Raw genomic sequence first — 281,038 nt, 5'->3', positions numbered from 1 at the left:
CTTCTCACAGCATTGGGATCCTCAGGGTATGGTCAGAACAAATTTATTGTCCTGCTCTGGGTTGGTTTGATTAGGCAAAGATCTGTTCATTAGGGAACAAATAGACACTGCGTTTCCATATTACTCTTTTACCATCATTCCTCCTTCGTCTACTTCCTCCATACTTGTTTGGTAGTTTCAACCCTTCCAGTGACTGCAGTAAATCAGCACATGCCTTTTAACAATATTTTTGTTTTTCACTCAAAGAGACTTCCTGGTTTTGCAGTGTCATTATTTTACATCTAAAAACTCACATTATTCTATTAGGCTAGCCTCAGATTCAGGTTGGGCAGCTGATATTTAGCCTTTCCCTTGTCTGCAGTTTCTGGCAGTTTCTCACACTTCTACCCTATTGGGTTAACCCTGGCTACGTCTGGGCATCTGTACCTTAGCAAGTAATGAATACTACTGAAAGTGATGAACTTTGTATACGTATAAAATAGATGAATTGCATTATGTTTTACTGCACTGTATAAGCAATCTTATTGTATGATAAAACTCTAGTGTCATAATTTGATTTCTGTCATTAGGTGATTTTTCTTTGTTTCTTGCTGCAAGATTTTTTTTTAAGGGAGAAATAAGAATTATGATACCTGTTGTGATTAGAGTTTATATGTGTAGTGGAAATGCTAAGTCACAGCCTGAACCAGTGATGGAGCACCTGGTGGGAAGGCAGGGCCAACCCAGGGGAGCTCAGGTGCATGCAATCTGCCTGAGTGACCGGAAGTGGTTTGAGTCAGAATCCACCCCTTCCCAGACTTCACTTAAGGGCTGGCAGTGGAGGTGAGGGTATCTCACTGGAGATCCCTGCCTACTGGAGGCCTTCCAAAGTTAAGCAGTTTTTCTTCTGTTGTTTCTGTGTTCGCAGCTGCTGCGTTTGGACTTGTTCCCATTTGCTTTAGCCTAGGATTGTGCTACTCTGCTCTTACTGCTATACTTTCCATCACATTATAGCATTGCAGCGTTACAATATGTGTGTTTGGTATCTGGGGGCATCTCTGTATTTCTGCTGATGTGGTAAAGCAACAATAAGTCAGCTCATTCTGTTGAGCCGCATGCAATCAATGTGATACACAGATGCCTGTACACAGGTGGTCTCCATTTCCAAATGTTGCAGCATGGCAATGTGGTGTGGTATATTTGGTTGTTTAGTAATTACAGTTCCTTTTTACAATCACAGTAACTAATGAAGCTGTATCAGACTGGCTGTTTGAGCTGTGCTTGTAGTTAAATGATACTAATAAATTGCACAGCACAGAGCTCTGTGTTACATAAATTGTGTGCTTTGTGGCTGAGGAGCAACACGAGGACTTCAGAGAGCTAAGTTCTCTCAGCTCTGCTACAGGCTTCCTGGCACGTTCTGAAAGAGATTTACTGAACTTCCATGGCCTTGTTTAAGAGAAAAGGGCCTTCTCAGATTAGAATTCTTGTCTGTTCTATGAAACAGGATGACAGGGTCCCTCATGGTTTTCCTTTAATCTTCCGGTTGTTTCGGGCTCAGTTGATAACACATCTAGCCCATTTACTTCAGTAGAATCTTGGTCAGGTCTTTACAATGAAGTAGAAGTATCAGGTCCTGAGTGAGTACCTAACGTGATGGGGCTCTGAACTGAGGCCTTTACTGTAGCAAAATTTACTGAAATACCCCTAATATTTTAGGGAGAGTAAGAGGTGTATGGTGAATTTGCAAAACCCGGTAGCTTACCCTATAAGCATACTCCCAAAATAATGCTTTCATAGATCTTCATTATAGTGTGGATATTTGCCAGTCAGTATTACCACTTCAGAGACCAAATGTGACTCATTATTAAATTACTACAATCTGTGCTGAGGTAGAAGCACCCCTGACACATCTTGTTGTGAGCCATTTTTTCAGAGTAATTGCATTAGTAATAGCCGATTACACAGCAATCTCGTGTTCCTATGAAATTAAGGCAATTACTGTAGCTAGAAACACATCCCTCTGTATTCTGTCCTGGCAAGGAAGCTGGTAAAAGGCAGTGCAACATTTCAGTTCTTTGTAACAAGAGAAACATGAAGCTATAATTACATTATTGGTGTGGGGGAGAGGGAGTTTTTACATTTGAAAGGATCATGGAAAAAAAATTGTAGTTTGTAGCTACACACTCCTATTTCATAAAGGAAAAAAAAAATCTTTTGTATTTAGGTTCCTTAACCAGTATGGAAGAAATGTATTTGAAATACATGAATGAGTTTGTGTTCTGTATTTTGAAAACCATAGCTGTCTGCCTTTGAAGTAGATTTATTGTGTGGAAGATGCATTTTTCTTTGATCTGGATGGTCCAGCAAAGCTGATATGGATTTATTGTTATACTGAATTAGTTATTAATTTGTTCATACGGCAAACATCTTGAATACTGGGGCCAGCTTCTAATTAGTCGACATACTACAGAATTAAATTGTGTTTTAGCTTTTACTTTTTCTATCTGAGGGGGAAATATGACATTTCACACTGATGCAGCATTAGGTGTTTAATATAACAGCTGAGACCAACTATCCTCTGTAAGCTTAGCTAAGTAATTCAGTCCCAAATAATATCCTTTCTAGACTAGTCTCTTCACAGGTATTGTGCAGCATCAAAATGCATAGACAGAGGGTGCCACTTGGTCATCTGACACCTGCAGCTTGTGTTTGGGTTTGGGTGGGTGAAAGGGTGTTGTTTGATGCAAGTACTGCTTGCAGATTTTGCTTTCGGCTGCCTTACTGCACCATATTTGAATGGCTGAGTGCAAGCTGATAGCCCTGGAGTAGAAAAAAATTGCTCAATTGTTTTCCTTCAATATACAATGTACAAAACAGATATGAATAGCATGGTGCTCCACACTGTTTTGATTATGAAGGTAAAGCCCAGCAACTACATGTGGACTGTTCAGTTAACACAGCAGACGGGAAAAGTATCAGTTTAAACTAAATTCATTTGATGCAAGGATTTTAGCAAATGTTGTATGTAGTTGTCACTTATTAGCAATGCTTACAGTGAAAGAAGTGACTCCTTTGAAATGATTAGGAATCACATGGAATCAGAGTAGGTACTTTAGAAACAACTTTTTTTCATGAAGAAATGTGATGAAAGAAAATATTTCTCTAGTGCAGGATTTCTCCTAGCAGGACTGGGGAAACATAGGAAACAAGTTGATTGTGAAGCTGTCCCTATTTAGTGGCATTTTCCCCATTTTCCCCATATCATTATTCCAGCCTCATTTCATTGCTGCATATATTTGCTACTGTGCCTGGTTCAGAAGCCTATTAAGATTTACATACTATCAAAAGCAGAAACAGGCAGTCCTTGAGAGATACCGACTGCGTTGAATATAATAATCATCTTTAGAGGTTGCTGTGGGTCTGCTGTGGTTTGGAAACTGTCCATGCTTGTGCAGATATAATTATGGAAACAGTACATGTTATGTATTGTCAGAGTTGAGTAATAATGTCCAAATTGTTAATATAGCTTGGTTAGTCACTATCATTTGCAAAATTTAGAGTAGCAACAAGTATTTCAGTCTCTCAGACTTTTTTCTGAATTAAGGTGAATGCTGTTCTGTCTCAAGGAGTAAGTTCGTTGTTGATGACTTCTTTGTTTTCCAATTACATGTACACATTTAACAAACACATGTGTATATATATCTTATGCACAATTTTTTTGTCTTCAGTAGAAATGTATAGGCATAGATCTTTTTGTCACCTCGTTTATCATTTTTCCTTCATTTAAGACATGCTTGGGTTTCTTTACAGCTTCAAGCTATTTTTACTGAGCATCTGTCTTGTGGAACCACTTTGTTCAGTTCTGCAACTTTTGCATAACTTTTCTTTGCTTGTAAGTGCGTATGAACACATTTAACAGCAGTCTTATTTATCAGAACAGGGGATATGGGCTGTTGAAATATTTTCTTCCTTGGAACTCTCCTTGAAATCGGAGCTACTAGTGAGATTTTTCAGAGTCATACAGGGTATCTTGAACGTGCTCTTTTCTGCATTATAGTACTAGGACAAGCAACCAGGAAAGGCTTTCCCTTCTGATGCAGAGTCAGGATTAAGCAGATAAGTGAAATTGGTGGAAGCAGTCAGTGATACTATGCAGAGACTTTTCTCATACTCTGCTTTGTCTCTCTGCGCTTCACCACCTCCTAAAGCTTTGCCTCTTTTGGTGACAGTCTTGTATTTGTGTAGTGTCATTCACTGTTTCCTTCATTTCTGCTAAATGCTTTACAAGAGCACAGCTGTATTGTAGAGGTGGCATCAACAAACTTCACTGAATGCAGAACAGTGACAGCCAATTTATCAGGCAGCAACATCAGACTATATAATCCTAGATAATTCTTCAATGGAAGTAAATGGATTACATAGATGTACATGGATTTAACTTTGTATGGAAACAGCTGTCCTGTGTTAGTGTGATGAGTGAGAAACTAAGGCAACTTTTCAATGGGTAATTAATAAAATTTACCATTTGTGTAGAAAAGATCAGAAGCAGCTTGCTTGAGATGTTCTCATTTTTCTAGATCTCAGGCAAGAAAATAGCATATTTGTAGGAGGGTTCATGAAATTGACAGCAACAAAATCCTTGAAATACCTATTCAGATTTCTAAACTCTGTTTTAGCAAAGCTGGAGAAGAAGGCACACACTGCAAATTTAATTGTATTAAAATATCTGAAATATGAGCTGGTAGATGGCTCTTCTGACAATTAATGTTTCCGGCAATTTCTTCAATAAGGGACAAACACACTGTGTTTAACTAACCTTTAAAGATAATGTGATCATTTCCATGTGTCATGTTGTAGATGATATTTGGCATTTGCTGTGAGAGTCGCAACTGTATCTACAGGGAGACACCTCATTGTCTTTGGCAGACTAGTATGGGAGAGTGATAGGCTCAGGCACAGAGAGAGGCTAAATACAGTTCATGAAGTTAAATGAATCTTGTAGCATCACACATGACAGATTTTGGAAAGAACTTCTCAAAGGAGAGCAAAAAAATGCTTATATTTTGAACTGCTGCTTTCCATAGACAACTAAGAAAATTAAGGTACTTACGAGCTTTTAAGTTATTTACAAGGTATCTTCCATATAATGTACGGGGGGGGGGGGAACAAGTTGTATTAGTAAGCCTTTAGTTTTATTAACTTATGTATGAAAGTTTAATGAAGATTTCTCTTGGAACATGTGCACATCTTTAAAGAGGCTTACGTTGTGACATTTACAGTATTAACATTCAGTTAAAATTTGTATTTTTTTCCCAGAATGAGATGTTTGCAGCAAGTAAAGCAAAGCTTCGTTTTATTCCAAGCATCTGATGTCTGTGTTTTGGGCTGTAAATCTTCTGATTTTCAGAATGCTCACTGGTGTTGAACACAGCCTAAAGTTAAAGAGGGGAAAAAAAAAACACTAAGTCATATATATTGTCTGGACATTCTCTAGGAATAAATTTTGGTATCTATGATTCATTTTTATAACCCATTCTAGCTGTACTGAAGATGAGCTGTTTTCTTTGACATCATCAGATACTGGGTTTGGGTCTTGTAGCTGTACTACAGCAGCTGCAGATGTGTCTGTCAATCTTAAAAGTATGGACTATTGTTCTGGCTCATATAGAAAGTATGCACTTAGCTAGCCCTGTTATAGGGGGTTGAAAGCTTAACCTTGAATGTTCTTCATAGGCCCAACTGAACTGTGGTGTTTTTCTCCACAACAACCCAAGGGTGAGGAAAGGGTTACCTATGCATGAGAATTGTTGTTTTCTTGCTTATGGTCTATTTTCCTTTAACTTTGCAACAGTATCACTGTGGTCTAAATCACTAGAACTGAAGCTGTGTTCATTGTCCAGGGCTGGCTGAACTGTTGCTGGGAAAACCCTTTCTTTGTTTCTGCCACTAATTATTATTTCTACAGTCCCTATTCTAGGAAGATCTTGGAGTGAAACTCTCCATCCTTCTCTTGTCAGGGCTGCTGGCCTTTTCTCAACTCTGTTTATATAGAAAGACCACCAGTGTTCTTTTTGTTTTGTTTTCCCCAGTAAGTAGTTGAATTCTTAGAATACCAGTGTTTTTTTGGAGAGAGGGCAGTGCTGTGTGCTTGGTTAGTTCTGCTCTTAGAGAGCTCAAGTTGTAAAAGGCAGCAGGAACAGAATCATTCTTAGCACTTGGAAAAATCCTGGCCTCAATCTATTTTTCCCTAATTTAAATCAGTGTACCAAACCAGGAAACAACTCCTCTGTATTGTAAATTCCATGGAGTTAGAAATACCTTGCTCCTCAAGGATTTTCTTTTGCTATGATAGAAATCAACAGAGAAATAGCTATAGGTAATACACTGGCAAATTATCAATGCTTTTCTTCAAAAATTACTTTTTAAAAATGCACTGAAGTCCTCCAGGTTAAGCTTGTAATACTGTTCATCGTTATCAGAGGCATATCTCCTGCCATCTAGTGATAAATGAGAGAGAAACACAATTCAGAAAAATGGTTGCATCAACAGCAGCCTGCAGTTCAAAGCAACAGGTATACATTTACTGTGTGTATGAGGAAGACCAGATCTAGACAGAGGAATATTTGTGCAGCTCCTACAGAACACCAGCGTTGACTTTAAAAGGCAAGGCACTGGCTCTCACTTAGTTTCTCTGCATAATATAGTCAGCCAGATCATTTCATGCTGCCCTTTTCAAACATCTGTACATTCTGCACAATGGCTATAAGAAGTATAGATATGGAGAGGAAAGAATGGGAGAACTCAAATTACTCTGGGGCGGGGGGAGGGAGGGGGAATCCAGTCTAGGAACCTGAAGTCAGCTTCATGGTTTGTTGTGGTTAGAACTAGAAGTCTATCTTACCTGTCAGAGTTTCTTGCTCTTCAAGTACTGCTGTCACTTGTGTATGTACAATAGAGATGAAAAATCCAGAATGCATCTCCCAAAATCATACAGTGAGCAACAATTAAAACATCTACCACAATTACTTAATGACAACTCCTTCCCATCTTCAATGTACAATGGTTTTGACCAGTACTTTGGTGTGGCTTAAGAGACTCGGTCTGCATCCTCTATTTAGATTGTAGGTGGGGTCAACATAGCTATTTGTATGATTGTATCTTCTGACTAATTTAGATTTGGAAAATGATGTGATCATGGCACAAAAATTCCTTCTTTAGGGAATAATCCAGTGACTTAAAAACAAATTTACCTCAGGTCTACTGTGTATACATCTCAGAAATATTTTGATTTCAAGTTGAACCACTTCAAGATAATTCTAATGCTGTCTTAGCCTAGAATGCAACTCCTTAAGCCAGACAGACTTCAGAAATTAAAAATCAGAGGGCATGCTGTGTTACAGCAAAGAACTCCTGGGCCATCTATCACTCTTTGAATTGTTCAGTAAATACTGTACATATATCCTGGAAGTCAAGAGTAGATGAACTGTAGTCCTCAATCTCTAGAGCAAATGTCACCTGAGTAATATCTGAAGATACTGAGTACGTGCACTATTAAGCCTCTCTTCTTCAAGTACCTAATTAATTCAAACATCTTGTTTTTAAATATATTTTTAGAAGGGCTGCCTACTCAGTGACATTCTGTTGGCAAACAGAAGCAAACTTCACATTCCTCTCACTTATTACTCACAAGCATTTGTCTTTTTCTGGTTATTTAGTATAAAGAGATGATTGCTTACTGTAAAGTTTCCTCTAAGTTTATGCAAAGCAAAACACCCATTTGCTAGCTAGCCTTAAAAATAATCAGAACTGGTGTTTAAAACCCTGCAATAAAATGCATCATTCGGTTTGCATGTAGAAAGGCATATATTGTTTGTTTATATTTGAGAGGTTGAATACAAGCAGAAAGATAAATAGTATGTTTAAGCCCAATGCCATTGAACTACCACAAATTAAGTATATTGTAATTCTGCAGTTAGTACTGCATGGTTTCTTCATGAGAGGCATGTGTAGAAGAATATATATCTGAGTAAAATATTATGCCATAAACATAAGTCTGCTAAAAACAACTTATGTATAATGCAAATACACTTACAAGAACTTTCTTATAGCCATTGCCTAATACACTATATTGATCTGCATTATTTCATTTGTCATAGCTGTCATGTCATAAGCAATTTGATTAACATGCTTTGACTTTCAGTGGCATTTTAAAAATCTATTAGCAAATTTTTAACTTCTTAGTCCAAATCAGCGTCTATCTTCATTGTACAAAGAACAGGTTTTGAATACAACTTACAGCGTCCTTTGAGATATAGAATTGACTGTGGGCCCCAATTTCTCACTGTGGTTTTACCCTGCAAGTTATAGAAAGAAACTGGCTGTTATTTTACCGGAAACAAAACCTCTTAAACAGTAAAGACATTTTTAACACTGTTTACCTTTGGAGCACACCTGATTTCAACTACAAGAAAAACCATGTAGATGACACAAGCAAAAAGCACAACAGCTTTAGTTTTCTGAAAGAAAACAAAAGCAATGTTAGCTATTTTTTTATTTCCTGGTGCAGTTAGCAAAATGGAACAGTGAATATTATAAACAGCTGCATGCATGCGGTCTAAACTTCTTACCATTCTATCACGTCTGCTGTCAGTCTCTTCTATCATCCAAATACAGTCAAAGATTCGCTTTGCTACTTTTTCACCTACGAAGAGCTGAAGTAGCTGAAGATGATAAAATGCACAAATCTCAGTTCAGTTGGTCATGGTCCTTTACAGCTGTCTTAAAGGCAATAATGTATGCATGCAGATTAATTGTGAGAATTAGGTATAAAGTATTTACCCCCCTTTTGTGATTAGAACTAGAAATTATGTCAGGCTCTTTTATACCAGAGTAGTTAATGACATTTGGCCCCAGGAGATCTGGAAACAAGCTGTACCTAAAAGGAAAAAAAAAAAAAAAAAGAAAAAACCACAGGTTGACTAAATGTCAAGCATTCTTAGTAGGTGGTGCATACATGAAATCGCAATATTCAGTCCTGTTTTCTACTACAGCAAACAACTGAAGAACTTTCCTCTCTTTACTGACTCTACTACCTGTGTATTTTTCTGTCATGTTCTTCTTGTTTTCATTTTTTATAAGTTATATGATGTCATAGAATTCATGTATTTGTAAAGATTTTATTTACTTTCATGACCTTCTCATTAGATCACGAATTTACTTGGTTTTTCATTTGTTTTTATTGCTCCCTAGCTCATTACATAAAAGTACCTTTTTTCACTTTTGGTATTCCAGTTTCAGGCCTTTAATCATTTGATTTCAAAAACAATGACATTTATTTGATTATCCTAACTGTAGTATTCATAAAGAAAGTAATATTTTTCTGTTAAAACCGGCCCCATTGATCACATAGGATCAGTGATAGTAACTGTGCTGTTTTTGTTATGATTTCTAGGTTGAATAATGATGTGTTGTAGGGGAAATGCAAGTCACAGCTTGAACCAGTGATTGAGCACCTGGTGGGAAGGCAGGGCAATCCCAGGGGAGCTCAGGTGCAAGCAATGTGCCTGAGTGATCAGAAGGGGTGGAGCGAGGATCCACCCCTTCCCAGACCTCATTTAAGGGTTGGCAGTAGAGGGAAGGGGATCACTGGAGATCCCTGCCTACTGGAGGCCTTCCAAAGGTAAGCAGCTTCTTTCCTTTGTTTGTGCCTATGGCTGTTGCATTTGAGCAAGTCCTTATTAGCTGCAGCCTAGGACTTTGCTACTCTGCTTTTTTTGCTGGGCTTTCCATAGCATTACAGTGTTACATATGTGAAGAAGTAAAGATTGACTTCTTACTCTTATAGAACTCTCCAAAATGGAAACGTGTTTCTACCACAAAATAAAAGGTTTTCTCTATACTGTATATGAAATCGAAGCTAGGAACTATAGCAAAATATTTTGTCCAGAGTAAAAGAAAACTGAAGTGCAGGGAAGATAAAGTATCTACAAGATTCCTGTTTTTCTGTTTGATAATATTAGGAACACAGTGTGAAAGAATGAGATCTGATTGTGATTGCTTGAATGCATACACTTCTGTGCCATTGACTGCTGCCCTGGGCCCGACTGTTCTGTCAGTTTTCAGTCCACGTTAATCTGCTCATCTAGCCCATGCTCCAAGTGCTTCTCTTTGAGCATCTTTTGGGGCAGTGTCAAAGGCCTTCCAGAAGTCCAGATAGACAATATCCACTGCTCCCCACTCATCCATCAGGCTGGTGATTTCATTACAGGAGCTTATCAGGATGGTCAGGCATGACTTCCCCTTGGTGGATCCATGCTGACTACTACTGATAATTTTTTTCCTTCTTGTGCCTGGAAAAGGTTTTCAGAATGAGATGTTCCAATCACCTTCCCAAGGTTCAGGGTGAGGCTGTCTTGCCTGTTTTTCTCCTCCTCCTCTCTCTTGCCCTCTTGAAAGAAGGAGTGACAACTACGTTCCTCCAGTCTTTGGGCACTTCTCTCAGTGGCCACAATCAATCAAGGATTATTGAGAGTATCCTTGCAGTGACGTCTGCCAGCTCCTTCAGCACCCAGGGGTGCATCCTATCGGGGTCCATGCACTGTCCAGTATGATCAAGTATTCCTTGACCTGATCCACTTCCATCAAGGATACATCTTCCTTCCTCCAGTCTTTCCCCTTGCTCTTCTTGGGGGACGTCTGGATTCTTGAAGGCCGGTCTTGCTAGTAGAGATTGAGGCAAAGAAGGTAGCCAGTATCTCAACTTTTCCCTCTCCTGTGTATCCACTCACCCTTTTTTTTTTTTTTTCCATTTTATATATAACAATAGAAAAGAGAATTGCTTCATTTTGCTTTGTTTTCAAATTTCAGGCAAAAAAAAAAAGTACTGAAATTTGGAGACCATCACTGCAGAACGCTTAAGGTCTAATTGTTAACATTCTACACCTTCTTTGATATGAATGTGATATGAATTCAGGAAATTTAAAAGAGAAAAATCATGTCCTCAAGAGGAAACTTTAAATCATTTTAACTAATAGAATGATTTAGAATTCTGGGAACTGGGTTATAGAGAAGAAACATAAACAGACTGCTCCATCTCCTTTGTGTGGAAGATCATTATGGCTGCTGAGCAGTTGTTTTTTTTTTTAACAAACAGGGTGATATTTCATAAACCAGTCTTTGAAGGGATGAAGTCTGGTGTCTGACTTTCCTATTTTATGGGTGATTAAAAAAAGAGTTGCAGGTGACTTTTCATGTACTCTGCTGCTTCTTATGGGACAGATAATGTCAACTTGGAAGCAGGTGTTACGTGCATTCTCCAGAAACGCTGGAGAATATTTTGCATAAATTTACTGTGAATTGGATCATTAAAACTAGAGACAATTCACAGCTATGGAGATTAATTCTCTATTAACTCAAGCAGCTTTCTCAAATCAGGAAGATATTCATGCTATCCATGTCCTACTTTGCTGTATGTTGGATCAAAACAAGGCAAAATCAACTTTCCTATTCATTCTGGTCAGACTTGGACCTCACTTAAACTAGCAAGATTTTCACTGGTATCGGTTCTGATAAAGGCCTCTGATTTGCAAACTGTATTGATTGTGCTGGCTTGCTGGCTGTCCTTGTTTTCCTTGGAGGCTTGTCTCTTGGAAGCATCATGTTGGCTAAAATGTTTGATATTTCCTTTTAGAGTAGGCTTTTGACAATCATGGCTGTGGAGAAGATGATAATTTAGTGTGTTTTCTTTAAATGAAGGATCTAGAATACCTCACCAAGTCTATTTCCTTTTAGTTTGCTTTCCTGTTAGCATAATTCATATTTGCAGTGACTGGAACAATACTCTGCATGCTGGACAAACATGTGCGTGCACACGCCTACCTGCCCAAGATTTGAGGCACTTAAGTTGTATGAATACCTTTCCCTTGTTTGTGGCTAATTTGCTCCTGAGGATTTAATACAGTGCCTGTTACTGTTTGCTTGTAACATAATTCCTTTTGTGCCATAGATAATATTCAGAAATAATTCCACTTATGAGATCCCAGGGATGTCTGGTACTGTTACTCTGCTTGGGCTTTCTCTTCCTTTCATTAAAAGACTGATCTCTGTGATTGCTCTTACCTTTACTACATTCTAACTGTCCCCTCCAGCTGTATGAATCTAAGTCACTTGCTCCCATATTTGTCCCCTTTTGAATTTAAATATGTCCCTTTTGCACTCTAGCTGTTTGATGAATTGTCATCCTGTTTTCCTGTGTGCCACCAGGCAAAGATCTCACTGCTATAGTGTTCAATCCTCTAAATGCTTCAGTGAGGTACTGCACAAAGTCTCCTCTCCTTGACCAAGCGTCTTTAATAGGTGTCCTTCTATAATATAGATCCCTTTATCTTCCTCTGCAAGCTCTAAAGAATTTTCCCGCTCACTTCCTTCTGAGTTTCAGGAGGGGATAGATGCACTGTTGTTACAGATGACTCCTCTTTTTCTGCTTTCCCATCTCTTCCTAAGTAAACAAAAGAAATCTGTAACAATTTGACTAAGAAAGCTTCCCTAATGTCATTCAGTCATAGCTTTGATCATTTATTATTAATTAATCTTATTCACATCCACACATTAATGCTAGCTTAACTGTTCAAGAGTCTTGGCAGGCTGTTCCTCGTACCCATTCATAAATCATTTTCTGCCTTATTCAGTTTATTCTTAATGCTGAATTGACTGGATTTTGATAAACTCTACAGTAAATACAAAAGGAACATCACATGAGTTATGACAAAGAAAGATGTAACTTTCTAGATTGGTTTCTGTGAGCTAGCTATTTCAGAACATCTGTATTGTGGTGACCATTCAGGACAAATAAGCACTAATGGCACTAATATGTAACACAATATGAAATGTATTCACTGCGCAGAAGAAAGATGTGGCATTTGTCTATGCTGAATATATTAGCATATATTATATGCTGATATAAGAGCTGAGGGCACCCATAGCCCCTTTCATCTCTGTCAGAAATGTCACATTTTGAATGAACTGTGCAAATCTATAGTTTGATTTAATCTTTTTCACATAGCTTACCTTGAGTATGCATGGCCATAATGAGGAATATTAAGTAGGCAGCTCTAGCCATTTGGATTCTGTGTTCATCTACTTGTGGCACTGATTTCTAGGGACGTAACTAGTTCTGCTTATCCCTCCTTAGCACACAGCAGGGCTATGCAGAAATCCTTGGACTGAGAGGCAGATCTAATTCACTTGTGAGGAGCAGATGTCTCTGAACAGCATTTCATTGCACAATGTAGACAAAACTTTAGTACCACAGGAAGTCAAGATTTGTTTAGTGTCAGGGCCCAGAGTGCATCCTCCCAACACTCCTGTGAATTGGGCTGCTTTCAATACATAGAAGAAACATGTTACTTGGGAGGAGCTTTTCAGCTGAGGCTCTCACACATAGTCATTTGCTAAATCTATGTTGCAGCCATTGCAAAGCCTGTTTGACCCTGACTGTGACACACAAAATGTATTTATCTCTCTTTATCTCAGACTGCTTCATCTCTCTAAGCTTGTCTGGCAGTCTGGACTGTTGGCTGAACCTAGTTATCATCACTGTACCTGCTCTGCCCTTCTTGCTCGGATATTGTGAAATTGTGCCCTTTTTGGTGTTTGGCTGCTCTCTACCTTCTTGTTATCCTTATCTCCCAGCTGGTTTCATGTGCAACTTAGCTCTGCTATTGAGCTGCTGGAAAGCTTCTGCAACATGACAGGACTGAAAATTTTAACTGCACTTCACTTTGAGAGTGTCCCCCCTATGACAGAAAAATTTATCCTTATTAACAGTCTGATACTTCGATATGTAGGAAAGGGCTTATACAGACTGGATGCCAGCAATAGCAGAGGACTGAGCTTGATGGGCCAGGAGATTTGTGCTTTCTACAATTCTTGAAAGTAAATCCTTTAACCTTACTGTACTGGTTTGCATGGTTATTGCCCAGTACTAGTGTCTATTCTGTCTTGCTCTGTCTAAAAGCAGTTTATTCATGCTACAGCTGGTCCTGATGAGAACTGAGAAGTCAGTCTGTTGTTCAAACTCAAGTTCTGGACAGCACATGTAATCTATTTTCCCTCTGTTCAGCTGTGTAGAAGCCATTACATTCTTACCTCTTTTATAAGAAGAGGTAGGGATTTATTTTAGTACTTAAACTGATTAAAATCAAGGCTTCTTTATGGGTCAGTGAGGTCTGGAGAAGGGCAAGAAAACCAAGTTAGAAGATGATAATTAAATTTTACAATAGAAAAAATACGATTGGAGAGAAACAGTATATGTGAACTCTTTAAGAACAGGAGGAAAAAAAGGCAGAATGCCTTGTGAAAAAGGAGACTAGCTGCTTTCCTGTTATATACTTAAGTGAGAATCTCTTTGTACCAAGAAAAAAAAGAAAGTGCTGTGGGGCAAGGTAGTGTAATTTGTTTTGTGGCTTTCTTTTCCCCCCACAGATCTGCTCCTTTCTGAAGAGATGACAAGCATAAAAACCACATCATTACACAGTCTTTTTTCTTCAGACAGTGAACTCCCACATGAATAGGGGGTGATTTATGAACTGATTCCCAATGGTAAAGGAGTGTTTGAAGAGCACTCATTAACCATGAATTAGATAGAAGATGAGTGAACTACTGATCACATGGTCCAATCACTGAATTATCACAGATAATTGATGCAATCATTCGAGATCATCTAGTCAAGGTTAAGAGGCCTGGTTCTGATACTTACAGCTGAGATAATCTCTAATTGTGCAGATGGTGCCTTGACTTTAAAGGAAGGGATTTGCACGACTGGCCTCCGAAGTAGTGAATGATCTATGCTGATAAAACTTAGGTTCATAATTTTTTGTTTCCCTTGAATCACCCTTGGTAGAACACTATGCTGTAAGGTGTCCCATTGCTAGCAATTATTGGAGCAGAATGGAAGAATTAAAGGTCCAAATTCTCACATAGCTGCACCCACAGATCTAGAATAAATTTTAAATCTCAAGAATTTTTTTTTCTTATTAGTTTAGTCTGTAAAACCTAGTAATAAAATTACTTCCCCTCATAATAGTTGCTGAAGTGAATGATTAAAAATGAAGTGTCACTTTGCATGGGTCATAACCTCTATTGTGCATATATATATATATACATACACACACACCTCCATTTCCTAGAAATTCACTTTTTCCCATGTAACCTTAATACCAATGTGTTTTTGGAGTCCACAGACTTATGCAATGTTTTAGTAAAAAATTTCCATAATATTCATTATAGACTTCAGAGCTGCTAATTTTTCTTAATGATTAGACACCAGACATATTCTCAGAATCGATCCACTGCTTCAAAACCAGTTGTGTCCAAATTCATGATTTGGAACGCTCAAATTTGCCCTAAGATCAATTGTATATATGTGCACACATATATATCACATTAGAATTTTTCTAGTGATTTTGAACACTGAGAGTATGCTGATGTTTTTTTTCTGTAATGAGAAAGATAACACAAATGCAGCATTTTGTACAAGTGTCATGTTACTTTTATTTGTAAGTCATTTTTGAGAAAGAATTCAATGGCAATTTTAGAGGCCAGTTTGATTCTGTACTGTTTCTACATATTTCATTTCTACAAATGAAATATGAAGTCAGTCCTACTCCCATGCTCCTGGTACACTCATTACTGGATATCCTCTCTTTTTGCGGGCATTCATGTTTTTCATACCTTTGCAATACGCCATCCATTTATTTTATTTAGTTCAGTGTGCTTTGAACGTTGCTTTAAAAAATATTTGTTGTAATCTGTCACTGTGTCTAAATCTGGCAGACCAGTGGTTACTAGATAGTCGTAGGGCAAAATGGTTCCCTGAAACTAAAGCCTGATTATGTGCTATTGTTAGTGTCTAGATTTACAAAAGTAGATCTATAAATCCTTAGCTGGAGAACAGCAGATCACAGAATCCAGAGAACCAAAGGTATCACTGTTCTAAGGAGCCATGCCTAAGTTTGGAGTTTCTCTGTCTCATCAGCAAACCTACTTTCTGCTGACAGACTGTCCTGCTAGGGTCCCAGGACTCTTGGCTGTGCTCACAATGTTTTTAGAAATAGAGTGTATTTAGTGCAGTTAAGGTGGGTTGTTTGCACAGCTGTCTTTAAGGTGCTGTTTGGCTCCAAACGAGATATGATTGCATTCAGCTGACCAAGTTGTGAGACATGTTGAAGAGGAAAGCTGCTGTATGTAGCCACTCTCCTCCCCAAAGCAGTGTCCAGCGATCCCTTTGGAGGGCTGTTGGTGTTCTCTTGATGTCCTACTTCAGTTTTTTGAATGAATGCAAAATACATTTTCAGTGTTGTGCAATTTTTTTCTGTTGACATCCTGCTTCAGCAGTCCTGAGAGCTGTATTGTTGCCAGTTACATCTTTCCTCCTAGCAGCTGTGTTACACCCAGGGCTCTGCACAGACTGTTTTACACTGACCTTTCAAGAGACCTCATTTTTGATTTTTTTGCGCAATTTCTTTTTTCTGTAAAGTATGTAAACCAGTTATCTAATCAGCAAGATATTGTAGCTCTCTGTACTCACATGAAGGCACTCAATGACAGATTTAAAGGAAATCTTATTTACAATGTGAGATTTTCACTAAGAAGATTTGGAAGCTGCTGTGTTGCTTCTTAACTAGAATATTTTTGCAAATAGTGACTATACTGTCCTCTGAATATTGCTTGAATCTTCCCTGTTCATACTATAAAATGTATGTTTTTCCCCTATTACTTCTCACTGAAACACATAGGTAAAGCATTCTTGTATTTTTTTATTGCCTTTCAGCCAATGATGTTTTTAATTTGTCCCATTGATACAAAAATATTTTAATAACAATTTGCAGCCAACCACAACTGCTGTATTTTGCTCCGTTAGCAAGCACATAGAATTCCACATAGAAACAAAACACTAAGTAAATCAGACACTTACATTGATTAAAATCTGTTAAATACATGATTTTTTTTTTCAAGTAGAGCAACACTTCCACCTTGCGGCCATATAGCTCTTCTGCTGTTACATTCGGAAGTGGTGGACTTCCAAATACTGCGGTCTGCTTTCACATGCTTTCACCTGAATGCACAGGAATTATGGAACTGAAGCATTTTGCACAGAACACCCTAATGCATTCTATATAGTCTAAAACTCAAACCTTTTATTCTGGAAAGCCTTATCATAGAATGGCTTGGGTTGGAAGGGACTCAGAAGTTCATCAAGTTCCAACCCCAGGGCTGCCAACTGCTAGATCAAGTATTAGATCAGATTGCCCAGGGACCCGTCCTACCTGGCCTTAAACACCTCCAGGGACTGGGCATCCACAACCTCACTGGACAGCCTGTGCCAGCACCTCACCACTGACAGACCCGTCCTTTCCCCTGTTGGCTCCTCCTTTTCTGATGCAGCCCAGGATACCGTTGCCCTTCCAGGCTGCAAGTGCACACTGCTGGCTCACGTTAAGTTTTTCATCTGCCAGGACCCCGAATTCTTCAGCATAGCTACTCTTAAGGAGTTCTTCTCTCAGTCTGCATACGTTACCTGGGATTACACTGACACAAGTACAAAACCTTGCACTTGGCTTTGCTGAACCTTGTTAGGTTCACATGGGCCTACCTTTCAAGCTTATCAAGGTCCCTCTGGATGGTGTTTCTTACGGGGTTTGTGGAGTCTTTAATAAGGTGTGAGTCGGTATGTTTTTATTGTAAACTGAAATGGAGGTTCAGCAAAAGAAGTATTTTCTCCAGACTCTGAAGCATAAGAGTATAATTGTCAGCAGATGCATGTTCTGTTTTCTAGCAAAGTTTTAAGCATTGTGGTGCCCAATCATTTCTGTCTTCAAGTGGAAATCATGCAATATCTGCATTATCGACCCCATCTACCCAAGCTTCTGTCAGGTTTCAACTACTGGGACTCCAACACAGTCACGTCTTATGTCTAACTGGATACTTTGTCAGTGAAGGGTGTTCTTTGAATCCTTTATTGCTTTGATTCTTTTGAGAAATGTGTCTCAAGCCTGTTTGCAGATGTGGTTCCTTTCTGAATTTGCAAAAGACAGTGTGTCTTAAGAGAGAGAGAGAGAGAGAGAGAGAGAGATTTTTTTCCTTAAGGGGCAGCAGCCTTTTTGTGACTGAGGAAAAGAACAATGCCTATGCATAACAGCTATTACGGATCATAGAAAAATGTGTTAAATCTGCTTTCTACTCAGTAAAGAACACCTGGCTCGCCAGTGCTGTCACAAATATAGCTTACTGGTAATTAGCATGTGTTATGCTAATAGATAACTAGAGTGGGGAGAAGGATATCTAGACAACAATTGACACAACAAATTTGTAATGTTTAACCAAAATTAATCTGGAAATAAATGTTGAGTGCTGTAATGAGGGATAAAATACTGTCTATAATGTGTGGTGGAAGAGGAATTTAAATGGAAATGCTGTAAAAGGTGGAGAAAATGTAAATATCTTGGGGAAAAAAAGAGATGCAGTTTGTGCTACATAAAACTAATTAAGATTTAATGGTATGGGGATATTTCTAAACATACTGAGAGAGTATTATTTCTTTAGTAGATTGAATCAGATGGTTCTGAAGGCACAAAATAACAATTTCATGAATAATCTGCATTGCAGCACACAGGAAGGAAAATAACTGTTTAGGGAAGGAGAATGGCTATAGGTTTTATTTTTGAAATCATATTAATCCTAAATTATGAGATTTTTTTAAAATGAGATTTTATTATAATACTGCTCCTTTGGATGTGTGAGATCTTAACTGATATATGTAAACCTATCTCAAAGTCATCAGTACTGCTTTACGAAGTTTTGGTAGACCAGGATTTGGCACATACATGCTGATGTTATAGAAATGCATTTTTAAACATTAAATAAATACATAACTAGCAAGAAAGCCAAGCAGGCATAATTTGAAAAACTGCATTTAGAAAAGTAATACAAAGAAATGTAATCCTGAACTTTAAAAACATGATTATTTTTCCACCTTGCTTCTGCTGATTCTCTAAGTCTTTGGGCCTAGGTATCCTGCATTTCAAGAAGCTCTCAAAAATACCTAACTTAAAAGGTTGTTCTAAATTCAGAGCCAGGGCTCACACTTTCAGCTAGCTGAGAGCAGGTGGTGATTCAGATCTTCACTTAGCACAACTGTCCTCTTCAAGTTTAAGTGCCTGAATTTGCTTTAAGGAATCCTAAAAAGCTCTCTAGCATGAGGGTCCCCAAATACTGATTTCTGTATAGAAGTGGTGCATACAGTTCTTGCACAAAGCTTTGGAGTCTACACTGTGTATGGTCTTTGTAGCTGCAGAGATCAGCTAGTGTGAAATCCACCCAAAAAATGATGATTCCTAAATCTATGATCTTTCAGAATGGGAGTCCAAGAGAACAGAACATCCCTCTGAAACTGCAGAAGGTGCTTAGGAAAGCATGATATCATTCCCCTATACTGAAGTAAGAATAAATGGCAATCATAGGAACTCATAGAATCATAGAATTAGCTAGGTTGTAAAAGACCTACAAGATCATCCAGTCCAACCATCCACCTACCACCAATAACCCCACTAAACCATGTCTCTCAATGCTATATCTAAACGTTTCTTGAACACCTCCAGGGACGGTGACTCAACCACCTCCCTGGGCCTGACCACTCTTTCTGAAAAAGTAGTATTTCCTAATGTCCAGCCTAAATCTCCCCTGGCGCAACTTGAGGCCATTATGGTAGCATAAATGATCAAAGCTTCCACTTTAAATCTGAAATACCTCCTTTGATATTGGTAAATGTAAATAATACCAATAATATTAATAAATCAGATCAGTTATTTTCTGAGTGGTTGTATTTTAGTTATTGGAACTGTTTCGAGGAAACATGGCCTCATAAACATTTTGGAAGGGAAACTGTAGAAGCAATCAATTCTGAACTAATTATTTCATTTTTTATTAGTGATAGTCAATGTATATATGGAAAACTATGAAGCAAAGAAAAAAAAAACAACTAACCAACAAACAAAAACCTCCAAGAACATACAAAAGCTTTTGTCCTGATTCTAGATAGAATATATTTTAGAATTTCCCCTCAGAGAGGCATTCTCTACGAGGCTCATGTCTCCTGGCACTCAGAAAGGCTCTGTGATTTATATTCACTTAATCAGTGGAAAATCTTTAGAGATCCATTCAATTAGAAATACCACAGATTATGGAAAATATGAGTTGAATCTCAAGAGCTCTGGGAATTAAATATTTGAGAAAATTGCATCTCTTTGCAAGCAAGGAGATAAAATTATCCCCATCTGTAGATCTGTCCTGGCTTTTTAAAACTCTGTTCTTTGAGATGCAGGATTCCACACACAAAGCAACAAATAACCTATGTTCCAAGATATTCAATATTGAGCCCTAAGTATCTTACCTTAGCATCTGCTATTCAGATACTCATTCATATACCTTATTGCTGTGTCTGAGCAGTAGATCGATCTGTGAGTTGCAGTTTTCTGTGGCTGGTCCAGTCATGCATTGTCCCCAGCCCATGCTCACTCCTCACAAAATTAAGTATCAGAGTTGTTATTATTTGTGTTGATTTAAAATTAAATGATAGGGCACAAAATAGTGACAGGAAAAGAGCTGCAACTTATTGATGAACTTCACCAACTGGTGAAATTTCATTTGTTCTGCTAATAACAGTTAGCTCTTAACTTCCTTTCAAGCATCATGTTTGCCTTAGAATTCTCTTGAAATAACTTATATCCTGGGTAAATTATGAACTATTCCATGGTGCCCATTTCCAACTTGCTTCTTTTTTGTGTCATGTACTCTGAAATCATAAAAAAATAATTCCATAGCTGTTTCTGTGAGTTATTAACGTGTTACTTCATGTACTGTCTCACGTCACTATCTCCTTGCCTTGCCTGAAAGGCAAAAGAACAGCTAAGAAATTGTCAGAGTCCTTTGTGAGCTAACTGTCATGAAGTTCTCTATTAGCTTGGAAAGTTACTGTGCTAGTCATATGAAACAGGACTGTAGTTTTCTTTCAACTATAGCAACATTAAACTTGAGAGCAGAGTTATGTCAGTTCCTGTATCAAGCTTCCTCATTATTGAGTTCCTATCTAATTTTTGTATGCTAATTTTGTAGTCTGACCTTTACATGAGTAGACAGGTGGGAAAATGCATGTACCCTGTCAGCTGCTTAATGGCTTCCTAATCTGAATAGACTGTTCTGTGTCAACTGCACCATCTGGAAATACCCTCTTCTGCATTGAACTCCTCTGCATTTAAACAAAAATTGGTGAGACTATCTGACAAGTGGAGCACTGTATTAAAGCTGTACCTTTTTTGGTTAAATGCAGTCATAATTTCTGTATAAATTTTAGCTAAAAATTGTGGATTTTCCAAGTTTCTTTTGTAAACTACCATCAGCTGCTATGCAGATAGAGGATCCCTGCTTTAATTAAGCCCCGAATCATGGTTGCAAGGGCTGTATTACAGCTCTGTGCACACACAGGTTGATAATGTGTTCTAAGGAGCAATCCTGTTAGACTTTCTGAGCTAGTAGGTTCATTTGGACCAACTGTTTTTGAGGGACTTTTCTTCTGAATGGAGCTGTTTCTGCAATGTGTCCTCTGCAATGCCTTCCAGTACCACAACTTCACTATGAAGCACATGGAGAAGTACTCCTTTTTCTGGAGTGGGGTTCCAAAATGTTACTTGATCATTTTATTAGGTAATCGTTAATTCCTGGGTTACGGTATGGAATAAATACGCTGGGCACTGCAACTGTGATGGAAGTCTATAGTCTCCCACCTTGACAATCTCTTCACCTAACGAGTCACAGCCTGTTTAGTCTCTCTGCTCACCACATTTCTTGTTAGCTTTTCTGGTTCTACATTATCTTTTTTTTCAATGCAGTGACCAGCAGTACAACTGGTGTCAAAGCCGGGAATGGTAGATAGTGATGGTTTTAAGTTTTTGCCTACTTTCATTATAATTCCTAGCATTCCATTTGCCTTTGTAAATGCTGCTGAGGTTTAAAAATGACATTTTTAGAGAGCCATGTACAATGAATCTAAGCTGTTTTTCTGGAGATAATTTAGACCATGATTATGTGCATGCAAAATTATAGTCGTTTTTCTCTGTGCATATTACTTTGCTTGCATCAGCATTTAATTTCATCTTCCATTTTATTATCCAGTTATTCATAATCATGCAAGCCTCCTGTTCATTTTTAGTATTAAATTTGTGTGCCAAATAATTTCACTGCATTAGCAAACATTGCAACAAAGTTTTACTTATTTTTTAGACTTTTGCTTTTATCTTTAGGGCAGACTAAAGATTGATCTAATCCTAAACAGAAGTGGGATATGATATGGGGAAATGAGCAAGTGAATGAAACGTAGACAAAATGGTTAGGAGATGTGTTTTGTTGTTGTTGTTTTTTAATTTTTGACTGAAACAAATCTTTTTGTCTTCTCTTCACTCTAACAAAACTAATGGCTTTCAAATTATAGTTTAAAGGGCATTTTTTATCAGTTATTTGTTTGAGAGGCTGATTATGTTGATGTCATTCTGACCATCTGCAGAATTTAAGTCTGAGTTGTGGAGATGTAAGACATGCTTTAAATAAAATAAGAACGTCAATAAAATAAGACTTACTGAAATTGACCCTGAAGAATACTTATTTACAGTTCTGGCCCTTTGTATTTCCAAAGGACAAAGCTCTGGAGAATGAAGAAATACTTTTAAAAATCCACATCACTCTGTATTTTGGAGTATTATTACCAAAACATGTTTGAAAGTGGCAATAATTAATTACATGCGTGTGGAGTTGTTTCAGGCAGCTAAAAGGCAGCTTTTGTGGATTTTTTTTTTGTAATAGGTACATTTAACAGTTTAGTGTAGTGTGTAAGAACTTGTGGACCTCCGTGCCCAGACGGTTTTTGAAATCTTGCAAGGAACCTGATCCTAAGAGATTTTTCAGCATTTCAAGTAATCTGTATTTTCAGAATTTCAAGTAGACATTCCAACAAGATCATTGCAAATTTAATGAGCTTGGCAGTATGTTAATTTAAGTAATAACTATTTTCTAATTTTGAACTCAGTTCTTTGTCCTTTTTCAAAAGGAATTAATGCTTAGATTATGTTCTTTTTAGTTGGTCGTGAGTTTAGCTACTTTTCCATAGAAAGATGGATTGTTACTGAGCGCTGCAAATGGCAGCATACTGTTACTGAGTGCTAAAAGTTCCTCTTGGTTTTAATGAGCCATGGTTCAAATTTATGACTGGAAATAGGGACATTACTAGCAAAAATGAATTTAAAGTACTGAACAATGTTAATGTACACAAGTTGGAGTTCACTATACTGTTTTCATGTCTTGGAATCCCATAATTTTACCAGATAGTGTATGGAAAAAATAGGCTTTCCCAAAAGCCTATTGAATCTGATGGAAAATATTTTGTGTACTTCAGAAGGTGTATATCAGACACTAAATCATAGTTGGAGTGATTACTGGAGGAAGAGCAAAGATGGACTGACAGGGTGAAATGGCCTTGTGGTTTCAGATTAGTCACTAATGGCTTGGCATCTAGAATGTACTCTGCTACGATAAAAGTGAAAAACAGATTATGTAAAAATGTTCTGCAAAATTTCTGTCAGTCTGTGTGCTCCAGACAACAGCATTTTGAAAGGATGATATTTCATTGTGCTAGACAGAATGTCAAAGTCAAATGTGAAGAACCTTTATAAGATTCTTCATACTCTGTTTTCCTCATTTCTGCTATGCCATTTACCCTTTTTGGGCCTAGCATCATGGTCCTGCTGCATCAAAGCTCTTCAGAGGAATTAAACACGTCTTCAAGTGCTTTTCTGGACTCAAGGTACCTCATAAAATATTTTTTAATCCTGGAGTAGACAGTAGAGTCTCTTAATTAAAGAGTACAGACCCAGTATTTGTGATGGCATAGGAGTAGGAAGACTGTACATACAATTTGTGTAAACTTACAACATTTATGTTGTGTTAAAATAAGCTTCAGCCTGTGGACTGGTTTATTACAGATGATTAATATGAAATGCAAAAGGAACATGGGCTTATTTTGTGTCTATGAGCAAATGAACAGGAAGAAAGATTTCCATGAAGCATGGAAGTACAAGCAGATCTGCGACCTAAAAAGACTGTGTGATGGTAACAGTCTGAAACTGAGCTTTTCCTGTGTCTCAGTTAGCTAAGATGCTCCATATGTAGTACTTATGTTCTATTTTATGAGTATAGATGCAGCATAATCTTACTATTTAGCCTGGGTTTTGCATATGAATTATCATGTGCTCTTTAAAGGGAAATGAAACAAAGTTGTTGCTGTTTATTTTTATTTTATCATTTACCTACAGAAAAATTTTACCAAGGCAAAATTTTACACCATAACATTACAGGAGAGAAAAACAAAACCAAAGAGGCAGAACATCATTTACTGTTTTTCAGATTAATGAAAACAATATGTCTCATCTTCTGTTCTTCTGGATCTTTTGTTTAGAATTGACTTGAAATTTGCACTACAACAAAATAAAAATGTTTTCTTCTTCAAGACTGATTTGTTTCCTCTGGAGAAGGTAAATTGTCAAGTGCTCCCATCTCTTCAAAAAAGAAAAAAAAAATGAATTAACAAATATGTAAGGTGCATAATAGTCTTGGCAAGTAAATAATATGATCCAATCTCAGTAGTATACATTTTTTATATTTTCTGTCAACTGTAAGAGGCAGATCTTCGGACTTTTGATAGGTTACTTTATAAAATTTTTCTTTCTTTTAAATGTTAACAACTTCTTACAATAATGTTACTTTTTTTTTTTTTTTAAGAAATAACAGTGATGTAGTGATGCTACTGGTATCAAGCTTCAAAAATTTTAATATTAATGGCAGTCCTGTGCTATTCTACATCCAGCTTTACATGGGCAAGACTTTAGAACTGGAGGCAGACATTTTCAAGAGGAAATAGCTGAAGGCCATTTTTTTGTGATCTCTAAGGCGTTTCTTATAATGATATTAACTGAAACACTCACTTCATCTTGTAGATAGATAGAAATTTGTATCTAATTTGAGTTATCATCATTCCCTGATGCTGAATTCCATGAGTGGGTTTCCACCCCACCTCCACAGGAAGATATCTAAATGAATATATTTAATGTGGTAAAGTGACATTTGAGCAAAAATGTTAAAGCCTCTCTACCACAGTAGCATAGTATCAAAGTATGTTTTTCACCTGCAAAATCCTAGGTTATGATTTGGTGTAAAAGTTTGTATTAAGTCTTGGCAATACCTACTCTTAAGGGATAATGTGATAATATTCTGTCTTTTGTAACCTGGGAATACAAGAACTATCTCAAGGAAAAGCCATTTTATATGATCTGGACAATACCATTTTCCTGTATTCCGAGGACAGATAACAATACCATCTTTTTCTGAATAAAAGAAGGTGTTTAGCATTACTATCCTAAATAGGGAATTGATACTGTTAGTTACATTACACTTTTTTTCCTCATTCGTCCCAGGGAAGAAATAATTTGTATTTCTATGAGATGCATTTTATTTTCTTGCCCAACAAGTCAGTAGGTCTTAGCCTATTCATCACAGTGGACTCTCACACTTTACATGTTTTGCGTTCTTTCCCTTCTTATCCAGTTATTTCTTTTGCTTCCTGGGCTCAGATAGCAGGGTATGGAAATAAATGTTTAGGTCTCCTTCTCAGTGGCACACTAAACAAGCTATTTATTTATTCACAGTAAATATACATGCTAATAATCTTTAAATGTATGTATATATTTGAATTCTCTCAGGCCTTTAGCTCTAGCTGTAAAGAGTTTTTGTTACAAATGCAGATTTGATTAAGTAAGCATTAGGTTGATGTTTTCAGTAGTGAAAATTATTTTGCTTGGGTGAATGCAAATCATTTAATAAACTATGCCAAAGATGTCTAGAGTTTTGTTTCCTAGATATACAGAACTCATAGATTCCTTGAATGTCTTTTTATATAATGAAATTGAAATATAACACCTAGTTCTTTGTTACTATTCCACATCATATGCCTATCACAGAATTGCTTATAATTCATTGTATTTAAAGATATATAAGTATAGAAGTTACAGATTGCCTGCTTCCTGAAACAGAGAATTCCGCAATCATTTGCAAAGAAAATATCTTTTTTTCTCCTTGCTATCTTTTTTGCAAATACGTGTTAAGTTTTTAAATGCTTTGTAGACAGTTTTAAGAGGGCAGAAGACGTTTTTAAAAATTAAGTTATCTTTCTTTGCCTGAAAGTTTTTTTTGAGAAAATTATGAAGATGCTCAGAATTGTGATTAAAATGAACAAAATCAGAAGCAGGCACATTTCTTCTTTACCTAATGATATAGTGACGCTACTGTTCTTACAAGATCAGCTGTAAGCTCAGTTTTACAAATCTTGTCAGAGTTCTGTGACTTCCCATAGTTTTGCCAGCAGCACTTTGAGCTGTTTGCTAAAGTGCAGCTTAATGTTTTTTTGCAATTTTATGATGTGACTTTCTTGTAGAATGCATGGAGAAAGGGAGATGTATTTCTTCATTGCTAACAGGTTTTTCTAAATTTCAGCCAACTGCTCTTGGCGGTAAAATGAGCTTTTATTTAATTAGTTACTAAATTGTTTTAATAACTTGCATATAATCAGACTGTATTTACTTTGTTTTCAACTATCTGTATGCTGGCTCCATAGCATTTTATAGTAACTTATTGTTTTCACAGTGCTAGGAGTAATCAAATAGTACTAGAAACCTCTTGTGTCAGGTATTCATTCACCTGCGTTTTGACAGGACTGCCTGTACTCATGAAGTCAGACATATTCCTAGATATGTTAAAGTAGAACTGACTTCCTCTCCCTTCCTCCCACCCTTACTCCCAGGAATGCTGTTCAAAGGCAAATCTGCAGTAGACTTGCACTGAATGTCACAGGAGAAAGGCCGACGGAAGAAGATCTTCAGTGCTTCTGCTAAATATAACTGGATTTAAAAGGTATTCACTAACCTTTAAGATGTAAGTAAGTCAAAAATTCGATTACTGTGCGCACAGTGTTTTCGTCAGCCAGTGGTCTTCCAAGATTTCCTAAAAAATAAATCAGTCATTATTCAATGTTAACATGGTGTAAAAATATCTATTAATTGCATATAACATTGTGTCTGAATTTATAAGGATCCTGAAATACAATCTGGAAAAAAAATCCTTGAAATGGAATGTCTCATTTCACTGAAGAGCAAAGCAACTTTCAGGTATGCAGCTGCAATTCTCAAAATTGAAATTGCACACCTTTGTATGCCATTGCTGCAGAGGAGCTACTCTGACAGCTTAATGGTCATGATTCTTAAGACCAGTGAGCCCAATTGCAGAAGAGAATTATCCTTTGACCTCAGCTCCCTCTTTTGTGTCTGCTAGCTTGAGATGAAATGGAAGGGTAAATGTAGCAAATTCATCAGTTTTACAAAACAGTTGAAAGTTCTATGTGAGGGCTGACTTTGTTCCCAGTAAGATGCTAAGTGATACAGAAGTGATTTGTAGTCCCAGCAACTGAGTCTGGGACTTACCTAAAGGCTCAGGAGGATGTGCTTTTGCAAATATATAACAAGTACTGTATACTCTCTTTAATCTTGTGCAAGTTGGCTTTTTGATACTTCTTAAATTGCCCAAGTAATCAAGTGTTCTCAAAGCTTGTTACTGTACTTGGGAAAATGAGTAATGTGTTTGTTTTGTGTATTAAAAAAAAAAAAAAAAACCTTAAAAACTGGAGACATCTTGCTTTTTGTCAACAAGGCGGAAGCTTGTTCTATATTAGAGAACAGATTTTACGTAATTTTGCTGAGTGTTTTAGTTCTCTACATATAGAAGAGACGGGCAGCAGAATCTGACTCACAGCCCATTATCACAGTGGTGAAAATACAGTCCCTTGATGTTATCACTGAGGACACGTTTCATCTCAGAAAATAGCCTGAAAGGCAGGTTTTGCAGCAGGTGAATGCTGGGAGAATTCTTCCATGACAGTAGAAATGATTCATTTCTGTAGTGACATACAGTCCAGACAGAGCTGTGCAGCCCAAGTGAAAAATATTGATGGGAAATTTTAAGGAGAGGAAGGCTTCTGATATAGAGTCAGCATTTAAGAATTTGAGTGGAAGTTTGTGTCTAGATATCTTAGATTCCAGTCTTTTGATGGACACAAACATGTTGACTCTTACATTAGTAATACTTGTGTTTTCATTTGAATATTTTTCTTTATTTAATTTTTATTCTGATCTCATTTGTTATGGATTTTTATTATAATTAATATGATTATACTGGTCTTTAGTTGACCCGTTTTTTATCCGTAATATGATATTTATTGCATATATATATATGTGTATTAGGGACTTGAAGATACACACATATTCCTATGAGTATATAGGATTTTGATTCCATATAGCCAGTTACTTTCAGACTCTAGCAATGAAAGTTATTTTCTTGGAGTTTAAAGTTTTTCCTAAATGTGCTCATAGATATTGTTTCTTTTGTTTTGTTTTTGTTTTTTTCAATTTAATATTATGTGACTAACACAGCTTACAAGTTCAGAGTTGTCTGGAGAGCTTGCAGCATTTCTTGAAACAGGAGAGCATCTAAAATATGGTTAATAACAGAGGCAGTTATAAATATTTTTAGGTCCCATCCAGACAAGTTTGGTTATGTTTACTTGTAAGTTTGGGCATGCAGCAGTTCCTGCAGTAGAGTTCCATAATTCTTAAAGATCATATATTTCTGTAAAGGAGCTGGCGATTTATTTGCAAATGGCAGCATTGCTTTGTGCCCCATACTGTTAGATTGCAAATGCTGTCTTCCTTTAACATTGGTTCTGATAAGCAAAATATTATTTTTATACCAATGTTGAGGAAATATTCCTGTTTTGGTATTGTTGTTTTAATATATAACTACAAACCAGCGCTAAACTGGCATTCATCCTGAAAACACAAAAACTGAGGTAAATGTTAATTTGACCTAACTTTAATTGACTTGTCATACTTTTTGGACAAAGCTCATTCCCCAGCTTTAACGAAAATAATCCAAATTGCTTAAATATAGAAACATTGTGAGACTTAACTTGGAGAGTTTATTTTAAATGATTGAGAATCTTCTAACATAAGCAGTGCCACATGATTTTAATTCGATTGGTTTCAGCTTTAATATCAAAATCAAAAAGTATTTGCCAGTTTCTGTTGGTTTCCCTACTGAAAAGAGTTCTGTATGATCTCGCTTCTTTGCTGACAAAAATGAGCTCTTGAGTGTCTAGGGCGAAGTCTGATATACTGAATTGTGTATACAGAAAGAAAAATAAATTTATTTAAAGTATAATAAATCATATTGCTTTTAAAGTAATACAATTACAGTACTTTTCCCAAGGAAACAAAGTGTTTAAGCACACTTCTGGTCTGTGGGTGAAATTTAGATCTTCTTCTTCACCAGTTTTTAGTGGGATTTTTGGAAAAGTGTAGGAGTAACCTTATATCTAAGCAGTTAAATTAGATCAATGACAGTAAATAAATTAAGACATTTAAAAAAATAAACAATACTAACTTTCAGAATTTAATTACCTGCTTTTATATCCTCATCAGGCTGTATTTCACGTTTACCAGTGAAACCATGTTTGTCATTAAAAGATCTGTGGTTATCTACTGCATCTGACAAATAAATTAGAAATCAGAGGAGTTAATTGACTTGGCAGTAACCTTTTCCTTTTATGGATTTTAATGAAAAGATCACGATCAATACTAGTTGGATACTTATATACAAAATGACAAAAAAAAAAAAAAAATGTCAAATAACCTTTCTTCCACGTTTGTGGTGATGATTTCTATCATTTACAGACCCAGTCCTGTACTACATCTACATATTTGTCAAACCTGTTGTTGAATTCAGTGAAAGTTCTAAGTAAAACGTAAGTTTGTACGTTCAAGTGTAATCTGGGAGGTTGTTTTTGCTACCCTTTCCCCTGTTATTAGAAAGTGTTGCCAAGGTGTTTACTTAAAGAACAAGCTGCAGATAAATTTTTGAAGATTATTCATGTAAACTATCTTACATGCCCCTGGTGCATCTTCTCTCCCCCTTGCAATGGGCATTTCCTTTATCATTAAAAGGTGATCAATACGACCTGCAACAGAGGATGATTCCTATTACCCAGTCTTAGATAAATGTCATTTGAAAAGCACATTTCCATATCTGTCAATTTGGTTAGATCTGCTTTGGGGCATAAATTTACAAAGCCAGTTAACAAGTTTAAGATGCATTAATCAGTTTTTATATATCCTTTTATGTGGTCTATATATGGAGAGTCACAGTAGGTACTGCAGCATTTCTCATGTGTCACTGAGACTGAGAATATACAAACGTTGGTAAAGAGTGTAATTACCTTAACCAGAAATAATGATAAAAGACAGATATTTGAGACAGCTTAGCACTGTATTTCCATTTTGCTCATAATGTACATACATTTTCTTACAAATGCACACACAATCTACTTTTTTTTTGTATAATCCAATGATCCTTCATCTTTATAAACCAGTATGTATGGCTGTATTTTGAATAGCATGTACCTGAAGTATTTTTCACACAACAAACTGTTATATTTGTAGCCGTGACTTTGCACTTTGTTATTGTTTTAATTTGCTTGGACTTTTTTTAATAGTAGTATAATAAAGCCAGGTGACAAAGCTATTTTCAAACAGATTTTAACTGAAATCTGAAATAAGTTGAGTAATGCCAGAATTTCACATTACGTCACTCTTCCTCTGATATCTAGGATGCTATGATGTTTTGTAACACTTCCAGGAAAAAGGGAAAAAAGGAAATATTTGCCACGTGGAAATTACAGGTCAGTAGCACAAAGGGTGACTAGATGTGCATCTGTGTATAAAGACTCACAGCATGACTCTTCTTCAGAAAACAACAATGATTGTCTAAGGCAACTCAGTTCTGTAATCGGCACGCAATAAATATCTAAACAAGTAGTCAGTCTTTGCAGTCTCAGGTAAATGAGTAGCACAGAACAAATGAGAAGTTTTACAAGAAAAAACTTCTGAGTTTTGAAATAATACAAGAAAGAGTGCTTGACTTACGTGGCCCAAGTAGGTAACCAGCACTGTTCAAAGTCCAGCCCCTTTTTTCTTTTGCCTTGAAGAAAGAAAGATGCAAGTAGATTAATGCGTGAAATACACTTTCGGAACAGAAGAAGGTAACCAGCACCCAAATGGATGCTCTTTTACTAGAAGTGTCTTCTGAAGGTTTGAAATAAGATCAATTTGGTAAAAATAATAATAATAATATAATAATACCAAAGCATTTACTACTGCTAGCTCCTGCCTCCTCCCCATGCAGTCAGTGGTTTTGTTGTTGACATCCACGTACTGTGAAGATTTCACATCATATAAATGAAACTGCAAATCACAATTTGGAGGTAGCAATTTTGACTTTGCATTTCAAGTTTATGTTATTTCCTGATAATCATTTAGCAAAAAGTAGGATTTTCTTTTAGTTGCTTGGATTTGTGTGATGGTTTTTGTAAAAAGGTCCATACCTATACCACCTTTTCTGAGTCAGACAGGGATGGATATCCACTGAATTTTCCTCTATAAACTAGACCTTTGTTTCTTATTCTTTGTGACATGGGAGCTATTATTCAAAAGCCTGGTATTTAATTAATTAACAGCCCCGAATATATGAATGCTACGTCTTGTCTGACTGCTGTTTCTCTTAACACAGGGTACATCATGACAGAGCTCACTGTCACTTGTTAGCTTTGACATGGATGCTGCCCAATGGAAACGACCCCCATGGGAGATGAGTACTTACAGATAAAACCAGTCCGAACGTTTCTGACAGGGTGGCACAAAGGATTAAAGACAGAAACAGGAAACCCGCACACCTCTGCATCTGAAAAGAAACCGCACCAGGGTAAGCGCTTCAGGTTGCTCGCTGCCTGGCTTCTAGCTTGGATCCGCATAGCAGGTGAGCAAACTGGCCACTGATGAGGGGTGGGGATGAGCCTTCCTCCCGTGGGGGCCCACACCCCAATTCCTTCTGGGGAGCAGTGAGACAAGGCCGAGAGGTCGGAAGGGACTGAGTACCTTGAGCTGGGTCACGATGGTGTCTCACGGGGAGCTGGCAGGTGGCGAGATGTCCCACGGCTGATGCTGGGATGTCCCACAAACGCTGGGATGTCCCACGGCTGCGGTCCAGATGGCTGCTCCCGGCAGGCACTCACTGCATGGCCCCGGTGCACGGGCACAGCTCTGCACACCCACCCTTCGTCCCCTCCGCTCTTTATGGGCTGCGGAGCCCTCCCCCCCCCCGCCTCCCATGGGTCATTTTACCTCACCAACCCACTGCATTAGGAAGGGCAAAAATTATAGCAATTCAATTAGGGGCTTTTGGAAGCACGACGCAGGCTGCAGAGAGATAACTGTCCAGGCAATTAGCCATAATTAGGGTGGCCTTGGGCAGGCTGGCAGTGAGAGGAACTCTGTCCTGGGCAGTCTGGCATGCGCTGCAGTGTGCTTATCAGTGGAGACCAAACAGACAGAGCTGAATTCAGCTCACTTTTCACTGAATCAGCTACGGAAGCAGAGCTGAATACAAACAGCTATGTGTGATGCCCACCAGCAAGATTTGCCGTGTTTGCGCACTGCCTTTGGGAACACAAAAGACTTCACACACATATGCTCCCCACCCCTCCACTTGCTCCCTCAGGCACTCGTGGTCCCTTGAAATCCTTTTGACTCACATGCCCTTTACCCCAGCATCACAGCAAATAATGCTAAAGATACTCAGTCATTGTACTTTCTTGCTACTTTGGAGCATGGAGAGACACAGGAGTTGGTCAGAAATCTATTCTCTTTGTTTGTTCATTGCCTAGGCTGCAAAACAGCAATGTTTTGTACCTGAGATATCACTTTTTTTTTCTTGTCCTTAAGGTCTTGTGTGAAGGGTAGAAATGAAGCTCTCCCCAGTGACTAGACATGCCCCAGCATCTTAATTGCAGCCTGTGAAGTTTCACTAGTTCGCTTATCTTATAGCCAGTGTAGGCATGTGCAAAACTGATTTACAAGGCGGAGATCCCAATGTCACTTCCCAGTGTCAGGGAATATACCCTGCCAAGTCGTATTTTTTCTGCAGCAGTCACATTTTTTCAGTGTAAGTCCCCTAAACTCCTATTTCAGTTTGAAGAGCCTAAGAGATGATGTACAGAATGTTATACTGCCAGCTCATTTTTCTGAAGCTGCTTAATACTCTTTGCAAACATTCATAGAGCATGTGTGTGAACTTGGATAAGGAGTAAAGGCTGCTAGCAGGTAATACAATATCTTTTCTTCCACTAGTTTAGAAGCAAGTAGCATTTTTACTTCAAGTAGCATGATGTTCGTATTCCTTGCTAGTGGCAGAAGCTGTGTCTCGTAGTTCTGTTTTCCAACTTTTCGTCAGAAGCCATAGCATTGCAATTATCTGTTTGTCACTGAATTCCAGATCTAAAATTGCTTGAATAAAGTTTATTTTATACAATTGTTAAATGCTAATGCACATAAACGGGAAGCAATAAATCTGCTTTGATGTTTTGTTTCATTTGTTGAGGATGTTCTGTCAGCTGTCACATTATCCTTATAATTCAGAATAGATAGATCTGGGAAACAGCAATGTAATATTTTTGTGAAGTGTTGTTTTTCTTTATCAAAGATGTACTTCTGGATGAGATTTCTTAGCTTTCAGCTCTTAACATTTCCTCAGAAATCTTCTTTGAAACTTGAAGCATCTCTGAGACACAAAGTGTTTTCTTTGTGTTATTTGAGTATAATTACAGAAATTATAAAAGCGAAGTCTGAATTTGCATTCAAGCAGTATTATAAAAATGTATTAATTCTGTTATCTTTGACTACTGGTTTGTTCTTCAAGTTCTGGTAAAAAGTACTTGAAACAATGTACATTAAGCTGTATTTTTTATTCCAATTTTGCATCACAATTCTTGCATCTTCTTGTCAAATTTCTGGGGAAAATGACTTCTTCATCTTCACTAGAGTCAGATGAAAAAGAAAGCCTCTTTGTTTACTCAAGCAGCTAATCCATCATTTGTCCATTATACATTTTGTGTAATCTATCTTTAGGTTAGTGTCAATTAAATAATTTTATCAGTCATTCCTACAATTGATGTTCTCATTCCCACAATTTTCCTTGTCAAGAATGCTATTAGGTTTTTTCTTCCTTAAGAATTCTAAACCTCACAGATCAGAGAGAAGAATTAGAATGTAGTCTGAAGCCTGCCTTTTCTAGCTTAGCTTCAAAAATGGCCTTCTGCTTAACTACATGGTTTATTTACCTACTGAAATGGCTTTTCAGCATGCTAATTCCTCCATTGAAGTATTTGTTGGTTTCATTTCGTGAGGAAGTGGTAAATCCTAAGATAAATCCAAAGGTAGTACGGGTTGAATGGCAAAAATTTCTCTTAGATGCAATTGATGTGGTAATATGATCTATTTTATTTTTCATTGACAAAAACCATAAGCAACTATGAAGGACTGTTTATAGAATGTTCTGGAAAAACACTGAAAAAAAAGTGGATTATATATTTTGGCAGGAGCTGGAGATACAGGGGCTCCCTTCCCTGTAGAGCTTACTGAGAGATAATAAGTGAAAAAGGAAGAAATTATTCTGCTATTTCTTTATTGAAGCTGTATAGTCAGGATAGAGTATATAGTAAATAAAACAGTACAAGTATTAACAGAGTGATGTCCAGTTTCATGAAAAATGAGTTTTTCTTCCCAGGTGGCATCAAGTGTGACCACACTGTTAAAGGCCATCTTCAGGTATGTACATAAAATCTCTAATTTTATATAAGTAGTGGAGATGAATTCTAGACTTGAGAGATGAGTTACAAGACAAAATTGTCTCCCATATGGTGGTGTAATACCAGCAAAACTCTGATGTTACAAAAATAAAATGCCTTATTAGGGGGATTTCATCATCCAACTAACTAGAATTGATTCTTTTAAGAGCTGTGGAGATGCCTAGCTTTGAGTCTGTTCCAGTATTTGCAAGGGGACCGCTGACATGCAGTGCCACTAACAACTTGAGTTACTTTTTTTTCTAGATTGGAAACAACTGTAGATTTTTAAGATTGGTGTTTTAACTCTGAATACAGAAGTTTACCACAACGGAGCATGGAGGTCAGAAGTGCAAGATTTCCTGTGGCTAAGTTGAATTCTGAGTGGGAAAGGCATACATTTCTTTCCAGTAGAGTACAGACACTGACAGCTCTGAGTATCTAGGAGCAATGAGGAATTCTGGATGCCAACAGGGCTGTGAGCAGCTTCAATGACCTAAAAATGTAATGATAGTTTGCTGGTAAATGATGACAGTGTCACAGAGCAGCAGTATTATCCCACTTTTTGATACCTTAGCTGCTCATTATTAACCTAATGAGGCAGAAGCTGATGACATTGCATTTATCTGAAAGTCATGTAGATACACAACTGTATTGTTTTTAAGGTAGTTTATTCTTTAAGTCTTTGAGAAACCTCTGGATTATTTTGGTCTTTCATATATGTAGAACTTGCTTCTTCTTTACTGGATGTAGAACTGAAAATTTGGTGGTTTTTCTGGTTTGAGTTGGTTTTTTGTGGCTTTTTTTTTCTTAAAAAAACCCATAGTAATAAGTGAAAGGTCATTTTCTTCATCCTTCTAAAGCTTTTACTATTGTTTTTCTCCCATTTTCCCAATTTGTAATTCCTGCAAAATGTAGGCAATTTTCACTGAGAGTATCTTTTACCCATTTTTACCACCTGCAGCTCAGTGTCAAATAGAACTAAATATTATAGATACCCACTGTATGAAGGGCCGTTTTTGGTTCTGAATTACACTGATATCAACTAATAATTTCCTGTTATTACATCAATCAGTGTGCTACTAGTGCTATTATTCACACTACATATATCATTACAACAAAATTGTCCCCATATTATATCTTTTTAAATGGTTTTTACTTCAGGATGCACATTGATTTTAGGCTAATTGTGTATTTAAGAAAGAAACAATGGAATAAAAGGTTTGGAGGAATATTCTGAAAAAAAAATGCTATACTCACTAATATTGTGTAGAATCTTGATCAATGGTTCATAAAACTTGCAGGAGAATAAAATGTATGTCAGATTTGGTTACAGTTAGCCAACAGGTTCAAGCCTACCAAGGACAGGTTGCCAGCCAGTACAATTATATAACTTCATTTCCTAAAGATGTCAGACTGAAATAGAAGCTCTCCTGATGAGAGTTTTTTTAATAACCTGAGAAAAGCCCTGAGATTCTGAAATAGAAATTCTAAGAAATACCATTTGTCAGGGTTTCTGGTTCTCTCAGTAGTGGATCAATAGAGGTTGCACATCCTACTCTATTTTCTAGTCTCCTGCCTTCCCAGACTACTGCTATCTGGGCAAAGTGGCTACATGTAGTAGAGCCTCTGCTTCACCAGTGTCATTTATAGGGCCACTTAAAGAAGGGAATGCTTTCAGAGACACTCCCTCTCTCAGAAGCAAACATAATGCCTCTGATGTCATTTTGTTTTGCACCATATGAAATGAAGTATTTGTATATTATATACACTGTAATGTTAAATAATCTGAAGATTCACTGTTTGTAAAAAAGGAAAAAAAAAATCTTGCATACGTTACAAATAACATTATTTCCCTGTCTGACAACATCATCATAACTCAATTAGAATTTCTGCAGTGGCTTTGAAATATCTTAAAATTTACAAAGTAAATTTTCCAGAAGTGGAAAGGGTTTTGCACACTTGGTATCTGACAAGGAAGCGTTAGCTGAACAGGGAGCACTCCCACATCTTCTCAGAGGAATAAGAAATAGGGAAACAATGTTCTTCTTTTCTCACCTTGAAGCCCTGGGGTAAGAATACACTAGTAGTAAAGAAGAGGCAAAAACACCTTCTTATTCTCCCCATCACATCTGAAAACCTTCAAAACACTAAACCAATCTCAAAACCTCCCAAGCCAGAATCATTTGATCTCAGGCTTAAAACAGTTCTCACTGGCAGAAGTTTGAAATGTAGCATTTCAGCTCTGATAGAAGTATCAAATTTTATGATCTGTTGAGATATGTGGTTCAGAAGAGAACATGCAAAGCTGAATTTTGGTTTAAAATTATCTTTGTTCACACTTGTGATTCATAAGGAGGCAAAAATTCTGTTACATTTGATAGGATATATGCTGAGATCCTGATGTGTGCTTGAGCGCTCACAACATTTCTGATTCTTAGCGGGAGCGCAAGTGCTTAGCAGTGTCCAAGATCCTAGTTTCCATCAATGCTTTTGACATATAAGTTGGACATATTGGCCTTTTTTTTTTTTTTAATTTGAAAATTGAATGTGGAGTAAGGAGGAGAAATGGCAGTATGTCTATGCTGCATGTGACATTTTCCATAGCTTTGCAGAATAAAAATGCCAATGATATCATGCACAGGATAGGTTAAATAAGATGCCCACACAATGGTTTTCTATTGCTGGAAAAGAATGTTTATGAATTCAATTAGAAAAAAAAAAAAAAGCTGCTTATTTTCTATTTGGGTATATGGCTTTTTGTCTTTAATAGGCACGAATACTGCTTATTCTTTCCAGGGGCTACAGAGGGAGCCCTTGCTCTTAATTTAGATCAGCGTTCAGCCAGTGCGAGTTATCTGCTTATTTGCTGAGGAGAAATTAACAGAAGGCTGAATGTTTGAGGCAAGCCAAAGCCACGGACCAAAGGGGCTACTAAGGTGCAGACAGACTGTTAAAATGGTATCTTTAGAAAAAGTCACATGAGCAAATTCCCCAACAAATCTCTTAAACAACCCTAGCAAGACTGTAGTAAATTATGGTCTGGGGAGGACTGAATTTTCCATCACACTCACTTCGTTTGCTTAGCAGTGCCTCCCACCCATTACTTCTCTTATTACAGGAAAAAAAATGCATTTAAGGAGCTGAGATAATCACTTTCCCTGTAGAAAATCTTGAGAATGAAGAAGTAAAGGACATACAGGACAGGATTCACCTTCTTAGCTTGAGGAACTTACATATGAGTTAGATATCAAGCTCCTATGATAGTGGCGAGGAAATCAATATGGTCAAGAGTGACACCACTTAAGCTAATATAACCATCTACACATGGTTCCAGTGACTCATTTGGCCAACTATCCATTGACTGCAATAGAATGTTTGACATGTAGCTCACCTGTAGGGGCCTAAATTAATGGCAAGTAATTGCAGCCACAACGACATTCTTCTAAACAATAAGAAAATTGTTCAGTTATTATCTCTGCCTAATGGGAATAAGTAGGACTGGATTAATCTGCAAGAAAAAAATCTGCCAAGGTTGGTTATTAGGAAAGATTTGATAGCTATATGGATAGAAAAGAACTCTTAAGAAATCTAGTATTAGGGTATTTACATGGAGGTTTCTGTAGGGAAAGATTCAGGGAAGGTGTCATGTATAATGCAGGCGCACTTAATACTCCAGAAGTGAAGCATTTCAAATAGACAGTCTCTCCAGTCTGCCTATATGCTTGTTTGTGTGTACAAGACCTGTGCACAGCACATTTCTTAAGTGTTTCAGGCCTACTTATGTTATGACATAATCTGCATTTTTACTGTTGTGATTAATTTCAAATTTTATCCTTTTGTATTCTCCCAGCACATTCAACATTTTAACTTCCCTGCTCCCCTTACTTGCCATCTTAAATCTTTGTATGTCCCATAATACTTTCTTTGTCATTCTTTTGCATTCCTGTAGGACCATCGCCCCTTTTTATATTCTCTCTGTCCTTGTCTCATTTTATCTCTTTTTAGTCTGCTTACCTGAAAAAAAAAAAAAAGTTTGTCAGTGTTACTTTGCTGTCTTCCTTTTTTGTTTTGCCACAGAGCATTTTGGAAAATGCTAGAAATGAAGCAGGCTGCCAACCTTAAGTCATAATCTGTAGCAAACCGTGTTTAATTAACTTAATGCTTCCTGAACTATTGAATTTCTTTTTCATTTTCATAGGTTGATACAGTAATTAAATTGGAAAAAAAAAAAAGCTCAGGAAGTCATCTAGATCGGTTTCTGTAGGTAGCACATCTAGCCAGAGCTAGCTCTTCAGAGCCTAAATTGAGTTCTGAGTGTCACCAAGGGTGGAAAATCCCCAACCTTTGTGGCATCCTGGTCCACTCTTTGGCTATGCTCAAGATGATTATTTTTAATTTGCTTTATCTAAGTAGAATTTTCTATGTTGCAACATCCTATCATTGTACATATCCTAAACTGTTTGTAGCTGCAATGAAGGAAAGTCAAATTTCTGCTAGCATTTTTTGACACAGAGTTTGTATGAAACAGAATGCATAGCCTCCATTAAGCTCCTCTTTTCCTCAGATAAATATTAAAAAAAAAAAAAAAAAAGGATAGAAAAGAAAAAAACAAAGGCAGGAGTGTGTTTTTTGGGGGATTTTTTTGGTCTTAATTGGAACCTGAATCTGTACCATAAGAGAAGTTGTCTGATTTAACACTTGATCACTTTGGCTTATGCCATTTGAACATCAGCAATTAGCAATTACCCTTATAACCTGACATTCTAAGAACCATGACTGTGTTATATGTGACTATGAATTAGCAGTAATTTAGTGAAAACAGCAGCTGTATTTTGGAATAGCGATGCTGACTCAAAATTTATTCCAAAATTTATTCAGGATTTCACAGAACCATCTGTCATCCTGTTCAGCATTATGCATTATATCTAATCACCATAAATTGAAAAATAGACCCTGTTAGCTGCAGAATAAGATCTATGTATTTAATTGAACAGATTTTTGAAGACTCTATACTGAGTACAATACAAGGTGAAAAGAAAAAAGATCAAGGCACTATCCAGCCACAGTTATGGGAGCTGGTTGTACTTTACCAGAATTCTCACAGGCAGTAACCAGCAGCACATGCAGCTCAGTTATCTGCATTAGCCTCTTAGATTCTGTATATTTTTTTCAGTTTGCTTATCGTTACTAATAAAATTGCAGAAGGTATAACTTAAACATTTGCTAATGATATAATAAACAGGAAGGTAATCGCATTTGTCGTTCTTCCCTCATCTCTCGTCGGCATTTTTCTATCTATCCTTCTATTCAGTGCTGCACATTTACGATTTCTTGTACTTACAACACTAAGCTACCGAATTGTGTAAGGCAAGAAGATTTTCTTAGCTAGCAGTATTTTCTTCTGAGAAATATTGTTTGCTTAATCAGTCCTTGGTTCTCTATGAGAAGTTTTTGCAAAGAAAAAGCCAACAGAAGCAGATGTTTTTTTAATGAAAGCAACTCCATTTTGTTCTGTCACTTACAAAGAGCAATTAAGTCCTACCGATCCAGTCAAATACAATGAATATTCAGTACACCTTTAACAATATCAGCCATGTTATTAAACCAACTGAAAGCATGCCCCTGTGGCACATGAGAATTATAAATAAATCGTTATTACATCCTTTCTTTAAAACTTTTGATAACTGCATGTTGTAAGGACATATACATGTTTCCACGGACAGTATTTTTATAATCTAATACTTAAGTAGGCATATTTCCTCATATAGAATTAAAAACTATTCATATAATTCACATCACAATTGCCAGTGATCTTTCTTCTAATCTATTTCCAAAATTCTCAGTACTAATAACTCTCAGGATTATATATTGAGAGTTCTATAATACCTAAATTAGGCCCACAGAGCAGTCTGAATAAATCTTATGTGCTCCTATGAGAGTAAATATATCCTTTCACTTTCTTTTGAATTCTACCTGAGCCTTTCATTAGTCACTGTTCCAAGGGCTACGCAGTAACAAAGGTCTATTTTTCTATTAGCAGTGCAGGCGGGTGGACCGTGATGTTCCATTTTCTCTTACTGAGTCCAGGAAAAACCATGCTCCCTATTCTTTGGCCTAGAGGTTCTCACAGATTTGTTCAGTTTACTTTGTTATTATCATCCCAAGAAATAGAAGTGAAGAAGCCTTTTAGCTGCTTCAGATTGGAGTATTAGATGTCAACTCTTCAGTATCAAATAAGAAAGAGTTTCATGGAGTCTACTCTTTTTTGCTCTCTGTTGTCAAACAGATGGGGAAATTTAGATCTTCCGTGGGTCTTCTCTCATCAAAAGAAAAACAGAGAAAGGAGCAAACCAGACTGATAATCAGAGAATCTGGAGATTTTGATGTACCTGGGGGATTAATGGCCTCCCATGGGGACAAGAGGATCATACCGCTTGTATAGATTGTTCAGAAATTACTTATGCACTACTTTGGGTCAGGTACACTTGCAGTATTTGGTTAAACTATATGTTTCAGGGAAACCCCCTCCGTTTTTGTACTGTTAAATATCAGTACATTTATACATTTTACAGTTAATAGCAGTATGTTTCCTGTATTTCTCCATTGAAGTTGCAAGAAAATAAGGGAAAGCTTCTTTGTGACCTGTAGGTCACACAAAAGTGCTGATATTATATGTATTATGAAAAAAAATTGAGCTCTTTTATCTTCTGAATGCAAGGGCTTATTCTATTAAAGGCCACGTGCTGTGTGGGTTGATGCACTGTGCTCCTCTTGTCATACAGCCCCTACTTCTGTAAACTCTTGTTTTTCACTTCATTTGCCTAACTTTTCTTACAAGTCTTTTGATCAGATAGATTACAGAGGTGACTCTTCCATAAATACCTGAGGTTCATGAACAAGAAGAAAAGCAGAGATAAATGCCTTCTCAAATTAAGATTTTCTTTCTTGTTATATTGCTCAGAAAACTATCTGCATAAGGTGTTTTTTTTTTGGTCTTCTTTTTAAGTCTCCAAAAGAGGTTTAGGAAAACACTGATTTGAAGAGGTGGCATTTCTTTTTTAATATGTAGAGGAAATCAGTAATATCAAATTTTTTGTTAACTGTAATGACCTAAAAAGTTTGTAAAGGTAACTAAATAAGTCACTGACTTTCTGCATTTGAGGCTGCTAGATTTTTCTCTCCAGGCTCTCTTCTTACTCAGCAATGGACACAGAAAAAAGTAAAAGTTATGAAGGACCTTTACTCTGGTAATTCTTATGTATTATTTATTGGAAGGCATGATTTCTTTGACCTGTAGGTCTCAGATGTCAGGCTGTAGTAGGAGGTACAGTTCACAATTATTCTTTAAAGATCATTGTCTGCAGGTGCAGAACCTTGTGTGACCTGTTCTTTAGAGGCTGCTTGTTGAAATTTTTACGTAGTAAGACCAGAAATACTTCTTTGCAGGGGAAGGTTTTCTAGAATTTATCACACAAACCTGTGAGCTTGCACATCAGAAGAAAGTCTGTTACTGCAGGGTTTTGAACATTATTGTGCATTGTGCTTTGGTTTCACATAGGTAGGTAGCTGAGCTCTCAGTGGGCTGTACCTCCTCCAGACCACATCCACTGCTGCACCGTGGGCTTGTCCATGGCTGCACGTGGAGATCTGCTCCTCATGGTGCCCATGGACTGCATGGGGACAGCCTGCTCCACCGTGGGCCTCTCCTGGCTGTGGGAAGCTTCTGCTCTGCACCTGGAGCACCTACTGCCCTCCTCCTGCACTGACCTTGGTGGCTGCAGCTCTCTCTCTTCTATTTCTCACTCTTCTTTCCCAGCTACTGTTGTGCAGCAGTGTTTCCTTTTCTTAAATCTGCTCTCCCAGAGCACACGCAGCATCAGTCATGGTTCAGCTCTGCACAGCAGAGGATCCCTTTGGAGCATCTGGATCTGGCTGTGATCTGACATGGGGCAGTGCTGGACTCTGTTCACAGAGGCCCACCTGCAGTCCCCTGCTACCAAACCTTGGTATGTAAGCCCAGTACAGAGTAATGTCTTCTGATTTTATGACTAGTTCAATCTCCAAATATAAAGGTATTTCTGTTTAAAAAAAAAAAAACAAAAAAAACGTATGAGTAAAGTGTACCCTTTCTGTATTATCAGATTTTAGTAGAACTGCCACAGTTTAACTCCTTCAGTATAATTGAACCTGATCTCCTTATTCATATCTTCACACCACTTTCAATCTTTATTTCTGCTTTTGAATTTTGTGTGTGTGTGTGTATTTCAAAATGTCTTCTGTCAAGTAAAATGTAATTTTAAAAACTTTACAGCTTGATGTACAAAAAATGAGGTTGATGTATCCTGTTTTTCTTCGTAAAGCGTGGCTAAAGTGCTTTGACAGAAATTGTGAACTTTCAAAGCAGTAACAAGCTGCCTTAAGAGAATAAGATCACAGAAAGCTCTCACTTATGTCTTGAAATCCCTGTCTTCTCTAAGTCAGGGCAGCATGCCATCTTCTTTAGCATGAGGACCAAAGTGTTTCCTGGAAAGAGAGCAGAATGGTTATGCTTATGGTACTTCCTGTAGAGTAGCATAGAAGAAACTCCAGCTGGCTTAGGATGAGCTAGTTTGGGTGCTGAGGAAATGGTTTTACTGGGGATGCTTTTCTTGGCAGAGCAAATTATTTCTTGTTAAATTAATTGTATTAGAGCAACCATGCTGTTACTAGTTCCTGAGTCAGCTTAATCTCTCTGTATGCTAACTGTAAAATCTAGCTCTCTGTCTCAACAGTTCATTGCTGTACGGAAGTTATAATCATATTCTGGATAGCAATTCAACTTTCTTCTGTCGAAGGGATTGCAAGGCACACCTTAACACAGAGCAAAATTTGAAAAAATAATTATGTCTCGATAACATGAACTTTCTGATTTGGAAAGACTGATCATGCGAGATGTGCTATTCTATTGTCTTGTCCTCTTCTTAGATGGCTTGCACATACAGTTGCTAAGATTTTAGACTGATATAATTTGGAATCTAAACATAAGAACAGATAGAAGCCTTCTGGAGAGATTTCATCAGGAAATATCTTTTCACATCGCTTTCTTTTCACGAAGGGAGGATGATGATGTTTCATACAAAATTTCAATTTCTGAATACCATTTATCTGTTTGATCTGATGCTCTACCTATGGTCAACCCATGATTCTTTCCACTGAATAGAAAGAAAAGTTCATCAGAACTAAGTACAGGAATTACAGAGTTCAGTCTCACTATCAGGGCCAGTGAAAGGCAGAACCCTTTCACTGTCTGTCTGTCCCTCCGATTGCTTTTGACGATAATATGCATCCAGCTGATAGCAATACCCTGAGTTTCAGCTGGAATTTCTATCTGGGCTGTTACCATTTTTAAGATGGGTGAGGAAGGACTGAACAAGTGTAGTCCAAACAGATTGAATTTGCTTCTTACCCCTACAAACAGTGGGGCTGCTGCAAGCTGCTGCATTTGTGTGTGAGAGAGAGAGAGGGAGAAGTTGTGCATCACACACATAATACACCAGAACTGCAAGTAATTTGCCTGCTGCATTTTCAAAGGAGAAGGGAAGAGGATTTCATCTTATGTATTCACAGATGGAAAGACACTCCAAGTGTCTTTATTTTGGTTCACTGATTTTGTGTAGGTAGATATTGACCTTTTTTCCTATTCTCCATCAGAATCCAAACTTTCATGGCAGATTTTCAGAGATACACAGAACTTCCAAAACTAGAATTGTCTTTGTGAAATGTATAGGTAGTATAAAAGTAAGTACAATAATATGAAGTGGGACGTGTTATTTCTGTAGGTAAAGGAATTAATGTATTCTCATAGATTTTTATTAAATGAAGTAAAAAATTAATGGTAAATAATTGATATATTTTGTAATGATTTTCGTTCAGTATGTTGTGTTTGGAGTAGCTGGTGGAAGGAAGCACTTTTATTTAAGCCAGCTCTCAGGTGCAAAACCATCTTGGTGGAGATGCAGTCCAAAAAATCTTAAATGCAACAGAAATCTTTGCTGTTATTAAAAGGAAGGAAGTGAATGCATTTCTGTAACTGCAAGTAGTCAGAGATAGAATGGTGCTGAGGACTTGATCTCTAGAAGGTTTTTGAGCACAGTCTCAGCTTTCAGCCCCCTTGTTTAAGAGACTGTTTTATGATAACACATCAGTCAAATGGATGCAAGTGAAGTTTGCTTTAAAATATCACTATGCAAAAAGGCAAAAAGCTGCTAACACTCTCCCATTCAAATAAGTTTGGAGCCTTCTCATTACTCTAAAAAGAATGTATACAAATTAATCATTTCTTCACGTCTTCTACCTTAGCACCTCTGTTTGAGGAAAAGTTGATAACATACAAAGTTACCAAATATTACTGCAGAAGACCTGAACTTAAAGGAGATGACTGATTTGCTTTAAACAAAAGTAAGCTAACAGTTTCTATCTATTACTAACAGGTGGCTGCAAATTTCTACTAAAAACAAACAAAAGCAGTATCTCATGAGGCCTTTTAGGTTGGCATCTTTGGAATTATCACACACTTCTATTACGTAAGCACTGAGCAAATAAGGATAGCTCAGCAAAGGCAAACACCATTTAGAATATTCTCCAGACTGCTTCTGATTAGTTTCTGGTTTCGATACTGGATCAAAATCAACTGGATCACTTCTGAAAGAAGGGAAGAATTGGAAAGTTTAAATAGGGACAAGTTGATTTGTGACAATCCCCTGTTTTCTGCCTTGCCTGTATTTTATTCTTTTATTGTCTCCATCCATTTGTATTTAATTCGGTCTGTTCCCTGGGCAAATAGTAAAAGGTACTTTTTCAAACCCAGGTGTACCCACAGAATATGTTACCACGTTTCTGGTTTTTGTGATCATTCTGTTTCCTGGGAGTTACTTGGGGTTTTTAACAAGGAGGAAGGAAACATTTGTTCCACTTGCCAAGTAGAGAGAAGAACTAATTACTTCATTGAACAATTGTTGGAATGGTAGTTTACAAATACTGCTCTATGGGCATGCTTGATATACTTTTGTCTCTTGACTAACAGTATAAGAATGACATCAGAAAGTTTTGTGATTCATATTTTTTCAGTTTGAGCACGCATTCTTATTTTGAATTTATATCGCTTTCACGTGTAACAGAAAAAAAAGTATTGATTTACTGCTTTCCCACTCACTTCTATTGGATCGCTTCTTTTGTATGTAGCATATCAGAGTAAAATGACAGCCATCTTAATTTAAGGTACTGCATTCATTTGGCAATAGAAGTAAAATAAGAGTGATTTGTAACTCTTTTGCAAGTACTTCTTCGAGCTATTTATATCTTCAAGAAGAGATCGCTGCACATACCTAGATGTTTGTATTCAAAACTATAATTGATTTTTGTAGGAGGTGATTTTCATAGTGTCTAATTTCAAGTCGGTAAGTACCTGAATTAGGAATCAGTAGATTCTCAAGGAAGTGTTGCTGAATATTAAAGTTAGCACTGTCTCTCCCTTCTGACAGTATGAGCAGCTATGATCTTGTCTTAGGAGCCTAAAAAAAAATCAACAACTTGCTTAATATTTACATAGAATCTTTTAAAAAATTGATTTATATGTTTCACTGAAGTATAAATTTGTTCTTCAGAACATCAGCCACAAATTCCTGGCTTCATCAGCTAGCCTTCATAGTAAGATTATACTTTTTTTTTTTCTTTTTGTGTAGAAGTACATTCATTCATCACCTGAATTGTAATAACTTCAGTCTACAAATGTTGAAGTCAAACAAGTGGATACTTTTCTTCAGATTAGTTCAAAGGTTAGGTATGTCTTTCCCCCTCTCCCCCTTTCCTCTTCCCTTGTTTCTTTTTTTCTTATAGCACCGTAGTTCAGTTATTACTGAAAATTTACAGGCTCCTTTTTGCCTAAATAATCAAATAAAGCAAATTAAATAAACCAGAAAAAAATCAGAAATATGCCTGGCAGACAGCTAGCCTACTAGTTTTCTTGTGTAATTGAATAATATTTATCAAATAAGGTTTGCATATACTGGAAAAACGAGAAAAATTATAGACTATTAAAATACTTACTCCTGTTTTTCATTAGGTATCTACCGTCTTGAAAAGGTAAGTGTGCATTAACACTTCAAGAGGAAAATACACAATTTCCGAAATGTTTCTGTAATAAACACTTCTTTCAAGGTTTATTTTGCTAGCATGATAAAAATAGGAATATTTTCTTTTATTCTGTTTCCAGTTTATTTTTCTATGTATGTCCAGGATACCATTAACGTATCTCTGTGAAAAGAATTTGTATCAGTAACCGCAGCATCTGGCATCACCCTCATGTGATTCAACAAATAAATGAAATGCTCTGGGCGGTCAGAAGGACTGCCTCCGCTAGTGGGTAAGGATATCTGCAGATGCGTAAAAATAGACCCTTGCTCTCTCATCTGTCATTTGCTAATCAAAATGGTTTACTCTAGTCTTCGAAAGTTAGTAAATTTAGACTCTGCTGAAGGTCACGGGAAGTGTTTCATCATCAAAGTCCTAACACAAGAAGCATCTTACTTAAAAACTGTGTTTTGATGGATTTCTCAGTTACAAGATGATATTCTGTGAGAAGAATGGTCCCCAATAGGAACTAGTAAATTACTTTCAAGACCGTAGACGGTTTTTTGAATTAGGAACAGTAGGTGGCTGAGCAAAGGTGGTTTCACAGAAAGCTGGGAAGAGAAAGTTGTCTTTTTGCTGGTAGGCTACTCCCTAGACTAAGGAAAAACACGTTAAAAATTTCCTTTCTCAAAATATGAGGGAAAAGAGAGGGGCAGGATTTATTTTGCTTACCAACATTTTGGCAGCTGCGTATGAGCTCATCAGTTGTGTAAGCACCATCTCTTCAATACAGCTAGTGAACACTATGGTGCAAACTGAAATGTAACTTGAACAACTAGGTCTTATGTAAGGACCCATATTTCAGTCCTTGCCTGACTTACAAGGTAGGGGTTGTAGAAGGCTGTATTCTGTTCTCTATACAGAGATGATCTGAGGCAATTTTTAATGATGTCTCTTGAATACAGGCAACACTTCAACATTACATCAATCTAAGTAAAATCCAGAAACTGCTGCTCAATATATTTCAGTATTCTTAACATTTATCTGGCGTGGCTGATAGTCTGCACCAGCTTCCTGGAGAACTTTGTCAAAAACATTTGCTTAGTTCACATAAGTGTGGCTTCCATTCAAAAATTTCTGCTGGTAATTGATATTCTGGCCCAGTGTGTTACCCTGCTTCTACTAGGGGCCCCGGTGAGGTGGGATTCATACAGCTGTTGGTTGCTAAAGGTAGAACAATCTAATAGTTTTGTAAGTTGGCATTTATATTCACTCAGAAATTCAAGTCAAATATGAAATTAGACTTAGCTGAAGGTAGAGAATGACGATGGGTTATGAAATGTGGCATCTGAAAGGGTGTTTTCAAAATGTAGCTCATAATCTTTCAAGTCTTATGTATTAAAATTAAAATAACATCTATTTTAGTCCTGCCAGCAAACAGCTTGCCAGTAAGTACTTGCTGAAATTCTTGGTGTTTCGAGAGCTAAATTTGGGCCATAAGCAGCTGGAAGAATTCCTTGTAAAATGTAGGGAAAACAACATAAGAGCTTCTGCTGTATTGTTGAGCAGGAGATGTCTGAATGCACTGAAGAGACCTGACTGTGCTGCAAGGTGAACTGAGATACATTCTTTTCATTTTTTTCTACTTCAAATAAAAACCAAAATGCCTTATTTTTGAACTGGGTCACCTCAGGTTTGTTCCACATTCCATATTGCCACCTCAGTACAATGAACAGAATGATACCTGTCCCATCTGTTAAAGGACATTTATGCCTTTGATTTGATTCTATGAATGACTATTTTTTTCATCCTTATATTCATTTACCACACAAGTGAGACTGCAACAGTCACTAATACCTTTTCAAAATAATTCTGAAGAATGTTACTGTGGAGTAAATTTTGTTTGTTGCAGACTTCAATATGAAGAAAATCTGCTTCTTAACAGAAAAACCATAACCATAAAGTAAAAAAAAAAAAAATTACATTGTGCTGTACTAAGATTGCAATGAATTGCATCTCTGGAATAAACCACAGATGTGGTTTCAGATTTTAGACTGTGACTGTTAAAAATGCCATGTTTTCCCTGGCCCCTTTTTCATTTGTAACCCAAGTAATAAGAAGACAGCAAATGATAAAATGTTGGAAGATTCATTATTAACTGCACAGGCAGCAGTGACTTGCCACGCATCATCTAGTTTCCTTCACTGCACAGATCCTATAGCTCCTGCGTGCACAATGCGAGCAATTACTGTAGCTGTTGAACTCTAAATGCTCATCTTCTGAAGCAGCAGTTCTGCTTTTTTCTGATCTGAAGCCCAGATGTTAGAAATAGGCAGACGATTTTCTTTTCTGTGATTTCTCTCATAACAGAAATCTTGATCGTGGTTTCAGAACTTGTTACCATATCTTTGAAGAGCATCACATTTATCTGTCAGTTATCACTGCATGGTCTACAGATAGAAAATGATATTCGTAGTTTATATAAATGAAATTTACTCATTTTAAGTATATTTATGGTTAGCTTGCTTATTTTATTTGCTTTTTATTCCTGCATTAACTCTTATTTGAAGAATGTATGTGATATTTAGGGAAATTTTAATGATTTCAAAACCATTTCACTGCTTAGATGCATTTAAAGTATTTTTTTATTACCCTTCCGTAGATGAAGACCTTTAAAATGCAATTGGTGTCAACCTCGAAGCCTTGTGAGTCATTCTGGGCTATTAAGAAGCATACTAATCATTTCTCAAGCCAGCATTTTTAAAACAAAGTCCTAATTCATGGACTATTTGGAAAATGTTAAATAGTAAAATAGTCCTCTTATCTGCAGACTAATTCCACTGTAAGCAAAGTGGATTACATTTGTCTGTAGGCACATCTATGTATCCTTATCACTCTGCTTTATTGTGCAACCTGGCTTCTCAGCCAGTCTTCATATTGAATTTTGCTGAAATAGTTATAATAGTTATATAATAAGAACTATTTATAACAGCAAATATTAACTCTGCGGTTCATGAAATCCTTCATAAATGTACTTCCATCACCTGGGTTAAGGATGCAGGCCTAGTGCCTGGGGCTCAGATCATTCCTCAGAAAAGTGCGCATGTTGTTTGTGCTCTTTTTTTAATTTGGAAAGTTTAAAAAAAAAAAAAAAAAAGAATCTTCAAGGTGATACAAATAGATTTCTCCATTCCTCTCTTCCACCCATCCTCCCTTTCTTTTCCTCAGCTGATTCCATCACTATCTATCTAGACTGCAGGTCAGATGCTGACTGACTCTGCCTCTGGTTGATCTTTCATCTGCTATTGTACCTGCTCTTGAGAGCAGATTTTTATTCTCAGCTATGGCTGTCACTGAAGTTTTCCTTTTATTCTGTAGCTATGTCTTAAAGAAGTAGGGACATTTTAATAACTGGTACAATGTTTCCTAGAAACACTTTTTATTTATGGTTACACTTATACAGTTACACAGTATGTATGAATGCTATACAAAAGATGCTACCAAAAAAGCCAAGAATTTGATCTTTTTTGATTTTCCGAATCAATTTTTTGATGCATTGTGGCTATTAAAGAATTAGGCCTCCTGCCCACTCTTTCACCCTCAGAAATACCTTGTACTCCCCAGAAACAACCGGCAAAGGAGACAGAGTGCTTAAATAAAGCTTCTGGAAATTTTTTCAACTGCTCTGTGGGTTCATCTTCATAACCCACACGGTGAGGTTCATTGTAACCCAGCCTCACCATAGTTATTCCTGTGATGTAGGTAAGCGTGGATTCTATCAGAACATTGGGGTAATCTTCATAACAGTGTTTGGCTATTTATCATGTAATAGGGAAATGTTTCATTTCAATTAGACAGCAAGATATAAGACTTCGAGGGAGATTGTTTCACAGATCAAAATTCATGAAGTAATTTTAACGGGAAAGAATTAAAATGTAAATATTTGCAAGGAACATGCATTGGGAAAAGTAGGACAATTAGTGTTGTGTAAAGATTGGCTTTATGTAAGTGCTTTTCTAATACAGAACTTGTCAACAGGAAAATAAGCAGAAAACAGGTCTTCATGTGCTCTTTGCTGTGAAGATGGACTGTATCACAAAGATGTAGATTGTATAATTTATTCCAAACTCTGACCAGTATTTAGAGTCTAAAGAGGGACATAAAGCATGGGAAAACTTTCTTAAGGGTAAGAAACAGTGTTTTAAAAATAGCATTAATGCCCATCTGTCTGTATTTTGGCACAGTTAACTTACTGTCACAATGGTAGTACTTAGTCTAAGTAGCCCCAAAACTCAAATGTGAGGAAGGAGTGTCATGTGCCAGCAAGCTCTAACTTTCAAAATGCAGTATTTCTTCATCTGCAGTTGGCAAAAGCAACCAACAGGCATAAAAGGGCTGTATCTCAGTGATGAATTAGAGGGCTCGGAAGTCAGCTTCCACTTCCAAACCAATTTTTATCCTTGTAGACATAGTATATGAAAATACAGTAATAATCAAGTAGTGCTATGGGCCTCGTTCCCTCTAGCTGGAGGCACTGTTGGAATGCTATCAATATCTCATCTCATAAATCTGAAACCAGCTGATAGTAAAGTTCCATTTGTACTTCAAAATGTCCGATTATGCCAGTATTTCTGTGATTAATACATGGGGCTGTTTACATAAATGAGAAATGTTCTACATTTTGAGAGCTCCTTTTAATACAGATTTAGTTCAGAGCTTACTGTTTCAAGCAGGCATCTGCAGTTGATCTGACTGAGAGAGACAGTAATAGATGGCAGGAGAAAGGAGGAAGAAAAGGACCAGCACAGACATCGCGCTCCTGATAACCCCCACTGGTAACTGTGGCTTCCTGAGCTGAGGGGTATGTCCACGGAGCGAGTTTTTATTAGCTGTCATTAACCTATCCAACCACTTTTTCACCTGTCCAAGCTTTAGGTAGTTTACAGATTTCTGGCTTTAATGTAGTTTAATTCATTTCTTGTGGTGTAGAAAACCTATCATTTTCTCTTCGTGATTTTCTCTCTCTTCGTTATGTTCCCAGTCCCTTTTTTCAGTGCAGAAGACATTATCTTTTGGATATGCATGTTTCTTACCTTTGATCATCTCTGCTGTTGCTCTCGGTACCTTTTATTGTTATTCTTTCCACCTCTGGGGGGAAGCAGTATTCAAGTACAAACAGCTTCACAGAGTTAAGTTCTTTATTTTGCTTCTCGTAAACTCTACAATACTACCTGTTTTTTTGACTACTACCTAGCATAAAGTTGCAAATGAAAAGTAAATCCAAGATTTTTGCTCAGTGTGGTAGCTGTGAGTTTCTCTCTGTATGTATTACAACCACAAGCATGTTGCTTGGAAATTATCAACACAGAACTTCATCTGCCATTTTACTGACTATTTGTATTCAGTATTGTGAAATCATTTTTCAGTGCTGTGCTGGTTACTTCCAATTTCCCTCTTCTATTTCAGATTAGAGGACAAACCTGCTCAGCTTTCCATGTGCACTCTTCCACATCAGTTATGCATATGCTGGAACAGCCCCATCATTGCTCTGTGGGGGATTCCGATAAGCAATAAACAGGTTTTAAAAGTTACTGGAGGGGTGGGATCGCCTTCATCAGGGTGACAGTGTCTTGAGGAGCCCAGAAACAAAATGAGTTTAGGTTACAGGCTGGTGTCCAAATGTTCTACTAACGATGAACTTTTGATGTCTTCCAAGAAGGATCTAGAGTCAGTTTCAGTAATTAAATCAGGACAGCTAAAAAACTTAGAGGGGAGACAGAAGGCTGCTGTTTAGACTAATACAATCTTACGGAACAGTGAAATGTCTAAGCACTACTTGTGTTGAATGCTAACTGCCGCTCGGGCTCTCCTTATACAACACAGGCTGAGACAGCCACTGCTGTCTCTTGCAAGAAGCAACAGGATTCTGCATGCTAAGGAACCAAAGAAAGCTGAACGTGTCCATGAGCAGGGCTTGGGTTCTGCTGCTGTGCCAGTGCTAAATGCAAATAGCTTGACAACAAAGTGGCACAAGAGTGGTATTAGAAAACTCAACAGCTGGCTCAGAATTGCTCTGAATGATATCTACATACACTCTGTGTTTGAGCTCTCCTTTTCACCTTTTGTTACCAGGTCTTACGCATCTTGCATTTGGAAAGCATACCCGATGCTGTGCATGAAAACTGGCTTAAGATAGGGTAGTTCACACTGCTCTAAAAAACACAAGCTTATTTAGATTTTTTACTTTCAGAACGGAGCCAGAGAAAATTGTGTTAATAATATAGAAGGCGGGGGAAGCCTCTGGAAAGTGGAAAGATCAGCACTAAAGAAATACAAGTATCAGTTTTATAGAAATAAATATAATTACACTGAATATTCCTTCTTTGTTTCAGGAGCAATGCAGCTGGGTGTGATGGAGTGAAAAGCGTTTGTGACCAATGTGAGCGAGGTGGGCAGTTCGGCATTGGGAAAGGCACCTGGCACAGAAACAATTTACATAAGGTAAGTACAGTCTAGTGTACTGCCAACCGCTCCACCAGCCAAAATAATACCACAGGTCACAAAACAATTCTGTATTGTATGTTATTTCTATCAATCAGCCTAAGCATGGAGATCACACCACAAATGCCATCTTAAAAGAGCCCCATAGCCTGTGCAAATACGATCTGGTGAAAACTAGAGGTTTACAGTACACATCAAAGAGTTATGGGATAGGATGAGAAGAACTAGCAGAGCTCGCGTCTGTTCCCCATATAGTTCCTTGTGCCTTGACTCAGTGTAAACACTGCTCCACAGCAACAAAAACATTGGTGGGTTAGAAACATTAGTCTGATCCTAAATCCAAGACACAGCCCCATACCCGTACTAGGAAAAAATGAACTCTATCCTAGCCAAAATAATTGGTAAGTTTTGTTTCACCCCTACTGAAATGTCGATTTAGAAACAATTTTAACTGCAGCAGTTTGATTGCTCCTTTCTATCTTGCCTCCTCTCCATCTTATCAAAATGTGAATTAGATGATTAGAGTGATGTGAATTAGAGACGGTGGATTTACTGGATTCCTCACGCACATAGTACTCTGCATTTTCATGCGTCCCTACGTAAATGACTTCTAACAGTAGGATACTGGGAGAATGAGTTGGGGGATACGTTTTTATAGGTCAGGGCAGCTTCAGTCTTCCAGAGGCTCACGTGGGCCAAGCTGTATTTTGTACATTTGGGATGCAAAGATCCTCCGTGGTAGACGTTTCTCTTTCCTGCAGCAGCCCAGCACCCTCTCCTACGCTGTAGCCTGAAGTGCTGCTTTGTTCACGTTTGGGCTTCGTTCCTTGAATAACATGGACAACGGTCTTTTGCAGTGCTCTCTGTGCCCCAGCAGAAATGTAGGGATTTCAGAACACGATCAGAATTGCTCAGGGGCAAGGCAATGGTAGTCCCATAGCTAAAAAGATCAAAATAACAACGGAAAATTTACTGCCCACTAGCATTTGCTAATAGAGGAGTATCATTGCTAAATATGCCTTGTAATGCTTGTATCCTTCAGGATGCAAACATGGTGTTGTTTCTTTTTTCAAAGTGACTCCTCTGCAGCCTGGAAGGTGCAGTAATCTTTTTCTCTTCAACCTCATCCTTGTCTCACAGCTATTTTAATACTGATGCCGTGATCCCAGTCTTTGACAAGCACCATAACTTCTAAGGCAACCTTGCACACTGATTGCACTCAGAGAAAAGCAGCCTTCAGGTACTGACCTCATTTTAAAAACCAAAAAGAAACCACCACCACCACAAAAACAACCAGGAAGCACAGAAGCTGTCAGATGCTGTCATCTTCTGAAATCCTGCTATTTCACTTGGATCCCTACTAGGTTTGTACCTCTGCCCTTTAACACACTGATGCAGCAGGGGAGATCTCCACAGCACCATCTTCAGCACAGTAAAGAGAAGGAAGAGATCATGCTGGCCAGAAATATACTCACCCTGAGAACATGTGGCACTGTGCCACAAAAAAATCATTGCTCCAGAAAAGAGAAAAAATGCTCTTCACTCTGTGCCAAGGAACCAGAGCATGTGCGGGTGAGTAACAAAATGGAGTGTGGTAAAAGAGCAGGAAATAGGTTCTGGGTTTCTTATTCAGCTTTTTCCCCTCCTCTAGACACGTTCAGCCTTATTTTTGCCATACATCTTCATGAGGTGGTTTTTTTTTTTTTTGCATTGCTACCACCTAATGGTCATAATGTCTTTGCCTTAACTCTAATGGCAGCAATTTTGTCTCACTCATATACAGATTTCAGACAGAAATTATACAATAGCTTTTGTCGTTTTATCAAAAAAGAACAGGAGCAAAATACCAAAATTACTGTCAGACCTCCATCGCCCCCTTTTTCCCTCTTTCTGGGGGCAAAGTCTTTCTTCCATCAGTTTGCCCGAATTTCTAATGATGAAGAAGGTTATGATTAATTTGCAGACAGAGTAACCCTTGTCTAAATGCACACTGCTCAATAAATGAACAAGCTGCTTACAGTAATTAAAGTAATGTCATCCTGTGCTCAAATTGCTTGTGCTAATAGGGCTAATTGGCAACAGCAAGCATTAACTCTGATTAGTCATATGTGTCTAATGTCATCACCAGTGCCTATAATTTTCTACACACAGGGAATTTCACGTCTGTTTTAAATCACTTGTCTGTAGTCTGCATTGGTGTTCTTTCCTATATTACTTTATCAAAGATTATTCTATTACAATAAATGATAGAGAAGTTTGGTTTCTTTTTCAAAAGTAAAGAACCGCACTGTGGAGAACGCGACATTAGGGATTTCCAAGTCGCTCATGCTGAAGTATTTGATTTCAGATAAATTAATAAAAGCGCGTTTTCCTTCTTTTGCATATAGCCCGATATCCCCTCCTACAGGATGTAGATTATCTGCAACAGAGCATCCATCTAATCAATTTAGACCACAAGCTGTATTTCACAGCAAAACAAATAAGCCAAAAGATCCAGTGTAAATTTATTTTGGAAATTTGCAAAGAATTGTTTTCAGGAACGCAAACTTCCCAGGCTTCTGCACCACTTATTGCAGGCAAACTTTTGGAAGGCAAGCAGAACCACCATTATTTGTCGTGCTGATCCAAACAGACAGATGTTACATTGTCAAGAATCCAGTGGCTGTGAAACGCAGCTTCAGAGATCAAGGCTTACTCCTGTCCTTCTTGCATAAGTCTTTTTCCTATTCAGAGATTCTGTTCCCCCCTCAGTTACCTACCAGCCAGCCAGCAATTTCTACAAGTGCTTTTCCTACGTTATACTTACTCGATGTCTGGAATTCACGTGGCTTTCTACGTCCTCTGTTCAAATTACTACAATTTTTGAAAGCATGAAACTAAGAATACTGACATAGTGTGCTTTTTCAATTGCTACCAGAGAAGTATTTTACCCAGAACTATTTAAAATAATCAGTTAATAAAATTAATGCTCTCCACATACAGCCAGAGGCAAAGTACTGGCTCATAAAGCAGGAGGAATGAAGTGAAATTCTATTGTTTTTGTTATGCAGCTTCGCAGAAGAGAAGCGTGAAAAGCCTCTTTCAGCTTTAGCCATGCGTGCTTTTTACTTAGCTGTCTTCACCTCTATTTGGCTTCTAACTTCTAGGAAAAAGGAACATTTTCTTCATAAATGTCACGAGTGCACCATTTTTGTAATTCTGCGAATCCATCACCATATCTTTGTGCACTGTCTGGAATCTTACTTCTGTGAAATCGTGCAAGAGTATGCCAAGACAACACTGCCCAGATTTCTTAATGCCATAACAGCCTGAGCTACTTGTAGTCAAAGAGTAATTAGAAGCTGGAATCAGCTTATCTGTCCCCTTAAGTGTAATTATCTTATTTAGAGTGTAGAAAAATCTTATCTCTAGCACTGCTCTCTTATGTCCTGCAACTAATTAAGGATAAAACTCCTTCACAGGCAAGATACAAGTCTCTTTTATAATAAGCAGTACTGGGCAGTACAGACATAGTGAGTGCTGCCTCTCCTTCACTTCCTGCAGGAAGAACAGTCTGTTTCAATGTTTACGTACTCTGCTATTTACTGCAGTGTTTTGTCCGTTTCATCTACAGCCACTACAAATGGCAAGAAGGCAGCGAGCAGTCCTTGCACAGATTCATACCATGATGGTGGAGGTAGGAGAGGCCCAGCACATCATCTGCACGAACAGTTACCAGCCACTGTAAGAGAGTAAGAGCACTCCTAAAGATCAGCAGGCAACAACTCAGGTGGGTTAACTTCCTTTGGATTGCATTAGACCATTCCTTAGGCCATCTGGAAGTTTGTTACACCACAGATACCCTGCCCTTCCCACACAATGTGCTACAACAGTTTATATTTGTACCAAATTCAAAGCCGCACAGTAAACCTGCTTGTGTATTCTTGAGAATAGTGCTGGTGACAGTTGTTGAAACAGCTAAATCAATCTCACCATTGTATCAAGAAAATTTTAACGCAGCATACAGAAGCATAACTGTTAATCTATTAACAGCGCTAGTATGAGTTTATAGATGAAGTCAACAGTGATGACTCAGTCACCAATACTGGAAATCCAATCTCTTACCTAAGTTTCTGGGAAGCCATAAACACATCAACAAAAAGGCTCAAGTGGTTCACGCCTACAAGAAGCACAGCAGGGCCCTTTGACAGAAGTTGAAGTTGGCCTCAAAAACCTCCTCCCCTCATCCAATTACAGTCATGCTGGCCGGACACCAACAAAAGTGTCAACATTTGCAGAGACAGAAGCTTAAGAACATTTTGTATTCCTGACGTGCTTCAGTATGGGTTGAATCATATGCATACACGCCTCTTCCTCCTAGTATTCTAGGGTTCGGTGCATTTAGGATATGCACCACATACATGGCACCTGGCTGCATAAGAAAATATACTCTACTCATATATGTGCGTCTATATTTATGTACGCAGACTAGTTAAAAGTTCTCTTACGTGTTTGGACATATGCAGGAATTGGGTAAATAACGTTTGATGTCAGCTTCCACATCCCAAGTTCAGAGAATTGTCTTTAAAGTTCTTTAAACTAGATATACTCAGTGCCAGCGCTAAAAGAAAGCTGCACACTCCATTTGCCCTTCAGCTTCTTAATTCTGATGAAACTACAGAAAAACAAAATAATGGGATTCTGTAGATATAGCAGCATCTCAGAACTCCTAGTTATAAACCTTTCTCCCTTGAATGGTGGCTAAGCAACGTGCACAAGTCCTGTATGGCTCACTCCAGAGCAGAACCCTTCTCATCATCTTAATGATGGTTTAGTAGAGAATACAGAAGAACCACCTCCATCCCTTTTTTTATTATCTTTTTTTAAACCAAGCAGCATTAGCAAGTGATTAATAAGTGTTTTTATAAGGATACAGTAAGAAGTATAGATACAGTGCTCTGGAGAAACAAGGTCACTTCAATTTTAGCAGACAGAGCCACTAGGCTTATGTTAGCTACAGGAACCATTAGATGACAGTCAACACTTCAGATCTTCCAGTAGAAAAAAAACCAACCAAGAGTGATTTTCCAGCCACTTATTTTTGTTTGGCATAAGGGAAAACAGGTTTTATTTGTAATGTATGCATCATCAGGCTTCAGGACCTCAGCAAATGAACCAGGTTAACCTACTACCCAAAATGAAATTGTGGCCTCTAACAGAAAACCAGTTTAGATAAAGAGGGGAAGGGAAGAACCTTAGTCACACACATTTCTTCCCATCAACAAAAGCAGGAAGAGACATACATGCTGGAATTCAAAGGCAGTCCAGGCATATCTGTAAATAACACGTTCAGGTTCCATTTGAAAAAGATGAGGCAACGCTACGACTTCCTTGAGAATCAACCACCAACACAATCATTCACAGGCTAAAACAGTAAGACAATCACATCAACCTGAGTGAATGGACAAGCTGAATCTCACAACTGAGAAACCCTCCTCAACAGCAGCTAGTCAAGATTTGGTTCTCATTCTGGGTGGCATCACAAATGGAACAGACAATCATTATTTATTTAAGTTAGAGTCTTCAGAATCCAAGTTTCAAGATATAGAGAGCACAGATCACAGGAAAGGCACCCACCAGCACTCATAAGAAATCCAGAATGAGAAAGGAGAACACTCCTGACGTAGGCCCTGGAATCAGCATTACATTACTTAAGCTAAGGCCAGGCTGATGGACTGAAGGTAATGTGAGCTCATCTTGCATAGTACCTGCTGACTCAGAGATGAAAAAATGCATCTGACACTAACCCTGGCTCATCTATAGGAGAGAGAAATTTTGAAATATACTGCTAGTAGAGCAGCATGTAAAGCTCAGTTCTCTTTACTGCTTTAGCTTGTAGCAGCAGAGGAAGACGTACATGGTGACTTCCTGTGATGCCACAAAGACAAGTTTAATGCCTCTATTTTTATGCTAAGAATCTTTTTAATTCTATTGGTTTATGCTTTCTCCATGCTGTAACCTTACAGGTTCTGAAAATAATGGCACAGAAGGATGCCTAAGCCTTACCTACTAGAAAATAAGATGCAGAAACTAAGACAGAAACTTAAAAAAGAAAAAAAAAAACCCAACAACAACAACAAAAACCCTTGTTGCTCTCACATTACCTTTTAATTTCCATTGTGATTTTGGGAAACAATACACACTTCTACAGCAAAGCCTGAAGCATGCATGCTGCATTGCACTACTGGCCAGAAATGATCTGTTTAAATATATTAATAGCCAGTTATATACAATAAATACTTCTAACTGTATAAAGCATATATCAAAACAAAGTAATCTCCAAGGAAATTAAAGCTAATTTCAACAGGAACATAAGTTCATTATGAAGAATTTATCTTCCTAAGTCCTTCTTACCTCCTCACTGAAACGTCACCGTGAGTTTTCACAGGAGCGTGTAGCTGACAACGCAGGACCCAGTTTGAGAGACAGAGACAAAAGCTTACTAGCAGAAAGAGAAATTTCAAAGCATGGTTAAACTGGGTTGCATTTACAAGGATTTAATGGGATTACTTCAGCTGTCCTGCTGTCAGTGAATACCTGTCAGCAACGTATTATTAATCAAGCCAATGGCTTATACCTCTATTTAAATGGAATAACCTTGCTGACAAATTTAGTACAAGGTTTATACTTTTAATAAAGGTTGGCACTGATGTAACCAATCAAGGTGGCGAGATTCACCCACTCTACCAGGTAGCAGAGACAGGTCCGACAAGGCTGGGAGCTACTGCACACGCATTGCTGGTCTAGCTATGTTTGTAACACACTCTCGCATAAGTAAAAAAGTCCTTTCACAGAGAAGTCCTAAATCCATTGTCCCTTCATATTAACTGCCATCAGTATCCCCATTTTCAGTGACTGCACCTGTAGCCATTTCCGTGAGCACTGTGAAATGCTGCCATGCACGCATTCCGAACAAGGTCAAACTAAGCTTGCTACAACTGGCTGACTACTACAAAATACACTGCAGGAAGTCAAACCCATACAAAGGTATTGGACATCATTAGTCCACTTTGCAAATAAAATATCTTTCAAGAGAACTGAAATTCACTGCACACAAGTGAAATCTGATTAAACAGACTGGGTAACGGAGCCGTTGAGAACAATTTATCCAAGTATGTTCAAATCTTCCTAAGCCTGTGAGAAAAAATGTGTTGAGAACAGATGACGCAAGATATCCCTTCACTGCCAAAGCTTCCCTTCAAGTACAGGATTCCCAGTACAAGTAACATACTTTTCCTAGTTAGTGGGGAAAACACGCCACAGGCTTCTGAACAAGCTCACTACATCAAACCTAGGTTAAATCCCAGGCTTAACACACCTCCCAACTTAACAACAGCAAGCGCAGTAGCTCAGAGTAAGGCTGCTAGAATCAGCATCAAGTAGGTTGGGCTTACCTTATCTCTAGCACACCCTTTAGATAGAAGGCAGACTACACCGAAGCAATTTGCAAGTGCAAACTGCACTTACCACCATCACATCTCTACTCACCTGAGAGCACATGCTAGGAACTGAGGGAAAGGGGACAAAACGCTCCTTTTCAATTTTGACCTCCTGGATGAACTAGGTAGCGGACTGTCACATCAGTTCTCTATCAGAAGGAAGGACAAAGTACAAGGCTTGGCTGAACTGCAGGCAGCAGGCCTGAAATAGTTAATGAGTGACACGCTGACAGTACCGCCTTCACTCCTCACGGCTACGTAACAGGTTAATGCTTCTTGCTAGCAAGGGACAAATCACTTCACCGGAAAGGACAAAAGCGAGAGACCATACTGCTCTCCTGCACGTGGAATTTATAGCTGGCCTGCAATTCCTGCATTGCACTGAGCACTTCTGTTTCCAAAACAGATTAGAAAGCGATGAAATAACAACTGCCAACCTTAGCATTAACAGACAATATTTTCAGCAAAGGTGCACCTGGCAGCAATTGTACACTTAAACAACATAAACTGACTCAATTCCATCATTTATACGGTACAAATAAAAAGACAACCATAGTTTCCAATTCCATCTATCATAGTGTTTTCTTTCTGTTTTCACAGAGAGCTTGCACGGGCTTGCAACAACTTGCTAGTAAAATTTGCTGAGGAAAATGTAAGACAGGAAGTAATAAGTAAGTAAGTGCAATGCCATTATAATTTTTTCCTTTTTTTTTTTTTATTTCTGTACGCAATGTAATGTTTAGGCACGTTGCTTGGGACACTTTCTAAAATAAATCATTGGCCATTGTTTGGAGTATCCTTTTGGCTTTAAATACTGGTCAGGAAAACAAACAATGTAAAAATAAATGAATATAATTATTACAGAAATAAAAATGGATTTGCATCTAAAAGTGCAGGAGGTGAAGTACTTTAACCCTTTCACCAGACAATGTGGCAATATACAGAATATTGCTTCCGTTTGTTTGAGAAGGCTGTTGGAATTGTACACTGACATAGAAAATTATAAATTACACAGAATTAGTTTCCATAATCACTATATATATATACACAAACCAGCTGCGAAAAAACTGGTTTAGAACATACAAATGAAAGCCTCACACAGATCAGTACAGTGAAAGTAACAATTAACATGCTCTGCTGCCAAAATTTGTATTAAAAGAACACTATATACTTTTAAAATGCGTGTACTGTAATTACATTAGCAGCACGGGCATTTCATTTACTCGACTTGTCTAAGAGGATTACAGCGTTTAAATACGCAGATTGTTCTGAAATGTTCCATCGTATAATGCTCGGTATTAAAGTAAATCTCGGTGAATGGGTTAAAAGGCAGGTGAATCACTTAACACAACAAGCCATGTGCACTTCAAATATTCTAGTGTTTCACCTGTAAGGTATTGTTTCAAGCAAACAAGACTTAACAGAACATATGGCTTTACAGTAACATCAATTTGTCAACTAAGTTGTAGCAATAAATACTTAAAATCTCTACCAATAGACTTACATTTTTGATCTGTTTTAAACAATACAGAAAACAATTACCAATTAAAAAACCTGTTGTAAAATGTTGAACACCAAAATTCTCATTTAAATCACTTTTGTAAGCTAAAACAACCAAAATAACGTTTATAGGGCATTTCAGTTCTACAATTCTTCGCCAACCTGGAAGAAACATGAATTCAGGTGTGGTTTTTTTTGGTTGTTTTTTCTTTTTTCCTTCTTTTTACAAGGTGAAAAATGTATGAAAAACTGCTAAATACTTTGGTCACACTAATCGTCAAATAGTTATGTCTCAAATACATTAGATTTGTGTATTCACTTTCTTTTTTTTTTATAAAACTATTCTTACAGCCATTTTTAACTATAGTAACACTACTGTCATCATTACATGGGTAGCAGGATCTTATTTCACAGGCCACCCGTTAATTAGAACAATACAATATAAACATACGCAAAAATTATTGGTATTTCTCAATGTGCAATATTTTTACACTTATGAATTTCTGTACAATGTCTTAAAATCTAGAATATAAATGTTGCTGGTCCTGATCCCTTGCAAAATTAGTGCAGCAGTAACTGGCTTCAACAGGCTCTAGATGAAATCCTCAAGAAACGCTCAAACACCCGGGTATCAGTTCATTTTCTTCAGCCAAGGCAGTAGACATCACATATCATACAGGGCCATTAACAGATGTCTCTCCTAAAAGGGTGCGTTGATCAGTCCTAAGAGGCCAAAAAAGGATGTAAGTGTATAAGAAACAGGCGGTGTCAATCTTTTTTCCACATGCCCAAATTTGCAGACAATGCTAAATTAACAAAACTAGGAAAAGCTGCTGAATTCCTCAAGGTGGAGACGACTCGCAGAGACATCTTGACAGATTAGAGCACCGGGAAATCACCAACCACGTGAAGTTCAACGAGAGCTGGGTTCCCCACCTGGGATGGGGCAGCCCTGGCTGTACATATAGACTAGGGAACAAGAGGCTGGAGAGCAGCCTCACAGGAAGGGATCTGGTGTTCTGGCCCATGGCAAGTGGATGGGAGCCAGCAGTGTGCCCCGGCAGCCCAAAGGGAATGCAGCAGGCCCAGCACTGCTGCTGGATGAGGGAGGGAGTGTCCCACTCTGCTCTGCGCTGTGCAGCTTCACCTCCAGCACTGGGTGCCATTTGGGTGCCACAGTACCAGGACACAAAACTGTTAAGAGAGCGTCCAGAGGAGGACTATGAAGATGGTGAAGAGTCTGGAGGGCAAGGTGCGTGAGGAGTGGCTGTGGTGCCTGGGTGTGCTCAGCCCAGAGCAGAGGAGCTGAGGGGAGGCCTCATGGCAGCTGCAGCTCCTCACAGGGAGCAGAGGGGCAGCACTGAGCTCTGCTCTCTGATGACAGTGACAGGACCCAAGGGAACAGGAACGGCATGGAGCTGTGTCAGGGGGAGGGGCAGGGGGTGTCAGGGTAAGGTTCTGCACCAGAGGGCGGTGGGCATGGCCTCAAGTTCAAGGAGCATTTAGACAATGCTCAAACTAAACCAGGTTTAGTCCTGGTGTGGAGTCAGGAGTTGGACTCTATGGTTTTTGAGGGTCCCTTCCAACTTGGGAAGTTCTGTTCAGACAAGGTTGTCACTAGCAAAGGCTGTGACATTTCTTCCAATCTACTGATTTCTCCAGTTGGGATTACAAGGTTCTAACATTTGCCCTACAGTGAAGCCAGAAAACACGATGTTTTCCTGCAAGTATAATTAAACTTTTCAGAATAGAATTCCACAGAGCTAAAAAGAGGGAACAAGCTAATTACATGTTCTTCCCATTCATTTTCTGGAGTTCTTTCTATCTAGTTTGGGGTAGCCAAAGTAACTCAGCACACTAGCAAAATGCGTTTGATCTTTATTGAGTTACTGAATGATCTCTGTCGATGCTGATCTCTCCCCTAGAGAACCGCTGATAAACAGCACGATTCTGAGACTTCTCCACATCTTACTCTGTAAGGCAAAAGATGATACCGGGATACATACTTCAGTTTGCATTTGAAAATAAGCAGCTAAGACATAACAGGAAAAACAACTGCTTTGTTGATTAAGTTTATAAGCTCCTGTCTCACTAATACTTTGAACTTCAGTCCATTAGTATGAAAGGTTGATGAAGTATGGAAGAAGTTAAAGAACAAACCTGTAAAAGTGAAAATGATAACAGTACATACAGTCCTAGATAAGCTTGGGTAAACGCGTGAGCTCAGTTGCTCTGGTGTAACACAAATGAAGCGATCAAATCAGTTGCGTGTAAAAATGTGAAGAATTACAAGCACCAAAAGCAAAAAATCTCAGCTTCCACTTAGCGCAAGTCTACTGAACACATGTGGCGTTTCCTTTAAAGAATATTAATACCATTTGGAACTACATGAGAAAAGTTACCTGTAACTCCTGTTCTCTGATGGTGTACATCACAGAGAAGCCACTCTTGGGTCCGTGCTCTACATGCACATGACCAGCAGGAGTCCCCCTAGCTAAGTCTTTGGCTGCTAAGCACTAAAAACACTTTTTAAGAAAAAAATATGTACATATTAGATATAAAAACAGACAGCACTAGACAAAGTTAAACACTTTTTAGAGAGACCTGGAAGGTAAGAAACAAGTGCTGCACGGACAGGAGTTCTGACAGTTCAAAGAGCAGTAAACTGTGTACTAATTGGAAAACACCCATGACAGAGAAGGGTTCCTAGCAGAGATTATTATTACGGCCACCAGCCAAAGACCTACCTAGGGACTCCTCCCGCTAGTCACACATGCATGGAGCCCCAAAAGTACAATTCAGTTTATCTAGATATTTGTTCTGTACTTATATGAGGATCTGCTGTGACAGTCACCTTTAGAGAAAGCACTGAGCAGCGCTGAAGCCAGCCACATTCAATGAAAGGAGTTCCTCGAGATTCCCTGTAACCCAAAAGCAATCCGAGGAACTGCTGGCTGTGAGAGCCCTCTGTTGGCTAAGACGAGCAGTTTTATTCCGAAGGCAATCACCTAGTACCCACACTTTTTCTTCCCTATAATGTAATGCTTAACACTGCTAGCAATACTGTACTGATAAAAAACAGTACCTTCAGATAAAGAAGAGGCCGTGGAAGACTGAGTTTCTGTGCTTCCCCCTTTAACTAAGTGTATAGTTTTTTTCCAGTTGCAATCAGTTTCTTGGTTAAGTTTATCAAATGTACGCAGATCAGAAAGTTCTGGCTTACCAAAAAAGGCAGCAATATTTTTGTGTAATCTTGGGTCCCGGATGCAAAACATACCAGCTCAAACTAGTCCCAAACAGACAGAATCTCTGATTTCCAATAGGCTTGCACCTTTTTTAGTTTCCATAAAGTATAATCAAAACATTCAGTAGAGTTACGATGTATTATACATCAAGCTATCTTCTAAATCTCTCCTTGCACAAGTTTCACATTTTGTCTTGACTAGAAAGTAAAGAGTAAAATAGTGTCTACAGTCTTAAAAAATGGCTAATACTTTCAGAAGATTTCTGTGAGAAATAGTTCCTCTAATAATAATTTTAAATCTATGAAAGTCAAGAAAATACCTTTTAAACGATTGTAACTTAATTATTAAAGTATACCTGTGCGTATTTATCTCTACATACTCGGTATTATACACCTGTTTATACTGCAAGGCAAAAGCCGTCCCTGGAATTGCCTTTAATCAAGCAAATCCCCCTCCCTTCAGAATATGCTCCCGTTCAGAAATCCTGCACCTCCCCCAAAAGAAGGCAAGGCAGCACAACACGATTCCTCCAGGCTCTGCCCTGCACGAAGGGGAACAGACCCTTACGGATTACTGAGAATTCAGTAACTGAGTAACACATTTTCCTTTTAAAAGGGTTTTCCTTGAGACAGCGCAGTTCCTCTTAGCAGCCTAAATTCTGTCTAGATTAGGAAACGCCAGGAATCCAATCCCTTAGCATTAACAGCAACAGAGTCTTTTGGGAGCCAGGTTTTCACCAAACACCGCTTCCAAGGGTGGAATTCTTCTCACCTACTTTAAAATTCTTACAGCATTTCAGAACAAATTTCTCTGTTTGACAGCTGTCACCTCAGAATTGTTTACTGAACCGCTATTCTCCAAGACTGGACTAGCAGCCAAGCTGCCAAAGGAAAACATTTCTTTCCTCCAATACGGATGCTGAGCAATCCAAACTGCTCCTTATTTCCAGAGAATTTTATTTCAAGCAATCTATGTACTTGGAGAAGTTTTCTCCAGATCTACAAGTGTTTAGATTAATACCTCATGAAGACAAAGGCGCGATCAGTAACTGATTGGAAATCAGAGGCAATTATTTGACTAGTTCACAATTAAACAAGCATGACTTAAGGCATTTCCTTTCCACACAGCTGCAATGGTGGACTCCCCCCCCAGCTGTTCTGCAGTACAAATACAGAATGAAAAACAAACAGTAGCCCCAACTTACGTCAATGTTCAGGACAAAGTCAAACTTATCTCCCTTTTTTCAATCGTAGCTTTCATAATTATCATCAAGTTTGTGTCGTGAACCAATACATGTAACAAAATGGAGTGGGAATAGGAATATTTACAACAATATTTGCAAGACAAATAATACAAGGCAAATATATTTCTGACAACTCAAGAATCTCAGTATGGCTGGACAACATAGCTGTAAGAATCTCATAAATAGATGCAAGCGCCCACTTAGATTGACTTAAACTCAGACCTCCTTGTATTAGTTCTATTTTAGAAAAACGTATAAGCTGCTACTTAGAGAGAGTTGAAAGCATCCCTGAGTGCAGTTACCTCTGTTCTGGACTGCTGTTAGTGGGCTGCAAAGCTGAAGGAGCCTCTTCTGCAACCTCTGCATTCTCTTCTACCACGTATTTACAAGAAGCATCCTGCGAGGTAGACAATTTTCCTTCCTCACTACATGAAAGGAAACAAAGTATTGAATTTGTAAGTTTAATTTTTAAGTTACAAAACATTTCAGGCAACAGCAGAAAATAGGGAGAAGGGTTTGGTGTTTCACATGCAAATGGATTTTAAATTATGACTGAAACATGAAGATCAGGCATATGACTCCGGACTTGACAAACACTTAGGGCAGCGGCGTTCAAAACCATTCAAAACTGACTGGATAAAAATGCAGGAAATACAATGATTACAAATGCAACCAGGAAGTAAATAAGGAATGTGCGTGAAGCCCAAGGTGGTAACAATCGGGGTTACAATCCTTTGCTGTACATACCGATAGGATTTCAACACTCTGAAGCCATAAGTATGCAAAGATAGAAGGAAGAAAGTATAAAAGAAATTCAAGGTTCCCGTAGAAACTGACATCGACAAAGAGTGTCCATAAACAAATCAGCAGAATCACTAACTCATCACCATTTCTATTAGTAAACTACCTGCAGACTAGACTGCACAGTGAAGCACGATGCAAGTATTGTGCAGTACTGATACCATTGTTTGCTCCACTGCAATCCATCAGCATCTTCTCAGCCATGAAAACAAACGCAGTTCAGTGATCAAGCAGTGCGCTCACACTGGGAAACACACTTGAGTTTTGCCCCTATAGAGAAGCATAAAAGCTCTGGCTTCCCACCCTGTCCCGTTTATTCAGGCCCTGATTAGCACATTACTGTACAAAGTTAACTGTACACCTGCAAGGGTAAAGGGTATTCTACAGACGACCAAGTTGTTTCCTGCAGCTGTAAGTCTATTTAAGTTGCTGGGAATGTTTTAAAGTCACTGCTGATTTCTCTTCCTACTCTTACAGTTCTCCTCTCAATGAACCCTCCCTTTTTCAAAAAAATCCTTTTCTTTCCTCCTCCATGTCCCTAAATCTACACAGCCTATAAAATACTGCCTTTACATGGTGAACACTCACCAAGACCCATTTTCCCATCTCTTTTATTCCCTCATTTGTCTTAAGACTCTGTGCTTTAAATACTTGCCGCAAAGACCAGGTCTTTGCTAAATTTATTTGTATTATTTTTAAAGAGATAGCCTCCATTCTCCTTCTCAGCTTCTTATTCTCCCTTATGAACTAAGCTCAAAACACATTTTTGAAGCTTTCCACATAGCAGCTCCTGTCCTGATGACGCTTCTCTTCTCCTCAGTGCCGATTTAATCACCATCCATCTTCTGTTGGCAGAAAGGTCTGAGAGTATCCACTCTGCCAGATACACAGGTCAGAGTATGAGCGCCACTCATCATCTAAATTGAATTTATTTTTTTTAAGTATTATTTCCTCTGGACAAAATATCCATTTCCCATTTGCTGTCTGAGCATATTTAAAAGTAGGTTTAAAGAAAGCCACGTGAGCTCTGACCGCTATGAGGCTGCTTATCTCTGCATCAGTCTTAAATAGTCCACGTTTAAGATCTCATCCCTTCAACTCTCTTCTACACTCCAACTCCCCCTCCCAAATCAAGATCCCAGATTCATATTCCCTCCCTCTGCACCTCCCTCCTCTCAGCTGCAAAGATCCGTAGCTCAGGCAAGTAACTCCATGATGACAGGCAGTAGCTGCCACCACATGCTGCGTACTCATATTAACTTCATTTTCTGCACTCATATCAGAAGCCACAGAACTTGTCATTTAAAGCTGTTTAAATGTGAAAGCACCACTGATACCCAACTGCGACTGAACTGTAACAACAGAAGTTCAGACCATATAAAAGCATTCTTTAAAATACAGAAACACAGAGCAGATGCATCATTTACTAAGTTAAGAAGTCATTCTGATTCCATGATATACCACTCCAGAGTCACACTGCTCCTCTCAAGTGCTGAGGTTCAATTTCTGTAACTGCCACTTGACTTTCTAAGTGCTGTGCGGTCAGAAACGCTCCCTCCCCCATACGGAAAAGCATCTCTTGGCACTTGATTTGAGTTACAATTTATTGCTCAGATAATCAGAAGGATGGAAACAAGAGTGACTGAAATCTGTTACATTTCCATTCCCAGAGCATCCAGAATCAACTCTACTTATCTACTAACAGGACAGCTAGAAGTGAAATGCATTTAAGAAGGACAGCGTAAGGACTAACACTGGGAAGTTTTTCCTTTGGAAAGATAGTGGCTTTCTTAAACAATCCCTAAAACATACAGTCAATTTCTTCTCAGCATTTAAAACTCAAATAGAGACAGATATTAGGAAATAGAAAGAAGGAGAAGAGGGCTGGATGCAAAATGCTAATAGCATGCTCTGATCTGTCAAGATCAGAGGGGGGAAAAACAGCATCAATACAGGCAAAAATATCTTAGAAGGTCAGACCTGTTAGCTCCTGTTTCCCCACGTTCAGAAGTGATACCAAATAAAAAAACATTTCATCATTACAATTAAGATTTGGTATGCAAGAGGGAAATGAATTTTATTCCTATACCAATATCACGATCCTTGTACGTGTAATATGGAATATAAACATATTGTAAGGCCATATTTCAAAATCTAACGCTTTGTATCAAAAGATATCAAAATTAACGAGTTTGAACTCTCAAGAGCAGTGCCTGGCTGCCCTTCAATCTCTCCTCTCCAACCCCTTTCACGAGAGATTGAATTCCAAATCAAATACTCAGTGCACAGTTTAAAAAGCTTTGGCTTTAATCTACAATTGTACGTTAAAGTTGCATAATAATGTGCATCAGGCTCAAAACGGGGCCAGTCTTCCACCGCTCATCTGCCGATGAAAGTTCAGATTTGATAAGGAAAATCTAGTTCCAGTAACTAACTGGAAATAAAGGTTCAAGACAATTACATTTGGAAAAGGGTTCTAGTTAAACACTTAGGAATTACCACTTGTAACTCTTTTTGATGACAGTGTTCCAGCAGCAGCACTTGTAAAACAAGAGCGGGAAGGCAGTACCTCAGGAAGCTCTCACCTTTTGAAAACAGCCGTTTCAGTTTTAGCGTCTACAGTAAGGCTCAGTGTCTCCTTCATGCTGCCGTTCATTACTGTTTCCGTTACCTTGTCTGCATTTTCTGCATCATCCTCTCCGTCTGAGCTGGCCTCCATAGCAACACTTCCTGGGGCTGGATAAAACTAAGTACTTTAGTACATGGCTGGTTACGTTCCTATTTCATCACCGTGCACAGATCCAATTCAACCAGAACCATGATTACTTTTTAGCAGCTTCGTACACTTCTTGAATCCGTCATTACAGAGAAAGAGTCATTCTTATGCAACCCACGTTACGCACACACGCAGCAGCCACTTTTTTTAAAAAAACAGATTGCTTATGGAAAAAACAATCACATTCCATGATTACTTCTCCACAAGCCAGTTAGTGATTTATACTGACAGTGGTTCCTGCAATGTTTGCCTGACCGAGACTTTAGGATGATTATAGCAAGTTTGCTTTTCTACGGCCCAATTCATTGCAGTCTCACACCACGCAATTTGCCAGTACATTCCCAAGTACTGGCACGTCTCTGGAAAGTCCAGTCTTCCTGGACTTCCCATCTGCACTTCATGTTCTGTCTGTTAATACGTACAGAAAATTAATTAACGCAGGCTTGACTTTTAATCATTTCACATAAATAGAACAAAGAGTATGTGTATACAGAGAAGGTAATTTGGAAAGGAAAAGGAAGAAAGGGGAAATCTGAACACTCTGAGACTACTCTTGCACGTAGAAAGAGACCAGAGGCTACCACTATTCTTGGGCATCAGCTCAGCTAAGTTCTGCCATGCACACGGCTTCTCTAGCAGAAGAGATTTAGCTTCCCTGCTCATGGTATAAAGGCTTTTTAGAGACAACACCAACAACGGTTTCTGTTTTAACTAGGAAAACAATTTCAGAATTTCTTGGACAAGTCATTCTCACTGGCTAGCAGAAGAGCAGAGCCAAATGAAAAGTCTCTGTATCCAGAATTTTATAGTTTGGGGAGCTCTGCCTCTGGTGCAAGTATTAGAAATGAATCCATTTGCATTTCTGAATGCAGTGTACTCACCTTCTAGCTGTGTTGCGAGACCAGTTGCGTTTGCACTCAAGGGATCCATTGGCTCTGTGTTTGTTTCCATTTCCACGGGAGAATTACTTCTTAAGGAATCCGTCGAGCTTCAAATACAAAATTAAAAAAAGCTTTAAAAACAGCAGAATGAAACTTGTATTTTGTTCTTTCAAAGCCATGCAGCCTAGAGCGTTACTGAAATTGAATGACACCAACTTTGCGGGAGTCTTGGCTAAGGTGTCCTGAACAGAAGTTCAGTAATGCAGAACCCACCAGCACAGAGCCAACTGAGGAGACGTTCGACAGTGCTGTTATTTTTACTTGTAAAGGAGATGCTGCCAGGCATAGAACTCTTGCTGGCTCCTCGCAGTGTTTCAAGCATTTTAAGCTACTTCTTTAGATGCACTTTTTGCAACCTTGAAAATCCAGAGTTCTCGGCTGAGACTGTCTGCATGGGCCTTAATTGTCAGCAACTACAGAAGTTATTTTGCTCTAATTTGTTTGCTCAGTGGAACAACGCAGCATAGCTCCAAGTTTTTCTGATGTGGAGTAATTTGAAACACCAATTTCGACCACTCGAAATACTTCTATCATTTACAGAGTAGCATTTTCTCAATCCACTAAGGATTTTCTGACAGGATAAGAAATCAGTTCTTGATTGCTAGTATATGGCAACTCAAATTTTACAGCGACAGGGATGATCAGATACTCGCACAGAGGACCTAATTATTTCCGATACATTGTTCAACAGATATATTGTTCAAGTCAAAAGAAGAAAGTGTATGTCAGGTATTGTCAGAATAGAACAGAACTGCCCGTTCTAGAATTCATGGCTTCATAACTGTGTGAGTTTTTTTAAAAACAAAACAATTTGTTTAGAGCACTGACAAAACAGAATCATCATTAATATTTTATGGCTTTCACATTCAATAGATACACGTCTTCCTTGATTTCAGCCCATAATAAAGAAGTCATAGCCCAACTGCAGGCAGAGATGAATATTCAAGTACACAAATATTCTCCAAAAACCCTCTAAAACAATGGCTCCTTAGGATCCACTTATACCAGAAAAGCCTACAGTGTAAACTGATCGTGCAAAGATATAATGCTGTAATATAACGTACAGGGTCCTTCGAACACAGCACACTCTGCATTACCAGCAAAGCACCTCCAACACAGCCGTGGGCAGAGGTACACCCCAGCAAAACCAAGCAGCGGTTGAACTCGCCCTGTATCGCTGCTGTTCTTACCTCAAGGAGGACGTGAACTCTGAAAAAGAAGCCCAGCCAGTTTCTTTTGCTGGCATAGGTTCTTCTGTACTCCACACATCAGAGCCAACAGAATCCAGATTGGTACCGTGCGCGGTCTCCATGGGTACATCGAAGTTAGCTGACCAATTTGGTGCTAGAAAATTGATCAGCAAATTCATTAGGAGCCAATTTAAAGAACGCAAATGAACATATGCCTAACTCACTGATTCTCTATATGCACATTCCAAAAAGAGCAGCAAAATTCTTAACTATATTTTAAAGCACATGCAGATGAATTCTCTACACAGTTAAAATGTGAATGCATTCTCTAAGAGAAATTCTGCTAGTAAGGCAGAACTTTAAAAATGGTAACTCTCAGTATTGTGTGCAAAATCAATAGCACTAATCCGAGGAACACAAAAGCTATATTAGATCACAAGTGCAGTTCCACTTTATTCCTTAACCTAACATTAATGGTTGCTGTAAATTTTCAACACTAGTTTCTGCACTTAAAAAAACAACACCCTAAGGTTTTTCATCCCTTCTTCAGTTTCCTATGCGCATTTTCCTCAACACAGAAAATGAGCAAGACAACGTAGGTATGGGCAGTCTCTAGTATCTCATGCATTAGCAGCACTGCTAAGTTTCAGAAAAGCTTAAAGCCTCTTATAACAACTTTAAAATATTTACTGGGATATTAAATTTTGGAGCAACTTGGACTTAAAAGCATCTAATTTAGGATAGGTCAATTCAAAATACTTCACCTACCCAAGGGAAACATTTTCTTCATTAACACTTACATACAAAAAAACAGGCTGAAAAGGAAGCTCTGACTAGCAATTAGAAATTCCAACCCAGGCAGATATGGGAGGAGACCCACATGGATCAAAACTTGTTTGACACACAGATGCCAACGACACCAATCTGACAAAAGAAAAGAAAACCCTTAACTATTCCTTCTATTTTAATTTTTAATTCCTTACACTCTAGATAAACACAGGGCTTTTGCCTACAGACGTTGCCAGTTTAAGTAAAGCCAGTTTAGTTTGCGACTTGACTGTGAAGACTCTTAAGCCAATTACAACAGTGAACCTTCCATGTAAGAGTCTACTGATACACACCGTAAACAAGATTTTTCACATATGAAACTACACCGATCTAAACGCACTTGCCTTCTGAAGAATGTGCTCTAAAAGAACATTTTAAGATGAAGTGTTGGTCTGAAACGCTTCTAGTAAGAACAACCGTATTTTATGCTCAGAGATTAACAACCTATCAGGTTTGCAAGCATATGAGATGTGTAAATTAAGTTTCATTCTTCCCATTCTGATTCCTATTCAGTTTTCCCTCTTGAAGAGTACAGACATGAATTTTAGAGAGACTATGGTAACTTGACTCAGGACACGTAAGGAATTTTAATTTCCCCGTGCTTGCATACTCTATCGCATGCAGACTTTACAGTGAGAGAGATTACTTTAAGATACTCGGAATAAAAACAATAAGAGGAAAACTCTTACAAAATAACACCGTGCTAAATGCAGCACTCTCCTATAATTCCAAGCAGTTGGCAGAAAAAGCTACATACGTTCGTTTAAGTCTACTTCCATTTTGTCCTCTGTATTGGCATGCGATTCAAACAAATCTTGTTTTGTTCCATCCTCTTCTTCAGAGTCAGTGCTTTCTTCACTGTCCGTACTGCCCGAACTTAAAATACAAAGAGATAGTTTACATGGGATTGGATCCTGTGCACAAAAGAATACTGAAGAGTTTGAGGCTTGAGAGAACGACAACAGCTATCGTTGCTGATAGGTTATGTGAAGTGTAATTCATTAGCTGTCAGCACGCCCCTTATTTCTCCTCTCCAAAAAACAGGTTTTTCACTTGGTCACGTAAAGAGGTATCTTTCCCAACTCTGTTTACAGGTGAAAAAAGAGAACTTTCACTCCTATCATGCAGAAGGGAGTAGAAAAGGAAAGCAAGGAATTAGACCAGTAATCTCCATACACTAAACAGAAGTGCTGAAATATAAAACTCTTTTCAAGACCGATTTAAGACAACAATTTATTTTGAAAACAAACCCAAAGGCGTTCCAGTCCATCCACTTACATATGTATTTTGAACCCTAGAGGCGACTCTCCCTTCCTGGTGAGCACAACTGACATTAACAGTTAGCTAATGACATACCTAAGCACGTCCTTGAAACACATCACCTAAGCGTGCACAACGCCAACACACAGAATAACTGCTCGTGTACAGGAGGTATCAGCCCCACGCACTCCAAAGGCCACAATGGAAAAAGCACACACGAGTTGGGACTCAAATCACAGGAAGGTCAGAAAAGCCAAAGCTATCCTGGGACAGAATTCAGAAGCCATTAATGGAGGCTGCGTAGCCCTGAGAGTTTTGGGGAACAGTTGCTCCTTTCCCTCAGTGCAGCTGCCTATACAGTTTTATCCACAACTGCAGTATGAATAAGGGCAACTATGGCAATGGAGGTGGATACTCAGATCCCAGTAGCACTGTAGAAATGATAGCAAGGTCTGTCTACACAGGTAGAGACTGGCTTGGACCGGACTGGGTGTCCAAGGCAAGAACGGCTGACAGATTTAAGAGCAGAGGGAAAGAAAAAGGAGAAGCTACAAAAGCTGAGAAGCAGGAAGAACTGTGTAGTCAGGACAGAGATCTTAAGCAAATTAAGGCTTGAAGAAAGGCACTATAGTTATGCCCTGCCAACTTCTCTAAAGAATGGAAGTGGACAGTTCAGCTGGGCAGCCTGTGCAAACAGTCAGCCTGAGCCAGCAGATGAACTCAGTAGTGAGGGCTGGCTCTAGTGCTGAACACAAATGTCCTACCTGGAACGTCTCTGGGACTCTGGTGTAAATGCAATATGTTTCTCTTCCCAGATGTCTTCTTCATCAGAACCACCATCATCAAACTGCTGTATCCGCTCCTTACAGCATGCCTCAAATAATGCTATATTGCCCTAAATATAGGAAAAATATAAAAAACTCTTTATCATTAATTGTTCTACTTAAATATTTCGGAAATACACAATCAGTTTGAAAAGAATCTTAAACTAGTGGGGGAAAAAAAGCACCTCTCAGAAAACACTGGAAAACCAGAATGTATTGACAACTTCAATCTTCTCAGGAGAGCAGACAGCAGAACTTGTTTCACTCAACTGCAAACACGCTGAGCGCGCTCATCCAGGAACTGCTGGGAGGCTCCATCACATTTCAGAACGGCGTGTAGGAATGACATCAAAGAGCTTGCCACACAACTGCACCACCAAGTACTCCAGTTTTATTTTCTGTAGCGGGGTTCATTTCAGCTCAACTGACATCAATGTATACGCTAGAAGCCTCGTTTCCCCACTGTTTTGCCAGAACATGGAAACAGTTTCTACGCTTAAAATGCACGTGCAGGCTGCACTACCTAGATCCAAGCCTGTTCTTGAACCTGGACGCACAAATTAGAAGTAGTTGCTTAACACTAACCATAAAGAGCAGCAATAAAGTTAGATACTAGAAAAACCCCACGATGCAGGAATGAGGTGGAGTAGTTACTTTCCTATTATTATATGTGCTTCATAAAAGAATAAACAAAAACCACCACCAAGACTTAAAGGTCACTTAGAAGTTAAAGACACAGTAATTCTTGTGCAGGTACAGGAATGCATACTTACGCTTTCATTCGTATTGAGGGTAAAGTTGATGTCTGAGACCCGATCAAAAGAAACACTGCAAAGAAAATGATGCATGAAATAATCTAAGAAAAGATGATGCTATGACACGAAGACATGGCATTTTCACAAGTCCTTACTTACATTATTAGATTAGGAAAGTGAGAAACCTAAAGAGACAGTAATTTCCAGCATGAAACAAAACACGCAAATTCCACATTCAGGAAGTCTGGCGTTCCTGGGGTTTTTTCAGTTGTGAAGTATTTTAAAGATGCACCTCTATCTAAATCCTCCAGAGATCTCTCGTTAGCAGGTCTTTTATCTGACAATTGATTTCACCGCTCTACAGAAGGTCCTTCCTCACAAGAAGCAGCAATGTGAAAAACTGACATCAACTTCGGTTTTCTGAAGACAATACTGAATAGCTCTAGTTATTATATATATTATTATTAAATATTATATATTTAAACCAATTGCTAAATGGAAGTTAAACACTTTTCCCCCAAGCTGCACATTAAGTTGGAGGCTTCGCACTTCTTCACGTATCAAACTTTCCAGCAGTTCCACCAAACTAATTACAGCTATGGCTTAGACCAAAAATAACACTAGGCAAACCGAATGTCTGGGGGAAGCAAGAACATAGAAAGAGGTGGGATGACCTAGCAGAAGAGGTAAAACATTCTCTGGTCATGTACAGCAGTGAATTGAGAGCATGTGCTACTCTCTACCTCTAATCCTCACTGCATTACAGACCAAGCAGGTGCAAGACCGGTGATCTAAAGGACCAAGCGTTAGATGTGGCTGCACTACCACAGGAGCTGCCCCCATCTAGCCCACGAGTTACCACCTGCCTAGAAGTTGCAGTAAGCTGGTAATTTAAACTGCAATGGATTCCTGCACAAGAGGCATAAACTTAAAGTAAAAGGCAGTTCATCTACAAGTGAACTGAACTCAGTGTACCTGCCACACACCTCAAGATCTTCTCGCTAAGTCATCTTCCTTCCACCAAGATCATACGCTACAAAGGAGTTCCAAGCCCTATCCTTACCAAAATTCACTTGCTTCTAGCCAAGTTAAACAGTATCCTGAGCTACTTTCTCACTCACCTAAACTTCATCTGCACTCCCAGCAGATTATGTGGTGTGATAAGGTAGCTCTGCTTCTTGGAAGGCATGTGCAAGTTCCAGGTAACCATCAGTTACTAACCATGTCTTACAGAACAGCAAAGATCTTACATTTTATTGCCTTTGTACACTTCTACAAACCATCATCAAGTAACGTTTTTACTCTTTTTTAACTGCATCTTCTTTCATTCCAAGCCATGAATTCTAATTGAATCAGTATCATTTTCAGTTAGAACTCCCATTCTTTTCTCACAGTTTTAGTTCTGCTCTTTTTCCATTTGCTTTTGTTGTTTATAAAACTTGACCAAGACATGTTCTTACATCTTCACTGCTATGCCCTTAAAAAGAAAGGGAGATTTATGACGCCCTCCCTTACTTTCCCCTACAGGAAATGTGGCATGGATTCCTGCCATCTTCCTAGGCAGACTTTTAAGTAGAGCAACTCATCCACTCTGCTACACTGATTCAGAGGGGTCAACAGCTTTCTCCATGCCTGCAAGCAGAAGTGCCCCCCAATAAAGCCAACTCATCGGTCATACGTGGCTTTTAAGAGCAGAGCTGTAATTTATTTCTCACTCACAAGCACTATGTTTTCGTGTTGGGACAGGACATTTCAAGTGAAGGATCAGCTGTTGCCTTCCCATGTAAACTGCTCAGAGGGGCTTTTTAAGAGCGCTCAAATGCATTTTGGTACCAGAAGACAGGACGCATAGGCAACTGCATCACATCAATAAAGGCTGGTATTTGTCATCACCAAAACCACAGCAAAATATACTATTAAAAAAAAAAAAAGAAGTTCCAGAGACTATAGTGAAAACCAGCACGATCATATACTCACTTGCCGATGTCATCTTGATCAGCAAACTTCTCATCGTTGAAGCCAAACTGGTCAATAAAATTGGACGTCATTTGTTGCATCTGATAATCAGAAAAGGCCTGGCAACCCCAGGACCAACGACAGTGATATAATGATTCTAATAATACTCTAAATCCTATTTGCCCATTTTGCTCCAAAGAAATAAAAGTCTCTCTAATCTAAACATAAGAGACAGGAAAAGGATGCGCCGTACCCTTGACATTTTAATGGTAATATTAACTAGGCGCCTTACATTTACTGACTTGAAAGCCAGTCTGATAGCAGCTCTTAATGAGAAAGTTAAATCTCTAGTTTAACCGTGTGTTAACCAGCACCCTTCCAATGGCACCCTTAAGAAGCAGGGGAACAACACAACGTACTGGGTAAAAGAACAAGCTGCCTTTCTTAATATGAATATCAGGATATGAGCAGAAAAAAAAAATCTAACTCGAGTTACTAAGCTACATGGTAAGTATGAACTGTGCTTATCGCTAGTCGTATCGCTCGTACATACATACTAAGAGCGTCTCTTCAACATCTAGAAGAAATTGAAGAGCATACACAGTAGGCTACGGAACATCCTACACCTCAGTGCAGTGTCAGATTGTGTTTATTTTTTCAAAAAGGATGCCATTGCCAAATGCCACCAGATAGGTGTACCTGGACTATGAATTAAGTTAGTATTCCTTCTCCAGGAATTTTTAACAGCGTTCTTTCTGTGTGTAAAGTCAGCCAAGGTCAAGCTACTCCAGGAAACACGACTGACGTCAACTGCCTTGTTGCCTTCCCAGTTGGCCAGGGGGCCGCAGCATGCAGGTAGAACCTCCAGAAATGGTGGTAAAGCAGAACAAGGTGAGTACAGAAAGAAAACAAGAGACAGTAAAAAAAAAAAAGTTTGAATTAAGGCAGGAAAGAGAAAAATGATGGCTATAGAAGGATGAGGCCAACAGTAAGATACTATCAGGCTGAGAGTGAGTCCGAGAGACCCTAATGCAGGCACTGGTAGGTAGGGTTACTATGCTAAGCCAGGCCGCAGCAGGAACTCTTGTATTTTGATCTTAAATTTTAAAATCCGAGAGCATTTCAGAACTTTGGGATTTTGTACCGACACAATTAATGGATCAGCCTTACATAGGTCAACAATCAAATACTGACCGTCCCAATAAAACCATTATTCGTCTTTATGCTGGTTACTCAGAACACTTCTTCCTGTAAAGTATCTTCACTATTATGGATGTTAAAAGCGCATGAGTGAAAGGCACAAGTGAAATTCCTCCGCGTGAATAAAAAAGCGGAACTGACTTGTTCTGCTTTACACGAGGTGCAGCCATGAACGCCAGCCACCGGGACAAACAGAAAACGAAGACAGGAGGCTCAAAACATGAAGGGATTATGAAACTCCTTCAGTCACTACATCAGAATTGTACAGAACAGGGTCCAAAATGCAGTTATAAACTGCTTGTGTGCCTGGGACAACACAGTTCCATCCCACGGTCAAATATGTTTGAGAAAGGGACAAGAAGTGATACGACACTAGTGCAGGACAGAAGAACAATGTTTTCCTGAAGGAACAGTTTCTAGAGCCATAGTAAGGCAGCACATGAAATAGCAATGGCACAAGAAACCTTACAGCCCAGGATTAGCTGGCAGAAAGGCATCTTTATCAAAGTCACCAGTTCTGAAGTGCTCATCAGAAGCTTGCATTAGAAGTATCTGAGTGAAAAGAAACATTTCTTTTGGGAACAACGGGGATGTATTAGAAGTAGAGCATCAAACTACATTTGGATGCCAGAGAAGTCACAGCAAGTGTAATTCTGCACAGACAAAAGTTAAATTTGACAAAAAAATAAGCAAAAGGTAAATAGGTTCCTCAGTATTTACCACCCCTACACCTATTTCCTAATGGGTACCCTCCTGGTCTCCCCCCACCCTTAATTACAGGTCCACAGAGAGTAGCCTAGCCGTAGCCAATTACCTTTATTCATTAATTTGTGTGGCTGAAGAACGCTTTAAGTAATTTCAGTGCATTTCCCATCAAAGACTTACCTTGTCCAATATCTCACTTTCCTCACAAGACAACTTCAAAATGAACAGTTTATTTAGCTCAGAAAAAAAGATCAAAAATTACTGTTTCTTTCAAGTTCTTCACTGTAGCACTCCCTGCATTTCTGGAGGTTAGGTGCCTGGATTATTAAGGGGTGCACGAGAAGCACAGAGTTGCTTTAAGATCTTACTTTCTCACTTAGAGCTGCTACAGATGGCATCCAACCTATCATGCTGGTATTCAAGCAGACCTTACATGCACAAGATCCACGGAGCAGATAAAAATGAATCTAATTCTCAAAATCTGAGCCACCACTCCCAACCAAAACCTTGATAAGCAATTACTTATTATTAAAACTATAGAAGACGTGCAAAGTATCATAATCAGCCTTAGACTAGGTACTACACAGCTGTTAGCATGAGCTGAAATAAGATTTTGGTTAATAATGTAGGCAAGTTGTGTGCCCCGTACAGGGCATCAGTTGGCAGTTTTGCATGGCAAAACTGCACACCAGCAGCTCCCTCTCTTTCACCATCCATGGAAGAGTTGAAGGAGGTTTATACTGCAGACAGTATTATTAGAAAAAATTCTGTCATGCTTCATCAAAATGGCACCGATGTTCTCCACAATCACTCATCCCAAAAACACTCCAAATGCCATCACCATATTAAATATGGAGTCATCGAGTAGTATACTATGAAAGCATTAAAACTTCAAGGTGGACATAGCTGTGATTCAAGCTTTCAGTCTGGTAGACCTGAAACTTCCTTACAGCCTCAGGTTTGATTTTTTTCTTAAATTAAATGATAAATAGCTACCTTTGAAACACTCACAAATGAGCTCTCAAAAGCGTACACTGAATCGCAAATAGGTGATCGAGCACATTAGAAATTTAGTTCAGGAAGATTTAGTTATGTACACTTGCCCGGTCGCAAGAGTCTACAAAGTTAAAAACACTGCAGCTGCTAGATACAATCTGTCACAGGGCGGTACTTACTTGGTTCTTTGTTTAGACTGTTGTGACAACTGCAGCAACTGACATTTTGCCTTAAACTAAAAGCATGCAACAATGTATAGCCATCCTCCTCCTTTCCCCACTGAAGTTAAGGGGCAACATGTTTAAGAAAAATCTATTAACCAAGACCCAGCAGAAGCCTAACTTTGCTTTCAGAGCAATTAATATTTTCCAGAAAAAAAAATAGAATTCATCGTATCAAACTTCTACATCGAGTAAGAACAAAGGTCAAAGAAACTGTGTTCAGCTCAGCCCGACAGCTAGCATACAAAACGGCTTAGGTGTAACGAGCAGGGATCTGCATACACAGCTCAGTCTTGGTTTGAAAACTGAAAGGCACACCAAGATGCCACGCTGTGTGCTAAAGGCCACATCTATGGCCTCGATAAAGTAATTATGTGCATGAAAACACATCTAAGTTAGTTAAAAAAATTCTATCACAACCAAATACAAATCTAGAAAGATTAGTTCCAGTTTTTGTTGTGTTTTGTTCTTTTTAAAGAAAAGAACAACTTATGCAGTTAAAAGAGTTCAACTCACTTGCTGCAAAGAAGAATCCTGCGAGAAGCCGGTTTCTTTGAAGTCAATCTCATCATCGCTGGAAGAATGAATGTGGCAGGTAGTAACCTACACAAAACAATCAAGTCATTTGCTTATTGTGTGACTGGTTAAAATCCAAACAAGAAACTGAACCAGTGGCAGTTTTCTCAACTGTTATACTACATCAAACAGAGTCTGAAATATGTCAGTATCATTAACCTACACCTGAGAAAGGATTTGAATCTTGTATTTTAATTGTAAGAGCTATTAAACAAGTGAATTAATAGCCACTGAAAGGGCTGGATTGTACACAGATCTTCCTTTACAAAATAAAGAATACAGGAAAATGAAAAGACCGTCTCAGGTGTCTACAGTCTTTGCAAAAATAAAGTTATTAAAAAAGAATGATTCGCCTTCAAAAAATCGTAATCAATACCTACTTGCAGAAGCAAACATGGCGTTATTACCATAGCAACAGCTGTTTGAACCATTACCCTGAAAAGAAGGGATGATTTGGATCATCCAACCCAGAGCCAGTGGGAATGGTTTGTTCCTTAAGTAGCAGTGCGGCTGAACACGTTCTTGGAAGCAGCTATTTTCTATCAGAACAGCACTCCAGAAGTCATTTCAGCTGGGACAGCAATTAGGCAAAGTAACAGTAGTTACAAGAAATAAGGCTAAGTAACAGTAGTTACAGCTGAGCCTTAAGACATACTCTATGGAAGATCATTTACACGAAGCAAACTGTAGATGACAGCTTGCACTGCACTGTGCTATACTGCCTTATTCCACGCGCCCCTCCAACTCCGTGGTGCAGATTCTCAAGTCAACACAGTCAGTCTATGTGATTTTTTTACTTACTTTTTTGACAAGAGACCAGTCTACAGAAAAGCAGTGTTTAAACACACAAAAAACGTAAAAACTTCAGACAAGACAGACACCTTTCTATGCCCCCACAATTACAATACAATACCACGATCAGGACACACATGCTACAGATACATTTTTCCTGAAGCACGCTCTGTTTTTATGCTTTCTCCTGTGAAGTGTAACACATTTAAATGCCACACGATCTGAAGCGCTTTATTCTTGCACATCTACCATCCAGCCCTGCAATACAATTTGCAGACTGGCAGCACCTGCTTTCACACGAGCTACCTTGGTAGCACGGCAGTTGGAAAGACTGACTGTACTAATGACAAGAAAAAAAAAATTAACGAGGCTGAATCAAACAGCAATTTTCTAATGTTATGCAACACCACTTACCAGATCCACCGTGTTCCTTTTGTTAGTTTCTCCTAAAGAGTTTGTACAGAATGTTTCCCACCGCTCTCTGACCTCCTCTGGAAGCTCTAGGATAGGAAACAGACAAACAACGTAATTCAATCAGCAGTAAAGCACCACCATTTTTAATTGTTCTTTTTCTCTTACAAACCAAAGCGATCAGAAATACTGTGAACAGCAAACAAATACTCCTAAATCTGTATGGATTACTTCATCTAGCAAAGAAGCCTTAATTACGCAGGTCAGCATCTCTTTGCATTTACTTCAAGGAGCTTTGATACTATTCAGACAAGTTTGAAAGAATTAAACGTACGTTTAAGGAGGGCTGGTATTAAGCTGAATGTGTCAAATATTTCTCTTTTTTATTTATCCAAAATCTGCCTTTTAATTCAAGTTTGATTGATTTCCTAAAAACACAATGCTGGAAGTCACAAACAAATGTAGAGTATTAACATTACCTTTAATAAGCTGCTGGACTAGCGTGCTGTTAGGGCCCTTATCTGTACTATGCACAATGCAGTTAGCTATCCTTGTCAGATGGCCCATATAGCCGTGCCGTCTCCCTCCTTCAGCCCTGCAAGACACCAGAGAGATGTAACTGCATGCACCCCGAGCAACTCTGCCGTTGCATTTCGTTATAAAATATTCCACCGGAGTTGAGAAGTTACACGAGACAGACAAGTTCACCTACAAGTTCTTAAAGCATAAGAGCAGTATCCTAAAACTAGAGGTACTCAAAAATGCTCAATTTAAAATACAAATGCTTGGACTACCTTGAGCCAATCTAGAAGACTAACAGGCCCGTAACCACCAAGAAGGAAGTACAGAGCACTGAACGGATCATTTCTGTTTTCACATTTGTGTGTGGAAAAAAAGAATACGCCGCGTTATCAAGATGAAGACAAAATCGACAACGCATCCGTAATATTCAGAAAAACACTGTTGTTGAGAATATTTTTCAGCACTCCTATCCCACTGAGCACCCTGGTGCATTGTCTGTTGGGGTATTATGTAGGTCGCTCTGAAAGTGATGCTTCCTATTTATTTCCATGGAAACTAAAACAGACACAAAGAACAAATCATTTGTTTCCAGATAGAAGCAGAATCCAATGTTTATACCAGTAGTTTTCCCAGTAGTACCCCAACATGCAAGTGTAAATAGTTAATGAATTCTCCCATGTGGTAGGCATTAGAATCAAGAAAATCCAACCGAAGAATAGTTTCAGGCTGCATCTATAACAATGAGAATCTATTTGGCTGTAATCTAGGTTGGTAGTTCTCTTATAACCTCAGGAGAAAATGATATACAATAGAAGATAGGTGGGACAGCCTGATTTAACTGAGCCACAATCCCTATTAATTGCATCCCTTTCCTTCGTAATGCTCTCTTCAGATATTTCAACATCCTTATTTTTAGGTCAGTTGCATTAGTCCTGTATTTTCTGATTCACACCAGATAGGAATAGGAGTATTTTGGGGAGCAGTACTATTTCTCAAATAATACACCAACAGCATCCCGCTCAGCTAACTCACCATTTTCACAAGTTAGCTCTAACATTCACTGTTCAGAAGTCTCCTAAGCCATACACACGAGCCTTCAGAGCACCGTTATACCGCTTCAGGCAAAGACTCAAAGTCTTCCCTCCTGACATGAGCACAATTTCAGACAGTGCTGGCTGCTTGAAACTTCCATCCTTTCACAACCGCACACTTTCAGGAGGTATTCCATTGCCGAGATCTTTGCTTTCGCTACTTACGAGTCTGTTGCTCCCCAAAATGTAATATGCTTTGATCTATTTATTAATTTACAATTGCTTACTGGAGAAAAGCATGTTTTTTTTTCCCCCCATTCTCTTAAAAACTCATGATTCTGTAATTGAAGATGGGTAGGCTCAACAGACTGTTGTAATATCCTACACAGTGCAAGAATGACAGACTTGGTTTTATTCTTATGGTAATGGGAAAAAGTATTGAAATGCTACCAGAAGGATGGCCTGAACTTCAGGCATTACTAAAAGAGAAACAGAAGGATTCTGAAAAAAAATTCAGTATGTGTGAAAGCTTTAATCCAAATATTAAATGTTTTTAGAATTTAATTGTTCCATTTACTACCAAGCAAATTGTACTTCCAAATATCACTAACAATACTGTGAAGAATACTTAATGTGCTGCATATTTCAGGAAAGAGATGCATTTGTCTTAAAAACATTTTAAGCGAGTGTATTTGTTGGTCAGCTCAGTCTGAATTGATCAGACATACATTTCACAATTCAAGTCGTATGTAGACAATTGCAGGAAATGAGAAAACCAATTACTCACTGTTTCTTCTCATTCGTCTCCCACGCTTCAAGTATTCGTTCTATTAATTGGCACTTAAGGAAGAGCTATGGAATAAAATGCAAAATATACTTAACAGCTGTAAAGTTCAGTGGAACAACACGATGCGTTTCAGGGTTGATTTTAACAAATCCTCAAGTCTTACAAGTCAACTAGTTCCAGGGTCGGGATAGATACTTTGATTAAGGGTTTCAAAGTTCAGAAGCAGCAGTCAGATCCCAGCTGGAAACCCAAAGGCTGAAGCTGTGTTATTTTGACTTCTCTTTGATGGCAGCTGCTGAATTGTAGCAGTGAACAGATGCTGAAATAGCACTTTTAATTCCTAACGAGAGGAGGAACTTCATTTAAAAGGGAGCTCTTGCAGCTCTACATGCATGCTCGCTTTGAAGGCAGCAAAAATCCACTTTGTGGCACTTTCAGGTTTAACAGCCAGGATTGACGTGTTAAGAAAATGCAAGACAAAGAACTCTTCATTCTATATGAAGTAAAATTGGGCTACATTTTATGTAAGAGTAGCTGCTACCATACTGTGGGAGGTAGGAATGTTCAAGAAACTCCCCCCCCAAAACACTTACATGTTTCAATAAAAGATTGTCCCCGGTGGAATCCTGATCTGTAATTGTGCCATTTTCTGTGCTTTCAAGAGGACTTGCAAGAATCAATGCAATACAGATTTCAACTTGAGTATGCAAGAAGTTGTTCCACGTATACTTAAAGAACATGTCCTGAAAAGCAAATTCAATAGGGTTTATTCAAGTTGAGGTCTCTTCAAACATAAGACTTACTCCAGCAAGTTAATTTGAACAGCAACACAAGCAAGTTCTTCAAGTTTTGCAATAACTATTAATGTGGAAGCAAAAGTGTGATCTACAGAAAAGTTCTCTCTTGCTATCAGAGCACAAGGGCTATCATGCTGGACAATAGAAACTCAGCTAGAGTTAACTTGGAGGAAACCGATAGTGTGCTTTCAGACAAAGAAAGCTGGAATGAAACTCCCCACTTAATTCCTCCTGCTAGCAGCAGCCCTGAGAGTCCCCGAGAAAGAAATGCTATTTATGACCTTCTTGGCCCTGAACAGATTTCTTTTTTGAGTTCTCCACAGACTTTTAGTATCTACAATATCCTTCAGCGATGAGTTTCTCCCCTTACTGAGACGCTTTCCAAAAAGTTACATCTAACTGCTTTGAACCCATCATCTATACTAGTTCTATTCTTCTCTTACAGAAAGCTATATCAGATAATCCAGGTGCAGTTTGAGATTATATAATGCCTCACATGAGGCAAATACTGAGTTTGAGAGATTGCGAACTGTGTTCATCTAGTCACGTTCCTAGTTCATTTCCTTTTAAGCAGGTTTTATTTTCCTCTTTTTTCCAAACTTTATGTGCAGACACTGTAGAGTATTTCCTATTACATAACTCAAATGATTGCTGTCCCTGGAAAACAAGATTAGTAGTGGAAATACACGCAGCGATGGGAGGAGTGTTAAATAAAGTAATGCAAGTCTCATTCAAGCTACATCTAAAGAATCTGCGTCTTCCTTCAGCTCTCCTAAACTGCTGACACCCGTGCCTAAAGCTCAGCTAGCGAGCTGAGCAACTGCTATTCCTAATAAAGTCTACACGGTAAAGTACGTGTTGTTTCAGCACGCACCACGAAGCACTGACATTCAAGGCAGGTACTACTGTTTTGCCTTATAAGAAATCTGCAACTGAAAAGCATGTTCAAACTCAGAATTTAGTGTGGGTTTTTTTTTTTTTTCCTAAATCTACTTATAAGAACACTCCAACATTCACAGCACGTGGATTCCTTTAGACAATGCATCTAGATAAAACCTCAGTTACACTGAAGTTAGCTATTTCTATACACTTTAATACCCATCTGCAAACCCAGGTTGGACAGAGAAATTGAGATGAAGGCTCTGAGATCAAGACGTAACTACAGCTACGTTAGTTGAAGGAAAGATTTTAGATTAAACCCATCTGGGGCTGAAAAATATTAATATTTTAAACTTTGCAACTACCTGCTTAGAATCAGAAGCTTTCATTTCATATTCTGATACTACAATATAAATTCCAGCATGTTTTGCGAGGTATTTGTTAACCGATACCAACATTGGAACACCTTGGTCAACCTAAGAATTTCCCTGCCACAGCTGAAGTGTGAGGTGGGAAGTACTCAAAGTAGAGATGGCACATTAGCAAAAAGCAGGGAGTTCATCGACTAGAAGTTTCTTGTGCAACATTTTGCTTCCAAACAGTTCAGAAATTCTATAGGCTACCAAGAGTAACTGCCCCTTTATAGGAAGGCACTGAGCTACCATTTAGTGCTCTACACATTAGAAGTGGGACAATGAAGTCTCGAGAGAGTAGCTTAGCAAAAGAATAAGGATGGCAGGGAAGCTTTGAACGTGGCTGAAAACTCAAGCATACGGAGATTAAAAAATAAGCTTAAGAAAACCAGTCCAAGAGAATCATGGAGATTTATGAAGGTGCAGAGAGTAAGACGTGTAGGAGCGATCAGAGAAAAGAAAATGAAAACTTCCAATAAATCCATCTAACAGTGAAATTAGATTCTGTAAGTTGTCGATGCAATAGAAGCTACAACACAAGTTGAAAAGCTGGAAACCGTATTACACATTATCTGCATCCACAAAGATCAGATAAGACCTTATAAGCAATTCACAAAAGTCAGGAAGCGTGAAGTTCTTACCAGTATAACTCCTATGCTGTTTAGCTCTATAAGCTCCTGATTCACACTGCTTGTATTTGTCTGTAGAAGGCTAGATATTAATCTAATCACATTTAAACGTGTGTTCCCCACGGGTGGATCCAACACACCCCAGGTTGTCTTCATGACACTTTTCTGAAAAAAAAAATAAAATTAAAGAGGTACATAATCATTAAAATGTCATACTGAAGAACACCTCATTACTATTATGCACGAAAATTGCAGGAAAGCAGTTTTCAATCCTGAACAATGAAGCTTATTTTAACTTCGTCTATAGACAAGGAGCAATGGAGAACAGCCACATAAAACCAAAGACACTAAAAATTGCTTGGCAGTTACAGAATATCAAAACAGATGCATTCCACAAAAAGGATTAGGGAATGGTTACACTTCTCACTCATTAATGCACATGCTCAGCTGCAGTCTGCACTACCACAGTACTTGAAAACAGCTAGCTGGACACTCTCTAAACACACGTTATGCCTCAACAGTCCTGACTTCATTTACATGAAAACAATTTCAAACAAGTTTCTTCTGCTACGTTCTAATGTTATAAACAAAATAAGCTCCATCCGTGGTGTCCGAAGGAGTTAGTTCCATCAGCAAGAACCTCCTTCTGTGCACTGCTAGGTCTTTGTTTCACATTATGTGCCAGAGCTTTTATACCAGAGTTTTAGCTGGCTGCCAGACGAGACCTGTTATCACAGAATCAATTATCGGCCAATCAGAGAAGTCCAGTATTGACTGCTCTAAGAGAAAAGTCTAGTAACAACTATGCAATGAGCAAGGGAAAATTATGAAATGTCTTTCTTCCCATATTAATGTACAAGCATACTTTGAAAAGCAGGCCACACAGAAGCGTACTGCCTTCCACATTACTAAGTTGGTTTTTTTTGTCTAACCATTGCTTCTCCCTTGCATCAAAACGGACAACTGACATCGCGCTAGGTCGTGCAGCCCAGTCTTTACCTAACACAAAATTTAAGGGCATGGATACAAAGAGGTGCTCATTTAACTAGTGCTTGAAGAAAGCAGACTCAATAACTTCTCTAGATGATTTATTTAAATACTTAGCATTCCAAACATTGGAAAATACCTTGCTTTTAATTCAAAATAGGTCTGTATCTTGTCATCTTGTTGTAATCAAGACAATTTCTTTGTATTTTTTCAACTCTTCTGTGCTTGAAAGCTTGAGATCTCGTCTGTTCTAGGCTAAAACAGTCTTTACCACTACCTTTTTTCCATCATCCCCATCCCAACTCATCTCTTTTATCTGATCATCATTTTAACTCTGACCCTCGGGTCCATTTCTCCAATGGACTGTAGCACCCTGACCTGACTCACGCTGCAGCTGAAATTCTGCTGGCGACAACTGCGTGGAAAAACAATAAAGACATCACAGATCAAATATCTATTCATACAGCTGGTTGTATATTTCTTCAGCAACAGCGTGACATGGATACATTGCTTATCATAAAAAAATCACTTAAGCAATGAAGCATTTAGTATGCTTGGAGTGCATGGTACATGCAGTAGAGCTGGTCGGCTCTCGGTCCTGGGCAAGTCTAGAAGAACTTTGCACAGCCAACGTGAGGCCTGCACAAGTTCCAAACAACTGAGGCAGCCAGAGTCCTTGTTTCCTATCCAGATAGGATTTAGGAGCAGAAAACAGTACCGACCCCAAAAATATAAAGAAAAATCTTATTTCCTTGCTTTCAGAAGGAAGTAGTCTTCAAGGCTATTTGCCAGCTGAACAGAGTTTAAGCTGGAAAAGCATATCAATTAGCAAAAAACACTGGCTCAGATACAACTATAATGAATAGAAAAGGTCACAAGAGGCAGGGAAGGAACCTAGGCTCTTGCCTGAAAGTTGTCTGACAAACCAGGCTTTGTTCTTGAAAGCCAGCTAAAACGCAGTCACGCAGTGACAGTCTTGCTTCAAATTATTTGATAACACAAGGTTTCACTTACTTTTGGAGGCTCAAGTAGGAGTTCATGGAAGGATGAAAGTCGTGCTTTTATGGCTTCTAAAACACTTTTATTGACAGAATACGTTGAATTGCTCATGCCTGGAGGACAGATCTCTATATGGCCTTCAAATCTAAAGCACACAAGCCAGGTCTGATTATTAATACCAAAACTAGTTCTAAAACAACACTCAGGTATAATTTTGAGTGTCACTGTTCTGAAGACATAAACAGAATGAAGAGGAGAGCAAAAACATGACGTCACAAGTATAGAATCAAGCACAGATTTATAGTGGAGCAAGATTCTTCCAAACGCTAGACCTAATGGTTCTAGGTTGATCGCGTTTGAAACATCCAGTACGGTTTTCAGCTACTGAGACAGAATATTACAGCTGCTACGCTCCCTGTTCTGTGAGGAAGAGCTTCACTTGTCTATTAAACAATCAAACCTCTGTTCACTAGTTTCTCAAAGTGAAGTTGTAATAGAATTCCAAATAACTTTTTCTTTTTTAAGTTAATACTCTGTCACCTCACTGTATGTAGATGCTCTATTCCTAGTTCTTAGGAAGAAAAAAAAAAGATGAAATGAAATGAGCTGGATCTGCCAAGTGGCAAGTTCCAAGAAAAAAACAAAAACCTGCAGAAAGATCAGCCATTTGGGGAATTGATTGCTATTGGCATTATTACACGTGGCTCGCTGTTTCACTTCAGCTGTAACAGACCACGAAAATATTTCAGTCAAGCACACGGAAGGCATTTCAGCAGTGGAGTTAAAGCAAGCAGGCATAAGTAATAAGAACACTTACGTCTGTCGTCTTGTCTCAAGTAAGGTCAGTAATATTTGGATTGCACTGACTATTGCAGATTCATTTTTTTCTTTATGAAAAATATTAGACAGCAGCTGCTCTATGATTTCTCGTCTGAAAACAAAGCACTGTCATCAGACACAACGGTTCTTTATGATACAGTTATTAAAGAGAAGTAGTTACTGTTTGCCCATGTGAAATTAACGAACAGGATAAAGAGAAGTATTATTTCAAGCATTAGGTGTTATTACCACAATCACCTCCATCATCACCACCGCAATATTTCCCTACTCCTCCTGATCTTGTTTGTTTGGTTTTAAATCTGACAATCAGTATTATAGAAGAGAAGAGTTCTCAGTCAGACTGAAAGACCAATTCACCATGTCACACAGCCACAAACCTAACACCAGAGCCAGCAAAACAAAGAAGGTGATACAGAAAAATCTTCTCTAGTGCAATCAAACACTTAGATTAACTTAAAATAAGGTATCAAAGCCAAAGTTCCCTATGTATATTCTGCACAGTATCAAGCTGACCTCTGCATGTCTGATTCCATTCACTTTGACAGAGCAGGAAATATTTTATCTAGCATTCCTTAGTCAGAAGCAAGAGAGAAGAATGAGACGAGATCTTGAGAGATGCCACCAAGGAATTCATCCAGGTGAGCTCTGCTCATTTGCTAAACTACTTTAAATTACACAGATAATAACAGGCACTCAGGAGAAGTCATCAGGAAAGTGGAGTTTGCAATTCTAAAGGTCGTAAGCGCCGAAAGTTACATACTGCCCCGATTAACTGAAAAAATACAAGTCTGGCAAACCAGCTTACTTCTCTAGACTTGCAAGCAGTGGATCCGGTTCCGAACTGTTCTGTACTTGTAACATCTGATCTCTGCTTAAACGAATAATTTCACAGAGTGACTGTGATGCATTTGAATGTCTCTGGAACAGAAAAACGCAGCATCATTAGCTTAATAACATGGTGGAGTAGAATTCCTCACTAAGAAAAGCTGCAAACTTGACAGTCTTTTCTACCACAAAACACTTTAGACGACTCTATTATGCCACATCTAAACCTTAACAAGACAGAAAGTTTTTGGCATTGAAAGTATTTTCAGTATTAAAAAGGTAGAAGGTTAGAGCTGAATATTTAAAATCACATTTAGTCTACACTAGGCTTTGACCTGGATCCAACAAACTGTGCATATCCAAAAGAAAGAAGGAAAAAAAGTCAGCCCTTCCCAAGCCCAAACTCCCACACTATTAAATACTGGCATTAGCTTGCTGAAAATGAACAAGCAGAAAACAGTCAACCTAGAAGAGTTCTAACACTACTGTACAGCAATCAAAAAGAACATCAGACCAACACTTACGTCTTCATCTTGAGATGGATGTACAATTTCTACAAGCCGTTGGATAATCCTCTCTTCGTTTAGCCACTGTAAAAGCATTTGTGGGCATTTGGTAAGAATGTTGTTCAAGTGAATGAATTGAATTGAGGAAATTAAAAGGGGTTTGAAATCTGCCCTGAGTCATGCTGTTGACATTTCTAAACAGGGATTAACAACACTTCAGAGAAAAGGGACAGAAGCAAAATTAAGAGTTCGTGAACACCTGTAAAAAAAAATAAAACCAAAAGCCCCACAACGTTAGATAATTTTTAGAAGAAATCTCTTCCCAAAATGCCTAGCGGGCTGTCATGGGACAAGAAAGGTCTACATTGGCTACAAAGTATCTTTTTGACAGTTCAGAAGCCAGACAAAAAATTGCGCTAAGTTTTACTCACATTCAACACTTCTTGCCTGGGCTGTGGAGGTTCTATGCAAGTCAGTAGCCTGAGCAACAAGTCCATGATAGCAGAGGTCCCTATGTGCTTAATAACGAGGTCTACAAAATCGTGTTTCTTCTTTAAAAAATCCACAATCTAGAAATGAACAAAGAAACAGCTTACAGTCACTTACCTGTATTTTACATGGTAAATGACACTAACCAGTTTTAGTTTCTCTCACTTACTAAAATGAGATAATTTCTTAAACACTTCTGCCTCTTAAAGCTAGCAGTACAAGACAAGAGGAAAGGGCACACACATACAGAGTTGCAACAGTGGCACAAGACAGATCCATCTACGTGCACATCACGGGCCTCCTTTCAAGACTAGCTTTTTTTGTATGAGGTCCTCCCACACCTGGCTCAGGAAGCAAAGTGAGACACAGCAAAACCTTAACGTAATATGCTTTCAAGTAAATACAGAAATCACTAAATTAAAAACACAGAAGACAGTCACAAACTTAACTTGCTCAGGTACCACAGCCACTCATGACACACGGGTACTACGTTTCTGAACGAGGCCTCAAATGTCTCTCACCCTTTTCTAAGACAGTTCTTCACACAAGACCCACTCCCGCTGACTCCATTCCTTTGCCTATGACTCCAACTGGCAACAATTTAACGCTAACAGCACCATGCAAATACTGACATAAGCCAAAAGGTAAGCACTCACACAAAGGCAGTTCACTTGCACAAACAGCTCGGGCAAATCCAAAACTGTTAAACTGAAGAGCTTTTAAGCGCTTACCTGTTCTGGTTTTCTGCTTATAAGAATACTTAGCACCTTGCTGAAGAAACTGGCAAGTAAAGGGTTGAGAGGAGATTCATTTAAGAGGAAGCTGTACAGTTTCATAAGTAAAGATTCTTCTTCTCCCAGCCTATCATTGATCTGTGAGACATCTGAAGTGAGCAGCTCACAGGATATGTTTGGATATCTGCAAAAAAGGAAAAAAGGGCGTGTAGATATACATATATTTATCCATATATACGTATGGATATATCCATCGGTCATTCATACTTCAAGGAAATACATATTCAATCAGAACCTAACAGGGCTTCTAATAAGACTCATTTTTCAAGCACGATAGCTCTGCACTCATTACAAAGAAACCCACTACTGCAAGGTAACATAACTGAGATTTCATTTTTTCATTTCTTTCGTTCTCTCTTTTTTTTTTTTTTTTTTAAATGAAGAGGAAAAGCTTGGCTACCAAGAAATTTAGTAGGCTGATAATACCAGTCTGATACTGGGGAGGGAGCAGTGGGTTTGCCCCTTTCTAGAAACAAGGATTCCATTAAAAAAGTCAAAGCCAATGGTTTCAGGATTAATAGCTCTATACCTATTGCAACTGTAGAAGCTCACTAAACTACCCAAAGTCTGATAAAGCCTGCAAAACCAGTTAGTACTGTCGAATAGAGGAAACTATTGGGTTTGATGGTCTCTTAGCTTAATTACTCAGTGTCCTGATTCTGGCCCCCACTCACACCAAAGATAGTCACAGCAATTTAAAGCTTATAAGCATGAGATACAGCTATTTCAAAGTCAGCTAGAAACACAGGAGGTTTGGTTTATCAGAAAGAGAAGTGCTGCAACTAAGAGGGTACTGTCATTAAACGTTACCTCCTATTTTAAGAAAAAGCAGCTTTCTGCACAGACAGCCCTAAAAGAGGCCAAAATTGGCAGGAGTGCTTCTATATAAACTGCTAGCTTGAGCGTTGAGTTTGAACCCTCTCAACAAACTAGCAAGAGTCACGGCCATGCTCAGTTCTATCGGTTCTAGCTCTGCAAAGGAAAACACTAGCAATTAGATGGTTAGCATATTCTTCCAAGGAGTGCTACAGACTTTCTAAAATGCATCCCCAAAACAGCTTACTGATCATTAATAAAAGAAGGCTAAGCACCTAACTACATTACACAAATACAGGTTTTCACTCAACTACCTTCCAACATGTAAGAAAATGAAAGATTTTTCATCTAAGTTCTGATTATTTCATTCAGCATCGCTTATGGGCAGCGCCTGTTCGAGGGGTTTCCACTCAGAAAAAACACGCAAACATCAGAACGATTTAAATAAAAGTTCTACATGCCTCTTGAAAACAAGCTCAAAGTTTAACACCACACAGCATGCGGAAATGCAGACATACTAGCAAATTAACACTGAAGTACGTCACCTCTCTTCCTACACCCCCAAGTCCCTCAGCCCCCCAAAAGTTCTCCTACTTGTATCGTATTTTTTCATCCATGTCTTGAGGTGGTTCTTCGATAATGAATGAAACTAAGTCTTCCAAGCATTCTGACTTCAACAGAAACTCGATAAGTTTGCGATTCTGAGCCTTGCACTCCTGCAGGACGTCCTCTTCATCCATCAACTCCTTCAGCGTTACATCTTCTCTCTCTAGAAGTGTATCTATGTGGGATGACGAATGGAGATCAAATTTCCAAAACATGCTGGTCTGGATAAAAAGAATATACACAAAGCATTAGTTTTACACGTGAATTTAAGCACTATTAGCAGAAACAGTTCACAGTACTACCTCATAGCTTCTAACCCCAAAGGCATCTGCACACGTAGAAGTGTTCTACAACTTGAACGATACGCAGCAGCAGATGCTTAAAGACCACCATAATGCTACTAAATCAAACTTGATTAGGGAAGACTGAGTGCTCTGTAGCGAGTTTTATACCTTCAGCAATAGCCAGTATTTTAACACTGAAAGTTAGCCAGCTCTGGGGTTTTTACTTACATGAAAGGAACGCTATAATCTGTGTTAAAGGAAGAAAGTTAACTTGTATTTTCTTTTTACCAAATTTGCTCTTGCCACTCTGTTTCTGATCTACGCTTCGATTCTCTAACTCAGAACTATCTGCTCAGCCATGACTAGATCTGGTAGACAACAAAGCGGGCAAAGCATAAGCACACTACTATGCCAGCTCTGACACTGAAAAGCATACCTCTAAAGGTATAAGGACTATAACCATGTAACTTGCAGGCAGCACACACCAAAAGCACTGGAGCTAATTTCAGTGCAAGGCCTACTGCTTCACTGTACCTCCCCTCCGCAAACTTGAAACGAGGGGAGAACAAGGGACAGTAAAATTTCTTACGCAGATGCCTGAAAGGACAGTGTCCCCAAGAAAGCACTGAGGAAGACTAACATAGGCATGAGCAGTTCAACCTTTCCTTATAAAAAGGCTTTGAGCACCTCTGTGTTCATTTGTTTCTCTAAGACAACTTGCAAGCAGTTGCAAGACAGAGCATCAGCTACTACTGTATGAATGCAGAATTTGGGAAAGTGGATTGAAAGACATGCTAGAGATCAGTAAGAAGAACAGCTCTTTCCCTACAGCTGGAAGCAGCACAGTTTTTAGCAGTACTCAAAGAAAAGAAAAACCTCTTTTTGCTCCTTTAGTAACTGTCTCTCAAGCGTGAAGGTTTAATAATTAATGGTGAAAATTGATGACAACATCAGCTGTGTGAACACGTGGTTACTGCAGAGAACGAAGGTGAGCAGTACTGTTTGAGCATGAACACTTTTACAAGCTGCAATTTTATATGAAGAAGGTGCAAGTTTATCTGCAACAATCAAACCATGCCTTTGGCATATGATCTCTTATGATAACCTACAACATTTAAAACAGAAATACTTAATTCTTATATAAACTAAAGGGCAGATAGCCGTCTAACAAAGGCAGCTGAGGAAAGGACAGAGGCATTTAATGCCTTTTATTTTACCTCAGTCTTTAATAATGATAGATCTTGGGCTGCCCAGTCCTCAGAAGTAGAAGACCGTAACTGGGGAAGAAGTGACTTTCCATTTGTGGTCACTGAAATTTCAAGGGACTGATGTGTCAGCTCATCATCTGTAAGTCCACGGGGCTTGACAGGACTCACCCAGAGGGAGTTAAACAAACACTATAGCTGGACCCCTCTCAACAATTTACTAAAGGCCTTGGGGGTCTCTGCTGACTGGAAGCCAGCCAGCATTAGACACATCTGCAAAAAAGAGCATGAGAGAAGTCCCAGCAAATTGCTGCCCTTTCAGTCTAACCTAAGCACCTGGAGAAGTTTCAGAGATGTTCACCCTCACACTGCTACTGAAAATCAGTTAAAGAACAAAGCTATGATCAGCTACAGTCAACGTGAGTTCATGGAGAAAAAGTCCTGCCTTACTAATCTGATCACATTCTATGCAAAGGTCCACTCAGGGCATGAAAAGAAGGCAGTGGACATCAGTCTGGATTTTAATAAGGCCTTTGATATCATCCCTCACAGCATCCTTCTGGAAATATTGTTTAAAATGGACATTAAGAACAAATTCTTTACCGTGAGAGTGGTCAAACACTGGAACAGGTTTTCTACAGGGATGGAGGATGCCCCGTGCCTGTCAGTGTTCCAAAGGCATTTGGACAATGCCCTCAGTAACATTTTTCTAACCCTCTGGTTAGCCCTGAAGCGGTCAAATAGTTGGAGTAGATAATCTTTTGAAAGTCTCTTCTATGTGAACTGTTCTATTCAGACAGCATTAAGCGTTTATTTCTTATGTTTAGGTGGATTCAGCATGCCTACCATAGCTACTCAAAACAACAAGGCATCAAATTTTGTTACCTCAGCCACCGAAGTGCTGAGACAAATCCACAGATCTAGCAAAACCTCATTAGCAAGACTTCCAACACTTAGCTAAAACATTAGAATGAGCCTGGTATACTCACTACAGTGATGTTTCGATTGCTTTTAAGGTTTTCCTTGTTGCTTTAGTTACATCACTTAGTACTACCTTACTTAGCTTAGGATTTTGTCAGGAGTTTTAAGTATAACTAACTACTCCCAGATCACACAGCTTCCTGTTTAAACTTACAGGAGTCAAAAATCATTCAAGATAAAGTACAGATAGTTTTAACTGCAGCGTCTGTATTACGATCATTCGAGAGCCCATGCAATGATTAGGTGAATAATAAAATACTAATAATTTCAGTAGAAAATAAATCTTACAAGCAGACGTCAAAAGCGCTTGATTTCACATCACCTTAAATCAAATTACACAAAGTTATTAAAAACATTGGCTTATGGATTATTTGGGCTACGCACAGACTCACTGGGAGCAATTAACTAGTGCATTATTAAAGGCACAGAATATTTATTTCCTTAAGCCTCTAATAAGTAGATCAAATCCCTCCCCTTGCCCCATTTAGTGAAAGTAGCATCTTTGCAAGTAACCACTACCAATGCTAATTCCAGATAGAAATCCCTCTGCAGCGATCAAAGCTCATTTCAGTAGCTGCAATGCATTTCTCAGTTACTCGTTTCAAGAGAAATTTAACAATAGAAAACAGCAACAACAACAAAAAAAAAGAGGCATACTACTGCAAACATGTTACTGCGTTATTTCCCAAACTGTCTCCCAGGCAAGCTCTTTTAGGGATGCTCCCTCAACATGTCAGGTGCCGGCCAGAGATTATTCCATCACTTTTCAACAGGAGCCCAGGTCCTTGGGAATAAGGAAAAATAAACACCATAAAATGTGCAAGTGAGGAATTCCAGGAACCCCAAAGATAATTTTCTCAGGTGTTATCACTGATGATAATCTAGAAGCAGCCTGTCACAGTTCTGAACGGAAGTTACAAACCCAGGTTTTCGTTCTTCCCATAGCCTACTTTTCCACCCTTTCCCCCGGATGTTGCCAATTCTCAATTCTTTTCATGCTTCTTCAAATTTCAGCCCGATTAACAGAGGCAGAGAATTAGAACTTAGGTCTGCAAATCAGGAGGAGGCAGCTTCCCAGCTATGCTTCTCCCAAAATTTCACCATCTGCTAATTCGTGATCAGCTCCAAAGGTCAGACGGGTTCTACTGCTCAACTTCAGCTCCAATATGAGCAGCAAAATCACAATGTTGATTCAACAACAGATGTGAAAGACTGCCAAATCTTAACCACGCTTTAGGTACTACGGGACAGCACTCAAAACTCTCAGACATGGAAGAAAAAATGGTATTAGAGATGGCAAAGTTGTTGCGTGCACTTTCTTCTCACATAACTTTTAGTTAGCTTTCCATTGTCTCTGAAAGCAAGCACGACTAGCAAACTTCCAATTTATATAAATATTTATTTCCTCAGACACTTCACATCAACTTGCTACGGTTCATAGTATCTTTGATTGTTGTATCTTGTAACAGATTCTTCTCTAAATGAATCGTGAAATAACGTTCCATATAGTTAATACCTGACTTCAATCTGCAACAAAAGAAAGCACTTTGATAAACTCGTGAAATTCTTCACTTTTCTGAGACACAGATACTGAAATTCTTAACTGCTTGCTAGACAGAAGAAATAAAGCTTACAAATGATCCTTTCCCAAACCCTTTACGTCTTTCGACTACTACAGATGAAGAAAACCAGGGTGTATTTTGTTTACCAGGAAGTAGTCTGTGGTTGCCTCTGGAGGCCAAATGCTTAGCTGATGTCTCCACGAAAACAAAACTTGTTCCACTTACTCCACAAGTTTCTCCATAATTTCTAGTAGACGTGGTGGTCAAACACCTTTCCTGAACACAGATATCACTGTTCTCAGTCTACAACAGGAACATATGAATTCTAGATAGATATGCCCCTACAAGGATCATTTTGGAGACCGTCTCCTGTCTTGAATCTCTTTACAAATCACACTTCTTTAAGACTATTTAGGTCATCTGCTCATTTAAGCTCAGGACCCCTAAGTACCTGACGCAGGTGAAACACAGGAAACAAACTCTAACCAGGAGTTACCTCCAGTTTGGTAGCTGCTACTTGTGGTAGCTGCAAGCAGACGTGGTCATCGAAACCAGCACAGAAAGAAAACTAACGGGACTTGAGGTGGTCAGCTGAAAGCTGTTTCGGGTACAGTGTTTTACTTGACAGCTGAATGTGTTAAAAGCACATACACAGAGCTCCCATCAGGAACTTCACACATTCTTACAGCAATACACAGTTACAAATGAGAATCTTCAAATGCATCAGGTGTCAAGCTGAAGCTTCTGCAATGTTTTGAGATCCTAGGAAACGCTACATAGAGTAATAAGGGTTGTGCTGTCAAGTTCCGAACTGAGAACACAACTTCTCTACTTTACGCTGTTTTCTTCATATGGATTTCAAGAGCACAGAGGAAAAATCAGTTACTTTTGCACCAAAAAACTTTTCTATGATCTAAACGCATCCTAAGTTATGTAGGATATTTCAATAAAACAGGATCTCCCCACCCTCAGGAAGCAGCTAGCAGAGGGCAACTTAATCACTGGACGCAAGGAGAAGAGCCACAAATGTAGTCCTTGGTACCATCAAAGTTACTCAAAGTCTTATTCCTCAGTACTTCTATGAAGCATTTTCAGTGCCAACAATCCATTGTCTTCCAAAAACCAAACGGGTGAGCAGGCTTGGGGAAGTAACGTGGAAAATAACATCTTTTAATGATAACACCATGAGAATCTAGCAACATTTCTGAGACCTTTAAGATTACGTGGTTTCTTTAAAACACTAAGCATGTCTTTCTGTCAGCTCAGCAAGATACCAACTGGTTAACTACAATTCATTAGTTTCCAACTTATTCCTGCCTAAAACAATGAACGTTAATCAGCTCCTACGCTAGCATTTATAAGGTCCTTATTTTGATACTGGAAATTTACTGTTTGTTCAAAATCAAACGAAACAAAAGTACACCCCTGAACAAACTTCAGGGAGACAGAAACAGCAGTTGTGAAAACTGTCAGAGAATACACTCTAGTGGCTACTTCTTAAACTGCTAAGAAGATCTGAACTACCGTTCCAAACCCTAGATTCAACTGCACTATACAGCACCTAGCCATCAGTCCTAAGCAGCAATACTGCACTGTTTTCGTGAGACAGTTTCTACATCTCTCAAACACATTTCAGTAAGTTCTTGCCACCGTTGAGCTGGAAGATACAGGAATTGCAGGGGGACGCTCCTTGCAAATAACCCAGTGACGGTTCAGTGTTTTCAACACTCACCAAGTAGAATTTCACTTACATACCAAAACAAAACACTGCTTCTCCCAAATACTATCAACAACTCCTGGGTAGCTAAGTGTGTTTGGGAACACAACAGAAAAAGTTCAGCAGGTGCGTTAACGATTCTACGGTTTAAGAATGTACTGTGGATACAGTTAATTCCAGCCATCACACATTTAAAGCATAGACACTTTGAAATTATAGCTGTTGGCTGAGTTAACTACATGCTTGAGGGAAATAACGTGGCAGTCTTTTCTTGACTAGAAGAAAAACCATGTTTGAAAACTGTACGAAAACAGTAATTTTCCTAACACTCTCAAACAGCTGTCTCCAGCTCCTAATGAGAAGGGAAATTATCTCATAAGGAGGGACGACTTTCATTCTCTGTTTATTAGACAAGAAGTAATGCCTTTTCACTCCCCAAAGGAGGGGCCTGCCATGGTTGCAGAGCAGCTAAGAAATTGAGATAGAGGTGACATGTCTTTCACACTTGTTTATCATTCCACGCTCCCACTGGCTGCACTTACATCTAGATCAGTGCTACAAATATATGTGTTTTTACACAGTATAGATAATATACACCCATCACGTGCATATATACAGACGTCTATTGGCTGAACGTCCCAGTCGTCAATTGCTATGAAGAAGTATCTTTAATATCCTGACTAGTTTGTGATGACCCAAAGACATCGATACCTCCAAGCTCCCGAGGTCATAACAGTCCAGCTAAAAATCTATTGTAACTTTATTGTCAACTGTAAAGTTACAAGAGCAATTTTAAACCAAGCAACTAGCGTAGCCTTGTTGATTCCTACGCTATCTCAAACCAGTGGTTAATAGTTGTTAATAAACGTAAGTTTTCGTTACCTGTAACTACAAATTAGACACTGGCCTCCCCGACCCTCAGAGAAAAGAATAATTTTCTACTCACTTCACTTCAACAGCCAAACATTTACACATTTAAAATATTAACTGGTCACGGAATTCAGTTAGATTCTCAGTATTTTGAACTCTTCCAATTATTTTCAAAATGGAAATTAGGTTATTTATGTACCGAGAAGAACAGATGGTTCAGCAATATTATAACAAGACAGCTAAGTAATGCATACCTACATAGAAGACAATTTTACTCTGAAGCATTCAATTGCTACAAAAAATTTGGCTGCGGAAGAAAGCATTACCGTACTCCAATACAAGAACCTATAGTGCCAAAAATCTTTCATACCTAATGTATGTCAATTCATGAACACATTTGCTTTGAAACTCTTCAAAGAATGGGAGGCTGGGCAGCTGATACACCTCCTGGCACAAAATCAAAACACTTTAAAACATGCTCCCTGTAAAACAAATAGAATAACCACAACAGCGTGTCCAGAACGAGCCTCAAGGGTCACCTAACGCTGAAGGGAAGAGGTGGAAAAGGGGCTGAGAAATAAAAAGCAGAAGGCAGTGCAACAGCAGGATGGACTGAAAGACAAAGTTAAAAACAGCCGTCTATAAAGTCGTTGGGAAGAAAGGCTGAAAGGAAAGGAATGGCCACGAAGCCTGACCTGCAGAAAAGGAAGAGCAGCTTGGGATCAGATAAAGAAGCCTTTAGTGAACACGAGGGACAAAGTTAAAGCATTTAGGAACAACGTAAAATTTAAACTAAGGTTTTATAGATGCAGAAGCTAAGAGTACCGCTAGAGATGAAGTTTAATAGCAACGTTTCTTACCTGTTAAACAAAAGCTTTAACAAAATTTAAAAAACAGAATTTGTACTCTCTCAGGCTCCTTGCCCATTACAGGGTATCCTGGCAACAGCAAAAATCTTTCAATCTACAGTATTAGCAGATTAGCAGGACTGAATTAGGATTGAATAAGATGAAGCAGATTTCTTCCTACAACGACAAAAAAGACATTTTATAATTTAGTGTTGTTAACAGGCTCTCCGTTCAGTAGTTCAGCAACTGCACGAACACAAAGTGCTGCTTTGCAGGAAATAAGACACATGAACTGAAGGAGGAAACAACTCCATCAGCCTAAATACACAGAATAAAAATACATTCATAGAATGGTTTGGGTTGGAAGGAATTCTTGGAATTCTTTCTGAATTAAAAGACATTTACATTTCAGTTACAGTCATCCAATGAATGCGTTCTGGTACTTTTTTATTTTATTTTAGGGCTAGGAAATTCTGCTGCTTTGGTACCTCCCAACAGTGTCGGAACCAGGAGTCATCACTCTTCTGTTTTCTGCACAGCGGCACAGAGATTCCAAGCCCTGACATACACAAACTTTAAATACAGCCTTCTCTAAGGCTATTTTAGTAACCAACGTACACATGAACTGAAGGTCAGTGTAATACGTTGACCATAATACTTTCAAAGGTCAAACATGTTTTTCATCCTGAGATCTTCAGGTCCAAATGTCAAGTAGATTTGCCAATCCCTTGTGAGTCAAGTGACTTACTAGAGCAGAAAAAGTAAACAAGCGTGCTGAATTTTCTTTGCTTTACCAAAGATTTCTTGGTTGCCATTCCTGGTTTTCAAATGCACGCATGCGGACAGAGGGGAAAAAACAGACTTTCTTTCCTTAAAATAATATGAGGGCTGCTCTGAAAGTAACACCTCCTATTTTATGATGTTGTCCCGGAATATCAGAGGCAGATGGTGGCGGTACGGCAGTAGAGGTTGAACCTTCCATCAATATTCTGTTACATTTTGTTGCCGTGTGACAGATGGCAGCAGAGTATGGCACAATGGTGTCTGATGTGCAAGTGCAGATGAAGCAAAGGTGTGTCACCGAATTCCTCCACGAGGAGGAAACTACACCCGCTGACATTCATTGAGGCTTGCTGAACATTTACGGAGGCAAAGCAGTGGACCTCAGCACAGCGAGGTGACGAGTGGTGGGCATTCAGTATGCCCTAAGTGCAAGTATTTGGAAAGTAACACTGTGCTTTACAACACCTTAGCAAGTCCATTTTTTCCCTTTTTCCAGCGGTTTATTACCCCAGAAAGCTTCCCCAGTGAAGTTACTGTCCAGCAATAGGAAACTGTTAAATGTTTATACTCGTTCCTTTAACAAATCCCTCCAAATGTCTGGTGGAGAGAATCCAAAGATGTCCTCATTAGAACACTAGCATACTACAGTTTACTACAGAAATCAATCAGGAACATCTCTTCCTCCCCCAGAATCATATTTAAGCCAGCAGTCCCACACTATCCACTCAGTACGGGCTCTCCCCGCCACCACACCTGACAAACCTCTGCCAAGCCACTTCCGAGTGAAAACACACTTTACGAGGTGACAAATGAGGCTGCTGTGAGAAGCAAGGAAAGAGGGTTGTGGTTTTGGCTTTTTTTTTTTTTTGGTGAAATCCACATGCTGAAGTAGTTCAAAGGGTCTGCCAGCCACCAGGGCCAGCGCGGCTGAGGAACAGGCAGCACACCGCTAGGGACAGGGAAACCAAGACGCATCTCTTCCATCTCTATTTCAGATTATATGACTTTAGGTTGCTTCAAGACCGTAGCATGAAAGTTCTTCTGCATCTGACGACAAGGGTAAGACATACATGGCTGAGAAGACAATTCAGCAACAGTTCTATTCTCCCAACCACATGACAACCTGCAACATAGCTCCTGGATTCCTGCACTGCTTCCCCAGAAACAGAAACATCAGTACTGCTCATTTACTGAAGTTGTACAGGTTTTTTAGATCGAACATTAAAGGAAAAAAAAACCTAACTTAAGGAGACAGCCTTACAGTTAGATGCGTGAATTCTAGCAGAAGTCTTCATGCATTTATTCCTTTCTGCTTCAGCTGGTGCTCGCAACAAGCGTGGGGGCTTTTGTGTTTGTGATCCAACAGTTATTAAAATTGAAAGGCAAAAAAAAAAAAGAAAAAAAGAAAAAAATCAATGATATTTACCACCACGGCTGCGCTAGCGCTGGGTCAGTGTTTCACTTCCTCTGCCTCACTCTGCCCCAACCAGCTAGGACGCTGCTGAAAACGAGCACGGAAGGGATGAGAAGGCTCTTTGTCTGAACATGTTTACCAGAACCAGGCAACAGGAAACTTTTTTCATAGTAAGGTAGTAGCAGAAGCAGCATTAACAGCCAAGAATATAGTTGTGCCAGACACTTTGCTGCACTACAGCCACTCAGACCTACATTTTGCTTGCCTTCACGAAGCGGAGTCCAACGGCTTTCTGACCCTAAGTCAGTACTTGGCATGGCACGCTGTAAATATAAAAGCCTATGCATAATTGGCTTGGACGTTTCTTCCATGGCATTGCAGTGCATAATGTAAACATACCCACTTTATCTGGACAACCTTTAACTGTTCAGACAAACAAGTTCATCCTCCTTTTCACCTTGCTGATTAGACCTTGAAAGTTGGATGCAAGTCAAGTTTCGAGGTATGTGAAAATACAGAGGTAGAAGAAAGCTGCTTGCTTCAGTAACTTCAAACCAGGTCAGCAAAGAGTGCCCTTGCATATGGACAGTGTAAGCAAGTCTTACAGGTTTTCTTTGTATGCAACATGTCGGTCTCGTTAAAATGCATAGTTAATATCGTGTGCGGTTCAGAAACGGAAGCTGGCAGCAGCCTCTCGGAGCCCAGCACTGCTTTGCCTCTCGAAGCTCCCATCAGCTGTAGCTGCTGCCAGAATTAGAATGGACTCCTGCCTTAAGCCGGCGCCCTCAGAATTAAACCCAAAGTTGCTTGTCATATACTTCCTTCTTGTTTGACTCTTTAAAGGCTCCCCGGACCTTTCCACTCACAATACAGACTACCCGAACTTCGCTAGCTAACAAAGACTGCGGGCAAAATGTTCCTGCTTTTCTTCATACTAAGGCTTACAGAACCATTAAGATAAATTCTGACAGCTGCACATTTTCAAGGTGTCAGGCAAGACTGCCCTCTTCACAAAGCAAAGCCTGAGCCCCTAAATATATTATCTTGAATTTTTGTGCTACCATATGCTGTAAGGACAGAACTAATCAACCCATTCTGTGCACATACCCAGGCTAACATGACATATCAGGCTAGCATGACCATATCACAAACAAACATGTTTTGCTCTTCAAACCGGAATCCCTACAGCGCTCTTAGGAGTGTGCAGCTCTGACAGCATGAAAAGAACAACTGAAGACATTTCTTCTTTTCATCTGTAATTCAAGCAGGTTAAAATAAATCCTTGACTTTAACTTACACTTGAGGAAAAGGATTCCTAATCTTGATTTCACGTACCAAAAAGCTTAGGTCGTCTCTACGCATATTTCCGCACTCTCCATTTGCACATTTAACAACACAACAAAACAAAGTTAGTCCAATGTATCTGTTAAGCGAGGAAACTAAAATACAGTGGCTACTGAGAGATTCAGCTTACCAACCAAAGAACAACTGCTTTGAATGAGAAGACTTTAAGTCTCACTTACTTTTGCTTACACTCAAAATAATAGCCATTCATTAAGCTTAGGTAAGTTCTAGAAGAGAAATTAGAAAGTCAGCAAATAATGGAAGGTCACCGAGAAGGCATCTTGCAGAATTTAGACTGGCTACCAAGTTATCCCTTCTTTCTGCTTGCCCCACTCCAGAACTTGAGCTTCACCACGCTGTGCTCTTCCAAAGTGCACACACTGCAGTTAGACCAGATTTCCCAGACACAGGTGCTTCTGGTGCCTCCACCAAATGCATTCTTTCCCCAGGGAGCTCTTCCATTTTGACAGTACCAAAGAAAATAATCAATACTGCTGAACAGAACATGGCCCCTTCTGCCACGTGACACGTACATCCTATGTTTGAAGAAAAAGCCAAAGGTTGCAAAGGGAAATGCAGGACCTACTCTGTGTTCTCTATGGTCTTCAGAACCTTTCTAAAGCTCTGCTTCTTTTCACTGCATCATTAAGAGGGGTTTCAGACTTCCAATCTTTTTTCACAGACAGCCATGGAGAGGTGCAGATTTTATTCTTTTATTTAGACTGTCTGCCTTTGATATCCCATCTCTACAATTCCAATCCAGGCAATTACATTTCCCGTTCTGTCTCTGTAGAGTTAGAGATTAATATGCATTTACGGTTTGCATTTTTGAGTCAAACCAGCCAGGCCAGAAGAGGCTAGTACTCCATGCAGCCATATCAAGGTTCTTTTTGGACGCCTAAGTACAGCAGGAGAGCACACTGGAAAGACCACCTCAGGAGAAAGAAAAGCATTTGTTCCCATCCGTGATCAAAATCATATTAATAAAGCAAGAAAACAGTACCTGGCACATCTACTGAGAAATAAATCCAATCAAACATATGTAACAGAGAAAGAGAAAGAGAAATTTGTTGAGAAAGAGCAAGGTTTCAAGTTCAGTCCCCAGCCAGCTAGTACTGGTATTACAGCGGTTCTAAGTTTTTGGATTGTGACTCTAGGAGAGTCCCCATCTAGAGAACAATAAAGCTGAAGAATTACAGATACAACACAACACCCACAGTCTGAATGCAAAGTATGTCCCGTTTAGATTAGCAAGGAGATCCCATAACGCCACTGGTAAAATAACAGGCAGAACTCAGTAATGTCAGAAGAACTGTAAGGTTTGAATTAGCTGCAAGACACTCATAAAAGCTAAGTGCTAAATGCTAATATCAGCTCACAACTGTGACAGCAATTATCTTCTTTTTTTACAACCTGCGGAGCCCAGCAAGTTGTGCAGTGGTCTTACACAACCTTTTATCAATTACCAGGTTTCTAGCTGCTTTGCCTTTAAATCTTCGTCTGCTTCTCTTCTTTGAAGCACCACTTGTTAAAATAAAAGCTGGAAGCTGACCACCACAGTTAACATGAGCAGCATCACCATCCCCTTTATTACAGAGAGACTAAGACAAACTTCATCTAAATACGGTGTTCAGCACAGAACATCTTTTTACCGTTAAATAAAAGATGGCTTAAAGTTACAGAAAGCCCATCATCAGCATCAAGCACATTCAGAAGGAGCCTTTGACGAACGCTGGCTTGTGGCAGCCAAAAGGAAGAACTCACTGCTTCATACTCAGCTCAGTACAACTTGTACAGCTGCTGCTCACAGACAGGGAAAACCTTAGCAAAGCACTGTTAGCCCTCAGCCAGTGCCACGAGGAGCAACAAACTCAGCCTCTGGGACAGCCAGAAGTGTACAAAGACAGGCAATGGGAGGTAAGGAATGCAACCTCTGTGCTTTGGCAATTTTCAAAGATTTCCATCTGGAAAGCACCCAGGCCAGCAGCAAAATGAAAGCAAGCTGGGTTTCTGTAGCTGCAAGTCACAACTTCAGCAGGAAACCCACCTACCCAGAACTGGGTCTGCCACCGCTACGGCTTCATTTTAGCCATCTCTAGACTTTCACCTTTATTTTCTCCCCCAGGATGTTCGGTGACAGCAGCCAAACTTGTCAAACACATGTAATTCACTAGGTATTTTCCTGATGGGTTAGCTTGCAAATTACATGGCTACATGGCAAGTCAGTCAAGGCAATGACAAAAGGAAAAGTTTCCAGCTGAACGTTTTAAATAGAAGACAGATTAAAGCACTACCTCATCAGTACGAGGAGAATACCAAGAGAGCCCTATGCCTATTTTAAAGGTAAGGTTACAGGGCATTTCATAGGAAAGAGTTTTGGCTTTTTGTTGTTGTTTTCCACTAAGACCTTGCCTTTTATCCTGTTGTAACTTCCAGTTATGAAGAGTTTGCTTCCACTACTTACACACGCACACAAAAAAACCCCAATAAGCAGTAAACAAAGCATCAAGACCTCCATTTTGCTTTCTGCTCTCACCTTGCTCAAACTGAAGGCGGGGACAGCACCACTGTGCAGCAAGGATAAAAGCCGCCTAGGATTCACTTGATAGCTGGTAACAATGTGAATGCTTTTAACGCAGCATTTGCTACAGTCTGGAACACATTTAATAACCTCATTACAAATAACCACTAGTTGGAAAGTTTCCATTCTCAAGCCCAACCACATTCTGTTACCAAGCTGGGATTCAGGTGGCCCTTCCGCAGAGCCTCACCCAGCACCAAAGTCTCCATAAAAAGGCTTTAGAGTTTTCCATGCTCTTAGAAGCATCTTTTGGGCACAACTAACAGGAGCCAGCTACAGTCTTTCAGAGCTCAGTTTCCAGAAGACCCAGCGGACACAGAAAAGAGACCACTAGGCCACGTACTCCATCTCCCCACAAAAGTGTCACAGCGTATGTATAAATGCTCGGAGTCACCTCATCCAAAATTAAATGAGAATATTCTTAGGTGTTTCTCCAAGGAAACCAAGCCGCAAGTCACAGCATCAGGCAGTTCGTGCACATGTAGTTTTTTGTTTTTAAATTAAAATCTGCTGCCTTTCACACCATAGTTCAATCTTAATCAGATCCTCACCATCCATTTCATATATGCTCTCCTTACCCATTTTGCCAACACACCCAAAATAACTCTAGTCTTTTACTCAGCCCCTCACTCTTGTGTAACAACAGATTCCCGGTATTGTCGAGAGAACATTTTCAGTCCGTTCGGTTACGTTCAGAGGCAGAGCCAACATACACTGCCATATCACATACCACAGCTTCACCGTCCATCCAGCTGCACGCTGAAGTCCTTTAGGTATTCCCTCCCACTGCAGGTACACAGCACGCAGCACAGATCCTGTCACTGAGCGCTCCAGGTTTTTAAGCCCCATGGGAGAGGAACTGACAGGTCTGCTTAACAGGATTAGGGAAGGACCACATGGGACTACTTACAGTTGGACTAGTCGATCTTAGAGGTCTTTCCCAACCGTAACAATTCTATGATCCTGAGGAAACAGCAAAAAGAAACAACAGCCAAGGGGTTCGGTTGCTGCAGGAACTTTTTTCACCCCGCACTTCTAATATGCTTCTCAAGACTTAAGGGAAGCTATTAAAAACACAGCTCAGGACAAAATCTTAGGAAAAAAAAAAAAAAATCAATAAGAGATTTTTTTCTTCCCAATTTAGCGCGAAGAACTGTTAGCAAAACGCTCCAGAAGGGCCACAAGCAAGCTGTTAGCAGCTTACACCCAGTGTCATCCCAATCTGATCAGTTCAGTCCATCTAGACTCCTGAAAAACGTCCCAAACCAGCCATAGAGCTGCATGTAATACTCAAGAGTAGAAAAACATTTTACTTCAGTTGCTTAGTAGCATATGGTTTCTACAACAGATGCCGGAACATTGACACATCACCAAAATGCTTAAACATGATATGCAAAGCTCTCAGCGTTCATGCTCTCTCTGTGCTTTCTGGTCGATCTTCCAGACTTCCCTCTCACCCTAAAACGTGAGAATTGAACCCAATCACTAGATAACATTGAGTCCTTTGCTCTTCTCCTCCAACTTGAAGAAATTGGTTGAGACAAGCAAGGTATTAATTTTCATCTATCCCTACGTGTTTTATTACTGTGGGAAGTTTTGCCAAAAACCATGGCTCCACGTCTTGCTCTAGAGAAATGCAATCAGATGTATGTTCTGTGAACGTGGATGCAGCGTCTACTTCTAGAAACACACCATCCTAAACCTGCCACGTGACATAAAGTATAGAGAAACCTGGAGGGTCATAGATGAAAACACTACTACGATGGCCAGAACTCGATGCCACATGGTACGCTTGTGACATCCTATCTTATTATGGAAATAGATCACTGTGCTCATACTAGCACCTCCTCTTCTGTCCGTAGAGGCTGTCATTTCCATCACAACTTCCAAAGGCAATGAATGAACCCAGGTATGAGTGAGAAACAAACCTGTAAGCCTACTGCTACAAAGATGCTGCGTACAGTGCTGCAACACTGAAGCTCGAAGATGAAATATTTCAGTACAGCAATACGAAGCTATTTTCTTAAGTACCTGCAGAGCTAAATAAATACTACAAAGCTTTTCAAGCACTTGTACAAAAGAGGACATCATCAGCAAAGAGAAAGGGAACCGGAGCAGAGCTCAGCAAAGCGTCACCCTGCTAAGGTTTCAGTCACACACTGGTTGCTTTGGAGCCAGCTGTTTAGTGCAGCACAGTATGTGCACGTCAAGCTTAAGCTGAGCAGAGAAGCAAAGCTGTTGAGCCACAGCAACAGAGTTCACTCTCTAACCATCTGTTAATATTAACGTTATGTACATAATTTTCTGCTACAATACTGCAGAATTTCTATTCAAGTTACTTGAATTTCACTCTGAGATCATCATCTGATTCACTCTGGTTGGTATCCAGTCCATAGCATCACCTCCACTAAGTGCAAGAAATGAGCGTCTGGAAGGAAACAGCCAGCCTTTCTCACTTTATCAAGTCACCAGACGCACAGCGAACAGTTTGCGGGCAATATTCTGAAGATGCACACAAACTATTTAGTATACTTAATTCCATAATGGAATACTAACAGCTTATATTTGAGAGAATCCAGAGACATTACAGCCACTGCGGTTCACATATAAATCCAACTTGTTTGCGAAGAAGTGATAATTCACTACCTTGCTTAAAGACATCACCACTAAATGGGCTGCTTTACTGAATTTCTAAGCTGCAAATTTACGTGAAACACGGTGTTTTCCTTAATTACGCTGCAAACAGAACCCTTCAGCAGATCTTCTGGCCAAAATAAAGCCTCCTTAGAAGACAAATTCCTCTAGTAACTCAGAAGGGTGAGATCTGATATTGCACACGCATTTCCCAGAGAAAGGAAATAAAATGTTATCTGTATTGAAGCAATATCATAGATGAAACTCACCATTTCAGTGCCTTTGAAGAAGTACTTAAGATTACAAACTGCTACGAACTTAACATGCGGACGGTATACCGCATCTGCATGGAGCCTCATTAACAAGTTATATATTGGAAACATAATTCTGCATTGTTCTTTTAGATTTGCATAATAAAGACTCCTGCAAGCTACAGTTAGCCCATGCCTCGCCAACGGGAGCACAAAGAAGCAACACAGAGCTAGGCAATCGGACTCTTATTCGAATATGTGCTGTGCTGAAAACACGTTGCAGTTTAACTTCAGTATTCCAGCTAGATCACTGAAATAGGGTATTCGAGCAGTTCACAAACTACTACTAAGAAGAAGAAAAAGAAGGGTGCTGGGTATTTGTGCAGTTCACATGCTACTATATGTATGATCTGGAAGTTTTAAACCAACTTAATTGTCAGTATTTAAAAAAAAAACAAAGAAAAAAAAAACCACACAAAACCACCACCACACCTATACAGCTAAAGCTACATTTACATCCTTCCCGCTGAAGGGCACTGCCTACATAAACAGTATCACAACCTGTGATACAACCTTTCATTTTTAAGTAGTCAACCTCTTCCAGGAAAATTTCTTAAAGCTCCTACATCCCCCCGAAGTTTTCCGTATTCCTCCGCTCAGAACTCTGGGATACTTTGAATAGGCGCGCTGCTACTTATGTCACGTTGGTGGAGAGAAGCCCCTGACCTCAGCTCCACCTGCGCTTATGTCACAAGGCTGTAACACCAACTCCCCCTTATGCTTTGAGAAGTTTCTAACTATTAAAGCAAAACAGAAACAAGCGGCGGGTTCAAAGTTGCATTTTGCCAGGTGTATTTAGCAACAGATAATCAAACACTGCCACGCTCTCAGCAAACTCTAACAAAAAAATAATAATTATAAAAAAAAAAAAAAAAGCAGTATCATCCTCACAGGAATACAGCAGCACTGATTTTAAAGAAGGAAAGTAAAAGCAAAATGAGCCATCAGTAAGGAAAATGCTGGCTTATCACCGAGAGAGCAGAGCGAAGTAGTTCTGAAACCGGTAGCCACCCGAGTGACTGCTGGGGACGGGGGCAGCGGACGGTTCCCCCACAGCTCTTCTCCCGCCCGGGGAGCACCGCGCCGCCCCCCGCTCCGCCCCAGTCGGCGGCGCTCGGCGCCCAAAGGCTGCTCCGAGCCAGCGCGGCCCCTCCGCGGGCGCTCAGCAGCTCCGAGCCTCACCGAGGGGCTCGAGGCCGCGGCCCTGCGCCCTCCCCGCCGCGCCCAGGCCGGCGGCACCCCACGGCCGCGACCCAGCGCGGCCCGGGCCGGGATCAGGGCTGCGCGCGCGAGGAGCTCCCGACACGCGCCAGGCCCCGCAGCCCCGCCGGGCTCCGGCCCCGCGCCGCCCGAGGACCGCCCGGAGCCCCCGCGCGGAGGGGGAAGGAGCCAGGCCCACGCCGCCTCGGAAGGGCCCCGAGCGAGGCGTCGGCCCTCCGGAGCAATGCCGGAGGAAGGCCGCGGCGCCGCTGTACCCGCCGTACCTCAGCAAGCGCGTCACCCTGCCACAGGCCCCGGGCTGCCTCCGCTCAGGCGGGAAAGCCACCGCTCGCCACCATCACCGACGCTCCAAGATGGCGGACATATCAGCGCCTGCGAGCCCTCCTCTCCCTCCGCCCCACCTGCCAATCATACCGCCCCGGCACCGCCCCGCGTCTTTTCTATTGGGCGGTGTGCGCGGCTCACCCTCTCATTGGCAGTCTCCTCGCCGTCAGTCACTCGGTGGGAACGCCGCTATGGGCTTCAACGGGTATGCGGGCGGGCCCTCGGTTTCCTCCTAGCCAGTCGGCGCACAGGAAGGGTGCATTTCTCTTCCCACCTCCCCGACTTAGCAACAGGGGAACGTCACCGTGACGGGCGTTTCCATTGCCCAATCGGAAGAGCCGAGGCCTCTTAAAAAATAATAAACTCTTTCGGTCCAATCCGGAGCCGAGGCGCTCGGAGCCGGCAAGCGGCCACGGCGGGAGGGGCCTCTGGTGGCGCTCTCCTTTCGGCCTTGCCCCCCGCTCCTCGCCATTGGCCAGTGCGCGGAGCCTTGCCCCCCGCGCCGCTGCACGGGCGCCAAACTGCCTGACAACAAGTGCGGGGCGCCCGCGGAGGGGAGGGGTGAGGCTGTGTGAGGATACGCGAAAAAGTAGACCTGCGCACTGGGGAATTAGCTCAAATGGTAGAGCGCTCGCTTAGCATGCGAGAGGTAGCGGGATCGATGCCCGCATTCTCCAGCAGAGGGGTTGTTTTCTTTCCTGGAGTCTACTTTCATCCCGGCTGAGACGGCGTGTTTTAACCCCAAAGCAACACGCAGCACGCTGCTCGCTGTGTTCGTTCTATGATATAGATAAGCTTAGGACGAAGCCAGCGACACTTTAAATAATTTATCTTCATGTCTTTCTTGTGCTTATCTGACATAAGACGTTGGGCTCGGTACGGCCTCACTGGCACGTCACTGCAAAGCAGCCAGCCCTCCTCGTTTTGCTCCCAAAGCACTGCCGAGCAGGCAGGGAGAACGAGGGAGGCAGTAGCGCAGTTGCCCGGGGCCAACAGACAAACAGCAATAACAGTAACTAAGTTGGGAACTTACAGCTGGGGCCTGCGAGCTGAAGCTTTCTCGTGTTTTACCAAATGGGTGTTCCCAGTGTTGCGAGTATCGGTATCCGGGCTTGCTGCCCGGGGCACTTGCTCCCAGGGGCAGGCGTCCCCAGCAAGGTACGCAAATACCAGAACAAACAGGCTGCTGGGCCGCTGTCACCCCGTCAGCCGCCGCCAAGCACGTTTCCATGTGCACCATGAACCCCGCAGCCGTAGCCACTGCCGTGTCCTGAAACCAGTAGGAGCTGGCAAACTCTCCTGCAGAAGTGCCAGGGGACACTTGCCAGCTGCCGCTGTGATTCAGCAGCTCTGCCCCTCCTTAGAAGACAAGCTCGACTTCCCAAGCAGCGGGTAACCTGCCCAACCAGCTCAGCCCGTGGCTCTGCAATCGCTAGAGTGACACCAGAGCGGGGGAGCGGGACTGCGCCCTTCCAGCAGCAGAGTGCAGGACCACCACACTTGTCCCTGCCTACGTGTTGTCTTCCTGTTGCGTTCTCCAGGGCAGAGGACAACTTAGCTGAGGGACCACACGATGAGGTTTTCATTTCCAGTTTGCCCAGCCCACATGCCGGGTCCCCCCGCCTCGGGAGCAGGGAATCTGCAGTTCCTGCGAGGCAGTGGTAGCACCTGTGTAGAGCCCTGCAGCTGAGCCTCCCCATGGAAAGCACCTCGTTTGCTCACCTCAGGTGTACAACCACACCTGAACTAGACTCCATCTGACTATCATTAACTCTTCTGGGTACCAACAAGTTATGCTTAGGAAATGGACCTAGAAAGAACCAGACAATTTGGTGCCACGCACCAGCTGCGTTAATTCAACAATAAGTTAACAACTGTAGAGCAAGGTCAGCTGAGCTGCAAACACCTCTGATTTAACCATAACGCTTACAAAACCCTTTATCCTCCTCACAGGTTGAGAGAGAAAAAAAAATCTTTGAAGAATGTTAATGATGTAGCCCAACAGCTTAATAGCATTGTGAAAACTAAGTAGCTTTAAGAAGAGAGAAGAAGCATTTCTGAACAACAGCTTCATGGTTTTGCTGCTGAGGGGAATGTGGATGCTTGGCTGTACCAAACCCACAAGTTAATCCATTTAGTTAAAACAAAATGTTCGAGTTCAGTCTTCTAATCTCATTTCCAACACTGATCCTATTAGCATTTCTAAGGAAAAGCTGCTGGGGACTGGGATGGGACCTCCATACCAACCCCCGTGGAAAGGGCAGTTTTGGAAGGCATGGAAGGCAGCAGCAGTGAGAAGATTCCTGAGGCAGTGAGGCCTAACTATAAAGAAACGTGTGGAGGGAAGCTAAAAAGCAAACGCTGTTAATTAGAAATCGTGGGGAACAGGGGAAGACCCGATTACATTAACATCAGACACCAAATTAGGCCCTGGTAATAAAACAAGTTATACTGTAAGCCACAGATATAAGTATGTATAGCTTCCAACCAACATGTACTCTGTCCCCTTTATTTTCCCCTCCCACAGTAATTTCAGTTCCCTACCTCCTGTAACGCTTTCCCCCCACCTGTACTCTTATGATAGGAGAGAGCATGTGCCATGTTGAACCCCAAAAGACCTGCAAACCAACCTGCCATTTTGGTACAGGCAAATGGACTCCATTTTGCCCCTCCACATCCATCTCCAGAAAATATGTACAACTTTACTGTTGAGATTTCAACCCTTTTTCATTTAGTTGGATTTGGTCAATGGGCTTACTACAGACTAACCTTGAGGGACATATGGACATCCACATGGGCCTGGTCTGACCAAAACGGCCCATAAATGAAATCTGCCAAGGACGTGTGTCTTGTTGCAATCCACAGTTATGAAAATCCATTATTTCAACACGAGGAGCCTGGCATTTTCACTCCAGGATCTGCAGCTCCACATATACAGGGTAAAGCCTGAACTTTTATCTTCAGCTTCCTGATAGCCCTAGCGATATTTATCCTTGCCCTCTCCCTACTGATATGAAAATTTGCAGAGCAACAGATAATGCATGGGATATACTGTATGGAAAGAAGAAATGCAGTCTTGCATTAAGTTATTGCAGGACTTCATCTGTGTTTACTGCAACTTCTTGCCTCAAAATATCACAGGATTACCTTTAACTACTTGGGTAGTCCAGAGCTTCTTGCTTCACTTTGAGTTTGGAAGGCGCTTGTAAACAAACCGCATTCAGTGAGCATTTGTATTAAGGCAGCAGAGCCAAAGCCTTAGCTGTTTTATGCATCACACAAATCAGCAAAAGGAGACGGCCTCTTCTCTGAGAAATAATTAAATGGGGAAGTAAAACCGGAGGCACAGAAGGTTGGCCTTCTTGGCTGTGGATCACAAAGTAGCTCATCAGTTCGACAAGTGCCCTGGCAGTGCCTTTGTCACAAATTCATTTTTCTTTCCAATTAACACAGATCCCTTGGCCCAACAGCATGCTCCAAAAAACTTCTTTGCTGAGCAGAGCCAGGACTTCGCAGAAGCAAGCAATTGCATGATGCCACTAATTGCACAAATTTTCTTACCTTGAAGGCTTTATACTTCTTGCATCCCTGCTTTACTTTACACCAAAATCCTCTCCACGGTCCCACTGCAATGTTTCTTTGCTGCTTGCATCCTAGTTTTCTGCATGGTGCCTTCCAACAAAGCATTATTGTTACAGAATTGTGATGCACACTAACCAGATGTGGGACATTTTTTCAGGAAATTTTGTGAATCCATTGTTTCCAGGGCTAGATGTAATGTAGATGTCAAATACATTGATACAGGATTTCCTAGCAAATCTGTATGCCACCCCCCTCTCACTCCCCAGCTCCTGAGGTTATGGTTTTCAATGTCCTTCAGCTCTTTGAAGCAATCTATTAATGTCCAGGGACAAAGAAGGGAATGGGAGACTGTCACCCTGCAGCCTCCATTGGGTGAGCTTAACCCTAGACTGTTGTGTATGAGGAGCACCATCTTCATTTCTTCTTCCCCTGGCAGTGCTTCAAAAGCAAATGTAACCAAGGACTGAGTTGTGAAGAGCCAGGTACTTGGGAGGATGCCCAGGGCTCAAGACTTTGACGGAACAGAACTCTTGGGGATACAATCCAAGCAATACAGAGTTCCTGTGCTGTGATTCAGATCAGAGATATCTGGGGCTCTCAGGGCCCTCCCAGGGGTGTTTTGTACCTGAAAGCTTACAGGGCAGCTCAGCAGGAGGGTTGCAGGAGTGCAGTTTTAGACTGTAGTGTCTTAATCCCATTTCAAGCAGTTAAATGATTTGAATATAGATACAAATATCACAGAAGATAAACAAGATAAGAAAGCTGCTAAACAAATAATTGGATACAGATTCAAGAAGAGAGAGACTTCACTTTTTCTTGCTTCCGTAGCTGTGTAGTGGTACTGTTTTTATAGTTACCTATTAAACAATGCTGAGTTCAACAGCAGTGCTAATCACCAGTACAACCACGTGACCACTCCAGGCTAATGATAGTCCTAAACCCCTGTTATCTTTTAATAGCTAAGCTGATTAAACAAGCACAGAGGAAAAACAAGGTGGAGAAATTACCTCCATGGTACTTCTCCTAGGAAAATAAAGGCGCACAGATTGGATCACTTCCCAACCAGCTAAGATATAGCTGCCCAGTAACTACTGATTCCATATTTCTGTGAAACTGAAGCACAGGAGTGAGAGATGATCAAAATAGGCTGGCCCACCCAGGGATACTTGCGAACAAGGGAATAATCACCTCATCAAATCCATGTCATAAGCACCAACTGCAATTTATTTTTGCTGTAAACCTTCTCTCTCCCTTCTCTTTCTTCCCTTTCCACTATAGAAAAAGGTGTATAGCCCTAAACTGATCAAGATGAAAAGTAGTATGTGGTTTAAATACTGCAACAGTAAAACCAGAGTCTAGCTCTGTATTTCACTGCCTTGTTGCAGGTAGGAAGGCAGAGAGGAAAGAGAAAACATCAATGGAGGACATCAATGGACAAGAATTTTGAAATTCGCCATGGAATATTCTGCACTAGAGAGCTGTAAGGGGTGCTTGGTACCTGTTCTGTGTGGCATCCCTCCCAAACTGCTACAGTTTTTATCAGCAGCTTGGACATCTGTGTCTTCTGCAGCATTTAAACTATTTCAGAAGTGTCTCGCTGATGTCCAAGCTGCTGATATGTAGTAGAGAAAGCTAAGAAATATATATATATTTTGCTGAACAAACTGTACAAAGTCATTAGTCTTTTAGATTTGTTTTTTAAGCCTGAAAGTTCTCTTGTGTTGCAGTGAGCCAAATACTTCCACGATAATGGTGTGTCAGGAGCAATTAGTATGCGAGAGAAATCCAGGCACCTTGAATCTGATCAGAGGAGCTGCTTTTATGTCATTCTGAATTCTTCCTCAAATTATTTTTTTCTGAATAAATTAGAGACACTAAATTGTTACAAAATGACACTATCCTGACCTGGCCAGAGAAATCCACTTTCTGTGGATTAACTTGCTTTGTTTCGCTCCCCCTCTTCCTATCCCTCTCAGCCTGCTGTCCCCAGTTGTGTTGTATGTGTATGTGAACAGGAGTGCTGGGATTATGTTCCTAAAAAATGTAAGTGATCACAATTGACTATATAGTTCCAACTTCTGAGACAGAGAATGCCTTACAGAGACCTCGTGACCCGCAGTAGTATTTAGCCCTTTTTGCATTAGGAAAGAGAGACAGGTACACCAAGGCCAGTGTTCTATGGACTCTGCAGTGAAGGCATCACCGAGAGTTATATGTGTGCAAGCAGATAAAGTAATTTTTGAAAAGGTAATCTTAATTAATAGCTGTGCCTGATGTGCTAGAGCAGTCCGGTGTCCTCAGAGGATCTCTGCCAGGCTCCAGCCTTCACTTCTACTCCTTGATGCGCTACTTGGCTTTGTTTGCGCATCAATGTCGATTTTCAAATCCCACCCCCCCGGCAGAAATAGGTGACCTACTTTTCAGTCCCAGACATCTGCTAGCTGTTGCCTTGTCCCTCCCTCTGTGCTTTAACCCCTTCTTTCCTCCCCTCTCTGTGGGCATCTGCCACCTCTCAGCCCTTCCAGGGAGCTCAGCCTGTGGCTCTCCTGCCCAGGGCAAACCTGCACGGTGAGGTGTTTGCATGAAGGAGCCTGAAAGAGGGTTGCAGTTCTCTATCTTTGCCACAGTAGGGCACCCCAATTGCATTGCCGAAGCCATCTGGGCCACACGCGAGTGGGAAGGTCCTGGGGCACCTGGCACCCCAGTCCGCAGGCCCAACATGGCCTCCCTCCCTCAGCAGCCACCCAGGGCCGAGGCCTGTGAGGAGAGGCGGCAGGGGAGCAGGAGCAGATCTTTCCCCATGCTGCAGTGCTGTCAGTAGCATGCACAACACTAGGAGAGACCTAGGAGGTCTAGATAGATAGACAGGGGGTCTGGAGCATGGAATGATCAGCGATGGCATGAAGTCCAACAAGGAAAATGCTGGGCACCCTGCGCTGGGTGTCTCTGCTGGAGTAAGGGTTGTGCTACATGGACCCACAGGGCCCTGCCAACCCCAGCTGCTCTGTGGTTCATTCCTTAGTTTCCTTCCTACAGAGATACGGCTTCCTCTCAGAAAGCCCCTGTGCTATCACTACGAAAAGCAGCCGTTGAGTGTTGCCTTGTAATCCCAGTATCACTTCAACACCAGTTTTTCCCGCCTCCACTAACCCCCACCCTGCTTTATGTTTGCTTCCTCCAGCTGTCTAGGCTTTGGCCTTCCTGCTCCCTGACATTTGCACGTCTGGAGCATCATGTTGCGGGGTGATTTTTCTGTGATGGTGGAGAGCAGATGAACCTGTGATGGCCAGGTTCTCCAGCTGGCTTTGCAGCGCAAAGGTGCCTTGCATGTAGTTTGGTTAAGGTATGCACCGGTTTTGCCAGCTACACCATGTCTCCCTTCCGACAAACAGTAGGTGGCATGTTTGGATCAGTGATGGAAGGAGGAAGTCCCAAGTTACTCCATTACTTGGAAGAAAAAATGCCACCCAGTGCAGACAGAAATCCCTGCCCTCTGGATAGGAGGTGCAAAAGCACCTCCAGAATTTTGATCTCATACTTATTGAAATACACTCTGAACATATGCAAATACGTGAACAACAGCACCTTTTAGAGCAGGCCTTACCTGGACAGGTTATCTGTGAGCTCCCCGCCCTTAGTCTGGCTTTCTCCAGCTCTTCTAGGTCCTGCAGCAGCCTTAGCTCCCCACAGCATCGTACCCACGCATCTCAGGCCTCATCTGCCCCGTATCTGAAGCATATCTGAAACAAAGGACAGGAGGCCCACATGTGGCACGGAGCAAAACTCAAAACACGGGCAGTACAGAAGCAAGGCACAGGGAAGTAGATGTGCGTACATATACAAACCTGTTTTCAACACCAAATAATCTCTTTAAATACCAAGCAGTAGTCAGGAGACACATCATTGCTGGGCAAACTAATGCCTTTCTGTTAGAAGCCAGGTGCTCGCCTATTTCCTGTTGGACAAGCAAAACAAACAGTCCATATGAGAGAAACTATTCCCAGCTGCTATCAAACATCACAGTCTGCAAACAAAAGTAATGCAGAGTGCTTGCACTTATCCTATGGTTGATAACAAGGATAGAGGGAAAGAAAGACGTCATTGAGGATTCCCTTTACTGTGTCTCCTCTTACTGCCAATGCTAAATCCGCCTCACACCCACGCCCTGGCACCATGCAGGTGTCTCTGCAAGCAAAGGATATAAGGAAAGCTGCTTCTCTGGATTTGCATACTTATTGAGCATCTGCCTCCCCAGCTGGCAGGTAAGCTCTTACATGTATTACTGCAGCATAGAAAATAGAGCCCAGGAGCACCAAGACTGGTCAAGCGAGTAATCCAGGCTAAGGAGTACCTATGTTTGCATGATGTTAAGAGAGCAGAAAGGTCCGAGCTGTCTTGTAAAATTGTCTCCATCACATGCAAATAAGAGCATTACCAAGACGACAATAATGATTGTAATATGATAGAACGATAGTTTTCAGCTGGTATGGTGCATTCGTCAGCTGGATTACCTTATATTCTTCTGGACAAATGCAGGAAATACAAATGATTAATGGAACAGTAGTTTTCATAGTGAAAGTACAGTGAGATATTAAATACAGCATAGCTTATAGACTAAATATAGAAACACAGGCAACAGTAGATACTAGGATCCTGAATACTACAACTGTCAGAAGAGGGAACAAGTGAGATTTCACAATTAGAAGCATTATTATACAGTGGTGACTATCACTGGGGCAAAGTTCTTACATGGGTATAAAACCATTATAAATCACAGTCTTAATGCCTGCCTAAATATTCATAATATAGTTCCTACTTCTGAATCAGAGATGGTGAGAGCACTAGCTCCCTTGTCCCAAGTGTCGGACAACCACATAATGATAGAAACATCGGACGGCTTGTTAAATTGTTGAGAGATGTTCATTATTTCAACGGAAGTAAAATTCCTTGTCTCTTTAATTTCCTGTCACATTACCAAGACCAAGCTGGTCAGTAATCTTTGCTATAGGAAGGACATTTGCCTTTTCAAAAGGGCCATTAGATTCCTCCTCATTGCCACTGGACAACCAAACATTCCCGTCCCAATCTCTGAGATCAGCATCATCTGCCACTAAAACGGAGGATTAGAGTTGTTCAGCCCTCTTATGATGATTTTCAATAATGTAATTTTCAATCTTATCTCCCAAAAGTTTGATGGCAGTCATGAGATTCTTCACATCACTTTCCCTGCTCTGACACTATCACTTCCAATCTACAAATCAGATTTCAATTGTTCAATTATTCTTTTTAAATAATCTCTATGATTTTCAGATGCCCTTCAACAGCAACACAGAAGTCTGATTCTTTCCTTTGCCTCATTTCTTTTTCTGGCATTGACACCTGTCCACAAATTGCTCCCCAACATTAGCTGTGTCAGAGCAATTCGATCAGATCCTGTCCTGACTATGGGCCAGTCCCTCCCAACCCTCTCTAGGCATCTCTTCCTTCAAGGCATTCCATTTACTGTCGGTCATTTTGCACCCAGTATCCCACTGACTACGCCAAAAATGTCACATGACAACAGGGTTCTTTGGATACTGGACAACACAGTGACAACAAATGGAATGCCAGCTTACCGTGACTCTATTGTAGCGGTGAACCTTAATGGCACAATTTCTGTTTCTAAGTAAAATGGAAATGATTTAGACATAAACATACTAAGCAAAATGCAAACAATTCAAACACGAGCAGCACTAAACAAAAATTAAAAAAAATTAATCGTGAGCACACGAAAGCATATTATAACAAGGGGAAGGCATACTTGTCAAAGCGACACAAGCTGGAACTTTCAGTGATTATTCTCACCCACTGATGAGCCACTGTTGGGAAAGCTGTCAACTTCTCACATTCTCCATCGTGTCGGACAAAATTCCCGTGTCGTCACTGGGTCAGGCAGCAAATAAATTGCTCCTAGAGCTACACAGACAACATTGCCTAGCAAAGATGTTGCTCTCAGCAGAAAAGAAAGAAAAAAAAAAGTTTTGCTGCATTAGATTTTCTAGGGTTAAGGAAAATCAGTGATAGCAGGAAAAAGATTGCTGTCATTTAATTGTTTCCATGGTAGACCTTTATAACAAACATCTCACTCCAAGAAAACCTACACTCACAAGCAGCGTTTGCATTAAACTTGACAGTTGGACCAGATGATCTTAGTGGTCTTTCCCAACATTAACGATTCTATCATCCTACAGTAAGGGGAGGAGAGAAACAAGGTAGGTCCCTGCTGAGAAGGGCAGCCCTGGAGCTGGGCTCCCTTTGGGAAGTTCTGGGAGTGATTCCTGGTAGATGGCTGTGACACATTGGGGCTTTGGTTAGTGCTTAAATCTAAAGTATTTATGTTTTTTTTTTTAACTTAGGTATCTTCCTGTATATGCAAGATCTAGTGAAACAGAAAGACAAAAAATAGCGATACAGCAACAAGGACTTACTATAGGACTGAAGAGTCAGCTGCTATATCTGCATGCTTGTTCTTCCTATCCTCCCACATTACTACGCCCACATGCCCAAATCAAACACACCAGCCCACACCAGTAGACACCCTCCTCGGTGACCACAGTTTTACTCTTGCTGCTTGTGTCAAAATGAAACGACCCTTTTAACAGGGCTGAAGCAAAAGGGGAAACAGTCTGGTTTCTATGTCTATATATCTTTTCTATCTCCAAACATAGGTTTCATACACTATGATGCTAGAGGTTTTTAAAATCCAACTCCAGACTCTCATTTTAATCTAATCCAATTTAATCCTGATATTGCTGATACCTAGCCACAAGTTTACTTTTGTCTCCTAAGAAGATGATTTAAAAGATATTATACATGAAAAAAAAAAAAAGAAACACTGACCTGACCCAGTCTAGCAAAACCACAGCAGTTAGTGAAACGAATTGCAAAATTCTGACAGGGTAATGATGCTGACAGAGTTGCGGTAAGCTCGATAGCTTGCTAACAGTCATAATTCTAAAGATGAGCAGTTTTCCAATTAACCTCTTCACCTCCTTGCTCTTGCTGTTATATTTTGAAGTAAAAACGAGGAGACAGCAGTACTGTTCTCAGCAAACCGTACCCGATACAAATGGGCCACCAGCTGGTTGCCTTTGCTGCAGATGCTGAAATATCACTGCTCACAAGAAGGGCTCCTAATCAAATATTTTAAATACATTTATTATAAAACAAAATCCACAAAATCTATTATACAAAGGCAGAGTCTGTTATCTTTACAAATCTTTATACAAAATAGCGGTTACTTCAAACAACTTCAGTTTTCTTTACATGAAGAAACGTTGCAGTTTCGTGAGCAGAAAACTGTGAACGTATAATGGCCTGAAGTGATGAAAGCCCAAATAAATCTTTCTTAAGACAGTTCCAACCAGGCTTGTTTATATCCTAAACGCCACATTTGGAAAATAACCAGTGAAGACTTTCTGAAACACAACAAATGGCTTTCATGAAAAATACTGTAAAGACAACCTGAAAATAATGTCAATTTAATCCCCAAATACCTAAGTGCCACCTGCTGGCACTTCTTTTACTGGTGTGTATTTAACAGATGTCAAAACTGCTGCTGAAATGAATTCGGAAATGAATGTCCACCTGAAATAATGCATTTGAGACAAATCCCAATGTATTACAGACTTGAGATATTCATGCTCTAAAACCCCTCAGCTGTCAGCTTCAGTTCCACTACTCATGGATGCATGTGAGCTGAGGAGAACTCTTAACAACGCAGTGTTTTGTTAAAACCATTAAGAGTACACAGATCATAGGATTCCTGGGGCTTCTGTGATTTAAGGCTTTAATTTTTTCCCCAGTCAACATTCAAGCTGTTTAAAACACACAAGGCACTTCAGCACTGGGTTTGGTTGTCCTTTGTAGTAACAACTCCTACAAAATGATACACATATAAAGCTGCAATTATTAGGTTGTTTGCAGAATACACATTTTAATATAAATATAAAAAAGATCGTGTGTATTTATCATAAAAAATCTTAGTAATCTTTGTATATTCATGTACATTTACAAATAGCAGCAATTACAATACAATTAGGTAAGTAAGAAAGCGGTCCGGGTTAGAGTTTTGTCGATGATGCCCTCCAAATTTCACATCCAACAGCAAAGCACTTTTCAACTGCTTTTGTTTTTACCTCTGCAGGCTGATTTAATTCCATTTATTACTATTGCATTTGTGGTTGCAATTAAAATACTTCTGTTCCCGTTTACGCATTGCAGGATCTCTGTACAAATATAAGTGGAACATCGCTGCCTTCATCAGACATGGTTCCCCCTGGGAGCACCGCTCAGAGGAAGGTACATCAGCGGGGGCACTTGCTCAACAAAAACATAAATGCTGGTGAATTGGTCCATCTCTGCAGCTGTCAGACTTGCTTTTCTCCTCTTTCAAGGCATGTTCTCTGCACGTGTTTTGTTGACGGAAAGTGTCCTGGTTAGGAATTGTTTCTGCCATCTTCTATCCAGCAGGATTCTGCACTGGCTGAAGAAGCAGCCCCTTCCCCCCTAGGTGGGCTGCACTGGGGCTGTGGGTTGTGCTGGAGACAGCCTGATTGCAGTGCCTCTCTGCCATGGGCAGCTGGGAGCATCCCCAGCAACCGCAGGACACGGCATTTGAAGGACTTGGTTGTGGGATGCAGAAGCCATCATTCCTATCAGTAGGTTTAACACTGATTTAAATCTGTTTCTCCTCCCCTCTCCCTGCCCAGAAGCATGATCTCACATGAGCAGACCCACAGCACAGTTGGCCAACTGCAAAATACACAAAATAGAGGAAAAGTACCCTTTACAAAACCTTCATTAAGTGTTCTCAGGAAGGAGATCTAGAACACGTGACAGGAATGAAAATACCTATGCATATTAATATTTCTTTTAACACATGGGAAATACCTCCAGCTGTTCAGCTGAACCCCTGATAGTTAAAGAAAGGGGTTTTTACATTTAATGAGGAAAGCGTTACAGTACGTAAGGGAACAGTAACAGAACCAGCAGGCACTTTGAAACTTCTGGTGAGGACTGCACTCATCATTTATAGTGCGCTCATTATTAAACAGAAACAACTGAATAACCGTTCTGTACGTCTGTCATCTTGGATTGTGACTTGTCCCAAACATGGAAGTTTGCAAAATGTCCCTCAGCACTGTAGCAGCAAATACGTTACTTCTAATCCAGGGCTCCATGCCAGGCACTCCTGTGTGTTATTAATTACTGGGAACATGCCTGCCTTCTGTTTTCATTTCCTGACATTAATGGGTATCACTTGTAGTACAATTATAAGCACAGCTACTCATTTGGACTGACTCAACACATACCCCAACAAAATGACTGACATCGGAAAAGATTGGCTTTTGATAATGCTCGGAGCACACAGGGCACACAACTTTTGTCAAGTCCCACTGACCACACTCGTAATGTACTACAATGTGCTCCACAGGCTCTGATGCAGGGCAGCCCCAGAGCTCTCTGTAGCAAAGGGATCTGACCCTACAGGCAATGGGTGAATGCCCATGTCGCTGGTAGCTCAGCACAGCATGGCCAGTCCTTACAGATTGCTGCTGTGCACAGACACTTCAGAGTTTCAAAAGCCCCAGGATCCAAGAGGCACCAGTTGCCCCCCTAAAAATGGGGAGAACATGATGTGTCTTAGATCTACAACCACAGAGATCAAGCTTTATTGCTACAAATCAAACTCGCTACTCAAAAAGAAGGAAATTTCAACTTATTTCACCCTTCTTCTTTAGAACATGTTAATTATGGCACAATCTAATTTTTTGGGGGCATTTTGTAATGTCACTACACTAAAGAAAACACAATTTATTGTACATTATAGACTTGATTTGATCTTAGCTTGAGTGCTCTTTAGCCATCTATCCAGATAGTTAAATTGAAGCAGTGAAACAACAGGAGCAGTGCTAACAAGGTTTCCTCAATATCACCCAGCAATAACGATCAAATTAATTAACCCATTGCAAATTTCAGGGTGCCGATCAGTCTAGCTGAAGCCCATCTAGAATTCACACTAACTCTTTGCTTGAAATCAAAGGATACTTTGCCAATGAAGATCATGATTTTTAAGTCTGCCCATTCACCTTACAGCTTCACACTGCTACTGCACTTGTTCCACAGACAGAATAAATTCTACAGAGAGAAAATGACCCTTGTAGCCGCCTTTGTGACTGCACTAGAAGGCAAATAAGCTGCTCTCTGCTATGAAATCTGTCCTTAAATGTAACACAAAATCAATCGGGTCATTTGCCCATTACTAGCCGCTATCCAGACACAGCTCTGTACTCCATCCCCAAGCTGCTTTAAAGTGCTAATATACAGTCATAACGGGTTTTGAAAATATGTCAGTAATCTGACTCAAGTACTCAGAAGCTCACACAGGAAGTCCAATCACAAAACTGCAGGTTCTCAGGGGAGAGAACTCCCAGGATATTTCAGCCTTTCTCATAGCACCTTTCTGCATTAACAGAACCATGTCTAAACCTCAACAAAACACAACTTTTCCCCACTTATTTCCTGTTCAGCCTTCCACTGCTACAACCTGCCATACACTTTCAATAATTCCACGCAACTCTTTCCCTCATCCTGATCTAGAAGAAGCATCTATTTTCTAAGTTTTAGCCTGAAGGTTCACAGGATGGAAAGCGTACTTTACTAAAAACACATTGGGGGTTATTTCTGGAGAGAAGTAGCTCTTCTCACTCAAACACATGGTCATTTCTGACACCAGGAGCGCAGTAACCTTTTTAGAGTAGATAGCCTACAGCAACCAAAAGTAATATTTTAGTATTTAAATCTTTAGATGCTATATTTGCATACAAGTTCTCTTTAGAAGAGGCTTTTCAAGTCAATTCTATGGAGCAGCGTGGAACCTGCATTCTGATCACAAAACCTGAAGCGCCTCAGATGAAGTAATTTCTCAGCAAACATCAGCAGCAAGATGTTCTGAACATCCAATTGAAATACAGGAGTGCACACAATTCATTCCATTCAGCAAGTGCTTGCGTCCTTCTGAGTACTTAAGGGTCAAATTCCTTTGGTCCTTAAGACAGTCTGACTCTCAGCAAGACTACTAATTTTTTCTGGACTCAACTCCAAACTTTGTAATAGGAAAATAAGACAAAGTGGTTGGGATTGCTACAGTGGTGGCTCTTTAAAATGATCAGTGGTTTAAGGAAAGAAAAAAAAAGTAATCTTGCATCCAGTGTCATCACAGGAACACAGGAAAATCAACATGGTATGGCTCTAAGCTGGAACTGTAACATGAAACAACGAACACATTCATTACAAATGGCCAATAGTTATGCACAAAATGATATATGACATGAAATTCGACCAACTGCTGTAATGCAGAACATTCATACGATTATGTGATACACAAAATATCTGTGGATCTAGATTCATCACTTAGTTCACTGAAACACGGTCACATTAAAATCTTCTTTTTTTTCACCAAATCATTAACGCTTTCTCGGAGATCTGCATAGTCAGTCACTCAAAGAGTAACAAACGATGGCCTTGTTCCTCCTGGGATACTACAGAACTGCTAACATGGGCAGGGGATGGGGGAAGAGAATCCTTTCTTAAACTCCAGCGCTGGATTCTCCAGTTCTCTATTTTTCTCCACAGGAAATGGTGGGCATCATCTTCGTGCCAAATGTGAAACTCAGAAGCAAAAATTTAGCCATGAAGGTAATGAAATCTACTCGAAGAGTTTCAGTAATACAACAGTGACAGCACCAATATTATCCTTGAACAACATAGGCAGGAAGAACAGACCTGGACTAACAAATCCATAAACACAAAAAACTGGATTGGAACTCCATGGTCCCAGCCCCTCCACTACAAGGACCTTTGCCCTGGAATCCTAGGCTTCTTTTGTTCAAAAGACACCGATCCAAACATAATTTAAGTTCAAAAAGGAAAAATGTTTCACTGTTGCCAACAATATTAAGGCTGTCAAAGAGCCACCACATGTTATTCAGCAGCTGCAGAAACAGGTGCAGGTCTGCATATTCATTTTCCCTCAGATATCCCAGGTAGGCACACACATCATCAGAGATGAAAATTGCCATTCAATACCCAAATCCCTTTGTTACAACAAGAGATGAATCAAAGCAAAAATTTATCTTCCGTACTGTGAAAGGCACTTATCCCAGACTCCCTTTCACAGAAGGGTTTGGTAGAAGCTAGAAGCATGAACGCTTCACTGATGACAGTGTCCTGAGGATACACTAGTTTGTTGCAGAGTTCCTTTTATTTTAATACAATCAGATGTATTTGGCTTCTCTCCTTCCTCCCCGTGCTTTTTATACTTCTAAATCTGGACTAATTTGGTGGCAAATTTTGATGACATGACTAAACTGTTCGAATGGCAGATGTTTTGGTTTTGAGCTCAGCAGATACCATTTCCTACAAACAAAACAACTTTCCTCACTTAAATGAATGCAGGCCACCGTATCATCCCACTTTGGGAAATGAACATTGGAGACGAAGCAATTTTCTGATGAATTCAACACAGGTGAACATCTCAAAGACCCAGCTCAGAGGAATTACTGGACTTCAGGGTAAAAAGTGAAGTACCACTGTAATTTGAGAAGCAGCTGACTGCTACAGCTCTTTCCCAGACAAGTCACCAAAGCCTCACGAGGAAGCAGCTGCTAGACAAGGATGAAGGAACTTGAATTTGGTTTCATTCAAATTAAAATGGTGAACCTGAGCAAAGCTACAGGTTGTCAGGCATTTCTCTCAGCTTCACCCTGTTAAGAGCCCCTTGCTCTCACACTGTCAGGTCGGTATAACTTCTTCTACTATCATGCACTCAAAGTGGGGAACTGACTGGAGCTCAGCCAAGCTTTTGAGGTCTGGGTATGCTTTTAGCTCCAATCAGTTCCAGAATCGGTATGCAGTATGGTAGTCACATGTGTTAGGACATGATGCCTGTGGGACCAGCTAAGCTGGAAGGTTTGGTTAAAATACGTGTTCTTCCAGTTCAGTGCTGAGCAAATGGAGACCGAGGTTCACAATCCAGGTCTCAGGGCACAGGTTCTGCTGGGAAGCATTCAATTCACTAGCAAACAGGAGCATATGACTGTGGTACTTTTTGCATGTTTTCTCCCAGTGGTGTAGAAGGGATGAGACACTGAAACTACTTAAGAAGGTTTACTTCTCTGTGAATACTGGTCTTTAGCCTCTTCTTCCCACAAGCCACTTCACTTTTCTCACATTAGTAAAAAGAACTACATCCACTTCACGTGTAAAAAGGTGATCTGAAATGCAAAACGGCTCAAATTGCCTCCCCAAATCCTCTGGAGAGTAAGTCAGTTCCATGATTTCAAAAAGGCAAATATGGCACAAAAGAAGGGAAATTAAGTTAAAAAAATCAATTTTATAAATATTCTTCCTTTGTACAATTTTCACAGCCCCATCCCTCCCACCCATTTTTATTCACATTCCTTTTTTTTTCTTTTTAATTCCCACCCCTTTTTATCTTTAAATCATAAAATATATATTTTAAATCTGTTCATATTTAAAAATATTTACAGGAAAAGTTCCTTCTGTTGAGGTCATGAGGAGTCTGTACAAGGAGAGGGTGGAGGTGGGTAGAGGTGAAAATAGCTTCGTTCTGTGGCAGGAGACGGAGGGCAACTTTCTTCTGCCGACATGTACTGGCTGCGAGGTGTGGGTGGAGGGGGGTAAGGGTCTGAGTCTGAATTTAAATCTATATAGTACTTGTTGGCCTTCCATCGACTAGTAGTATAGTCACTGTCACAAACGTCTGTGCTGCACGGGGTTGTGGGTGGAGCTGTCCCTCGTATAAGGTAAGGCCTGGGAGGAAAAAAAAGCACATGCATTAATCGTGATTTTTGGAAAAGGGAGACGAAGAGACTGAAAATGAATGCCTATGTCCACAGTCAAGACAGCTGTTTATTCATTCTATGTTAGCCGTAACTCAGGTTTTCATAGGAACCAAATGAGAAGCATTTGAACTGTGTTAAAACTGAATGGCACAGCTACCTGCAGCTCACAGTGCATTGTGCCAGCTGTAACCTGGGGGTAGATCCATTGATTTGGGAAGCAAGAGAAGACCAATGTGACCACTTAGTCCAGTCCTTAAGAACTAACAAATAGGTCAATCCATCAAAGACCTTTAACAGACAAGACCAAACTCTCCATACAGGATGTTTAGTGGCCATTACAAAGCGATATAAATACACAGCATTCTTAATTGGCAACATTGTATTGAAAGGTGCTAAACCCTGCTGTGTCAAAATAAGAAACAAACCTAATGTTTATGGGTCACAAATAGCATAATCTCAACTTGAATGGTCGTTTTATATTAAGAGAGGGGAAGTTTTGTGGCTTTTTTTTTTTTTTTAATCAAGGTAAAGGTCTAAACAAGAACATTCCGCTTCAGTTGCAAAAGTGAAGGACAGACCAATGGAGTATGCATCAAACCTCTTTATCTGAGCTGTACCTGTAAGATCTTGTGGTTGAAGGAATGTTTGAAGAATAAAACATCTCCGCATTATACAGGGAGCGATCAGTAGCTGGGGATGGAGGCGGGTTCAAGATCTAGGAAGATTAAAAACAGTACTTCAGTTTGAGTTCACTGTGTAACCCTACTTATTTTGAAAATATTATTTATGCCTTCAGGGAGTCACTAAACTTTACCTTCTATTCCTCTCATTGCTGCTTGAGGAGATTACTGCTTTTCTTTTTTTTTTTTTTTTTTTTTAAGATCATGTAAGTTAATTACGAGACTTTATTTTCGGTTTGGATGTATTAAACAAATATGGGGCAGCAGGGGTGAAGCCAAGACATTTAGATTGCTCAGACTGCTTCTTTTTGTTGTTAATATAAAGCTGGGTAAACAAAGCTACCAGGTAGAACTGACCAAAACATTCGGATCAGCAGTAACTTTAGTATAGCAAAGCCCTCACAACAGCTTCTGTATAAGAATCTGGCATGGCACTCTTCCTGAAGCCTGACATTGCCCCTGCAGGCCCTGGCTCATATAGCACTGGACTAGCAGGGTGGAAGAAGAATTTCCACTAACAGGGTAGTTTAGGCCAGTATCCCCAGTGGAAGAGTTTGGCCAGTGGAGATATCTATATAATGGCACAGATCAGTTCCTGGGCTACTTTTGTCTTTCAAGATTTATTTAACTAAGACTTTGTTGTTGTTGTTAATAAATCCACCTACACTTTTTCTATTCATCCTTTTGGAGTGGCGCTGATGGAACAACTGGGTACTAGCATGAAACTGTTCAGCAAGTTACAGAGATTCTGGTAAAGCATGAAACAAATTAAACAAGGAGTTCTGCTGAATTCCAATATCTGACTCACAGGCATACTTCCAAGACATACCTGTGGGTAGAAAGTGGCTTTAGTGCTGGATGAGCTACTAGAAGAGGCTCCAGTAACATGGTTTCTGTCATATAAGGGGGCACCACTGCTCCCTCCCATGAGGCTCATGGAGCTAATCATAGACTTTCCACAAGAGATGCCTGCAGTGAGACAGAGAGGAATCCAAGGTTAGGTAAACCACAATTTCATCTATTAATGCGAAACAGAAAACAAATCCACAGCTTGGCAAATCCACGTAACTCTACTGGTTGTTGCTTTTGGAATGATATTCTACATAAAAACTTCAGGATTACAAAGAACAACATATTTTCAATTTTATATTATGTAAAGCAAACACCTCACCCCCAGACCACCTATTGCGTCTCTGCAGCTCCTCACAAGCAGTGCTCTCAGTCCGCTGAGAAAGGAATCTCCAGATCAGTTGATCCAAATTTTCCACCCAAATTGTTAACGAAGAATTTTTCCAACTAAACAAAAACTCAGGCATTTGCAAAAATAAGCATTATACACTGCCCAAGAGAAACAAGCCAGAGACATCCAAAGTTTTCATTTTTACCCAGTGAAATTCAATTGCAAGTACATGAACATGAGCAAAAAAATAATTATTCTTATTGGAAAAAAAATACTTTTTGAACTGAAAAAAAGGAAGGAAACCTGGGTGACAGGAAAAAGGGAAGACAACGTTGTCCAATTTGTTTAACTCAAAGATGCACTTAAATCAGACTACATATTCTCAGATTCTTCCAGTCAAAATATGCAGTGACAATGGAAGAGCTTAGTTCAGAAGCTTTCAGAAATTCTTCAGACTTGGGAAACATTTAGGAAAAGCAGGATGATTCTATTTGTGACTGCTGTTCATGACCACTCATTTTTTTAAGCACCATGCTTCAACCTACGTCTTCTCATTAGAATTAACATCAATGTTAAGACTGTCAGCTGTTACAACTTATTGCAGCAATACAGAGTCATGAAAATCTATGGTAGCTGCATTAGAAAAAAATTAACAAAGATGAAGAGGAATCAGACTGACAGCTTAGTTTAGCACCTAAAATGGTACAGATGAAAGCCAGTAACAGTTGCTTTAATTAAAAAGAGCTTTAATATTAAGTCCAGTTTACACCACTGCAAAGATTTCACCTGCAATGATTTCATCCTCAGATTTAATTTCCTACCACAAAGCCTTGATGAATGTACAAATGGAGTGTAAACAGGAACAGCTGACCACAAACACTAAAATGCAAGAAAGCATAAACTTAAGTTGTATCTGGCTGTCTTAAAACCATGGCTGGAAGAAACCAACAGCACATCTCAAAATCTTGTCTATAGGAAGAAGTGCCACATCTGTTCAGTTGTCTTTAAGTTTACAATGTATCTGAATTTCAGCTGACACAAGAAGCAGATTCCAAGTGCTCTAAAATACGGATTTCTTGTATTCTGGCCCTGTCAGGTAGGTTTACAGGTGACCATTTACTTTCCAGTTTCCTGCACAATACAAAGAAATATTGCCTCTCCTCAGGGCCTCGTAGTTAGAAGTGAACTACCTCCTCCATGAAAAGTATACCTTACAATTGTAAGTTTAAAATATATCACGTAAGTGTTTACTTTGATGTCTATGTGAGGTCCCTGAGTTGTTAGCAATTAGGTGAATATCCCAAGCTTTTACGTATATTTTAAGTCCCCCTTCAATCTCAGCTTAGTATCTACATATAGTTCTCTGGATAGATGTTTTGATTACTTGGCAAGGTAGAGAAATTCTGCTGCTTTAGAGATGAAGGGCTGAGACATGGAAAGAACAAATACGTTGTCCAAAAGCAAACAGGAAATCTGTCTCAGAGATGGACTAAACCAAAGGGGATGTTTTCATTACGCTTTGGGCAACAGTCAGCTCTTAATAACCTGCAAAACTTCAAATCTAGACAATGTAATGGTACTTATTAGGGTTCTTACCATCCTTACCAGTAAAAGTGCCATGCTGAGAACTTCCTGGAGCAATAAAATTAAGAGGGACGTGAGGTGTGCCACTGACATACTCATGTGGAAAGGGGCTATTGGGCCCGGCGTAGCGCTGACACACCACTCGCTGGCAAACAAAGTACATTCCTCCCATGACAAAAAGGGAAAGTATTATTCCAATGACGGGACCAATGGCACTGCTGTGGGGCTGAGGTTCATCTGAGGACGGCTTTGATTTTTCTGGAAAAAGGGGGGGGAAAAAGGATGTCACTAAATATGGCAATATATATGATGCTATCCCGGAGCTTGTGCAGTATGTCAGTCAGCTCAGTCATTTACATCGTGTCTTTGAAAGTCTCTGCATCTAACTCAGACATCTCTAACTACATAGATTCTGACTCTACGCATAAGACTTCACGCGCTCTCTTCCCTTACATGTAAATGAAGCAGTAACAGCAATGTACTCTTCTTCCTGCCTAGCAATTCACCTTGTAAGAGGATTGCTTATTGTCTTGATATAACAATGGCTAGTAGAATTTTCTTTAGCTCATAGACTTTGTGGTGGGGAAGTAAAGATACAGGACGCTCCTAAACACTAAGTCTTTAATTAGAAAGGAATCTGGTCTCTCAAATGCCACTTAGGCTAGCAATAGCATTAAAAATCTCTAAGACTTGACCAGTAGGCAAGCTACAGTATGCATGAAGCAGTGGATATCCTCCTAGATAAAACAGCTCTTAAAATAGTGACATTTTAGGATGGAAAAGTATTCTAAGTGACTATTAAGGACTTTACAGATTGGAATAAAATCACACAACCAGAATATCTCAAATACTTTCTACTTCTTATTTCTTTTTCCCCCATACAACCCAGTGTTAAATAAAAAGTGCTGCAGTATTTGAGATGAGATTTGATACGTATTATATGTCCCACTGACTACATTCCAAATTCTTGCCCTTCAGTTGAAGGGAATGCAAAAGAACTGAAAGTTGAGAAGAAAGAGAAAAGAAATGTAAAGATATATCAATGAACTCTTAGCAGCTCAACATCAAGAATTCATTTCTGTCTTTCTTTTTAGAGCACAACAGCTTATATGTCAGCCAAGAACCTAACCTTGAAATAGGCAGATTAACTCAGATATGATACCAGAAAAAAAACAAAGCCAGAACTAAAACATATTCTCAAATTAGCTAGTTTAAACCACAAAATTCTCATTTTGGTTAAACCTAGCTTCTTTTGAATGCATGATCTTTATCCTGAAAGTAGCAATCATTTTTATTTCCTTCTTGACTTCTTTCCCTCAGTCAAGCAAGAAACCACAGAATGCTCTGGTCCACAAAGGAACTCCAGAAGAGGCAGTCTTATGTCTACATAAAGACCCATTTAAATCAGTTAAGACCTAATTGCAGGATTTGACCCAAAGTGCAAACAGGAAACAGTTGCATTAACTTGGCAGCACAAAAGTTTGCCAAGTACACAAAGAAAATAATTCAAAAATAAAAAAGAAAGACAAAGTGGCTTCACAGTATCCAAGGAACTGAGGGGAACTTGGTGAGGGCTGCGAGTTAATCAGGATACATGGGAGGATCACGAGAAACACGTGCAATCTGAGATTTCCAAAAGGAGAGCTAAACAGATTCTCTCGTTCCCATTCTTTTAGCCTTTTCTTCCTTTGCCATCTGGGCACTCTTGCTCATGAAATTCACTTTTCCTTTCCATAACCACCCACAGGATGGAAGGAAGAAACTAATTTGACCTAGTTAGTACAGGACCAAGATTCACCAGGCTTCCCTGAAACAATATTACTATGCAGAGACTGGGGCTCCGCATTTAGTTGAAAGATGTTACACCTGAAAACAGAGCACTTGATCTCAAGCAAAGACATCTCACCGCACATGAGCTCATCTGAGCCGTCAATGCAATCTGGAAAGGAGTCGCATTGTTGCTTCAGGAGGACGCACTGGCCACTGGCGCATCGGAACTGATTGAGCAGACAAATGGCTGTACAGAAAGAAAGAAAAGATTAAGTTTGACTTGCATAAGAGCGTTCGACTATCTTAAGAAAACCAAAAGATGTGAGACATGTCAAACCACAATGCGTTCCATGTTATAAACAGGAAGGCACCAGAACACCTGTTTTGCTGCAGTAGGTAAAATTCAACTGGCACTTCTCTCATTCTTCCCTCATACCACTATACATCCTACTTAGTGGGACTGATATAAAATTCTGAAGCACTGCATTTTTGTCCAGCTGGGACAAAACTGAAAACAAATCAGCAAGGATCTTTTACAGTAACTAAAAAAGTATAACGGATGGCCTGACACGTTAAAACATGTGGAAACTGAAGGTATCATCAAACCTTATACAGTCCATACTATCCCATACCATTCTATCGAATACAGCTCTGTTATATTTCTTATCTATACACAAAAGCCTCTGTTTCAGTAAAAAGAACTTGTTAATTAACTTCAGATTCTATGTGGATTCAAAGTATATTAAATTATCAGAAAAGAGACTGGCTTATGAGGGCTAGTAATCAGCAGCCACAGAAGGTTCACTTTGTAGAAAAAAGCAGAATCAGTGGACAGCTCAGCTTGACTTGCAGCTAAGGCCGTTCTTCCCCATTTGAAACTAAAACAAAACAGTTAGAATCTCAAATAGCTGCTTATGTTAGAGCCAAAAGAAAAGGAAAATGAATCTTACTATCACAATCCACTTCATCAGATTTATCTTGGCAGTCTATTTCTCCATTACACCTCAAATGTGCATCAATACATTGTCCTTTCTCACACTGGAACTGAGATGCAGAGCATATAGGGCAACTATCCTCATCACTCTGGTCATCGCACTCTGGGAATCCATCACACCGCCATGCCATTGGGATACAGTCAATCTCTCCAGTTGCACAGGTAAACTGGTCTGGGGAACAAGTTGGAGGTTCTGGAGAAAGACAAAGCAAAACACATGCACGCATTCACTCAATTTTAGCCCTTTTAACAGAGTAAAAGCATGATGGACATATTCCACAGATGGAGAAAAAGATGCTTATGCCTGGACTGAAGTTCTTCTGTAAAAATGCAAACCATTGCTGAAGTGCTGTTGTCCTCCTTCATTAAGGAGAAATGTTCAAGAATGAGATTTGAGTAAAATCAAGAACTTGGTAAACAAATATGCAAAGTAAGAATCCATTTGTTAATTTTAGACATTCCTATGATTTCTAAGTTTCTGAGTTACGATTACTGGGTGTAGCAATACTGAGGTTTACAAACCTAACTAGTAATCTGGCAGCTGTAGATATGAGAAGGATGCTAGACAGATGCACCAAGATAATTGTGGAATTAATTTGGATAGAAGTGTACTGTTTAGATAACTCAGCAGACAGATTACTACTTCTCCATCTACAGCAACATTTAATGCTGCATTATGGTTGCACTTGACAGGCACGAGTTTGCATTTAAAACCTTGACACGTGTGTTCACAAGAATACGCCCATTCTGAAATACTTGCTATGGGCTACTACTGCTGCAGGCAAGACAGATCAAAAAGCTGTTGCAAGCTTAGTGAAGGATCAGAATAAAAACAAATAAGTAAGAAGCAGAGACTGAAAAGGAGGCACCTTAATTTCAAGATTTACAGGGGAAGATAACAAAGCAGTGGAACATAAGAATCTCTCATTGGCCACGTTTTTCAACAGAAGTACAGCAAGAAATATAAGCAGATTGTTTTATTTTTCCCCCTGCAGATGTAACCTCCGCTACTCTCAAGCCACATAGCATGTTGTGGTCATGGGAAAGAAAACAGCTTATAATGGAAAGGACTGTCCCACGGGAGGTCAGAGCTCAGCCAGAAAAATGAAATCCACAACAAAATGAATACATTAAAAATGCCCAGAAAACCAAAAGAGCCAAATAATTTAACGTAGGATATCTCCCCAAAAGAAGTATTCCCCCCCCCCCCCCCCCAATTTGTAATGCCCTCTACAATAGTAAGGTAACAATTATCAAAAATCCTGGGGCTGTGAAAGGGAATTTTGTAAAGGGAATGTCTACCATGGGGAAAGACAAGAGTTACCTTAATTAAAAAGAATGGCAACTGAGCTTTTGAACTGTCACTAATTAGACAGCACAATGCTTTATGTCACCACGTTATTTGAAAAGCTGGAGTACTGTGGGAATCATATGTACAGTTTCTACTGCTAGATCACCATGGGTCATCAACATCGTTATAAGCATTTGATTATAGCACAAACCTGTCACATCATACAGTAATGAAAATCTCAGTAGAAGATGCAACTATCTTAAGGTTGAACAGGAGCGTTCTGCACACAGTGAAAAGTCACACGTCCAAAAATTGTAGCAGAAAACAGCTGGTAGAAAAGTCGCATTTAAGACAGAATGTAACATCATCCCTAGGAAAACACTATGTATAAATCCACATTCTAGATTCAAATGCAACCTCCTGCAGAAAGTTCATATTATTTTATACCACGTGGAAGTTAGGTACCTTGGCGGGCAAGTTTCTTGCAACAGTAACCATTTGATTTTGGTCATTCTGATTTCATTCATTCGTTTTTGAAAGTATCTTCCTCCAGATAAACAGTTCTGAAAACCTAGCAGCATGTCATAGACCAAATTTGATATTCCAGTGGTTCTAGATTTTTTTTTTTCCAATGTAAACTGCTTAGCAGCACTGTTAAACATAACTCACCTCCACACGTTAAGAGATTCTGCAGAAGCACAAGGTGCTCTGGGCACGAACATCTTGGAGTCCCATCCCCTTTGGCAATGCAGATATGTGAGCATCCACCATTGTCACGGGAGCACGGGTGTGCAGCTGCAGAAACACACAGAAGGAATGATTAGAGAGTGTTACAAAAAAAAAAAAAGCTTAGCTACTAGCTAAGACAAACTCACAAAACCATCTGTAAAACACTTCTAGTCGAGTAACTAAGATTTCACTATGAGTTCATAGGAAGATAAATGCAAGATTTTTCAGTTCTGTGCTCGAAAACTCATTTACTACTTCACGATGACATTTCTCCTGGTCACGGTGATAGGGAGACCTTCAAAGAATTTATAAAATGAATTTGGGAGCTCAGGTGATGAGAAGTGAGGAAGCAGATTTGAGAGGGTTATGTCTAAGGCAATCCTAGACATCCCATCTGCACTGGTTGCCAGGCATCAAGAATTAACAGTCGTTGCTGCAGAATGCGAGCCCACCAAACCCTCAGGAATTTGCCTCTCACCTCCAAGAGCTCTTCCCATCCAGTTCTATCCCCCAGCCCCTACGCACCCTTGCCATTTCCCTATTACTCACATAACTGCAATATGAGCACACACAGTTGTTATTTACACATTTATAAAACGGGAAGCTACAAGGCCATGTTCCCAAATCAGTTATTCAGAAGTGCTGACAGCCCAATAGCTTCTCATGAAATCAAACTAAGGAAGCATTAGTTGGATGAGAAACAGGCACAGACAGGAGAAGTCACTGTCTGAGGACCCCAGCCCAGCTGAATGCTTTATTGCATCTGCTGGAGAGGTCTGTGGGGCCAGAGCCTATGTTACTCATGATGCCACTGCACAATGCATTCTTTACTACCAGTAAGGACAAAGAACTTCCATTGGGAAGAAACAGTACAGTTATCACTACTTCTCTGTGCCAAAGTTGTTTTCCATCTGTTCAGGCTTCTCTCCAGTCTGCTTTCACCTTAACAAATTCATCAATTTAACAGAGTGTTGGTGACGCTACTGTTTGAAGCACAGGTTGCTAGCAGAAGTGCCCTCATGAATACTTGTGTGGGCACGCACACACGCACGTCTTTATTTTTACTCTCCTGTTGTAACAGAAGTCACCTATGTTGGACAGATTTCAGATGTAAAAAAGCGCTTCCTTTCAGTGCAACTCAGAAGAAACATTACCCTTGCCATAATAAAATAAACATTCTTAAAAACATATGGGATATGAAGTTCTCTCTCTCCCTTTTTTATTAACAGTGTTGATATTTAAAGAAAAATTATTTTTCCATCATTATGTTCTACCTTTGAAATGCACTAAAATATGAGAAATGGCACAGAAGAAGAAAAACTGAGTGTTGTGAAAGAAAAAATAACATCTGGATAAGGATTAGCAAATAGAATCAATCAGCTACAGCTTAAATACTTACGCTGCTTTCCTTCTAACGGTTCACCCGCATAGGCAAGCTCGTACTCATGTGCACCCTCTCTACGTAAGACTTCTACCCCCAACCCTTCACATAATGGAAGCATTACTCCTCTCCAGACCTCAGACTTGCATTCCCTTACTCTGCGATGCTGTAGTCTTGTATGCCCCCATCTTTCCACAGGGCAAGGTGGAACATGGTTAGAGGGGAAAAACTTTACTGACTACTGCCCACCAAAGGTAAATTAAGGATATTCCTCTTCGCAGGTTTCTTCACTCTGCATTCAGTGTGCCTTGAAGGGGGAGAAATATGAAAGATAGGGCTCTTCTAGAAGAGTTCACTGCTTCTCACCCTGAGACAGTAGTGCATCCTGAGGTAGCTATTTCACTGGCCTATTTCCTTGAAGAAGGCAGCATGAGGATGGATGAAGGTTTCTGCTGTCTCCCAGGTACACGCTACAGAATAATCCTACACAGAATAGCCACATGTGAAGTTCAACACTCTACCTCAGAATGCAGTATGTGAGACAGCAAGCCAGAAAAATAAGGTCCAACATGACTGTTCCCTTTCAGAATGGAGCGCCTAAAATGGCTCCACCTTGTTTCTCCTCCTCTACTAGAGTCCAGTCCCTCAAGTTGAAAGCACTCCATGGCCTAACCTAAAGCCAACATTACTGAAACATGCAGCTGGATGAGGAGCTTTAGACAGTGGCCAAGAGTGAAAAACATCAGGTATTTAAAGAAACTCACAGAATTCCTCCATATCAAGTTCTTCCACAGCATGAATGCCTGTTAGGTGAGCAATTCGGCCTTGAATTCTAGTCCTTTTGTACCCATTAGTTTTCTCCACTCTCTCAATCATCTGCTGCTGCCGATCAATCCAGTACAGGTGATTCCCCAGCACGGTCAGGCCCATTGGCTGAAGGATGTTGGAGTCCTCCAGAGTCACACGGTTAGCACCTGAGATCAACAGAAACAATTTCTAACTCATTTTAAGGACAAACAAAACCCAACAAAAATAAATGGACAAAACAAACAAAGAAACACCACTTTTTGAAACACACTGAGGCAATTTCTGAGGTTTCTAAATCCAGTTCAGCACCAAGCAGAAAACAGCCTCCATGTTTAGGAAAAACAGAATGTAACTGAAGAACTTTTAAACAGGAATATCATCAATTGCTCAGGTTTACTGCTCTAATAAATAAGCCTCAATCAATATGTAAAAAAATCAGGTGAAGTAATGCATTTGTCTGCTTCTAATTTTAATTGTTTGTAGTCTTCTGCAACGTGCTGCACTAAACTTAGTGGCATTTAACTGTTGCTTTCATTATGCTTGCTCAGGGTGAACAAGATATTCCAGATTATTAGATTCATTCACAGAAAATACTTCTAGGCTGTGCACACCTTTTTTATTATACATAGATATATTTGATTTAAAAAAAACGAGGAATACAAAATAAAATTCTAAATTGGTGATGCCTCTGCTCTGGTGTTTCGTTTTGTAATACAGACCTTATGCTTGCTTGCATCGAAAACAAACCAAAAGAAATTTTGGATATCTACACAAAATGAGATTATAGAATCTGGATACATAATAAAAATGCTAATGAGCACTAGATTCAACTAATTTGCTGCATATATTATGTAGAGCTCAGCCAAGCATAAGAATGTAACATTTATTTCAATTAGAATACTATTAATAAACTGCCTGATGTTAGTTCACTTCCCTCTGTGCTTCTTTTAAGAGTTTCCTTTCTTTATACACATGATGAGAATGCATCATGAGTGAGAAAATACAGAGACCTGATCCTCTGTGCTACACTGCAGATTTCTCCATTTTTTCAGCACTGTCAGCTGCTTTGAATATTCAACGATTAAATGCTCCGCAAGAACCACGTGGTGCTATTCCTATGGATGTGAAGTAATGCTTTATTTTACTGATGTGGGTAAAGTGCAACAAAGCGATCTCTCTCCACTGTTTTGCAACACTAGTGTATCCTATCAGCTGCTTTATCATCTCTATTAGAAGAAAGCCACTCCCTTTCAGTTTGTTCTTCAAGCTACCTTAGTATAGTAGGCTGTAAACTCTAAAAAAAGAAAATTTGAAGAGTTATGCCAACTTTTTAAACCAGGGAAAATAAAAGGAGGGAGTAATTTTAGAGGTTCTGTGATGGCTAACACCTATTTAAATCTGATCTTGCATGAGCTGCAAGATACCAAAAGATATCAAAAATCAAATATCCCTCTTAGAGAGTGGCAATCATTACAAACAAGTTTATTCCAATCACATCAAAGAAGCCCACCAGTAATTGTTAGCTGTGACTGCCTGCACAGAAATGGCAACTGTAGAAGCTACTGGGGTCAGCATCAAAGAGGGATGAATGTCCTGTACACGCACACACGCTGCTCCAAATATTTAACTGCATACCACATACCTGACAAGTCACAGCTTTCGATGCGCTTCAGATCTGCGTCCACCCAGAAAAGCTTTCCGAGTTTGTTGTCAATCACCAGTGCTACTGGTCGGATCAACCCAGTTGTGAAAAGCACTTCCCTCTCTGTGCCATCAAGGGCTGCACGCTCAATCTTGGGAGCTCGCTCTTGCATGTTGGTGAAGTACATGTACCTGAGAACAAAGAGCTCCTTAGCTGAGAGCAGGTACTGAAGTAGCTCACATTTGCACATGGGTTCTGAAACTGTAAGCATGACAGCTTATGCAGGGATGACTGTGGTGGCTGTTGCTCCCCACAGCAAAGATCCAGATCTAACCAGCTGCAGAACCCCAGAAATTTGCTAACTGGTATACTGAGACATTTCCACCATTTCTTGAAGGCAAATTCTCTAGTACCATGGGAGGTTACACTACTACACAGTCATTTGCAATGGCGTAAATGAAGAGTGGCAACAGTCAGAGCACAGAGCCAAGGGAGAGCTGGAGGGAAGGATTTCTGGAACTAAGGCAGGACAAATTCAGGACACAGATCAGTAATTCAGCCCTCCTAGGTAGTCACAGTGTTCAACAGTCTCCCCCCCATTTTTACCTCTTCTAATTTAAAAGCAGGTTTATCTTTAAGTTATTTAAAAACTTGGCATAGAAAAGTTGAGTGTTTAAGAGATCAGCAAAGCTAAACTCCCATTTTAACAGAGAAAGCAGAAAAGCTTTTATAAATACAAACCATGTCCAAGTGAGCTAGTCCCAATAAGATTAGCATCTTTCCTCTAATCCCCCTCTCCCCACAGCAGCTTTTGAACTGCGAAGAGTACACAGAGCACTGTACAAAAAGACAGTCCCACAGATGTTCCAGATAGAGTCTCTGGGTATTACTGTATCCACATGGTTATGACATACTGTCATTCAACATCTGTCAAACACATGGTAAGCCATCTACCAGTAAACTGGCATTTAAGCATCAGCACACACAGCTGACAGACATCCCAAACGTGCTCTGTATGAGGTACAGAAAGGAATCTCACCCTCGCTCTGCATTCACTACAATGGCTCTGGGTTTGTCGTGGTCACCTCGCAGCACCATCCCAATTGATTCGCCGTTCAGCCTGTGAACATTGACGGAGTTTGTGGCCTCACAGGTCCAGTACAATGTGTGGCTGTATATATCGATGCTGAGGTCATGTGGCTGCTTCTCTGGGTTCTGGCTTTGGTTTGGAGAGCTCATGACAGTAAAAGGCTGCAAGACAGCAAATAGAGAATGATTTCCAGTGATTGCTCTGGAAGAACTCTGTACAAAAAGCACCGTTTACCTACGTGAGTGTCCAGAAAAGCCTAAAACCACAAAGAAACACCAAGTACAATAAATGTGACAAGACATAATAAAAAAATATGTAATTCAAACTGTGGATTTGAGGAAAAACATCTGAACAAAATCCGTAAGACCATGCAAAACCCTCCAGAAAGCAGTTGTGGGACCTCCTGTAAGTAGAACTAATTAGCAGGAGATGGAAGAAAACAATAGTGCATGTTTGTGCGCAGAACAATCTTGAATAAAACAGCAGAACAAACAGGGCAGTCTTCTGGCAAGATGCATACTGTTATCCAGTCAGCTGAACATATCTGAATCTCTTCCTAAAGGCTTCTTCCTGTATTATTTGTAGCGTAGCAGATTATTTTTTTTAAGACCTGCTTTTTTAAAAAAAACTCAGACCTTCCAGTGAAACCTAGTTCTGTTTGCTCGCACATCAGACGGCCACAGATTTGCCTCACATTCATACTCAAAACATTACTTGGTCTTAACCCTCACGTCATTATGAAGGTCCTTACAAAATCTGACATTATTGTCAAGTTGCAGGAACCATTACCCTCAACTCCCCCAACAACCTGCCTCCAAATCTAACCAATATAGTAGCTACTCTGTATAGACTATATATCCAACATGCACTTCAATACTTTACTTCTATGAAGAACACTAGAGCATACAAGGAGTCCCTAAAGGAAAACTACACTTCTGCTGTTTCTTTAACATCATAGACGCTTCACTAGTGTACTGCTAATCCCAGTGCCACTGGGATACCAATACTGTTGGCAGGACTCACAACATCAAAGTACTTTTCAAAGATGACTGCTTCTAGACAGATGATAATGGTCAGGGGGAAGTGGTGGCTTCCTCCAGTGTCCTAATGTGGCATTCCCAATGCAAAAACAAAAACAGCAGCAGAAAAAGGTTGTATGGGTCTAAAAAGATGAAAACACTATTCCATACTCAGCTTAAGCCAAATGAGTCACTCAAAATAGCACTATTTGAGAAATTTATATTTCAATAATTCGGTTCTAAGCCACCAAGATAGCACCACATAGCAGTATAATGTTTTATTTTTCTATTTAAATTTTTATCCCTGTTTTTGCTTGACAGCATGCCTAGAAATACTGAAAAATTTTACTTTATTCAAATTGAGGGTAACATTACCCAGGTATGAATGTAATATGCATCATTGGCAAAAAGCACCAATTAGTAAAATTCAGTAAAAATAGTTAGTGAAAATTGGAAAGTCAAAATTTGCAGGGGATCTGCATCTTCAAAGCTATGTGACCAGCTAAGTGGAAAACAGAGCAGATGAATCTCCATTGCAATTTGCACCTAGCAAGTACCAAAGAGAAGACAGACTGCAACAATTAGCACCTAAGGTAATCCAAAGCAGCAAAATAAACACTTATTCAAAATTCATCCGCAACCCAGCTAGCTGCTTATACTAAGAGACCTCCTCCCAATCTTAAAAGAAATGGCCAAAAAGTAAAATCACAATCTATTTCTTAAAAGGGTACCATAAAACCACTGATTCCCCAGATGTACGAAGAGGCCTGCCCAGTTCCACTGAGATCATATTATATTGTTTAGATAACTGCTCAAGAACTAGGAAAATACATGTAGCCCATTCTCCATTCCTTTTGTGTTCTTATTCAAACTGTAGCTTTTAAACAATCTGTTATCCTGTCCTGGGAGTTAAGCTATGCTAACATATGCAGAGCACTGCCCAAAAGAACAGCACACTTCGTTCTACTGTTGTGTGAATAGCTAGCCCAAAACAATTATGCACCCGACCCAATAGAACAATGAAGAATGTGAATAAGCCTGTCCCCATCTGACACAACAGTCAGTTGTACATTCAATGAGGATTTAACTACAGCTTGGATAGAGAGAGTCTTCATTTTGCGAGAGCTTTACTTACAATGATGACAATACGATCACACTATTGGCACGAACAATATTGATTTTACAGTACTGTTTCTGTCTTGAATATAACTCAGCCAGCGAATCTCCCTTACTTCATTGCCCACACTTAGCTAAACATCACAGTTCAAGGCTTGTAGATTCAGATAAATACGATGTACTGTATTTTATTGTACTACTTTGTGTATACATTAAAATCACAATCCTGAAAGTCCTCTGTAATTTTAACACATAAACAGAATATACATGAATAAGCGCTGGCAAGAGAGAAGTTTTGACTGATGATTCTTTGGTGCAAGGGACTGGAGGGGAGAGTCATAAAAGTGCAGAGAACAACCCACACAAAATTATATATGCCATGTATACTTGCCTGAGTGCCATCATCTTTGGCTCTTTTTATAATATTCTGACGCCCATCTACCCAGTAAATCAATTTATCTAAGGGGTCATAATCAATAGCCTTCACATTCCTTAGACCATGCATAGGCAGGATGATATCTGGACTTTGCTGATCATCAGGTATCATTCGGCTGATGGCAGATTTCTGGCTAAACAACAGGAAATTGGTAGGAGCTGAAACAAGACAAACCAGAATGCATAAGAAAATGCGACTCACACAGTCAAACATATTGCTAGAAACCAACACACAAGAGACAAAGAACATTTAGGATAAAATCTCAAATGGGCAACTATATTCACACTGAAAACTAAACAAGTTTTTGAGAAAAGGAAGAAAATAGTCCAAATCCTCTTGAAAGCCAGTTTTGCCACAAAACAAAGTAAGATCAAGAAACCTGCACAGAAGACTGAGTTTCTAGGAATAGAACGCTAAGATGGAAGTTGTCGGATCCCTACAGTTGTGATCAATGAAATACCAGCTATTTCTCCACCAACTATCAAAAAGGAAACACAAGCTCTCTTTTGCATTGTGGAATTTTGGAGAATGCATATTCTGTACTACAGTCTGACTGTAAACCCTCTCCTACCAAGTGACCTGAAAGCACAATTTCAAATAGGGCCCTGAGCAACAACAAGCCTTTGAAGAAATTAAATGGGAGATAGTTCATACAGTATCCCTTTGGCCAGCCAAGCAGCATGAGATACAAAAACATGTGCTCCACACTGCAGCCAGTGAGAATGGCCCCACTTGGAGCCTCTGGCAGAAAGCAGCAGGGGAGACTTGAGGTCAGCCCCTAGGGTTTTGAAGTTGGGCATACAGAGGATGCGAGGCCTGTTATACTCCAAACAGGAGATAGTGGCAGTGTATGAAGGGGTTTGAACTGCTTTAGAAGTGGTTGGTGCTGAAGTACAACTCCTGTTGACACCCCAGCTTTGGAGACTGAGTGAGCAGCTGCATGGTGCTTAGCTGCCTACCAGGTTTAATCCACAACAGTCCTTCCTGGCCCCCACAATGAAGCTTGAAGAGTTTGAGACAATAAATAGCAGATTTGACTGGAGCATGTGAGACTAAATTTATGATTGTTTAGCTGCTAATTGGCAGGCCCTGTTCATGCCACAGAACTTGCTTGCTTACTGTGTATTGGGAGCACTCACTAGAGGCTGATGTTTGCTTTTTTCTTTTTGTTTGCTGCACTCCTTATCATCTTACTCTACTGGGCCTGGAAACAGTTTGATAATAGCTATGGACATGCCCCTGGGCTGGCAAATGGCCAGGGAACTGCTGCTGTTACTCTGCTGCTGTATCGGGCAGGCTGGAATCACAGTGTGAATTCAAGTCAGAGGAACTGGGACCTGTGGATAAGTCCACATGGAACAGGTGCACCCAAAGCATTTGTGGACATGGATAAGTCCACGCTGAATCGAGTACACCCCCATAGCATCTGTGGCCATAGATAAGGCCATGATGCAGCAAATATGCCTCCGAAGGGACTGTGGGCCATGGGTAAGGCAGTGAAGAACAACTATATTATATTATCCCTTAGGGATACATTATATATATATAAGGGGATAATAGGGGATAATAAGGGGGATAATATCTGTGCATGAGAATCAAAGGATGAGAACAGAGGTTGTGGTTAATGAGAACGTATGGGATAGCACAGGACCTGAGCGTGACAGTGTAGGGAATAAGGGGTGGAAACTGTCTTGGTTTCAGATGAGATAATTTTCTTCATAGCAGCTCGTACAGTCCTATGTTTTGGATTTTTGATCAAAACAGTGTTGATAACACACCTACAATTTAGTCAGTGGCAAGCAGTGCTTACACAGCCTCCAGGCCTTTTCTGCTTCTCACGTTGTCCCACCAACCCATCAGGCAGGGCCGCACAAGTTCAGCAGGGACATTGCTAGGACAGCTGACCCAAATGGACCAAAGGGATGTTCCACCCCATATGATGTCATGCTCAGCAATAAAACTGGGGGAAAGGAGGAAGAAGTGAGTAGCATCTGAAGTTATAGAGTCTGTTTTCCCATCTAACCAGAATTTTCTCACATGTGCCCTTCTGACTGATCCTATTCCCCCGCGCTGTGGGTTAGTGAGCAAGTATCTGGATGCTGCTGAGCTGCCAACCGGGGCTAACCCACATTATTCTATACTGAAAGGGATCACAACAACCTGGGAGCCAGAAGCAATGAAGAATACTGTAGCAAACAAAAAAGACTTACAACTGCAGTTCCTACTGTTGGGATCCAAGGTATAGTGAGCAGCACAGCCACATCTAAATCCATTTGGTATTGCAAGGCACAAGTGACCGCAATGACCATTATTTTGCACACAATCATTCAAGCCATCCTGACGTGAAGAATGGAAGACCAATATATCCATCACAAAATCCAGATGGCCCTGAATAAGTGTCCTGTTCTTCCCACTGGTCTTGTCTGCTCTTTCTATACTGTGAAGATTCCAGTCTGTCCAATAGATATAGTCACTGTATTGGGTTAATCCAAATGGATGAGGTAGATCATCTGCTATGATTTCTCGTTCTTGTCCTGCAAAAATAATGAAAATCAACTCAAGCACAATTCCCAGGTCATGAAATGGAGAATATGATAGGCATTAAAAAAGAAGGCTTTTTATTCCTTTTTTTAAAATAAAACTCAATTTCCCCAGTCATTATCATGGGATTCATTATTAAGCAGTACCTGCTGAAGAAGTAACCTGCATATTTGCATTTAAAAACCTTATCCTGATAACCTCTTGTCTATGGAGCAATTTGAAATTGCGACAGTGTAGTGCCATTTCATTAAATACTGCTCTACTTCTTATGCTTAACACCCCAAAAAGATTCCGAAAAGCATATTCAAGAATGCTACCAGCTCCAAGAATCAATCAGATCAGCAACAAAATCAATATGCACAACAGCAAGAAATTTCAAACTTGAGATTCAAAGAGAACCAACTATGAGAAATTACAGCATTTTACTCAAGAAACAAACCATTTGCAGAGCAATTCAGCACGCAGAAACCTCAAATGATTTTGAAACCGTTTGGCAGAAATCCCAACACTGCCACGCTTGGTGGCTCAGTTAGCAAACATTCAAAACAGATTTAACACCTCTAGAGCATTAGATGGCCTCTGCCAGAGATCCACTACCAAAGTCTTAATACAAATCAGTCCCCTAAACATTTTCAAATACGAACTTCTATGAATCTCTGTCACTTTACATGAAGATGAAGCCTTCATCAGCACCGTATCTCCTTTACTCACAGAAATATCCAATAATACATTCTACAAAACACTATTTTCAGTTCTAGTCTAACAACACTGCCTTAACCAATGAGCCCCTTTGCTGGAAGCCTACCCGAGTCTTTAGAATCTGCTTAGTAAAAAGACAAGCACACAGCTTTGTTAGCTTCAGCACCCCTCCTCACCACAAATTAATGTTAACCATAGGTTCCGCATAAAAGCTAGTTTAATTTACCACAGATAATTTGAATATTATGTTTCTTCTCAATACCACAATCAGTTTCTAGTCCAAGTTTGCCTCTGGCTATTTTATTTCTCCAAGTAAATGCAGAATTTTAGTGAGAGCTCTGACAGATGATACACTGGATGAGAAAAAAAAACTCTAGAAAAAGAAGCAACCTTAATGCGATTTCTAAATAGCAACATTAATTCAGCAGAACTTATCCCAAAGCCATGTATACAAGCAATGCAAAATCACCATTAGCTTCGGAATTCACAACTGCACAGCTCTGTTCTCCTGAGCTTTAATGGCTTTTTGTTATGGCTTTTTAGAACATCCTTTTTCTAAACATCCATCTCTAACACCACCTTGTGAATAAGCACCAATGTTCTACTGCAGCTGGAGATCAAGACAATGCATATGTAAGTCAAAAGTGACATACAGTAATCACCAGAATAATGTCCAATTCCTTCTAATACTTGTTTTTCTTGCACACACACAGTGGTCTACTGAGAACCTATCAAAGTAATTACTTAAAACTATTTAGGTCATCAGCTAAAACCGAAGTCCTGCAGCTCAGTATATATATGTGTACAGAACCATAAGGAAGTGCAAAGGGTAAGTAAAAATGCTGATACAACTCTAGTTGTATCTAGTTTCTAGTAAGTTAATTCAGTTCAATTTTAGTTTCTAGTTAAGTTCATTCAAAATGGGTGAGAAAGTCTTTTTTCCGTTAGCAGTTTTTTTCCCAGCTTTCTTCCTTATCTCTCTCTCAACTAAAGCATAGGATCTTCAGATAAAAGCAAATAAACCCTTAGAGTAGGTTCCCCATACTCGGAAGATATAGGCACATAATAACACCTCAAAAAAATCTCATTCTACTGGCAGCTTTTCATGGGAGATATAAAAATACAAATGGGCTGCAGGGAAATAGTGCGTGTCATCAACCAGGGCATTGCTGCAACAAACCTGTATGAGTTTTCTTAAATACTCTAATGTTGGACTCATCAGCCTTGTTCTTTATCTTGGGATACCAGAGGTGCTGATTCCCATCTAACAAAGGCCTCTCCTTGGAAATGGAATTTATGATGTCAAGTCATAAGCTTCTGGATATCACCTCTGATCCTACCATGGATTCACTGAGTGGTATTTGGAAACTTACATAACCGCTGTTTTCTCACACAGGAACTTACACCTGCCTCACCTAACACCTTAAAGACTATTTTATAACTATAGAACAGTGATATAAAGATATAAATGCTCTATGTCAGCTGCAAAAATAACAAAATTATCTCCTTTCATTCAATTAATTATGCCGATTTCAACATAAAAGTTTACTAAACCATAGCACACCATGTGCAAGTATAAATGGAATCCTAGTGGAAAATATGAAAATACACAAGATACACATGCAGATTTAACATTAACCGTGTTATTTCAATTTTTCCAAATTACTACTTACCACCAATTAGTAACATGCAGGTTTTAATTCTAATAAATGTAATAAACTCAACATCTTAGGGAAAATGATAAGTGATTTGGCAGTTCATTACGGAACCAACCATCTGGAGGACAATAATTCAAAGGATTCAACTAAAACACTATTCAATTGCTTTACTGTGGCCATTGCAAATTTCTGTACTTGATGGAGTAATTCTGTGATGCAATCTAACACCAGATTACCTAGCATATTTGACGATTCAATCATGCTGGTGTCTAAGTCAGTCCAATACAGCCGTTGGTCTGCATAATCAATTGTGAGGTCATTGGCACGACCCACTTTATCCACCAAAGTGATGCTGTTTGTTCCATCCATATAAGCTCGAACGATCCTAGGTTTACCTCCCCATTCTGTCCAGTACATGTACCTGCAATGAGAAGTGGAACAAAAGAACAAAATGTTACAACTTCAAGAGATTGAGTTCAACTGTTTTCTAAATTTGCTTAAAAAAAAAAAAAGGGGGGAATAACCATGCAGTTATAGGCAGTTAATTAGCCTATATTAAAGCACTTATTTTTTAAAGAAAGAAGAAAAATATGATTGACAATTCTTTTTCATTGTGACCTTCAGGGTTCTGGAGCTTACAAGCCTTCATCATATTTTCTAAGACCCTGAAGAAATGGAAGTATATAAACTGACAAATACCTTGTCACATCCAAGTAGAAACAAACAAAGCTTAGAAAAACAACACTGCCCCTTACCCTTTGGTAGGATCAAGAGCCAAAGACCTTGGGTTGTCCAAGTCCTTCCACACAAGGACCTGCCTATACTGTCCATCCAGGCGTGCTACCTCAATTCGATTAGTTCCAGTATCTGCCCAGTAGAGGTTCTTTCCCATCCAGTCTACAGCCATCCCCTCAGGGTAATCCAGCCCAAATTCGATCACGTGTTCAACAGAACTGCCATTCATGAAAGCTCGACTTATGGTCTGGAAAACAATTGAGTAAAAATATTTAAGCACTTATGGATTCTCCACCAAGAGAAAAAGTAATTGTTATGAAGTTTAGCTTACAAACAGCTTATAAAAAAAAAAAAACAATCTATCGGTGTTACTTTTCAAAAATAAGTATCTGCTGTCAAAAAAATATATAACAATTTACGGGATAAAAAGACGTGAATTTTCAGAAAGGCTGACAGTTTCTTATGACCAATCCAAAGTGCCTTAAAAGGACATGACTTTCAGAAAGCACAATGTATCTGCAGATTCTTCCTGGACCGTTCTTCCTCTCTTCTGTTTGTACATAAAAATTTATACATATATTGAAGTATTTAAATTCTCTGTAATGTTTTAAGTCTAAGGAATATACGCCACAGTTCAGCAAAATCTGAATTAATTTTTTCTCACCATCAGTCACCTTGAGCAAATTTGCTGATCCTATCTATATTTTAGCTCTCTACAGTCAGCAAAATAAATCACAGGGCAAGGAATGTATACACATAAATAAGCCACTCCCAATAATGAAATAACCTCCACATAGATCACTGGGAACACCCAGGATCAATGAACAATAATCTACTTTTGGTAGCATCTTAACACTAAGAGATGTTTTATGTTTTTAAAGGCAAATGTCAAAATTTGTATTTTTACAAGTATAACCCACACCTCAGAGAAAGTATAATCCCCTTTTGAAAATGAGTCCTCACATAACCAGCGGCTATAGGACATCAAGGATGTAATGATCATCAAGGAGAACAGTATGGAAACAGGAGGAGAGCTCTTAAGTTACACTACCTGCTACCAAGATGCAGAAGGAGGAGGGACAGGAGAATGAAAACTCAGATATGCTGAAACGTATGCAATATGTATGTGAAAGTACAGTATGATGGATAACTCAGGAGGCCATATACAAGTAAAATGTTGCCCAGTTCTACACAGAATCAGACTAGGATCTGAGTGATGCAGCTGAAGTAATGCATTTTCCACTACAAATAGTTAAGACAACCACAGCTTCAGCTTTCCATGTGCTTGCCTGAGATTTATTTAGAAACCATGTCTGCAACACACTGATTTTTTTATATTGGCACTGTTCCTAGAGTAAAGGTATCCACTTCAGTACTGTTAGTGCTGAAGCACAACCCTCGTTAGTCTTGAAGAGCTATGTAAACTAGCCCTACAAGTGAATTTTTCCTATTATGGTTGAGGTACATCGTCAAGACAACTACAATTGTACTTGGGAAAACTTATTAAGAGGCTCAGCAGAGAAATTCAGTTCCAGTGAAGTGAATGTCCCACTTTCTACCATTACTTAATTCACTTCAAAAAGTTAAGTAACACTGATAAACAACACAATGTTCATTTCAGCATGTACCTGGATATGAACCAAACACATGAGAAGGGAATTTCAAACTGCTAGGGAACACAAGGACACAGAGGACATGGAGGTGAGCAGGGGGCAATTAACATGACACGGAGAAAACCAGACAAGTTGCCTGGCGTATTCTGTGCAAAGCTGGAGCCATGGACTAACAGCAACCAATACAAAGTTCACTTGCCAGAAGCGAATATTAAGTAGGCTTGTCTTACAAATCAAAATTGGAAGGTAGTAGAAAGCCTGGGGGGTTGCCAAGCTTACTACGTGACATGAAAACAGCATTTCTACAATAAACACATATACGGATGCAGCATATGCAGCATCCGAGACCTCAGCATTCAGTGTGAGCAGACATCACTTCAGATTTTTATTTGAAATGGGAACATGCCTGTCACCCAACTGTGCATTCAACAATGCAACTGTCTTCATCTCCAAGAGTCTCCTTGGATGCAATTCAACGACAACATTAGCAACTGCAGGACAGATCATGTAACAGAGACCTTTGTTAGATCAAAGAAACTGCTCTGTGGCTTTATATTCAGGGAATTCACATGTCAGTAATACCTTCAAACTAACATCAGTCCAATAGATTCTGTTATCAGAAACATCAAAATCCAGAGCAGATGCCTCCTTGACTCCAGTAAGAGGAATAGCAACATCATTATTATTGGTTTCAAGGGAAATCCTATGAATTGCTGCTCTGCTTGTGAAAACTAAGAAGGCTTCAGGAATGATGCAAGTCTTCATGTCACTCAACAGCTCAAGGCCAATGGGACAGGCACACCTGGTCTCCTGTGGTGTAAAGAAACACAGATGGCTGCAGCCTCCGTTGTTCTCTGCACATGGATTAGTTCCTTAAAAACAAAACAAAACAGATATTGGTGTATTATGGAGATGGAGAGAAGCAGAAGAGTAAAGCTGAGTGAAAATGCAGTGCAACTATAAATTTTCAAAATAAGTAAACACTATGGGTTGTTAACAGAGTCGTTCAAAATTGGTTCTTTTCCTCTAGCCAGGCATTAGGAGGCTGGTCCTATCTTTCCTATATATGAAGAACAGCCAGAAAAATTTTTATAGCTCCCCCATAGACTAGTTCCTTTACCGAAGGCAAGCAATTATCCATATTGAGCTTGGCTGTTTTTGGTCCAGTACTCCATCTTTATACCTCTTTGAAATCATCAGTTTAAAAGATGCGTCTGAGTTCAATGATACAAAATAATGTGAAAAGAAGTGGATAACTGCAACTTTCCCAGTTGTTTAATCACTACAATCTCTCACATATTTTGTTCAAGCCAAGGACCGTGACCAGGCAGCATGGGAATGAGGAGGAAAGTAAGGATCAAAAGACAAATGAGTGTCTTTCTCCATCAGCTGGAACCAGGGATTTAGCTAAAGACATGCTATCACAAAAATATCTCCAAGATCAGTCTCATCCAGCTTTTAATTTTCCCTTTTTAAGACATACAGACTGATGTCAACTTATACCAAGTTACAATCCGAAGACTTGACCATCCTTCAAGTAAGATGAAGAGTTCCACATGCTTGTGAGAGTTTTCTGTAGTTCAGTCTGCCTGCTAATCTCTCAGGGCATTATTTAATTGCTGAGATATGTTAAAAATTAGAGTGCCATTTGCATTCAGGTATCTCTGTAACAGCCACTAACTCTGCCTGTACCATTCCAGGTAGTAAAAAGTATTCTGCCAATGGAAGAACACTGGGACTTGCTAGTGGAAAAGGACAACTAAAAATGGTGCAATCCTACGAGCACCAGAACTTCTATAGATCAGAGCCAGGAATAAAATTCTTCTCACAAAAATTCAGAGTGCAGTGGAAGCTGCAGAGGACTTATGTTGAATATCACTAAAAAAACGGAAGCCCAGATTTCTTTTGCAACAGTATATTTTCGCAACTTTACAAAACCAGGTGAACCTTTCCTTTAAAATATTTCAAACACCAAAGACCATCGTTTTTCTCATTACAAGCGATGAACAGCTGCTTAGTGAAAGCAAGAGTTTCTAGAAACTACTTCAGACTCACTCTATGATTAACCGCACTTACCAAAAACTTTGGTAACACTTGTTGCTTTAAGGCCCATCAAGTCTGGCAGCTGATCAATAATAATGTCTCTGCTCGCCCTTATCTTGTGAACTCTTTCAATGCTTCGCCTCTGCCAGTCAGTCCAGTAGATGTAATCACCCAGCAGCGTGAACCCAAATATATGTGGAAGTTTATCTTCTAAGAGGGTTTTCCTCATTGTTCCATCAACATTTATGACCTGTGGGACACATGAAAAAAAAAGGAAAAAATAAGTGCTATTTGAAAACGTTCACTGTGGACAACATCAAGTTCTGTATCACGTTTAATTCAAAAGACTATTATTTTCCTTTTCCAACATTACTCAAGCTTCCATCTTCTGCTAGAAATGTTTCATAGGTGGACAACCACTGCACTTTAATCTAGGCTACGCATTACCTGTCGTTGAGGCAGAAATTTAAACAATTTTCTCTCTACTGTCTTTCAATCATTATTTCTTTATTCTGAATCAAGATACCAAACTTGTACTTTGTAGGTAATTAAGCTGTCTTCCCTGTACAACATTTCTGTTTTCCTTTAAAGATTTGGAGACAAGTATGGTCATTTCAACTCTGTATTCCCCTGACTTGTAAACAGCTAAATGTTTAAGTGGTATTTATTTCATATTAAAAACATCCATAATCTGAAGGCAATGTAAGATTAATCCATTAGATGTCTAATAATCTAGTGGTCAGTCAAAATCAACAGTTTTATCACAATTTCATATAGATATTTAACAACAGTTATTTGTAAGGCTCTGCCCATACCTGGTAGACAATGGGTGCACACACTTTATTTTATGCATATGATTAGCGACAATCAAATCTTATTAAATTAGTATTTGACTTCTAACGTGGATACACTCCTGTGGTAGGTATCCAAATAATAACAACAATGGAAACCTCCAGATTGAAACTTACTGTTCCTATTACAGTCACTCTTGCAATACTTCACAAAATTGCGGAAGTAACACGCACCTCTTGGATTACACAGTTTTTTGGGGCACAACATTTCTGCTTGGAAGAAACGCAACTAATACATTGTCACCAATTCTACTAGATGAAACACAGCTGAAAAAAATCATAAATGCTAGCACACATGGAACACCCTGGATCTCCATACACCACCACTGCAACAGCAGAGGTAAGCAGTCAGCTGCTGCACCCTGTCTTGAACCACATTACACGCAAAAGAAATCATTGCTGTAACAGTTCATTTTGCACTGCTATAGCGCAAATGTCTTCAGGATTCCTTCCAGACAGAAAGCCTCCTGCTGGAGACGCTTAAATATAACACTGACATTCTTTAAAACTAAGTTTCGGAGGAGTTTTGTGTCATCCCATCCAGTATGTGATGAAGCAGCAGTGACTCGAGATTAATGCCTTTTTATTTCATGAAGCTAAATAAAGTACATTAAAAAAAAAGGTTATGTCTGCGGTTAAAAGCCAAATGGTTCTGCAATTATCTCATTACATCATGTCCAGGCAAACCCCAAACGCTCACTTATTTAGAACAGTATCAATCCCACAGGCTGTACTGCAGGTTCAAAAGTTCATTATGCATACTCAGGTGCCAGAGCCAAACTGGTGCATCATTCTGTAAATAAGACATTTCCTTCACAAACACAATGGTCCATCAGCAGGACGATGATCAAACCAGCACGTTTCTGACTACTTTTACAGATACAGACAGTGTAAGTATAGTTCAAGCACCAGAGCCGTTGACCAAATACACCAGTCTCAGATTGGATCCGAGGATACAGAAACGTATTTTTTAAAATTAATTTATATCCCTGCACACCTGTGCATATTGTCAACTAACACACTCACTACTGAAATTACCAATGAAACTGAATTACCAAATGAAAGCCTGTTAGGCAATCTAGTCCTCCTGATCAAGCATAGAAGAAATGGAGATAAAAAATGTGGAATCAGACAGCAAACAAATGTTTAATGGCTCACATTTTAGCTAAGAAGGAGATGGAATAAGCACTTCCTCTCTGTCTGAACACTCCCACTCCCCATTGCGTTGGCAGAACGCCTGTGGATCCCAGCAGGCTTCCCTTGGATGCAAAGGGCAGCTCTGACCTGGAGGGGTGGTGCAATGGGCTGTGGAGCCTTCCTGGTGGTAGCCAATCCATCGCAGTGGGTACGAAGTGCTAACTAAGTGAGTGCTAATTAGACTGCCTGGCAGCAGCAGCCTGGTCAAGCAGTTCAACAAGGTACAGACACATCGCCTTTTGGATTTTGTGCCTTTTGGATTTTGCTGTCATCCATCCAGAGTTTCATCTCCACTCCAGGGCATGAACTTCAACCACAAGGACACAGGAAAAGAAGCCCTACAAACAATCCTCACAATAAGGCCAGAAGCACAACTCATTCTGCTAAAACTGCGCAGCTCATAAAATATCCTATTATCTCATCATTTACTGCATGCAGCCTGTCAAATGCAGTCAAAGGGAAGCTGTTATGGAGCAGTTTTTCCCATTATTATGCACAACTTTTCTTCAACACACCTTAGAGGCAGAGGAGAGCAGGTGTTTTTTTCCTACTTCGAGTTTTCATCCTCTTTCAATAACTGATAAATGGATTTTTGACTTAGGTCAAAGGACAAATGCAACGCTAAAATCTGCTATGCTTTCCAAACGAAACACTGAAAGGTCTCCTTGAACAGACACACGCTAGAAGCCCCTGATTAGTCTTCAGACTTCAATCACAAATCTCTTAATGAGGCATCACAAAGCTCAGCCAAAACCTGTGGTGGGCAAAACAAAATCAACATCAAACACCTTAACAAACTGAATTACACACAAAAGCACGGTGAGGTGATAAGGTGCGCTGTTTTTTGTGTGTTTTTGATGCTGCTGCAGTGTATGCGAAGTGATTTAACATTTCCAAATATAACACTCAAAAGCTCTCGGCTCTTTGAAGATCATTAAAGTAAACAATGCAATTAAATTCTACACATCAGTGTGATTCATGTAGTCAAGTTGTATTTCAGGTGCATCTGTGAAAAACAACAACTATTCGGCATATATACAGAACGTTTTCTGACAGAACAACAAAGCAAATTCAGACACCTTGCTCTTATATTTAATTCATTAAGAAAAGACAAAATTTATTCAGTGCTACAAAGCTGAGACAAATGGAAACCAGTTCTCGGGATGAGCTAAATCTCTGTGTGCAGTAAGCGGACACAGTAGGTTAGTACTGATGAAACAACACAACTGCCATATTACTAGGTTGGTAGTCTTGCAGATCTGTGACTCTTTTCCCAGTGTGTGATTTTAGCCTGTGGGAAAGGAAAGATTCTTGAATGGCTTCTGACAGCTCTCTCCAGAAGACCCAGGTATCTCAAGGGAATTATCTCCAGTCTTTCTGGCTAGAGAAAGAACGTGAAGGAAATACCACATGGGTGGCAGTCAGCATGAGAGAAAAAGACAAAGAAAAAGGGAGAGAAATGGAAAACTCCAGGGGGTCAAAAAGCCTGCCGTCAAAAGAGCAGAGCAAAGCAGCTGTGAGCAGTCTGTACCACAGTCTATATTCAGCTGGGTTTAAGCCGTTCGTTAACATTTCCAACAGCTGAAGTAGAACCACCTTTCATCAATGCTTCAGGATAAAAGTGGACTCCTCCTTTTTCATTCTGAAGAGGTTTAATGCCAGGCATGTGTTGGCAGACACTGGCAAGCAGAAAAGAGAATAGAAGTAAAGCCAACAGTCCCAGAACCTACATATCAGAAAAGGTTGGAGGACAGTTGGACAGCAGATCTATCGGGACATTTACATGTAGAGTCTGCAGATTTGCAGACTCCACAATTTGTAAATGCAGGTAGTGAAACAGTACCGACCTTTACATACAGATTCTTTTCTCTAAGAGACTTTTCATCATTTTCCACTACAGATCACATTTTAGCTTGTTGCGGATGTAGCAGGAGAAGATACTTCTCTGTGGCTACACATGGGTCAGATTTTCACTCTTGTAACACAAAAGCCACTTTGAGATGTTCAATAAAAAGGATTACAAGTGGGATTACCAAATGCCATGACTCTTTTTGACAGCCTTCCCTCACAAGCACCTTCACAAACCTGAAGTATAGCAGTAATGGCCAACTCTCTTCAAAGACCCACACTGGCACACAGAAAAACAAAAAGTAGTTGGCGCACAATAATAATAAAAGCCTGTCTTAGGACAGCTCTCAAAAATGCCTCCAATCCTAAGAGATCTATCATAGAATCATAGAATTAGCTAGGTTGGAAAAGACCTACAAGATCACCTAGTCCAACAACCCACCTACCACCAATAACCCCACTAAACCATGTCTCTCAACACTTATCTGAACGCTTCTTGAACACCTCCAGGGACAGTGACTCAACCACCTCCCTGGGCAGCCCATTCCAGCGCCTGACCACTCTTTCAGAAAAATAATATTTCCTAATGTCCAGCCTTAATCTCCCCTGGTGCAACTTGAAGCCATTCCCCCTCGTCCTGTCACTAGTTACAAGAGAGAAGAGGCCGACCCCCAGCTCACTACAACCTCCCTTCAGGTAGTTATAGAGAGTGATAAGGTCCCCCCTGAGCCTCCTCTTCTCCAGACTGAAGGAGATTAATTAATATCCATTAATTAGGATTTAAAACTATAAGGCAGAAACTATATTCACAATACCATACAAAGATATGGCTATCAACAAAGTTCATTTCATTCTGACTACGCAATGTCATCTCATACAGAATGGTTTCAATTTGTTCTGTCTCATACAAATAAAATCTACACTATCAAATGAATATAAAATGTTAATTAGCAACCTGTTAAAAAAAAAATCCCAGAAAAACCTACAAACAAGGCAAATGCAACAGAGTATAACTTTAAGTTACTAAAAATACAGTCTTAAGTAATTTATAATGATCTCCTGTTTTCACTGGGAGATATAAAAACAAAATATATTCCTATACCTGTGCTGAAAATATCAGCATGTAAAGTGGCTATTTATTTGCAGCACAGATCTGTTCATACTTTTCATATTAAATTACCACCATACCTGATGATCTTCAATGACTTGTCTCCTGGGACACAGAGAGCATTGCATTTTCAGACAGACTTTACAAAACACAAGCACAGGTAATAAGCTCCTACAGACACTGATTAATAGATAAATTTCTTCTTGTTGGGAAGGTGGTGTTAGCATGATTGCAATCTTGAACCTGTTTACATTTTATGAATCTAATCTAGGAACAACTAATGTCCTCCGTATGAAGCACTGTTACATCAGCCTAACATTTCCAGAACTTAGTTCTGCTTACAGGATATCAAACAGTTAAAGGTGCAGCTGGTAAATTCTGCAACTGTTCTCTGCTAAGCAGGAACATTATGGCATGCTTAGCTCCTTAAAAGGGGAAAAAGTTAAATGCAAACATACTCAAAACTAATTTATGGCAACTGGTGGCTAGAACCTAAAGCACAGATGTTGTACTGAATCAGTATTTCAATTTGATTTTTAGGTGGGAGTTGCTTATTTAATACACTTCAGGGAAATCTTACCTTCTGTAAACAAACTTTTTAATTTTGAAACATTGAGCACTGCTGTAAGTTGTTTAAAGGGGCCTCCAGCAACTCTGAAATGTAGCTAGCATCCATTATGAAAAAAATATTCCTCTCCAACTATAGTTAAGTAGTCTGGAAACGGGAAAGGATATATAGGTTTTAAAATAAAAAAAATACGTCTAGTTCTTTCCTTGCTTTTCTCCTCATCTCCCTTTCCTCCAAAGTGATTTGAATAGTCCTGTAACATTTTTACCTGCTCCTTAGCAAAACCAAACATCTTCCCAACTCTGTAGATACTCAGAAGTCCATGGAAATAGCACATCATAGAAATCCTTGAACTTGCACTTGAACTGAAGTTGATGGTGGCATCAGTTCTGGTCAACTTTTCTAAAGAAAAGACTTGTCTCCTTTTCCAGCGTTACCATGGTAACCCTAGCTTGAAATTAAATAGAAATTAAGTAAATGTGGTATTTACCACTCCTATTTCTCTCTTTTAAATAATCTGTTTACGGACAACGAGAGATCCATGAGCAATTGGTTGAGAAATACCAGTCTAGTCAAAATGCCCTCTTGAGCTTTTCCCTTCTCCAGCCAGCTTCTGCCCTTGAGAGGAGCAGAGGGGCAGGCTGGTGACCAGCAACATGACACAGGGCTGGAACTCATGAACGCAAACCCGAAGTCATTTCTCCTAGCAGCAGCAGGCAGAGCTCACATCTAGACTGGATAGGGCACTTCTGGTTCACAATGCTTGTAACAAAGATAAATGAAGAGGCTGAAAGGAAGGGAGAATTGCAGAAAACATGCAAATTACTGTAGAATATCAAAGACCAGAGCTAATTTATACAAACCAGAATTTTTAAAAGAAATCTGCTAAAAAATTACATACATGTACAGCAGCAAGCACAACAGCATTCAACCTGGATGTAACTTTTATCTGCCAACATAAAACAAAGGCATAACCCCAACAAAGCACTTGCTTATGCATAGCACGACACTGTTGGTTTTTGTTTGCTTTTTATTTTTTATTTTTAATGCAGCATTAAGGCACGCATTCTAAATTGACCTAAAATATTTGCAGTCATATTATTGGTCTACTTGCAAATTTCCCTACAGAAAACTTACAAATTAATCAGAAACATATGTTCAAGCTTTATTTAAACCTGCTGGAATTTCAACAAGAAGAAGCCTTAGGAAATCACTGGTAAGTTGCCTATGAAAATTTTAAAAAATAAAATAAATCTATAGTTCTACATGAAGTACCTGACACAGCCATTTTATTTTCAAACAAAAAAAGCAGTGAGTAATCATCTAAAAATGATTACTTCTGAACAAGAACTTGAGCTACGAATACTTAGCATTTGCAAACAAAATGTGCTCAATAAATGTAATTCCAAAGCTGATTTATACAATACATTACAGACCATTATTTTAACCTTGCTAAAGTAGTCAGATTTCACGTACTCAAAATTATAAACCGTAACAGCAACAAGCCGTAAGGCAGTTTTAAACTCAGTCTGCTTCGCTGGCCTAATCCATTAAAACAAATGCAATTAGGGGTTTTGATAATATTTCAGAGAGATCACAAGCTAATTTAACTGCAAGGCTATCCCACTACTCTAGAACATTAACCTGTTCTGGAGAGGTGGGTGCCGTAAGTTAAGTTATTCTGTGAGGAAGGCTGGATTACTCCTGATCTTTCTTAAGGAAAACAAAAACTATTCACTTCTCCTTTATTTTAGTTTAATCTTATGACATCAGCCTTGCCCAAAGTAAGGTTTCAGAAAAAAGCAGCAGTTCATTTCAGTGCAGAGAATGAAAGCCATAGAAGCTTCTTTAACTTTTAGAACAATGAATTAAAGAGAAGCCTATTTTCAGCTCAGAAATTACCTCCATACTCCGAGGTTCATAGATCCAAGAAAGACTGATGGAGCGTGGACAGAGTATTTTAATGAAATATCAAATGGGGTTTAGAGGTGGTAGTAGAGATAGACTTCTCTGTAACGGAGTTCATGTCAATAGCCCTAGTTAGCATCAGATCCTAAAGTGCTCACCTGGCAATGAAAGAGATCAAGGGCACAATGGAAAGATGTTGCAGAGGTATTCACAGAAGCCCATTTAGAAATTAGAAAACTAATGTTAGATAAAAATTCAAATTCTACTGGTAAATGAATCTAGAAGCTGCTCCTGTTAAATCATCAAAGAGTGTTTGCTGCAAACACTTTCGTGTAAAAAAGAAATCTTTCCTGTCAAGAAAAGTTGAAGTATAGTAATTCACATAGTATTATTTCTTCTCAAGTTGGTACACTTAGAAACGTTAATTAGATTTCCAAGTCCCTTTTTTGTTTCTTTCAGAGCTATGTGAAGGCACGAAATGGGTTCTCCTGGCTTTCATTGCTACCAGCGCAAAACTATTTGATATGCTTCCTAAGAAGTAGTTCTTCAATCTTTCCTTCCCCTTGCTTGTGGCTCAGAATTAAGAGCTATGAAAGCCAGTGTAGTTTAACAGGTACCCATAAGAAGGACTAAGTCTTCTCCCAGGTGAAGACTTGTCTCTGCAAACTTCAGAATATTTAAGCAGAAGTGAAGTTTTAGGATGCTCGTTTACCTTTCTCAACAGAGACACGTAAGCTGAGGCTAGAATTTTACCACACAATGGCACTGTAGTTTCGTGATCAGTTTAAACTGACACAGCCATTGGAAAAGATTGTCCAAAACTCACTCCTACACACCAGCCTTTGCAGCTCATTCTCATTGCATTCTGTGCCAGTATACACATTTCTGTGGCTGTTCCGTCAACCAGATCAAGGATTTAATTCAGAAAAAAACTAACTTCTTTTCCTGTTCTTTCTCAGCTACAGTGCTGACTTAAATGTCAATATTTTGCTATAAATCTCATTTGAAGGTTCTTGACTCAGTTGTGACCTAAAGCAAAGTGCTCTTAGGATACTTTTCCACCAACCTTTCTTGGACAGCACTGAAGGCCTAGATTCCAGGTAACACATCAGAAACTCCTGCCTGTCCTGGGATGTATGCTATCAGGTGGCCTGTGTGAACAAAATCCAGCTGAAGAAACACCATAAAGCTGTAGGTAGAAAGGAAGAGGGAGCCACAAGTACAGAAACCTTTTCTCCAGCATTCCACTTCCAGCCCTGCAAAATTACTGCATATTCTCAACTGCCTAAATGACACAGTTACAGTAAAGAACGATATATAATGATCACCAGTTTCTGTTTGAGGGAGATGGTAGATTTAGGTCAGGTATAAGGAAAAAGTCTTTTCAATAAGGGTGGTGAGGCACTGGCACAGGTTGCCCAGAGAGGTGGTGGGTGTCCCATCCCTGGAGACATCCAAGGCCAGGTTGGATGGGGCTGTGAGCACCTGATCTAGTGTAGGTGGCCCCATTCCTTAGCTGAAAGTAAACTGTCTGGAAATTCATTCAGAATTTGCACAAAAATATTAGTGTTCTGTGAAGTCATTTTATTATCAGTTTTCTTAACAAAGGCACAGAGATGAGCGTTTCCCACCTCCACTATTTGCACTCCACCTTACACCCTATAAGTTCTTCTGCACTGTGGTCTCCAGCACATATGGAATGGATAGCAAACCGACAATCCGCCAGCTGTGGTGGTGACTGCGAACCACACCACTGCTATAAAACAAGAAACTTCAATCCCAGTTTCGGTGCAATTATGTTAATAAGCCACAAACATAACCAGAACAGAAAAAAAAAACTACTCTGAATTTTCTTTTACTTTAGATTGATTTAATTAGATTGAGAGAAAGAGGAAGAGCAAAGAAAAAAATTGCTGAAGTTCTGGGTTTTTTAAAATTATTTTTTACAAAACTTTGGCGTTTTTCCTTCTAAATTCAGACAAGTCCTTTAAAACATAGTTTTATACAGTAAAAGTCAAAATCCTTATATTTCAGATAGATTTCCAGGCATTTTTTAAAACGTATGTATTGCTAACTATATACAATTCCCATTTGGTTTTGCCATCTGTAGGTTTTAACTGTTCCACAGGTGTGCAAATACATATGTAGCCAGGAGCTGTATCTAGAAAGACAGGGCTTGCAAGCATATTTTGAAGTAATAAACTCATAATAGGTGACAGACTTGCTCTTGCAATAGCTCCTTTCGTGGCACCACAGCTTGTCCTAGTTGGTGAACCTTTTAGTAGCAGTAGTAGAAGTACCACCTGTGCAGTATTACCAAATATTTCTTCAGGCTTCCATTTTGTCAGATCTATATGATTCCATCCAAATCAAAAGCTTACTCTATTGCATCAGAAAAACTGGAGGAATTGTTGATGTAGTGGGAAAATCTGCATGCCATATGCCGAACTATCAGGACACCCCATACCAAAGATACTGTGAGCTAAACTTAATTGTGCCATTGTGATGAAACAAACCACTGTTTCTTGACAGACTGGTACCAAAGAGGAAAAAAAAGCTGTGTCTCAGTACGTATTGTGGGCACTCAGAAGACTCTTGTAATTCTAGGTTGAGACAGAAGGCATCAGATTCAGGTTTTGATAGGTAAGAGACTATCAGTTAACAAATATTTACGAATAACAGATATTTCACTATTCCTTTCTTAGCATTTATTTAACATTAATTTTTAGGAAAGAATTTGTATTCTTTAAGTTTGTCCTTCCTAGAGCTTCTGATTAAAGAAAGCAGATGACTTAGGTGCTCTATAATCTGAATTATAAAAGAAAAAGTAAACAATTGTACTGGGGAGAGTGGGGTGGAACATGCCTAACACAAGAACACAGTTTCACTGGCTCCCAACACACTCTACTACAGGACTTATTCCCCACACTATCTGCAGACTAATGCTCCTGCTTTATCCAAACATTTGAGGACAATGCATATGGGTTTTCCCTCTCCTCTTGCCACTCCCCCTCCCCCCCCCCAAAAAAAAGTCTGCCTTTATAAAGGAACAAACATACTATGATTTGCGGGTTACACTTGCGATGTTCTCTGCAAGCTTTATCTAGTGAACATCCAAGCTCTTTTCTTTGACTTTTTAGTCAAGACATAGTCTTTCTCAACATAACACAACTAATACTCTACTCATTCCTTTAGCCAACTTTAAAACACAGAAAGCAGCTCATAAAAAGGCTAGACAGTCTATTTCAGCTACCTTCTGCCTTTTCATTTAAGAAGTCTGCTTCAAAAGCACATCAGCTATTCAAAATGAGACACTGTGCTGCATTCATACTCCACGTGTATAAATCATTCCCTCCAGCATCTCACTCAAGGGTCAAGTCCAGCTCCAGAGAATGTTGGCCGAGTTCCACCTCGCAGGAAATTTACCTCCCATGGGGCTCTAGGTAGAAGATTCTCAGTGCCAGCTGAAGTACATTAACGGGCTGTGGAGCCCCTGCTTTACTAGAGATCTCTGCCAACCCCACATGGTAGTAATTGCTCATTTAGCAAACTCAGTAATTGACAATGTTTTTTTTTCAGTATAATCTCCACCAAGTTTGCAAGCCTGCAAGAAGACCTGGTTTCAGTTTTCATGGACACAAATATTCAACTTCTTTTCTATAGTTAGATTTAAACTTTGGCTCAATGTTCAGGGCCCCAACACTTGTGAGGCATTCTATCTCTGTTCCAAAAAGGGCTCAGCATTCCTGCATTAGATCCAGCTATACTTTTGAGCTAATACCTCACACAGCACTTTTAGCTTTAAGGTTGCTGTACCATTCAGTGGAAGGCACAGAAAGAAAGGATGCAAGATTTTCAGGGATAAGACTGGCCTCATCCTGGCCTTTTAAAAGTTAGTTCCTTAGGCGTGTTTCTTTTTCATTTATAATTATCTGAAAGGATTTCATTTCTATATACCATTTTACCAGTAATGGTGAACAACTCCCTTGTAAAATGCTCTAGAGAAGGTTAAAATACAATTTTTAAGGCACTCATTATCTCTTGCAAGAAAAAGCCTACGGCTAGCTGCATCTTAATATAGCTCTACTTAGCACCGCTTATAGAGAGAAAACAAGTGTCAGTAATTAATCTGTGATGCGTGCTCCAAGAGTGATATACGTCAACATCAGATTTCCTTCTTACAAATGCATAAAGTCATCATACTACATAGCCTTCCAGCAAGTACATTTAAATTGGGAACTGCAGGCCAAAGACCACCTAACAGACTTGTACTCTCACACAGACTGATACAATAGCATAAGAAATTTCCACTGTGATATTCAACTCATCCAAGTTGTGGAATGAGGAAGCTGACTCGTGTGTTCAGAAACTAAGAATAATTAGTCACAAGTGAGCGTGTGAGCCGCACTTGGATCATTTCTGCAAAGTGAATGCGTTTGAAACAAGCTTGCCCTGTGTCACATGAAAATCTGCAGACAGGCACAGGTATAAGACAGGGCTCAGGAAGAGCTCCAGACCTAGCTAGCTTCATCTCTGAGGGAAGCCAGCAGATACGTGCGCTTCCTGTGGCATCAGTTGGTTGGTTGGGTTTTTTTTCTGCCAGTTCAGCAAGCAGCGCCCAGTCAGAACTGTAGGATCTAGCTGTGCTCATCTTGACTTCTGAGAGCCACAAGATCTTTTTTTCTCTTCACCAAGTCACTTCCAATATGAGCAGGATCCGCACCACCACCTCAGCCAGAGTAAAAGAAGGAGCTGGATGGAGAACATGTTGCGTTGAAGCAGAGTTCAAGAGAGAGAAGCAAAAGCAGAACTAGTGTGGCAGATGCAAAGATATCTAACAACAATAAACTTACCAGTCTGTCTGCAGCAGAGAAAGGGAAGACAAAGACAGACTGCCGTATGCTAAGCAGCTGCCGTTCTGCCTAGTTCAGAGAGCAGCAGACCTAGTGGACCTGCCTTTCAGAAGATGCCATCTCTGACTCATAAGGATGAACATCAATATAAAACAGAGGGTATACTCATTCTGTAATGTTGAAAAGCTCTTGTTCCCTCAAGACAGAGAATTGAGCATTCAGTAGGCAGGGATGTAGGTTTCATGTAGCTGAGACAAGGGATTGATAACATTTATAATTCTTTAAGTGTTCTTCCATAAATTGGTAGGAAATTTATCTTAAACACATAACTCCCTCCTGTGCTTCACGGGATGTCTGCATATACGGTTGCAGACCATTAATAACCCCTCAGATCTATTAGCAGGTTACAGAAATTATCACCACTGTACCTGCCTATTAAGTGGTGACCGGAGATGGTTTCTGGCCTTGGTCTTCACTCATCGAAGAGGTCCCGATCTCCTGGTATGCAAGTGCCAGAATGACATTTGTTTGTTGAAGTGGAGTAGGTAGAAATGGAGGACAAAAGGGGAAGCATGTAAAATAAATCCAAATTTTCAATATTTAAGAGACGCACTGGAAAGCTGAGGGAGCAAACAAGGAACAAGAATGACTCCCAGTTTGTTTTGAGAAAGGAGAACCTTCCTAGGTCAAATGAGATTTTAACATCCAAATTAAAGAACGGGACCAATTTCTTCAAGAAAAGCGGTAAGCAAATGATCTTGTCAGTGCAGAAGAGAACACGAAAGGGGAAAGAGCAAAACAGACTGGCTGGAACACAGCGAATATTAAATATTTATTAAAGAACCCTCTAAACAAGAACTTAATCACTATTTGGACCTGCACTGGTAACACTCAGCACTTTCTCCAAATCCCATCCCTTCTTCCAATGCTTGGCTGGGAAGAGTTGCTCCATTTCTTTATTTCTAACCTGGCTTCCTGCAAGACTGAACGAGTCTCTTTATTTCAGTGCCTCTCCCTCCCTCTCCCCTTTTGTTTTGTCTGTTTAGTTTTAGGACTTGGTGGGTGGCTGCTTGTTGGTTGTTTTTTTTTTTGCTTTTTTTTTTTTTTAATTGTTGGTTGTTTTTTTTTTTTAGGGGTGTGGGGAGGGGCTGTAGCTTCTATTTGGCATTGTACTTAAGTCTTCAGCTCTCAAGACAAACTGATTGGGTGGGAATCTTGGCTTAAATTCTAATATAAATGTTTCAAGTGTTCTTGGTTTCAGAGAAATTTTAAAAATGTAACATGAATCTCTGAAAGGCTTAAAAGAAAAGGGCAAAAGGCAAGTTATAAAAAGTCAATTTAAGTCCCCATTTTTTAGGTAAATCATCTTTAGGCAGAAGAGCTGTTTCATGCATGAGCTGTACTGCCTGGGGCAATGGGACAAACCCATCGTCTGGGTTTAGTAATGCTGGAACAGCCACACACTGTGTTTTCAGGCTGTGACTGGCATTAGCAAGATTCAGACTTCATTAGGAAGCAAAAAAATAATCTTAACTTTGTCCCTGCCAGGAACTTTCTCATGAAAGCCTGCCTTGAGTAAAGGCTGAGTAAGAGTTTCAGGACCTGGAGACACATGTGTGCATAAACACTGGTATATGCATACGTATGTGTGTGTATGTCTGTGTGTTTTTAATATGTTTTCAGAAATCCTGTTTCCTGTTGGAAAATTCAAAGGCATGAATAACCCACCCATAGACAAATCAGTTACATATTCTTTACTTCTCAAGCCAAATTTTCCCGGAGATATATAATGAGATTTTACATACTTTGTGCCTCTCTGACTAATTAGATCAATGCAGGCTACTCCCCCTGTCCCTCCCTTTTCGTTGTAGGGACTTTCATTGCCTGTAGCTACACAAGCGTGGTTGCTTCTGCCAAATATTTGGAGATACTGCTAATGGCTTCATTTGAACTTCACATTGCGGCATTTCAGTACGGAGGATGGGGGCTGTGTATTTTAATCCATATTGTGATTGCTTTGAAGTTGTTTGTAATGAGGAGTATGTTTGTATTTATATATCAGAGCTGTTATAGGAATTTGTGATTCCCAAAGGATTAGATTTCCACTATCAAACAAACATAGTGCATACTTAGGAGGGGGAATACATCTAGAGGTCAATTTTCCACTCCAGCTACAGTGCTCAGCTTCTTTCACAGTTCTTTTCAGCCACAGATTCAAGCACTTTGTACGAAAAGCTGTCAGTTATCTCTGTCCTGCAAGCAGGGAAACTGAGTCAGGAATCTACCGCACACTCAGCAGGTCAGACAAAGGGCTGATGCAGCAGCAAAGCTGCAGGATGCCCTGCTGCCTCCACACTGACACTGCCAACCCACGTTCTCAAGAAAAAAAAAAAAAAAAAAAAGCACAGGAAGCACCAGAAATAAGAATCCATAGATTTCACATCCCTAGCAGCCAGTACATGAGGACACAAAGAACAAAGTTGAGGAGACGATTTGGCTTGAAGACGTTTTTAAAAGGAATCATAGAATCACCAAGGTTGGAAAAGACCTCTAAGATCATCCAGTCCAAACATCCACCTATCACCAATATTTCCCACTAAACCATGTCCCTCCATACAATGTCTAAATGTTTCTTGAACGCCTCCAGGGATGGTGACTCCACCACCTCCTTGGAGGCAAATACAAGGAACACACAGCTCTCTGTCACTCCTGCAACTTTCAAGTGCTGCAAATCCTTGTGCACAGGTGCCAAGTAGAGACGAACTCTACGTCCACAAGCTATACTACCTTCTTCTCCCTTTAGAAGCCAGAAGTCCTCTTACAGATTATTACAGACTCTTGAAAGCAGGCATTTACATCAAAAATCAAGAACGCAATTCATCCATGCAAAACAAGAAAATGATATCTCATTGCTAATCTCTCCAAGGTCTTAGTACTCAAGATGGAGATGGCTGTTTAAAAAATAAAATGAAATAATGAGATGAAATTTCAGGAGCAGCTCACTTCCATGTAAATTAAAGCCTGAATACCAGATTCTTAAATGTATGAAAGCCCACAAAGTGAATCTGTCCAGCCAGACTGAGTTTTATGTCCCAGTTGTCCTGAGAGCTCTGCAGCAGCTTTTATCATTTTAATTTCCAAGAATTCCCGTTAGCTTCATTTAAACATATACTTTTAACATGAGAGTTCTTAAAAATTACAGTATCTGACCACTTGCAATAAGGAGAAGAACTTTTTAGGGCACTTCATGGGCTTTTCATGGTACCGAAAAGGAAGCTCTGGAGAACTTCCACAAAGAACAAAAGTTCAACTTAGTCTATATCTTTGTCTCCCTTCTTATTCATTCAGTTTTGTGTTGACTAATTTTGTTGTTTACTACAATATTCTGGTGGGAAGAAATTAGATGGGTGAAAGTGGAGGGGGAAGGGAATGAAAGCAACCTTGTTACAACACTCCTGATCTGGTAGGAAAGGAACTTCCACTGTACAGCATCTTTTCAGCATCTTCTGAAGAGAGTCTCACCACAACCACAGTGGTTAATATCTGGAGAACATGGATGCTCCTGTCTGCCAGAACCGCACTGTTCATTTATGAGCGTATGAGAAAATTGGAGTTTTTCTCTGACTCACCAAGGGGCAGATATTCTAAGCACTCTTTAGCCACCATAAATCTGCTGCAATTGCTCCTTTATTCTGGGAACACAAATGCCATCTGATTAAAGCCTGCTGCTGGACTAAATAGCACCATCCTCACTGCCTTCTAACTGAGGGCAGGCTCACTCCAGCACTGCCTGTCGTTGGATACTTCAAGGATTGGTCTGTGAGGCACAGGAAGCTCCAGATCCTCAACTTGAGATAGAAGTTCCTAAACCTCTTCCCTGTTTTCATTAAACAACACTGAAAACTAGAGAGAGTACCCTAAACAGAGTAACAGACCAAAGTAATTGATTTTCTTCTCTAAGTTACTGAGTTGACATAAAAGAATAGCATTTATAACAATGGCTCCCTGTGTGTACTGGAAACATACACATTTTTTGAGCCCGAGGACATAGAAGGAGGCAGCCACTGTGACTATAAAAATATTAGTTTCCTGTTTAAATTTGGGAGCGTAGTTACTCTTGATGGTTTATCATCTGAGATATTTCTCTGGGTGGAGGGAACGTTTGTTTGTGTTAGGGATAAGGCTGTTTTCTGATCTGGGTCATGATGTTTATATTTGTCAGTTTTATGCTAATTAAAAAAAAAATCAAATAATTTACTCAAACACCGCCTGTGGTGAATTTGTTCAGTACACCCAAGGCCAATTAGTGTTAAAAAAAAAAAAGAAATGGTTGCTTCCACATGAAAGATATTTCAAAAATGTTGGAAACGCCTGGACTATACAGCTGTTAAACAGCTACTAATCTCAAACTACTGTCAGATACTGAAAGAAAGTCACTCTCAAAAAGTAAGCTGAAGCTGACTTGATCAGAAATAGGAGACTTCTCACGACATTCCGCTGCCCGTATCTTAATGCCACCATGAGTTCCAACTGTATATCCATGAAAGAGACTTGTATCCAGCCCTTGGCTGTGAACAGCTGGCACTGCCCACTCCCTTGGTTATCTAAGGAACTGTCAAAAGCAACTGCAATATGGAGAAAAAATAGTTGCAAAAACCTAGGGTGACAACTTTCACCCCCTTATCTGGAAAGACACAAGGGTGAGAAGTTGAAAAGCAGCATGCCTTTGGTTTGTCTAACATTCACATCTCCAAAGCAGAAGAAATCTGAGAATTTATTGAAATCAGTTTCACTTCTCTCTTTGCTCAGGTCTCTAATGAACAAGCTCAAGTCTATTTACTTTCAGACACTGAGACTGAAGACTATAGTGGTTTTCAAGCTGATTCATTGATGGATTAATTGTCCCAAGCTCCAGACTCAAAAGTTATCAGAAAAGTTATCAGTGTTACCAGAATCAACTGCTTGTGCCTAACCTGCTAACATAAACATGTCAAATGTTAATACTGTACATACATCTACATACACACACGTGCAAAAACCTGTTCGCTCCAATTATGCCTTCCCTACAAACTTTTGTAATAGCATGGTAAATATGAAAAACATAGCACTTCCATACCAACCTCCACTACAGCTTAATTTGGAGAAAAATTATCTTATTTGTACCAGCATTTGTTTATAGCACAAGGTATTCCATTCCACTTCGGAGCCTGGAAAGATTTGATATATTTAAGAATTTAGTCTGCCGCTCCAAAACCAAATGGTTTATGTTTTACTGTCAGTCTCTAGCAACAAATTACTTCTGATCTCAGCCCATCTTCCCCCTTCCAATCCTCACTGGCAATATTTCCTCCTTTGAGAATCATTTGCTATGTGTTTTCAATTTCTTCCAAAAGATCAAAGCAAGCTGGGAGAGTCACAAACAAAAACGACTTTACTTTGAATGTACTAAGCTGCTCTGTGCTATCAGGTATGTTATTAGAATTGGAAGTTCAAATTTTCAAAAGCTAGGAAACATAATGACAACAAAGTAAGGCAAATTTTACTTGGTTCTTAAAGCTGGTAAGTAGAAGCTAGCATTGATTTAACAGAATCGTAGGGGTAGGGTAATGATGTTCCCTACCTACAGAGCTCTCCATCTTTGTAGAGGCAGGGGGCAAGGAGGATTTGCCTTTCTCTAGAAGTACTTGTATATCACTGCCTCTCAGGATGTTCTTAAGAAGTCAATGCAAAATGCAGCAGCTGCCTAGGCAGTAATACTCAAGTCTTAAGACAGGACTCTAGTAAATGTCTTTTGGGCCACCAGAACAACACTAGCCTTTAACAGAAAAAGCTATTAAGTTCCATAATTACTACTTCAGGAGGATCTTCAGATGACCCTGGTTCCTACCCCTGACAGTCCTAGACTCCCCGTGTAACCTGGCATTAGACGTGATTAATTCAGTGTCTACCACTTCAGAGCCACTATGGTAATATTACATCTTAGGCTGGGCCTTGCCATTTCAGAGTAGAGTTCAGCAGGGCAAAGAACATCTCTTGTACTGGTTTAGCACTAGGAAGTTGGTGTTTTTGTTTTAAGTTGGTATTTTTGTGCAGACAAAACCAAGATTTTCTCTTTTTAATGCTCACGGAAAATATTTAATTTACACTTTAACAGAGACATGCATTTCTGTGCTTTCAGTCCAGGTTCTGCTTCTCACTCCTACATACAGGTAGTAGCAGCTCTATATTCAAACAGGTTGTAGCTTCTCTTTCAAGGAGTTTGAAATAATTTAAACATACACAATCTGTCAATATTCCAGAAGAGGCCTTTCTCTGACAATAGACTTGGACAGTTGTATTATTTCCAGTGAGTATGAGTCTGAGTTAGCAAATTCAGTGCTCAGGGAGTCCCTCATTATTCAATATATGGAATATCTTGTGCTGCCATGAGATGACACCATCAGGGCAAAGAACTCTTTGTGAAAAAGTAGCATAAATATTTTGCCTTTCATGGCAGGGAGAAGAAAAGAAAACAAAACACCCAAAGTCAACAACCATTAAACCACCTCATTAAACATTTCACAGCCTTCAATGTCAAAACCAGCAATGAAAACAAGGTTCTTTTAAAGTTCATACACATTCCTCCATACTGTGCTCCTTTCTAGTTGCAATGAAGATGACTAATCATCATATGATGGGTGAGGAGGATGACCCCAACACTGCCACAAAGACTGATGGCTCCCACTGCTATCCAAAGCAAGAGTATGAGATTCACACATGAGACTGGACAGCAAACTGTCAACCATAGAGAGAATATTCCTTTCTAACCCCAGATCGAGTTATCCTTATGACTCTGAGCAGGCAAGTAAGGCACACCAAGTTCAAATTAAAAAAGGATTTTCTGCATCAACTCAGACCACTGATCTCATTCAGTGCTGTGCCTCCAGATGCAGCTAAGTTGAATACATCTTCTCAGTCATATATTAGAGAGAAATCCTGATTCCTATAGGCATGCAGTTGAAGCTCTGAGCCATGAGAGCTGACGATAACACTACCTCGTGGGGTTAGACTGAAGAAAAGTAAAGCAAAGAAAAAAAGCAGCAACAAATAGACAGAAGTACATGGTCAAAATGCTACTAAAGGAAAAGCAACATTTGAATGTATCTTACATTACTGGAAAACATAGTTCTATAGTTATTATTGTTCTGAGCCCCTAACAGTTGAGACTTTAACTGCAAGTCTGTTGGTTGCGTATGAAAGCAAAGAATTCAGATGAGAATCAAACATCCACTGCTTCTGGGTCAGGAAAAGCTCACGTGGAAAGAGCAGAAGGGAACGTGAGGAGGTGAACTAGAAGACTATCTGTGTACTATTTGTAAAACCTACAGCACAATTTGTAAGACCTTCACTGTTGCTATCTGAGTAAGGGGAGGGAAGCCTCAAACCGAAACAGATCTTTCATTGTAGACATTTTATGATGCATTAAAACTGGAATGTAAGCTCTGCTACGCAGATTGAACCATACACATGCATCTCAGTGAGAGGACCAGATGGTATAAGCCTACAGTGGTTAAATCACACAGTTTATTCCAGTAAAAGTCATGCCTGGAAAGAGTAGTTATTCTGAATGATTGATATGAATTCAGTCATTCAGATTAATAGTTAAAAGCTAGGACTACAGACAACAACATGACTGTTTTCTAAAGCTGAGGGCTCTCCCACATTTTCCCTGCCAGTTGAGAGCAATGGGGTTTTCAGACATCCTAAATAACACTTAATAATCCATACAGCAGAAAGAAGGTATATTTTATGTTACACACAACTATCTAGGTTCTAATTATGCTCTTCTCGGCAAGTTTGCTCTTTACAACACTTTGCCAAATACACTTGATATTTTAACAAGGAATAAAATCAGACCCACAGCTAGAAGAAAAAGGCACTCTGTGCTTGCCAACCATTTAACAAATTATAATGTTTTACTTCTCAAGATTATATACATACATAATAGCAAATATATTTTATATATTGTTTTCTTAGCTGGAAGGTAACCATAGGTCAAGCAAAGAACTCAAGGACAGCTCAAATGAATAAATGGCAAAATATAACTAAGCAATCGCTTGTCTTTCCAAACCAAGGTCTCTGCTCAAGGATATTGTAAAGGCAACACGCTCCATGAAGCAAAGTCACTTCAAATTAAGAGGTAGATAAAATCACAGTAAAAGTACATTATATGAGGAGCTAAGATTGGAAAAGTGGCAGGAAAACTGTACAAATATGAATGGACAGTAGGTGACATCTACAATGTGGCCTTAAACACTGGACAAAAGTCACCAGAGACGAGGCAAGATGGAATGTGACAGAAAGAACCCACCATGCTCATACAATGGCTCACAACAGGCTTCTGAGGGGAAGAGGCAAGAGAAATACCTATGCTAGCTGCAAATGCAGAAAGATGGCTGGGGATCGTCTTGGATGAAGGAGGTCACCGCAATAAAAGGTGACAAGGAAAACAGATGGTACACCAGAAGGAAACCAGCACACAGACAAAATGTAAAATGACAAGGATAATCAAGATGTCCCAGTAGTAAGGATTAAGAGAGAGAAACGTCCAACTTGAATACATACGTCCACAATGTTTATCATTCATGTGTCCAGCTATGAAAAAAATCCTATTATAGTGACATTGATGGTGGGTTTTAAGCTAAGGAAATTATAATTTAGTAAACTGTAAGACAATAAATTACATATTACAGATTATTCGCTTTCCTTAGCTTGCCTGGAGACTTTTGTAGGCTTACTGAAGAGTATTCTTCTTTTTCTGCTTGTTTTTCCCTTCTAGTAGAAAGGGTCATAGTTATATGAACAGCCCTCTTTTTCTGTTTCTTCTTGTTTGTCCACTGTTGCTGCCAATTTTTATAGTAACACTAATGAAAAAAAACCACTACAAATCACAGAATCACAGAATTGCAAGGGTTGGAAGGGACCTCAAGAGATTATCAAGTCCAACCCCGCTGCTAAGGCAGGTTCCCTACAGCAGGTCGCACAGGTAGGCATCGTGCACACACCAGGCTTTAAGAACAGAAGGTGAGTGTTTGTCCATCTTTTAACTCTTCTGTTAAGAAAAAGAAGAAAGAAAAGCAAAGTCCATCACAGCCAGGAATTCAGCAGTCACAGAACCAGCAATGCAAGGGATATATGAATGTCTTCGTTAAGACTTTAAGAATTCTGAACTGGGAAAAAAAGATTCCGTGAAGAAGCCTACCCTTGCTAGTTTTTAGAAGGCAGAAAAATATGTGAAACAAAAGGTCTGAGGAGAAAATTAGAAGCAGCTTTCAAAATAACACTGCACAAAACACCAGTGTGTTAGGAGGGGGAAGGGAGGGGAAAAGAAGTGGAAAAAAAGAAAAAAGGGAGAAAAAAAAGAAAGAAGCCAAGCCAACAGTTTGAGCGCTAGGAGGTTTGAGCTGGCAGTGTTAAACATATCAAACATTTTCCTCCTGTCCACTCCGCTGCTTCCTTTAATACTACAGTACTTCTGAAAAGGGGAGCAAGAAGAAAAATGATTGCGCTAAATTTGCATAAGTGCACAACACAGGAGATTTATGAGCATTTCTAACAGCCAAATCAGCCAAACAAATTGTCTGAAGAAATGCAACAGTAAGCTATTGGGGTTCTTATGTCGGTAACATCAGAAGTCTGTGGGGAGAATCAAATCTTTTATTATAAAAATCAATCACAATTCCCATTCTGTTCCTCAAACCCTAAAAACCTGAGTGCCACTAATTTAGCCTTCTTCTTGAAGAATGAATACCAGATAAAAAGGAGCCGACAGCTGGAGCGGAGCCAAAAGAAAGCTTTCAGGAGCAAAACGCAGAGAACAATGTTTGTTCTGCATTGGGAATTTTACATGAAACTCTGTACAGACAAGACAGGCATATCTGGCTACACGGCTAAGAATATACATTTATTATGGAGAATGCTGCCTTTAAAAGGAGAAATAAATTAGAGATTAACGCCTTTTATGCGAGCTGCAAGAAGAAGAATTCCTGGAGCAATTCAATTCAGCACAAGGAACAAGGTTTCTTTCAAAAGTCACCCTTTACTGGGAAGGGCGCTTCTTTGCAGGGAGTCTGAACTGAGAAATACACAGCTCCCAGCTTTCTATTTATAGTCATTCAGGCAGTGAATAGTCTCATTCCAAATGCCACAAGGCATACTCACAACCTTTTATTCCTGAGACCTGATTTGTGTTTCATTTCAAAAGTCCAGCGCTATGAAAAAAGAGGGGGAGGGAGGAGAGGAACAGCAATGCAACAGGCAACAGAAACACTTTCTCAACTTTTCCTTTATGAAGCTGCTGCTCGAGAGTGTGGAAAAGAGTTTTTCAGAAACTTCCCTATGGGAAGGAGAAATGTGCGAGCTTTGGAAGCGCATGCATTTCCACTCATTAACACGGAATACCAACGCCCTGCAATTTAAGTGAGTCTGAGGGAAGGAGGAAAAGGAGCGAGGGGTGAGAGCATTTCAATTACTTGGCTTTGAAGGACTCTTCTGAATGAGAAAGAGACAGAAAACACTTGTCAAATGCAAGTTCAAGTGAAAGCCACTTCTGCCAATGAAGTGTGCAGATGGCCGTGGGGGTTCCACTGAACCCTAACTGGGCTTCTATTATGTCTTTATTGCTCACAAAAAGGCAAGGGTCACCTTCAGTTTAGAATAAGTTAGCTTCCTTTCCCACAGAATGACTCCGGTCAATCAAGCCAGCAAAGGAAGTCTTCCTTTGAGTGACTGCTATCCCATCAGTACACTGAAGAATTTTTAGAAAGGCTAAATAGACACAAAAACCTTTGGTTTCATCCACACTACAGACATTTACAAGAAAAATTTCCCACCGTTGCAGGCAACCTCGGGAGTCCTAGGGTAGGCTGGTGGTGGCCATCATGTACATACATCAGATTTCTCTCTCGTTAGGGCCAGAAGACACGAATCTAAAAACAGTGCTCGCAACTTGCAAAATGTCAGTAATAAGATGTGGCACAAAAATCAAGTTCTATGCTTCCGTTCTTAGTATGCTTTCTGTAGAAACGTGGAAACCCCTATTCTGCATAACATCAGAGCTCCTTTTCCTAACAGCATCCAGGTTCGTGCGTTTCACAACCCAACGCTCCAGTTCTAGGCAGGCACGTGGTGCCTTCTGCCATCCCAGCAGCTGTACTGTGGGCTCCTTGGTGTAATGCAATGGAAGAAGAGAAGCTTTAGTTGCCAACTACACTTATGGAAACTTACGGGAAAAAATCACATTGAATAGAAAAGAGTATAACAGAGATGAAGGGAGGCATGAGGACAAGAGGCTATGGAGAAATTCACTGGCAGAAGGCACAGCCTTCTATCGTTGAAAATAAGGTAGAGCAGAGCAATCCCTACTGTGAGGCAGTATCAGTGGAGCCTTCCAACATTATCTTCTACAGTGCTGAGAAATGCTACCATCAAAACTGAACCCTTAAAAAAAAAAACTGCCTCATACACAAACACCACCACCAAAGCTGGACTAGAAGGATGCTAAAATTTGGGTTCGTGGCACTAAACTCTGTATTCTTCATTTGAAAAGCTCACACCTAATGTCAATAAACAGCAGAAAGGGTGCGGTGTCCTCCCAGCGGTTTCAAAGGATTAAATATGGAAGAGAGTTCCAGACACTGAAAGGTCAAGTATCTTCAGCACTTTCCTTCCATAATAGCAGTAGAAAAATAATAGCTGGGTAAAGACTTCATACCAGTGAAAAGTCAGTTCCCAAACCATGCTGGCAAACAAACCTGATCATCTGATAGGGATAATTGTGTAAGTATGCGCAGTGCACCCTAAGACAGAAGCAAATGGCTCTTGACCCTGGGATAAAGCAATATTCATGGGGGTCACAACTCCTGAGCAGCAGCTCCTTATCTTCCACCCAGGTCAGAGGTGAGCTGTATGGCAATGCTCTGTATTATTCTTGGAAAAGAGAGAGAGGAGACACTACTTATTCTGTGCCAGAAAGTGCACTAGATTCTCATAAAGGGGGACCCATTTCCGTACTTCACAGGTAGAGAAGCCTTCACACAGCCAGATACAAAATCTGCCTTTTAAATACAGAAAGCAATCCCAGCAAGGGAAGCAAAGCAGAATTCTCTCCCTAGCAGAGCAGTAAAGGGTGATTTGACAGCAGATGGCCCAAAATAATTCTTCATTGTGAAAGGAGAGCCTAAAGTACGTAAAACTCAAATAATTCTTCAACATCATAGCTAAATACATCCTCAGGATTTCCTCTTGATAAATATAGCAAAAGCTGCACACACAGAAGTAATTCCTAAGCAACTCCACAAAGACCAAATTTAGATGCCGTCTGTCAGTTGTCCCTTTACAAAAGTAGTACAAAACAATACAGCCCCTGGAAAATTGACAAGATTTAGAGGTTTTTATGATTCTTCAGTAATCCTAGTAAATCATAAATGGTTGTAGAGGAAAATAATACTGGTACAGATTCCATCGTAGAAAGACTGAGGAGTATTTAACTGGCATTTACAAGCATTTGGGGATTTTCACTTTGAGAATGTCGAATAAGATATCAAGCTTAGCATATAGAAGTCTGGGAGAATCTCTGATCAAGAACATTCTATGGAGAGTCCTCTTTCAATCAAATAATTATTTCAGAATCCTTTCCTAGTGCATTAGGGGAGTGTGACTAACACAGCCCACATCTTCTCATGTACTCTCTACTTGGCAAACGAAGCCCATGCTTCTGCAGAACGGGGTTTCGCTGCAAGGCTGGTTTTGCTTCACTTCTATACAGATTAACATTTCTGGTTATTTATGAAAGTGAAAGCAAGGCCAACTAGTATGAACTTTGCATTTGGAGCAGATAGTACTGAACATTTTGATTTTTTTTTTCTTTTAGTTCCTGGAAATTGGGAAAAGAAAGGAAGAGGAAAGGTTAATGCAGTAGCTCAGTGCAACCCTTCAGAAAAAAAAATTCTTGACTATAAAACAGATTTGCCTTTATTATGGAAAAATCCATTTATGTTGTGAGGGACACCAGACAGAAGTCTTCACCCCAGATGTGTAAGCTGTGTTTTCATTATGTTGGGTCTAGACCATGAAGAAAAGAACTAGGGTCTTGAATTTAATTTCAAGTTTAATGGAAAATCTAGCTTAAAGAACTAAGAACTTGCTCATGGCACCACAGGCTGCTGAGGAGGCACTGGTCCAGGACACTTTCCTCATGTACTGAAGCCTTCACGTTCCAGAACACTGGTCAGAAGGTGATGCAGATGAGAATAACTGAGGCTAAGTCATCATTCACCTGGAGAGAACCCCCTCCTCCACCCCATCCTACCTAGAATGACAAGAAAGGTTTTACTCAAGACTGCTGCAGAATGGAAAACAACAGATGTCTCCAAGAGCACCTGAACACGGGTGGAATTGGTCAAACTTTGGATGCATCTTTTATACCAAATGCAGGTTGCAAATTCTTGAAATATTCTCCCCTTCAATACTGTCACATCTTTCTTATGCTCAGGGCTCAAATACAAGTTCAGCTAATAGCTAACCCACTGAAAGGGGAACAGGAGTGAATTCATGTTGATGGGTACGCCTTCCTTCACATGGATATCTCCACTTCATGAGCAGTTCCTTATTAGAAAGTTTAGAGCAGAAAGGTGCAGTACTTGCATTCTAATAGCTAAAGCCTCTCACTTTGTGAACAAGGATCTCACTTTCTTTAGCAGCTACCACACTTGGTAACAGTCCTCTTAAAAGCAAACAAATTCCATGTGGTGCAAGGTACCAAATAATACACGGAAATTCCTAATTAAGCAGTAAGTGATTTACAGGCAACTTAGTCTTGTATTTCGAAGAATGGAGCTAGCAGGCTCTATGCTCTTAAGCAGGATGTTTGTGTTAGCAGGTAGAGGCTGGCTATATTTCTGTGTACCAGAAAGAGGCAGTCTCACACCAGGAAATCCTAAACCAGAGTCTCTTGGAAATATCTAACACAGCCAGAGAGTTTAAATTCATGAGAAAGTTTTAGGATCTGAAACTGTTCAGGGGTCTGACCTGCTGAAAAGTACAGGGCATTTATCTCAGCAGTCTCTGCTCCAAACTACAGGCTAGTGTGCACAAGGTTCAACCAACTATAACATCATTTCTTGGGTAGAAAACTAGTTAAGAAAGATAACTTCAAAAATATCTAAGCAGAAATCTGAAAGCTCTTCAGCAGACACAGCTGAGACTCCAACAACATCCCGGACAATCTCAGCTGAGGTGGAGGTTTAGGGTTAGGAAGGTTTATCTTGACTGCAAACCTGGTAATGAGGCTTGGTGGTGCTTTGCCAGAAACACCAGAAACAGGCAGAAGAGAGACTGCGGAATTTTGAAGATGACAGAATAGAAGCCATTCTTCCCCTTGCTGCTAGCCTTCTTTCTTCTTCCTAAAGGTGCAGACCCTCTTTTCACTGAAGTTCTGCTAGGCTCGATATCATTACTTTGTAGAATTAGAATCGGTTTTATTCTTTAACCAACTCTCAACATACAAATATAATTGTCATTGTTAAACCACTGAAGTCAAAGATGCATCTTTCTTCCCTCCTAGAAAGCTTGTGTTTCATTCCAGCAATGTCCCTCTGGGAAAAGCAATCATAACCAATCTGTCATCAGTCTTCACAAAGTCCAACAACTGCCATAAACTTGTGACAATATTTCAAGATAGTCCTTTCCTCTAATGACTCCTCCTATCCATTCCACAATGACTCTCTGGTTGCTGGCAAAAATTTGGTCCCACGATCACAAGTATGGATTATTTCCCTTTAGAACCCTGTTCTTTGGACACTGCTGCACATCTGGTGCCCAGGCAAAGATGTTTGCTATGTAGAATCGAGTGACACCCTTCACGTAAATAGAAAATTGCCCTACAACAGAATTGTGCTTGCTGGTTCTTCAAGCAAAACACACAGCAATAAAGGAGTCTAAAAGCTACTTAAAACTAATGAGAATATCACGGTGCATGATGACCACAAACTACATATACAAACTACAAAAAAAAAAAAAAAAACCAACCACCAAGATGCCCAGTGGCCACAAATGGAAGTAAGTTCATACACCTCAATCCCTCAACAACATAGCTTAGTCCCAGACCAGAGAGCAGTACATTTGGAAAACAACAACACTGTGTGGCACTAATGGCAGCACTGAAAGGAGCAGCCCAGGCTGTAGGAATACACTGCTGAACATACCAGCGCAAAGAGAAGGAAAGCATACCTGTTTGCTAGCCCTGTTCTGATAAGTGCTCTTCAAGAATAACATTTATATGGCTCTAGGTACCTAGCACTTGCATCTAGAAAGAATAGGAAGATGGATAAAAATGTGAAAAGTAGAGGAAAGTTACCTTTCATGGTGGGGACAAAACAGTGCATTCAGTGTTTTCTTAATACAAACATGGTCTTCTGAAATATATTCACATTTATAAAAACCAGAAGCACCAGTTTTCTATATGACTAGTTAGCACATGGAGACAAGTTTAAAATAGCTGTCCTCTCCAAGAGATTTTCTTGTTTCAATAAATTAATAAAGAATACTTCCCATAGAGTTTATTACACTGCACAACCTTTTTTAATCCCCTAGTGGGAAATGCCAAAACAAAGATTTCCACTCTAATGCATCAGTTAGAACTTCTTATCTATAAATATTGTTTTTGGTTTTTTTTTTGCCAAGTGGCTCAAAAACGAAGTGTAATGTGTGAAGTATACTCAGACTTGCACAGAAAGCACAGCCTTAAACCAGATTGCTAATTTCTCTGTACAATCCACTTCTGCAAAGAATACTCCAGTTTATGCAGCAGCTTGTTCTAAATGACATCTTCTGGTGTTTAAGCAGCATACTATTAACAACAAAATAATTATAAAGATGGTTTCTTTAAATTTCAAGGACAGCTCATGTAACTGCATCTTGGAAAATGTTTCAGTGAGTTCCAGGATTGACAGCTGGTGCTGACTTGCACCTCGGATGTGAACATCCTATAAAACTGTAAAGAATTACTGCACATAATTGTAAGTCTTCTGCAAAGATAAATGAAGGACACTAGTTGGGGGGTGGGGAGGTGAGTAGGACTAAGGGAAGTTGCCAGAAGTCTGCACAACGTTTATTCCAGGAATATTGCACAAACTTAAGTAAAACACATATATAATAACCGGCACCTGAGAATTCGGTAATTGCTCATTATGCAATTACACCTTAGGCACTTTAAGCAAATACTGAAGGAATAATACACGGGAAACCTAGCTAACCACAAAATTGTTTTTTAAGGAGAATTAGGAAATTCTACACGTGGATGCCATTGGGCCTTTGCTTCTCTCTCTGCTGGAACCCTGTAATCCTTATTAATCTACTGTTCATTCCTGGAAAGTACCTTTTCTCGGTCAGTAAAATCCAAATCTCTGTTGGACTACTCCGTGCCCCTTACTCACAGCAGAAGCTGTGTGGACAAACACATGATTTCAACAGACATGACTCAAAGCTTAGTATATATTTTTCCTTGCCTTGGACTCTGCCAAACCAAGCACAAATTTAAAAAGCTGGGAACAATGTTACCACGGGGTGCCAAATTTGCAGTGAAAGCCCCATAGGCTGCTGTCACGCAAAGTTTGACAAGCCTTGCCAAATGGTTTCTTCAGGATACAAACTGCTTGCGGAGTGACTGGGCCCTTTGTATAGCAGCTGAATGCTGCAGATGGGAAGGTCTCTGTCAGGAAAGAGTAACTGCTGTTTTCACTGCATGAAGTTTTAGACACACAAATAAGAACATACTCTCCTGGTACAGAACGCTGCTCGGCAGCCTGAACAGCTCTGCAGCATTTCTTTTCTATTTGCTGAAGAGTGCATGCAAAAGTAATGTCACAACTTGTTTAAAAAAAAGAAGTGTCAAAAAAACCAACAAAACAAACCAACGAGACAACCAGACACTCACAGTACATTTCAAACCTGAGGTCTAGCAAAAACAGGACAGATGCCCTGGGCTTATCAATTTTCCAAGCTGTGCAAAGTTTAGACGGTTCTTAAAGAACTTTGTACACGCAGAGCCCCTCCTGCAGATGTAAAATACCAGAAAAAGCAAAGCACCAAGCAGACAAATGCACAAGCGCACACAAGCTGAATTCACGCATTTTTCCTAAATGGAAAGCAGTTGAGTGCATAGCGTACAATGAAAGCAATTCTAATGTACAAGTAGGTTTTTCAGAAGACTAGAGGAAACTGTACAGGCTTATACACGGCACCTTTTGCACTAACAGGAATCAGGCTTAACTACTTTTCCCCTGGACAGACTAAGCGCAAGTACATTCTGCAAAATAGAAGAGACAATGCCTTCAGCTCATTCAGTCTTGCAAGTTCTACACAGTAAGCTGGGACATTTAGAGACAGGTGAAACTGGATGGATAGAGAAAAATAGTGGGGATGAGAATTTTTCCTTTACCTTATGCCTCTCCTGTAGATCTTGGGTCTCTGGAATATTTTCAGTTAGCTAATTTTTGGTTTTGGCAAACAGTGGACAACGTACTTACACAGACAGAACAACCCACCAAGACACACTAGCTGTGCTGGCGAGCTGTTTAAATGCTCTTGGCAAAAGAACACATGCATGAGAAGAATGAGTTCGTGTTGAAGGGAAGAATAACTTCAAATGTCCCACCTCGTGTACCATACAGTATAACTTCACATGTACTTTGGCTAGCAGGGCAGCACAAAGTATGGCTTACTGGGAAAACCTATGGTACTGAAGGAAGCTCTCAAACACCAGCGTTTCAGGAAACAACTAGAGGGTTGCAAGTATGTCAAGATAAACATGAAATGTGAAATACAATCCATTAGATAAACGTGTTTCTGTTCTGAAATATTTCCTCAGTGCATTTTTTTGATCTTTTATGGAGGATTAATAAAAATAAGCCTTATTGGAGAGCAATTTGGAGCCAGCCAATACCTGAGCTGTGTAAATAACCAGTTAAGTCACGCAGTTCTTTCCCAAGTGAGCAGAATATAAATGCCTGGCACGCATTCCAAAATGGAAACTGGAAATTTATTTTCTAATGGAAGTTCTGCAATAGACATTTAACATTCATTTCTCCTGATAGCATGCCAGTGTCATTTTAACTCACGCAGCTGCACAGTACCAGTCCAGAACAGACCACAACATGCCCCTTCACAGCACTGGTCAGAGCCCCAGGCAAGCAGCCATGATACTTTTCCCCATCGTGTCCTTAACAGTCCTATTCAGGTATTTGTAAATGTCAGGAGTCTGCTCATGATAACTAGCAAAAGTAAATTCCAAACAAGACGACAGAAATTATAGGAAAGAAAAGTTGGGGAGAGAGAGTAGGGATTTAAAATGATAATATTTACACCTGTTTTAATCTAAGAACATGTAAACTCATTGCTAGGAGCATGGCGATTTAAATATTTAAACCTTTGTGCAAACAATTAAAACTGGGTTGCACAATATACAACAGTCAAAATCCAGAGAAGTCACAATTCGCTTCATGTAAAGAGTATCTTCCGCTCCTAAGACCAAGTGAACTACCATCTTCTCTCTATTTTTGAGAGCAGCAGAGAACCACAAAAACTGAGTATAATAAGCAAAAGAAAAAAGGAGGGAATAAAAAGCCCTTACTTTGGTTTCTCTGATTTTCCTAAACTTTGATGCCAAATCAAACAGTACCATTGGCTTCACTGTCTTACAATGAAGTAAGACAGACTGAACAGACAGCTTAAACCAGTGAAATGAATTGCACAATTTCAGTTCCAGCTACAAAAGGTGGAATCTGGAATGTTCTCTTTCCTTTTCTGAAAGGTAAGGAGGGAGAGGACTGCTCCGCAAGTCATCAAGCCCAGCACACCAAGCCATTGCCAAACATTCAAGTTACATGTCTGAAGCTAGCAGACAGTCTTAATTCCCTTCTTCCAGATGGCAAAAACTTTAGAGAGCGCAGCCATTACCGAAGGCCTCAACATTTATTTATGCTGTACATATTATTACCCCAAATAATGTAAAAACTCAACTGATTTCACAGGACTAGGGTGAAATTTCTATATTGCTTTTCTTAAGTATCATTACAGACACAGACTGTTTTAACAGCATAGTCAAAACACAACCTCAACTAACTAGCTCATGCCATAGGAAGAAAACTTCATTATTATTTTAGAAGGACAGGGGGAAAAAAGCTCTCTTTCTCACATTTTGGTTTGGCATTTCTATTTATGAATTTATTTCAATTAGCTAGGTTATTCCCCTCAATTTACTTTGAAGCGATTTCAAATTCCCTGGAGAATTCCCTTTTGAAATTAAAATACTCAGAGCTAATTATTTAGCACCTTTAACATTCCAACTGTTTTTCCAACATCTCTGTGAAAGATAAACAACACACCACAGATAGCTCAAGGAACCTATTGCCACCGGATGCCCAGAGCATTAAAACAACATATTAAAAAGGAACATTTGTCAGTATGACAGCTCTAATAACAGAGTACGAATTCTTGAATTTGCTTGACCTCAGGTCATATCTCATGCTGCCATCCAAACCCTCAGTTTAATCATGAACTACTACAGCTAATTTAGGTTGAGGTTCAAAATCCGATCTTTCCTTCTCTCTCAGAAATAGGAGCAAAAGGGGTCAGTAATAAGGTGAACACAATGGCATTTTAAGCAACGGTTCACGCCTCTTCAAAACATCCAGCTGTATCCGTATTCTTCTATTTTCTCTTGGAAAAACCTCCTCTCTTTCCAACAGTCTCTCCAGCATCCTTGTTTGCCAACTAACATCATGACCATTCTGCAGGCCATAGAAAAGAAGTGGAAAGTTGACAACCACTTTGTGAGTTGTCTGAGCACTTAGCCACTAAGTTCTGCATAGCGGCTCCTGAGATGCCTTCCTCCCTTTTCTCACATCTCACCTTTATTCTTCGCAGCTGCCTCAAACTAAACAGACAAACTCACACAAGTAAGCCTGCTCCTACATACAGGCCTTCAGCAATTTCATGAATGCATCCACATGGCATTTATAAAATGGTTGTAGATCAGTGTTGCTTGACAACAAAAAAGCCCAATCCCTTTTTACATCACAATATTAACAAGCTCTGCGAATTTGCTGGATCATCTCTCACAGAAAAAATTTAATAAATCAGTGAAACCTCAGAATTTCATGGACACACATTAAGAAGCCCAAATTGCCTTGCCCCAAAACTAGATTCTACATTTTACAGTTATTTTACTTATCACCTTCTGTTCTCAATGAAACGACTTCAAGACTCAGTTCCCTGTAGCTCTATAATTTCTGTGGTAGCATACTTCACTATTACTGTTTTAGATTAAGATTTAATCATGGGATATAAGGGCAAAAACCATGGGAAAAAAGGTATCTCCTTAGAAGAATGTGTCTTAGAACATCTCAGGCCTCCCAAGTGCAAAAACAACTTTTTTTCCACGTATCTCTGGACAACACACAGTCATCCACGTCCTGAAGTACGGCTCTCTAGGGCCTCCACATCCACCTTCTCATGTACAAATCTTGCATTAAGTCTTTTGCAGGCAGCAATTTCAGATGCTGCTTCCAAGCACCACAGACAAGGCAAAAATCAAGCAGGTTATACCTGAGTATCCCATTTGTTGCAAAGGCCCCAGCTCAAACCTGAGATTTCAAGCAATTAAATTATACTTCCAGCAACGCAGGAGTTTCTAATTGCGTATTTTGTGACATAACAAACATAACATCTGTTGCAAATGTTTTCCGAAGCAATGAAACACTTGAATGTGCTTCCTTTCTTCTCAGATATGTCTTATTTCACTAATTTTAACACCATATTTAACAAAACAAGAGACTCCTCAAAAAATGGATAAAGGATTCCAAGACACAAAGCCGCACACAATAACAGTACTTGTTTTCTAAGAATGCCCATGGGATCAGCTCTTACTTACCTCAATTTTATCTGTTTTTGCATCTCCCCAGTAAAGTTTGTCCTCTTCAAGGTCCAGTGCCAAGCCATTAGGCCAACCCAGGGATGTATTCACCAGAACTCTCCTCTCTGATCCATCCAAATAAGCACATTCTATCTTTGGACTTTCACCCCAGTCTGTCCAATACATGTAGCTGTAAAGAAAAGGGCAGAAACAGTCAATGCACATAACCTGCAAGACAAAAAAGTTTTAAGATCTGTTCTGTTTTTTTTAAGAACTTGCTAACTTTCTGCTTCCCAAACTGTAGCAAAGAAACCAGCTTGAACTCTAACCACTCTGCCCAGGGAGGTTGTGAAGTCTCCTCCATGAAGATCTTGAAAAGCTGCCTGGACATAGTCCTAGGCACCCAGCACTGGATGTCTCTTCTTGAGAGGGGTTGGACTAGACTGTAGAATAGCTTGGGCTGGAAGGAACATTAAAGGTCATCCAGTTCTAACCCCTGCATACCTCAACCATTCTGTAAATTCTGTAACCAGTAATGATAATCTAAAGTTTAGCCGTTAACTAAGTCAAAGTACTGAAAGTGTGTGGTGGCCCAATTCTTTAATACCTATAATGCCGAAGACACAAAGAAAATTCAACCAAACATACAACAAATATTTTCATTTAAGAACACTGTATTTAGCAGTCACCTTCTACATACATAGTATATGTATATGGATGAAGCAAGGGAAAGCTTGTTATGTCCAGAACAAAATGAACATCTGACAAATAATATACACATCATCTTGTAATATGCAGATTTTCAAACAGTTTCAAGAGGGCACAAACTGGATTCAAAGACCTACTACCGCAGGGCTACCAATGAAAACAAAACTTACCCCATCACAGGATTGAGCACGATTGCACGAGGTTCATCTAGATTTTCTGATATAAGGATCTTTCTTGATGTCCCATTCAAACGGGTCACTTCAATGCGGTCTGTTCCAGTATCAGTCCAGTACAAGTTCCTTGCCACCCAGTCCACGGCAATACCATCTGGATGGTTGATTTCTGTGGTTACCAGAGTCTGTGCTCCAGAGCCATCAAGGTACGCCCGACGAATTGCCCGAACATCATCATCAGTCCAGTAGATGTAGCCTTCCACAGGATCATAGTCTATGGCAATTGCATGTCTGATATTGTCTATCTGCAGAATAATGTCAGTGAAATCTGGCATGTCCAAGGAAATCCTTCTCAAGTCAGTCCTCCTAGCAAGCAGCAAAACTTCTTCAGCACCTGGGGAGAAAACGATTCATAGTGTCGCTTTTTTTGTTGTTGTTGATGCCCCAGCAACAGAGTTGTTCCGCTACTAATGTGAACACTTTTACACAACACAGAAGGCTGTGAATTGCTGCTGTCACTATAATAAGAGATATAATCAAAACGAGGAGATCTAGCTTTCACTGAACTACAGACTTGTCTGAACAGGGAGTAACTCCTAAACACTTCACGATTGGCTGTTTGTGCTGGCACTCTTATTTCACAATGACAGCATATTTCTCCCAAACTAATATGGAACATTGCAGTCTCAATCTAGAAGAAGGACATCCATGCAGGTAGTTAGCTGAGGTCAAGTGATTTGCTTTAAATTAGCAGACCTCCGTTAGCTAAATAAGAAACAACATGCAGGAGAATTCCCAAGGAGCACACCAACAACCAGATCAAATGTATTTTGACTAACGCAAATATGCACCTTGCAGACATCAAGCTCCAATTTCCAGCCTGTATAACAACCTACCACACTCTCCACGGAAAAACAAGAACTGCACAGCACTAGCAACTTTGCCTCTAGAGGTAAAATAGTGTTGGTAGTAACCAACATCTAACAAAGATACTGAACCAACAGTCACACAGTCACTCTTGAAAAGGCTGCTGGTATCAAATCCCACCTGTCTCCACCATTCCTCCAGGTAAGAAATATTAGACTTTTTTTTTTTTAAATATTGGCCATATAACGGATGTTTCCCAAAACTAATTTTTGCACTATCAAGAAAGTAGTAAGGAAAAAGTTGCAAAAGATAACCCAGACTAAACACAGAATAATGCCATTTCTTTCTTTAGCATGAATCAAAACAATTTGGTGGGGTATACCCAAATATTTCATCATGTTATATAGAATCCCCCAGCTCAGCCAAACTTCCCACCAGCTGTGTCACTGCATTAGACATGTTTTTTGACACTCAAGCACTACGTAATAAATAAAAGAACAAACAGAAGGCTTCAGGATTTCACAAACAAATTACATTAAGGATTTGTTCCAGACCGCCCAATAAGAAAGCAAGTCCCAGCTACAGCAAATATTTCTTATTTGGTCAAATCTGATACAAAACTAATTAAGACAATAGGATAGTTTTCTCTCTCTTGTGCTCAACCTCCCCACTGCTAAGTTTTATGGCAGTAAAACAACCTGGAGCATACACACTTCAAAGACTTAATGGAGTTTGCACTATTTTCTTTCTGGCAACTTCTATCAGTACAAAACTAGGACACAGTAAAACATCAGGTTGCTGAAGACATTTCCCCCACATTCACCCATGTGCTTCAGCACATAAAGAGCAATATATGTATTTTCCCTTCTCTCTCTATATGTAGTTTCAGAACCGACAATTTTTTACATTTTAGCAAGATTCCAGAACTGGAAAGCAGAACAAAGTCACTTCTCTCATTTTGCCCAGACCAGGAAACACCAGCCAGAGGTGGTAACTTCCAGGTCCCACCAACTGTCCAGATTAAATGAAAACAGTCAACAAGGGACACGTTTTCTTGAGACCACTAAGAATAGAAATCAAATCCTCACAAGAACATTCTTTTAGAAGAAAATTTCACCTAGGCATATGTATGAAGTTTTGGAGACCCAAAAGAACCATAAAAACCAAACTGATATTTCTATCAGGAGTGGGTCGGCACTGCTATCTGCTTCTGGATTTGGAAACAAGCGCTTCACCTCCAAATAACATCTCAGAAGCTCCGAACAGCGCTCAGGTTGCAAGGACATGATAAAATGAAAAGAAATGTCTACAAGAGCAGTGTCTGAACAATATTTAAGTAATTTTCCCAAATGAGATAGTGCTGCCCTCCTCACCACTGGCTGCTTGTTCTCACTTCAGTATCACTCCTCCCCACGTGCAAGCACAACAGGCAGCAAGGTTATGCGCTGCAAACCACACTGAAGAGCTGATCTAAACAAAAACCAACTCAGCAGAAATAAAGCTGAGTTTTTAGCAAGACCAGTTCACTGCAGAGCTCCACGAACACTTGTGCTGGCATGGGGAAGGCCTCCAGCAGGAATGCTTCTTCCAGTCAGTGCTAGCTGACAAAGTTTGCTAACTACAGCATCAGCTGAACCAGCAAACTTTGTAGGAAGGCAAGGACAGAAGCAAAGCAATCAGAGCATAACAACACATGGAGAATTAGGAGGAGGGAGAACCCACATACTCTTGACAGTGAAGCAAGAGAGCAGTCTGCCATCAAATTTCCTCAAGATTTTCTAACTTCAAAGGCTGCAAAATAAAACGTTTTTTCAGGAAGCATTCCTCATGCTTCAAACTTCTCATTGCTTCTCTGAACATACCAAAACCAGTAGCTTGCAGCCCAAGTTAAGAAGGGAACAGCCCCAGGTGACCCGACAGCTTCTAAGGCTTTTCTCCTCCTTTGTTCCCTGAGGTACACACAGCAACAGTTTTTCATTTTTCAAGTTTCCCTTCTGTTAAGGGAACAACTTGTACCAGCAATTGTTAGAAAGCTCTGCTAGTAAAACTACTCTTCTTTCTACAGCTTTGTAAGTCTCCTGGAAAGAGGAGAAAAACAATGGAGTACCTAAGACGTTACTTGGTATTTTCTATCATGCTTAGAAGCATTGGCTGACATCCCGAACAGTGGAAATCAATCAAGTGCTTTGGTAAAAAAGACCATGGTGAACAAAAATATATAGTTTATACCTCCCTCTTCTAACATGCTTCTTAGAGAAACGACCTTTGAATGATTAATTACCTGCAACAGCAGACAGTGCAAATTAAAGGTGACACTGCCAGCAACCCTATCTACTGCAACTACTCTACCAGATGCAAGACAATTTCCTTTTTTAAGCAAGTAGAAGACCATAGTTGTTACAAGTACCTGAAAAGACTGTCTGGGAACAAAAGAAGTTCAGATGTGATATGCTCTTCTCTCTCTATTTCAAGGATTACCCCCACCAACAGTCATCTCAGGGCTACACTGACATTTCTGGATAGAAAACCGGTCCACAGCAGCTCTGCTGATTTCTAACATTATGACAAGAATCTGCTTTCAGCTGAAAGGGAGGACCTCCAAAATATTAAAGGTTTGTACTCAGAACTGATCAATGAAGTTAAAAAAGGATACTTTTAGGGATCCTGTTCAAATAGAAGGGCCTGTCCAGAGCATGTAAAGGTTGGAAGCAGCAGAAATGAAAAGGAAGCCAGGTCACCTGGATCCTGAACATTATCTCAAAGAGTACAGATGGTCCACCACCACATGGCTTCTTTACAGGAAAAAATTCCCATGAATATTATTTTGCAACACATTTAAACACACAGAAAATACTTAGTTTTCTAATGCAAATTAAGGAAAAATGCCACTGGAGAAAGCACCTGCAGGCCCTGATCTGCAACTGCGGGTCTCAGACAGCAAGCTACAATAGCATAGCAACAACAGCAACAATAAAACTTGGTTTCATGAGGTATTTTATGTCTTGCTTCTGTGTTTCTGAAATGTTTCACTGGTAAGAGTCAGAATAAAACCCCACATCTAGTGCAAGTAAAAACTCATGCCCCAGTATGAGAGAGGGGATGCACTTGGTCATCAAAATGTTCCATAAAAAGCAGAGTAGGGATAAACACCTTTAGCTCAACTGTGTCAAGAAGCGAGCAGCACTGCAGCTGCTCAGCCACCCACAGCACTAGGTTTCATATTCACCTTACCTTCTAATTTTCATTATATTAACATCTGCAATCATAATCTTAATATTAAAGTATGTGTAGTGTGAAGCTGAATAGCACCAAATATACGCGTAGCAACTGATAACACAGCAATTACCAACATTACATGCATTTCTAAGACGACCAACATTACAGGTATCACCGCATGGGAACAGACAGATAAGAATCAAACGCATACGTTTTGCCTCTTCACACGAATGATTGCACCTTCACCTCGGTTCATAGGGAACAAGGTCAGGGTTGAACGTACCAGAGGAAGGAACCGGCAGATCAAAACTTAAGGCCCAGATTATACCCACGGGCGCTGGCTAGACAACAGGCTGTAAGGCATTGTTAATATCCTCCCAAAAGCCATAAATAATACCAAAGCAGCAGTAATAACCAGACTCAACTGTATCTCACCTAGCTGTCCTTTGTACACATTCACTTGCATATCAAATAATATCCTGACAAGGAAAACAGGAATAGGGCAGCCATTACCCCCTGAATCACCAACTGCACCATGACTACAACCTCCGAGCAAAGGGAAGAAACAATCCTGTTTCTAACATACTCAGCCGTTCAAACTTTTTCCGCAGGCAGACGTAACTTTGGGAATATTCTGCACCATGGACACTCACAGCTGAAAATGATCGTGGAGAAGACAACTTGGCAATCCAGGACTTCAGGATTAGGCTGTTTTCTCTGTTGACCCAACTGACCAGAAAAAAAAATAATAATTCCACTTGACAAGCGGGACAGGACAGCTCATTGGTAGTTGAACTGAGCATTTTTTGGAAAATTCTTGTAATTTCTAACATGCCTCTAACTGACATTTATGGGAAAAAGAAATAATAAAGGAAATGAGCTACTTGACTGATTTAAAGTTCTGGCTGCTGGGCAATTTGTGCTGGAGAGATGCAACTGCTTAAAATGAAGCCAAATTATTACACAAGAAGGCTCTTGACAGACATTCTCTGCATCCTTAGACATTGTAAGACACGCGAACAGAGAAAATGTTAAGATGGCATGTCTTATGTTCTCCCCACGTCCCTTTTAAAAGCTGGTAAAAGTCCACCACTGGTGACAGTTTTTGATAGGTGCAGAAATCCTGGCCTTTATTACAACGCACTCCAAAAATAACAGTGTTTGTTATTACTGTATTCGCCTCTATTAAGACGTTTCTACTATAAAAGAAGAGAGAAATCTGGCACCAGGCTCTGTGCACAGCACTATGAGATGAGAACTTATCTCAGCACTGTTGTTGGTTCTCTCCAAAAACCTGGACAAACACGCTCGTCTGGCTCATTAGTTTTATCTGCATCACGGAGGCATTTTGATTATTAATGTTGGTAGGAATGTTTTCAAGGCTACAGAAGTGTTATGCTGTGACTTGTCTGCTGCAATGCTAGATACCCCAGAACCTGCCTAGTGCATTACAGTGAGCTGTTTACCTAGTGCTGGAGTGCTACAGCATTTATTTGATTAAATTGATGTTCACAAACGTTCTCACTGTACTCTTGTAACCACACGACTAAGAGATTCCCAGAGAATCACTATTATAGCACTGTCATATAGAACACCACACCATGAACTACTCCCCTTTTTTTTTTTCCTTGTGGGGTACATGAGGGAGAATGCAAACTATCCCAAGTGCTACAACATCACAGCAGAAGTTTAAGAAAAGTCCTCTATGCAAAGCATAGATCAGAACACCAGAAGAATGAGGCCACTCTAGAGTTGCCATTCAGAAAACATTTAAAAAGACTCAGTTTCAAGCTCTTTTATTTTTCCCACCGGTTTAAAACTTAACTCTTTATTTTACTTAAGTATGTTGGGTTTTTTTTATTCACCAAAAGTGTTCTGCAACTTTCCATAGAATTTTCAGTAGGTTTGAGATCAGTAAAAACCCATGAACTGTTCTGCTTAACGTGCAGAACCAGCGCTAACAATATCTCAATTTTAAAAAAAACAGAACTGAAAAATATAATACTGTTGAAGGCAGTTATTCTCACTTCCTGAAGACTAAGTTCTCTCTTTGCAATCAAGAAATCCCACAGAAGCAGGTTAGGAGATTTTTTTGTTTGTACATGTGACGCTTTCCTTCCATTCCCAGTAACCAATTATTTTTAATACCCATACTAGGTATAGTGTTTGCTTTGATTTCGTTGTTTTGTGCGCTTGCTATTAAAAATTCATGCTTCAGCGCTGAAAATGGCAGCTGCATTCTATTTGCAAAATTAACTGCAATCAGAGCTGACAGCAGTGAAGCAGGCCATCTCACCAGCCTGACAAGAGCCTTTTTTATTCTTCCCTGGGCCCACTTCACATTTGACAAGTGACAAGACGTCTATAATACAGTAACAAATGCTCCAATTTATTCACCCAATCTAAACAAATGTAGACTGCAGTGATTCCTTCTGCTAATCTATGCCTGAAAACACCATGCTATTCCTTTCCCATTTGTCTGCCTGCTAATCAGGCCAGAACAATGCTCCATTGTGGGACTCTTCCCCTAGTTCTGTGTACACGCATGTGCATACACACCCAGTCTATATAAAGGCAACTTCTGAGATCTCTATATTTGTGGGGGAAAATCAGATAAACTGCAGTAATGGCAAAGCTTTTCGTTCTTCTTTGTGGAACAAAGCAGTCAGCTCTTTTTGAAAGCGGCCCATTAGAAAGTACTTTGACTGCAGGCAACTCTTTTACAAGCTGTTTGAAATAAGGGGGTGGGAGAAAACTTCATTATTCTGCAGAGAGTGTATGAAAATAAGAAATGCTGCCATGCTGTTTAACAATCTTGCCAATATCTAAAACAATTACAGCATCTTGCATAGTGTTCAGCATCAGCCAGTCTTCACGCCACAGGAAGAATGATGTAATGAAATTATGAGAGGTTTAAAGCCGGTATCAAACCCCACTCTTGCTATTCAACTTCTGCAGAACATAAAGACGTTGAAGGAGTTTGAACAAACTGTGGGAACAGTCACAAAGCTTCGTATCCCAGCAGTGACGGCTCTGAGTTGGGAGAAACAGAGAACATACCCTCCTGCTTGACACTTCCAGAGGAAGCATGTAACACGTATCAGGTTTATCAGTTTAAAACTGAGAGCTGTGTGCAGTGAGAGTTTGCAACCAACAGAATAGAAACAGGAAAGGTTTATTTGAAAGCATGTTTTGAGTGCCCGCATTCAGACAAAGCTTGAATTGAAAGGTAAGTAGGCACAAGGAAAACTAACACTTATGACAAAGAAAGGAAATACCAGAGCACTCACGTAACTCATAAATTACATCATATCTCCCTGCACGTTGTAGTAAAAAGCTGTTGTCCAGTGTTTCTTCTATTATCTCAGTAGCAGACTCCTAATAGTTACTTTGCCTAAATCAGAAAAGAGCTACAATTTCAAGCAGGGTTATGACACGTTCACAAACAAACAAACAAGCACCTCAAACAGCGTATTAATCAAAACTCTACATCTACAGGTGATAAGATCATCAGCACAGAGCAGCGGACTAAGACATAAGCAATGCTACTTCCAAAGAACGCTGTTGTTACACAGAAGACACAGTTTATACCCTGTTCTGGTTTAGGGCCTAGGATCTATGAAACATCCAAAGACTGAACATACCTAGAATTCCATTTGGGAGCACAAAGTTTTGTAAAGCCACTGCTAAGAGAGAAGCGGCTAACCCTTAGGAAGATTTTTCCAAGTACTGTACCAGTTATAACTGCACTGGCAGTAACCCGAATCAAAGATCAGCACAACTGCATGGCTGCTGCTGTATCAAGAAAAGGAATTTGCCCTTATACAGAGACTTCAGCCAAAGACCTCAAAGCAGTTCAACAACTCCTGCACTGAGATCTGGCTGTCTGTATGCAATATGCTTTAAAGAGAGAGCACAGGAAGTTGGAAATGTTAAGTGGTAAATCTGAATGTTAACTTACAGATCTCATAGTCCCAACTTCTCTTTTTAATTAGCAAAAAATTAACACCTCCTTGCATAGAATTCCTAATAACAGTGTATTGCAAACCATAGGAAAAAGGCTGGACCACGAAAAAGTCTGCCACAAATTCTCACTTCTAGAAATACAGTCCAATTGTTGCATTTTGGTATTTCCATGCAAAGCATAGTTTTAATGCACCTATTTTTTGCAGGAGATATACAACCCCACTGGCTCAGGCTATGAAATCACTAACTTTTAAAGCAGTTCAGCCACTTTACTAGGTTCTGTTAAACAGAGTTTTGGTGCTGACCTCTTCGAACACAAACAATCAAAAACCCATTAAACCGAACAAGATACATAATTAATATTTTTTTGAATTACTGGACAGAAGAAACACACAACAGTTTCACTACAATCCCATTTCTGCTGCATTCTAATTGCAAAAGTTTTAAACTCACCTAGAAACCTTACATACATCAGTTTCCTGACACTGTTTTCCTCCTTAACATCACATCCCACAGGCTCCCCCAAGGTCGATAGCTGTATAGTGCTTTGAAGTTTAAGTGTTAATTGTTATGTCCCAAGTATGACGGAGCCACAGAAAACACGGCCATCATCCTCAGTCAAAGGGTACTTATCATGGAAAAAGCTATAAACAGTTTTAAGTTTGGGTTTGCAGATCTCAACCTTTCCATTGCTACTTTGATGCAGTAAAATGGTGCTTACTTACAGTATGTTTGAAGAGGCAGCCAAGCTGCAGAAGCTTAACAAGTTAGCACCGAGACTTGGTAACTTTCCATGGGCAGATACTTAGCGCATAGAGAATGCAAGATAACAAAGTTTACACATAAAGACTCTCAACGCAGACGAAGGGTGTGGCTCTTCTGAAGTACAAAAACTGAGCTGATCGGAAGACTCAACATGCACAAAACGAGTTAGCTACCATCTCTTACTAGAATGTGTTTCAGTTTTTCAAAGCGGTCATCAATCTGAAACACACAACAGTCTGCAAAGAGCTTCATTCATTGCTTCTGTAAACTCTCTGGAAACAGAGCTAAAAGATGATAAGGCAGACCTTCCACTCCCTCCAGGTTTGCTCCTTATAGCATGTTTCTAATGGCTGCTATCCAGTGAAATTTTAAACAAGGCCACTTCCATAAGAGGCTATTTCATTTCTGGACTACACAAAGTACTCCCCATTTAGGAGGATAAAGGATGCTATGAATAGAAAATAGTGTAATTTTTTCATACAGATCAAATGAAATCATAACCATAACATACAGACAAAAGCAAGGGGAAAACAGATTCAAGACAAACAATACCCACAAATGAAGAAAAAACACTTAACGAAATTTATATGAAATAGAGTAGAAGGAGGAAAATTATTGCTTTACTTAACTTATACAGCCAAGGTTCAAAACCAGCACAGAAATGAACAAACCTCTCGCTATTCTGGTTCCTATGCATGCAGAAGCAACAGAAAAAATCATCATCCAAAAAAAGAGAACATGTAAGAACCCTAGGACATGTTTTGGAGTTTATGCCCCAAAGACCCAAAAGGATGGCTTATTCACTGACTTCCTATTTGCAGAGTAGCCTCTAGATTTCCTAATCTGTTACTCATTGCTGGACAGTTTTTACAATTCTTTCTGGTTAACTGCAAAGGCATCTCAGTGAAATGTAGTTCCACACATATTATTTCCATCTAAGTAAATAAAATTCCTCAAACTCATTGTTTGAGTGCTGAAGGATCAATGGATGTGTTTGGAGTAAGTAGTGTACCATGGTCAAAATGGGTCTGGATGCAGGGAAGGAAATATTTCCTCGTTCAACCTACTGCATCTCATTTCATAGCCTAGAATTTGTATAAATCTCCATCTTCCAGTAACTCCACTGTATACTCCTTGTGCACGTGATCTATTATCCAAACGTTCCCTCTTATCTGGTGCACAATACTCACAGATCCTTTCACAAGATCATCTGCTGGAGGGTTAGAAATAACACAAATAGAATTACAGAACTGAAATGGTAGCAGGCATTTAGGGAGATGCCAATTACACTAATCCCTAGTTTGGAGAAGCCATCTTCAAGAAGGCCCCATCTTAGACTAACAAAAGGAATACATGGGGTTAGCTACTCCTTGACAGGCAAAGGAAACACCATTGGGAGCACAGCAGCAAGATGAGGAACAAGAAAAACTCCCCCCAAGCCTATGGATGAGATCTCCCCATGGTAGTCAGACACCAGGCACAGGTCAGAAGACATCTATGAAGTCAATGCATGGTGCAACAAAAATATCTTTCTTTTTCCCCCCATGGTAGCATTTCAATCAGATAACACGCAAGGGAAAAGAGACAGGCATGCAGGCATTCTTTCAATATTTCTCCCCACAATATTCTTTGCTGGAAATAGAATTTTTCTATTGTTTATTTTCCCTGTGACAAAGAGATTAGTACATGACTGCTCCTTCCTTCTGTTTTGCACTGTGAAGAAAGGCAAGGAGAAATAACACAGCTGGGAATATTACTCAACTCTGAGGAACTGCCTCAACAACAAAATCAAGGATTAAAAAAGGGAGCTGATTATTCCAACACTTGAAGCAACTGCCGTCTTCCCCGATTAAGAAAACAGAGTTTTATTTTGAGAAACCAGAATTCCATAGTTCATTTCAAAACCTACAAATGTTCTGCCTTCCCAGAAGAAATCCTACAGCTCCTACGAGAGATTGACTCAAAAGCCAAAACTTTCCCACTTTAAAGCAAATAACAATTGTTTTGTACTGCAGAAATGCTCCTCCGGTGACTTGAGGTCAACATGCCATATGCCCCAGATAACCACTTATATTCTGATATGCCAGGTACAAGATACCTGCAAAAGCAGCTAGCTAATTAGAAAGTACTCATTACTCACTGGCCACAACTTGCACAGGAAATAGATAATTTTTCTAGAGAAACAAATAGCTTCCTCTCCAAACTTCGGTTTACACAACTTTTGTGGGTTAGCCTTGGGAGGCAGCTCAGCATCACCCAGCCACTCACTCGCTGCCCCCCAGTGGGATGGGGAAGAGAATCAATTGGAAAGGTAAAAGTGAGAAAACTCTTGGATTAAGACAATTTAATAGGTAAACAAAAAAAAAAACCTGTACACACAAGCAAAGCAAAATAAAGAAGCCATTCACTACTTCCCATGTGCAGGGAAAATGAATGATGCTCAAATGAAATTGCTATATTTATGCAATGTGTAAAGCAAAAATATGTAGTTTTACTGAAATGTTTTATTCATACATTGCAACAAAGTATTACTGAGAAGCAAATATAAAACTGTAAGATACCTTTCAGGATCTTGGGGTACGCAGCTTCCAGAAACTGCATGGGTGCTGGAATAATTTTGAGCTCCTATAGCTCTAAGAACCATTACTGAACTTAAAAGATATGCAATTAAAAAAAAATATTACTGAAGACCTAGTTTCTTTTATCCATTTCAATTCTATAGATATAGATCCAAATTGATACAAGTTTGCGAGGGTGAGGTGAGTTTTCCCTCAAAATGTTCTGTGCCATCAGACAAAAATGAATAGGTTTTAAAATTATGACACACGAATTTTATTTGATATGCAACTGACTTGCTTGGTACCACAACAGCAGCAAACAATGTGCAATGACAGTAATATCCTTCGGAAAAGTAACACTCATAGACAGAGGGAATTTAAGAAGTTGGGGTGACCGTTTACGGGGAGACAAACCCACTTCTAAGAAAAAAAGATCAGGCTTTGAACTTTTTTTTTTTTTTTTTTTTCTCAAGAGGGCTGGCAGCAGTAGCTGTATGTTACCAACACTAAATACAGGAGAAAGATTACATATTTCCTAGAAACATATAAGGAATAGATTGCTGAATACTATTTGCAGAAATTTGATCAATCTTGAAAGAATGCATACATGTCTTATAAAAAAGACTGGGAGCAGAGTTTAATCTCAATTAGCTGACACGATATACCACAATCCCCTAGATTTGACTATTACTAAACTGAACAAGGCCGAGGCAAAGATGAGAGGTAAAAGCAGCAAAGTCTGAGATTGCACCTCTGCCCAGCACAACAAAGCAAAACTCTCTCCACAGAAGTAGAACAGGATGGAAAGATCCTCATTCCATTCCTATCAAGTGGTAAAAGTATACCAACAAGTGCACCAGATCTGTAATCAGAAACAAATAAATTAATCTTGTTCACTGTGCACCAAGTAAAAAATGGCAAGAGAAAAAACTGCTAGCATGATAAGCATACACAAGATGAAGTTGCTCAAAGGAGAAGACATGCAGCTATCACTTGAAGACTACATTACAAGGTAAGACAGGTTCAAATATTCAATAACAGAACTCACTAAACCCTAAAAAACAAACAAACAAAACTCCTCAAAAATCAAAACAGTTCTGTTCAATAAAAAGATCAATGTGATCCTTAAAGAAAGGAAAACCTCAGTGCGGTCATAAATCAGCAAAATGATGGAAAAAAGGATCTGAAGCTCTGTGGCACATTTGCAGCTGTTTGTCTATTGCTGATCAAACCAAACAGAGCTCCCCTGAAAACATGCATAGAACAGACATAATTTTTACTTTGGTCTTAATTATTTTAATTATTTGCATCAGAAAGCATTTAGAGTAAGAATCTGAAAATTAACTAAAGCAGGCTAACAATTTAGTGGCAGGATGAACAAAACCAATTAGGTAGAATTATGCATCCCTTTCAAATGCCTGCAACCAAATTCTTGTTCCATTCTCAAAGATTTATGGGATTACTCAAGTAGGCTTTGAGAAGACTTTCAAACAAACAAACACATACAAATCAAGAAAGCCACTTGGTCTAAGTACTGAAGTTCTGTTTTGAAATATGACATTTCAGAGTTCAGTTATTCCTGGAAATTACATGGTAATTAGAATTATTACTGAATAGATCACTCTCCACAGGCTCTTACTTCAGACTAGAGCTGCTGGGCTCTAACAAGCATTACAAACAGTGACTTCTTTACCTTATAAATGGACAAGACCAGGTCCTTTTCACTCAAAGACCTGAAAGGAATGTGTTACTTTTTGGTTCACCCAATGCCTGTCAGGCAACTGATATAAATGCCATTTACCAACTCAGGTTACAGAACCTCCTCAGAGCTGCACTGAAGTTGCAAGACTCAGCTTCCTGGGAGTTACACTGATTATGATCTCTTTGTTTTTAGTACCTCAGGCCATAACACAAACAGAGCTCCTTGTCCTCCCTTCCAGCAAAGGGTGGTCCAATACAATTTCATAAGTAATTTCAAAGATCTTGGCTTGAAAGCTCACTTTAAAATCACAGAATCATTGAATATCCTGAGTTGGAAGGGACCCAAAGGATCACCGAGTCCAACTCTTGACTCCACACAGGATCACCGAGAAATTAAACCATATGTATGAGCATTGTCCAAACAATCCTTGAACTCCGGCAGCTCGAGGCCCTGCCCACAGCTCTGGGCAGCTTGATCCATGCCCACTGCCTCTGGAGAAGAACCTTTCCCTAACACCCAGCCTACCCTCCCCGACAAAGCTCCATCGGGTCCTGTCACTGTCATCAGAGAGCAGAGCTCAGCGCTGCCCCTCCGCTCCCTGTGAGGAGCTGCAGCCGCCATGAGGCCTCCCCTCAGCTCCTCTGCTCTGGGCTGAGCACACCCAGGCACCTCAGCCGCTCCTCACGCACCTTGCCCTCCAAACCCTTCACTGTCTTCACAGTCCTCCTCCGGACGCTCTCTAATAGTTCTCTTACGGCCTTCTGATACTGTGCGCACTCTGTGGCAGAGCAGAGCAGGAATTCTTACTGAGTGATCATAGGACTGCTAATGGAACAATTCTGTTGACATAATGAATACATATGGCATTACAGTCTTCCTACCCAATTCTACAACAGCTAGAAAAACACTCACCTTGCCTACACCTTCAGCAAATACACCAATCAACAAGCCTGCCACTACACAGACAAGAGAAAAAACTTGCTAATATTTATCAAATGTTGTACACATCTTTTGCTAGCAAATCCAGCTATGGATTTCAACAGAGAGAACTCAACTGATGAAAACTTCAGGCAACAGGTGCTTTGTTTTCATGCTAGCCTGTTGATTATGGCTTTTTTCCTTTAGAAATATAAAACCTGTCTTCACGCTGCAGACAGCTCTACATAGACAGTTCTCCAGGGACCCTGTAAGTACCAGGTCACCTTATCAGTGAGCAAAAAAAAACCATCACACACCAACAGAGCAAAACAGAGCAATGTCACGTCTGAAGGAAAGTAACACAAAACATCTACCTACACAAAACAAGTATACATTCCCAGAGAGGATCTTGTGCATAATGATAGCTGTCATCTATCCATATGTTTAATCCATATATTTCACGTTGATAGTGATGTATATCTACTGTATAGCTTTTTTTTCCCCTTTATGTAGACTAACCCTTTAGCACCAGAGAGAAAACAAACATGAACCAATACAGAAAGCCAAAATTAAAGAATAATGAATTATTCACTTAACACAGATACATTAGTTATTGCTTAGCAAATCAATATTTATATGTTCAGAAAAAGGCTAAAGATCCAGACATCTGAAGTTCCCATGCACAAAGACACAATTAACAGCAAAGGAAATAGTGGTATAGCCAGTCCTTAAATTCATGTTTTCTTAATTACCTAGGCAAATTACCATTCAACACTGTTACCCTTCAACGAGCTGCAACTCTCATATCTGAATGTTCTGCATGTGCACATTCTTCAGTATCCAAGAGAACGGAAATTGCTTAAGACTCCCAGTCTCAAGGCTTATTTGTACAAGAATACTTTCTGACAGAACTATACAGTAACATTATATAGCTATATTTGCACCAAACTACCAACATGGACAGAAATTTTGAGAACAAAATGCTTTTTTCCTATTACAGAGGAATTCAGGGTACTATTTTTGCAATTCACTTCAACGTCTAATGTCAAGGAAGCTGATATGCCTAAGTGACTTAGCACTTTAGCTAACAGGCAGCAAAATGGAGAGGTGGTCAACACTGTTGCATCTGTAGTTCTTGATACAACCTTACTACAAAGGACTCGTGCAGAGAACAAAAAGTCAGTTCCTTGCAACCAAGGAGTTAATTTTAATTAATAAGAGTGGAAAGAGAAGCACATGGATGCTGGCATAAGGCAGACAGGACAACAAAAGATGTGGAGCTTGGGAAAGAAATAATCCATAAAACTGAACCAAAAGGCCACATTCTTATGCAAAACCAGATTTCCTGTTCCCATCCCACTTTTTTGCCCTCCTTTGACAGAACACCCTTGACAGATTGTCTGGCTTGACAATGGAAAGGTGAAAGCACAGTATAAGCAGTCACTCCTGCTTGTGCTATCCACCAAAATGCCAAAAGCAGGCTGACCTTCATTCCCACTGCCAGAAACATAAGGTCAATATGAACGTCTAAAAAGGTTGTCCTGCGTATTCAGCAATGTTTTTTAAAAGCTGTGAAAGGGAAACTTTCCAAAGCTGGAAGAAGGAAAGAGAAAGGTCTTTCAAGCAGCTGCAAGAACTACCTTATAAGCCTTTCAATTGCAGCAGGATGAGCTAATAAAGCTGGCCCTTAAGCCCTGGAGATTCAGCGTTCAAATTCTGCTTCAAGTTCGCAAATGAAAAGAGACTATTATGCTTGCTTTAGTACTTAGAGGAATCAAGCCACATCAGAAAATAACTACACACTTTGACTCGCCTCGTGAAAATGCAGCAGAGACAGGCAGTGCAAGGTCCTTCAGTCTGTCAGCAGAACCTTGCCTCGTAGCATCCCTATGGCTACCTTAGCGTTAATCCCATGTTTTGCTACAATTAATTTTTAAAAGAAGCTTCCTGAACAATAATAAAGCCAAATTCTCCAAGTATACCACTTGACTCATGCAATTTATTGACGTGAATATGCATCTAGTTATATACTTCATTTAAAGTACTCTAGCTATTATTCTTTGAATGGCTTTTTTTCTGGTAAAAAAAATCTTGAAAGATTTTTTTCTTGAAAAAATCTTTTTCAAGAAAAAGATTCCACATCTATGTTTCAGTGATAGGGAACTGGCACCTGAAAAGTTACTTTTTATACTTCTGTTATCTCATTCAGCCTTATAAGCTGCTTTGTATGAAGCCTTGGCTGACTTTTTAAAAATTAATATAATGTCCAAAAATACAATACTTCATATATTCCTTCATACAGAACGGCCCAAAGGGAAATAGAGGGATTCATCATCTTCAGCACCAGAAAAGTGATATTTTCAGTTTAAAACTTAATTTTTCTGTTCAGATTATTTCATTACGAAACTAATGGAAGCAGGAACAACATATGAGTTTATCTCAAAATTAGTATATGGGCACCCAGACTGAGCCTCAGCTGCTTTTGGCAGGTCTTAAGCACGCTATTCTTTGATATGCAACCGGAAGGCAACAGCTCAGCCACCACTATGCACCAGAAAGTACAGGCCAACGAACAAGAGGGAGCAAACCTCTGCCCTTAGGCCTCTGCTCAAATGGGAAGACGTCCTACAGTAACTTTCCTCTAATAAAATGCTTCTACCATGGCCACCACATGCTACTACATTTCTACAGAGAACTGGCAACACAAAATACAGCCAAAAGACACAAAATTTCTGTAATTTGGCAGAATTTTGGCAACTTCATAGGATATTTGAGTGCAAAATTTCTGCAATAAGGATATCATCTCTGCAATTTCAGGACAACACTGAAATTTCAGTATGTCAGACAGTTCCATTCAATTCAATTTTTCAAGACTCAACTTTTAAGCAGTAAACCCAAGCCAACACCGCTACTGTAGAAAAGCCAAGCTCTTACCTGATTTGCACGTTCTGCCATCATCTTCTAGCTGCACACCAGTGGGACAAGCGCAGCTGTAGAAGGGGTCTCTTGGTGACAGCAGGCACAGGTGGGAGCAACCACCATTGTTTTCTTCACATGGAGTGTGAACTTCAAGAAACCAACCAAACAATCAGTCAGGTTTGTTTTCCTTTTTCTAGAAAATCTAAAGCCCTTTATTTTTTTATTTCCTATGAGGAAGAAATCCTAGATCCCAAATGACTGGCACAAGGTTGGTGCTAAATGACAAAGGAACCACAATATGAAGTGTTTGTTTGATTCCCTACCTCCCTAGCAACTTATTTCTGGGAGTATCTAATTTGAGATGTATGCAAAGCCAATCTTGAAAGAGCTGACACAGCTCAGCACATTCTCACTGTACTGTTCTTTCAGTGTTTCTGAAGTAGAAGAACACAGTTAAGAACTCTTGACACTACTTATTTCACCAATGCTGGGTCTGCTAAGCAGCATAGAAATGGACACTGGGGCTTGGAACAGCTTGTGCATTACAATACTGCTGCATGTTAGAAATAATTTTTTTCAACTGCAAAGCTGCAAAACTATAAAAACAAGACATATTTCTGAATCACCAGGAAATGCATAGAGGGAACATGTGAAGTCCCTTGCATATTTCATCAACATTAGAAAAAGCACAAATACTATAAAGATTACAAACATCTGCTCTTTCCTCTCAGCTCCCCAGTAATTTTGAAAACATAAAGAAAATGAAATTTAAAAAGTGAGGGGAGTAGGGGGGGAAAGGAAGGAGGTGCAATTGCACCCTCGTCCAGCTCATTTACCTGGAACAAAAACTGGCTGCAAGATACAGAGCAGTAACCACAAATAATCACAGAGAATACTGTCACATTTAAAAACAAAGACACTGCAAGCTGTGCAAGAGCTCTGAAAAAATCATAGTTTGAATAAACTTACCTACTTTATTATAAAAATACAAAAGTTCCAGCTAATTTCACTTGTGTTACTTCCACTGATAGTTACAGAGAGATGGAAAGGAAGACATATGAGCCTGATCTTAACGAAGTCATTGGCATTTGAGCTATTTTCAGCAGATCATATTTTCATCATATTTTCATTGTGACTGACCCAGAAATACTGTGACCCAAGGCTGGGACATTCCCTGAGCTAACAGCAATGGCAAGAATTCAGTATAGACAAATTCTTATCTGGAGCTTTGAGATAAACCAGGGTGCTGTGCACACCTGACAACCTCAATGAAAACTTGCACATGTTCCATCACCAAAGTGATCTCCAAATTCCTTTTGCTTACTTTCAAGCCTGTTTGCTGATATCCTACAAACTTTACTGGGGAAGCTGACTTTAGAGTTGGCATAATTGAACAAGCCAATCCAAATAAATAAAAATATCTCCTCTAGCCAAGAGATGATTCTTCCCAGAGCTACTGAATTATATACATTCCCACACTGTTGTTTTTTATCTCATTTTCACTCTTCTACCAAAAAAAGCCTAGGCCAATTCCCATATGAAATCACACACATACAAGATACACACAGCCTCTTTAAATTCTCAATTATCTACACATCATACATAAAGAAAAAAACAGAGGCACAGACATTTCTTATGAAAACTAAATACCTTCCATAATGAAACACTGAAACTATTTGTTACATACCAAAGATAAGCAAGATCGAGTCTGGCCTGCAAAAATTGCCCTTATAAGTACAAAATGAATGTTACATATTTTGTTGTAATTGTACTTACAACAATGCAGTGATACGCATTTTTTTTCATTTGTCTTTAAAATCACAGTATTTAAAAAGTTGTAATGCAAGTCTTTAAAAATATCACTGAAGTACCGCACTGGACTTGGAATTTTGGTACCAACTGGGATGATGAATGAGCTCTTACCTATTCAGGCTTTAATTTTAAAAGAAAGGCAAAGGATTGAGCACTTATGCTTCCACAACTAATTCTCTGAAATGTTTTCAAAACACTAAAACTTACACGTTTTAATCATTTTTATGATTAATGTTTTCCTGACAAATGAGTAACAGTTATGCAAAAGGCCTCAAGGAAAAGTAAAACGTACAGTAGGGCTGCCGGTCTGGACTTAAGACCTGGATGTCCATAGGTGAATATAGAGCAGATAGTATTTCTCTCCTTTTCTCTCCTGTCCGTTTGTTACAGGCATGAATGGAACGTGTCTGCCAATCCGTCCAATACAAGGTGTCCCCAGACAATGTCAATGCAAACGGATGAGTAAGACTTCCTTCGACAACCTTTTGCCTAGATGAAAGAAAGGGCAAGGATTAGTTTGCACTGCTTTCACTAGACACCCTTCAGGAAAAAACTGACTTTTTAGAAATTCATACAGAAATTACTGTCTTTTATTAAAATCACTGAGCCAAGAGAATCATCTGGTGATAAAAGTGACAACCACACCGGAGCGTGAAACAACCTTTTACGTTAATCCAGAAGGAACTCAGCCCAAGCAAATGCACACCTCACACATTGATTTGCGTATCTTTATAAACTATTTTGCTTATATCCTCCTGTACTGCATGTTAAAAGCATTCATGATTCAATTATAGATTCCTTTTTCTATTTTTTTCAGCCTTTATAACTTGAAAATTAGTTTTCTTCACACATCAATTTGAAAAGGCTTTGAAATAAACCACAGTTATCAGCAGCTACAGTAGGCCAAACTCAACAATTAACCTCTAAGGTTGCGAATGAAAGAAAAACACCTGGTTTTAGCAACCACTAAGTCGCTTCACGTCAGCATGCCCACACAGAACATAATGGCAAGCACCTTCCAAAGAAATAGTTAGCTATGCAAAAATGCAGGAATGACAATTTACACTTTGCCCCTTGACAGCGATAAGAAAACAAATATGCCATGTTTCATAGCAACACAGTATCTGGTTCAGCTGCACACTGACCTCTGGAAGGCCACACCAGAGTTCCTTAACAGGGCTGTGCAAACACCCACATACAACTACCTTTGGGAGGAAACACAGGTCTGAAGCGTGCTCCTCCCATTAAAGCTTTTTTTTTTTTTAACCCTTCCTGCCCTCATTTGCAATAGGTGACATCTTTACGCAGGACTTTCACATTTGCGATCATCAATTGCAGCCAATTCTTCCTTAGAGCAGGAAAATGAAGAAATTACTCGAGGGCCATCTGTCAGCCTCACAACAGAGGCACAATACAAGCTGACAAAACACAGGTCGTCCATCACAAAATCCAGGCTCTTCAAAGCCATATTCTTTGAGCATTCTCCCTAAGGTAGCAGTCAACAGTTTGTCTCATGTCATTTATTCTTTGTCTAAGACTAAATACTTGTGATGAATATAAATCAAAAACATTTCAGACGTTTTCAGATGGCATTCAGCTGCACTGCCTTTCTTCTGCATATGCATATATTCTCACATTTGCTAAGAGCTGAAGCAAAAGCTACAAAACTTATGAAATCTCCAATGTGTTTTCTGAACTCACAGGATCCCCAAATTCATACACATTGCAATTAATTCGTGTAATTTAGATACAACAGTTTTGGAGATATTCACTCAGTAAAAACACACTTGACAATTCCTCAGTCAAAACAATATGAACTCAGTTTTCACAAAACTTATGCATTTTATGTGTGTACAAAGGCATTCACATGGCCTTCTAAACTAGCCTTCTGAGGCAGCAGAGCAGCATTCAAATTAATCAGCATACAACTTTGGGAAGCCTTTAACTCCCAGCATCATCCTGAAGGAAAGCGAGGAATAAATTTTTCTTATACCTATATTCTGATCTGCATTCGAGTTGTTTCTATAGATGAAATTAATAACAATAATAAAAACAGCTAACACTTGGGAAAGAAAGGTTCATTTCGTTTTCAGTCAGGATAGTTACCATTTGCAGTTTCTGAGGGTGGGATAAACAGTACCCCCAGAATTCATCAAATGCACTGAGACATGAATATTCCATACATAGGACAGATTTAAGACAGACTGGCATACTCAAGCATTTTCAAATACGCAATATGGAAAAAACAAAGTCAGTATTATTCTTTCTGTTCCAGACAGAATATTAAAACGGCTCTAAAATTACTGTCCTTCAACTTATCACTACTTGTTTCACCATTAAACACCACAGAACAAATAGAATTACTGATTTTCCTCTCTGCTCTCCCCTTTGCTACTGCTTTTTTTTTTTTTTAAACCAGTAACAGCAGTGGCTGTACTTGTATTCTAGTATCATAGCAGCTGTTTTCCACCATATATTGTCCCTATTTCCATCATTCTTAGGTATCAAGTCTCCCCCTCTCCTGTAATTACAATCCAGCTGACATGCTTGGAAACTGAATCTTGCCAATGTAACAGGCAGATTGCTCCAGTAACATTAACTCATCACACAGAGTGCAAGTTTTCTTCTCATTTGAGTTCTAAAGTACTGAAACAGTGTTAAGACTTCTGTTGAAACTTATTTGGCTGTATGCTTAAGAAACAGAAGCAACCTCCTTCTCACAAATCCATATGCACATGAAGATGGTCTATTTTTTTTGACTGGTTCAAAATTAGCGACAACTTTGGAATTATTATTGAAGTCTACTTTGCCAGCAGGACCTAAATTCCCAGCTTCACAAATTTCTTTTTCTATATTCATCAATGGAAGGTGGAAAAGTAAATTGTACAAAATGAAATAAAGAACAAAAAAAATGAAAAGATCAATATTCACTGGATTTATTCACATGCATAATATTTTAAGGAAGTTTTATCATATAGTTACACTATAGAACAGGTTAAACAATGCCTGCAGTCCACATGCAGCAAGACAGGAGCAAGGCATTTCACAGAACGCATCCTGCATGGGAATATCCTGACATCCCGCATGACATCAGCTCTCCAGCAGCTGACAGTAACATATGTAAAAAGCGTACAACAGGGAGGTGATATTTTTAATGCAAAATAGTACATGCATTATTTTTCTTCCTAAAGTACTGCTTCCTTTCTAGTAAAATACAACACTGCATGGTGTTGGACATGCACCAATCTGTCACAAAGGCCAATGGCTGGGATAAATGTACTCTCTCAGGTGGTCTGCTACCTAAATATCAGCAAAATACATTTTACTTACGCATTATGATTCCAAGTTTTTACACAAACATGCAAGTAAAGTTTATTATATTTCAATGAGCATGAGAACTACAGAATCGGACTGGAAAACTTACACACTGTCATCCATCCCTAAACAAGAGAAACATATTCACATTGTATTGTATGAAAATCTCTTAGATTTAGAATTTTGAGACAGCATTTCCTTTCTATGAACCTGCACGAAGCCTTTGAGCTCCCACTCCCTTCTGTAAAGGCCTTTTTCCTTGTCTATGCTTCTGACAGTCACTTAGTACTTGTCACTCATCACAATGCCACCATTATCTAGCTCTTACACAGTGCTCTCAATAGAACTTAGAGTGTTTCATAAAGGATGTCAATATCGTTATGCCTCTTTTATGAGTGTGAAAATCAGGCATGGAATGCAACTGCAAAAAAATGAAAGATACCAATGGAAAATACAGTGTTATCCGACTGGGGAGAGGCATACATACAGACAGGAGTAAAACAAAACTCCAAATTTCTATCAATACTGAATGATTGCATAACAGAGAAATTTTAGATGTTTTGAAACAGAGTTCATGTGCACTACATAAAGGCCGCTGCTATCTCCAGTTTGCCTCAGGGTGTTGTTGACAGACTGGGATAGCAACCTTCTGACAAGTCACAAGTCAACACGGCACTATACGATAACACAACGTTCCTCTCTTTCGAATGATTAACAAAATCTCAGCATCCAAAGTTGTGTTTCAATATAAGATTCAATTATTTATTTAATTAAACATTGCTTTACTCTAGGAATATAGGGCCGTTCTTTTAAAAAGCAGCAAATTATACGAGCAGGACTTCTGCACTATGAGCTTGCTATCCATGTAACCTGAGTGCACACGTAGGCCTTTCCTAAACATGAGAATCTAGGATCCAAACACGTTATATTGCCTGAGGCCAAGGATGAACATCTATTATTTCCAAGATAAACATGAGCCTTAAAAAATGCTGTGCAGGATGGTCCTAAACAATCTACAGTAAAATAACAATACAAAAAACCCTTAAAGACAGTTCTACAGCACATAAGCATTCTGGTTTTACAGAGCTACCAACAGCTGAGTTTACAATGAACAAGGTATAGGCATTATTCTAGATTACTGAAAAAAGTCTTGGTTCAAAAACAAATACAAGGGGTGAGAAATAATTCACACCATATTATTGACTGAAGGAAACTTACCTAAAGGAGCCGTCCAGATTTGCTCTATGAATGAAACTCAATTTTGCATCAGCCCAGTAAAGTTTCTGCTCATCAAGATCTATTGTGAGTCCATTTGGCCAATAGATATCTGAATCAACAATTATTTTTCGTGTGCTGCTGTCCATTCCAGCCCGTTCTATTCTGGGTGTTTCACCCCAGTCAGTCCAATACATGTATCTAAAAAAGAAAGCAGAGATGCACAAAAATAAATCACAATGTACGCTCATTAGCTTCAGCAACAGAAGGGATAGCAGCTGTTTGTAACATTCTGAAGCATCTTTGATTTTGCTTCTTTCGTGTTGCACCACAAAGTGGTTTATATGCACAAATATGTATTTCCCTAAACACAACAACATACACCAATTCAAATAACAGTTCCAGAGGTTACAAAAAGAGTCCTTGATGAAAGCATGTCACAGAACTATTGCTTGTACGTAACTTATTATCTTTAGCTGTCAATGTTGGGCAGCCCCTGTGTGTCACAAGCATTTACAACAGAGCACTGCTCTTACTTGCCAAGTTATTACAAGTTAATATCCTCAATCACGTTCAGAAACAACAAACTGCCACCCAACCAGGCAATTCCCAAAACCACCACAGGTGAACTTCCTTTTGGAAGCTGGTGTACGAAAGAATAAAATCAAGTGCCCTGAAGTTTATTTCTGTTTAACAATAAATCACAAATCCATGCAAATGCAGAATTACATTAGATTAAGACTTCAGATGTTTTCCCTCTCCCATCAATGCCTCCACTTCCCTTGTCACTCCACTTAAAGGCAATTCAAGTAGCCTGAATAGAGACATTAAAAGCATTTATCAACTGGAAAGGAGTAGATTAAAAAACAGTGAATCCCACAGAGTCTGGTTACTTTCCCAATGCAGCTATTTTGGGCATCCTGTGTCAGCAAGCCTTTGACCTGAGCGAGCTCTCAAACAAAATCAGTTAGGAGTCTGTGCACTGAACTCACCAGTGCTCCAGGTTCTTCAGCAGCGATGCAGAGGCACCAGCTCAGTGTTAGTACTGAGCTACATTTGAGCTAAGTGCAGAAACTATAGTGAAGTGGCACCTTTCCAGCCTTGCAGAGCCCGTGCTTACAGTTTTTGTAATCTGGTTTGTCTCAAATCCCCTGAAGAAGACAGCAAGGGCTTTACAACCATTCTAGGAACCACAAAGGTCAACAAACATGCTTTCTTAGCACACACACAGGTTGGGAAGGCCTCATGGTTTCTTTTTTGAAAGAACACTGTCTACTTGGAGGAGGCAGCAGGGACAACATTTATAATGGCTATCACGTTTCTTAGCTTCTTGTCAACGGTTTACGGGCATTCGGCCCGGTTCAATGACGAAGGGGACGGGGGATCCACAGGTCCACACCCCGTGAAAAGGGAAAAGGGAAAAAAGGGTAGGGAGATGGCCCTGAGAGCAAAGAACAGCGGCAACAATCTGAGGAGAAACAAACTAATTTACTAAATAAGATATCGGAATGCCAAACAACACACTATAATACAATATAATTACAATTTAAGCTGATAAATCCAGTAGAGAGAGAGAGAGAGAGAGTGTCCCAAAGCAGGCCTTACTCTACTACCGACGATAAGACGGCTGGAGAGCGAGGTGCTGCCAAGACGAGAGACGGCGGAAAAAGGGACGAGGTCTCGTGATCTGCAAGTTTTTATACTGCGAGCTTTCATCTTTTCCCTCCGGCTGGAAATGGTAACAGAGGAGAAAAGTACCGTGGGGACTGTGGTAGTCCTTCTCTTCTGAGAACCAGTATATCCACTACATGATGTTATGATGTGGAATACCAATAACCGAAAATCACAAAACCATGACACTTCTTCAGGATATTCTCCCCTACAAAACAAGACAGCCACAGAAATTGTAGCAGCTCCGTAGCCCCTTCACAGGCAGCTGGGGCCATCATCTCAGCAAAGCAACAGCAGCCATACAGCTATTCTCAGTCCATGTCCCTCAGATCTCAAGCTTAAAATGCTCTGATCTCAGTGCAGGTGCTGCACCCTGTTCCAGCCACAACTCCAGTTTTAGCATAGTCGTAGCACACAACATGAGTCTTCTGTCCTATGCCACAGCATTAATTTAAACCACTCCGATCGCAGTAGCATATGTATCACTGTTGGCCTGTTTATCCCACTGAAGAGTGCAATACAGACAGAGAGAAATGACTCACTTGTAGAACAGTACACATACATTTGAGTGTCAGAGGGTAAAACAAGGAACATACCAGTTGAACTGGTAAAACTTCCATACAGACGAGGCCCTGGGCTTCTGATTGACGAACCGAGACAGCTCGCCTCAGGATGGCTGCAGTGCATTCCTGTCCCCAAATGCCCTCCCCCAAACATCTCTGCTCCAGCAACCAGGACAGGCCAACTGCTCCTGAAGGAGCACAAGCAGAAGCTGAGCTGTCACAGAGCACAGGCCGACATATGAATGTAAATTGCCACTCATTTTGGTTTTCCTTAACAGGTCAGGCTGTAATTTGTGGCAGTTCAAACTGTGTGGTGAGGCAGCTATTGACAAACAATTAGAGAAGGGCAGATGCAAAAGCAGCCATCTATACAACCAGCTGGAGAATCAGACTGAGAAACTCATCCGGCCAAATAGGCATTTTTGGCCAGGTCATTTTTCAGTGAAATCAGTTCTCAGATTTAGTGCAGCCACACTAGCTTCAAGTATGCAAAGGACATTTTGAGACTTCTCCAGAAGAATGAAAATGGACAAAAAGGGCTAGACAGAAATGGGGCCCAGTACAGCCGTCTTAGCATCAACAGTTCCTTCTCCCGCGAAAAAAATCCAGAATTCCTGAATTGAAATCTTCTCTTAAAATTTCAAACCATAAAATCAAATTTTCTTTCGCCTCCATCACGGACTCGTAACACCACTGAGTTCACTGGAATATCTTCAGTGGATTCTAGATAGGGCATAAATTATTCAAACAAACAAACACAAGCTCAGTACAGAAACCATCTTACTCTTACTCCTTACTCTTGCAGATCCATTCCAACCAGTAACAGGTTGCTCGGTGAACTTCTGTTCAGAGCAGCCTAAAATCTGACTGTTGAATGAAGAAAATCCCAGTCATCCAAAGGTGACTCTGGGATACACATGCAGGTTCCTCTGAAAGTAATGCCTGCTATTTATTTCCACAAAACTGCAACAGATATAAAGAGCACAATAACATTACTTGATAGAGCAAATTCTCAGGTACAAAACACCAGTTTTTCTGGAATATACGGTAGGTGCGGTAGGAATGTCCAGCCAAGACATGCAATGCGCTCAACGGTCTTCAAACTGGTATGGGGCCTGGTGTTTTCATGTTGCAAGATAAATGTTGTCTTCTGCTCTGGCCTGACTCTGGGAGTTCAAGCCTTCAGCTTAGTCAGTGTCACAATTGTCACAGTTGCTGGTTTGACCAGGTTCCAGGAAATCCAGAAGGATCACCCTTTCATATCTCAGATGACAGTGCCAACAGTGATATATATGCTACTATGACCAGAACGGTAAAACCATTTTGTTAGGCTGCCTGTCTGCTGATATCTGTCACATGGCAACAAAATGTAATGGAATGTTGTCTGGAAGGTTCAGTCTCTACTGCCATACCACCAACATCCACCTCTGCTGTCATGGGCCAACATCATAAAATAGGAGGCATTACTTTTGGAGCAGCCCTCATAATATGGTTATGACAATATCACATTCATTATATACTTTAATGAACAAATGCAGACCAAAAAGGAGTTATATGAAATTAGAAATCCCATGATAGTTATTTAAAAGCAAAATGAAACAGACAAAACTAATTAAGACCCATTAAATCTTAAAAACAGGCTAAAATAACAAGGATGAAAAAAATATCTAAATTACTCTTGAGCAAAATCCTTCTCAACTCTCTTATTAAAAAAAAAAATGCTTGCAGCTTGCCTTAAAGCACAGTGCAATCAGATGATGAGAAACAATAAAGATGTCTGTAAGCCAAAGGGCCCTCATAGCTTTTCTACTGTATTAAAAGAGCTCCAGTTCCAAACCGTCTCCCTTCTGCCTCTCAAACCTCCTGCTCTATTTCACAGATGATGCCCTCTCATGGGGCATACCATTGGCCACACAGGCTGCTGAACAATACTAACACATTTGCCTTCACACATAATTTGGCACAGAAGAACTACATATCCCTACCTTTTAGCTCATTAACTGGTAACAAGCTCAATTATTCAAAGGCCTAAAAAAACACATTATCAAAGTAGCAGAACTGCTAAGAAAGGCTAGCAGCATAAAGATACATTCGGACAAGATGTAGAACAGTCCGTATACAAGCAGCATACTCTCAAAGCACTCCTCTCCCATTTTGACTTTAATACAGAAAGGGTTATTATTACCCTGTCATCACCTCATCCTGATTGTAGGGTGTCCTTGCAATCCTGTAAGTATTATAAAGCTGATCTTCCTGGAGAACTTCTCAAGATGCACTGAGTCTCCTAGGTCATTGAGCACCTACTGATACACGGTTTCATGCACCCCACACACTCTCAAGTGCCCCTCGGTTCATCTCATGAGAAGGCATGCCATCAACAAAATAGCAAAAGCAACTCTTAGTTTCAGCGATAGCTTTCTGCCCTCTTCCAACAGGTTTCTACCCTTCTGGCAAGCAGCAGTTGCTGAACTGCCAGGAATTTCAGCAAGTCAACGCCATTCTGGGGATCTCTTAACACATTAGGACTAAACTGGGAGTTAAGACATCATTATAAGAGATGAGCTGTTTCTGCAGCAGGGGGGTGGGAATCTCTGGTCTATGAAAGTCTACTTAAATTCTCACTGCTGCCAAATGGAGCAGTTCCTTCCCCGGTTCCTATCCCTGCTTCTGACATTAGCGCCCTACAAGAAGGAATGACTAACTTTCAAAGCTCTTTATAGAACTTCCCCAAAGACAGAGGCGTTATTTTCCACCAGCCTAGACAAGCTTAGGACCCTACAACACAGCACAGTCCTCTTCAGCCCTCCTCTCCCACCACTGCATCATCTAGGCTGTTTTGACTTTTTTTGGTCAACACAAAGCACAACACAGCATTTGGCACAAAGCATTAATAAGGCCATAAAATGACATTTTAAATGAATGCTGTGCGGGATTTTCAAGAAGGGACAGAGTCAAACTTTGCCTTTTTTATCCTCCGCCATTTTGCAATAATGACAAAGCCGGTTCAGACCAAATGAAGCACAAGTAGTACGCTGGATGAGACTTGCTACGCTGAGAGTCAGCTGAAGACAGGCATTTTCTGGACAAGTTATAAATCCTGGGAAGAAGTCCGGTTATTACGAAAAGAATGACACAAGTTTAGCTAGAGAGGCACTGCAAACTCAACTGGAACTGTAAGACTAAAGCCAGTTTGTCAGAGTCAGAACATTAAGACGGGTCAGCAAAGGGCTGGGAAACAAGTTCCCCAATCATCAGGCATCATAAGGAAGCATCTTGCTCACAAACGTAGCCAAGCAGTGTGGAAAAACAGCCAACGCAACGAGGCTTAGTTCTACCACTACTGTAGCCAGGCAAATAACAGTGCCAAGGGAAAGGGGTAGGCAGAAGAAGAGACAGTAAGAGTAGGGGATTTACCCAGAAGCATGAATGTCACACCAGAAGCAGGTAAAATCACGTAACAATTCAATAGGAAACAGTTTTAAACTAGAAAATAATCAGGATCTGTATTCAGTATAAATGGACACATGCATACGCTCATTGGTAGTTCAAACACCACAGGATACAAATTTCAGGGTAAAGAAAAAACCAAACCAACAAACCCACTTCCTTGATGTGATCAAGGCTTCAAACCTATCCTTGAAATAGCTCAGAGATCAGGAACATTTGAGCCTACGCAAACTACTGAATCTGCTTGTTTCAGTTGGGTTAACTGGAGCAAGATCCACGCAGGAAAAACAGCAGAGAAATTAAGCATTTTAAGAGCGTCCATTAGCAACAGTTATGTTACACTTTGAATCGTCAAAACAGCATTAGGACAGGACAAAATCATGTAAACATCAGATAGCTCTGACTGGGCCTTGGGAGGGGACAGTGTGCAGAATGCGGAAGAGAACAAGACAAGAAGCTCAGTGTGGCTTGTCAGAGGAAAGTCAGGCTTCACTGTCACACACTACAGCCAAACACTACAGCAGCTGAATACTGGATACGTTAGGAAGAAATCTGAATTAACCTGACATTAAGAGAGTTTAAATCTGTTAAGAAAACTAATTCAGGAGCCAGAAACGCCAAGTGATGTATTATTTTTGCTTTAAAAACATGCTCAATAGTCCACATTTCTTTCGGACCTCAGCAGAAACCAAGCCCTTCAAAGCAGCCTAGACACCACTGTTTCATGGACAGCTGATGGTATTTGGATGACTTTCTTGTTTTTCAAATCTCTCTTTTTTTTTTTTTTTTTTTTTGCTGGTATCTATCACATTAACAAACTCTGCTGTTTTCATTTCACAGTAAATAAATTAGCCCAGAAAAGGTTTCAGGAACATTCACTAGACTATGTAGAGGATGTTAGTCCAGTACTGTCCGCGCTATTAAAACGCTCTCTGTTCTGAAAGCCTGTTGAAAACAGATACGCTTAAAAACACTGGAGATACATACACACGCACCTGGGTGGGCTTGGGGTTTTTTTCAGTTGGGCTGTTTGGGGGCTGGACAGGGAAGGGGGCTGGCTGGTTAAGTGCAGGTTACACAGTTTTAAATACCCCTGGGGCTAAGGCACACGGTAACAACCGTAAGGAGCTAAAAGAATCAAAACCACTAGCTCGTATCTTTGCATACATTAGAACAATTGCATTTTCAGGGCTACGATTTGGCATCTCAGGAGTTTTGTATCCCACCTGGGTTGCAACAGGTCAATAAAAGCGTAACAACACTGCGGCTACAAAAGCAAATGAAAACATCAATTCCCAAAGAGCTAATAAAAAATGCCATGGTGAGCAAAAATCACTGCTAGGCAACTAACACAATTCAATACTCCTAAAAATAAAAAACAAACAGAACTAGAGAAGCGCAGAACAAAAAGCTACCCTGGGACAAATTCCCCAGGTTTTTTTAATTCAGTTATTTAGGGAAGCTTAAGTGTCATTTATTTCTTAACCCTTACTAGGTTTTATCCTTTAACACCAAACTTTCAAGCCAAAAAGTACAGGGCTGCAGGGGAAGAAATCAGCATCGAACAATAACTTTGCAACAGTTCTGCCAATTCTATCCGTAAGCTGAACACCAAAGAAACCAGCAGGAACAAAGCAAAAGCCAAAGAGTCATCAGAGAGAAGACAATACACCCTTCCTTCTGTACACACAGCCACTAACAGACTATCAAATCCACAATCCAGTAGCCAAAAGTACTAGAGTAAATAGAGCTCATAAAATCCAATTACTGCTCTATTAGTAAGAGTTAGCACAGTAGCTGCAAGCTTCACTACCAAGCTTTCCAGTAATAAGACAATTAAACAAATGCACTTTAACTGCAGTCAGCAAGTCACTGGATTTTGGCACATGCTTAATTACCGTGCTGAATTGGGGCTTAAATGGTGGTTCAGTAACATCGGAAGAATGGGACTGAAAGCCACCTTGCAAAATAAACAGATTATAAAGCTGCTGAACTGCACCCCAGTGGCCTTAATTTTAAAATTCCAGGTGCAGGAGCAAAAACAGGATGAAGACCGTATTTCCCCTCAGCTTTAAAGCTGCAGGTCATTTCTTATTTCCTGGTACTTCATCCCCTTGGTCATCATTTTTGAAAAGATTAGAAATCACGGCCATGCCCCTCAACGAGCAGCCAATCAGCCATCTGAGCTGGAAGGTATCACGGCCATAATAAAAAGAAGTCACACGGGCTGAACATTTTTTCCACCTTTCCAAACGCAGTATGGTTGCCAAATCTTATATAACCTGCTTACACAAAAGGGGCCAGTGCTACAGATGATGTAAACCAGCACAGACTTCTCCAGTTTCAAAGTTCCCAAACTTACACAAGCCCAGGGCAAAAAACAGGAGTTCACAGGAAATTGCTATGAAGTTTAGAATCCGGCACATTTAAAACTTACTTCCCCCACCCCACTGCTTAAGCTACAATAACTCTACAGCTAAATGAAATAGTGCCAATCATTTACAGAAGGAAAAAGAAGGGCTGCCTTGCAGAGCAGTAAGTTGCAAGTTACTTACTCAAGTTGCCTGCTTTTTCCTCCCCAAGCAACAAGCTTTGCAATCTAGATGATCTTCACAAGAAAGCGCTGTATCAAAAGACCTTTCTACTTCAGCCCATGAATATGCAGGCAACAATCACAACTAATCATATCACGTGTGTATATATATGTATTTACATACAGGGATTTGAGGAAGAGAACTTGTAACTTGGAATCAGTAATACTGCAAATCGCTCTGATTCTTACGGGAAAAAGAAACTGTACTTGCAGGGTTTCCTAGGAAAAAAGAGAGGGGTGGAGGGAAACGGAGGTAAAGTCATTTTCCTCTATGAAGGACGACTTAGCACATTCATATGCCAAAATTCTACAGAAAAAATAAAAAACAACAATAAGCTAAAACAAGCCCCTATAACTACTCCTCATGGTCAGCAGATAACACAAGGAAGGTACAAGGAACAACGTAATATAACGTTTTCTTCCCAAACATTTCTGAGAAGAGATGAAGACACGTAATACGTACTGTATTCATGGAGGGCAAGGGCCCAACAGCTTTATTGAACATGAGTAATCCAACTGTGCAAAGAAAATGTTGGTTGCTCACTTACCCACAGGCATTGCACTTAAGTACCATTATATGTTTGACTCGAGCTAATACATTTTGCTTATTTCAGCATACTGATTGATGCATCAACTCAAAATTTGGGAAAGCTCAAACGACAGCCAATGATTTGTTCACAAATTGCAATTTCAAACACAATGAAACAAATGTAACCCTGTTTAAGTTCACATTCAACAAGTTATATGGAAAAATTCTTACTTTGGCTTATACTATCGTTTAATTTTAAGTGCTTTGAGTTAAGCTGAAATCACCTATTCATGATGAATGCAATGATTCCCTCCGCATTTAAAAACTGCTTCCATCAAGACTTCTAATCAAAGAGAACTTCAGCTTCTCTCATCTCTTTGGCCTCAGAGCCAAAGCAATGGCTGCATTCCCAATCACCTCAAACACACACCAACATACACTGGCACTGAGACAACCAAGCCAGCCTCCTGCAGCATTCTATCAGCTTCTTTCTGTTCCCTTAACAAATGGTGTATAAGTTAAAAAGGTAAGAATACCATTATTTCCAAACTACTCAGGAAGACTAAATGCATCCAAGATAAAGAAGTCCCAGTTGCCAGGACTCAGCTCTTTTTTTCAGGATGTGAAGAATCACAGGACTTGTAGTGATGAGTGCTAATCGGGGAGAGAGCTCAATGGGCTTATTAAGAGAGTCTACACATTTCCACCTCTTCCCCAAACAATCTCAGCTGTAGAGGAGGAAAAAAAGTACTTTATTCTGCCTTCTCTGAGCAGGTAGCTCTGCTCTGTTGCACAAATAACGCAAATGGTCTTTGAAGCATTTGCGTCCTTTAGTTATAATTATGAGCAAGAAAAAGGGAAATATTAACAAAAGAAAATGACAAAACATTTAATGGAGAGGCTGTCACCATCAAGGGCATCCATCTGAAAATTAGAGTGAATTAACACTTCCCCCAAGAACCTTGAGTTTCTCATGCATGAGACTATCCGCAGGTATTTGGTGCACATAACATATCAAAAGCTTTCCAATTCCCAGATATTGCAGCCACACCAAGAGACTGGATACAACTCGTAACCAATTTCATGGCTGAGTATTTTCTTATGTTACAAGAAAATAACTTGGATAGGCAGGAAGAGACAATCCGGATTACCACCCCTAGTTCCAGCACAGCCTCTGGTCGGGTAATATTAAAGTGGTGGGTGCACACCAGACCACTGAGTCAGTCCTTCTTACTTATTGCAAAAAGGGACTGATTTGCATACGTATCTGTAGCTTGCACACAAGGTGGGATTCAGCATTTGTGCATGAATGGAAGGGGGAATGGTAGCACAGATCCCTTTTTCTCCAGCTGAGTTGGGGTTGTAGAGCCCCTTATCACATTGGCCACATAGGCATCTCTTGCAATAGGGGAACTTGCCTAGACTTGCACAATGGGAGGTAGAGCTGTTCATCCTCTGATATATTCCGCACCCTCTTAGGCAAGCACTTTTGGTTCCCTAATTCCAGCCGCAAACTACGGACACAAATTATGTTCCTTCTTCACTGCTAAGCAATGCACCAGTGGTTGAGGCAATGAAACAGTTTTGGAGATTTTCCACAGAACTTTATAGACTGCAAACTAAGCACACTATTTCCTTCCTTCTTTGCCACTAAGCAATGCACCTACAGTTGAGATATTGAAACATTTTTATGGATTTTCCTCAGGTCTTTAAAGTTAAATTTTCACCAGCACTGTGAAGAGTAGAGATCCAAAGATGGCGTAAAATAGCCTCACTGATTGCCCTAGAAGAAAGAAGTTCTAAGAATGCTCTCAATTACTGTTTGGAGGTAGGTGGTGAATGACGAGGGCATCTCCATTTTGAATTACGCTCTGATTAGTACTGCTGAGATTCTTTTTGAGTAATATCACCTACTCCAACTAACAAGCCCTCTAACAGAGCCAATGCTGCATTACATTTTATTCTCATTTTCTAAGCTTCCCCCCAGTTCTCCGGAAGAAAATGCTAATGGCCAAAATCACGCCTACGGAAATTCCTCCAGACTGCAAGCAAATAGCTAGCAACTTTAAGACTGCATCAATCAGTTTAAGAATCCTAGTTTAACTTTCATTAGATTTCATGATCCGGAAAAAAGATAAGCTTACTCAAGTGCTCCAATATGCTCTCTTCTGGTTTAGCCCTAATTCTCACTCTTCTGCCAGTTGTAATAACTGCATTAGCTATCGAGTACACAAGCCCATTTATAAAATGACAAATGAGAACATACTGACAGTTCTTTTTCCTTCTGTCACCCACTTCCCCACCCCCAGAAAATACCTGTAAATAAGGAACAATTGTTTCTAGGAGAGTTCAACCTCAAAGCCCACTGTGCCTAAATCAAATGTTCTGACTACTACCTCATGGATGCACTTACAAAATACTTCAGAACTACAACATGAAATTAGTTGTAAAATCAATTTAAATTCAAATTTGTTATTCCTCAAATGTATGTCATGCATGATTTGTTAGTTTAAGTTTACTGTATTAAACTAATGGGCACGGTTATTTGGGTAAACATGCCCTTAATTTAATACGACCCTTGTTAAATTAAGCAATACTGGAATTCATCATTTTAACCAGAACAGCAGCTCTATGGAGGCTGATTTTAATAGACCATAACAGAGAAAAATTGGCTAATTATAAAGGATACATGTATCTTCATTTTCACAGGCTATTTAAGGCTTACATCGCTTTGATGCACTGGATTGATACATAAATCAAACAGGATTAACATTAAAAATGTCTGCCACAAGTTAAAGCCAATGGAGTTGTTTCATACCGAGCTGTTGCTCCCAGTGGGAAAAAAAAAATCCTTACAGACTGAATACTCAGGGGAGCAGCACCAGCAAGTCAAGAAATTTATCTGTGCAAAAATCAGAACTGTCATTCTCTCCTCATCTGAAGTAATTATGATCAAAACCAGAATGCTGCAAGGTAACTATCTCACCTGCAGACATCTACCATTTTGGCAAATCAATTTTGTTCCTGCTCTATTATGCCATTCCACAGTGATCATTCACACTTGCACGCTTTCCCTGGAGGATTAAATGCAAGGTAATTAGAAACAAACAAGTCCTCCAGGGGAGAAAGAGGTTTTTGCAGGACCCATGGTAAGTCAAAACCAAGGTATGATGATGCCTAGCACACACCAGGCAGCTAATGTGAGGTAATTCCATGTGCTGACATTTGATACTTAATCTTTCAGTGTGGTTCCTGAAACAAAGTATTGAGCAGTGAGCTGAATGCAGTACAACTCCAGGGCAGTGGGAAGCAAGCATGAAACAGCCTCTTCTATTGTTACACTTACTGGATTTTGTGTATGTGGAAGAAATACTGCACAACTGTTCTGTGCAGAGTATTGCCATATAGAGCTGCCCTCCAAAGTCATGTAAAATTAACCACGCCTGTATCCCCTCTCATTCCAAGCACAAAGATTGGATTTACAGAAGTAAAACTTCACCAACAGCACTGATGATTTTTATAAAAGCTCTTCATTTCACTGTACCAGACACACTTTCTTTCGCAGTTGTTTTAATTCATTTTTTATTAAGAACACTACTTCTGCATTTAACCTAGTGTAGGAGTAGTAGGAGTAGTATGCTACCAGAAATCCCCAATTAATCCTATCAGTTTTTCAAAGCAGCCAAAGATCACCTAATAAGGCATGAAACGCATTACCATGACTAATACATAAGCTACCCTAAAGAAAACAATCAAAAGGTAAGGAACTGGATCCACTTATGACATGTCAATTTGACATTACAGAATCATACAATATCCTGAGTTGGAAGGATCACTGAGTTCAATCCCTGGCTCCACAAAGGACCACCCAAAAGTCAAACTCTATGTTTGAAGGCACTGTCCAAATAAATGCTCCTTCAACTCCAGCAGCTTGGGACCATGACCACTGCCCTGGGAAATCTGTTCCGTGCCCACTGCCGTCTAGTGAAGAACCACGAGTATGGATGACCCTTTTGGGTGCAAGGGTGCACTGCTAGCTCACATTCAACTTGCCATCAGCAGAACCCCCAGATCCCTTTCTGTGGGGTCCTCTCCAGCTTCACGTACCCCAGTCTGTACCTGTAACCAAGGCTGCTCCATCCCAGGGGGAGAATCTGGCATTAGCTCTTATCATGTGATTGGCAGTTGCCCAGCCCTCCAACTTGTCAAGACCTCTCTCAAGGGAGTACGTTCCTCCTAATTTAGCATCATTCACAAACTTACTTAATATACCTTCAAGTCCTTAATCGAAGTCATTGATGAAAACACTGAAGAGAACAGTCCCTAAAATGGAACCCTGTGGAACCCCACCAGTGACTGGCTGCCAGCCTTGTATTATCCCATTTACAACAGCCATTTGCGCCCAGAGCATCAGCCAACTGTTCACACACTGCATTCGCTTTTGTCTAGATGTGAGCTGGATGTTTTGTCTAGAAGGATACTGTGAGAAACAGTATTGAAAGCTTTGCTCAATTCTGAAAAGACAGTTGATCAAGGGAAGCCAGCCGATACCAAGTGGGTAACCTTGTCATAAAAGGAGACTAAGTTTGTTAAACAGGACTTTTCCCTCACGAACCCAGACTGGCTGTGGTCAATGACCGCACTGTCTTTCAGATGTTTTTCAGTAAGCCTCAGAACAATCTTTTCCCTAATTTTGCCAGGCACCAAAGTGACACTGACAGGCCTATAATTACCAAAGTCGTCTTTCTTGCCCTTCTTGAAAACTGGGACAGCATTTGCCAGTTTCCAGTCAACTGAGACCTCTCCAGATTCCAAAGACTGTTAAAAAAAATAATGGAAAGACATCTCACAATGTCATCAGACAGCTCCTTAAGTACCCTGGCACAAATCCTGTCATGCTCCATAGACTTATATGCATCCAGCTGGAGCAGCAAATCCCACACAAGTTCAGGGGTTTGTATCACCTCTGCGGTATTCCCAATTAATGGCTGGCAAGTTGAAGACACTCGTAAGGACAAGGGCAGTTGATCTAGGGGTATCTCCGAACTCTTTAGAGAATAATTCATCAGTGTCATCATCCTGGCTGGGTGGCCTAAACTCTCACAATGAGTTTATACTGAATTTGTTGTCCCTTGTAGGTCAATTCTCCCCTTCTCTTCCTTTTACCTGAAGAGAAGAGTAGCAGAAGTAAAGTGAGGATTTAAGAGGATAAAATTCCTCTTGAAAGTCCTGTGGTCCAACACAGCCACTCCACTTTTCCTCTAACTGATTATAACTTCTCTTTCCACCAGTTATCTGAGAAATACAGGCAGCTCCAGCACTTGGCCTGTCAACAGCACTAAGGATTTTGTTTCTTTGGGTACACACAGGTTCATTTAGTACTTGCGTATCTTTCATATATTAATTATAAACGTACCCATAACTCCTTCCATGCATCTGGAAAGTATTATGCAGGGATAATCGCAAAAATAACCGTTCAGAGCTCCAGGCTGCAGTACGGCAGTCGCTAATACGTTGATCACATTGCTTAGTTTCAGTTTTCACTTCTCACACACCTGAAAAAGGTGGTTCCTCCAGAAAATGCCCATCTCCCAGGGCAGCGATTTCCATTTTACCAATATACAATAATATGACCCTAAATTTGTGGTTTACTCTAAGCCCTTGTATTAACTCAGCATCCTCTTACAAAGAGGCTAGGCTTGGTGAAAATGTCAGCTGATGTTAGATTTTCTTAAAGATAAGAAACCTAATCACACGTACCAAACAGATGAGGAAGATTAAAAACAACTCCTTAGAAAAAGTACAAATGATGGCAGATTAAGAACAGCAAGTAGCCTTGCTTGTGAGCTTTGCTGTTCCCCTTATCAACAATCCACTACTGTATCCAGTATGATTTCCTTGAGAAGCAGGGGATGCTTGCAGTGCTAGCATAGCAAACTTTCAGTCATCACCACAATTAATATGGGGCACAAAGTGAACAACATCAGCACCATTCGTGCATACAGCAGCAAACAGCACATGTGCAGGGATGGGGGTAGTGAAGAGAGAGAAGCTATAGAGAGACACCAGTATTTTCAAGAGCACTGCAAGCACCTGGCTAGCCACAGTGACACAGCCAGCCTGTTCTCTTATTACATCCTAACCTGGTCACCTTAAAGCATTAAGAGCCCCTGACTTCACCTGGGTTCTTTCACTTGCCAGAACAAACAGAATTGTTCAAAATCACCACTTAAAAATATCCTGGTTTCGTTTACCAGAGCATAGCAAGAGAGAATTTCTGTTTTGACTCATACAGACATACACACCTTGCTGACTAGACACATTAGACATCACATATCAAATCAAAATTAACTTTCCAGATAAGATAACCGAGGGAATGACGATAAAAAATGCTTGAAAAATTAATTTCATTTCAGAAGTGCAATGAATACATTCGGCAATCATACCAATTGAGTATTTGACTTGGCACCTAAGAGCAGCTGTATTTTTCTTTTTGGCTCTGGGCTGTCATTTCTTGCCACAAAATATTTAAGTTTAAACATATGTTCAGTTATAGATCTTGAGAAAAATACCTCGGGAAAATGTAAACTGAAACAAAAGTCCGTGAGTCTTTCCCAGAACTAAAAAACCAACATAAATCACCACTGTATCTATTTAAGCATTTAAGTCAAATTAATATTTACCCATGAGCTGGATCCAAAGCTATTGCCCTGGGCTGATCAAGGTCTTGCCAGAAGAGGACTTTTCTAGATGTTCCATTGAGATTAGCAACTTCTATCCTATTGGTTTCTGAATCTGTCCAGTAAAGTTTTTTCCCAATCCAATCGCATGCCAGGCCATCCGGGGAAACCAGACCAGAAATGATGACATTCTGCACCACATTCCCAGTTTGGTTAATGTAAGTTTGCTTGATGGCTTCTTCGCTCACATCTGTCCAGAAAACGATGCCTTGCGAATACTGGAAGTCAACCGCAGCAGCATCCTCTAAACCACTGACCACCACAGTGGACTCCAGCTTTGTGCCTCCAGCATCCACGAGTCGAACATCCCGACGGTTGGCAAAAAGCAGGAAGGGGGACGCTACAGAAGAAAAAACAAAAACATATTGGTATTATTACTACAGATGCTAAAGTGCTGAGTATGAATGCACCAGCAGGACAGGCACTACAGAAGAAGAAACAAGGGACAGAAAAATGCACAGTACCCATAACCTACTGCCTCTATTTATCAGAAAAAGGAGTAAAAGAAAAGACAGGATGAGCAGACCAATTTCTTAACCACAATAAGGCCTTCAGACAGAGTCCTTTTAACAGTTCAGGACAAACTAATTTAGAACTCATTCTTACTTAAATGCTCAGCTCGCCTGCTAATATGTAAGTAGAGACCAACACAGGTAAGGTATTTCCTACGTTAACGTGGACATGTTGCCTGTACAGAAAAACAAACACAAACAAAAAACTCTTTGCTGCTGTACATACACTCCGCACTGTAACTGTGAGTGCCCCAAACCACGTGTGTGGGTCCCTTCAGATAATTCATGACTCACGTTTAGAACAAATTCTTCATGGTTTAATGCTTCTCACAAAGTTGGAAAGACACAAAGAAGACAAATCCTGATACCTTCTAGCAGCAGGCTGGAAGCTAGCAGTACTAGGTACCGCAAACTGAAATGCCTGTACCAAGTGCCTACAGCTCCTCCCTCCCCCACAGAGTATTACAAAACTCTAGGAAAGGGAGAGCAAAAGTGGGTCCTTTGGAGGACCCACTATAGATGGAGAGTGAGGTAAAGGGTAGATTCAGGCAAGGGTATGATTTGATCCCACTGCTTCTTTCAGGAGACGACATTAAGCAGACCTATCACTGAACAATGGCCAAATAAAACACTTCACCTCTCCCCTAAAAATACAGTCTTGCTTCTTTGTTCAACAGTAAACTAGAAAAATGTTCATCTTCAGGTATGGCTGCAGAGACAGCAGCAATTACGTCACTGTGCCAGCCGCTGCTGCAGTCACCAGTGGCTGTCTAGGAAAATGCCAGTATTTCAGAAAAAGCCCCTAGCTGCTGGAAGGAATGGAGCTCCCTCAGCTTCTCCGCAGATGGATCAAGTCTGGTAGGGATCTTATGTCATGAAATTTCTACTTGCCCTTGTCATTTTTCACCCTGAACCCCAGTGCCCTTCCCCACCCCTACCCCAATTCCTCTACATCAAACAGCAGCAGCTGGAGGTCTCCACTGGCCAACTGCTTGCTCTTAGATTCACGTGCCATCATTTTACTCAATGCTTCTGCTCCCAGTGTACACCCAGCAGAGGTACATAACCACGCCACTCAACACACTGAACAGAGCAGCAATGACAGATACATTATTTCATCTTCTATGGCTTCAAGCCTGTGATATAAATACCTCAAGTTTCAAATTCACATTACTGTATCTAATAGATGAGGATTAGCTCTTGATATTGTCTTTCAGATTCAGTTCCTCCTGTACTTTAAAAAGAAGGCACTTCACACAAGTTCTGAGTCGCATGTCTGCTATGCAGGCAGCCCATCACGTGCTATTGCTTTTCTCATGAACTCTGGTTCCATGTGCACTGGAGAATACATGCCACTGAAAGGGCCCGAGTGAAGCGCATCCGTGACAGCAGTTCACGTGTTCATGTGCAGGCCAAGGGCCTCAGTTAGAACCTACAATTCAACATCAGATAAAATGAAAAACACGCATAAAAATTCAGCCTTTTACTAATGTTCTGCATGGCCATTTTTTCCCCAAGTCAGGAAAGAGATGGCTTTATTCTTCTGTTCTGGAGGAAGTTTATGCTGATGAAAGTAGTAAGGAAAACTTAAGTCAGCTGCTGGTTTTGGTGGGGGTCTTGGACAGCAAAGACACAGACAATTGTTAACATGAATGTTTCTATGTCTTTTTTTTTTTGTTACAACATTTATAACTCAGAAAAGTTTACATAGCTTGAAGATAATTATTTGTTAAGAAACGAAGTCCCGGTAACATTCTCATCTCATTTCCTAACTTGCCACGTCCTTCCCTCTGTCATCTTTAAAAGCACCAGTAATATCACGAAAGCCCAACAGGTTAGTTATTGAAAGCAGAAGAAAAAACATTCAGAACGCAAAGTGCTTGTTCTCCTCTCTGCAACTCATTGTTTTCCCCCAAAGCTATGTCTGTTTTAAGTGGCACTATACCAAACCATCTGAACACTTGGAAAGTTTGATGTTAACAGACTGTTTAAGTCCCAAGTTCTTTGGGGCAGATAATTTTTCATCCATGCATAATTGCCTCACCAAACTTGTCTCATATCCAGCTGAAGACTAAATCCATAAAAAGTCTACAGACAAAATTAAATATATCATCCCCAAAATGTTTTAAGGAATACGAAGGGACAGGTTTTCATTTAGACATTTCTACACTGAAGCCATTATAAATGTTGCTGCAATGGAAAAAGCAACCTGAAATATCAAGTGCAATCAACAGCAGAGGAACTCAACAGCTTCTTAACTAAAGATCAGACATGAACAATGTCAGATCCAATCAGTATCAATATTATCCCAGTTCCCCATCGCTTTCAAGAAATTTCTTCCCCACTGATGCACACAGCAGGACAACAGCATACAGATAACACATTAACTACTGTGCTCACTGTCAATTCTGTGCTTTGGGGTTGTCTTGATTGAAGTACGGATGCATTGTGTTCCCTACGAACATCCAGCAGGGAAATCGTACTGACCCGTTTGCAATTGTGTTAAGATTTTACTGCATTTGTACATTGATGCAAACCGACTGATTACCGAAAGATGCACAGAGTTCGTCCTTTCTGAAAAGGACTCTGAATTTCATCTCCTTTAGGGAAAAGCAAACAAACAGATTTGGCAGATTTTTCCAATTATATTCACTTCTCCACTCCTCCCCACTATCCTGTATTATTCAGACCATGTTTTACAAATCTCGTTGCAGAGTCCTTTTAGAATACCGCTGGCATGGAGGGGGGAAAAAAAAAAAAAGCAATGATAAGAAAAAAAAGAAAAGGAACTGATTCTCAACACTGCTTCTTGCTTGGAATGCTGCTGAAGAAATACAAGCTCTCCCAACTTGACAAACACCGAAGTCAGAAGACAGGCTAAATGTGTTTCCATGGCTTTGCACTTAACGCGTTAGGTCAGAACTCTAAGGCAGCGGCAGTGTGACAGCTCACTAGCAGGCAAAGGCAGCTCTGTTAACTCTACAGCATCAAGCAAACACAATCTCTGAGACAACAAAAGTTCACAGAATTCTGCAAACTTCCAACTTTCTCAGGGACCAAGCAGGGAATCTGCAAGGGGCAACCAAAGTAGATGCGATTCAAGAAGGACAGGTAAGACAATTACCTTTATACATATCATCAGTCCTTTAAGACCAAGAAATGGGCTCCTTTGAGTAGCCAAACACACTGCCTACTGTGCTTAGAGAAGGACGACGGTGAGGAATTTGCTTCATAGCTCAGGCCCCTAATATGCTGGAAAGTGCTTCAGAGCATTTTGTTTCATAGAATGACCAACTCAACAGCTTAGCAATTCAAAAGAAACATTCATTTTCAGTATAATAACCTTTTTTTTTTTTTTTCAGACATTAGAATGAGAAACCAAAGAAAGCTCAAAAACCAACAAAACGAACTACGCTGACCAAACACTTAACTTGCTATGCCATCACCAAACCACCCACCACCCTGGAGATTCAAGATCATCCCACCAACGCATGGTGCACAATTTTTAGTTCCACCTGTATGTAGAATAGAAGGTTCACCTCCAAAAGCATGTAAACCAATCTCAAGTCATCCTGCCTTACCAATACACACAAATCCTTGAAGGACTTGAAGACTCCCCCACATTAGGGGTGCTGGAACTAGGTAGTCCATGAGGTCCCTTCCAACTCAAGCCATTCTATGATTTCATCTTCATAAGCCTACTGTACAACTCTTGACAGGGCAAACCGGAAAGCCAGTTAATGACAATAGAAAGACAGTTAATAACAATTTCTGTTCTTACCACTGTCTCCATCTTCTTCACCCCATAAACTCAGTCATGTTTATTCTGTTGAACCACCAAAGCATTTCTACAGAAGTCTGAGTGGAAGCAATAATTTGTAAACATTGACACTGCAGGCTGTATACAAAACCCATATGTGGTCAGCTCACTTTGCACCACACTCCAGGCTCTTCTGAAACCTCTTTTTACTAAAAGAGGGTAGAAAAGAAGAGAGACATGATGAGGACTCCAAAAACTAACAACTTTGGTTAGCGTTGACCTTCAAATGAACTCATCTGTCCAACAAGATGCAAGATACCTTGCCTGAGAAATTATTTCACGGTTAGCAAGCTACAAGGGTCTCAAAGGAATGCTTAGTTCTATGTTCTATTTTGATCAGCAATGCTCCTGACAACTGCTAATTGCTTGAAAAGGGAAACCAACTTCTATTTTGAAAAGAGAAAACAATAAACAGTACAGTGATGAACATGGAGGACAAGCTGTTTACATACAGCCTATCACCACCCAGCTGAAAGGGCAACATTTTAATGTAGCTAGCAAAAAAAAAAGTTGTTCTCTTTCTCAGTAAAGTTAGAAAAGTTCATATTTTTTCCATAATAGGCAATATTTAAAACTTCCATACATAGTTGGAGCTCACAATCCTCTGATAAAGTAAAAAGAGAACCTCAAGTCCCACAAAGTATCAAACGAAATGTAAATAGATAACAATCTAAACTGCTATAGTTTAAGTACGTATTTGTAGCAATTCTACAATCACCCAATAGGTGCAGAACATCACTCCATTCTAGAAAGATGCTACATTCAACAAACATCGTTTTGCTAGAGATTTTCTGCTAATTGGAAAACACATCCTTGGGTTTATGACAGAGCTCTCATGGGGGAATATTGCATGAGAGGGTGAAAATACAGCTTCTCGTCAGTTCATTAACAGGTTTGAAAGCAGTCCTGACCAGTCTGGGTCGGGATCAAGTCTAGGTTCAATTTCCAGCTTTCCTATAAATCTTCCGAATGCTCTTGGGCAAACTTCCTGCTCTCCGTGTTAGATGGGTTTAACTATGGAATCAGAATAGTTTTTACCTGCACCAGAAAAGATGTTCAGTGCATACAAAAGACTAGAGGAATTGTAGTCCAGCTATATAATTCATTTAGTTGACCACTATACAAAATACCAGTTTTAGCAGTCTACAGCAGCTCCCTTACTTATGTCTTTAACTTATTAAGTGATAGGACAAAGGGGAATGGCTTTAAACTAAAAGAGGGAAGACTTATGTTACATGTTGGGAGGCAGTTCCTTACTCAGAGAGCAGTAAGGCCCTGGCACAGCTGCCCAGAAAGGTTGTGGATGCCCCATCCCTGCAGGTGCTCAAGGCCGGGTTGGGTGGGGCCATGGGCAACCTGATCTGGTGAGGGGCAGCCCCACCACAGATGATCATTAAGAATCGACAACAGAGCCTATCACCAGTTGCTGGTAAAGCTCTAGCAGTTCTATTAAGACAAGCCGAGGCTATCCAGTTGTAAACAGTGATATTTATACAGTTGTCTCGTACTTGTTTACATGCCTACATTTTGTCTGCACTCCCTTACAGCTTAAGACATGACAATTCCGGGCATGTGCACAGTTCTTCCTCTTGAAAACACTGAAAGAGCAAAACCCTATGTATAGCACAGAAGAAAAACCTTGCTTAACCATTCTTCAAACACTTAACTGGGCTAAAGGTCACGGAAAGGTTTGGCTGTGCTTTTACAGAAGTGACCGAGGCTCAGGGAGCCCAGCTCACAACACAGAACCAAGGTCTCATTTTAAGAAGCATACTAAACACAGCTACACAAAATAACAGCACATGCAACAGCTTATACTTTAAATATTCTATCAATTCTTAGCAGGACAAACGCACAGGAGACCTCTGTGGCTAAGCCATCTGTAGTGCTGGACAGGGAGACGAGCATATAGTTCTTGCAGCAGTCAATGTCCCAAACCACAAAAACACTCATTACCACGGAACAAAAACAACCCCCACACCCGCTGCCACAGGCACACAAGATGGCAAAAACAAACATGTCAAAACTTTTGCACCCAAGTGTGTACAGTCTTACACAAACACTAAGAAGGAATATGGGGCCAGCATGCACACATCAGCTTTCCAGACTTAAGAACAGCTGCTGTACAGAAACAGACCGTGTAAGTAGGGTCACACCATCTCCAAAGCTAGCAGAGAAACCAGTTCCAGAGGACAAAGTGCTCTAGTGGCCTTTCAGTATTTAAAGGGGGGCTATAAGAAAGAAGGGGACAGGCTCTTTAGCAGGGGCTGCTGTGACAGGACAAGGGGAAATAGTTGCAAACTAAATGAGGGAGATTTAGCCTAGATATAAGGAAGATGTTATTTACAATAAGAGCGGTGAGGCACTGGCACGGGTTGCCGAGAGAGGTGGTGGATGCTCTGTCCCTGGAGACACCTAAGGTCAACTGGATGTGGCTTTGAGCACCTGATCTAATGTAGGTGTCCCTGTTTATAGCAGGGGAGTTGGACCAGGTGGACTTTAACGGTCCCTTCCATCTCAGCACAGAATCATAGAATTGTTTAAGTGATCCCTCTTCTTTTTCAGCTCTAATTCTTTTGGAACATATGGAAACTAGACCTCTGACACGAAGCATAAGGCTGCTTCCAAACATTCAGGGAAGGAAGTTATTCCACATGCCATCACCCTTTTGGGTGTTATCCTTATTTTTCATGGCTTAGCTCAAGGGGTGAGAGACAGCAGCTGGTGGCAGCAGGAAGCTCATGTGCCAGAACACATAGAGACTACTAGAGCCATAAAAAAAAACCCACCACCAACACAACAGGAAAGAAGGTAAAACGGAGAGAGATTCATGCATGGAAGAGAAAGGATGGGAACCAAGAGTTTTGCCAACCCCACCTCTTTAAATAAATCCAGCACTTCACTGAGCAAGAAGAGAACGGCATGCACAAACCCCACAAACACACACCAGTTTATTTTACTCTCTAACACAATTGTTATATATTCCGCAGGAAAAAATAAGTTTCTCTTCCTTAAAAACCCAAGCTCTGTATTCCAGACCCCTGTTCTTTTTGCTGGCAGCTGCTGTTGCTGCAGAGAATCTGAAATCCATTGATCACCAACTTCAAAAAGATAGATTAGATGGTGATCTTCCTGTACAAACTGCACATATTCAATCCGAGTTTAAACATGCCAGATACAGCCCTCCGAAGAATAGAGGACTGCGACTTTCATCCTCAAAACCCATTATTCTAGAAAAGGTGAATTCCTAGTGTAATTACTAAATGAAAGAACACTCCTGCTGCAACACGGAGGTAGGTGGGAGCAGTTTGTAGAGCTGACTCAAAACCAGGGCTCCTCAGTTCTACTCCCACATTTACCACCTCAGTGGACTCAGGCAGGTACTTCAGCAGCATGCGCCTCGCTTCATTTGTAGAAAATTAAATTAAAAAAAAGAAACACCCACTACAAACTTACCCTTCCTTCTGCTGTTAATTATCCCAGGAGGCTGTCCTGAAGCCAAGCTAACGCTTGTTCACAAGGTGCTTCCAGCAGAAGGCTCCACCATGTGCTACACCTTTCATCCCTGCCACCAACACCTCTGTGAGTCAGGGAGCGAGTGCCTGGGTCAATGAGCTGCAAGGGCACAGCTCTTTAGTGACAGTCAGCTTGAAGTCCCACCTCAACAGGAAGATATACTCCTTCCCCCACATCCCGCTCCTCTAACCATCCAGGTAAATCCATTTGAGGCTAATTTCCTTCTCCTTTACAATTAATTTAATTTTAAGTGTAATCGAGGACTGAAATTCAGGGGAAAAAGAGGTATTATTTTAAACCACTAAGAATATTCCATATTTATGCACAGAGCAGGTAGCAGATGTCAGGCAATTTTTGTACACTTTACTCTTTAAAAGCCTATGCTTTCAATTATTTACATGGTTACACTAGCCTTAAGTCACTGCAAAGTAATCCAGTCACACTAGTACCCCAAAATACAAACCTATTTGGTACCAGCTTTACTTATAGATGCTAAGTATTATATTGAGTATCACTGCTAAACACCAGAAGACATCTAGGACCTCAGCCCTCTATTTGCCACCAGGCTGCCAATGCCACCCACCAATTATCCACCATCCACCAATGCGCCCACAAGAAGCGATGCAGCTTTAGGTACGCTTATGTTGGAGGGAGGGGATATGCAAATCACCCATAAGCTTAAAGGACATCTGGTTTAGCAGCAGCAAGTTGGAAAGGGTCCATAGAAAAGAGGAAGAAAAAAGTTAAGCGCATTCAGAAAAGACACGAAGTAAAAGAATGGAAGAATTTGTTCCCCTTCTTCAGGAGAAGTGGTGGGAAGGCAGGGAGAAAACGGAGCAAAGTAACAGCCCGACCAGCGAAAGCTTTTAGGAGAGGATGAAGATCACGTACTCTCAGCCACAGGAGAAAGGCCACACTCAAGACATTAGGTCCGCCCAGGCTTTGCCTTTTTTCTTCATGCGGATGGGGTGCTGTGAAAAAAACATGCACCAAAGATACCAGAACATACTACAAAAGCTGTAGAATTGCTTGCAAAAGGTGATTTCTAAATGCAGACAGATAGGCATTCCTCAGATACATTTTTTGTACAACTAATTCTTGCTCCAAAGGAGTTTCATTTGTGTACCTTGAAGCACTCAGCAATAAATAACAAGAAAAAACCACCTATCCCAGTAATGTAACAGTCACACCATTGTTCCCCTTAGCCACTCAAAACCAATGCACTTAGTACATTTATCAAACACTAAAATTCAAATATTACGAGAAAATACCAAGATAAACTGCTAGCCAACTTCTGTTGTTTGCTGCTTTTTAAATAAACAGCAAGTTGTTGGTGGGTTTTTTTTGTTTGTTTGTTTGTTTAAGATCTTGTGCTATTTTCTGCATTGGGGAGAGTTCTGCCCCCCCAAAATGACAGTATTTTAGGAAGACGAGAGATTGAATTCAGTGCTGATTTTGCCTGGCAGCCTGTGGCTTGTTACTGCTAACACCACTATTTACCAGGAAAGGCAGCACTCTGATTATACATGATTTCATCTCAACTGGCCTGAATTAGTTCATCTCCCCTGGATGAAAGGCGTGAAAGGATTTCTCTGAAGAAATCCAAAGGTACTTTTCATTCCCCCCCCCACCTTTTTTTTTTTTTTCCTCATTCCTTCTTTGAAAGTTTGGATTTGTTCAGATTCTCTGGGAGGGCAAGAAGCGTTTTGAAACTTTCCGACAGCACACTCTGAACTTACTCATTGTTTTCTCTTGCTTCCACAAGTAATTACATTACCTACTTCAAGAAAAAAGCTTTCACATACCAGAGAAGGCAAACCACTGGATTTGGTGGGCAGAATCCAGCACGCTCCCACCTCTGCAGAGGCTGGAAACAAACTCTGTGTGTCTTTAAGATCATTTTCCTATGGACGCATTTTTAAGGGGGGGTTCCTCAACCTTTTCTTTCTTTTCCCACAGACCACCCATTAAGCACACCACATGCACTCCCCTCCTGGTGTACGAGGCAATAGCTCTCAGACTGTCCTGAATATCCCTGTAGCAAATACTGAAATTAGTTACATGGAACAGCACATTTCATCATCTCTGAGCAGGGTTCAGCAGCTGGAAAGGAGGACAGCCAAGCCCATGTGAGCAGCCAACACGGCACGGACCACCAAGCAGCACACAGAACGTGTTTAGAGAGCTGCTGAATAACTAAACAAAAAAACGGAACATCAGCAGAGATTTGGGGAAACTTAAGATGAAGCTGCTCAGATATGCATTAGGTAAGACTTGCAAGCACTTTAGCCGTTTTATTAAGAGGAGAACACAATTCACTGGAGAAGAAAGCAATTTTCATCTGGTCTGTTTTGTTAAAAAGAGGAAATTTCTAAACATTATTGCAAAACTCCTGGCTCTTGGCTATCTCTCCGTACGTAATGCACAACTGGTATTCAGCCAAACAGTTGTGAGGACTGCAGTCTCATGCAATTCTGTCTAGCTAATGCTAAACAGATAATATCTCTGCAGTCTGAACCTCCACCTCTTCCTGACCTCAGGTTCCCCATCTGTGCATTCTCCAGAGGTTAAAATAGCCATAGGATTTTCCAGCTTCAACACAGCAAAAAAAGCAAAAGTACACTTTTCACAACTGCTTGTTCATTCTTCTGAGGGTCCTGCTGCAATCTGTGATTTTAAGCATAGCATTTCTGAAGAAGTGCAATGTACATGACAGCTTAAACGCAAATATGGTGTCTATTCGGGATTAGAACATTTTTCTTCCAAGTGGGAATTAATAGCAAGCTCCAAAAACTAGCACTTCGAAAGCACGCTCTGCTCAGAAATCAACTGTTGAGTTTGGCACTAGTTAGATTTCAACCTGCGTTGAATTCCAAGGGTGTTTAAACTGAGAACTACCATCAAATTTCAGTGATGAAGGCCAAAACTCCATTGAAAATACCAGCCTAAATACAGACAGCAAATCCCAGAGCTTTCACAACCCAGTCTTGATGAACAACCAGCCAGCCATACCTCACAGGTCTAACACTAAGATAACAATTGCCATCTGCAAGAATGTTTTTTTTTTGTTTTGTTTTTTGTTTGTTTGTTTTTTACAAGAATACATTGGCATTTCTACTGCAGCACCAGTTAGAGCACATGCTAAATGAAAACCTACTGCAACATTAAAGGGTTTCTCCACGTCCTGCAGGAGTAAAGCAAAACTCTCTCTGTCACCGTACATATACTTAAGGCCCAAAGCCACCTACAAAGGTCCTTCTTGCATTCTGAACTAAGATTAGCTTTCATTTACATCTGCAGAAAAGCCTATTTTGACAGGACAAAATGGACAGAAGGGCAACCAAAGCCTCTCCCACAAAGCCATGCGGCCTCTGGTTTCCCCTCCTGCCCATTATAGACTCCAGAATGCCCAAAACTTGTTTCCAAGTCTCAGTGCCACTTTCCCACCTCAGCCATGTTTCTCATGCCACCCATGTTTGGGCTTTATCCGTGGCTACGTATCACAGGAAAAAACAGACTCCAACAAACCAATTAATAACCATGAGATCACACAGAGAATTAGTCAGCTGTAAAAAAAAAAAAAAAAAAAAAAAAAACACAGAACCAAAAACCTTAAACAGCTCCTATTTGACTCAATCTTTTAAGACTCCAAGGCCTCCCACTTCTACTCTCTCCCACATTTTCTTCAGTTTTGAGTATCTAGATGCTCAACATCTTTCCCAAGAAAGCAAGATATTCATTTTAGAGACAAGTAGCACAGCAACTATTATGTTTCCTCTGCTAGGATGGAGTGTGTACATCGTAACTTTACTGCTCACTATTACAGCCCCTTCAGAAGCTCACAGAACCAGAAAGGTTGGAAAAGATCTCTAAGATCATCTAGTCCAATATCAACCCATCACCATCACGCCCATTAAATCATGTTCCTAACTACCACATTTCCACGGTCCTCAAACACCTCCAGGGACAGTGACTCCATCAGTCATGTGGTCCAGCCTCTGAAGCAAGAGCATCACCAGTCACTGAGCAACATGCACTCACTCACCCACAGCACACTCAGATCAATTCAAGCTAAGCACACACTTTGCATGCACGTTAACAGTACCATCGCTGAAGATAATGCTGGAATTTGCGTTAACAGCAGAGCGTAGGCATGTCCCAAAAAGCATAGCATAGGCATGTCCCAAAAAGCATAGCATGTGACCACCGTCTCATGAATCAATTTATGAAAATAGCCGTATGCAATGGCATTACGGCACCTCTTTTAACCAACTGAAACACTCATAGTTCAGAAAGTCAGAAACAATTTAAGCCTGATGTTTAAGAAAAAAAAAACATTTTCCAAAAATTCTATACAGTAAACATGCACATAATGCATTTTTTTTTGCAGTCTTTCTACACCTACAGAATTTGCCAATGCAAAACCTGATGCAACACAATGGATAGGTTCCATCCTTTGCCCTCTCCACTGCTCCATTTGCAAGATAACTTTTAGATCTCTGCTACAGATTAACAACCTAATGAAAATCTTTATAATTTCAAAATTATTCCACACTTTCAACTACAGTAAGATAAATGGGCACAATTCAACACATTCTGAAAAAACAATAAACTGTAGGTAGTAGGAGGAATTGATAATCCCACCCAGATGATGAAAATCTTCAGAACTGAAGCCTTTTTTAGCCGAAGGAACACTGGAATTCCTGCAGACCTTGGAAGCATGCTTCTACTCTGTTTACTATGACCATTTTAACACAAAATGAAGTCAGATTTATTTTTTTTTCAGACCCTTGGCAAACTTTCGACAAGAAGTTGAAGACGCTTTAGAGAATCCGCGTTCACAATTTCACTTCCAGCTATTTTTGAGCAGATGTTTGAGAAAAAGCTTAATTTTCAGAAGTGACATGCCTTTGCCTCTGCAACACTGAACAACAGTCAGACTTATAGAATAATACAGAAGACAGCAGAAAAAAAAGAATTCCTTCATGTCGTTCCAACAGGACAAACACTGGCCTCACAGAGAAAAAAAAAGGAGCCATAAGGAATGAATTTAGTTTAATGAACGTTCTTGGCTGAAGCAGAATCATCTTTAGCAAGGAGTGATTTACAAAGCTCCGAGTAGATTACGGTATGTGTGCACTACATTAGAGAAGCAAATTAAGTATTAGCCATGACATAAATACAAGCACAGTACTGTACATTTCATTATCTTAAATAATCCTTTTCACTTCATCTTGCATTTATTCTCCCTCCTAACAAGCTATCACCAAAACAAACAACAATAGAATATTTGACTGGAAGACAGCCATATGATTTGCACATAAGTCAGAAGTCCTTACCATAACCCGCCCCTAAAAACTTCTCCCTATTTCTACCTTCTAGAGCACAGCACCATGTGTCATGTTTCCCTTAACAAGATGGTTCTATTTGGGAAGATGTTTTAACTGTTAGAAGAAAAGTAAGTCATACTGTGGAACCTACATTTGAGTCTGACATGACTATACTTTTGTTGGAACAAACAGCATTCGCTACCACTTCAATCTGGCATACGTTACCTCTGAGCAGTTTTACAAATATACTATATTTTCTAGGACGCATATCATACATTTAGAGCAGAAAAAAGGAGCAAGTCTCTTCCCAGCTTTTTATTTTAAGATTTGTGTCCTTTGGAGTTAACGTAACATCTGGAACTCGAGCTAGAAATTGGAAACAACTCCGATCAGAAACAAGCATACCTTTGTCAAGCCCGTATTAGTCGAAGTCCTGGAGAAAATTTGCAAGCCAAATTTTCCAAATGATGTAGAACCACTATTTTATCCATTAAGATTTTGGAACCATCACCGCTGCATAATCTACTATTATTGGCTAGACAGTCGTCTGCCAAACCAAGGAGGAATAAAATAAGCTGCAAAAAAAAAAAACACAACCCAACCCAGAAACAGACCTTGCCCCCTTCACACACATTTGGCATCCAGAATCTAAAAGGGGACACTATGGGCTTTTTTTTTTCCCCCGCTCATGACCTGAACTGCTACTCAAAACAAAACTAGTGTAGAGGTGTTCATGGAAGTAACCCCTTCACCCACATTTTTCTAAACAAGTTTATGCATTAGAAGGGCAAATCTTCAGTTTTCCCCGCAGTCCTAAGATTGCACCAAGCCTAACATTGGGGGCGGGGAGGAATCGATGCCTACTACATTTAAAACAACAACAGCAAAGTTATTACCATGTACTCTGCATCATAGAATGCGAAACATCCAAGTATGGTTTTCTCCTGCCACATCCCCATCCCTATTTTTAAGCGCTGCCCTTGCACTTATCCATTTTGGCAAAGCCCAACTGCAATACCACGTAAGAGACTACTTCAATGCTGCTTCTGCTTATTCTAAAATCAGAAAATACCAGAAATCTCAATGGACAGCCTGCTTCCAGTGTTTGTGGTTACACGCGCAGTACCATATTAATTTGCACAAAGAAAACTGCCTTGTGTCAACTGACAGATAGCTCCAGAGTGGCTTGAAAACGGTAAACAGTTATGGAATTGAAAGGAGCGCCCTGCTGTATTAGAAAAAATATGTTTGTATGTCACCAATCCTTACTCAAAGTACAAAACAGTTTCTCAGAATCAGTGCAAAGAGAGGCAATATTTAAACAGTGGTTGCGCAAGGTGGTCTGGAAGAAAGGAAATTAAATTATAATCTACCAAGTGGTTTACCAGTACCATGATCCCAAGAACATCCATCCCTATTGTAGCTCTCTGGGTCAAACGTAATTCTATAAGCAGCTCACACACAATTCACCGCTTTGCAAAGACGGGGTAATGGGATGGACACCAGGCACACAAACTCATATTGAGTTGAAGCCACTCATTTCTTAAGTTCCACATCAGAACAGATCAACACAAACATGGTCTGAGCAAGGAACAAACACAACTAATTTCAGTTAACCAGTCTGTTTAATAGGCTCCGGAGAGAGGTGAAGTATTTGTTCTGAAGCATATGAGCACCTACGGATAATGCAAGTCTGATGTCTGATCACCAATCTAGTCACCCACATATTCACAAAATTAAGATTACAGAACATTTTCATGTAGATCTACAACAGATTACAATTCATCTTTGATTTTTATTTCATTCTTTTGAAGTTATGCTTACATACCTGTTGAAATTTTCAGCTGAGTCTCAATGACTTACTGCTGGTATACGAAATTAACAGTCTTTGTTGCAGAAAGAGGAGGAGCTGCCACTAAGTCATCAAACACTAGAAAGGTTCTGTGAACCTCCACCTCATCGTCAGGTTAAAGGGAAAAAAAATGTGTTATACTCTCTCTTCCCAGTTCACTCTGAGAAGTTTTCTTCTGCCCACATGCTTCCCCACCTGTATAAACAGCCAGGCCTAATTATTGTTTTAACCCAACACATATCTGCCTTTCCCAAACACGAAAGGAAACAAATGTCTAAAAAGCTTTCAGTTCCCCATAAAAGAGGTCCAAAATGAAAAGGAATTCAGTATGTTCCCTTGAAAGGAAATACAAGGAGGAAAAAAAAAAAAAAGCACAAGCTTTACACGATACCTTATGGAAACAGCTAGAAGCCAGAACAGAGATTCTCACCCCGAATGATAAGATGCAGCCATATCGTAAAAGACTGCCAACCTGAAGAAGTTGCTGTTTAGATACACAAGACAAAGACTGAAAGGAAGCCCACAGAAGGCTGGGATTAAGGGTCTTGCCTTTGGCTGCCCATTGCAGCCCATGGCAAAGCCAAGAGGAGAGCCCCCAAGAGCCAAGTGGAGCACTGAACCATAACCATAGTTTCTGTCCAGCCAGAATAAGCTTTTTAAAAAAAAATTTTTTTTTTTTTGGTCCAACTAAAATTGTCCAAAGTTTAGAATAATGAAAGACACACATTTTCTATGGCAAATGATTAGGGAAGATCTTAGTCACCCAGTCTTCCCAACGTTTAAGCTGCCTGGATAAGGTGTACTGCAAACTGCACATGGATCCTGATGTACAACGCATCTGGAGAAATGTGACTATGTTTTTCCACCTTTCCTATTCTCCGGTTTCAGAAAATTAAAGTGTCAAAAGAAATAACTCCTAGGCTACAGTACAGAGCAATTGTTTCAAATGCGGAAGAAGAAAAAAGGAAAAAGAAAAAGAAAAACAGAAACAAATGCCAGTGCCAGATCAAAGTAAAATAGGGATACAAGCTGCCATTTTGGTAATCAAAAGACACCTGGCTCATCTCCAAAATCAGAAGACCACAAACATAAGCAGCACATTGCTGGAAGGATAGGTAGGGAAACGGGAACACAGGCGGTTTTCCCACAAATAATTAAAACACAAATTCTGAATCTGCTCAAAGTACACAGGTGACAAAACATCCAGCAGCAGGGGTTTCATTTGTTTGTTTATTTTATTAGTTCATTTAGTCAGCAAAGCACCCCTTATTTCTGCAGGAGGAAGGGTACAAGCCTATTAGCATTACACAAGGAAGCGGCATCATGGAGGGCTGAGCAAAATGCATTTATTTGTACTAAAACAAAGCTAACTAAAACAACCTGTGGCTGTCAGGGATCTCATTACGCTGTTTTGCACACGGTGTCCCTTTCCTCTATCCTACTTGAGCATGTCCTCCTAGCTGAAGATGTAATTATTACATTGAGATGTAATATGCTTTTCCCATGCAAAAATGCCAGAAGAGAAAAGGAAACTTTTACAGCAAGTGAAAAGCCAGTGTCATTATTTCACTCCTCACCTGCCATCATATCAGCTGCGTGGAGCTGCACTGACTCTCTACCAGGATTTTTACAGCAAGATTGCTTTATCAGTGTACCAACTACACCTGTCTCAGCAGAGCAGACATAACTACAGACTGCACGCCTCTGAGAGCAGGAAGCAATCTCCCTTTGTGTCTGGAAAACATCCAGTACTTTCACAAACAACCAAGCACAACTCGGCAAACACTTCCAACTCCATGCTATGGTTTAGAAATAAAAAAAAAAAAGGAAGGAAAAAAAAAAAAACCCTGCTGTGATTCAGGAGCCAAACTGGGAAATTTAAGTTAGGTAAAATACAGATGGTACATTCACCACCGCAACGCATTGCCTCACATCTAACGCAGCGTTACTTGTGGCCAGACATTAACTGCCACAGCCAATGGCACAGTAAGCTTACTGCAACCGACTTTCACATCTCTGCTACGTCTAGTTGTTGCAGAGTGGATTGAAACTGCAATGTTGTGGATTCTGTCCTCCTCTATATATGTATTTTTCTTCCTTAAGAAAAAGTGTGCCACTTAATACAGAACGCTACAGACCCAAAGCCTAAAAACCACATTTCCAACCCAGAAAGGTGACAGATGTGGCATGTTCGACATGCCAGACACCCGCACATCATCAGAAATTAATAACTGCATTTTAACTTCTTCTGTACAATCTCCTGCAGTGGGAGTTGCTTATCAACATGAAATAGATGCAACAAACAACCACGTGCCTTTCAGTAACTCCGTCCCGGTACGGCCCATGATGACCAAACACAGAAGATGACATTACCCTCCTAAAATACAACAGGGCTTATATGGACATAACTTAACCCACACATTTACAAGTGAAGGGCAAGAGCTGAGCTTCATATACACTGCAGCAGGGAAGACCTCCTTCAAAGTATATTTTGACCGAAACATAAGGTTTCTGTGAGTATAAAAAGAAAAAAACAAAAAACCATCACCTCAAAATTCATTAGTGAATGGCAAGAAAATTGAGGATTGTGTCTGCACCCACTCAGCCCTGGTAACACTGTCTGACAGAGAGGGAAGGACAACCAACCCACCAGAGTACTGGAAACTAAAGGGAAACCTACCTTCTCTGAAGACTAGATGTAAACTAGACCACAAAAGCACTTACTTTTTATGAAACTCAGCTTTCTCCTGAGAACAAAAACCAAAACAAACAAACAAACCAACCCAGCCCACACAAACAAGCAGGGACTCGAAGCACAGCTGACAGAAGCCCTTTGCTCCCATCCCAAGCTTAGGGCACCTCGTTCTGACGTACCTGCTCAGCCGGGGCAACCTCCGCTTCCTGCTGGCAGGAAGCACTGTGGCACGACACGAAGAGCAAGTGTAGTGCAAGAAAGCAAGTAAATAGATAATACGCATAAATATTTATATATATATATAAAGTATAAATATATAAATAAATAATACAGTGCACACTAATTCCAGCATTATGTTCCCTCCCTTATAAAACCCTTATAGAACCTTATAAAACCCCAGTTTCCCTATATGTTCTTACATATAGACTAATACATACTTGCGTGTGTAGACACACACTTAAAATGCTAATAAGACTTGACATCAAATGACACCAAACATTTCTTAAGGCTACTGAAGTTGAAGCCTTCAAACCAAAAATTTCACCCCATGCGGTAATTGTCCAGGCACACCACAGAACAACACAACATCAAAGAGGAAAGCATCTATCTCCTCCTGCATAACAGCTAATCCATACAATTAACCCCCTGTAACATCACTCTGTAAATGCAAACACATGCTCCACTTCTACGTTCCTTAGAAGATCCTCCAAGATGCTATTCTTGTCTCTAATGAGGTGCAGAACAAACAATTAAAGACTTGCAAAAAATAACACAATGAGTTTAGAATTAAAAAAAAAAAAAACAGAACAGAGAACAAAACAACATAGGCTGTGTAACATCTGAATTGCATAGAAACATGTGGCACTGCCCTTCCTTCAAAGTTCAGAACTTCACACCCATTAAACCGTTGATCTTGCAGTATAACAATTTTATTAGACTACAAAAAATTGATTTAAATCATACTTTGCCCTGTGTTATTAAGCAGTCTCTCTCACCCCCCCGATGCAAGTATTTAACTTGAAGTCATGAAGCCATTGATCAAGCACTGCTATTGCTTTCCAGCCAGTGCAACGCAGCATCTCCGAGACCCCCAAGGGGTAAGCCAGTTACACGCATCCCACCATTTCTGCTTTTTGGGAACCTGGCAGCAGCTCAGCTGCAGAGAACTGGAAAGGAAGAAGGTAGAGCACTCCTGGGTTGAGATACAGTTGAACAGGTAAAGCTCCAGCTGCATGCACAAGCAAAGAAAAAGAAGGAATTCATTTGCTGATTCCCATCATCAGGTTTTCAGCCACTCCCAGGAAAACGGGGCTCATCAAGTGGAATGGCTTCTTGGGAAGACAAATGCCATCACCTTGAACGTCCCCCACCACTCCTCCTTTGACATCCACAGTGTGGGACATCCCTTTGTTCAGCCTGGGTCAGCAGAACTTGCTGCATTCCCTCCCAGAAACGTTCTCGGCTCTGTGTAAGCCCTCTTGCTCTACAACTCCCAGCAGCTGTAAAAAAACATCGCTGTGTTATCGCCACTATTTTCATCAAAAATCCCAAACACAGCACCACACCAGCTACTAAGAAGAAAATTAACTAGATCCCAGTCAACACTAGGACAAATACACACAGCTGTCTTTGCGGCTGAATCGCTTTTCACCCCATAGCTCTCCTTCCCCAACTGTATGTTATGCTGTCAGACTTTTGTAAACCAAGACAGGAAAACAATTTGGTTGGGGAAAGAAGGAGGGAAAGAAAAATAGGAAAAAAAAAAAAAAAAAAGAATCCAGCAAGGAAAAACCATCTCACAAAACAAAAGGTAATGTCTGTAATGGGAGGAGGTTACTCTCTGCCCAACCAGCCCTCCAAATCTCAGTTGCTGTGTGGCCACACATTTTTGTGCTGTCATTGCACAGACCGTGATGTGGATACTGCCCAAGCCAGAACCACTGGACAAAACACTCCCTTTGAAACACTCTTTCTAAACTATGCCAGGTTTTGCAACCAAATTCCTTTTCGTTCAGGCTTAAAGCAACAGTTAGCTAAGAAGAGGCTCCCAACAGAGTCCAGGACACTTCAAGTTAGGCAATCCACTGAGTGGCACGACATTCTTGCAACCTCAATCTATGCGTAAATATTGTTTCAATTATTTAAAAAAAAAAAAAAGGACATGAAAGAAAAAAAACAAAACACCCTTGTATAGCATTTAGGAAGCAAGAGGAGAACCACTTGTTGCATGCAATTTAAATCAAGTCAGACTCCAGGGAAAAAAAGAAAAACTTAATTAAATTCTGAACTGTAACTTGCAGATAAACCAAATTCTGGGCTATTTGGGGTTTGCATGTAAAGTTCTGTGCACAATTCAAATAGAGCCTTTTTTGTTGTTGCCAATTTTACAACTGTATGGAAAACTGTCCTTTGAAGTTGCTGATGGACAAGTTTCAGGGATTCTCATTTTGAGATCAGTTTTTAACGTGAATTTACCACTGTCAGAACCAGGAAGTTTCAGACACAGGGAAGCATTTTGAAACACGACTGCCTCAGCAGCGCACCACTGACACCAGCTCGCCGGGTGGAATCAGAGTTGGAAGAGCTGCAGTATCAAGCGAAGGCCTGATCACACATTTGATGTATGCTCTGAAGGACCTGGGAGAAAAACTGGAGCAGAATACCACCTGCTGCAGACAGATCTAGCTGTAATGTTCCACCAAAAATGATCCTTCTTGGAAAGAACAATATTTATGACAGGACTTGGAATCAACTGCCATTCCCTGATGCACAGTCTTTCTAAATGAAGACAATAGAACACTCACTTCTGGCCACGTATACAACTGACACCATGCATACAATAATTAATTAAGAGCACTTATTTTACCTTCCTAAGAAAGTTCTGAAGTTCTGAAATTGCACTTGGATAGCTCAAGCAGTTAAAACTTTAAATGACAGAAATGCTGCCAAGCACACTAAGCAAACACGACTTAATCCAATACTCACAGTAATCGGTTCCCAGTGTCCAGCTGATGTTTAAATAAGAAAATAACTCTGCAAAGTCTGCTCCTTTACGTAAACAGCCAACGTTAGTTCAGACTTTATAACAACAAACTAGTGCTAAAGCTTTTTTTTTTTTTTTTTAAACAATCTTAAGTAACGCTTACCCACCTCCCACTGAGTTTGACTGCTTTATTCTTGCATACCAACACTCCACTTAAAAAGTTATCAAAACTCTCCTTCCTGGACAACTCGAAGAGATTGTTATAGTGTTCAATACATTGCTTCTGCCTCACAATGAAGTGGCAGACAAGTTATGTGGGGCAAAGCATTGTACGTAGCTGTAATGCAGAGCACAGCAGCTGACACAGGGTGTTTCCTTCCCTGCAACCTCTCCACACACCTGCTGATGCCTGAGACTCCAGAAAACATGCAAAAGCATTTCATAAGCACCAGCGGGTACATGGCCTCCAAACTGCCTTGAAGTTTTACTGAAGCAATGATGAGGTCCTGTCAACACAGTGGTTTGCAGTAGCAGTGACAGTCACACAACAGGGAAGAGAGACATGGAGTCATTTTGGTTTCCAACACAGACCAAAAAAAAAAAGTTCTGTTAGAGTCTCAACATGAGCATAGGAAAAAAAGGGTAAAGCAGCTTCTTCCACATTAACAGCTGCAGAACTGCAGTAGAGACAAGCAGCTGGAATTCAAGAACAGCTGAATTTACAAGAACATATTCCTGCCACATACTGGTTCCCTCCTTTGAGTGTAACTGCTCTGCTGCGTGGACTCCAAAACAAAGCATTATGTTTTCTGTTGTCCATTCAAGTAGTCCCTCCATCTACCCCTGCAGTGACAAAGTGTCATACCCCAGAAACATGAGTCCAGAAGGCACTCTTCCCACATGGCCTCAAAGATGCTCATGCAAGAGAGATGCTCTTGCTATGCGTTCAGAGAAGAAATACAGGAAAGAAGGCATCCTCCCTCAGAAACCAGCATTAATGGACGAGAAGGTCCTAAAAGGCTGTCAACAAGCATATGAACAAGTGTTATGTTATAAACAACCGTGCTAGTCAATGAGTTTACATCACGATGGGGCCAAAAGACATTCAGATTGAATACACTGAGCCTGTTATACAGTCCCAGTTCTATACTTGGAAACAAGCTCCGAGCCTAATGCTGGGAAAGAATTACAGTCAAGTATTTCAGAACACATCTTTGTGTGGAAACCATTCTAAAATAAGAGCGCTCCTGGGAGAGCTCTTCTAGAATAGCTACTCAATTTTGAATTCATATTCCAGCACAGATGAAGCAAGTTTTGTTACCTCATAAAAGCCTCGGAATCCATACAAGAAAGGTGATACAAACAGGTCCCAAGAACATTCCTCAAACACTCTTAAAAGCGCATCTCCTTTAAAAAGGAAACTCCTGCCTTGCATGTCCCTAGGACATTGATCCCATGGAATTTAAGTCAGAAAAGCACAAACGCACACCAGCACCAAGATCTCCCAGCTGCTTTCTGGCTGGGATCGGCAGCCTGTACACATGCTTTTTGGCTACATAAAAGCCACAGTTCGAAGGAGCAAGAGTGGCTTGAGATACTGGGTTGGCTGCATCAAGAACATAACAGCACTCCACATCCTCTCTCACTGCACACAGACTTCCTCAGGAAAAAAAAAAAAAAAAGAAAGGACTCAGAATAAGCAGGAACAGGCGACAAGCCAATGCTTATGAAGAGCCCCTAGCCATCATTCAGATAAAACAAGTCACCAGCATCATTCCCCACATGCAATATGCTCTGGCTGGCTGATTCCTGCCTCTGAGGACCAGCGCCAGATGTGCTCCGTCTCCAGATGCCAGCAGTTCCACACCCTGGGGAGCAGCAGCAGCCAGAGTTATTTTCCATGAGCTGTAATTATTGTAGCAGGATGGAGAAGGGCTGCATGTGTTGAGGTGATAATCCCCAAGGTAAATGAATCCTGGATCACTTAAATCTGTTCAGTGACAATGAAGACATTAACATGGACCAGGCAAGTTGAGAGGTGATTTGGAACAGGTCACAAACAAAGTACTTCTACCTACTCATCTTTCCTCCATTGTGTGAGAGGCTGAGTGCCAAACAACAGCCCTCAAACATCGGCGACACTGCAGCTCCTCCAGTTTCACCCAGTCTATCGGAACAGACACCTTGGCAGAACCACATGCTAAGGGGACAGCAAGCTGGCTCTTCAAGCTGCCAGGAAAAGGAGGGTGGTGGTTTTCTGTCTTGTTTTTTTTCCTCCATTCAGTGATGCTGTCTCATCATCCTGCTCAGAGAAGTAACCCAACAAGTTTCCAAGAGCTCTCTTGACCACTGTTTTTAATTACCCACCTACACACATTACAGCCTTTAGCAATCGTGGTTCTTCATACAGTGGGAAAGTAGCAGAAAGCGAGCAGGTAGAAAGAAAAATACTACACCAGATCCCTGCCTAGAAGAGCTTACAGGCTGAGGAGAAACACTACCAGTGCTGGAGAAAGATACACCATGCAGGAATTAAAAAATAAAGAGTTTGGAAGCAGATAGTTATGCAAGATCAAAGATTTAACTGCACAAAATTGATCATGCATGCAATTTTGGTTAGTAAAACACACATCTTCCTGCCTTTTCCGGGATACTTTACCTACAATTTTGCTGGTGTGCAGCTTCATTTTCTTGTAGTGAAATACCATGCATTGAGAGAGGAACAAAATGCAGTCAAATAGCACAGGTTTATTACCACAAAGTTGTTTAAAAAGCATGTGTCTAGGAAAAGATTACTTTGAGGTGCTTCTTGTGTAAAACACTCCAAGACGCATTCAGAGAGATCACCTATATATCACTGTCACCTTTCCTCACATGCAAAGCTGGAGTTCACAGACTGCAGTAGCAACATCAAGAACAAACCCAGGCGTGCTGAGTTCCAGCCCAACACCAACTGGCTGCAAAACATTCCTCCTTAAAATTATATATAAAGACAAGAAGGTGAAGTCTATGCAAAAAACAGTTTTGTTTTGTTTTGTTTTGTTCCCCCCTCTCAGAAATGGAAGGTTATTCAGTAACACAACCACTGGAATGAAAGAAGAAAACAGAGCAGGAGAAACTGGTTAACCAAGTATTTAGGCACATAAGAACATACATACATATTATATCCACACTCACACATACATACGCACAAACGTACATGGCACATATCCCCTTCTCAAACATCTCACACCCTTCCCCATGCACATACTTCAGCATGAGCCAGCCAGGGCCTCGCAAGAGATTTCTTCTGCCAGTGTCAGCACTTCTCTGAACTATGAGCAAATCTGTCTCTGCCCTGGGGAATTGAGTTATCTGGTAGCACATTTATACTCAGAGCGACTACCAGTCACTAAATAAAGCCCTGGCATTTTCCAGGCCTCTGGCTCAGGCAAAACGCGTTTGCTTTCCATAAATGTCTGGAAGGCTGTTTAAAGCAGTGAAATCTGCAAACAGGAGAATGACCTCAGCATTAACAGACATCCAGCACGTGGATTTTGTCACAATCATTCGGGATTCGTTCTAGCAGAAGGCCTACAGGCTCTCCCAACTCCAGCAAACACATTGCCTTCTTAGAGGACAGGGAGCCCAAAATCAGGTAGGGTAACTGGATGGTCAACCCTCTGCCCTTTAAGGTAAAGACCTTCCTAGCTGGAGATCATTTCCAGTTGCAGTCAGATGACGGTAACGACCAGTGGAAACGACCAGAGCCAGGAAAACACTTCAGAGAGAAAATTAATCACAATGTGTATCACATTTTTGGCCACAAACTGGCTATGAACAGACAGCAATTTCTCTGAAAATGTTAACCATCTGTAGTACATGTTTGTCGAAGTTTATTAAGTAGCAAAGACCTGGCAGCACACCTCAAACACTCACTAAGTGTCAAGCACACAATTCAAAGTGCAGCTGGCACAGAACCATACAACAGCCCTGGTTAGAAGGGACCTTAAAGATCTTCAGGCTCCAACCCCTGCCATGGGCACAGGTTGGGTCTGCGGACACGACAGTGCTCACTTCAGTCATTTGTCTGCAACCGTAACATAACCCCTCCAGAATATTCCATCTACTCTGTTAAAAAAAAATAGAAAAAAAGATATATACATCCAGGAATATCTCCTGGCTCTTTATGGCACAATGGTTTCCTCTAGCAGTCAGCACAGAGGGGGGGCAGGAGTGGGTTATCGAGAAAGCAGATCAGGGGAGATGAAGATCCAGGTCCGTACAGGTTTCGAGGCAGGCCAAAGGCAAAGACGCCTGCATTAGCCACACCCTCCCTGAATCTCACCCTGCAGTTTGCCGAAATGGGTCCAGATGTTTTAACTATTTCTGCGTATGCGCTTTCCAGCGCTCCAACACCTGCAAACTGAGTTTCAGCACACGGAGAAGTCATAGTCATAACTTAATCCAGACAGAAAAAGCAAGCTGTTAAAACCCAGACAGACAAAAATTCTCCACAGCATTTTACTCGACTACTGAAGACGCAGAAAATGTACAGACTTCACCCACAGCTTTGTATACCTTGTAAGTGGAGACTGCTACCCACGTGCATTTCATCCTATTGGCTCTGACTTGAGGCTGTGACCACTAATGCAGCACTTCAGTTTGCCTTCGTAGCTCTTGCAAAGGTACATCCAGGTACCAGGTTGCAACAACAGCTTTCTGGTGTTAATGCATTTTTCCCTTAAATAATAATAATAATAAATTAAACGTATACTTCAAGCTGCCAAAGCACATGCACGGGAGACCTGATATGCATTCGACGCTGGTAATGCACGGTTCAGTGGTTAAAGGTGACACCGTCTATAAAACAAAGGATTCGTTTTGAGATTTAAAATGTGCTGCTACTTCGTAGGCTTCTTCAAGCATTCTAGCTTTTGTATTAAGCTACAAGCACTAAGAAAGAATATTAGGTATATTATACAGACATCCCCTGTAGTTACACATCAGATAATAAAGCTCTTCGCTCTCCATTTGTTCTCTTTCTTGAATTATTCACTGTCATCAGCAGACAGCTCATTGTCCAAAAGCCAAGCTCTTGTTTTAATTCCCTCGCAATGAAATGAAAAGCTGATACAAGTGCACTTCTACTCCAGAATCTATTTTAGTGGCATCGAGACACCGGTCTAAGTGGTTAAACTAAAAGCAGGATCCAAAGACACACATACGGCATCAACGATTCATAGAGGATTCCAAAGGCCACAGCCTTGTGACTGTCCTTTAAAAGCAGTCATTCTTTGTCCCTCCTCCCTCCCCCATGACAGACAATCCAAATCCTTACTCCAGGAGCATGAGACATCACAGAAACAGGGTGCTTCAGAACACTGCCGGCCCAGCAAGTTCACTGAAGAAGCATATCTTCCTCTTACAGCAAGGGCAAAGCCAGGTCTTTAAGAATCACCTAAAGAAAACGGAATGGCAGAAATGGGGAGGGAAATGCAGTTCCCAGGCACAGAAGTTCGAGGCCAGGATATCCTACACGCAGGCTAACTGGAAGCAATACAAGTCTGACAAAGGCATTTTGTCTCAGTTGATCCACTTACTGTCAGTCGGTCTCAGACAAGTTTCCCTCCCAATTCATAATGGTATTACAGAAAGAAACCCTTAGCTTCCTGAGGGCCACACTTTATAGTACGAAGTTTTGCATAAGAAGTAGCATTCAATTACATTTCTTCTAACCATTTTTCCACACTCTGAAGTCCAGTCGGGACAGTTTTAATTTGGAAAGACAGAACAGAATGTGTTAGTGCAAAATGAAAGCCAAGAAAAGTACAAGTACTGAACAAAGCATGAACGAGCCCAAAATCCAGGCAAAACTGGAATCTTCACAGAAGGTAGGCTGAGTTACTGACACGGATTTAGGTGGGTTACTGCTGTTAGGCATAACTTGTGCCTAATTGAAAACCTGGAGTGTATGACTGAAGATAAATTCTCAACTCCCAAATGACACCTCAAAAACATTTAGGTTACAGCAGCGCTGTTTTTTTGCATTCTCCACTCCTTTTCCCTTTGGTTTAGTTACAACAGCACAGAACAGTGGAAAAGAAAATGAACTTCTACAAGATTGTGTTGCAGCAACACTACCCGATTCACAAACACAAGCCAAGAAATTAACTCAGCGGGTCCACTCAATCAGCAAATTTTCCTCATCAGCTGAGAGGTGTAGAAACACTGAGCAGACAAAGCCTGCTTCATACGCTCTGGCTTCTTTAACTCTTCAACACCACGGAAAGAAGCAGCCAAGCTTCTGTCCTCACTTGCAGCCACCTCCTCCTTCAGATCTATCCAATAATGCAGGTTGAGCGTCCAGAGTCCCTCGGTACTAATTTATCACCTTCGTTGTCACGTGTAATAAACCACTTGTAAAAAGGAGGTTTAAATCGATGACTCAGATTGAATGCAACGTCACTGAGAAATTAAAGTCAATATACACTCATTACAACCTGAAAAAAGGGCAAGAGAGAACCTCTGAAATCTCAGTAGTCCTTGTGGTCCCTTTCAATCCAGGCTCATCTATGTTTCTATGAAACCATCATCACAAATTTCTGGAGACTACTGAGCCATATGCAGAGATATCAAGGAGCCTCCCAAGTAACCAAGCACCCGCCACCCCAGACAAACCTCAAACCAGTGGGGGGGAGGGGCCAGGAATAAAAGAAAGAGAACCCCCGCTTAAGGAGAGCTTCACTTTCACAGCGCAGTACATGTCCTTTAACAGGAACTCAGGAGAAAAATCTGAAAAATCAAGCCCTTCATATAACCACACTGCTCGTTTCTACCACGGTAAAGACAGAAACAGGGCTTCCACTTCTCACAGTAGAGGGGAGAATTATGAGCTAACACACTGGCAACTTCAATTCTCCAGAACAGAACGTTCCATCATTTTTCAAGACAGCTCATGAGCAGCACACTTTTTAGTTTCCTTGATGAACTACCTGTTAGACCCACACAGTCTCAGCAGAAAGACAAAAGCTCAAAAACCTTAACTCTGCCTGCAGGGACAACTTTACCATTATCGCTTAGAGGAAGTGAACTTATGCTGGAGAAGCTCCATTTCCTCATGTTATAAAGATAAATAATAGATGCTTGGTTAGCAGACTATTCAAAACAAACTTCAGAAACCCGAAAGAGTCAAGGAGTGTTCAACATCTTTATTATTAAGCAAAGGTACTTTTAAACACTCGTACCAATATCTGATGGTCTCAGACCATTCACAGCAGCGCCAGGAACTTCCTACTGCACGTGCTGTCAGCGCTGTCCACTGCAATAAACCTCTGTACTCTGAAATGAAGCAATACTGTAGCTGATGCTCTTTGATATATTCCTGTAAGCCTGTCCCCTTGAAGCTAATTTAACGTAACACGCTCACATAATGCATTTACTGGCTTACAAGTGGGTTTGGTTGCTTTAACTCCTTTATCATCCAGAGCAAACTAACCAATTTAAACCAAGCATGCATCAATTTACTGGTGTCCTTGCAAAAGTCATCCACGGATGTAACATTAATACAAAACAACCACCTCCCATGTGCCTGCGCTGGCTTGTAAAGCACAAGCCAAGAAAGAGCAAAGGAAACAACAGCTAAACTAAAACCCCTGCTAATTACACAGACCCGCAGCACCCAGCACTTGTTCCTGGAACTCCCTGGAACTTTTCAGTAGAATTCTGTAGCTTAACAGATATTTCCCGTCTATTCTTTAGAGAACAGAAACCACCAAGATGAAGAACTGGTGAGTCCTCCATTCTAAGTTTTCCAAGAACATGAAGGAACCAAAAGAATTGTTGGCCCATACACTCCTAACAAAAAACAGTACTGAACAATGCTCTCTCTGGGGCATTCTTCCAATTTTCTCTCCTCCTCTCACTACAACCATTTATTCCCCCACAACCTCAAAATCTGCTCAAAATATCCTTCGACTCTATCATGATATTTTCCATGGCCTAACTTGACAGGCGCAGGGCCCTCCAGAAGCATTTCCCAGTTCAGAACGCCCAGTTGGAACACCTCTGACTTCTTCGGAAACGCCCCAAGCGTCCACACGGCACGTGGCTCAGGCCAGCCAGCGTCCCCAGCCAACGCTGTCACAATCTGGTCATGCTCTAAGTCAACACGCAGCGCTGCTGGCCACATTATTTTGGAAAGCAACACGATGAAAAATGGAAAATTGTCCCCACGTCTTAGAATGAAGAGCAATGAAGTCACCTACAACGTGCAGCTCCTTCCTAACACCGCATTTCAACTCAGTGGTTGTTCCCTACCCCAAGCAGGCAGGCTGCCTTCATACCATAAACTACATCCACCAAAAATACAGGCCTAACGCGAAAGTAAGCAAACTGAACTGCTGCCATTAAAGCCGTTTCTGATTTATTATTATTATTTATACTTTCAATTTCACATTACTGGCTAAATAGAAGCGAATTCACATTGGACTCCCTTGTGAGGCTCTTTTGTAAGCCATGTGAGTGTTCATTCCAGGAGAGGTTTTGTAACATTTATTTGTTGTTACAGACAGACCTTACCATAACAGTAAGGCATAACAAGTTCTCAGAAACGATCTGTGTTTGTTACAAGTCACCTTGGCTTGCATTATCCAAGAAGCAAGCAGGACAGAGAAAATTTACTGCTGGAACAACACCGAGGCCTATTTTTCTATTACATTATATGATTGGTTTTATTTGCTTAAGATAGAAGTTGAAGCAGCTGAGGAAAAAAACCTTTAAAATAGCAAAAGGAGTAAACGACGGAGTTTACACTGGGCTACTGCTGAAATACATTCACACTCTTCTGAAGTATTGACCTTATGTGTCCGACTGATACATTCATTATGTAAACATCTACCCTGAGAGTAAATTTAAAGTGCTCAGACTTAACAGATGAGTTCAGACACCATACCTAAATGAAACCAAAAGCCTTTGTCTGGAGACAGAGCAGCCAGCACTCTGAAAATACGAACTTAAACTTCATGGTAAGCCTGAAGCTCCGGTGTTGCCTCTCTAGCCCAGAGGACCTGTGCCTGTGACTCGCATCGTGCTGGCACTGGTTGCCAGAAGAGCTCCCTGAGCCAATGACGGACTGACTGAAGCAGCACTGAAGTCATAGGGACTCCCACACAGCGCATTCCCTCGTCACCAAATTAAGCACGTGTTCCATCTTGCTGCATTCCACGCTTAGGCACAGCGAGAAGTTTCATCAGTTTTAGATTATCTCAAGAAAAACAGTATGAATTAAAAGCCTTTGTAAGGGCTGTGCTCAAGTGCATTTTTTATTTCACAGTGCATCCCATGTTCCAAGCTCCTGTGATGATCCAGCACGCTCCTCTGTTCAGCTGTCTTTATTTTGCATGTCTCAGTATCGGGCAAATCATCATTCCATTAAAGAAAATCACGATCTCCCAATACATCGCACCACAGGCAGCAGCTAAGCAAGCTCCGGTGAATTTAAGAGCAATTCTTGCTGAAGGTAACATTTTAACGAGAGTTATTTCAAACGCTTCTACTTTTTAAGAGCCAGACATAAAACATCTGCTATACAGCATTAAGCACTTAAATATTTTCAGACAAAAATACATCCTTGCCATAGCTCCTGAGTAGCTCTCAGAGGCAGAGATCCCTCCCTCCCTCCACAGAAGCACCAAGTACAGTGATCACTCTGTCTCACCTCCAGGTCAGAACAGTGCACATCTTACAGAGGTTTATCATTATTCCAAGCCGCGTAAATAAAACCAACTCCATACATGACCACATACAGAGCAAGGACACCGCTCCATAGCAAAGTTATTTCATGGCCAAAGCATTCCGAATCCACTCTACCAAGCTGAACTTAGCAGAAGCTTCAACACTAGAGAAGTTCCAGTACATCCCCAATCCTGCCGAGATCTATTTACACAAGTGTGAGATAAGCACATCAAAACACTTCTGAGAGGTAAAAGCCCCTTAAAGTCAGGCATCTGCTCACAGGGCCAGGGAGCTGGAAGCAGGAGCCTCCTCAGCACGCTCACAGCTGCTCAGCCTCACGTGCACAGAGCACGCTCATCCCTGGGGCTCACAGGGGTTGCAGCTTCACAAACACGTCTGGAAGGCAGCAATGCAGGGCACGGTGCGATTTGCTGGCGTTCTGCAGTCTACAAACACAGAACACCCTAAATGCCCAAACACAGGAGCCTCTCATGGTCACCCACGCCCTGAGTGGACTGATGAACTGTCCCTAAAAACCTCACTAGACCAACTCAAAGAACCACATACACTCCCATTAAGCCCTCACAACAAAAGCAGTCATTAAGATTTATAGCCAAGACTCTTCAGCTAATTACTAGAAAACAGTACATTTATTGAGTTTTTCCACATGTTTTTAAGGAAGGTAACTTCTGATATAGAACATATACTGAATTAATAGAATCACAGAATCATTAAGATTGGAAGAATCCACTAAGATCACCGAATCCAACTGTCAGCCCATCATCACCATGCCCACTGACCACGTCCCTCGGTGCCACAATAACAGAAGCACTGCCTCTACAGTATGAATCAAATCCATCCTCTGAGTTACAACTTAACGTCACAGTGAGTTGAAGTACACTATTACCCTACAACTACTAAAAGTCATCTCCTTAATAAAAAGGAATCAGAGAATTACATGAGTTGGAAGGGACCCTTAAAGGCCACCCGGTTCAACTCCCCTGCAGTGAACAGGGACACCTACACTAGATCAGGCGCTCAGAGCCTGTCCAGTCTGACCTTGGGTGTCTCCAAGGATGAGGCATCCACTGCCTCTCTGGGCAGCCTGTGCCAGTGCTTCACTACCATCATTGTAAAAGTCTTTTTCCTTACATACAGCCTAAGTCTCCCCTCTTTTAGTTTGAGGCCATTTCCCCTTGTCCTATCACAGCAGTCCCTGCTAAAGAGTGTGTCCCTTCCCTTCTTACAGCCCCCCTTTAAATACTGGGAAGCCGCTGAATATTTTAAAAAGAATTCACAGCACCAGCAAGCAAATGTGCAGCAGCCCCCAAGGAACACCATGAGCTCTTCACCCTCCACATAAAACAGCCGTGAGCTCACTTCTTTATTCCTAAAGCTGCATAGTTTAACTCACACAAGTAGGAACATCTTCACACCAACGTGAGCGCTCGGAATGGAACGAGTCCCACTTTGGGTTTTCTAAAACAATTTTGGAAGACCGAGGGTTAGGGTTAGGAGAAGGGGCATCCTGAGTTGGACGTCTTCCGCACACAAACAGGACAGAATAAGCAAAACATAACACACACCTACATAGAGTTCCAACTAAAAATAGAGAGCAGCAATGCCAGCAGCCAACGGTCAGCGCTCCCGCTCCCAGTGACAGCACTAATAACTGCAGCCGCTTCAGAAAGGTGGGTGGCCCAATAAAAGAGGCCCCGGGGTGCAGTTCTGCCCGCCTCGGCCGCGCCGCCGACTTTTCCCAGCCGGCCGGGAAACCGCCGCAGCGAGGCACAGCGCCGAGCCGGAGCCCCGCACGTGCGGCGCGCAGTCCCGCGGACCCAGCGCCCGCCCGCCGCCCACGGCCCTCAGACGGAGCCCGGGTGCGCGGGGGGGGGGGTGCTCGCCGTTCCCCCACCCCCTCCGCAGCCTCGCCGAGCCTCGGATTCCGCCCGTGAGTGACACCCGACACCAGCTCCTCCAAACCCCGCAGAAATCCGGGGCCGCGGAAGCGCGGCGCGGGGGGGTGGGGGGGACGCGCACACGACTTTTGTCTCTCTTTTGCAACCGGACGCGGCCACCGAGAGTCCCCCTCCGCAGCCCGGTCCCCGGGGGAAGCAGCCCCGCCAGGAGGGGAGGGGAGGCCTCTGCGTGCGGCGCGCCCCCCCCCGCGCCCCTGGGCCGGGAGGAGCCGGGGTGGGGGGCACACACGCTACCTCCCCTCCCCTCCCCTCCCCTCCCTCCCCCCGCCGCCAGCCCTGGGGAGCCCCGCTCTGCCCGTCCCGTCCATGTGCGCGTCCCTCCCCGGCGGAGTTCTGGGGAAGTTTGGAGAAACTCCTCCAACAAAAGGGGCAGAAGCTCTCTCCGCCGCCGCCCCCCCACCCCCACCCCCTTCCCGCGGCACTTACCCCCGGCCGAGCCCGGCTCGCAGCGCAGCACCGAGGCGGCCAGGAGCCGCAGCAGCAGCAGCAGCGGGAGCGGCGGCGCCGCCTCCATGTTGTGCCGCAGCAGCAGCTGCCGGAGCGGAGCCCGCCGAGCGTCTCAGGCAGGTTCCATGCTCGGGGCGCTGCGCTCGGCGGGGAGGGAGGCGGGAAGGGGGAGGCGCCGCGCCCGGCCCTCCTCCTCCTCCTCCTCCTCCTCCTGCCCCCCCGCTCCTGCCTCACTGAAGGGGGCTGGGATCCTCCCGCCCGCACCGCGGCCCGGGGAGGAGCCGTGTGTCCGCACAGGCCCGCGCCGTGCACCTGGCGGGGAGCGGCGGTTGGGCTCGAGCCGGGGTCCTCGCTCTTCTTTCTGGAAAGATTCGTCTCTTGGTTTTGTTTTAGTGTTGTTTTTTTTTTTTTTTCTCTTTTTTCCTGAACCAGTTACCCAGAGCGTGAGGGGGACACGAGAAGGGGCAGACAAAAGTGCTCACTATATGTTTGCAAAGAAACTACTTGTGCATCAGCTAAAGCAGTGAGTGTGCCCATACCTGCTCCTTCATCCAGGAAAAAGGGCAGCTGTTTTCTTCCAAGGTGCGGGTTTTCCTTCACCTTCCTCCTCCCACCGAAACCAGTATTTTCTCACAACGCTCCGTCACAAAGAATGACATTTTTCAGTAGGAGTTCGGTTGCTTTTTCCCCCAAACACACTGCCTGTTGATAGAAACACATAACCAGTGAGAAATGGGCGGAAGCTGCTCTGTGACACGAGGCCTTGGCGCTGCTGGGGACGCCATGCCAGGAGCTGAGCTGTGCTGGCTGCCCCCAAGGTGTCCCACATCTTCCTCACACCCAGGTACCACAAACACCTCAGCAGCAGGGATGGGGATAAGGATTCCATGGGGTTCTCCATTTTCCCTTGTGCCAACACCAAATCTGCCATAGGAAATACAGTTGCTACAGTCTATATGCAGATGGAACCAACAAAGCATCCCCTTGGAAATCACAAGCGAGCTGTAAATCACATGCAAGCACTTAACCAATAGATGTTTAAAACTTGCTTTTCCTTTCAGAGGTTCCCCAGACAGTGGCCACATCCTAATGGATTTGCCTTGCTGTATGTTCTGCGGCCACAATTGAGATTTCTTCTTGGTGCCCCATGGACCCCTGCCCATCTCAAACAGTGGGACCAAATGCTCAGGAAATCTTTTGGGACCTGATGGTTACCAGGTGCAGAATTCCCTCAGGTTTCCTTTCCTCAGAAGGGTTTAATGTTGGGATGGTGCTGAGGAGTTACAGAACGTCTATAGTGCTGACCTTCAAGTTGACCCACAAAGGAAAATAAAGCTTCCTGCTCTACCTTGCTGCTTGTTTTCTACATAAAGAACGCTTATTTCAAAGAGGGCTGATTCCAGGTGGCATTTAAAACCTGGAGAAATCTCAGCTTTCTTCAAGATGGGAAAACCAGCAGCTAGTCTTTCTCAATAGAAGTTCTGCAGTAAACTAGAGCCCAAATCAGGGCTGCTTTGAAACACTAATGGCAAACTTTGTAATGAAGAGATAAAGATAACACTGACTGAGAGCTTTCAATAGAGAACCGAGACCAGCATTTTTTCAAAGGAAAGTACCTGCTGTAAGGAGAGTTATTGAGACTGAGATGATCCACCGGTGACTGCTCAGAGCCCCACGCCAACCTTTGCTGTGATGGAGGACTATTCACAGGCATAGCCCACAGAGCCTCGTACCATGTGGAAGTTCATTCTTTGCAGTACAGAGCTGGAACGAAAATCTATTTTCACAGAGCACAGCGTTCTTGCTTGGCACTCCCCTTCCTCCTCCAATTAACAGACTAGGGGGCAGTCTCCAAGCTGAAACAGAGAGGAGAGAGACCAGGCTATGGAGGTAGGCAGCTAGGAAAAACAGACTTATCAGATTTTATACTTATCAGATATTAGGTTTATATTTCTTTGAGACTTTAATAGCAACACCTTTGCTAAGGTGACATTCATCACAGTCTGGAGTGATAGCAAATCTAGTAGCAGCCAAGAGCACAGCATTCCTCCAACCACAAAGATGCTGTTTTAACCTACTCATATGTTGCAGGGGTATTTGGAGAAAATTAAATTTGGCCAGCTGTGAAAAGAAGCCTGACCTCCATGCTGAGGAAGCTGCCTCCCACCTTTCTGCCAGCCCTGCAAGAATTCCTCCAGCAAAACCAGGGAAAGCAAAGCTGCGACATTCCCGAAACGTCTGACATGCATTTGTTAGAAAGTAAAAAACAGGTTAAAAATAACCTTATCAGGCCTCACTTTTTTTCCCGTTTCTTGTTGGAAGAAAGAGGGACTCCCTTCAGAGAAGGCTGTATGCTCCCAGCACAGAGGACTCCAAGCACAGAGCCAATGCCCCGTATCACCTAAATTTTCTTATGTAAACCTGAGCAAGTCATAGTGTAGCATTTCCTCAGTTTCCCCTTCATAAAAGGGGCAGGGAAAATAACTTTCCTTTCATCCTTTCTGCGTAATGTAGAGAAAGCCACAGCAGGTCTGGGGCCTGGCTGTGCAAAGAAGGAAGGGGAGAAATGTAGACTGCAAGCCCAGCACTCCCCCCGAAGCTACAGGCAGGCCAGCTCTTGTTTTCTGCCATTGTTGTCATCCCTGACAGAGAAAGAAGGGAAGTGCAGAGGCTTAGAAGGGAAAACAAAGAGCCCAGCTGTATCTGAACTCCCAGGGATGTCCTCCAGGATAACCTTGCCATCCCACCACAGCTGGAAAACTTGGCTCAACTGAAATGCTCTAAATGCTTTCTACATATTTACTCCTTCTGGATTTCTCCCTCCTACTCCAGTTTACAGCATCCTCCTCTCCCAGCTGCCAGAATTGTCTGAGCTCCTGTAGAGCTAAACACTTAATGACAACTGCAGAAGCCCCTAAAGTGAATTTACTGCCTTATAAATGACACACAGGTTTATTTTATGGCGAATATCAGTACCGAGACATGCATCTTTACTTCTCTTGGGCAGCACTGTTTACTGAAGACAAAGTCACTGGATCCAAACAGGTTGAGGAGGTTCTGTGGCGATTTGTGAAGGGGATGTAAAGAGAACAGTAAGAAAAAGACAGCAAGCAACAACAGTTTCCTCCTCTACCTCTAAGGCCACAGGACAGTCACTTTCCTTTTCCAGCATCTCAGATATACATCTTCATACTTCCTCATCCATCTTTCAGATAGAAAGCAGCCTCAAGCTAAACATATATAGGGATTTTTAGTCCTTCTCACTGTTTATCACAAGTGAAGATGTGTATAGATAATCTAGAGTAAGTTAGAAATGACTGAGGTAAATACTGTCTGGATGCAGGTTCCCTCATCTCCTCTAAAAAAAAAAAAAAAAACAGACACGAGAAGGACAACATATACATACAAGAGCTGTAGTTAAGATTACACCTCCCAGGAAGACAACTGAAGAAACCTTAGCAAGGGGTGGGTGAGGTCATGGACTCATCAGGACACACTTCAGAAAGCTCAGGCCATCCGCCAGACTCTATGGGCAGCACTCAATAGCTTCTCCAACACCAGTTGCTCACATGCTGCCTGTTGGTAACGGTAACATTTTCCCTCTTCTTTTATCCATCGTGCTGGTTCAGACCACCATTCCCTGCAAAAGGTAGCGCAGCGCAAGCGAGGCCTAAGGTTACAGAGGATTTTTAGGCAATGCTTTGGAAAAAGTGGCTTCTTAGTGTTAAACAACGCGTAGCGTTCAGAACTAAATAACTGCACTGCCATTAATTAGAGCTGCCTGACATAGTGAGAGAGTGTTACCATCATCTCCTGCACCACTGGCTGGGAGCGGGTGATGGCTAAATATCAAGGAGGCTACTTTCATGGAGCCAAGACAGCCAAGAAAAAGAGCTCAGCTGCATTATAGATATAACTGTAGAAAATGATGCATGTATCAACTGGAATACTTTCCTTCGTAGGCAGAGCTCAAGTGCCATGCCTGGAATTACAGCCCTTGCATTTCTAGTGCAGCCATTTCCAGCATCCATCGTGACCCCAGAGAGGTTATGGCAGCTACAGACTGGAAGATCTGGAGACACCGTGAATCAAGAGATCAGAGTACAATGGGACAGAGCCTTCCCAGAGAAGTGAGCTAAAGGAGAGGTGGCTGACAAGTTTGCAAGAGGAAAATACTAAAAAAAAAAAAAAAGTATGAAAAGTGTCCTAGTGGTATCAATTGAAACAACACTTAAGGGTATTCTGTGTTAGTGAGATGGTGAGGGTAAAAGGGCCTGTTCCCAAAGCCTCCTGCAGGCTAGCAGAGGGGCTGGCACTGCCTGAGGAGGAGGAACATGTCACCATAAAAAGTTCTGAAAACATAAAAATAGTTCAGTGGGTTTTCTGGTGGTGATTCTTGGACTCTGAATGCTTTTCTGGTCATAACTACACTCCCTGCTGCAGATACCAGAAAAGCAGTCATCGCATTTCTCTGCGCTGCACAAGTAAGAGTTGCTGTTTAAACCTCCATACCAGCTACCTTTGCAGAGCTGCTTATAAAATTAACTATTCCTGGTGCTGGAGCCACACTTTCTTTCTAGTTCTCAGTAAAGGTTTTGTTCCAAAGAGAGAAAAAATTATCCCTTCGGTGGGAAACATGGGAACTATGAAAGGAGAGTGATTCTGTCTGAAGAGACAAAGTCAGTCGCAGTTGTCTTTTGCCCTATGCTCTTTGCGAAGAGCCATCTTTTATTACAGGCAACTCCAATATTTCAGTGGAAATCCAAAGCGCCAGTAAAAATTAAAGGAGTCAGTGCAGAGAAAAGTATTCAAGGAGTACTGTAAAAATCCCCAAGTAAAACACATAGGAAGAAATTCAAATGAAAATTCAACCGCAGTATGTTCTGCCTGCTCCAGACTGCAAGGTCATTCACTCTAGCCCATGCTGTGTTTGAGGAACCAACCAAGAAGGTCCATTTGTGCAGCTATGCATCTCCCTTTCTCCAGTGCTTGCAGCGACCTAAAACTTTACATTTGCACACCGATGGCCACAAGGTATCATCTGAGGCCTTACTACAACAGGCAGTGGCAGGTTTCTTCAGCCTCACTCCAGTGCTATCCATTGCATGGGAATCACTTTAGGAGTACCTTAGCTTCAGTTATGACGTAGCATAAAGCGTACCCCAAGATTCCTTCTCCAAATGCAGGATTAATGTAGCAGAGCTGGCATCAAGATAACGAGGATGCAAGAACAGATGCTGAATGCATCACAGAGAAGTGCTGTGATTTAAGGTAGCATCTTTACATGCCTCTGCTGCTCCAAGCATCCTTGCACGGCACAGGTGTCCTGTACCAAGTAGAACAATAAAAGGTTCCTTTGAGGGATTCTGAAACTCAAGTAATTCTGTCTCATTTTTGGAAGAAAACCATTAAGTGGTTTATATATAAGTGATCGCTTCCTACCTTCCATCTGCCCACACATGGTAACTGGCTTTTCATCACAACATTCAATTCATTGCAAAATGACATTCACATACTTGCCCTCTTTCCTCTGTGCACCACAGGTTTGATACAGATGGCAAAATTTCAGTCAGTGGTTGCAAATAGAATCTCTGCACAGTCATACTTGAGCTGCTGAGGAGCCCACATTTCTGAGAGTGCAGGAGATAAATCTGGAATCCATCTGTCTTCAGAGACACAGCATTTATTCATGTAACAGCCAGGTCCTGCCTCACCTTATCCCCAATCAGCTATGGTTGATACTCAACATCTAAAATAATACGATAAAAATAATAAAATAGAATAAAAATAATAAAGTAATACTATAAAAATAACCTGCTACAGTCTGCGTGACCACGGAATCTGGGTGGCCATGGAATCTGCAGCCTTTGTAGCGTGACTACCCTTCTAGGGTAAATTGGGTGTACAGAGGAAACACTGCAAAACGTGATGGTCTGTTAACATGTGCCTGTTACATTTATTTGTATCTTAACGGACAAAGCTCACCTCCACCACTAAAAGCATCATCAAGCCAAGTGCTGTAAGATTAGAAGATGGAGAAATAGTATCAGAATGAATACGGGCTGACGTTTGGACTGGATGATCTTAGTGGACTTTTCCAACCCTAATGATTCCATGATTCAGAACAAACTGGTGGTAAGATGCTCCCTTAACTAGGTTACAGATGAGGTCATAGATAAAGGTTGTTTCTTCGACATTTGCAGCATGAAAAGAAATTTCTTTAACTTTTGAAAGCTGCTTACGATAAGGGCTGTTGTAAGCAGAGGTGAAGCCACACTCAACTAGTTACTGCCTGACTAATTTTTGTGGGCGGTTCAGATGCCAGGCAAGACTTGCTCTGTCCTGGCAAGATGGAAATCTTCCTGTACGCAATGGGAAAGGCCCCACGATACGGCTCAGAGCCATGACTATTTAGATATTAAAACGGTGGATGTCGAAACTGATCCTGAAAACAATCTGTTACGTGAACTCTACCTGCTGACTGAGTGCTGACAGCACTTGGAGTGGTTCTCGATGGGATTATGCTGAGTGCTCCTGGCAGCTGCCAAGGAAAGGATGTGGAAGGTAAGGGAGAAAAGAAGGAAAGGGACACGTAAGGGAAAATTTGCAGTCAGGAGTAAATGGGAAAGGAGAGGTGATAAAGTTTTCTACAAGATTTACGCAGGCATCGATACACACAAATTCACTGCGTTTAGCATTTTCTTGAACATGATCTGCTCAGCACTTTGTAAAATATAAGAACCTATAATATGCCTATAGGGAGTTTCCTATCTGGCAAGCGAGATGACTGCAACTCTATACAGAAAAGTGAAGCTAATTCCATGGCGGTGCAACAGTGTGAGATGTGCCTGAAGGTCCGCAATGGAGAATAATTTCCCGTAGATGGCAGCACTGGTGAGCATCATCGGCTAAACCACAGCTTCGAGTAGTCGAGCTCACACCCTCGGTTTTATAGGAAGTTTTTGTAGCATCTTTCACTGACAGAAAGCAAGGTTTTTTCAGTCATTGATGATTCCAGACTCTACGGCTCTCCTTCACAGATCTCTCTCTGGTACTGAGATTATGATTTAAACATACAGCATCTGCACAGTACAAATACATAATAGATGTGCATTTTGAGAGAATGATACAGCCCACTACACACAGAGGCTCAGGAATGTGGTGCTGAAGCATCACTCAGGAGCTCAGAACCTATGCACAAGAATTTATGTTTCTTAGGAAGTATCAGCACGATATCAATCAATTAAAATAGAAAGGATACAATGTTCTGCTTAGGTAATAGGAGAGTTGACGTTTTATTATTTCTTGGCCTTCTATGAGATGAGAACAAGTGCTTAAGTCAGTGCGTTAGAGCACTCTGCCAAAGAGGAAGACATGACTGAGTTAAGGTCTTGGTCCAGAGAAAAATGGAGTCTTCACAAGGAACTTCCACTAGTTCCCTCAATTTACTGACTTCACTGCAGAGACAGGACAGTTAGTCTCAAAGATAGCTTTGATTTACTGATTCTCACCTTTCCGTTCTGGGTTTTCCCTACTGCTGCGTTGCCCAAAAGATTTTGTAAAGCAAGTGTCTAAATTCTTCAATGTGTATGGTAAGTTAAGAATAAAGGCTGGCAGAGGTACAGTTTACACCTCTGTAAATTCAAGCCACAAGAAAACAGCTTAAAAACAAGTTATAAAGCTTCAGCCAAACTGAAAGATTGTGAGTCACTTTCAATTGTCAGGGAAAGTAACCGGCTAGAGAGACAAGAATGTCACAGAGCACAGGCTGTCCCACAAGTTCTTCAGCCGTACGTGAGGAAAGACGCTGCAGATGCAAACTCTCAAGAAAACACACAGAGGATTGAAGTCCTCCCTACTTTATGATAACAGTAAAGTAGGAAAGCAAGCTGTTTGAGAATGACAGAGCGATGAAGTGTCAGAGCCTTAGGAAAGATGACTGAGCAAAATAAACCATTGTAAAGAAGATGGCATTAAAAGAACAGAATTCAGAAAGATCCCATGGGAAAGAAGTTCATGAAAGCCTCTAGTCTTTAAAGAAATGGTACCTAAGGTACAAACTGTCTCAGCGTAGAAGAGCCAGGGATAAAGAGACCGAATCATGGCTGTTTCAGCAGAGGAGCAGTATACAGACTGTGGGAAAAGATACAAAAATTACAAACAAGGTTTATAAAACAACAGTACAGGTGTACAGAGATAAAAATCAAGGAGGCCGCAGCAAAAAGTAAAATACAATTGGCATGGTGAAGAATGATGATAAAGATTGCACTGGTACAATAGTAAAAGGAAAACAAGTGAGGAACCGATTTATTATAAGGCAATGAAAGCTCATGCTAGATGTCACAAAGCAGGCATAGCTCATAATGAATTTTTTGCTTCAGTATCTATTAAAAATCACTACGGATCAGGCAGTCAACACAACAGCAACATAGGAAAAAACCTCACATTAGAATTCAGAAAGAATCGAAAAGACACGGTCCATAGAATTAATTTCATCCAACTAAAAGTTAGGAAATTTAGGAGAACTTCAGAGCTGGTGATCTCTGACAGCTCATGCAGGACTAGAAGTGCTTCTGGAAGACAGAAGAGCCACAAAGAGAGAGTGTTCATCCTTGAAAAGGAAAAAGGAAGACTCAGAAGTATGACTTGCTTAGTTTAATTCCAAGAGAAACCAAAACTAACACACCATTTGGAAGCACCTACCAGGAAAATATGGGTTGGATGAAAATACTACAGAGTAGCTGGGATTTTCATTGGAAAACTGCATCAGTAGCTGCAGTAGTCATCAGGATTGGCTGGTCTATAGGAAAGAGGAGAAGTGAGAACATTAGTGAGCGTTAGTTTCTGTAAAGAGAGAAGATCTACCCTCTATGTCCTCAGTAAACAGATGAAGAAGCTCAAACCACAGCAAGGAAGGTCCAGCTTTGAAGAAAGGAAAAATATTATAATAATAAGGATAGCTGGAATAGATGTGAGAATGAGGAAGCAGCCCTAGCAGAGGTCTAAGCAATCCAGTAAGCCAAACACCTCTAAGATTTATTGCACTGTCTGTTCTGTCCTGAGGCTGGAGCACAGGGCATCTGACCTCCTGAGGTCCCTCCTCTTCTTCCTTGCTTACCCTGATTTTAACATTTTCTTACAAAAGCATTATGTTAGGTTACTAACTGAATACTCAACAAGAAGGAAAAAAAAAAAGAGAAATAATGTAGATAGGGCTGTAAGTGATGGAAAAATCTCCGGATGTCGGTGTTGGCTGCTATGAAATCAATCACCTAGACAAGGCGGTACTTCTTGGCATTTTTTACAGTCATTGTGCATAAATCCTCTCCACACAGGGGAAGAAGTCACAGGACTTGGAAACGCTCTGCCATTCTCTAAAGGGCTGATGTGACCCTTTGGGTTTGCAGGGTAACAAGATGCCCATCCAGCCACTGCACATACTCTTCCCTGTGACCTCATGCTTCCTGTTTCCAAGCCCTACTCACTGTCTGTACACAAGGTCTTCTCTCCCTTACTCCAGGGCCACTCTTCATACCCTACCCAACCAGCAGAACAGCCTCAGCAGGACAGCCTCCAACGCTGTCCTGGAATAACAATGTTTTCAAGCGCACAAGTAAAGAACACCACATAACACCTTACTGAGGCAGACAAAAGCTTCTGCAGAATCAAATCACTATTAATCATTACGTTCCCTTAAGCGTTATAGGACTTTTAGGATGCATTGCCAGCTCATATGAATGGGCCCAGTTCAACAACGGTTGATGCTGCTTTGGCCTACACACTGTGTGACATGACAGAAGCCACTCTGACATCTATTATTATTGTGAAGAGACACTACAAACTTTGAAACTACCCAAAACCAAATGGAAAATAAAGGGAAAACACAACAGGAATGAAGGATCCTTAGCAACTGGGCAATAAAAAGTCAAAGTGGAAAGTATAAGGTGGCTATTTACAAACAAGGAGCTTGCACTTTATCTGTCAAGACTGAAAGATCAACCTCAAGAAGGAATGTCAGGGGAAAAAAGAAAAAAAGTATCTATAAACGGGCAGTAGCTCTGTGTTTGAGATCATTAGTAGGCATAGGACTACTATTAAGCAGCATGGTGTTGAGGAAAACCAAATGTTTTATTTCAAGCCTCCAAAAACAGTAAGGCTGAAACATGACCATGATTCTACTTAGTATAATATATCAGAACTCATCCTTCTCAAACTAAGATGTCTATTATGTTTGAATAATTTGCAATTCAAACAAGGTAAGTGATAGCTTACCTGTGGCAGTTCATTTTAGTAATAAGCCATGGAATGTGCTCAGTGTTTCACTCAAGTCACTCGCTTGGAGAACAAAGGTGTGGGGAAATCTGTCTGTGCCTCCTCTCTGAAGTGGTTGTATTTGGAACACCAGAGTCTTGTCTTGGAGGACTAGAGAGGAAAAGCAGAGAAGCCACATCCTGTGGAATTTCAGCTGACTGGGAAGCAGGAGCCAGACCAGCTCTAGTTCTTAAATATTGTAGCCTGTTTGGGGGGGCCAAAAAGAACAAAGACCTGGAGAAACAACAGCCAGGCCCTCAAACTATCCTCCTGAAATTCAGCAGTGCTGTATTGCCGCTCCTTTAGCAACAAGACTGGCACATCCTCTTTGTACCGTCTCCACCAGGAGCAAGGACACAATGCTCATTGCCTACCTTGTGTTCCAGCCCATGCTATCTGTACAGAAAAGGTAGAATCCTTGTTTTCCGCATCTCCCCTCCACTCTTAAGCCTTCTAAATGATTAATACTGGTTATTTGGGACCTTAGGGAGGGAAAATAGTTGGAAGAGGAGAGAAAGGGGAAAAGATTGAGGAAAGCTGTCTGAGTAGTGGACTTTGTTGTTAGGACAGAAATGAAAAAGCTCAACTTCTTAACACTCAAATTTCTGAGAAACACATGATGTTGGAGGCACAGTCTGTGCTCATCAGCTTTCACTTAAATATTTACTTTGGCTCCATGATTGCCTCTGACTCAAGCTCTTGGCACTGTGATGTCACTGGAAGAAGCCAAGACCAGACCCCTGGTAGGAGCAGTGGTCATCAGGCTGGCTTTCTGGCACTGCCCCAGGTTAGTCATCAGCTACCCTGCTCCCCTTTATCACACCAACAGGGAACAGGCCAGCTTTTGGCTCTAACATTCTTATTTCCCTTCTGTCTGCACTAGGAACTCTCCTTTATTTGTTCTTTAACTAGAGGAACAAGAAAGGTCTCTGAAGGAATTTACAGATTGTGGGCACAACCCAGTCTGGAATAGGTGGGAATGAAGTGAGTTGAATTCAGTGACCAAACACATTGTTACTTTGGTATTCTTGTAAGGTGGGATATCATCGGTACTAACTTGGAGTCTTACTTAGAAGCAAAAAATCATTCACCCCCTTCCCTTAAATTAGGAAGGCAATCAGGAAGATTAAAGTGAAATGTCCTGATATCTTTCACATATACATATATGTGACAATATTCTACATAGAATCACAGAACGGCTTGGGTTGGAAGGGACCTCAAGGATCAAGGTCCAACCCCCACGTGCCTGTCTACTAGTCAACTTTTTCTCCCTCCTCCTGAAAGCTTTTAAACCTTTTTTGTCCAAACCAACAAACAGAAGAGAGCTCAAAGATACCAAATTTGTAGAAGTTCAACTGAAATAGACTGTTGATTGAGAAGATAAACCTCATGAAAATTATTCCCATGGTATACACACGAAAAGAAAGGGACAGGCAGAACCTGAATGCTTATTAGAGACCAGGGAACCTGGTGAAGCCTGAACAACTCTTGATTGCAGTATTGTAGTTTCTAGCATCCCAGATCCTCTCTTTGCCAAACACATCACTGTCACATTACCAGCACAACACCAAGCTCTCTCAGCAGCCTGGTTGGGGATAAAGGGAGGAAAGAGGATCTCTGATCTATTTTCATTCCAGATTGCATTTGGTTTACATGGAAACATATTTAAGATTGGAAACACATTAAATAAAGAAGCTGATGCTCTACTGGCAAGTATTACGCTGCAGTATCAGTGGATTGTTTAGCAAGAAAAGAGCAGAGTCCAGCAGGAGGGGCTGATAGGTGGCTCCAGTGCTTGTGCTTTGCCAGCAGCCTGGTGTGTGGCCCCAGGCACGTTATTTCACCTTTCTACCTTCATGAATAGCAACCAACAGTGTGTGTATATGTGCCAGCACATTTCTAGACAGGAGCTACAGAGTTCCTCTCCATATCTCTCTCATCTCCCCTTCTGCCCTTCACTCCCTGTGGCACAAATCTCTGCAGAAACTCAGCCATAAGTGCTAGCATTTCTGATGCAGTAAAAGTCTAAGCTGGCTTCAGAGCAGAATTTCAAATATAATTTAAGAATCAAACAACTCATTCTTCAGCACAGACCATAAAGAGATGAGAGTCCAGCCCCTGACACAGCTGGAAATAGCACTGCAGTTACTGCCAGGTGAGCTCAGCTATTTCTTGTTTCAGTAGAGATAGGAGGGAAGGGCATGCCCTACACCAAACTCACTCAAGTGCAACCTGGGCTGTTCAAGTGATTCCCAGAATCTTCCAGCCCCAAACCCCTCTCCCTCCACACTCACCACTGCCTGCCTTTCATGCCAGCTCTACCATAGCATACAGGGATCCTTGTCACCAAGTCCTCCTCTTGCTCTCTCATAATGAAAAACAGCTGTGGCAGGCATGTCCCAAACAAAGCCTTACACATTCCTGGTGGAACTGCCTCCTCACCGCCAAAACCCCCAGACTTTATATTTACTACAGAAAACTCAAAAGTCAACCACTTTTCCTCCTCCAAGCTGTAATTTCCTCCCTGACAGGCCTGTCAAATTTAAGATTTCATGTACTATTCTTATCTCGAGTCCCTGCTTCCCCCCTGCCCCACCGCTTAGCAAAGCTGACATCCCTCCAGCACCATGAACATTGCTATAAGTAGCTTCTGTGGAGCAGAGCTGCACATTTTTCCATCTCTAAAAACACCACAGAGGGCAGTTTGAAGTAGAGATAGGAAAATCACTGCGGTGCAACGCAAATCTGAGCGAACCATGCTAGAACATCTCACCAGGTGGAATCCTGTTTAAAAACAGGCTGGTGATGAACAGCTCTCCTCTCTGTTTATTTTGCTAGATTGCTCTCTGAGGAACCCAGAAAAATAAAAATTGGTCTGAATCTCTCTACCAAGTGCAGAGTGTTACCATCTGCAATCTTTGCTACTCATCAGAGGAAAGAATAACCATATGCAAGCCATCGACATATCCAAGACATACTGAATGATTTCAAGCACCATCAGTACATTTCTATGCACACTCTTGTCATGCAATGACTTTTAGAGCTTAGGGGAAAAGGAGTGGTCACAAGTCAGGGAAAAGCACAGGCAATACACTTTCTTTCCTGATCATTTTTCTCCAGTTGTCTGAGTTCCAGGCCAGCAACATAAGTTATTAAAATTTGTTCTAGCATTAAGCAAACAACCGAGAGAGAGTCTGAAAGCAGAGCCAAGCAAAGGAAGGTCAAAAAGCAAGCTTTTCTCCCACAAGACCTTTACTGAGGACATTACTCCTCCGTAAGCTATCTTCAGGAACTAATTTCCTTAACACTAGAATTCTTGTGGCTTAGAAAGACAAATCTTCTATCAGCCTGATGGCCAAAGAACAAGTTTTCTTGCATTTTAACCCCTACTTGGTTCTCCTTCTCAGCCCAGCAGCATTGCTACACGGGCAGCATGCTCGATCTAGTGCCTTCCCAGAGTAGATGGATACACAAATAGAAGAGGCCTCCAGGGTTTCTCCTCCTCCTCCTCCACAGTGGTAAACCAATAGTGAAATTTAGCTGTCTTGTTCATCTAACCTGCTAAGCTGAAAGGGCTACAAAAAGGCTGACACTTCCTGTACAATCTACTATATGGAACCTACTTTAGCAGGGGGTTAGACTTGATGATTTCCAGAGATCCATGTCAGCCCCTGCAATTCTGTGATTTCTTCATCTTACCTTAAAAATTACAAGTTTAACGCAAACAATGGTTTTCGCAAAGGAAAGGCTATTCCTGTTGTCATCTTTGCTCATTCATGCACTCAAGTGACTTACAGGTGAGGGCCTTGCTTGGGACAGACAAGCCTGAAGGACTGCAAAGGACCTCATTCTCTCAGGTCTGCTTCAAAAATAGCTTCAGTGTCTTAGATCAAAAAAGCAAAGAAAAATCCCCACCACCACCACACCACTTCACAGAGGCTTCAGCTAAGCCTCTTCATCCTGAAAGATCCCTTGACTCAGTCACACCACCCTTCATTTCCAACTACATACTAAGGGCAGCAGAACTAGGTTAGGCTAGAAGTTCACCTAACCTTTCTCCCTCCATTTAGGAGCCTATTAGGATTTCTGTGGTTTAAGGGAGTCAGCTAAGAAAGCATATGACACAGGTTGTATATGGAGCAATCCTTCCTCTGCCACACCCTCCCTGCTCCTGTTGGTCAGCAAATAACTCCTGTATCCCACAAAGGTCATTCTCACCAAAGCACTTAAAGAACATAGGCAGCAAATACCAGCCCTCACTGGACATGCTAGAACTTGTACTTGCAGCTGTATTTTGCGCAGGTAAGACCATCCCAGCCCAACCTGCAACTGTCTCAAGGTTCACCTTCCACTGGGGGCTCTCAGCCAATTTAGCACAGTGCCCTCCCGACAGATTTCCACAGACTAACATCGAGACCAGATGCTTGTACTCTTTCAGTAGAAGGGGGAGTATAAATGGAGTATAAATACATATTAGGTTTTAATAACACAGCACATGGAGCCAGTTCATTTCTTTCCTAAAACAAATCTATTAGTAAGATGGGATCAGGACAACCCATTCTGCCCTGGCAGGGAAATAGCATCTCCTGCTCACTTGACCTCTGGCCAGAGCATTTGCTGCAGCCACAAGCAATGTGCCTACCCCAGTGCCTTGGAGCAACCAGGTGGGTGGCCCTAGAGAATGACTGAGTCAGAGCTAGTTTCTGGCCACCGGTTGGCAATCAAGCCCAATTTTAGCAAAATCTACGTAGGATGCAGTGGCCAACATTTGGCCTGTGATTTCCTGTGTTACACACAACTATACTGTCCTTAATATAGAGGCAGGACCACTGTATGGTTTTTAAACCCCTCTGCTTATATCATCACCCGCACCCAGCTGCGTTCTATGGAAGATTCCCAGCAACTTTCCTGAGGTCAGATACATAGAAGGAGCAGTAAGAGGAGAAAAAACAAAGCCCTTTCATTATATTTATAGACATAAATACAGCATTTATTTCAATTAAACCAGACCCATAACATTACTGAAACAGAATGATGAAGGACTGTAAAGAACTCAGAATTAAGGTTCAGTACAGCAACACCCTCCAGTAACATGACTGAGGAGAAAGAAGTTACAAGCGAGCAAGCCTGCTTATGGACAATGTGAGCACAGGGACGCTAGAGAGTACAGGTGCAGCCATAATCCCCAGCCCTGGCTTCCCAGTGTCGGGCATATATATCTGTGCCAAGCAGGTTTCTGCTCTACACAGTAGGATTTTGCCTTCCCTTTCTCAAATTACATGCTGTCCCCTTCCCACAGGCAATTACTACAGCAGCTGAAATCTGTGGTTAATTTGTGCAGGAAACTGCAGCATCTCACCCCCTATTTCAGCAGGAGATTTGTGGCATCACAGAAAGGCAGGAGCAGCTGCTGCTGTATTTTGGGAAGAAACTGTGCAGGACATTTCCCTGCAGGAAAGTAGTTATGGAATGGATCGAGGAACAGTCTAACTTTCATAAATAATAAGGTTTGGTTACTCCAAACTGTATAACCACAGCAGACCTCTTGATTTTCTCATTACCTTCCTGACTTACCCAGTGAGCAGCCTCCCTTCTAGAGCTTGTAAAATCCCATGGAATATGTTTGTTCCCCTATCTACGGAGTGTCCTGCACTGAATGCTGGCACCTCCACCCTCCAGAGCAGCTCATAACAACTACACCTGCACGTTACTTCAGAGCAGTAGCTCTCTCCACCCATCTGGGCCAGAGCTGAGATGGTAGTGCTGCAGGTTTTGGCATAAATATATTAAAAACAGGCAAGTAAGAATGAGTGATAAAACGGAAGTGGAATAGGAGACACTGTTTACAAAAAGGAAAGGGGAAAAAAAAAAGACAATTTTGCTTCTCTGAATGACTGCTGTGATTTTTTGTTCAGCTGCAAGAACTCATTTCTACACCAAAGCACCAAAGGTTACTGATCACAATCAATCCCATTGAATCAGGTCATATTAGGAAGAGAGGTAAGCGATCACAACAGCCCATGCTGTGACACTAACTACGAGGTTGGTAGCAGAATGCAGGTTATCACCCGACTGTCCAAACCTTACAGGCAGCTGCTGGAACCCAACTGAGCACAGGGGCCGTCCTGAGGATACAGCAGCACCTGGAAAGGTTTCAGAGGAGCTGGGGGGGCAAAGCCAGGTCCGCTGAGAAATTTACCCTCCGTCTCCCTCTGGTGGCTCAGCGCAGCACGGTGCCACTGAGCGTGAGGTTGGTACAGAATGCAGGTTGTCATCCAGCTGTCCAAACCTTACAGGCAGCTGCTGGAAGCCAGCGGACCTTTTCACTTGCCTTTAGGGATCACACTTTCCAGCACTTACACTCATCCCTAAGCTTTATGATGAAACTTGTGTTCCTTAAGTCGCTGCCTAATTTGTTCAGATGGATGGTTTGCCCAGAGAGGCAGTAGGTGCCCCATACCTGGAGATGCTCAAGGTCAGGCTGGATGGGGCTCTGAGCACCTGACCTAGTGTAGGTGTCCCTGTTCACTGCAGGGGATTCGGACCAGATGGCCTTTAAGGGTCCCTTCCAACTCAAATGATTCTGTGATTTTACAGAACTGTTCAGAGGAAATACCAAATAGGATGCAAGAACTGGCAGGCAAGTTTGTCTAGGTCCCAGCATTTAATTACGACTTTCTCTTGGGGAAACAGCACTCAAAGTGGATGAAAGAGGTTCTCAGTCTACTTTATTAGAGTCCATAACCCTGAATCCTCACAGTTCAAGCTCACGATCAAATCTCCAGGACTTAGACCAAAGCACAAACTAACAGGAGACAGATGGACATAATTTGTCTAGAAGAGGTCAATCTTATTCTAGGACTACAGGAAACATATATACTGGCACCAGAAAAGAAGTATGCCACAGGCTTATGCAAACACAAGCAATACGGAGGGCATGGAGAACATTTGCTATTTCTCACGATGGAAGAGCCAATGGGGAAGGAAGCAGCAGTGGTTAAATTGCCAGGCAAACATATCTTAGACAAGCTGTGGGAAATACGGCTTTTTGTGCAGATAGCACGTAAACTGAGGAACCAATTAGAGCACTGAGGTCTGTTAAACATGATGATATAGAAGCAGCCTCCAGTTCAGGAAGTTTTTAAAGCACTGATTGCTGAAAGCTGTGACAGACTCATGGAATAAGCACAGCATGATTCTTATATTTTCCCTATCCGTTACCGATTAGCATAAGGCACCTGATACTGGACTGAACTTTTCTGTATGAGTTCCTATTATTTTTCCACAGTTACCAGTTTCATCTTAGCACAGTTCTAACCTCTTCCAGGTCTCACACTTGCCTAAAACATAAGCTAGTTAAAGAAAAAGGAATAACATTCATAGCCTGGGAATTACAGTGTCAATCAAAAGCCATGCATAGGCTGATCAGTTGCCTAGTACAGGCACCAGCTAGATGACCACAGAATCATAGGAGGCTTGTGTTACACAGGATGCCAGATGAGAAGGCTGCAAGAGTCCTTCCTGGCCTTATCATTCCAGACTATGTGGAACAACGTGCTCACCTCCATGCTTCTCACTGCTCTCTCTTCCCCAGCCCCTTCCACTTTGTAGTGCTGAGCAATTGCAGAGGGCACAGTCCTTGTGGCTGGACTCACCTTTCAAGCATCCAGTACGTATGTGACCATATTAATGGCACAGATTGACAACAAAAGCAGCTCGGGACCTGTTCTGTGCAAGGATGTTTTAGGCCATTTTCCACTTACTCTCACTTTCAATCTTACTCCTTCAAAGAAGAATGCATCAGACTCACCCAGGCATGCTCCCTCTCCTCCAGCAGCCCTGAGTTCCATAGCATCAGTGACAGCTTGTTTCTGGCACAGGTTTCTTCCCCAGGTTGGCAACTGTGGTTCTTGTAGCTAACAATCTATTAGCTGTAATTAAATACCAGATGCTACCTCGGGAATAGGCTACTGTAATCCTTTGTAGCAAAATAATGAAACCATGCCACACTTTGGAGATTTGAGCCAGATAGAGCAGAGACCATGGGTTACAGGTCAAGGGATGAAATTACAGAGTGATCTTCAGTAGATCCAATAGTATAGATGCAGTATGTTTCAGGGCTTGATCCAGATTGCAGAAGACTGAATTAAGACTAAATCACCATCAGCAGTACCAGACCAGATCAAGGTTGCTCTGCATTAAAATGAGAGTTGGGCACTCCCTGAGCCCATGGCAAGTAACAGCCCCTGACCTGTGGGCATGACAGGCAAAGCAGAGGAGAGCAGACTAGCCCAGGGGAAGATACTGGTGATGCCAGCCTTAACAACCTCGTCCTCTCACCTTCCTTCTGCTCAGTGAGACCAAGCTCCATACTGAATCCTTCTCATTCAGAAAGGTAGATCTCAAGAACTGCCAGCACCTGCCTTTGGCAATAACGCTCTAACCTCTTACAACAAAACAAATTGATGGGCAGCTGTAGTCACCAACAGCTGTAAACACAGTCCCTCTCACCACTGCTGCACTCACTTAATTGCATCATGCTGCCCCTCAGAGCACACACGCTGTCTGCTCATTGAGCACAGGAAGGATGTGGTTCACCAAGAATCGTTTTCCAAATTCATCCCAATTGCTCAATTAATTACTCTTCGGCTTTGACATGAGGAACCAGTTTCAACCTTCTGCAGCAAGTCTATTTTTAGTAAACCATCAATTTTCTCTGTTTTGTTATCCCTTGCTGTGTTAGTCCTGCCCACACAACAAATCTGGCATTGATCGCTTGTGGTAGACAAATATTTTGGCTTAGGCTATGAAAGAGGCAAGAGGAGGAGGGTAGAGAAAAGGAATCTGCATAACCAGAAAGAGCATCACTGTGAATCAGAGTTCACATGGAGAAAGCAAACCTAATAGAAAAAACGGGGAAAAAAAAGAATGTACTATTAGTAGGTAGAAATGAATGTGTTTGAACATACAGCTACACAAGTGGTAATCACCTCTCAGCTTCTATCAGTGCAAACTAAGATTAGTAAAAACCATGGGCATAGAAGGGGCACTTTAGTTTTGGCTGGTGTCCATAGTGTGGCACAGACAGCTGTGTGCTACCCCAAATCATCCCTTCCTATCAAACTACAGACCTGGGTCAACAGGGGAGGCAAGACTGAGGAGGCAAGACTGATGGATCATTTTGTGAGCACTTTGCAT

At 40.5% G+C, this 281,038-nt stretch overlaps 4 protein-coding genes, 3 long non-coding RNA genes and 1 other non-coding gene across 19 annotated transcripts; 4 read left to right on the top strand and 4 right to left on the bottom strand.

The window, feature by feature from the left end:
* Positions 4,838-8,838, bottom strand: LOC110402177 (spexin-like). Its single transcript, XM_021403940.1, has 5 exons — positions 8,610-8,838; positions 8,421-8,498; positions 8,279-8,336; positions 6,402-6,479; positions 4,838-5,414 (listed from the first exon to the last, which is right to left on the bottom strand). The coding sequence occupies exons 1-5, from the start codon at positions 8,643-8,645 to the stop codon at positions 5,395-5,397; spliced, it is 270 nt and encodes an 89-aa protein (XP_021259615.1). The 5' UTR covers positions 8,646-8,838; the 3' UTR covers positions 4,838-5,394.
* GAL (galanin and GMAP prepropeptide) lies at positions 24,372-32,379 on the bottom strand. Its single transcript, XM_021403847.1, has 6 exons — positions 32,172-32,379; positions 31,897-31,977; positions 31,164-31,218; positions 29,643-29,729; positions 27,058-27,135; positions 24,372-24,638 (listed from the first exon to the last, which is right to left on the bottom strand). Exons 2-6 carry the CDS (start codon positions 31,975-31,977, stop codon positions 24,586-24,588), a joined length of 354 nt encoding a protein of 117 aa, XP_021259522.1. The 5' UTR covers positions 32,172-32,379; the 3' UTR covers positions 24,372-24,585.
* On the top strand, positions 24,613-36,671 carry LOC110402119. Its single transcript, XR_002440912.1, has 5 exons — positions 24,613-27,045; positions 29,916-29,986; positions 30,848-30,919; positions 31,807-32,052; positions 34,858-36,671. It is a non-coding gene; the product is annotated as an uncharacterized LOC110402119 (long non-coding RNA).
* On the top strand, positions 55,015-61,726 carry LOC110402120. Its single transcript, XR_002440913.1, has 3 exons — positions 55,015-55,099; positions 57,141-57,296; positions 61,606-61,726. It is a non-coding gene; the product is annotated as an uncharacterized LOC110402120 (long non-coding RNA).
* On the bottom strand, positions 61,699-113,467 carry PPP6R3 (protein phosphatase 6 regulatory subunit 3). 11 transcript variants are annotated; one of them, XM_021403835.1, is made up of 26 exons: positions 113,164-113,313; positions 102,625-102,789; positions 102,135-102,246; positions 98,273-98,399; positions 95,134-95,366; positions 93,661-93,847; positions 92,872-93,009; positions 92,459-92,524; positions 91,915-92,027; positions 91,087-91,200; positions 90,285-90,414; positions 88,296-88,448; positions 86,159-86,308; positions 85,566-85,630; positions 83,705-83,820; positions 83,229-83,314; positions 81,963-82,049; positions 78,346-78,443; positions 76,387-76,441; positions 75,554-75,684; positions 74,287-74,405; positions 72,702-72,855; positions 71,452-71,558; positions 70,380-70,530; positions 67,296-67,418; positions 61,699-63,228 (listed from the first exon to the last, which is right to left on the bottom strand). In XM_021403835.1, the coding sequence occupies exons 4-26, from the start codon at positions 98,282-98,284 to the stop codon at positions 63,177-63,179; spliced, it is 2,640 nt and encodes an 879-aa protein (XP_021259510.1). In that variant the 5' UTR covers positions 98,285-98,399; positions 102,135-102,246; positions 102,625-102,789; positions 113,164-113,313; the 3' UTR covers positions 61,699-63,176. The 11 variants fall into 11 exon arrangements, with proteins under 11 accessions (XP_021259510.1, XP_021259521.1, XP_021259512.1 ...); XM_021403846.1 differs by having other exon boundaries at positions 78,346-78,392; XM_021403837.1 differs by lacking the exon at positions 113,164-113,313 and adding an exon at positions 109,645-110,016.
* On the top strand, positions 113,829-113,901 carry TRNAA-AGC. The gene has a single exon. It is a non-coding gene; the product is annotated as a tRNA-Ala (tRNA).
* On the bottom strand, positions 124,757-261,704 carry LRP5 (LDL receptor related protein 5). 2 transcript variants are annotated; one of them, XM_021401770.1, is made up of 23 exons: positions 261,509-261,704; positions 228,625-229,021; positions 213,142-213,339; positions 208,901-209,097; positions 206,812-206,943; positions 189,883-190,279; positions 189,023-189,194; positions 155,755-155,971; positions 154,261-154,550; positions 152,086-152,312; positions 151,567-151,751; positions 148,643-148,966; positions 146,388-146,590; positions 143,811-144,022; positions 142,772-142,962; positions 141,087-141,296; positions 138,882-139,007; positions 136,878-137,114; positions 136,064-136,174; positions 134,170-134,415; positions 132,223-132,362; positions 131,331-131,428; positions 124,757-130,681 (listed from the first exon to the last, which is right to left on the bottom strand). In XM_021401770.1, the coding sequence occupies exons 1-23, from the start codon at positions 261,594-261,596 to the stop codon at positions 130,420-130,422; spliced, it is 4,860 nt and encodes a 1,619-aa protein (XP_021257445.1). In that variant the 5' UTR covers positions 261,597-261,704; the 3' UTR covers positions 124,757-130,419. The 2 variants fall into 2 exon arrangements, with proteins under 2 accessions (XP_021257445.1, XP_021257446.1); XM_021401771.1 differs by having other exon boundaries at positions 134,179-134,415.
* LOC110401099 lies at positions 260,696-266,363 on the top strand. Its single transcript, XR_002440249.1, has 3 exons — positions 260,696-261,054; positions 261,962-262,747; positions 263,621-266,363. It is a non-coding gene; the product is annotated as an uncharacterized LOC110401099 (long non-coding RNA).

Source organism: Numida meleagris, chromosome 6, assembly GCF_002078875.1.
Source record: "Numida meleagris isolate 19003 breed g44 Domestic line chromosome 6, NumMel1.0, whole genome shotgun sequence".
Lineage (NCBI taxonomy): Eukaryota > Metazoa > Chordata > Aves > Galliformes > Numididae > Numida > Numida meleagris.
Note: the sequence above shows the minus strand (reverse complement) of the source record. Positions and strands in the feature narration are given on the sequence as shown.

Excerpts from the sequence above, each read along its gene's own strand:
- GAL (XM_021403847.1), bottom strand. The coding sequence starts at position 31,977 with ATGCAGAGGTGTGCGGGTTTCCTGTTTCTGTCTTTAATCCTTTGTGCC. Across the intron at positions 27,136-29,642 it reads TGATGAGGATATAAAAGCAG|GAAATCTTGGAAGACCACTG; the intron begins GTAATTAAATTC and ends TTTATTTTTTAG. Across the intron at positions 24,639-27,057 it reads GACTTACTTACATCTTAAAG|AGATGGGAGCACTTGACAAT; the intron begins GTTAGTGAATAC and ends TCTTTTTTGAAG.
- LOC110402177 (XM_021403940.1), bottom strand. The coding sequence starts at position 8,645 with ATGATAGAAGAGACTGACAGCAGACGTGATAGAATG. Across the intron at positions 8,499-8,609 it reads ACAGCAGACGTGATAGAATG|AAAACTAAAGCTGTTGTGCT; the intron begins GTAAGAAGTTTA and ends GTTTTCTTTCAG. Across the intron at positions 5,415-6,401 it reads CTTCAGTGCATTTTTAAAAA|GCTGTGTTCAACACCAGTGA; the intron begins GTAATTTTTGAA and ends CTTTAACTTTAG.
- LRP5 (XM_021401770.1), bottom strand. The coding sequence starts at position 261,596 with ATGGAGGCGGCGCCGCCGCTCCCGCTGCTGCTGCTGCTGCGGCTCCTG. Across the intron at positions 148,967-151,566 it reads TGAATCGTCAAATATGCTAG|GACAAGAACGAGAAATCATA; the intron begins GTAATCTGGTGT and ends TTATTTTTGCAG. Across the intron at positions 132,363-134,169 it reads CACTTTTACTGGTAAGGATG|GCATCTCTTGTGGAAAGTCT; the intron begins GTAAGAACCCTA and ends GTCTCACTGCAG.
- PPP6R3 (XM_021403835.1), bottom strand. Across the intron at positions 88,449-90,284 it reads TCCTACTTGAGCCTCCAAAA|AAAAGTGTCATGAAGACAAC; the intron begins GTAAGTGAAACC and ends TTTTTTTTTCAG. Across the intron at positions 75,685-76,386 it reads CCCTCAATACGAATGAAAGC|GGCAATATAGCATTATTTGA; the intron begins GTAAGTATGCAT and ends TCCTATATTTAG.